Raw genomic sequence first — 242,321 nt, 5'->3', positions numbered from 1 at the left:
GTGCGAGAGCCTCGCCCTGTGTCCCGTGGGACACGTTTGGTGTCCCTGGGGGGAGGATCAGTGCTGTAGCTTGGTTGGAGCCTTGGTTGGAGCCAGGGGAGGTGTCCTGGCCCCTCTGAAGGGCTCTGGGCTCGGGGGGTGTTCAGGGCCACCCCAGCAGGGCTGTTCTGCTCTGCCCTCGGGGCTGCAGCTGGCTGGGGCTGTTCTGGTGGGTCTCCTGTCAGGGTCAAACACAGCCACAGCACCTGGAGCAATTCCCCTTCACCTCAGGGTCTGCTCTGCGTGCAGGAGCAGGCTCTGGGTTTGGGTGGCAGAGGTTCAGAGGAATGGTTGGAATTTGGTGTTGGTTCTTGGTTACTCTGAGGGGCTCTGGCTGGGAAGGGCCCCTGCCTTTGGAACCCTCCTGTTCATCTTTAACCAGATGAGTTCAGTCAGCCTCCTCATTTCTGACACCACCCACTGTGTCGGGAGCATCTGTCCCAAAACAGGAGCTGCAGCTCCCTGGCTTCGGACTGTCCAAGTCCCCTCAGGATCCCTTGGGACCTCCTTGGCCAGGGCTTCAGGTTCTGCCAGGGTGGGAGAATCCTGGCAGATCTTCATCCTCCTCCAGCCTCCTCATCCCAGGCCAGGGCAGCTTGAGCCAACCTGTGTGGAGCAAAGTCATTTTTAGAGGGAGCCTCTTGTAAAGGAGCCATAATGGTGTTCTTTGGCCTAAAACGAACAAAACCACCTTGTTTAAAAATTCACTCACTGTGCCGGCCCTGGGGAGCCAGGAGGGGCTGCTGGCTGGGCTTGTTCTGGGGCTGGCCTTGTTTTGGGGACATCCCTGTGCTGGGGACATCCCTGCTCTGGGATGTGGGGTGTGGGTTGCTGTGCTTAACTCCTGCCAGGTGCAGGTGTGCCACAACTGCAGCATTAAATTCCTCATTCTCTCGAACTGAAGGCTCTGGGTCTGCCTCCAGGTGTCCCCCTGTGAGTGGCTTTGAGCAAACACTTGGTCCTGGCCTCTGGGGCTGTGCTGGGTGTGGTGGTTCTGGGCTCTTGTTTCATGGGATTGCTTCTAGAAACTGGAACAGCTTGCTTCTGGGAATTGGAGCACAAGGAAAACCTGCACAGTGCAGGAATGAAGGAGTGATAAGCCTTTGACCCCTTTAAAGTTCCAAACTAGGAATTGTGCTCACTGGTAACGGTGCTGATGTTCAGCTGCCTGTTCCTGGGTGTTGAGTCCTGCCTGACCCTGGCTTGGTGAAATCAGGAGAGTTTCCTGGTGGAAGGGGAGCTTTACATCCAGGAGTTTCTCTGTCTCCCCTGACCTTTTTTTGGGGGCTCTGCTCCAGAAGTGAGATCCTCACCATTGTGGTGACTGCTCTGCCTCTTGTTAACAGGGAGTAAATCTTTTCTGGTTTTCCTCTTGGTTATTTCAGTGCTCTGCCACTGCAGGGCACGGTTTTCCTTGGAAGCTGGGGAAACCCCAGGTGCCAGGGCTGTCACCTGGGGTAAAGCTCTTCCAGGTTGCTTCCAGAGTGTGTTCCTGGGGTACTGAGGGATCAGAGGGGTTTTTAAGGTTCCCCCTCTTGAAAAAGAGCTTGAGTGTAGTTTGGAATCTTCTTTAGTGTGTATAGCTGACCCTGGAATCCAGTATTACACACACTGGTGTTGTGCAGGAGAAAACTGCCGCTGAGCATCCTTTTCACATCAATGGGCAGAGAGAACATCAGAAAAAGGGATTTTTCCTGAACGGGGCATTCTGCTTCTTGTGCAGTGTCCCCACATTCAGAGCTGTGTGCTGCTCAGCAGATGGGGTTAGAGCTGTCCTCCCTCTCTTAGCCTGTCCCAAGTGCCATGGCTTGTTTGGCACAGGTTAGAAGGAAGATTGCAACCAGCTGTGCTGTTCTGGTGCTGAGTGGGCCCTTGCTGCCCCTGCTCTCCACGCTGAATGCCTTTTCCCTGGACCAGGGTGCAGCCAGAGGCGTTTCCCTGACGTGGCAGCTGGTCCTGCTCTGGCTCAGCCTGTGTCTCAGAATGTCCCAGTGTCCCCTGGCCAGCGTGGGACCTCCTGGCAGCTGGGCTGCTCCTGGCATCCCAGAGTGGCCCCTGAGGGAAAGCCAGCGTGGAGAGCAGGGCTGCAGGAGAGAGGGGATTTTTGGGGAGTGGCTGGTCCGATGTGCTCATACCTGCGCTTTGTTTAGCAGTGTGCTGTACCCAGGTGGAGAGTTCCCAATAAATGCTGGTTCTGATGCCTCACGAACGGCTGCTGTGTCTTTACTTGTGAGCAGTGATGGAGGAGGGGATGTTTTGTGTCGCTGGTGCCCGAGGGCTGTCATGGGTGTGTAAACATGAACAGTTAACCCGGGCAGAGCTGTCCCTGGGTGAGGTTCTGGCACTGCAGGGTGTGTTGGTTGTGCCTTGCTGACCCTGGGTACCACCCAGCCTCCTCACCCTCCTCGTTCTTCCTGCAATTCCTGCTGTTTTAGTGTTCATGTGGTTTTCTCCTATCCTCTTGCTAACGAGTCCAATGACACTTCTAAGCTGCCAGTAGTTCTGTGAAGGTAAGAGATCTTCTGTTCTGTCTGTGTGAGTCCTAAGGCAAACCCGGCCTGCTGGTGGCTCCTGGAGCTGGAGAAGGGCAGGACAGCCTGTCCCTGCACTGCCTGGTTATGCCAGTGCAGAAACGAGCCAGGTCATGGGAGCTCTGATCCTCAATTTGGAGTGGTTAAAAACCATTTGTCTGGCAGTGGTTAAAAGGAAGAGCTGCTACTAAAATAGCTGCTACTTAGGATTCACTGAAAGCTGTAAGCTGACCTTCAGTCTTTGAAATGGGCCTGCTATTTCAGCAGGTTTTGGGGCATCCCCACAAGCAATTCCACGTATCTGTGAGCTGCCCCCCAGGAAGAGAGGCCAGGCCAAGCAGTAGATGTGCTTGGAGAGCAGCAGTGCAGGCTGGAAGGACAGAACTTGTCTGTCTGCTGGAGCTTCCCTCGAGCAGCAGTGTTGGGAAGGGAAACACTCTGTGCTGGTGGCTGTTGTCAGGGCTGGGTGGGAGAGGAACCTGGTGGGATGGTGCTGAGGGTGCTGTGTGTGCCCATGCGTGTGTCAGACATCTCCCATCCTCTCAGCAGTGGTACCCGTGTTGGCAACACTTCCCTGGCGTTGTTTTTTCATTGATTTGCCCTCCCTCTCCTGCCCATTTTCCATGCATGGTGGTGGTTTCCATCCGAGCAGCGTGACATTCCTGTGCAATGCACCTTGCTGTGGCTGGTTCAGTAACTCCCTTCTCTTGTGTTTGCAGCTCTGCAGAGGGACCCAGGCCGCTTCCCAGCCGTGGCTCTGGAGCTCTGCAAGGGAGATCCTGGCACTGATGGACTCACCTCGTACAAGGGCCAGCCCAAGGCGCTGGAGGTGAAAGCGCAGCACAACTCCGAGTCAGAGTACCTGGCCAGAGATGGTCCTTCAAGCAACAGCTCCTTCTACAGCAGCGAAGGGGAGGGGACCGACCACGAGGGGGACATCCTGGACTGCAGCGGCTCCAGGCCTTTACTGATGGATTCGGAGGAGGAGGAGGAGACGTGCAAGCCGTGCCCAGGGTTCCTGCAGCCTGTGCCCAGGCACGAGGCCTCCAAAGAGGATCCCCAGCCCCAGGCCAGGGCAGGGGAGCCGCTGTTCCCGGCCTTCCAGTCGCACAGCGGGGAGGTTTTCAACGAACCCGACGTGTTTGCCACGGCTCCTTTCCGGAGCTCCAGGAAGGTCCCCGATGAAGTGGATGTCTTTACCAAAGCTCCTTTTATCTGTAAGGGCAACGCAGCTCTGCGGCACCCCGAGGAAGCAGACGTGTTTCTCAGAGCCCCTTTCAGCAAGAAGAGAAGCGTGGAAGAGCCGACTCCCCACAAGGAGCCGTTCTCGGCGCCCGTTTTCCTGAGCCAGGGCGGCGACGGCCGAGCTCAGCCCGCGTTCGCAGGCCTGGACCCGGCAGCGCACGGCTCCGTGGCCTCGCTGAGAGCTGCACACCCTCCTGCTGGCTTCGCTCAGCCCGGCAGCGTCCAGCCCTGCCCTGGGAGAGCCGTGGAGGCCCAGGAGGGCAGCCCGGCCAAGGCAGCGCTGCCGGAGCAGGGTGACACGCTGGGCTCCGTGGCCAGCAAGCCCTTCCGTCCGCAGTCCCTGTGCAAGTATTCCCGGCACTACAGCCCCGAGGATGGGCCGGGGCTGGAGGCCCAGCCCATAGCTGCTTACAAAGTGGTGTCTCAGACCAACAGGCAGGCCATAGCGGGCTCTGTCCCTCTTGTCCCTCTGTCTGCCAGGACTACGGAGCTGCCCGGCGCGGATCCCTTCGCCTCGGCCCTTCCCTTCCAAAGCAGCCAAGCAGAAGCCTTAACGTGCTGGGGGCTGTGCTGCCTGCAGGAGCCCCTCGTGAGGACCTCACACCTCTGCGCTGAACCGAATGACATAGCAATATATACATATATATATATATAAAGTAATTATTATTTTTGGTCAGAACTCTATTTGCAGTGATATATAGTTGAAGCATTTAAGTTATGTTTGTCTCAATGCCTGGCTCTCAGGATCCTCGTATCCTTTCCAGTTGCTTCTCACCTTCCTCCTCTCACTGTCTTCCCTCCATTTATTTCTTTTTTTTTAGATGCTTTTCTCAAACCAGCAGTATTCCGTATTTTCTGGCCCTGGGTGGAGAAATGCACTACATTATACAAGATTAATTAAAAGGTTTATTAATTACAGAGCGAGTCAAGCGGGACTTGCTGATGCTCTGGAAAGGACACAATTTCACAGGTGAAAGGGTTATTGTGACTTTTGCTGTCAGAGATGTTCCTGCAATGGCAGCCGTAGCTCTGGGTGGGCACTGTGCCCACAGAGCCAGAGCCGTGCTGGGATGTCTGGTGCCAGCCTGGGCAGTGCTGGTGGAGCAGAGCCAGGGCAGCAGCACAGCTTTGCTGCCCCAGGGCTGCAGGCAGGGAAGGTGTTGTGGAGCCAGTGAAGCAATCAGGCTGTTCCTGTTGCTGGAAAATCAAAGGGTCGTGCAAACAATCAGGCAGAGCTTTCACTTTTACACTTGTATTTCCTGTCTGGTCTATGCCACGGTGTAGGACCTGGGAATCTGCTTATGGTGAAGGAGAAATGTGTATTTACAGTATTAAAAGTAGACCTTGCGGGGCCATCTGTGATGTAACAGCTCCATAGCTGTCCTGAGGTACCTCCTGTGCTGTGACTCAGCAGAGGCCATAGCCCCCTTAGACTGGTTTATACTGGCAGGGAGCTCTGCTCAAAGTCACCTCTGCCTGTTGCTTTCCTGTTGGTTAAGGATGAACCTAAACAAAATCCATTTGCTCTCCTTCTGAAACGTTGTTTTCTATCTGTTCCCAAGAGCAGGGCTGTGATGAGTGAGGCATGGACTCAGCCTGGCACAGAAACTGAGGCATTTCTTAGGAAAGGCAAACTCTTTTTATACCCTTCTACAAGACACAGTATTCCCTTCGGTGGTAACTCTCACTGTGACACACGTAGCCACTTCTGTAAGAGCAAATCAGCAAGTCAAAGGACTCGATGGCTGTAGTGGTTTTGGTGCATGGTGGTGCTCGTGGGGCTCTCTGCCCTCCATCACCACCTCCTGAAAACAGAAGTACTGTAGAGAACTTTCTGGGTTTCCCTTGAGATGTTTCTTCAGCAAAGCTGACGCTTTTACTCTGTTTTGTTGTTCAGTTTTCTGTTTAAATACACACCCAAAAGGTGGTTTTAGTCTTAGCTATGTGCTCCCCCAAGTCGGTTGTTGCTGGAATCAGTGAGAGACACAGAGAACGACTGTGACAGCAAACTGTGAATTCAAGGGCAGTGAGTGTGAGGGTCACTCTGAGCCAGGAGCTGCTGGAAGGGAGGCCAGGCCCTGGTGCTGTGGGATGAACCTGTGCAACAGGGAGATCTCTGCTCCTGTGTGAGCCACGGGGGCTCAAGGTGTTCCCCCTGCTCACTGGAGCTTCTCCTTCCTTCTCTTCACTTTTACTTGAAAATTTGCCTCTGAAGAACTCAGTGCAGCTCCTGTCGGCGCCACGTGCCGGTGCCACGGAGCTGGGCTGGGGCAGCCTCGGCCTGTCCCTTCATGCTGGGGAGGGGAAGGTGCACGGAGCTCTGCGGGCTCCTCTCCAGCCCAGGGCAGGCTCCGTTTCCAGCTGGCACTTGGGCAGCTCTCGGTCCTCCAGGCACTTCCCACGCAGAGCAGGCTGGCCGTGCCCCAGAGCTCGCCATCCTGCCACACACATCCCGGGCTCCAACGGCTTCAGATCTCTTCTGGGGCCGAGGCAGCTCCTTTTATCTCTGCATGTGACTCATTAGGTGATGGCCCTTCTGGTTATGGCCAGAAAACCCAATTTCAATGCCTGTTACTCTAATACCCTCCTCATTTCCAGCCTGTGCTCCTCCTAATCCTGCACTGCCACTGCTGCAGCCTCAGCGTGATGAGTTGTAAGTGGAAATTTAATTTCCATAGCATCTGAAACTTACTGTTTTAATGAATGTGGAAGAATCATGCTAATTATTTGCCACACAATCAGTGATCTTAATGAAGTGAGACTTATACAGACTCAATGGGGTGTTTTGAAATCAGTTTTATGAAAAGAACCACTGTTTCACATCTTTTTGGATGCTGTAGTAAAAGGTGTTCGCTGCCCTGGGTCCTCTGGCTGTCACACCGCTGTGACAATCCCGGGTTCCTGCTGGGAGAGGCTCCTGGTTCTCACCCCCGGAATGCACTGCAGCCCCTGTTCCAAGCGATCAGTCGGAGTTTCTGTGTGAGTAAAGCGAGCAGCTGGCTCTGTGCTCGCTGCCGTGACTGCTGCGGGATTTTGGGGGCTGTCCCCGTGTCCCCTCTCCTGCCGTGACCCCAGCCCGTGTGACACAGCAGCAGAACCGGGTGACATCTCCTCAGCTGCTGAGCTCAGTCACTCCAAAGTGCTGATTGGTCACTTTAACTCAGCTTCCACCAAAGACGCTCGTGTGGGGAGTTGAATTTTTGTGGGTTTTTGTTCCTTTCCTCAGTGTTAAACCAATGCCTTGGAGCACACTGACAGACCCCAAAGCACTTTGCCAGTAGCATCATGACACTGAAACCCCGCTCAGTTGTGAAGCACGTTCCTGACACGCGATCGGCTGCATTGGCGTTGCAGCAATAACCCGCAGTTCCTGCTGTGGTGGGTGAACCTCGCACAGCCCCAGAAATGCCCTGAGCAGGCAGAGGGACCGGGCTGAGCGGCGTTCCCGATCCCAGGGGCTCGCTCTGCTGCGGGATGCAGCAGTGGAGCATCCCAAACACCGAGTCTGCCTTGGAAAAACTCCTGCGTGTCCAGGAGGAGCTGGGGGTGTCCGTGGCCCCCACAGTGACCCACAACGAGGCACTCGTGTCCCCCCGTCCCCTCTGTCCCCCCGTGTCTGGCAGATCCCTGGGCTCCAATTTTGCACTCCGGTTGGGATCCTCTGTTCCTGGTAATCATGAAGAAATGTTCCACTTGGAAACTTACGTACATTTTATTAAAACTGTATCTGATGACAAGCACGGTCTCCATTGTGCCTTCCTTCTCCCCTCCCCGGGGAAAATATTTCTGCTGGACACAGGGAATCTGGGTTTTAATGAGTTCTTCCTGCCTAAGTGCTGAACTGGGTTTGGCTGTTTAATCTGGCAGCTGTGAAGTCAAGCTGATCTTGCTGCTTTAAGCACAGGATATTTCAGTTTGTATTCCAGAGAGAACCCTTCCCATGGAGGGCAGGACAGAGCCCTGAGCCCTCGCTGTGTGCTGGTTAAACATGGTTTTCGCTCTCATTCAGCTGCCCAGACTCTCTTAAGTGCAAAATATTAATCGGGCTTTGCTGCACTTGTCAATTTAATTTCTCTCTTGGTGTAAATGTCATGTCTCATGAGGCAGGATAGCCAGCCATGTTCTGGGACCACCGGCTTGCTGGCTGAATAGCACAGGCACGGCTAGAGGATTTAGACTTTCTTCTTTGCAAATCTGGCCTCTGACTTCACCCCAGCTGAAAATTATCAAAAAATTATCAAAATATTTTTGTGAATTTTCTAATTTTGGGATTAATGCTGGCGAATTTTCCGGGTTTAGCATCTCTTTTTGGGTCGAGAAATCTGTCCCAAGCACTGGGGGACTCTGGAGCTGTTTGGGAACAATTCTTTCTCGAAATTCTTTTGTCTTGGGATCAAAGGTTTGCCATTTGCAGGGGCAAAATAATTCTCTGTCTGTGCTGTGTTTATTAAAGCAGCTGTCATATTGCAGCCTCCCCCTCCTCGTCGCACGGTTTGAGCGCATGGACGTGGCGCTGCGGGCGGACCGTGACACAAAGTAGTGCCACTCGGTGCTGGGAGTGCGGAAGGCGGAACGCGGAGGGATATCAGGTGTCGGTGGTGCAGTTACGCACTGCGGAGGGATCTCTCGGTGATGCGGCCGTGCCCGTGCCCGGCAGGCGGAGGGACGCGGAAGGATACATGCAAGGCGCTGCGGTGTTCGCCTGCTGCGGTGCCGTGACAGGGCACGGGGATGCCGGCGCTGCCGCGCCTTTTACGGCAGTCGCGCTTCACGACAGTTTTACGACAGCCATGCTTTACTACGCCTTTTATGACAGCCGTGCTTTACTACGCCTTTTTACGACAGTCGCGCTTTACAGCACCTTTGCGCCAGTCGCGCTTTACGGCACTTCCTTTTATGGAACTTTTCCGGCACTTTACGGCACTTCACTTTACAGCACTTTACGGTTTTTATTTTGTTTTTCATTTATTTTTAATTGATTTTATTTTTTAAAATTTTAATTTATTTTTTCTTTAATTTTTATTTTTAATTTTTCTATTTTTAAAGCTTTTTATTTTATTTTATTTGGTGCTGCCCAGACCAGCTCAAGCCGGTGATTGTGGTGCTGTTTGAGGGTCCCCAGGACGAGGGAAGAGATGAGAATCTTGACTCCACCTTTCAGAAGGCTGATTTATTATTTTATGATCTCTATGATATTAAAAGGAAATGAGATATTAGAACTATACTAAAAGAGCAAGGAGACATCAGACAGCCAGGGGATGGCACAGGCAGCATGGGCTGGCCGAGGTCACTGTGTCATCCCTGCCAGCCCGGGTGTCACAGCAAGGAGGAGAGGGCTCACCCTGTGCTCACCCTGCAATACAGAGCAATACAACACAAAACACATATTGTTACAGAAAACCCAAAACAACAAAAGCACACAGAAAACAACACTCATGTACCATTAACACCCCCTTCAGATTACACACAAACTCACCATCACTCTCATCACAACTGCTAAATTACACCCCAGCAATCATTGGTCCTCGGGAACGTGGTTCCCGGGAGCCTCCTGCCTGATGAAAAGTACATACAGTATAAGCCAACATAGGTACGTACAATATAGGTACATACAGTATAAGCCAGTGTGTCTGCCCGGCACTCGGGCACAGGGTCCGTGGCGGCCCCGGCCGCGCCGGGAGCGGCGCTCGGTGGCCCCGCTCGGAGCCCGCTCCCTCACGCGCGCCATAGCCGCCATAGCCGCGGTCCCCCTCAGGCGCCGCCGCCAGGTGGCGCCGCGGGGCCCTGCGCGGCCCCCGGGGAGCGCCAAGATGGCGGCGGCGCGGCGGCTCTGCGCGGCGGCGGGGCTGGGCGGGCGGTAGGTGAGCGCGGGGCCCGCGGCTCCCGCTGCCCCGGTGCGGTTTTTTCCGGAGGGATCTCGGTTTATTGCCGGAGGGGTCCCCTCTCGCCCCTTCCCCACGCCACTGAAAGGGGGCCGCGTCTCAATTAGCGGCACTGCGACCTCCAGGGCCGCCCCGGGTGCTCCTTGCTCTTCCCCTTCCTTTTTCCACCGCGGACGGGGATGACGCTTCTTCCTGGCAGGCAGCGAGAGGCTGTTTCTCCTTCTCAGCCCTTTCCAGCCGCGAACTGGTAGTTCTGCAGCTCCTGGGTTCTCAGCCCTGTACACCCGGGGAGAGCCGTGAGGGGTAATTCCTCTCACACCCCGCTCAGGACCCTGCACTGAGGGGAAATTCCCCTCACACCCCGCTCAGGACCCTGCACTGAGGGGAAATTCCTCTCACACCCCGCTCAGGACCCTGCACTGAGGGGAAATTCCCCTCACACCCCGCTCAGGACCCTGCACTGAGGGGTAATTCCTCTCACACCCCACTCAGGATCCTGCACTGAGGGGTAATTCCTCTCACACCCCGCTCAGGATCCTGCACTGAGGGGTAATTCCTCTCATACCCCACTCAGGATCCTGCACTGAGGGGTAATTCCGCACGCATCCTGCACTGAGGGGAAATTCCCCTCACACCCCGTTCAGGACCCTGCACTGAGGGGTAATTCCCCTCACACCCTCCATGGAAGGGTAATTTCACACACACCCACTCAGGATCCTGCTTCAAGGGGTAATTCCCCTCACATCTGGCTCAAGATCCTGCACCGAGGGGTAATTCCACAGACACATCCTGCTCCAAGGGGTAATTCTCCTCACACTCAGCACACTGCAGCCGGCTGTAATTGCCCTCACATGTGCTCAGGATGCTGCAGTGAGGGATCATTCTGCACCCCCACGTGTGCACAGGATCGGGCAATGAGGAGCTGTTACACCTTTCCCACTCCTGTGTGTTCAGGGCCGTGAAATAAGAGGAAATTCCTCCCCCACAGTTGGCCCAAGATTAGGCAGTGAAGGAGGATTTAGAGGACCCTGTAGTGCTGGGCACTGTAAAATGGGATATAATCATCATTAGCTAAAGGGAGCTTCCAGGGCACCTTCCTTGCACATCCTGTTGTGGTTTCTAGCTGCTCCCAAGCCCACAAAAGTAAGCAAATAATGCAATTTAGACCTTTTCTGTGTTGGTGTGTCATGGGCTCATGGTAGGGATGTTCATTTCATGAGACAGAGCTTCTTTGGGACAGCGGAAATGTGGAATTTGGAAATTGTTAGTAAAGTTATTTTTCTCTAGGTTCTGTCACATGCTGTTAAAAGATCATAACCTGACAACTCGCCGGCCTTTCCACCAACTTCTGCAGAAGAAACCATCTCTTCCATCTGCAGCATGGCATCGTGCAGGTAAATACCAGTTAAAAATGAACAGATGAGCACATTGTGGGGTTTTATGTCCCGTGGTAATGCTGAAAGTTTGCTTTTTAGTAAATAAAAGTTAGCAAAAGAAGGTAAGCCAAGGTTCCTTTTATCCTGCTGTCTCCTGTGAGATGACATGCCCGTGTTCAGCAGTGTTCCCATGGGCTGGGATCACCCTGGGCTTGCTGAGTAATCAGGACATGACTTCTGTTTAAGCTCCTTAGGTTTGATTATGTTACTTTTCTTCTTTGTTTTTGTCTTTGCAGTGAGAGGCATGTTTATTCAAACCCAGGACACACCAAATCCAAACAGCTTGAAGTTTATTCCAGGAAGGGAAGTGCTGGGGTCCAGGACTATGGAGTTTTCCACACCAGCTGCAGCCTATTGCTCACCTTTAGCAAGGTGTTATTATTCCCTTTTAAATAGAGCTTGGAATAAAAATTTCCAAAGAATTAACGGAAGCTCTCTGGAGGAGAGGGAGGGAAGATAATTATTTGATTATTTCAGAGGGTTTGGTGCACTTGCATAATTCCATGGTTTAAGTATTTTCAAAATCCACTTGATTTAGTGATGCAAATGCTCAGTGCACGTACACCAGTTTCATGTGTAGAAATTATTTCAAGTGGGTATTGTGAAATCACTTTTATCATTTTCCATTACACATAGTTTTGTGGTAGGATTTCTGATTCTTTCATTCATTGCATTTTTTATTATTTCCATTCTTTAAAGAGAATATATTTTTTCCCTATAATTACAAAAACCACTTTTGCAGCCTTACACTGTATTTACCTCCAAGTTCACCAGAGTTTTTTTTTTTTTTTCTGTAGATGAAATTATTGGGTTAACCATATTGTTAATTGTTAAAATTAAAACTTAATTTGTCAGATTGAGTGCATTTTTGCCCATTCCCCCCCCCTCCTTGTGTCCTTAACAGACAGTTATTCCGGATTGAAGGAGTGAAAAGTGTTTTCTTTGGGCCAGACTTCATCACAATCACCAAGGTAAGCAGAGCAGGGATTCAGCTGTGCTCAGAGATGAGCTGTGTGGAATGGCCACAGAGCAGATCCAGATGGGCACAGTGGACGTCCTGAGAAGTGTCCATGAGGGCCTTTAATATAGAACAAAATAAGTTCAGGGAATGATAAATTGGTAAATTGACAATCTTGAGTCTCTGAAAGAGTTGATAAAAATGTCTGTCAAATAATAATGTATTTTGGAGACTTTCACACCTTTTAGCTAATGTTTTAAAGCCACTTGCTTGGCTTGCAAACAAGGAGAGCCTTCTTTGGCTGTCAGAGTCTGAGTCTGGCTAAATGTCTGTGGCAAGGCTGGACTTGAGAGAGCACAAAGTCCAGTCTGTGCATCAGCTGGGAGAGCCCATGGTGGCATTTTTAATGGGAGAATCTCTGGGCAATGTACCAGCAGCAGGCACGTACTCTTATTCATTCTTTTTCCTTCCCCTCTTCTGATTCTCACAGGAGAGTGAAGACCTGGATTGGAACTTACTGAAACCAGATATTTATGCAACCATAATGGACTTCTTTGCCTCTGGCTTACCTGTAGTTACTGATGAGGCACCCAGGACAGACACAGGTAAATCGAATCTTCAGGGGGAGGCCAAGTCTGCCTTTGGGTTTAGCTGTTGTGACACCCAGAAGAGCCTCCACTTCTCCCTCAGAAAAGCATGCAGGAGAATTTAAATTTAAGACCCATTAAGGTGACTGCAGGCAGGAATTTGCAGCCTGGAATTCTCTCAGTGTTCTGACTTGCATGTTTTTCTTTTCCCAAGCTGCTTCAGAAGAAGATGATGAAGTTGTACTGATGATAAAGGAGCTGCTGGATACAAGAATCAGGTAGTTTATATTCCAAAGGAAGATTTCCTGGAAAATCCTGGCCCTCAATGGATTTTGGCCTTGCACTCTGCTGTGATTTTATTGGTGCTTTAACACAGCTTGAATTTAGAAACTGGTGGTGACTAATGAAGTCTCAGGAGTGGCTGTGGATCCTCTTGTTTACCTGAAGAGTATTTTGGTGCTCATTAATTGCCTTCCAAAGCGAACTGAAAGCAAAAGCAACTTGACATTTGAGGTGCAGGGAAGATGTCTGATGTGTCTGTGATATCTGATGGTGACATCTTCCCCAGCTCACAAACTGCAGGAACCAGAAACTTTTTTTTTTTTAAAGCAGCTGCATTTAAACTGATATCACATTATTTACAAATTTATCTCAGAGCAGACACACAGTGCTGGTTAATTTTCCTGAAAAAGCAAGAGAAGTAGAAATAAGCTGGAACATCTTTCCCAAACATTTGCACTAAGTGTTGAAACCAGAAACCAAGTACTGTTGTATAAAGCTGTGACAGAAATGTCCATGCTCCTGCTGGCTACCTGGATGTTTAGTGTCAGTCCTTGATTTCCCAGGCCCCTTTGTAACAGGCATGGAATTTCTGCCCAAAATTCTGCTTTTCCCACCTTTCCATTTCTTTACTTTCCTCCCCCCTGTACCCATCAGCGCACCAAGAAGCTGTTGATGAGAATATCAGTAGTGGTGTATCTTCCTTCATTTTCTAGCAGGGTATTCTCAGAAATTATCCATCAACCAGGCTACACACAGAGCATTTATTGTCCAGCAGATCAAAATTAAATGCAGAGGAGCTGTCAGAAGGTGCAGGATGGGGGGAATGTACATCTGAAAGGTCCTGTAGTGTGTCAAAAAGTTAATTCAAGTAAGAAAAATGGAATTTTAACTCATGATCTTTGGCTTTCTGGAATGGAGATAATTTGCTGTGGTGAGTTTATAAATGTGTCAGGTTCACAGATTTTTCTGTGAGGACTGTAGCTCTCAGAGAGTTATTTTGGAAATCAGTATAAAGAGCTTCTGTTAGAGTAACTTGATGGTTTTAACTTGGTCTGGAAAAATGTTGCTATGGGGACAGAGCTGCAATGCTGGGCATTTGTGGCTGGCAGAGGGGGAGCAGGCTGCAGAAATGCTTGTGGCTCTGGGGTGAGCTTATCAGGAGCTGGTTCCTTCACCCCTGAGCAGGATTAACCTTTTATAGTTGGGGCTATTTTCTGTCCTGCATAAATTGTGGAGAAATGCATATTTATTTATGGAAGCAGGGCTTCTTATCACAGGTGACAGCTGTGCTGCACCCTGGGGGGACACACCCCTGAGGTGTTTATTGGCAGCACCTGGGGCAACCACTGCCTCCAGGCAAGGCTGAGCTCTGCCCCAGGGTGTTCCCTCTATTCCCTAAAATCTCCAGGCAGGGCAGGCTGAGCTCTGCCCCTCTACCCTAAAATCAAAATGCCTACAGAAAAGGCTTCTGTGTTAGATAGTCCAGCACAGCAGGAGTTGTTGGAAATGTGAACCAGGTGGTTGAAGGGAAATAGTGACTAAACCCCTCTGTCTCCACAGTTATTGTAAATATTAAATATTGCTTTCCTGAGGGGTTCTGGAAGGATCCCTGTTTCAGCTCTGAGCTTTAAGGTGAATGTTGTGTTCCCTCAGGCCCACGGTGCAGGAGGATGGTGGTGATGTCATTTACAAAGGCTTTGAGGATGGCATTGTGCAGCTGAAGCTGCAGGGCTCCTGCACCAGCTGCCCCAGCTCCCTCATCACCCTCAAGAGCGGGATACAGAACATGCTGCAGTTCTACATCCCCGAGGTGGAAGGCGTTGAGCAGGTGGGCTGGGGGACATCACGGAGGTTTCTTTTCAGTGGAAAAGGAGCTCTTTGTCCCTTTCCACGGGGTTAGGCTGGCATTTAGGAATACCAGGGATGTAGGGATGCATGTTTTCCAAGCCAGCTGGAGAGCCCAGAGCTGGACACACTTGCTGATACCTTTGTGCTTTGGTGACTTGATGTGATAAAAAGCAATGAGCTTTGTTCCCTGAAATTCACATTCTTTGGGTTTCTCATGAAATATCTGATCTCTGGAGCCATTGTTTCGTGGCCTTTGTGGTAGCTTGACCAGTTCCTATAATTAAAGTTCATTTCCTCCTGGCATTTTGGATTGCCAGTTTTTCTTACCTTCCTCCTGAGCCTGTTGTTGTTCAGTGGTGTGGAATAACTGCTGTTCTCCTTGGGCCCAGCAGGGATTTAATGTAATAAATCCTGCAGGACTGAGAGCTTAACCTGTTTATCTAAACTACTTCTGGATTTGATTTCAGGTTGTTGACGATGATGATGACGTGGAGAAAGAAGCAAATTCTACTTGAGCTTCGTCATCTGTGGCCAAATAAACATTTACCTCCTGCTGTATGTAAACCATCTTTGTGCTGAGGAACCACCAAATCTGCCTTGTCAGAAAAACAGTTGTAGCTACTGTGAGAATGCACCATCAGTTCAAGCAGTTCACCCACTAATTTATTAAATGCCCTGGATTACAAAAAGATTTTCCTGCTTTGTCTTTAGAAAGAAATGGTTGGCTCAGAAAACAGTGATGTGTTTCTCTTTTCTTTTTCATACAGAAACTTCAATACTGAAAAAAGAGAAGGCAGAAGTTCCTTGGCTTTTTTGTGCAATAGCAATATTGAATGTTTATTCCTCCAACTTGTGGGAGTGACAGAACTGTCTGCCCTTACTCTGTAAATGGGAGCTTCAGGAATGTTAATTTTATCAAGTCCTCTTAAAAAGCTGCTGATTCCTATCAAACTTTTGTGTGTGAAAGATAACCTATAATACCAACTGTTCATTTTGGGGGCTGTAACACTGCCATGGCTTTGTGGAAAGTTACCTCCTTGCTCATGACCCCCTGTGCAAACCATAGCAACAGAAACAAGAAACGTTCGTTGTAAAAATCATCTAAAGCAAATGTTAGAATGATCCTTATCAGCGTCAGCAAGGGGACTAATGAGCTCATTTAGCAGTAGGCTCGTTCAGCCACCATGCAGCAGCTGATTTGCCAGCACTGGGGGAAGGTGCAGTGCTGAGGGGGAAGGAGAGCCTGTGTTTGTGCTGCTCCTGCCACATCCTGTTTGCCTTGTACGTGGCAGAGCAGGGCTCCTGCAGTCCTGCACACATGGCAGGGAAGTGTTTGCTCTTCTGACATTAGAACGCATCAATGGGGCTTTGCAAGGAGCTCTGTTTACTTTTGTGTGGGGGAATGGTTTCTTCCTGGTGCCTGGCTTTGTGACCAGGAATTCTGTTCCTTCTTTGTGCTGCCACCACGGAGCTGAGGTTGTGCTCCTCGTTTGGCTTGTGATTGGCTTGACAGCCTCTGGTGTGTTCCCCTCTCCCATCCCTTACCAGTGTAATTATTCCACTGATAAAGTCCCTAAACAGGATCAGTTCAGCTGGTGGAGAATCTCCTCTAGAGCACCACATCAGCATGTGGTAACTGTGAACTACCTATTACTTGGGAGAAATTTGAAAATAAATATTTCCGCTAAATACTTCTTCAGCTTTCAGTAATAACCTGCAATTGTTTGACTGTGGAAATCGGTGTGAAATGACCATGTTCTCTTTGAGTCTCTGGTGAATTACTCAGGGGAATTGATGACAGAATTCCCTGCTGCAGGGCAGGGAAGGTGTCCTGGTTTGAAGCTGCTTCTGGTTTGAACAGGCTTCTCCTGTTCCTGAGACCTTCTCCTGTCTGCTCTGTGCCCAGCCAGGTTCTGGCAGCAAGCTCAGAATACAGTTCTTTTATGTGTCCTGACGTTGTGGGTTGTTTTCTGTGCTTTTTAAGGAAATAGTTCTTTATTGAAATTTTAGTGTAATATAAAGTAGAATGAATGGCATTTCTCTTAAGGCATTGCTCTTTTTTTGTAGCCTTAGGCTTTTAATAAGTTTCCAGGCAGGGTTTGATGGGGGTGGCTGCAGACAGACAGAGACAGACTGATCTCCAGCTGCACGGATGTCACGCCTTGGTCAGCTATGCCTGTCCCAGTTTGCTTTGCAGATTCATCTTAATGGTTTCTTTCTCTGGCCTCTGAATGGGAGCTGTTGTAGAGCAGGGCTGGGGAAGGAATGATGCAGCCCCGTGTCACAGCCTGCGGGGCCGCTTCTTCCTGCCCGAGCCCGGAGCAGCCTCGGTTGTCATCCCGTGATCTCCAGACGCTGAGTGCGGGAGAGCCCGGGGCTGATCCGTGGGTGCTGCTCCTGCCTGGCGCCAGTGGGAATTACCGGGGGAAAACTCCTCCCGTCCGCTGGCCGGGGCTGGGAATTACCGGGAAGGGACCGGGAAAGGGGGTACCCCTGTCTGGGGCTGGGAATTACCGGGAAGGGACCGGGAACGGGGGACACACTGGTCTGGGGGCTGGGAATTACCGGGAAGGGACTGGGAACGGGGACACACTGGTCTGGGGGCTGGGAATTACCAGGGCGCTCAGAGAACGGGCCCATCCCTCCAATATCTGGGAATTCAGGGGTCATCCCTGAACGAGCATCCCCCGGTCTGGGGTTGTGAATTAGGGGGAAGGATCCGGGAGCGGTCTGCCCCCGGCCCGGCCAGGGGGCTGGGAATGGCCGGCTCTCTCGGGGAGCGGGCCCATCCCCGTGCGCCGGGGCTGTTTGCGCCGCCCGTCCCCCCTCGGTCCGCCCGGCCCCCGCGGCGGGCGCGGCCCCGGCAGCGGCTGCCACGTCCCGGGGCGGGCGGGCGGCGCGGCCAATGGCGGGCGCGGCCGGGGCGGGGCGGGCCGGGGCCTGCGCCGGGCCTGGCGCGAGGGGCGCGGCCCCGGCGGCACAGACAGCGCGGCTGCGGAGCGGGACGCACCATGTGCGGTGAGCAGCGGCCCCGGGGCACCGCGGGGCCCGGCCCGGCCCCGGCGCGGCGGGAGGAGCCGCCCGGGCGGGCGCGGTGAGGCCGCGGCCGGGCGGGGACGCGGGCACGGCTGAGGGGAGAGCGGCCCGGCCCCGTTATCCCGAGCGCGGGGGGCGGCTCGCTCCGTGCCGGGGATTTAAAGGGCCGATTGCCGGCGGAGCGTGGGGACAAAGGGCCGGTGCCCCGGGCTGGGCGCTGTGCCCTGTGCCGGTGGGGCCGGCCCGGGGACACCGGGGGATCCCGGCGGGCAGGGCCGGGGAAAGGGCGCTCCGGGGCCGCTGCAGCCGCGGCTCTGCTGCTGTCGGGGGCGCCGCTCCCACCCGGTGCCGGGGGTGGTTTTTAGGCGTTGCTGCTCCGGTAATTTGTTCTCCGCAGGTCGGTCCGGGCTGGCCCGGTGTGGCACGGAGGGGTCCGGCCTGGCCCGGCTGTGCCCCGAGCCGGGGCCGGTTCTGGTTCTGGTTCTCCTCTCCTTCCACTCCGCTTCCCATGGCAATGCAGCCACCCTGCCCATCCTTCACGCACAGGAATGTCATTTATCCTTTTCCTATCTCTTCCTGTTTTTCCATGGAAATTTATGCAACGGCACTCTCTTGGATTTCCCTATTTTCTTTCCACACTACCTTCTTTTTCTTTCCCTGTATTTTTGTGTGTAAAATTATGCTCTCAGCGGGACTGTGTGTTTTGCACTTGATGTGCAAGTTGCCATTTCTCTCATTGTTTTTGTGGGATGGAACCGGCGTTGCCTTCAAGCTGTCAAGCTGTGGAGAATCAGTCAGAGACTCAAACCTCAGCTCACATTTAACACCGTGTTAATTCGTGTTTGAAAGTACAAAGCGGAGCAAAGCTAAGAATAGAAAGGATAATTATTATTATAAATAGCTTGCTGCAAGAATAGGGGTGGTTTTGGTGCCTCGTGCTTGCTGTATTTGGGGTTTGGCCTTTGAAATGTGCAATATTTACATTTTGCTCTTTGTCTTTTCTGCCTTGAAAACACCGGGCAGTTCCTCAGCTGTGCTCAGGATTTAAGGTGTTCCCCCACTTTTGGATACAAGTGAAGTTCTTAGATATTGAAACATTTTAGGGGAAGAGTGAGAAAAGCGCTGGGGGTTATGGTCTCTGTTGCTGAGGGTTGCTCTGGGATGTATCCTGGAGTGAGAAGTGTTTGACTGGAGCAGGATCCGTATTTCCCAGGCTGTGGCAGCTGCAGGGCCTCAAACACAACATTTCTGTCATGGAATTGTGGCTGGGGATGGACAAACCTGGCTTTATCCTGCCTTCAGAGTTTTATCCAGTTCACGCAGAAAGGTTAAGATGGGTTTTAAAAGAAACAAATGTGACAGTGGTGCTGTTGTTAGCTGAGTTCTCAGGCACCTCAGTCTGTGACGCTGAAGGGATTCCAGCCTCAGGACTGGAATTAGCAGTGCCGTGTTTTCAGCCTGGTGTTCAGGTTTGTGACCTTACAAAATCTGATGGGCTGGTGCTGCTGGGCAGGTGTAGGAAAGGAGCCTCCAAGTGCCTTGGGGCCTGCTGTGAGTGCTGTTTGGATGTGCTGGGGTTTGTTTCTAGCGGTGAAGAACTGGGTTTGTCCTTGGCTGTGTGTCACACACCTGCAGTTTGAGCACCTGGCCAGGTGTGAGTTGGGTGTGCTTTGGTCTGAGAGTTCAATGGCATCTGTGAGACACTTCAGGAAACTGGTTTTTCCAGGGCTGTTCTGTAAATCAGTAAACTTGTCATCTGCCAGGGCTGGATTTAGGGAGCAAAAGGGAGGGCAGAGTTCGGAGTTGGGATGGCAGAATTGGGGTCTGGGGTTGCAGAATTGGGGTCTGGGGTTGGGATGGCAGAATTAGGGTCTGGGGTTGCAGAATTGGGGTCTGGGATGGTAGAATTGTGTGGGATGGCAGAATTCGGGTCTGAGGTGGCAGAATTGAGGTCTGGGGTTGTGATGGCAGAATTCAAGTCTAGGACAGAAGAATTCAGGTCTGGGATGGCAGAATTCAGGTCTGGGATGGCAGAATTCAGGTGTGGGGTGGCAGAGTTCAGGTCTGGGGTGGCAGAATTCAGGTGTGGGGTGGCAGAGTTCAGGTCTGGGGTGGCAGAATTCAGGTGTGGGGTGGCAGAATTCAGGTCTGGGATGGCAGAATTCAGGTCTGGGATGGCAGAATTCAGGTGTGGGGTGGCAGAATTCAGGTCTGGGATGGCAGAATTCAGGTCTGGGATGGCAGAATTCAGGTCTGGGGTGGCAGAGTTCAGGTCTGGGGTGGCAGAGTTCAGGTCTGGGGTGGCAGAATTCAGGTCTTGCTTTACTAGTGATTCCTGAAGATAAGAATGGGCTCAGGAAAGACTTGAGTTTCTAGTTCTGGGGGTGCATGTACATCGGTGGGGACATTCCGCCCTTCCTCATCTGTTACCCCTGGCTGTGCCTGGTGCCTGCCCTGCAGAGCAGCAGGGAGCTGTGGCCCAGGGTGACTCCTGGAGTTGCTGCTCTGCTTGTTTACTCTGGGCAGGTGAAGCCCTGCCCTCTTTAGCTGGAGAGGGAGCGTGGGCAGCGAGAGAAGTGTGCCCTGGACAAATGTGGATCCCCACTGGGTGGATGTTTTTCTGGTTTTGCCTTTTTTCCCAGCCTGGAGGTGATGAATTGAGTGTCAGCTCTCAGACATAACAGTGGCAGCGAGCTTGGCCTGGCCTTGTGCTCCTCAGGCTGGGCAGAAGAAGGGATCTTTTGGGACTCCAGGAGCTCCTGCAGCAGGGCTGAGCAGCAGCTCTGGGATAAAGGATTCCCTGGAATTGCCAGGTGGATGCGCTGATAACAAGGTCTATGGAAATGAGTGAACAGTAATAGGAAAAGGAATTTGGAAGTAAACCCAGCCTGAGGGCTTTTCTGCTTTTGTAGGGAAAGGATTGCAAGAAGCAATTCCTTCATGTATCTCAGCCATTTACCTGGAAGGGGTAAAGGCATTTCATTTGCCTGGCAATGTGAAATTAAGGGACCTGAGCTCCAAAAAAGTTCACAGGGAAAATAAAGTTTTCAGAAAAAGTATTGTGACTGTCAGCTACAGAAATCAATAATGCCCATTTGTTGGAAATGCTATTCTGTTTAAATGACCAACTCTTTATAGGGAATTCTTTACATAGGATTTGTGCCTGAGTGTTAAAAATCAGCTCTGGGAGAGAGCTGAGTGTCAGAAGCAGCAGAATGCCTGTTCTGGTGGCTCCCCAGGTGAGGTGTTTAAGGCAAACCTGCAAGAAAGGAGGTTTGCTTTATATTCTAAATGATATTGTTCAAGGGATTTCACTGGAGAGAACTTATTTGTGTGGATCTCAGTGTGATTCAAGAGCTGCCTGATGAGCTGACAAGCTTTGAGTTGTTCTTTCCAGTCCACGCACGCAAAGTCCTGTGTGGGGTTAGCAGCTGAAATGTTTCATTGAGCTGTGAAGTGTCACTGCTGCTCTGATTGTGGGGCTGAGCCCTGAGTTTGTCAGTGTGTTCGCAGGGGATTCACGGGGAGCAATGTGTTTCTGCCTTGTGGGGAATTCCTGCACACCTTGCTGCTGTCTGTCCTGCACACTTGCCCTCTTGGGAATTCCTGCACACCTTGCTGCTCCCTCTCCTGCAGCTGGGAATTCCTGCACACCTTTGCTGCTCTCTCTTCTCTTGTGTGGGAATTCCTGCACACCTTTGCTGCTCCCTCTCCTGCAGCTGGAAATTCCTGCACACCTTGCTGCTCCCTCTCCTGTTGTATGGGAATTCCTGCACACCTTGCTGCTCCCTCTCCTGTAGCTGGAAATTCCTGCACACCTTGCTGCTCTCTGTCCTGTTGTGTGGGAATTCCTGCACACCTTGCTGCTCTCTCCTGTTGTATGGGAATTCCTGCACACCTGCTGCTCTCTCCTGCAGCTGGAAATCCTGCACACCTTGCTGCTCTCTGTCCTGTTGTATGGGAATTCCTGCACACCTTGCTGCTCTCTCTCCTGTTGCAGCTGGGAATTCCTGCACACCTTGCTGCTCCCTCTCCTGTTGTAGCTGGGGATTCCTGCACACCTTGCTGCTCTCTCCTCTTGTATGGGAATTCCTGCACACCTTGCTGCTCTCTGTCCTGTTGTATGGGAATTCTTCACACCTTGCTGCTCTCTCCTCTTGTGTGGGAATTCCTGCACACCTTGCTGCTCTCTCTTCTCTTGTGTGGGAATTCCTGCACACCTTGCTGCTCTCTCTTCCTTTCCTGACACCTTTGGGCTCCTGGTCCTATTGCAGCTGGGAATTCCTGCACACCTTGCTGCTCTCTCCTCTTGTATGGGAATTCCTGCACACCTTGCTGCTCCCTCTCCTGTTGCAGCTGGGAATTCACCATTGCAGGGCTGGAGGAGAAGGAAGTCCCCAGGGCTGAGGTTTTGTGTCACCTCCAGCAAAGCCAGCTCAGAGTGAATCGGTGTCCCTGGAGGTCCTGGTTCCTCTTGGGGCTGGTTCTGCAGTGTCACAGGGGGCAGGTGTGGAAAGCAGTGCCTGGAAAAGCATCTAAGTGTGCAAAACTGAAACCAGAACTCCTCTTTGGGGTCTGCTGGGGACCTGAAACTCAGCTCTGGGGAGTTTCTGCTCCAAGCTTGTGCATCTGCAGCACCTGGCGTCCAGGCTGGAGGTGCACAGCTCCTTGGAATTCCACCCCAATCACGTTTCCATTGAGGGATTTCAAAGAGCTGTCACTGTGAGGGTGAAATTGCCGCTCCTGGGAGGGCTCCTGGCAAAGCTCTGTGCACTTTCTGTGTTTTCATGCCTTGATTGATTTGAGTATCGCTCAGGGAAGGGAGAGCAAGGCTTGAGCAGGGCACTGTGGCTCTGGGGTGTGACAAAGGCCTTTCCTGGGCTGGGAGGGGCATTTGGGAACTGTGCTTAAAATTAGAAGTGGTTACAAGGTGTGATTGCTCAGATGGGAGTGATCCAGCAGTTGAGAGACAGAGAAAATGCTGTTTCCTACATGGGGATTCAAACTTTCCCCAGCTGTGAAGAATTACATCATTACAGGATGTTTGGAAAGGGGAAAATTAAACACATTTGTAAATATTTCCAATAAATGAAGTTTATTTGCACATAGTTCACGATGATAAGTATCACAAATGGGTGATAAGCCTTCAAATATTGGATATTAGCCTGCAGATTAGTAAGTCATGCATTTAGGAAGACTTGTGTTCTTTTACAGGAGCCTTGTGGTCTCACTTTTTACTTTAACGATGCATCATTTAGGCATATTCTATTTTTATTTCATTTTTTTCCTGTTTTCTCCAAGGTGAATTTTAAACATCCCTGTCTTACTTGCCTTCTCATTTGTAAAATGTGTTGCTCACAGATGAGTTCTTAGAATTGGATTTTCCCGGTGGCATCTCCATTATCATTCTGCTTATTTTCCTCTCAGGATCTAAAAGCTGAACTGAATCAAAACTGAACCTCCCAGGTCTGGTTTTTGGAAGAGCATGTCCATATTTCACAGCATTAGCACTGTGTTTGTGTTTCTTCTGGTTTCCTTCGTTTTCATAGTGTGTTTTCTGAGAAGCACTGAATTCCTTGGGTTGGTTTTTTGGGGAGGTTTGGGTTTTTTTTCGTGGCTTTCTTAGCCTTGGATCCAGGTGTTTTTTTCCCCAGGCCTCATGAATAATCTTAATATAACTGTGCTGTAATTAATAGCTGTTTTCAGTGCCAGGCTGGCTCCTTCCTGGATGGGTGTTCAGTGTTTGTTTGCAGTGCAGGCAGGGATAAACACTCTGCTTTTCTGCTTTTCTGCTTTTCTGCTTTTCTGCTTTTCCCTCTCCTCCCTGTGGGCAGGCCGCTGCCACTTTGTGCCCCTTTTGCTGTGCTCTGCCAGCATTTGGGATCTGGGACAAGGAGCAGGGGTTGGGCTCTTGGTTGGGGTTTTTTAGCGCAGGTGTGACTGAGCTTGCTGAAATCTGCAGAGAAAGCAACGTCTGAAGTCACTGTCTGGTTTGGGTTCGGATTTAACAAAGGTGTCCGAAGCCAGCCCTTCTGGAGGGAGGCAGATTTTGGTTGAGAACAAGCTGCAGTCCTTGTGCCAGAAACCATCCTGTGCTTGTGGAGCATTCCCTGGCACCCTTTGTCCCTGGAATCCCATGGGCATGGAGCATTCCCTGGCACCCTATAACCCTGCCGTGCTGTGATCTCAGAGCATTCCCTGGCACCCTGTATCCCTGCCATCCCTTGTTCCCAGTTTGCTGTTCTCTGCTTCCCCTCCACCTTCCCTGCAGCCCTGTTTTCCCCTCCTGGCACTTTCCAGAGGTGTCCCAGTGCTCCTTCCCCAGTTCCAGAGGTGTCCCAGTGCTCCCTGCCCACCTTTCCCAGTTCCAGAAGTGTCCCTGGGGTGGTTCTGGTGCCCACCTGGGCTGGCTCTGGTGTCCCTGGGGTGGGACTGGTGCCCACCTGGGCTGGCTCTGGTGCCCCTGGGGTGGTTCTGGTGCCCACCTGAGTTGGCTCTGGTGGCACTGACTCTCCTCTCCCCCCCAGGCATCTTTGCTTACCTGAACTACCATGTGCCCCGGACCAGGAGGGAGATCCTGGAGACGCTCATCAAGGGGCTGCAGCGCCTGGAGTACCGGGGCTACGACTCTGCAGGTACCTCTGGCTCTGCTGGGGCTCTGGGGGGCTCTGGGGGGCTTTTCCTGGGCTGCTGGGAGTGCTTTGTGCCACCTTCTGCTGTTTAAGAAAGCTGGAACACAAACTGGATGTGCCCGTGCTCAGAGGTTTGGATTAACCTCAATATACAGATTTCTATAAGCACTCTTTTTTTCCTTTTTTTTTTGGTTTTGGTTTTTTGTTTGTTTGTTTGTTTTCCAAGGGCTTTAAAAATACCGACAAGATGACAAAGGGAAAGCTTAGTTCTAATCTAATCTTAGTTCTAATCTGAGTTCTAATTCTTGCCTTTATGTGGCAGGCCAGCTCTTGGGGAAGGGGGTCAGGAAGAATCAAAAAGGGCAGGATTTGTTGACAGAAAATGCTGCAATAACTTCTGCACCTGACCCTCTTTCTCCATGTCCCACGGGGGGGTTCAGGTGTGGGGCTGGACGGAGGAAATGACAAAGACTGGGAGGCCAATGCTTGCAAAATCCACATTATCAAGCAGACGGGGAAGGTGAAGGCTCTGGATGAAGAGGTTCACAGTAAGTGTCTCCCTTTCCTCCTTTCCCTCGTGTTTGTTTGGAATATCCCCTGTTTTAGCCACAAACACGAATTTCCAGAGGTGTAAAGGCTGTTTTCTGTGTGTGTCCCTCAAACCCCTCGAGGTTTTGGTTGGTGTTTGATGATTTCAAAGGTCTTTTCCAGCCCTGATTTTTCTGTGTGTTCCCTCAAACCCCTCGAGGTTTTGGTTGGTGTTTGATGATCCCAAAGGTCTTTTCCAGCCCTGATCCGTGTCCTGTGGGGTTCGCTGGCCCTGCCAGCATTGCTGTCCTGCACCCCCGGGTCCTTCTGGGGCTCCCAGGGCACGGACAGCCCCTCAGGACCGAACCTTTGTTGTGCAGAGCAGCAGGACATGGACCTGGACATCGAGTTTGACGTGCACCTGGGCATCGCCCACACGCGCTGGGCCACGCACGGGGAGCCCAAACCGGTGAACAGCCACCCGCAGCGCTCCGACAGGAACAACGGTCTGGGCTGGCCTGGGGGGCTCCCGGGGGGCTGCTGGGCTTCCTGGGGCTGGGCTGGGGGCTGTGCCTGCTGCTGGGGCTGGGCTGGGAGTTCTGGGGGGTCTACAGCTCCTCCTGGGGTCAGTGCCTGCTCCTGGGGCTGTGCTTGGCATCTTGAGGGGCTGGGGTCCTGTGCTGACCCTCCCTGTGTCCTGGGGGAGCTGCTGCCAGGCTGGGGCTGAGCAGGGCCCTTCCTCTGTCCCCAGAGTTCATTGTCATCCACAATGGCATCATCACCAACTACAAGGACCTGAAGAAATTCCTGGTGAGTGACCCCTGGGCCTGAGACCCTCCCTCCTTTCCCACTGCCCAGCTCACTCCTGTTGTATTCTTGGTCTCACTTCCCCATTTCCATTCCCCACTCACCCCTTCCTTCACTCACATCTCCACTCACTCCTCACTCCTCTCTCACAGTGATTTCCCCCTCTCTCCTCCATTCCTGCACCCCCAGTCACATTTTTGCACTCACAGACTCTCCTGCTCTGGGAGTTCTCACATTTACACCCCCATTCCCTCCCTACCCCGCTCATATCCTGACATTGACACCCCACAACTCCCTCCTCATCCTCACTCCTTCTCCCACTGAGACCTTCCCACCCAAACCCCCTCCCTGTGCCCCTCACACTCCTTTATCTCACACTCCCTCTCACTGCCCTCTCCTCATATCCTTGCAATTTAAAAGGCAGGAAGGATGGAAGGAAAATGTGAGAAGGGAAAAAAGGCAGGAAAGTAAAAGGAAGAGGAAAAGCAGAGTGAAGGATGGGAAAAAAGAGGGAAAAAGAGTAAGAACAGCTGCAGTATGGAAGGGGAAAGGAAAGGAAAGGAAAGGAAAGGAAAGGAAAGGAAAGGAAAGGAAAGGAAAGGAAAGGAAAGGAAAGGAAAGGAAAGGAAAGGAAAGGAAAGGAAAGGAAAGGAAAGGAAAGGAAAGGAAAGGAAAGGAAAGGAAAGGAAAGGGAGAAGGAAAGGAAAGGGAGAAGGGAAGGAAAAGGAGAAGGGAAGGAAAAGGAAAGGTGAGGGAGGAAGGCAGGAGCAGAGAAATGGAAAAGCATGAGAAAAGGAGGGAAGAAGAAGTTAAAGGCAAGGTGAAGGCCAAGGAGTAGTAAAAGCAAGGAAAGGGAAGGAAGGGAAGGAGGGGAGGCAGGGGGCTGGAGAGCCACAGGAGCTGTCCCTGCAGGAGAGCAAGGGCTACGAGTTCGAGTCGGAGACGGACACGGAGAGCATCGTCAAGCTGGTCAAGTACATGTACGACAACCGCGACAGCGACGACATCAGCTTCTCCACGCTGGTGGAGAGGGTCATCCAGCAGCTGGTAACAATGGGGGCACGCAGGGGGCAGCTGGGCACGGGCACGGGGGGCACACAGCCCCAGAAACACCCCCTGCACCCTGGGGCTGCTGCAGGCTGGGCACCGCCAGGGCAGCGCTTTGTGCTCCTGCCCCTGCCTGCTCACTGCAGGGCTGGGCTTGGTGTTCTGGGCTCTTTGTCGGTGTTCAGCTGGGAAAGGGCTCAGCTCTGGGCCATGGCAGCTCTGGAGGCTGCCAGCCCCTGGCTGGGCTGTGGGAGTGGGGAGGGGAGAGTCTGTGCTGCCCCCAGTCCTTCCCAAAATCCCCACCTCCCAAAGCTCAGAAATCCTGGCAGAGTCTGTGCTGCTCCCAGTCCCCGCTCCCTCCCAAAGCTCAGAAATCCTGGCAGAGTCTGTGCTGCTCCCAGTCCTTCCCAGAGCTGCTCCCAGTCCTTCCCAGAGCTCAGAAATCCTGGCAGAGTCTGTGCTGCTCCCAGTCCTTCCCAAAACCCCAGCCTGGGGCAGTCTGTGCTGCTCCCAGTCCTTCCCAGAGCTGCTCCCAGTCCTTCCCAAGCTCCATCAGCCCAGGGGTTGCTGCTGCCCCCGGCTGGGAGCTGCTCTGCCCCCACTCCCTGCCTGTGTGCAGGAGCAGGACCCAGCACAGTTCCCCTGTCCCCCTCAGCACCCAGCTGGGTTTTCCCTGCCAGGTTACCTGCCAGGAACTCGTGTTGCTCCCTCGGTTTTGGTGCTGCTTTTGGCAGCTCTTTGCCTCTGCAGGTCCCCTGACTGCAGCCTGAGCTAAAGCAGGAGCCACTGGGGTAGCCAGGGGAGTCTGGGGTCTCTCTGGGGGTTCAGGAGGCTCCTTCAGTGGCTGAGGATGCACTGCCAGGCTCAGGGTGGGGAAATCCTTCCAGGATGGGGGGGCTGGAGCTGCAGGCAGTTCTGGAAACATCTGTGAAACCTCTGGGGTGTCTCTTCTGTGTCCACAGAAACACAGGAGCAGTTTCTGTGCTGGGAGCACTGAAAGAGTGCCTGGCCTCAGCTGAGGGAATAAAGTTTGTTTTTCTTATTGCAGGAAGGGGCTTTTGCCCTTGTGTTCAAGAGTGTTCATTACCCTGGGCAGGCAGTCGGTACCAGGTGAGTGTGCCATGGGAAGGAACATTCTTGCACCCTGCCTGGTGCTTGTTTTTGTACCCCCAAGTTAGAGGACAGAGTGGAGATCATGCTCATCACACTGTATGTGCTGGGAGAGGGTGGCTGTTGTTTTTCATTTCCTTTCTCTTGTTTTCCATCTGTCATAACAGAAAGTTCCCAGAAATATTGTGGAAATGTCTTACTGACCAGCTGTAGCACACCTGGTCTGGAACAGCTTTGTTTTGGTATCCTCTGGGTATGATCTGAAAGGAGATGGTTTTACCTTTTCCTTTGTGCTTCCCCTCGTGGCAGCACTTGGACAATTCCTCCACTTGGCCTGGGATTTGGGCCAGCCTCGTGTCCAGGTTTTCTGTCCCACTTTTCAACACCAGCATCAGCTGGGCTTGCTCTCCAGTGCCAAAACCTGTGTGTGGGTGTGTGCAGAGAGGGGCTGTCCCTGCCCAGGGCTGCAGTGACTCTGGGGGATGTTCAGGGGTGCAGAGAGGGGCTGTCCCTGCCCAGGGCTGCAGTGACTCTGGGGGAGTTTCTCCATCCCCGATGCAGGTTCCTCCCATCCTCATGTTCTTCATCCTGGGGTTGTTTCAGTGTCTTCAGCAGCTGCTCTGGGGGCTCTGGCTGTGTCCCCCTGCAGCTGAGGGGGGCAGAAGGCCTGGGGGGGCCAGGGGGGTGTCCCCAGGGCTGAGCTGTCCCTGTGTCCATGCAGGAGAGGCAGCCCCCTGCTCATCGGTGTGCGCAGCGAGCACAAACTGTCCACAGACCACATCCCCATCCTCTACAGGACAGGTGAGTGGGACAGACCCAAACCTGACCCCAAACCTAACCTTAAACCCTGATCCTAACCCACATCCCCATCCTGTACAGGACAGGTGAGTGGGACAGACCCAAACCTGACCCCAAACGTGACCCTAAACCCCAGCCCTAACCCCAACCCTAACCCACATCCCCATCCTCTACAGGACAGGTGAGTGGGGACAGCTGAACCCTAAACCTGACCCTAAACCCTGATCCTAACCCACATCCCCATCCTGTACAGGACAGGTGAATGGGGACAGCCCCAGCCCTGGGGACCGTAAATTGAAAATTTCTGAGAGTGACTCAGTAATTGCTGTGGTCAGAGGGGTCTGAGCCTGCTCAGTGCCTGGATTTGTGTTGTGAGCAGTGCAGGGATCCCAGGAGCTGCTCCTGTCCTGCTGCTCATCCCTGCTGCAAGAGCCGGTCCCAGCAGCTCTGCCTTTTGGCTGATAAGCAGTAGCATTCATGTATTTGTGTAACACTGTGGTTTTTTATTGAATAGCTCAAATTTGGTTTGTTTGTTTTGTTTTTTTTTTTCCCAATTGCACTTCCAGCCGTACAATCTATGGATCATTCTTTTGATGGAATATCCATAAAAATGGAGGAAGGTGCCCACCAGAGAAAAAAAGCTAACACTTGAAATTTCAGACAAATCCTCCAGCTCCTTAGGAAAGGAATCATAAATACGCATTGTCTTTTTATTATGTGGCTGTTGCTTTCCGTGTAGTGCAGTGAAACATGTGGGAAAATCAAAATTCCTTCTTGATCAGAAACACCACGAGCAGCACACAGGAAAATCCACCCATCCCACTTCAAATATTGGGACATATGTGCAAAAACTGATGACAGGGCAGCTTGTACTGAGTGTTCCTGCAGCTCTGGCTGCAGAAGGAAACAGTGAATTACCTTAAAAATAAACCCCACTGAAGCAGGAGGCTGCTGCCAATCCTGCTGCAAGCACTGCCCGAAATTCCTGCTGGAGTTTGGGTTGTCAGAGCCCTGTCCTCACCCTGAGCATGGTGAGAGCCTAGCTGCAGCCTCTGGAGGCTGCACTGAGCTTGGCCCGAGCTGGGCCTCCCTTCCCCTGTGCATTTATCAGGGGAGCCATGTGTTACTGTCCTGAAGGGCTCTAAAGGCCAGCCCAGCTCACATCTGAGGCGGGAGAGCCCTTTTCTGGGGGGAGGATGTGCCTGCACCTGCAGAAGCTCTCATGCAGGAAAGCAATGCCACATAATGAAGGCAATGCAGGGAAAAGCTCTATTTTGAGAACCCAAATTTGCATGTTCTGATCAGATCTGGGTGTTTCTGGTGGGGAGTGGCCACTGGCAGCTCTGCTCTGTCCCTTCTCAGCACCAAATCAGCCTGTCCTGCCTCAGCTGCACAGCAAAGGCATTGTTCTCCTCATTCACTGACCTGATAACTGCACTGGAAGGCTCTGAATCACTGCCTGAGTGGTTCTTCCTCACTGAGTAGCAGCATGAAAGCAGTATTTTTCCTTCACATTTTCACCTGCAGAAGTGGAGGCCAGAGCAGCACGAGCTGTGCTTGCATCACTGAATCAGATCAGTGTCTAGTAGGTGAAACAACTCCAGGATTGTGCAATAAATACAGAATGGAGGAACTCCAGTGTTGCTGTTCTTCAGCAATAGTCCCATTTTGGGAGATAAGCTGATTAATCCACCCCCTCCCTCCCCATACCCTGCACAATGACTGGCAAATAATCCTGCTGGAGGCTGGTGCTGAGCAGTAGGTGTTGGGTGCCTCCTCTGCATCCCTGATGAGCTTCACCACCGAGCAGCAGTTTGGAGGAGGAGGAGACAGTGTTGGGAATTTCCAGATACTCCAGAAAGGATCCCTGGTGAAAGGCTGAACTTTGAGGACAGACTTTCCCCGAGCTGGCTCTCAGGGCTGTGCACCCCTGATGAGCCCAGGTGTGATTTCCTGAGCAGGGTGAGGTGGTTGTGTTTGCTGGGGCAGGAGCAAGGCCGAGCTCAATCCTGGATTCCCTGGGCTGTGTCTGACAGTGAGCTCAGGCAGACAGAAATAGGTTTGGGTTCCACCTGTGGTGCTCAGGGTGGGCACACAGAGAATTCCCCAGTGCTGAGGGTAACAAAGAAAGAGCTGCTCCATTCCAGAGAGGAAACTTAGAATGATAACAGGGCAGGTTTAATGGGGAAATGTGGCTGCTCGTAAAGCACCTTGAATTCTCTGCCACAAAACATTAATTTGGATTTTCTCCTGATACTTTCCTCTAAATTTCAGACACACTAGTAACGCACTTGCAGACTTACTAAAAAGCAATCAGACTCTTGCAAGCCAGCTGAGGATGGGCACAAGTGCTGCTGCTCCTTTTGCTGTGCCCACCTGCAGGCGTGAAAATAGTGCTTCATGTTGGTACCGTGCTTTGGGGGCTCTGCTGGGTGTCACCTGTGCCAGGGCTGTCGCCTGGGCAGCCCCTGAGCCTCCTGTCTCCTAGGGAAGGACAAGAAGGGGAGCTGCAACCTGTCCCGAGTGGACAGCACCACCTGCCTCTTCCCCGTGGAGGAGAAAGCTGTGGAATATTACTTTGCTTCTGATGCCAGGTAGGGCTTCCCAGCGCCTCTGGTGTGGGTAGGAATGTCCTGTTTAAAGGAACAAGGGATGGGGAGGCTGGGGTTTTCTTTGTGAATTACTTTACAAATTACTTTACAAATGCTAATCAAAACAGAGTTGCTGTTAGAATAATGAGCGCTGGCCTTGGAATAGAGTGTTACCGTTCTTCAGGCTCATTTGTGATTAAGATTTCCCAGGGATAGGAAACCTGAGGGAGTCCTGACCTAAATTAGCAGGCCAGGTGCTAATTATGAGGAGAATTGTGTTGATTCTCCAGGGATCGCTGCACCACCATCAATATACTATATAATATAGTATAATATATTATATATCTGAATAGTATAGTATAATATAGTATAATATATTATATATCTGAATAGTATAGTATAATATAGTATATATTATATACTATATAATATATATATGGATAGTATAGTATAATATAGTATATATTATATACTATATAATATAATATATATCTGGATAGTATAGTATAATATAGGATATTATACATACTATGTAATATAGAATAATATATATCTTAATAGTATAATAGAGTATATATTATATACTATATAATATAGTAGAATATATTATATATCTGAATAGTATAGTATAATTATCTATAAAATTCTTTCTCCTGTCCAGCTGAGGTCTGTTCAGCAGGACAGACAGGCACTCTGCCTGCCCCTGGGGCAGTGTTATCTCTTTATACTAAAAACTACGTGTACAATATTTACAATTACTGCCCAATACCTATCACCTGTGTTAGACAGTGAGCTTCTACTCTAAACCAACCCAAAAGTGCCTCCATCTTGCCCCCTGAACCCCCATTCTAAAAAACCCAAAAATCTATTTTTCACCCCATGACAAACTAATTATTATTCTACTTAGACTTTCATGGCTTGCAGATCCTCATCTAAGGTTGGTAACTTTTTCCATGAGTTAAAATCAAAGTCACAGGGGCCTTGGGCTCAGTGCCAGGGTCTCTGAGCCCCCGGCAGGGGTTTGGGCAGTCCAGGACAGGCAGAGGGATGTCCTGAGCTCAGCTGTGATGTCCCCGTGTCCCCACAGCGCTGTCATCGAGCACACCAACCGCGTGATCTTCCTGGAGGACGACGACGTGGCGGCCGTGGTGGACGGCCGTCTGTCCATCCACCGCGTCAAGCGCACGGCCGGCGACCACCCGGGCCGGGCCGTGCAGACTCTGCAGATGGAGCTGCAGCAGATCATGAAGGGTGAGAGCTCCTGCCTGCCTGCTGGGGCTGCAGTCACCCTGCGCCACCCCTGCCCTGACTGGGGACAGGAGCCTGGAGCGTCTCCGGAGGTGCCACAGCCTGGTCTGGTGCTGGGGAAAAACGTCCTCATGTGTCATGGGACTTCCCCTCTAGTCTAGAGTTGTGGGGCTGAGGATTTGGCCTCCTGCTTGAAGGCAAAATTCTCAGGTTGGGGCTGCAGTCACCCTGTGCCACCCCTGCCCCAAGTGGGGACAGGAGCCTCGAGCATCTCCAGAGGTGCCACAGCCTGGTCTGGTGCTGGAGCATCCTCATGGGGAAAAACGTCCTCACATGTCATGGGACTTCCCCTCTAGTCTAGAGTTGTGGGGCTGAGGATTTGGCCTCCTGCTTGGAGCCATCTGGTTTTTAACCCAGACTGATCCCTCACAAAGTTGCCAGTCTGGATCTGCCCTTCACTGACACCTTCCAGAAGCTTGAATCAAGCTCTCATCACGAGCTGGTGTTTTGGCAGAAAATCAGTTTAATAATCTTTGGCTGGTCCAAGATTTTCTCTACATACACAGGGAAAAATGGCAATTACCAGGAGGTAATTTAAAATTTAAGTTACCTCCTGTAACTTAAGTGTTCTAATTTGTTTTCTGTATTTCTTCATAGGTAACTTCAGCTCGTTCATGCAGAAGGAAATATTTGAGCAGCCAGAGTCTGTTGTTAACACCATGAGAGGAAGGGTCAACTTTGATGACTACACAGGTAATTGAGCTGGAGCCTCCCTCACTGAGTGTCCACGGTGGCTGCAGGGGAGGGAGGGGTGGAAACCTTGCTGGGCTGAGGTGAAATGTGTGTCCAGTGCCTCCAGAATTCCATGTGGAATGAAATGTGTGTCACAGTGCCTCCAGAATTCCACGTGCTGCTGGCAGGGTCCCATTTCTGATGGGTTTTTGCACATTTGGTGGTGGACATGGTGGCACTCTGTTAGCACCAGTGATTTTGGGAGCCTCTCCTCCCTGCTCACCCTGACTGGGCTCTCTGCTCTTGCCCACAGTGAACCTGGGGGGGCTCAAGGATCACATCAAGGAGATCCAGAGGTGTCGGCGTCTGATCCTCATCGCCTGTGGCACCAGCTACCACGCAGGAGTGGCAGTGAGTGCTGGGCCCAGGGGCTGGGCTGGGCTGCAGGGACCTGAGAGCCACCCCAGGGACACCCCAGGGACACCTCCCACCGTCCCAGGCCGCTCCAATGTCCAGCCTGGCCTTGGCATCCAGGGGCAGCCACAGCTGCTCTGGGCATCCTTCTGCCCACCCTCCCAGGGAAGAGTTTTGCCCTAATAATCTCATCTCATCTGCCCTTTCTCAGTTTAAAGCCACTCCTCTCGGTCCTGTCCCTCCATGCCTTGTCCCAGTCCCTCTGCAGCTCTCTTGGAGCCCCTGCAGGAGGCTCTGAGCTCTCCCTGGAGCGTGCCAAGCAGATTAAGGATTGATTTCAGGGTAGGGATTGGTTCTTAATCCGGTTAGGAGTAAGCAAGTGCACCCAGGTGAGTGAGGGAGGGCCCTTGTGAAAGCTGCAAACACCAGGTCAGTTCACAGCAGCAGCAGCAGGAAATAAAAGCTGATGAAGCTGAACTTGGGGCAGTGGTTCCTGTGACTTGCATGGCTCTGGAAGGCTTTGGAAAACAAAAGCTGCTCTGTTAAAAAAGGCAGCTGGCAGGGGAGGGACGCTGCAGGAGCAGAATGCAGGGGCTGCCAGGGGCCAGGTGGGGTCCAGCAGGGCCTGGATGTAGGGGGGGTTTGGGTTCCTCAGGCTGGGACACACTCAGGACACCCAGCATTGCATAATTTGTGTGGAGGGTTATGTAAGCAGTGAGACTGACTTAGAGAAATCTCCATTTGAGGGAGGAGTTGGCCTCACAGGCCAATGTGTTTTCCCCCATACCTCCCTGCCCAGGTGAATTTTTATTAAAAATCACATTGGTGGTGGTGCCAAGGCAAGGTTGCTCCTCGCAGGGGTTGGTGGTGATTTGAGTGTGGGCAATATGAGTAATTAAAGTGTAAGCCAGCACTAATTGTCACATGGAGTTGAACAGTAATATTTTCCAGCGTGTGTGGCAGCTAGAAAGCTTTTTTTGTGCTTTTATAAACACGATGTAATCCCTGCCTTCCTGCCCCTCCCCGTGCCAGACCCGCCAGGTGCTGGAGGAGCTGACTGAGTTACCTGTCATGGTGGAGCTGGCCAGTGACTTCCTGGACAGGAACACCCCCGTGTTCAGGGATGATGTCTGCTTCTTCCTCAGCCAGTCAGGTACTCCTGGGCTCCCTCCCCTGCCAGAGCTCGGGGCGAGGCTGCAGGGCACAGTTTGGTGCCTCGCCAGGGGGACTGCGTGGGTGGGTGGTGGTGCCTTGGCAAGGGGACCCAGAGCAGAGTTCCAGAATAAAGTAGGGAGTTATTGAAAGGCCTCCATGGATCCACCTTGGGCACTACAGGAGCCTGGCCCAGATGGGTTTTTATTAACCAGGAAAACGAATAAAGTTGATTTTTGTTAAAGGGGGACGGTCCCAGAGCTGCCTTTTGTGAACCAACAGCTGCAGATGGGTTCTGTGTTCTCTGGGTGGCACTGCCCTGCGCTCAGGGCTCACGCTGGGTGTGCAGGGGCTGCTGCAGCTCCTCTGTGCAGGGAGCAGCAACCCCGGGGCTGCCTTTGGGGAGTTTGGGCATTTCCCAGGAGCAGAGGCAGCGGCACTGAGCACCAGTCCCTGTGTCCCTTTGTGCCCCATGGCCCAGGGGAGACTGCAGACACGCTGATGTGCCTGAGGTACTGCAAGGAGAGGGGAGCCCTGACCGTGGGCATCACCAACACCGTGGGCAGCTCCATCTCCCGCGAGACCGACTGCGGGGTGCACATCAACGCGGGCCCCGAGATCGGCGTGGCCAGCACCAAGGTGGGTGAGCCCCGCCAGCTGGGCTGCATTTGGGGGGGATTTATTTTATTTTATTTTATTTTATTTTATTTTATTTTATTTTATTTTATTTTATTTTATTTTATTTTATTTTATTTTATTTTATTTTATTTTATTTTATTTTATTTTATTTTATTTTATTTTTAATTTTTATTTAATCTTTATTTTACTTTTAATTTTTTTTATTTTTTAAATTTGATTTTTATTTGATTTTGTTTTAAATTTAAAATTAATTTTATTTTGTTCATTTTTATTTTTATTTGATTTTATTATTTTTAGTTATTTTATTTTTTATTTTAATTTGTTTTTATTTTTCTTTTTAATTTTTATTTGATTTTATTTTTATTTGTTTATTTGATTTTATTTTTATTTGTTTAATTTTAATTTTAATTTTAATTTTTATTTTATTTAAATATTTTATTTTTATTTTTTATAAAATATTTTTTGTTTTTTAATTGTTGTTTTATTTTTTATTTGATTTTGGTTTTATTTTTAATTTTTATATTTTATATTTTATTTATTTCAATTTATTTGATTTTATTTTTATTTATTTTATTTTTTATTTTAATTTTTTTAAATTTTTTTTTTAGATAAGATAAAGGAAACTTTGTCTGCATGTAACTCCCTCACTGGCTGTGCTTTACCAAAGAAAATGGGATATTAAAACTATCCCTTTAGCAAATGGGGGAAATGTTTTTTACACAATCCCACTGTTTGTGTCCAGATAACAGGATTGTTCTGGCTGGGGGAGATGCAGTATAGGAGAATTTGCTTTGCTGCCTTTGATTTGGGTGAAGTGCTTCTGCAGGCTGAAATCTGCTTTGGTTCAGTTAAATTTAGAGGCGAGATGATGTCAATCTGTTACATAAATTCAGCCAAAAACCACATTTGAGTTTTACAGTTCATGGGGGAATTTGATCATGGAAAATTCATGAGTCTCTTACAAGAAACTCTTGAAGGAGCTGTTTGTCCTGTTGTTTTCACATGGCCAGCACTTACAGCTTGGAGAGAAACGGCATTTTTCATTTTTTCTCTGATCATGTGGGGAGTCACCAAAACTGTGCATAGAGGAAATAACAACCTGAGAAGTTTCTGCCCTGGGGTTGCCCAGAACTTCCTTTGGAGAATATTCTGAGCAGCCCAGGCATGCTGGGTGCTGTGCCAGCAGAGAGCTCCCGCTCCCCGGCAGGCAGAACAAATGCAGCTTCCCTGGGTTCCTTCAGAGCCATCCTGGGTTCCTTCAGAGCCATCCCAGCCTCCAGAGCTTCTCTGGGTTCCTCCAGAGCTTCTCTGGGTTCCTTCAGAGCCATCCTGGGTTCCTTCAGAGCCATCCCAGGTTCCTTCAGAGCTTCTCTGGGTTCCTTCAGAGCCATTCCAGAGCAGCCACCTGGAATTTTCTCTGCTCTTTTCTTGGGAAGGGACAGAAACTCTGCACACCTTGCTCCAAGCTCTGCAGGGCCAGGCTGGCCCCGAGCCCTTTGGTCCTGGGAGGAGCTCAGAGGCCAAACTGCAGCTTCAGAGTCCCCCAGGTGTCCCCCAGGTGTCCCTGTGGCCATTCCTGCCCTGCTGTGAGCCCTCCTGTCACCTGCCTGGGCAGGGATTGCCCCCAAAGGCAGGGCAGGAGTTCAGGCTCAGGTTTAGGCTGCTCCTAAAGAAGGGAGCTGGGAAATCACAGCTGCCTTTGTGTTCCCCTGAGTGCAGCCCAGGGAAATCCCAGCTGGTTGGGGTTGGTGGTGGTGGATTGGGCTTCCCCCAAACACCTCCAGGCAGTGCCTGCTGCTCTCAGGAGTCACTGGCAGTGAGGCAGGACCTGGGCATGGTCACAAAGCAGGGCTTGGCAGTCAGCAGGGATGTAGAATAGAAAATCAGGGGCTATGGAATAGAAAATCAGGGGATATGGAATAGAAAATCAGGGGCTATGGAATAGAAAATCTTGGTGGCTGTGTCTGAATCCTCTGGGGTGTGAGGAGATCACTGGTGAGACCTGCCCAGGTGAGCCCAGGTCCATTGCTGCTGCTGGCTGGGAACCAAAGGTGCCACTTGGAGAGCAGAAGCTGGGCTGAGATTCCCTGTGTCTGGTGCAGCAGTGATGTTCTGTGTGCCCTGCAGGCCTACACCAGCCAGTTCGTGTCCCTGGTGATGTTTGCCCTGATGATGTGTGACGACAGGATCTCCATGCAGGAGCGGCGCAAGGAGATCATGAGGGGGCTGAAGGGGCTGCCAGGTAGGGCCTGGGGCAGGGGGAGCTCATCTGGGCTGGGTCTGGGGTAGGGGGAGCTCATCTGGGCTGGATTTGGGTAGGGGGAGCCCAGCTGGGCTGGGTCTGGGGTAGGGGGAGCCCAGCTGGGCTGGGTCTGGGGTAGGGGGAGCCCAGCTGGGCTGGGTCTGGGGCAGGGGGAGCCCAGCTGGGCTGGGTCTGCAGAGAGGGTGGCTGTGGCACGCAGGTGGGCGTGGGCACACTCAGGTTGGGCTTTCCCTCCCCTCCAGACCTGATCAAAGAGGTGCTGAGCATGGATGATGAGATCCAGAAGCTGGCCACGGAGCTGTACCACCAGAAGTCTGTGCTCATCATGGGACGGGGCTACCACTATGCCACGTGTCTGGAGGGAGCCTTGGTAAGGTTCTGGGATTGAAGAACTCACAGAGCTGGTTAAAAACCACGACAAGGGGGCTCAAAGTGTCATGAATTCCTTCCCCCCCTGCAGAAAATCAAAGAAATCACCTACATGCACTCGGAGGGGATCCTGGCTGGGGAGCTGAAGCACGGCCCGCTGGCCCTGGTGGACAAGCTGATGCCTGTGATCATGATCATCATGAGAGACCACACGTATGCCAAGTGCCAGAACGCCCTGCAGCAGGTCATTGCACGGCAGGTGAGGGCTGGGGGCTCTGCAGGGCTCCAGAGGGGCTGCTCCTGACAGGAGAGGCACTCACAGGCACCCCTTCTGCTCACCTGGGTGTCCCTGCCCACCTGTGAGCTCCCTGGCTGCTGTGGGCAGCTCACAGCAGTCCTTGCAGCAATTGCAGAGGCCTGGCATGGTCTGTTTAACCCTTGAATACCCCGCAGGGCACGTGAAGCTGTTTGGTTCTCAATTAAGTCCAGTTGGTTTTAAATTTGGTTCAATGTGAAGCCGTTTGGTTCTAAATTAAGCAGTAGGTTTTGCCACTGGCAGGGAAGAGCCCTCCAGATGTGCTTCCCCTCAGGGAAAGAGCCCTCCAGATGTGCTTCCCCTCAGGAAAGAGCCCTCCAGATGTGCTTCCCCTCAGGAAAGAGCCCTCCAGATGTGCTTCCCTTCAGCCCCTGCCCTATGTTGCAGGGCCGGCCCGTGGTGATCTGTGACAAGGAGGACATCGAGACCATCAAGAACAACAAGAGGACGATCAAAGTGCCCCACTCGGTGGATTGCCTGCAGGGCATCCTGAGCGTCATCCCCCTGCAGCTGCTGGCCTTCCACCTGGCCGTGCTCCGGGGCTACGATGTGAGTATTGCACCCCCTGGGGGCTGCAGGGCTGCTGCAAGGCGGCTGCAAGGCTGGGGCTGCTGCAGGGCTGGGTGTGACCGTGTTCACAGGGGCCCGAGGATGAGGGAAGAGATGAGAATGTTGACTCCCCGTTTCAGAAGTGATATATATTATCATGAAAATAGAAATAATATGTATCATAATATCATATATAGCATAATTATGATATAATATATATATCATAAAATATTATATATTTTATGATAAATATTATATTAAAACTATACTAAAAGAATAGAAGAAAGGATTTCATCAGAAGGCTAGCTAAGAATAGAAAAAGAAAGAATGATAACAAAAGCTTGTGTCTCAGACAGAGAGTCTGAGCCAGCTGGGCTGTGATTGGCCATTAATTAGAAACAACCACATGAGACCAATCACAGATGCACCTGTTGTTTTCCACAGCAGCAGATAACCATTGTGTGCATTGTGTTCCTGAGGCCTCTCAGCTTCTCAGGAGGAAAAATCCTAAGGAAAGGATTTTTCAGAAAACATGTCTGTGCCTGCTGGGGGCTGCTGCAGGGCTGGGGCTGCAGGGCTGGGGGCTTCTCTGTGCACTGCTTGAGCTGCTGCAGGGCCCAGGGCCAGCTGTGGCCAGCTGTGGCCATGCAGGACTGCAGGAGGCTGGGCTGGGCTGTGTGGTGGGAGCTGCCAGGCCCTGCAGGGCTGCCAGGGAAGGGAAGGGACAGAAACTCTGCACACCCTGCTCCAACCTCTGCAGGGCCAAGCCCTTGTGTCCTGGGAGGAGCTCAGAGGCCAAGCTGCAGCTTCAGGGTCCCTCAGCGTCCCCCAGAGGGTGTTGGGCAGTTTGGGGTTGCTGTTTGATCTGAATACAAACCCTGGCCCTGCCTGTTGTCAGTGACCTCTGAGCACTGGAGCAGCCTGGACTGAAGCTCTGCTCAGCCCTGGCCCAGGAGCTGCAGCAATCAGGGCTGTGGAGTTTTATTTCCTGCGCTGATTGGCCTAAATAAACGTGAGGATGTGTTGGATTGTTTCCAGTTGGAAGGCAGAGCATTCCACGGGTTACAGAGTTCTTCACAAACAAACAAAGCAAGTGTGTAAATACTCACCAGCCTGTTCTTTCTCCTCCCTCTCTGCAGGTTGATTTTCCAAGAAATCTGGCCAAGTCCGTAACTGTAGAGTGAAAGATCATCTGAATCATAGGGGCAAAGGGGAATTAAATGAAAGACTTTTTTTGGTACCAAAATAACTCGATTTTAAAGCCCCCTAGGTAAATCTTATTTTGGTAAATCGCTGTTTGTGTACAAGATCACCACAATTCCATTGCATTAGTGATTGTCCAGTTGATTCCACGTGCTACATCAATAGCTCTGGGTTTTATTTTTGATCAGTAGACTTCCATGAAAGGTGTTAAATGGTTTTTCCTTAAAGATTGCTGAGTCCTCTAGGTGAGGGGTTACTCTGAGCTGCTGTCACTGTCCCTTGGCAGCGTGGCTCAGCCCAGCCACTGCTGGGAGAGCTCTGAAGGAATTCTCAGTGCCCTCAGGACAGCAGGACACACAGCTGGAACAGGAGCCCGGGCAGGGATTTCACCAGTGAAGGGAACTGCAGGCAAACCTTTGGGGTGAGCTCTGCCCCAGGAGGGGATTCAGCTGAGCTGGCGCAGCCAGGGAGCTGCTGCTGCTCCACAGGGGTTTTATCCATGCCAAATCCAGGGCAGGTGACAATCCTGGGGCCAGGGGGACCCAGCAGGGCCAGGCTCAGGGCACAGGGGTGGCAGGGCTGGCTCTGAGCTGCTGCTGCTGCTGCTGCTGCTGCTTGGGGCTGTTAAAACAAGGGGAGCTTTTGCTGTGCTGAGGATTTCCCCTGGAACTGAGAGCACACCTGGGTGTGACAGATCTGAGTGTGACAGATCTGAGTGTGACACACCTGGGTGTGACACACCTGAGTGTGACAGATCTGAGTGTGACACACCTGAGGGACCCAGCTCTGTGACACACCTGGGTGTGACACACCTGGGTGTGACAGGTCTGAGTGTGACAGGTCTGAGTGTGACAGGTCTGAGTGTGACACACCTGAGGGACCCAGCTCTGTGACACACCTGGGTGTGACACACCTGAGTGTGACACACCTGAGTGTGACACACCTGAGGGACCCAGCTCTGTGACACACCTGGATGTGACACACCTGGATGTGACACACCTGAGTGTGACACACCTGAGGGACCCAGCTCTGTGACACACCTGAAGGGGATAAAAAGGCTCCATAAACACGGCAGAAATAACCTTTGAAAGTTACCTTGGTAATTAAGGAATTACCTAAAGAAATTACCTTGGTAATATTTCCGTGACGAGCTTGAAGAGGATCAAAAATGACACAGAAAATAATACTCAAAATGACACAGAAAATAGTCAAAATGACACAGAAAATAATACTCAGAATGACGCAGAAAATACACCTTCAGGACTGAAACCCTGACTTTTTCAGAGTCACCAAAGGGCAGTTCTTATGTGTTTCCTAGTGTGGGAAGGTGAATTTCCTCCCACCTTGCTGGGATTTGAATTGGCTTTCCACAGGCACTGTCAGAGCATCCCACAAGGTAGAAAGCAGTGCTGGGGAATATTCCAGGTGGTTTACTGCCCTGAGAAATGCCTTTGGCAAATGGGGAGTGCCCAGTTCCCCTGGCACAGGGGGTGTTCCCAAAGACTCGGTGGAATTCTGTGTTTTATAAACCCCCAGGGACCCTCAGGTCAGTGCCAGCGCAAGGCCCAGAGGAATTTAAATTAATGAAATGAAATGCTGAGTGCCTGGAAAAGCTCCTCAGAGCCAGTGCCTGTGTTTATTAACCTGTCCCATCTGTTGGTCTGGGGGCGCATCGTGCTGCCAGCGTCCGTTTGAGAGCAAAAAGTGGAAATTGCTGCGTTTTGGTTCAGCAGAAGCTCCGTGTGAGGCACCTCCTCCTCCTCTTCCTCCTCCTCCTCCTCCTCAGCTTGTTTGAAAGCCCTGCAGGGCCGGCTCCAGGCTGGGCTGCCCCGGATGGAGGGGAAAACAAATTGTGCAGTGCTTACAGGTGGGAGGGAGCTGCTCTTCCTCCTCCTCCTCCTCCTCCTCCTCAGCTTGTTTGAAAGCCCTGCAGGGCCGGCTCCAGCCTGGGCTGCCCCTGTTCCCCCTGGCCCAGGGATGTGCAGTGCCCCGTCCTTTGCTCTCAGAACAGCACCTGTTAATTAATATTAATTAAATGTTAATTAATAGATACTCGTTAGAATCCCCACGAGGGGATGATGTAAGGCCCCTTTTCGTCCCCCTGGCACAGAGCAGGGGGCGGCCAGCCCTGGGAGTTTTGGTGCAGCAGTTTCAGTGCCAGCTCGGGGAGAGCCAGAGAGGACCAAAGAGCTGAGCTGGGGGTGTGCAGCGGGGCCGTGGGTTTGTGCTGAGCCCCAGCAGCCCCAGCTCCCTGCCCCGAGGGCCCAGATCTGCCAAAGCAGGGATGCTCCGCAGCTCCCCTGAGCGGAATCGCCCTGCTGGGAGCTGTCAGCGCCTCGTTGTTGTTGGTGGTGAAGTGGGAATGTACAAAGGACTCTTTCTGCCTTTCCTTACCTCATTCTGTCCCCGTGTTGCATTTCTGAACAGATGATGTTCCTCTTCCCCTTAGAAAAACTTTTAGGATGTCTCGTGGTATTTATTAACAGCCAGTCAGTCTTCTGCTCTCCCAAATGAATGTTTTGCTTACTGAGCCAGTGAAATTCTCTCCTTCCTCACTGAGGTGTTGAAAAATTCAGTAGCCCTGTCTCTAAAATCGAGCCACAGGTAAACACAAACCTTCACTTTGCCACCTGGAGCTCCTGCCCGCCGTGCTCACGGATTATTCTGGTGTCAGCAGCTCTGCACGGGCTCGGAGGGAAGCCCTGAGCTCCTGGGGGGGTTTTAATGCCCAAAAAACTCAGCAAATTCCCAAAAAACTCAGCAACTTCCCAAAAAACTCAGCAAATGCCCAAAAAACTCAGCAACTTCCCAAAGCTCAGCAAATCCCCCCAAGCTCAGCACACCTTTCTGCCCCGCAGTTCTCACACCGATTCCACGCTCCAGTCAAGCTGCCCATGGAATTTGCTGCAGCCAGAAAGGTTTTTTGGTTTTTCCCCCCGGGCTGTGCTGCAGAAGGGCTGTGGGCAGTTTTTTGTCCCCGGATTTTGTGTGCAGAGCCCATCAGTGCCCGGGGCTGGGCAGGGCAGCTCCTGCTGCCCCCAGAGCTGCCTGGACAGCCCGTGCTGAGAGAGCCACAGCAGCAGAGGAGTGACATTGCCACAATTGCAGACTCTGGTGAGGAAGGCTTCTCCCCAGCCTCCCTTTTAAATGAAACCTACCCTCTGCAGCCATTCCTGCCTCTCTAGGAAGGAAGAAAAAAACAAATCCAGTTTTTCTGCACCTGAACAGCCAGTTTGATCCTGATTTTGAATTCCAAACGTTGCAACTTCAGTTTCCAAGCCACCGAGGTCTTATGCAAGTGAAGATTATCATTTTATTTAAGCAACAAGACAAAGGGCAGCGAGTTTTAGTGCAGTAAAATCATTAATGAGGAAATCATTTTGACAGCAGCTGGGCTGATTTGGGAACTCTGCTCTGCTCATTGCAGTGCAGCCACTGCCAGGGATCCACAGTTGGATGGGTGGAAGGAGGGGATGAAATTAATTAGCTCAAGCAGCAGGTCAGTGTTTAGCTGTGGCTGATTTTAGACCCTACCTGAATGTACCAAACTTGCCTCAAAGCATGGAGTCCCTCCTCTTCACCAGGACAGGAAGAAGAAGAACCAGAAGTATTTGGGTTGGCAAAAAAAAAAAAAAAAAAAAAAAAAAAAGGAAAGAAAACTTTATTTGCCTTCAATTCAGTTTCTGTAAATAGAGATTTGAGTGGCAAACCCACATTTCTCCCGTGTAGATTCTGTGCTGTACATATCCAGCTGGCTGGGGCTGTGGGACCAGACTGTGTTTGTCGTGTGCTGTAGGAGATGTCTTACTCTGTCTGTAGTGTTTATTATCATTTGGGTTTTGTCTCTTTGCTTACTTTTTTTGTATCTCACCCTTTGAATAAAATCAAGTGCCCTACATTAAGCAAATGGAATTTCTGGTCTTTAGTTAAATCCACTGAGGACAGAGGTGACCCCTGGGGAAGTTTAGGGCTGGGGGGACAAAGCAGAAAAGCTCAGGGCTCAACTCACCCCTCTCCTGCCCCGTGGGGCTGTTCTGGGTCAGAGTCAGCATTTCATTTCTCATCTTTCACCTGCCCTGTCCTAACTCCACAACAAAGCCTGTGAGATCCCCCTAAGGCAGATCCTGTACCTTAATTCTTACTGAATTATTATTTAATTATCACCGAGACAGCACAGCCCATCCCTGGCCGTGCTCAGTGAGTGTCACCCACATTCCACAGCTCCCGGGGGGGCCCTGGGTGGGTGAGGCCGGGCTGGACCCCGAGGGCCAGAGCAGAGCAGGGGGCTCACAGGGCTGAACCACACCTGGGTGCCTTTGTCAGGGAACGCCAGGGTGACAGCGCCCTGGAATTGCACCCCTGGAATTGCACCCCTGGAATTCCACCCCTGGAATTCCACCCCTGGAATTCCACCCCTGGAATTCCACCCCTGGATTTCCATCCCTGGAATTCCACCCCTGGAATTCCACCCCTGGAATTCCACCCCTGGAATTCCATCCCTGGAATTCCATCCCTGGAATTCCACCTGAAATTCCACCCCTTGTCTCATGGGTTCATTTCCTCAGGGGGACAGAACGCTGGAATTGCACCCTGGATTACGATTTCCATCCCTGGATTTCCCCTGGATTATCGCTGGAATTGCACCCCTGGAAGGTGGAGCTGGTGTTTTTAGGGCCGCCTGTCCCTTTTGCAGGTGCAGTTGGTGTTTCATGGTCCCTTTTGCAGGTGGATCGCATCGCTGCCTCCCGAGACTGAGCCCGGCCCTGCCCCGGAGCTGCTGAGGAGAGAGAGCAGAGCCAGGGGTGAGCGGGGCAGCCCCACGGGCCCTGATGTGACACCGGCTGGGGGTGACACCAGCCCTGGGGGTGACACCAGCCCTGGGGTGACACCAGCCCCGATGTGACACCTGCCCGGGTGGCACCAGCCTGGGGGTGACATTGGCACTGAGGTGATGCCACCCCAAAGGTGGCACCGTCCCAAGGGTGACACCAGCCCAGGCCCCCCCGAGCCCCCACTCTGCTCCCCAGCCCCCTAAATGTGAGTGCTGAGCACTGAACAAAGCCCAGAGCCACCCCGGGGAGGTGACACAGATGGGGAGGTGACACCCCCAGAGGTCACTGCTTGCTGCTGTGTTTGCACTGGAGTTCTCCTGTCTGTAGTTCCAAGCAATAAAAGTCTGCAGGGATTCCCTTGGTTTGCAGAGCCCAGAGGGGAGTGTTTTGCCCCAAAAGGGGAGTCTTTTGCCCCAAAAGGGGAGTGTTTTGCCCAAAGGGGAGTGTTTTCCTCCAGAAATTCCAGTTTGTCTGTGCTTGGGTGGTTCCTTCCCTGCCAGAAGACGGAGCTGAGCTCCCCTCCCTGCTCCCCCTTTTCCCTGCTCAGTTTTTGGGGTTTGGGCTCACAGTTCCCTCCCCGTGTCCCCTCCAGGCAGAGTCTGGAATATTGCATTCCAAACTGGGCTTTTCCCATGGGAATATTGCATTCCAAACTGGGATATTCCCTTTGGAATATTGCATTCCAAACTGGGGTATTCCCATTGGAATATTGCATTCTAAACTGCGATATCTCCATGGGAATATTCCCATGGGAATATTCAATTCCAAACTGGGCTTTTCCCATGGGAATATTGCATTCCAAACTGGGCTTTTCCCATGGAAATATTGCATTCCAAAATGGGATATTCCATGGAAATACTCCCATGGGAATATTAAATTCCAAACTGGGCTTTTCCCATGGAAATATTGTATTCCAAAATGGGATTTTCCTATGGGAATATTCAATTCCAAACGGGGATATTTCCATGGGACTGTTGCATTCCAAAATGGGATATTCCATGGGAATATTCAGTTCCAAACGGGGATATTTCCATGGGAACATTGCATTCCAAGCTGGGATATTCCATGGGAATGCTGCTGCTCACATTATTTCACATCCATCTCACATTTCACAGGCTGAAGGAATGCAGACATTCCCAGGGCTTCTCCTTTCCCAGACATTCCCAGGGCTTCTCCTTTCCCACAGACTTTCCACTGAGTCACAAAAACCTGGAGAAACCCCCCGGCAGCCCTGGAGAGCCCCCCCCGAGCACGGGGGCAGCACAAAGAATCTTCCGGAGGCTCCTCAAGCCCTGCGGCTGCCAGGGAGGGTTTGGGGTGGGATTCTGCAATCCCCACTTCCCTTGGGAGCAGCCCTTCCCTCGTGGCCCAGCTCAGGCTTCCACTCCAGTCCCGTGGGATTTTTGGTTTCTCCATCCCTGTTAATTCCTCCAGCTCTGGAAGAGGCTCCAGGATTTAATTCCTGTGCAGAAGTGCAGAATTTCTGTGCAGAAATGCAGAATTCCTGTGCAGAAATGCAGCTCTGGGCACATCCAGGACGTCCCTGGCTGGAGGGGACACTGATCCTGTGCCATGAGAAATCATTTTCCTCGTGCCCTGCACCTCTCCAAGACATTTTTCCTTCCCACATTACCAGGAAGGACCCCCCAAAACATTTAACTATTAAAAACCACTTAAATAATCGAAAGAGTTCTGGCAATGTGCTGCAGACTTTCAGCCACTGGCTGCATCCAGGGTGATTTATTTCACAGTTCATGATATTATTTTTTTTGTAAGTTATTTTATAGCTGTTTCTGAAAGGAAAAGATGCATTACCCAGAGAGAGGATGCTCTGTCTGGCATTTCCATCAATCCCACACAAACCCTTATCTCTGACTCAGATTTGGGGCTTTCTCTGCCAAATTTGGGGAGAAAAAAGCAATTTCTTTCCCTGCCAGTGGAAGCTTGGTTATTCCTGTGGTGGCTGTGCCCTGTTAAAGGTTCCTGAACCAATTTGTGTGAAATCCATTCTGGGAGGAATGGACACTTCAGGCTCTGTCCCATCCAAAAAAAATCGGGTTTTGTGTCAGGAGTGCTCTGGGTTTTGGGAGGAAAACCTCCAAGTGTGGGTTCCCAGCACAATGAAAAACCAGTCTGTGAAAATCAGTGAAAATTTTTTTTTTTTTTCCTGAAGATTTTCAGAAAATCGCAAGGAACAGCTCAGAGCCCACGGAGGTTTGTGTATTCTTTAATAATAATAATAATAACATCAAGGCCAGCAATCAAGAGTAATGACTGGATTTAACAAAGGACACGTTGAACATGCAACACACAAGGGGTGAAGCATCCCTGCACAGCCCCGAGTGACACCAACCAACACCAAACCATAAATGGAGACGCCAAACCAGCCCCTCTCTGCTCCCCTGCACCCCAAACCGTCCCCAAAATCACCCCAAACCGTCCCAAAAATCACCCAAAACCTTCCCAAAAATCACCCAAAAACCTTCCCAACAATCACCCAAAACCTTCCCAAAAATCACCCAAAACTGTCCCAACAATCACCCAAAACTGTCCCAAAAATCACCCAAAACCTTCCCAAAAATCACCCAAAACCGTCCCAAAAATCACCCAAAAACCTTCCCAAAAATCGCCCAAAAACCTTCCCAACAATCACCCAAAACTGTCCCAAAAATCACCCAAAAACCTTCCCAAAAATCACCCAAAAACCTTCCCAACAATCACCCAAAACTGTCCCAAAAATCACCCAAAAACCTTCCCAAAAATCACCCAAAAACCTTCCCAACAATCACCCAAAACTGTCCCAAAAATCACCCAAAAACCTTCCCAAAAATCACCCAAAAACCTTCCCAACAATCACCCCAAACCTGCCAGAGCAGGGGAGCAGAGAGAGCATCCACAGAGCTCATGTGGGCAAGGAAAATGAAATAAAATAAACCAGAATAAACCAGAATAAACCAGAATAAACCAAAACAAACCAGAATAAACCAAAACAAACCAGAATAAACCCGAATAAACCAAAATAAACCAAAACAAACCAGAATAAACCAGAACAAACCAGGAGCTGGGCCTCAGTCAGAGGCTCAGCCCTTGGCGGCTGCCAGGCCCCGCAGGCTGTGCAGGAAGGCTCCAAAGGCATTTCCCAGCCTTTTTGGGGCACATTTCAGCCAGGGCTGGGCAGGGAAAGGTCACCCAGGGTACAAAGGGCACCACGGGGGTGCTCCAGCTGCTCGACCTCATTTACATGGCATTAATTGGCATTAATTGGCATTAATTGGCATTAATTGGCATTAATTGGCGTTAATTGGCAGCTGGCTGGATCCTGCAGCAAGGTTTCACTCCCAGCCTTCTGTGGGGTCCCTAAATTCATCTTTGGGGTCCAGCAAAAGGGGAGTGGCGCTTTCAAGGGCACCTGAGGGATTTTTGGGGAGCCGTTCCTGCAGCCAGATTTGGGCTGGTCCTAAACCAGAGCCCCAGGATGGGCTGGGAGGTGCTCCACCTGGCCCTGGGGGCATTTCCAGGGATGTGGAATTCCATCTGGGAATTCCCTCCCAAATTCAAACCAGGTACAAAATCCACCCCCAGACAGGCTCTGATTTTTGTGGGTCACCAAAAGCCCATCCTCTGCAGAATTTTGGGTTTTTTCCACCCAGATCCAGGTGCGGACATGGGCTCTGATTTTTGTGGGAACATCACCAAAGCCCATCCTATGCAGAACTGGGTTTTTTCCAGCCAGATCCCACCCAGATATCCAGGTGCAGAAAATTTTTGTGGGTCACCAAAGCCCATCCTCTGCAGAATTTTGGGTTTTTTCCACCCAGATCCAGGTGCAGAAATGGGCTCTGATTTTTATGGGTCACCAAAAGCCCATCCTCTGCAGAATTTTGTTTTTTTCCACCCAGATCCAGGTGCAGAAATGGGCTGTGCAGCCTGGAGCTGCCCCAGTTAATGCCATGTAAAACAGGTGCTCGTCACTACAGGAAATATTTGTACATTTTTATATATATATATATAAAAAAAAAAAGCAATACAACCATAAAGAAAAAAAAATACAACAAGCACAGCTTGATACGATAACATGCCATGAAATGTCATTGGCTTTATAATAATTTACTACAACTTGAAAAATGTTCTTTTATCCACAAGGGATAGGAAATGCTTCCATCTAACATATGGTAAGCATGCAGCAACAATATGTACAACAAAAAATTTGGAGCTTGTTTTTTATTCTAAACTGGATGGTTACAAAGGGAGCATTTGAAAATTCTGGTTTTTCCTAGCCTGAGCTAGGCTTTATTTTGCTTCTTTAAATCTGCAGGGGTTGGGGATTTTTCCTTAGTTTGGGGAGAATGAGAATTTCTATGTACATCTGCAAAAATGCCATGGACAATACACAGCTTTTACATTTTCCCCCAGCAGGAGGTTTAGTGGTTAATTAACCAATTAATTAACCACCTTATTGGCTAACCAACACTATAAAAATAAAATTCTCAATGCTGTCTTGTGGAAAATCAATTTCCTCCCCAAACATTTTTGAAACGCTGAGGATCTGTGGGGGACAGGGATCCTGTGTTACACTGTCCCAGTTTTCACACCTTCCATGGTGGAACAAATCACAGCAAACCCGACCAAACCAGAGCAAACCCGACCAAACCCGACCAAACCCAACCAAACCCAACCAAACCAGAGCAAACCAAACCAAACCAAACCAAACCAAACCAGACCAAACCAAACCAAACCAGACCAAACCAAATCACACCAAAGCAAACCAGACCCAATCAAACCAGACCAAGTCACACCAAACCAAATGAAATCACACCAAAGCAAACCAAAAAACCAAAACGAACCCAACCAAACCAGACCTAACCAAACCAACCAAACCAAACCAATCCAACCCACACCAAACCAAGCAAACCGAATCAACCAAACCTCACCAAACCAAAGCAACCAAACCAAACCAATCCAACCAAACCAAACCCAACCAAACCCAACCAAATCTGACCACACCAAACCAAACCAATCCAATCCAAACCAAATCAACCAACCAAACCTCACCAAACCAACCAAACCAAATCACACCAAACAAACCCAACCAAACCAAACCAGACCAGACCAACCAAACCTCACCAAACCAAACCAACCAAACCAGACCAGACCGACCAAACCTCACCTCACCAAACCAAACCAAACCAAACCAAACCAAACCAAACCAAATCACACCAACCCAACCCAACCAAACCAACCAAACCAGACCAGACCAGACCAACCCAACCCAACCCAACCAAACCTCACCAAACCAAACCAAACCAGACCAGACCAAGCCAAGCCAAAGCCAGGAGCTCTTTGCCTGACCAGACCCCGTCCATCCAAGCGACCCCACCCCAGCTGGAGCTGGGGCTCTGAGCTCCCCCTGCCCCTGGCAGTGCCCTGGGGGGGGCAGGAACTGGGACAGTGGGGTGGGGGAGCAGCACAGAGGGTCAGGGGCTGCTCCGTGCTGCCTGCACACAGAACAGGGGATCAGGGGGAGCACACAGAACAGGGGATCGGGGGGCACACACAGAACAGGGGATCGGGGGGCACACACAGAACGGGGGATCAGGGGGAGCACACACAGAATGGGGGATCAGGGGAGCACACACAGAAGGGGGGATCAGGGGGAGCACACACAGACAGGGGATCAGGGGGCAACAGGGGGGACGGGACACACAGCGGGATCAGGGGAGCACACACAGGACAGGGGCAACACAGACGGGGATCAGGGGCACAACAGACAGGACAGGGGGCACACACAGAACGGAAGGCACACACACGGGGATCAGGGACACACAGCGAAGGAGCACAAGACGGACAAGAAAGACAGGGGATCAGGGGCACAGACAGAACGGGGGGATCAAAGGGAGGACAGACAGAACAGGGGATCAGGGGCACAGACAGAACGGGGGATCAGGGGCACAGACAGAACGGGGGATCAGGGGGAGCACACACAGAACAGGGGGATCAGGGGGAGCACACACAGAACAGGGGGATCAGGGGGAGCACACACAGAATGGGGGATCAGGGGAGCACACACAGAACAGGGGATCAGGGGGAGCACACACAGAACAGGGGGATCAGGGGCACACACAGAACGGGGGGATCAAAGGGAGCCCAGCCCCAGCTGCTGCAGCCCCAGCTCCTCAGGACTCGCAGGTTTGTCTCATCTGTCCTGGCAGAGGGAAGGACCCAGAGCCTCTGCCAGGGGCTCCCTGCTCTCCTCGCCCAAAGGGGCCAGAGCAGGTCTCCACTGAGTCTCTTTCCTCCGTTCTCTTTCCTCCTTGAGAGTTTTTTTTTTCTTTTTTCCCCCACCTTGTTTTGCTAGAAAAGCCAGAACTGGTATTTCCAAAAGCATTTCTGTATCTGTAAAAAGCGAGACGAGAACCCTTTGCTATGGACAGAACTGCGATTTCTCTCCTGGGGGATTTCCAGAGGAGCTTTGCGAGGGCCGGAGGGGCTCTGGGGGATGCCCTGGGCTGCAGGCAGGGCTCGGGGGCTGCAGGGTGCAGGGGATGCTCTGGGGGTGCCCTGAAGGCGAGCGGGGGGCAGCAGAAATGCAGCCAGTGCATTTCTGGGCTGTGCCAGGGGGTTTGCCTCAGCCAGGGCTGCTCTCAGGAGGCGCTGAGGATGATAAGGGCTGCGCGGGGTCACCCCAAACCCAACCCCAAACCCACCCAAAGGCTGGGTGGGCACACCTGAGCTGGGGGGGCAGTGAGGCTGCTGAGGTGAGCAGGGTGGGTGAGCACACTGCGGCTCCTCACCAGAGCTAGGGAGGCAGCTGCTACTTCTTCAGGCAAGGAAAACAAAACAAAAAAACCCAAAACCCCCAAAAACCCCAGGTGTCACAGGTGTGCCCAGCTGTGCAGGTACCCAGGGTGCCCAGATGTGCCCAGGTGTCCAGATGTCCAGGTGAGCCCAGATGTCCAGGTGTGCCAGGTGTGCCAGGTGTGCCCAGGTGTACCCAAGTGTACCCAGGTGTCCAGGTGTGCTCAGGTCTCCAGGTGCATCCAGGTGTCCAGATGAGCCAGGTGTGCCAGGTGTACCCAGGTGTGCCAGGTGTGCCCAGGTGTGCCTTCCTGCAGGGGGTCCCGTGGTGGCACAGGGGACCCAGAGGTGGCCCAGCCCTGCTCGGGGCTCTCGGCGGCTGCTGCGGCTCCCAGGGTTGGTGGCGCTGATGCTCGAGGGGGGTGCAGAGGGGAGAACGTTCCAGAAGGGGCAGGGGGGGGATTTGCTGTGCTGCCCCCAGGACAGGGCAGGGCTGGGTGGGGGGGTGCAGAGGGGAGAAGGTTCCAGAAGGGAGCGGCGGGGGGGTACAGTACTGCTGAGAGAGCCCGGGGGGGGCGGGGGACCCCTCAGGCCGTGGGGCGGGGCGGGGGCCGGGACGGGGGCGGGGCCCGCGCGGGGGGCGGGGCCTGGGGCGGGGGGGGCAGCGGGGGCAGCGTGGAGGAGGGGGAGGGGGCGCGGGGGGAGGCGGGGGGCGGGGGGGCGTAGCTGGGGGCGGGGCCAGGCGGGGTGTAGGCGGGCGCGGGGGGCGGGGCGCAGGGGTAGGAGTTGTTCAGGGGGTACTTGGGGGGCGCCTCCGCGTTCTTCACCCGCGTGAAGTTGATGCAGCGGCCCTGGAACGGAGAGCGGGAGGGGGGCGGTGAATGGGGGAGGAATTGTCACCGTCATGGCGTGGGGTGCAGCTCAGAGACCCCCCTGTCCCACCACCATGGCACGGGATGGAGCTCTCAAACCTTCCCATCCCACCTCTGGTACCACCATGGAGCTCACAGACCCCCCTGTCCCACCACCACGGCATGGGATGGAGCTACAGACCTTCCCATGCCACCCCTGACCACCACCATGGCACAGTTGGGACCTCATAGACCTTCCTGTCCCACCTCTGGCCACCACCATGGTGTGGGATGGACCCCACAGACCACCCTGTCCCACCCCTGGCACCATCATGGCATGGCAGGAACCTCACAGACCACTCTGTCCCACCACCATGGCATGGGATGGACCTTCAGACCACCCTGTCCCACCCTTGGCACAGCTGGGACCTCACAGACCTTCCCATCCTCACTGACCTTCCATCCTGACCACCACCATGGAGCTCTCAGACCACCCTGTCCCACCACCATAGCATGGGAGGGACCTTCAGACCACCCTGTCCCACCCTTGGCCACCCCCACAGCACAGCTGGGACCCCACAGACCACCCTGTCCCAGCCCTGGGTACCCCCATGGCATGGGATGGACGCACAGACCTTCCCATGCCACCCCTGGTCCCACCCTGCTATGGCAGGAACCTCCCATGCCACCCCTGAGCACCCCCATGGAGCTCACAGACGCCCCCTGTCCCAGCCCTGGTACCCCCCTGGCACAGCTGGGACCTCTCAGACCTTCCCACCCCACCCCTTTACCAGGCTGAAGGGAACTCTTGCTCAGCTGGGACATTTTGCTGCTCAGAACTGTTCCTGAAATGCATCCACTCCCCGTCAGGGTGTCTCCACACCCCAGGGCTCCTCAGGAGCCAACAAATTCCTTTTCCTGCTCTTTGGTGCTAAGCTACAGTTTGTTGTACAGTTTTAAACAAAACCTTTGCCCTCTGAGCTGTTATTTTCTCTTTTTTTTTTTTTTTTTTTTTCCCTCACAAGTTCCACCTGCAAAAGATCCCACTGTAAATACTCAGATGTCAGAATCAGCATTACTGTATCGTGGATTCATTCCTTTGGATATGAAATCATCCCCAAAGGCACCAGAGGATTTCTGGAGCCTTTCTTTACTTTTGGCCTGCTGAGCACGAGCTTATTTTCTGTTTTACTCTTTCCTCTCCCAAAGTAAATGTTTTTCCTGGTGAAAAAAAAAAAAAAAGCCAAATGGAGCAGATTTTTGGGGGGATTTTTGCAGGTTTTGAATGCCCTCCAGGGATGAAGGGTTCAGAGGGGACACAGAGAGCCCCAGACAGCTCTGCCAGCTGTGCATGGGGGGAAACATCTGCCTGGGAGGGAAAAGGGCTCCAAAACGCCCGAATCACTAGGCCCTGAACACCAACAAGCCTGAACATCCCAAAATCAATTTCTAGTGCCCAAAATCTGAGATTTCCCAGAGCCCTGAGCAGCCCAAAATCAGAATAATTCCCACAGTGTTTGGTCAGGGATAATTCGTACAAGGTTTGCTGAGGAATAATTCCCAGAGTTTTTGGTCAGGAATAATTCCCAGAGTTTTTGGTCAGGAATAATTCCTACAGTGTTTGGTCAGGAATCATTCCCACAGCTTTAGGGAGGAATAATTCTTACAAAGTTTGGTGAGGAATAATTCCCACAGCGTTTGGTGAGCAATAACGTATAACAACATAGGTTATTCAAAGGAACAAGGAAGGACTGAGGAGGAAATTTTACAGTGGTGGGATTCCACCAGTAAACTTCCAAAAAACCCCTCTTTTCCCTGGATCTCCATTAATTTGGGCAGGATACATCTTTACACATAATTTTTATACCTTTCCTCTCTTTACACCTTTCTCCATCAGCATTCACCTATTCAAGCACAAAATGAAAATGCAATTACAAATTAAAACCCAGTTTGGTCCCTGATTGAGGAGCTCCTGGCCAGCTCTGAGCTTGAAACACATTTTGACAACCTCATAAATTGCTGACAGAGCAGCGTTTATCAAGGAAGCGCAGCTGGCACTGCAGAGAAACAGGAATTGTTTGGGTCCTGTGGGCAATCCGCACAAACAAGGGTTCCCGTGTTCCATTCAAAGTGATAAAAGTTCTCTAAAAAACGCATCCATAATTACGTCACCTCTCTGTTTGCGATACAAAAATAACTCATTAACGCTGAGAGGAATGCAAACCCAGTCTGCTGAAAGTGCGAGAGGACCACAGGAATCCCGTGTGACCTCGCTGCCCTGCAGTATTGGAACCATCTGGAACCATCTGGAACCATCTGCTGGTGACCCCAGGGCTCTGCCAGGGGCTGCGGAGCACAGCGGCCAAACCCCGAGGGGACGGGGGGGACAGAGTGACAGGGGGGACAGGGGGGGAGGGGGGTGACAGAGGTGGCAGAGGTGACAGAGAAGGTGGCAGAGGAGATCAGAGGTGGCAGAGGTGACAGAGATGGCAAGGCAGGCAGGGCAGGCAGGGCTGGCAGAGGTGACAAAGGAGGTGACAGAGGAGGTGACAGGGGTGACAGAGGAGGTGACAGAGGAGGTGGCAGAGGAGGTGGCAGAGGAGGTGACAGGGCAGGCAGGGCGGTCAGGCCCTGCAGTGCCATACCTTGTCTCCGGGCTGCGGACGCATCACGGACACGCGGTCGTAGCCCTTCCTCAGCAGCACCCAGAGCGCGTCCAGCTTGCCCTGGGGGGACAGAAACGGGGGGTTTGTCCTGCCCTGGGCCCTGCAGGGACACAAACGGGGGGTTTGCCCTGCCCTGGGTCAGGAGCAGAGCCCAGAGCCCCGGCTGGGCCCCTGCAGGGGAGGCTGGAGGGGAACAAGGGTCTCTGGAACAAGGGTCTCTGCAGAACAAGGGTCTCTCATGGACACTCGCTGCAAAGGAAGAACAGCACTCAGGTGTGAGGTAACAGTAATCAGATGTGTGACAGATCTGTCAGGTGTATGACAGGTGACAGCACTCAGGTGTGACAGGTACCAGCACTCCCTCCTGGAAATGAGGATTACAGAACCGCAGCGAGGGCAGCAGTGTCTGTGTGAGTGTCCCGGGGCAGGACTCAGGGTGGCAGTGTGAGCTGGGCGTGTCAGAGGAGCTGGGAAGGGCTCAGTGTCCCCCTGATTCTCCTGCTCTGGGTGGGACCCCAGGTCTGGGAGGGGCAGAGTTCACATTCGGGGTGTCTGGGGCTCCTGTGTGACCCCCCAGGCCCCTGGGGTCTGACCAAGGCTCCCTCCAATGGGGCAGAGTCCTTCTGATCCCTTTCCAGGGACCCAAAATCCCCTCAGGGGTCCCCATCGTGCTGCTGAGCCCGGAGCTGAGCTGGGACTCGCAGGGCTGGAGGCAGACACCAGAAATGACTGCATGGAACTCCTTCCCAGGGGATGTGGGGGAAAACTTCCCAAGGTGAGAGCCAGGAAAGTCTGGGGTTCTCAAAGGGAGAGGCAAGAAACTTCTCTGTCAGATTCTTCTGCATTTGGGCCCAGAACTGCTCAGAGCTGAGGGAAACCTCCCCTTCTGCTCCAGCCCATCTTTGCTCTGCAGCAGAGCTGCTGGGAGCCCTTGATCTCCTGTCCACCCTGACAGCTCTAGAAATGAGCACCTTTTCCTTCCATTTCTCCTTCAGGAAACCAGAGGCAAAGCGACAACTTTCCATGGAACAAATTAAAAATAAAAAAAAAAATTCCTTTTTACTCTGCAGTCCCAATTTCCAAGAGCCTGCCATGGTTTCTTGGGGAAAGCCAAGAGCTCCATCTCTGGGAGCCCGTGAGACATCTGGGAGTGCATCATGGAAAGGATGATGGCTGGAGACAGGGAATGGCAAAGCTTTCTCCTGGAAGCAGAAAGCCTCCAGTGCTCTCCATGGATGGGCTGGGGCTCCGTGTCTGGAGCTCCTCCACAGCTCCAGCACGAGGTCACTCGGAAGAAAAAAAAAAAAGAATAAAATGCAAGGTCTGAAGGCAAACAAAGCCTCGAGTCCTGCTGGATCTGGAGCCCAGAGAGAAGAAACACTCGGGGCAGATGACAATGAAGGAGTGCACGGCTCCAGCCCTGGAATTTCCTCTGAATTCATGGTGAACTCAGCCCTGCACTGATCCCAAGTTACCTCAGTGCTCCTGGGAGCTGCTGGAGTCAGGCACAGGCACCTTGGAGCTGTCTGTGAGCCCAGGTGGCCACAGCAGCTTCGGGAACTGAGACAGGAGGGACAGGGGCTGGACAAGGGCCAGGGACACGCGGCCAGGCAGGGCTGGGGGGGCTGGGATCCACCTGGGATCCACCTGGGATTTACCTGGCAGTGATGGGGGGGGGGCTGGGATCCACCTGGGATCCACCTGGGATCCACCTAGCAGTGCTGGAGGGGCTGGGAAATGACATTTTAAATGTCATTTCAACGAAAGGATCTGCTGGTGCCACCCTGGAAGTGAGCACACACCAAAACACCTGGAAGTGAGCACACCCCACAAGAGAAGGATTTTCTGCTCCTGGTGCCCCCGGGCTCACCTTGATGGGCGAGTACCACCTGCGGGGGGCCGAGGCCCGGCGGGCGCTGCTGCCCAGGCTCCGGGGCTCGGGGAACTCGTACTCCTGCTCGGGCATCTTCACCCGCGCGTTCTTGGCCTTCTCCAGCTTGGCACCTTCCTCCGTGGAGCCCTTCTCACCCCAGCGCACCTGGAACCAGGGAGCAGCGCAGGGGCGGGATCGGGATTGGGGTCAGGGGCAGGATCAGGGTCAGGATCAGGATTAGGGGCAGATCAGGATCAGGGTCAGGGTCAGGATCAGGGTCAGGATCAGGGTCAGGATCAGGGTCAGGATCAGGGTCAGGATCAGGATTAGGGGCAGAATCAGGGATGGGATCAGGATTAGGGTCAGGATAAGGATCAGGGTCAGGGTCAGGATCTGGATCAGGATCAGGGGCAGGGGCAGGATCAGGGTCAGGGCCAGGCTGTGCCCCCTGCTGCAGGAACAGCCCTGCCTCTGTGTGTCCCCAGCTGAACAGCAATGCACAGCCTGGCAGGTTTGTTTCTGGACTGCAGCCCAAATTTTCAGCTTGTCCTTCGTGGTGGTTTATGAGAAATGTGGCCGTGGAGGAGCTTTTCAGGAGAACTAAAACCGTCTCCTGCTAACCTGTGTGGCAGTGCTGCCCCGTGCCCCAGGGCGTTGCTAAACTCCATAAATCTGTGTCTGCCTCCCCAGTATTCCCACACAAAAATGATCTGCACTCCTGAAAACCTCAGGAAGTTTGTGCCCGGCCCTGAGTGCCCTGCTGGGTGCCCTGCCTGGGGTCTCCTCACCTCCATCCGTTTGATGCCGCCCACTCCTCGCCCTCCGTAGTAAGAGGCATCGACTGTCGGCCACTTCTTCTTGGGCAGCCCATCATCATCCTCCTCCTGCAAAACACAGCAGGGCTGCAGCTGGCAGGGGAGTCAGCAGGGATGGGAGGGATGGGAGGGGATGGGAGAGATGGAAAGGGATGGGAAGGGATGGACAAAGATGGACAGGGATGGGGAGGAACAAGCAGGGATGGAAGGGAATGAGCAGGGATGGAAATGGATGAGCAGGGATAGAAAGGAATGGGAAGGGATGAGCAGGGATGGGAAGGATGGACAGGGATGGAAAGGTGAGCAGGGATGGAAATGGATAGAAAGGAATGAGCAGGGATGGGAAGGGAATGAACAGGCTTTGAAAGGAATGAGATTTTGGGATGGAAAGGGATGAGCAGGGATGGGAGGGATGGAAGGGATGGGAGGGGATGGAAAGGGGTGGGAAGAGATGGGAAGGGATGGAAGGGGATGAGCAGGGATTGAAAGGGATGAGATTTTTGGGACGGAAAAGAATGAGCAGGGATGGGAGGGATGAGCAAGGATGGAAAGGGATGAGCAGGGATGGACAGGGATTGTCAGGGATGGAAAGGGATGAGCAGGGGTAGGAAGGAATGACCAGGGATGGGAAGGGACGAGCAGTCCCAGGCTGCCTGGTCCTTGCAGGGCAGGCCAGGTTCTGGTCTGTCCCTCGTTCCTTTCCAGAGGATGCACACTCATGAAAGGACAATGTTTCACGGTACAAACACCTCCACTCGGAAGGGACAGCCCAGCTCCAGCAGGAACGAGGTTTTGGGGTTTTTCAGCCCTCCCTTCCCTGGGGCTGGGCAGAGGCAGCTGCTGCTGCAGGGCCCAGGTGAATCCCCAGAGGGAGTCCAGCCCTCCCAGGATGCAGGAAAGAGCAAGAAAAGGAACAAATTCCCTCCTGAGCCACAGCAAACTCGGGGTACCTCTGGAAACAACCCCGGTGGGAACGCCCAGGGTTATTGAGAGGAGCTGGCCGAGAGGAACAGGATGGAAAAGCCCCATAGAAAAGTGACAAAAATGCAATTAACTCCTGTAATGCACCTGGGGCAGCTGCCCATGGGAGCCCATGTGGCCCTGTGGCTTGTGTGTGTGAAAAATGAGATTTAAATTGTGTGTCCTGCCCTTGCTGGCTGCAGCATCTCGTGGTGACCCTCAGGTTTGGGTGATTTGACAGAACAAGAAATTTATCATTATTATGATAGAAATTATTATCGTTATTTGAAATGAGCCTGCCAAAGCTCCAGTGAAATTCAAGGTGTTTTGAATTCCCTGCCAGGTCAGAGTGTACACTTACAGTGCCTTTCCCTTTAATTTCTACACCTCAGGCTGTGAACTGGCAAAGCAGAAAAGCAGAGTTCATCAAAAACGTGAAGTATTTCCTGTGAAAAACGTGGAGAGAAAAGAAAAATGGTCCCTCTCTCTTTTTTCTTCTCCTTTCTTTAATTTTTCACAGGGATTTGGCTAAACTCCAAAACTTAGGAGCTTTCCAAAACTGGAAAAGCCAAAAATACTTTGAAATTGAAACTCCCCATCAGGAAAACTGAAAAACTGGGGGGGCGGGAAGAAAAAAAATCCAAGAAAAACTCCGGTTATCACGGCAACCAAAAGCATTTCAGTTTATCAAAACACAGAAACTGGGCTGCAAAACGTGGCCTGAGCCAAGGGAAGGGTGAACAACTGGTCACAAGCACCAGGCTCTTCTCCTCAGAGCTGCTGAGGCTCTTTGCTGCAGCCCAAAACTCAAGGTCTCTGCATGAAGTTTGCCATCAGGATTTTTCTTGTTTAAAAAATAAAAGGAAAGGGAAAAAAAAGGGGAAAAGGGGGAAAAAAGGGAAAAAAGGGGAAAAAGGGGGAAAAGGGGACAAAAGGGGAAAAAGGGGAAAAAGGGGAAAAAGGGGGAAAAAGGGAAAAAAAGGAAAAGGGGGGAAAGGGGAAAAAAAGGGGAAAAGGGGAAAAAGGGGAAAGGGAAAAAAAGGGGAAAAAAGGGGAAAAAAGGGAAAAAAGGGAAAAAAGGGAAAAAAATGGGGAAAAATGGGGAAAAATGGGAAAAAAGGGGAAAAGGGAAAAAATGGGGAAAAGGGAAAAAAGGGGGAAAAAGGGAAAAAAGGGAAAAAGGGAAAAAATGGGGAAAAATGGGAAAAAAGAACAAAGAAATAAAAAGAAAAAGAAAAAGAGAGACAAAAAGAAAAAAGAAAATAAAAGAAAAATTTTAAAAAAATTTTAAAAAAAGAGAAAAAAGTGGAAGCGAAGCCATGGAAATATTTTCCTTCAGCAACTCTCTTTCCTCTCCCCTCAGCTCAGCTCAGACTGGACTCCTCACAACAGGAAATACCGAGGTTTAGGAAATTTTCCCCGCAGGCCCTGCGAGCCCAGGGCAGCAGCGCACGCACGGGGAGGCAGCGGCGCAGCCCACGAACGCAGGAGTCGCAGGTTTGCTGCAGCAGGAGCTGTCTGCAGCTCTGCCCGGGCAGGGGAGGGTCTGCAGCACCAAAAGAGCCCCCACAGCCCCGTCCTGCAGCCCTGCTCTGGGCCCACCACGCTGGGAGAGGCAGGGGCAGGGGAATGGGAGGGGAAAGCGCCCAAATTTCACATCCAGCACCCCAGTTTGGGGTGGGTTCTCACCCCCTGCCCGCCCCAGCTGCGTTTTCCTGCACCTGGCGTTGGTACCAGCTTCAAAAGCAGCCCCAGGAAATCCAAGAGCGTTTGAGGATGCTGGAAATTGGCCGTGCAGAGCTTGGCACCTGCCCAGCCCCACAATCTGCTTTAGATGGAGCTAGAGTTTCTTTTAAGGAGCGAGAAGAAGCAGGACAGGGCTGCATTTCACATCCAGAAGTGCTGGGTTGCAGAAAACAAAGCTCTGTGTTTATCTCAGAGGCCAGGCCGGGCTCTGGGTGCTGTGACCTGACCTGAGGGAACCTCATCCGTGGGTAACACCAGGACAATTCAGGCCCCACGAGGGACATCTGAACCACTCAGGGTAAGAACTCAAACGAAATTTGGCCAGATATTAAAAAAAAAAATAAAAAATTGGACAACTTACCCCTCTCCCCACCCTTCTAATTATTTTCCCAGTTGTCTCTGCAGTGCCTGAATTTTGTCAGAATTCAGCATTTATGGAGAGCTCTGCCTGCACCATGGGCTGAGCCACGGCACGACAGTAATTCCTCTGGGTGAGAGATTTCTCGTTGAATTTTAGTGCTGAGAGAGCACAGAGGAAACCCAGCTGTCCTCAGGACTCCTTTCTGCCCCTTCTCCCGCCCTGGGAGCCGTCCCCAGACCCCTTGGTGACACTTTGGGGACACCCTGCTGCTCCCAGGGAGCTGGGGAAGGTTTTGGTGCCTCCAAAGGATCCCAGAATCTCCTCCTCTGCAGCCTGAGCAACTTCTGCTTCATCCAGGCTCACCCTCGAGACGCAAACATGAAACTGAAAATTGGCCATGAAACTAAAATTTGGCCATGAAACTGAAATTTGGCTACGAAGCTGAAATTTAGTGTGAAACTGAAATTTGGCAATGAAACTGAAATTTGGCTATGAAGCCGAAATTGGCAGTGAAGCTGAAATTTGGCCATGAAACTGAAATTTGGCCATGAAACTGAAATTTGGCCATGAAGCTGAAATTGGCCATGAAACTGAAATTTGGCTATGAAGATGAAATTTGGCTATGAAGCTGAAATTCGGCCATGGAGCTGAAATTTGGCAATGAAGCTGAAATTTGGCCATGAAACTGAAATCTCGCTATGAAACTGAAATTTGGCAATGAAGCTGAAATTTGGCCATGAAACTAAAAATTGGCAATGAAACTGAAATTTAGCAATGAAGCTGAAATCTGGCCATGAAGCTGAAATTAACTGGGGGTTTCTGGCCAGTGCAGATTTCCTTCCCCAGCAGCGAGGTGTCTCCCAGGGCCTCTGAAGCAGAGCTCAGTGAAACCTTTGACAGCAGAGCTGCTTCCCCTCCTTGTTAGAGCGCAATGCATTCTCCGTCCTCCTGTGGCCTTCAGCTCCCAAACCTGCTGATGCAAGAATTCCTTTTTTTTTGGTTTTTTGTTTGGTTTTTTTTTCCCTTTTATGGCCAAGGATTTCGTGAGAAGGAAAGAGATCCAACGGTAGCCGTGCTGCTGCAGGGAGCAGCAATCCCTCCTGCTGGAGGCCTGCAGGGGAGGGGATGTCTGCAACACCTCAAAAAACGGATTGCGGAAAAGCAACTCCGTCTTCCGCTTGTTTAGAGCAAAACAGAAAATCTTGAGTCAAGATTTCAACTAAGCCAGGGTTAAACACAGGCTCAAGGGCTGTCCCTGTGTGAATCACACCTGAGCGCTCTGGCCAGGTGAGGAGGGATGGTCTGAGCTCTCCTTTCCTACCAGGTTTAATCACCTTTTCTGAGGTGCTTTAATCACCTTTTCTGAGGTGTTTTAATCACCATTTCTGAGGTCATTTAATCACCTTTTCTGAGGTCATTTAATCACTGTTTCTGAGGTGTTTTAATCACCTTTTCTGAGGTGTTTTAATCACCTTTTCTGAGGTGTTTTAATCACCATTTCTGAGGTCATTTAATCACCTTTTCTGAGGTCATTTAATCACCTTTTCTGAGGTGTTTTAATCACCTTTTCTGAGGTGTTTTAATCACCTTTTCTGAGGTGTTTTAATCACCATTTCTGAGGTTATTTAATCACCTTTTCTGAGGTGTTTTAATCACCGTTTCTGAGGTCATTTAATAACTTTTTTCCGAGGAACTGACCAAAACCTTGTCCCAAGCCCAGAGCAGGGCTCAGGGTCGCTCACCTCGCTGTCTTCTGCAGGAGGTGGGGGAGGCTCCTTGATGATCTGGAAGAGAAAGAGAACCATGAATTCGTGTTTTGTTCCTCAAAGCCACCGGAGAAAACAGCAGGATGTGCTGTCAGGGGGTGGCTCTGGGTGCCTCAGTCACTCAGGGCGAGCAGGGGTGTCCCAAAGCCACAGGGATGTCCCCAATGACAGCCTGTAGCTGTGACATTTTCTGAAAAATCCTTTCTTTGTTTATATAAATAGAAAATCAAAATAAACCTAAAACTACAAATATAAATGTAGAAATACGAAACATTAAATATATAAACATTTATATAAATATAAAATAAAACAAACATATAGATATAATGTTAATATATAAATATAGATTTATATAAACATGTAAATAAATATATGTATGTAAATATATATTTAAAACTACTAAAACCAGTGGAAACTCTGAAAATTACCCAAACCAATGGAAACTCTGACAATGACCAGAAACGATGAAAACTGTGACAATGACCAAACCCAATGCTAACTGTGAAAATGACCAAAAAGGATGAAAGCTATGAAAATGACCGACAATTATAAAAACTGTGACAATGACCAAAATTATGAAAACTATTAAAACTACCAAAACCAATGAAAACTGTGAAAACGACCCAAAAGGATCAAAACTGTGTCAATGACCAAAAGTGACGAAGACCACGACAATGACCAAAAATGATGAAAGCTATGAAAATGACCAAAATGATGAAAACTGTGAAAATTACTCAAAATTATATGGAGTTAAAAATCAGAATAAACCATCCGATTTTGGTCCAGCTGAGCATCCAAGAACGATTTCTGAGCCAGCACCAGTGCAGATTACACACTTGGAAGCGAGGCCATGGCTCATTTCCATAAATTTGCATTCCTCCCCACGGGCACACACGTACACACAAACTGGCTGATTTCTCTAAACAGATCGAGTGTTTTCTATCACAGGCCAAAAGGGGGGGAAAAAGGGACATTCCTGCCGTTTTTGGGTGCTTTGCACTTCCAAGAGCTGCCCGTGAATTGGCAGCAGGGATTGGTGAGTTTGGACAGGGCTGGAGATCGGGGAGTTCAAGTCTCCTGTGCCTTTGAGCTGTGTGACCTTTCAAAGTTCAAATCTGACAAAAAAAAAAAAAAATAATTCTCATTTCTGACTCGCTGCCCGGCCCTTCAAACAGCACAAAGCTTTTCCTTCTCCCCTTTGGGTTCTGACAGCTCCAGCTCTGGGGGCATGAAATCCTCATTTTGGGGCTCTGAGACACTCGTTTTGGGGCTCAGAAATCCTCATTTTGGGGCACTGAAACCTTCATTTTGGGGCACTGAGACCTTCATTTTGGGGCTCACACTGAAACCTTCATTTTAGGACACTGACACCTTCATTTTGGGGCATTCAGACCCTCATTTTGGGACACTGAAATCTTCATTTTGGGACAGTGACACCCTCATTTTGGGGCTCAGAAACCCTCTTTTTGGGGCACTTGAGACCCTCAGTTTGGGACACTGAAACCTCCATTTTGGGGCACTGAAACCCTTGTTTTGGGGCACTGAGACCTTCATTGTAGGACATTGAGACCCTCTTTTTTGGGGTACTGAGATCCTAATTTTGGGACATTGAAACCCCTCATTCTGGGGCACTGAGACCCTCCTTTTGGGGCTCAGAAACTCTCTTTATGGGACACTTGAGCCCCACATTCTGGGCCATTCTGACCCTCATTTTGGGGCTCTGAGACCCTCCTTTTGGGGCTCACACTGAGATGGATGACCCCGTGGCAGAGCACAGCAACGCCACCAGCCACCTCCAGGGAGGTTAAAAACATTGGAAACGATGAATTTTCAGGCACGGCAAAGCAGAGGCCGAGCCCAGAGTTTGCAGATTCCAGGAATGTGTCCGGGATGTTTTCTGCGCTCTCCACCAGCTCTGAGTGTCCAGCAATCCCACAGTGACTGTCCCTGGGGTTTCAGATGATAAATTGGGGCAATGTGGTTCTTGTCAGAGGAGATAACTGCTCTAGGATGGGACAGATCATCATTTAAAACCAAGCAAACAGGACAAAATAAGAAATCAAGGACTTTGCCTCTAATTAGCTTGGAAGCATGCTGTTAACTGGGCAGATTATTTTTGTCCTTAATTCCCTTCACTCCTCTGGAAAACACCGAATATATATTCTTGCTGTCTCAATAAACAAGGATTTTTAATAGCATTAACCATGATCCATCTGACTAATTTCCTTATTTATTTCCCCCTTACATATTTATAGTTTTGACCTCTCAGTCCTGTGACTGCTTCATATTTGAGGTATGAGCTGGGTAAAGGAACATTTCCTTTTTATTTCTGTCCTATCTTCTGTGTCTTCTCCTTGGAGATCTGCTCCACACTTCAAAGCTAACACAAGCCTGTCCCAATTTCTTCAGCTGCAACAAAAACACAATCTTCTCCTCAGAGATAGAAATGAAATCTCAGAGAAATGAAATCTCAGAGAAATGAAATTTTAGAGAAATGAAATTTCAGAGAAATGAAATTTCAGAGAAATGAAATTTCAGTGAAATGAAATCCCTTTTCTGGGCAATGGAGAACCACGGTGGCCACCTGGAGCCCTTGGTCTCACTCAGTGACTCCAGATTTGAATTCCCTGGGGAATTTTCTGGTTGGGTGGTGCTGTTCTCATCTCTGGGGAATGTTCTGGTTGGGTGGTGCTGTTCTCATCTCTGGGGAATGTTCTGGTTGGGTGATGCTGTTCTCCCTCCTCCCCAGAGCAGCACAACTGCAAAGCTGCTCTTGGCAGAGTTGGAATCAGAACCCAGGGATCTCTGTAAGGAATCTTCACCCACCCTGCCAGCAGGGACCCTGCCATTTTACAGTTCTGTGCATTTCCTCCCCTTCTCCCCCACCACTTCAGCCATGTGGTTTTAATCTATATTTTCTGCATTTTCTCCATCCAGCTTTCTGCTTCCAAAACTTCTGGTCAGCTGCAGCGCAGAGAGCCAAACAGATTGCTGGGTTCTTCCAAGCTTCCTTCCAGAAAACAGCTTTAAAGTTAAAATCTGCTGTTGGATGCTCAGATACCGACACCTCATTTATCTGCCAGCCACACCCCTGCCTCTAAAATCGCCGGAGTATGAAAATGAGCGAGGTGGGGCAGATCCTGTGGGCAAAGAACCCAGCCCGGCCCCTCAGGCCGCCCTGGATGGCTGCAGAGGGGAGGGAAAAACTCAAACCTGGAGGAGGTGTGAGGGATGAGCATCATCCCAGTAACGGGAGAGACCACCCAGTAAAGGAGAGACCATCCCAGTAAAGGGAGAGAGCATCCCAGTAAAGGGAGAGCATCCCAGTAAAGGGAGAGCATCCCAGTAAGGGAGAGAGCATCCCAGTAAAGGGAGAGAGCATCCCAGTAAAGGGAGAGCATCCCAGTAAAGGGAGAGAGCATCCCAGTAAAGGGAGAGCATCCCAGTAAAGGGAGAGACCATCCCAGTAAAGGGAGAGAGCATCCCAGTAAAGGAGAGCATCCCAGTAAAGGGAGAGAGCATCCCAGTAAGGGAGAGAGCATCCCAGTAAAGGGAGAGCATCCCAAAAGGAGAGCATCCCAGTAAAAAACAGGGAGAGAGCATCCCAGTAAAGGGAGAGAGATCCCAGTAAAGGGAGAGAGCATCCCAGTAAAGGAGAGCATCCCAGTAAAGAGAGAGCATCCCAGTAAAGGGAGAGAGCATCCCAGTAAAGGGAGAGCATCCCAGTAAAGGGAGAGCATCCCAGTAAAGGGAGACATCCCAGTAAAGGAGACATCATAAAGGGAGATCCCAGTAAAGGAGAGAGCAAAGAGAGCATCCCAGTAAAGGGATCTGCTGGGACCGCTGGGACCTGCTGGGACCTGGACCTGCTTTCCTTCTCGCCATCAGTGCTGGGGAGCTGAGCACAGCAGAACTCTTCCTTTGTTTTCTGTTCTTCACCGAGCCTCCCACAGCCTTTGGAGAGGTTCCTCCTGCCTCCCCTGTTCCTGTAACATCCTGCACAGGTATCCAGGGGAATCCTCCCCTGTTCCTGTAACATCCTGCACAGGTATCCAGGGGAATCCTCCCCTGTTCCTGTAACATCCTGCACAGGTATCCAGGGGAATTGTGCCTGTGCTGCTGCTCCAGGCGCAGCAAGGAGTTGTTGTTGTTCTGATCTGCTAAGCAACAATTGCCTCTACTGTAAACCGGAGTGCTGAATTCCAGACTTCATCCCAGAGCCCTCCTGAGACCCATAAAGTTGGATGCATTTGGAAAGAGCATTCCTTCATGGCCGAGTGCCAGGGGGATGCTGGGCTCCAGAGAAACCTCCAGGGCGAGTCTGTTGACTGCAGCCCATTCACTCCAGGGATGGAGCTGGCTCAGGGTCTTTCCTGGAGAACTGCTGGACAGCGATGACTCCTCTTCAATTAGAGAGCGTGCCAAGAGGAATTTCAGGCTTTAGAAATGTGCTTGTTGCCCAGAAACAGATTTATACTCGGTGAGGGAAGAGGCTGTTGTGTTTTTTTCCCTTTTTTCCCCTGACACATCCCCAATTATCCCAGAGACGTCCCCGGGCTGCGATCCACGGCGATGTCTCCGGCTCTGCGGTTTGGTTACTCGAGGTTGCAGCTCTGGGCTGTTGTGCAAGGCAGCTCCTGTGCCCTCAGCTCACTCCTGGCAGCCCTGATTCCTCCTGTGCCACAGACAGAGCTCTGCTGGGCTCCCTTGGCCCATCCCTGCCAGGCTGGGCACCCCTCCAGCGTTTATCTTTGATTTCACAGAATTTTGGGGTGAGCAGAGCACAGGGAACCATCCTGGCTGCTGACCCCAGAGATTGGAAGAGATTTCCTGCAGCCTCTTGGAATGAAATCTTCCCAACAGCTCCCTTTGCCCACCCCTGGCAGGCTGGGCACCCCTCCAGGGTTGCCTAGCTCCTTTTACAGGTTTTAATCTTTCTTAATGGACGCTCCTCTGTCGGCTTCACAAGATATTTAATACTCTGCTTGTTTGATTTGTCGTATATTGGTGATTTGTTAATAACGTACGTGGTAGAGGGAGGGCCCTGGTTACTCATTCTAGCTTTAATTCTCCTATTTAGATATAGGTTAGCCTGTTAATGGGGAGGGAGTCATAAAGTTCTCATATTTCTGTAGTGTGGAGCTTTACTGCACTCTTTGTTGATGGCTGCTCCAGCCCTGCTGGCATTTGTGTGCCCCTAATTCTTGTTCTGTATTTGCAGCACAAACAAGACCCAGAACAAGAGCTGCAGAGAAAGGAGCACTGATCCCTGGCTCAGCAGGGATGCTCAGGGTGGGACAGACAGACAGACAGACAGACAGACAGACAGCAGTCATGGGAGATGAGAGCTCATCCCCAGCCCTGCCATTTCCTTCTTGCCTCCCCTGTTTTCCCCCCTGATTTCTCTCTGCCCTTTTAAAGCTTCAGCTCTGCGATTGTGCTGCTGAACTTTTGGGAAAGGACAATGCTCAGGGAAGCCCGGTCACACTTCCACTGCCACGGGGACATCCAAAGGGCTTTTCAGACAGGGCGATGCAGAAAACACAGCTCGTCTTGTAACATCTGGACACCCAGCAATGTGCTTTCCTTGCAGCCGAGGCAGAACCAGGACTGCAGTGTGGGCTGCCCTTCTACATGGGTTAGAAAATCCACCCCAGGCATGGCTGGAATACATCTCTGCAAGCCATTTCCATTTTGTGGCCAAAACACAAGGCTGAAAGGCTCCTGACAAGGTTTGGGCGTTGGCAGCATGGGTCTGATCCATGGCTGGGCAGATGGAGCCCAAAGCAGAGCCAGAAATCCTGGGATCGGTCCTGTGGAAAGCTCTGCCTGCTCCCCCCCACTGCATTGAGTGAAAGGGCGCTGGTGATTTGTACCACTTACCACGGTGCAGCACAGGGGCCAGAACCACCAGAGCAGAGCCAAGGCCAGCAGCAGGAAGAGGATCAGCAAGGCAATGGCCAGGATGGTCCCATCAGACTGGGGGAGAACACAGAGAGCACAGAGTGACACCCGTGACACTCCTGACACTTGTGACATCTGTGACACCCCTGATATCTGTGAACCCCATGACACCTGTGACACCCCTGACACCCCTAATATCTGCTGGTGCAGAAGGAATTTCTGCAGAACTTGGACCAAGACAACCTGACCTTTGCCCAAGAGCACAAACAACGTGGAATGAAGAGGAAAAAACGAGAATGGGACTTCATAACCTAAAGCTGGAATTGGACAATTAACTCCAAGATGCAAATGGAGCAGAACTTATAAAAGTGACAGACCCTGTGACCTGTTGTCCATTTTGTGACCACTTTGGTTCATCTTGGGTTCTTTGTGCGTTTTGTCTTGGCTTTTGTGCCTTTGTCTTGGTTTTTTTGCCATTTTAGTTCATCCTGGGTTCATTTTGGGACCATTTTGGTTCATCTTGGGTTCATTTTGGGACCATTTTGGTTCACCTTGGGTTCCTTTTGGGACCCTTTTGGTTCATCTTAGGTGCAGCCCTGGCTGGGCTCCTGTGCTGCCCAAGGTGGATCCATTGATAATTTTATAAATCCCTGCTTTATTCTGTTGCTCTGCTCTAGCCCAGCCTCCCCAGGCCTGTCCCAGCCCAGACCTGGAGCCTGAGGTGTTCCCTGAAGGCTTGGCCACCTTGTGGCACACAAGACACCCAAAATGTCACATTGCCACATGTTCAAAGTCCCCTTTGAGTTAAAGCCCAGCACCCCAGAAGCATTTCAGGGATCACAACTCACACAGTGCGTGCTGGAGATGATGACAGAGCTGGAGATGAAGCTCAGCCCATCGTTCATGCTCACTTGGAGAGCTGCTTCCCTGGAAAAAACCAGAAACAGGTCAGGGCAGCTCCTGCCCAGCCCTCTGTCTCACGCCCTGGGTGCTCAGAAATCCTCTTGCACTGACAATTCCCACTGCTGCTCGTGCTGCAGAGCACAGCTGGCACTGAGCACGGGAGGAGGGCAGCTTGGGGTCCAAATGGGATCCAAAGAGAAAAACGGAGCACAGGGAGGAAACCCAGTCCCATTTCCCCATGGGCAGAATGTTCAGCTCGTGCACAACAGGACAGGATGGCAGCTTGGGACCCAAATGAGAGAAAAACAGAATTCAGGGAGGAGACCCAGCCCCATTTCTCCATGGGCAGGCTGTTTAGTTGGTACTGAACATGAGAGGATGGCAATTTGGGATCCAAATGGGATCCAAAGAGAAAAATGGAGTACAAGGAGGAAACCCAGTCCCATTTCTCCATGGGCAGGGTGTTCAGCTGGCACAGAACAGGACAGGATGGCAGCTTGGGGTCCAAATGGGATCCAAATAAGAGAAAAACAGAACTCAGGGGAGGAGGGTGAATATTGGGGCAGCAAAAACCTACATGCCAACTTCCCTGAGCACGGGCGCTGGGCACAGCAGGTAGGTGTCCTCCACCACGAAAGGCTTCTCATCTGCAGAGGGGAAAGAGGGGGGTTAGTGCCAAATCACCCACACAGGCCTCAAAGAGAAGTTTAAATGAGGCTTTTCCTTGCCATGGATGCATAAAGGAGATGGGGGATGAGGACATTAGGATATCTGTGCATTACAGAAGTTAGGATATAGGTAAATCAGGATATAGGTAAATTAGGATATCTGTACATTAGGATATCTGTACATTACAGAAGTTAGGATATATGTACATTAGGATACCTCTGCATTAGGATATAGGTAAATTAGGATGCAGGTAAATTAGGATTTATATACAGATATCCTATAGGTAAATTAGGATGTCTGTACATTACAGAAATCAGGATATCTGTACCTTAGGATATCTGTATATTAGGATATCTGTACATTACAGAAGCTAGGATATAGGGGTATTAGGATATTAGGGATATTAGGATATCTGTACATTAGAATATCTGTACATTACAGAAATTAGGATATCTGTACATTAGGATATCTGTACATTAGGATATCTGTACATTATGGAAAATGCTGCATTCTAAGGCAGAAGCATCTGAACCTCAGCTAAACCTTCCAGCCTGAATCACACCGTTTTAAAAGCGGTGAGAGAAACTCCCCAGAGCCTGAGGAGCCCTGGGTGATGCTCCTGCTCTGCAGCCTGGAGCCAGAGCTCGGGGACCCTGGGGACACTGGGGACACGGGGGACCCCAGGAGCTGCCCGGCCATTTCCCAGCCCTCTGCGTGTGCTGTGCTGGCACATCTGCTCCCACTGGGCTGTCCTCACCCTGATTTATGAGCATATCATGGATTTATCACGTTGTCTCAGCGCACACATGCCAAGAAAATGAAGATCAGCGTCTTGTTTTCCCTTTGCTGAGGAGAGGGGGCCAAACGTGCTCCGTGCCAGCACCCACAGAACAAAAGCTGCTTCGTCCTGCCAGGCCTTTCACTCAGGTTTTTGTTTCTCCTTCTGCCCCTGCCCACTGCCATCAGCCTCTCTGGAGGGTTCACCAGCCCTGGCTGAGCTCCAGGCTGGCTGCAGGCACAGATCAGCTTCTCTGGAGAATGCTTTGTGCTCCACCGCAAAAATGAGCTGTGCTCCAAACAAAGGAGCATCCATTTGGTTTGCATAACTCTGGCCCTGAAAACTCACCCAGGGAAAGCAAACAAAACAGAATTCTCATCCCCTGCCCTGCTGCAGGACAGATTTCTGCATCCCAGAGAGGGGTTGGCTGTAAAACTCCCCAAAATGACCCAAACTGGCCACTCCTGGGGCTTGAGCAGAGTGCAGGAGGGTCAAACCTCCCAAAAAACCACATCTGGGCTCTGTGGGTGCCCCTCCCAGCAGGAACCTGGCACTGCTCAGACTCCTGCCATCCTATCCCAGCGTTCCTGCACCTGAGCAGCTCAGGGCAGCCTGGAAAATCCATAACCCCCAGCAAGAGGGAATCGTTCCTTATGCCATTAGCAGCGGTGGAACCTTCTGGCAAGGCAGGACTTGGAATATTTCCTGACCAGCATCGTAATAATAATTTAAAAAAAAGCTTCAATGTATGCAGGATGGTTTGAGAGCAAGCCTCAAAAAAAAAAAAAAAACAAAACCAAAAAACAACAACAAAAACAAACAAAGGGGGAAAAGGGGGAGGAAAGGGGAAAAAGGAAAGAGGAAAGGGGAAAGGAGGGAAAAGGAGGGGGGGGAAGGAAAAGGGGGAAAAGGAAAAGGGGGGAAAAGGAAAAGGGGGGAAAAGGAAAAGGGAAAAGGGAAAAGGAAAAGGGAAAAGGAAAAAGGAAAAGGGAAAAAGGGAAAAAGGGAAAAAGGGAAAAAGGGAAAAAGGAAAAAAAGGAAAAAGGGAAAAAGGGAAAAAGGAAAAAGGGGAAAAAAAGGGAAAAAGGGAAAAAGGGAAAAGGGACACCCTGCTGCTCAACATGGCTCTGATCACTGCTCTGCTCAGCCAAATATCCCTCATGCTTTCTGCAGATGTTCCTTTTATTTTGTATCCCACAGCTCTGAACATTACGAGTCTCTGCTCTCTCACCTGCCCCTTTTCCCTGCCAATAATCCCAACAAAACCCCATCAGCTCACGCCTTTAACCTCAGCACGTCCCAGCCCTGCTCGCTGCCCCTCATCTGGGATAATTTAAGGTTTCAGGAACTGTTGGCTTAGTGTTATCTTTAAAAATACCTCCCTCCCTGATGCAATCAGAGGCACAGGGGTCTGAGGCGAACAAAGACAGCGGAGCTTTCCAGCCTCCAGGAGGTTTCCATAAAATCCTGGTTCAGCTCTCTCAGGGACAGGCTTTGAGCTGTGTCACCTCAGATGAGCCAAAACACCTCCCTCATTCTCTGCCCCACCCACCAAAGAACTGCTAAAAGGAAAATTATCTATCATAACTGTCCTTGGAATGCACTGCTGTACGAGCAAGGAGGAATTCTTCACCGTATCCACTTCTACATTTATTTCTATTTTATTTCCATTTTATTTCCAGCCTTGCCTCAGCAAACTCCCCCTGCTCCAAAGAACAATTTACCCAGGCGCTCAAAACACACCCAGCCTTGAGATCTCCACTTTCCAGAGCTCATGGACGCATTTCTTTCGCACTGAGCAGGGGCAGGACTGCCTCCAAAGCCATCGGGAATGTGCTGAACAAATCCCAGGATGGGAACCCCCTGCTCAGCAGAGCTGCAGGAGCAGGGCACCCCAAAACACAGGTGGGGAGAGAACCACACCTGATCCCCCTGCTCACAGCTCTGGGGGATGCTCTGAGCACCCCAAAACACAGGTGAGGGGAAAACCACACCTGATCCCCCTCTGAGAACCCCAAAATACAGGTGGGGAGACAACCACACCTGATCCCCACACTCACAACTCTGGGGAATGCTCTGAGCACCCCAAATTTCAGATGAGGAGCGAACCACACCTGGGCCCCATACTCACAGTACTGAGGGATGCTCTGAGCACCCCAAAACACAGGTGAGAGGAGAACCACACCTGATCCCTCTCTGAGAACCCCAAAATACAGGTGAGGGGAGAGAATCACACCTGATTCCCCTCTGAGCACCCCAAATTTCAGGTGAGGGGAGAATCACACCTGATTCCCCTCTGAGAACCCCAAATTTCAGGTGGGGACAGAACTGCACCTGATCCCTTCCTGAGCACCCCAAAACACAGGTGAGAGGAGAACAACACCTGGTCCCTCTCTGAGCACCCCAAATTTCAGGTGAGGGGAGAAGCACACCTGTGAGCACCCCAGCCAGGCACTGGGGGAGGCTCTGAGCACCCCAAAACACAGGTGAGGACAGAACCACACCTGCTCCCTCTCTGAGCACCCCAAATTTCAGGTGAGGACAGAACCACCCCTGGTCCCCTGCTCCCAGCCCAGCCAGGGATGCTCTTTGGTTGGATCACCCTCCCTTTTAAAAAACAACCCCTCCCGCCCCCTGCCCACGGAAATCTCCTCCTCGCGCAGCCCCGGCTCTCCCGGCCGGGCGTCTGGGGGCGCAGGGCAGGGCGGGCAGCGCAGGGAAGCCCGGGGCAGTGGCGCGCTCCTTACTCAGGGTGAGGGTGTCGTTGATCCTGAAGCTGCAGAGCACCCTGTCCACGTTGCGGGCGTGCCGGAACCCGTTCCCCCTGACCACCACCTGGAAGGACTCTGCCACAACAGCCGCAGGTTAGTGCCACAAAACCGACCCGCAAACACCAGAGCTTTACGTGCACAAAGGAGCCAGAGGAGCCCTTTGACTTTGTTCCAATAAAGGGAGAGGCCATGGGGCATCCCCTGGGGTATCTACAATATTTGGAGGATGCAGCCTCCCTTTTTATCCCAATTTCCCTTCTCTCCTTCCCCATTTCTGAGGTACTTGAGAGGTTCAGACCTCCCAATACGCCGGATACCAAAGATTCCCCTCTAATGTGTAACCCTCCCTTTGAATTTTTAATTCTTGTTAGGAAAATTAATCCACAAACACCAGAGGTTTGTGTCCAAAAAGGAGGCAGAGGAGTCCTTTGACTTTATTCCAATCAAGGCAGAGGCCATGGGGCATTCCCCTGGGGTCTCTCCAGTTTTTGGAGGACGCAGCCTCCCTTTCTATCCCAATTTCCAGCCACATTTCCCTTCTCTCTTTCCCCATTTTTGAAGAACCTGAGAGATTCAGACTTCCCCGAACACCTGATCCCAAAGATTCCCTTCTAAAGTATAACCCTCCCTTTTCATTTTTAATGCTTACTGAATTTAGGGATTTTCCCCCATTTTTGAGGTACTTGAGAGGTTCAGACTTCCCAGAACACCTGGCACTGAATATTCCCCTCTAATGTATAATTCTCCCTTTTAATTTATAATTCTTACAGAATTTAGGGTGTTTTCTTCCCCATTGTTTCTTTCATCTTTGAATGTCTAATTTCATTTATCAGCAAACCCAAAGTTTATTTGTAAAAGCAAATATCCTTTTCCACTCACCAATCAGTGGAATCCTTCCCATTATTCCTTTCATCTCTCAGTGCTGGTTTTATCTACCACAGTTTGTTTGCAAAGACAAACCCCTCATTCCTCTCAGGCAGGGAGAGAGCAAAGTTACATTTCCAACAGGTTTCAAATGGCGAAACGGCCAATTTTGGCAGCTGAAAACCCCCACAATGACCATTCATGACTGCTGTGTGTTACAAATGAATTAGCCAATTTGATTAATAAGGAGAATTTACGGTGGCCAGTGGCACTTCCATCAGTCCCAAAGGGATTTATTTAACTCCTGCAGGCCAAGGGCAAGGACTGCGTGCCCAAACTTGGGGGTCCTGAATTGAGGATCCAAATAACTGCTGGATTTCCCAAGGATTGCTGCTCTTGTGAAGCCCTGGCCAAATCCTGATGCTTTTTACAGATTTAAACAGCTTTTATAAACCCTGTGCGTTTCCTCTCTGGGCACAGCTGCTCCTGCCCCTGCCCTCCCACCACGGCAGTGATGGGATCAAAGCCCTCAGAAAGCGTTAAAGATGGTTACAAATGATGATTTTAAGCCATCTGTGTTCTGGAAGCATCCTGATTTATCACTTGAGTGCGTAAATATCTTTTTAAGTGCATATTCTCCAAGCACCCACATCCAGACAGGGCAACAGAAGAACATCGGTGCAAAACTTTGCAATTCAGGCCTTTTCTGTAAGAAAATCCCATTTGACACCACTTGGCAGGAGTGGGGCAGCGAGGTGAAAAAGAAATTCCCCCCAAAATAAAGGTGAGATATTTGACCCCTGGTAATGAGTGAATCTGGCACTCTGCAGCAATTAGAGATGGACTGAAAATTGTATTTGGGGCAACAAGGAGCCCATGGGCTCGTTCACACTCACCGCCTGCGCAGATGCTGGAGGGCTCTGCTGCCAGGATCTCTATGCAGGATTTCTTCAAAATCTGAGAGACAAAAAGTGAATTCCTCAGCCTGGTTTCCACGGAGACAGAGATGGAAATAAAGATGTGCAAGCAACCCTTGAGCCCAGCAGAGCAATCTGCGTTGGGCACAACTCCAGCTCTGGCCTCCCCACCCTAAATCACCCGAACAGGTCCCAGTGCCAGGGCGAGGGTGCCAGGCTCTCCCCATCCCTTTGTGCCCCATTTTCTGCAATAATTCTGAAATTATTGCTGATCAGCTGCAGCCCCCCAGGGCTGTGGAGGCATTACCTCTCAGGGCAGAGGCATTATTTATTATTTATTATTTATTATTTATTATTTATTATTTATTATTTATTATTTATTATTTATTATTCATTATTCATTATTATTTATTATTTATTATTCCTTATTTCTTATTCCTTATTTCTTATTCCTTATTTACTGTTTATTTTATTATTTTTCTATTTTTATTATCTATTATTATTAACTAATATTTATTATTATCTATCTCATTATTTATTTATATTTACTATTTATTAATTATATATTATTTAGTTTTATTTATTATTCATTTATTATATATTTATTATCTACGTTAATACTTATTTTTATTTTATTATTTTACTATTTATTTTTATTATTTAGTTTTTATTTATTATTTAGTTTTTATTATTTTAATTTAGTCTTTATTTTCTTAATTATTATTTTGTTATTTATTATACATTATTTATTCTATTATTTATTTATTATTCATTATTTATTTTATTAATGATTCGTTTTTATTCTTTATTATTTGTTATTTATTTTTGTTATTAATTTTTTCATTTTTATTTTTAATTTTGATTTAATTTTTAATTTTTAATTTATTATTTATTATTTATTATTTATTATTTATTATTTATTATTTATTATTTATTATTTATTTATTGATTTATTGATTGATTTATTCCCTCGTGGGGCTGCAGCTCCCCAGGCTGTTCCCTGCCCTGCAGAGCAGCCCCAGCTCCTCCTGCCCAGCCTGAGCCCAGCCTGGGCAGAGCTGGGGGGCTCAGCAAAGCTCAGCTCAGCTCCAAGCGCCAGCAAATGTCAGCCAAGCATCCTCGGGTGACTCAAACCCAGCATGAAAATCGTTTTCCCGACTTTAAATTGAAACATCTGTAAGGGAAGAACAGCAACCAATGCAATAAACCCTGCAAGGAAAAGAGAATTTTTGGTTTTTGTTTATACCTAATTGCAAAAGCTGCTCCTAGAGCCAGGCTTTGCTTTGTGGGACACTTCGACAGGAGTTTGAAGGTTTAAAACATGGAGACAGAAGTTTTACTCAGAAATCAGGGCTGACAGTGCCGAGGGGCTGAAGGAGGCAGGATGCTCTGAGCTGGTGCAGCCTGACAGGTGAGGAGAGAGGAGATTGCAGGAACAAGGTTTTACAGGAACTGTCAAGTGGGAAAAGAGAGAAAGTCAGCAGCTGAGAGCAGAACTGAGGAGAATTTAAAATAGAAGAATTTAAAACAGGAGAATTTAAAATAGAAGAATTTAAAATAGAAGAATTTAAAACAGGAGAATTTAAAATAGAAGAATTTAAAATAGAAGAATTTAAAATAGAAGAATTTAAAAGAGACAGAATAAGGAAAACCACAGAGAATGTAAAATACAATCAGCACTTTTTAAATGAAGTAAAGCCCCCCATGATTAAGTTTGAGATGAACGACTTCTGCTCAGCCATTTACAAACACTCCTGCTGGCTCAGAGGGGGGAATTGCAGGTGTCTCACGTGGATGGTGCAGATCTCCCAGCCCAGTCTAATCCCGTTACATGACCATAAAACCTGCCCCCAAACACTTTCACGGTGCCAACTGCAATATTTGTTTTCATTTAGATGAAGTTTCCAAGCCCACACCCTGACTTAGAGCGCACATCAGGCAGAATTAGTGCAAAAGGACAAAAATTACCATTGCAGCCCAGGGGTGCTTTTGGCAAGGGGGACAAAAGCAGGGAAGAGGGATGTGATTTTCCAGCTAGGACAGGAATCCACAGATTGTTTGTAATGCTCTGGGGTGATCAGTGCCCTCCTTGTCATTCCTTCCACCCACAAAACCTCTTCCCTTCTCCCAGGCTGCTGCAGGGATCCATCCCTGCGCTTTTCTGTGCCCTTCCCTCCTTCCCAAACTGGGAATTTTCTCTCCCCTCTCAGCTGGAGCAGCTCCTGGCTGGCCTGGAGGCTGAAAAATCACAACTGGAAGGGGAGGCAGAGCTGGGATTCATTAAAAACAGCTGCAGAGGGAAGGCAGGGCTGGGGGGCCGAGCATCGCTTTGCTGTTGTTGTTGTTGTGCTGCTCTCTGAAATAAATGAAATGCAGCACCTGATTGTCCCAGGGAGCTCAGGCAGTGCCAGGAAAACCAGCAAAGCAGGGCTGGGGTCCACGGGCATGTGAGAGCAATGGGGAAACTGGGGAAAAACTGGGAGGGAAAAATGGGGGGGAAAACATGGGGGGGAAAATGGGGGGAAAAATGGGGGGGAAAAATGGGGGGGAACTCTCTTCACAGGGTGGGGAAACAAAACAATTCCTTCTGCAGCTGGGGACCAAGGACAGCCACCCAAATCTCAGGCCCAAGAGCAGAAACAATGTGGAATGAAGAGGGAAAAACAAGGATGGGACTTCATAAGCTAAATCTGTAATTAGGAAATTAACTCCAATATGCAAATGGAGCAGAACTTGTAAAAGTGACAGACCTTGTGACCTGTTGCCCTTTTAGGTTCACCTTGGGTTCATTTTGGGACCATTTTGGTTCATCTTGGGTTCATTTTGTGCCCATTTTGGTTCACCTTGGGTTCATTTTGGGACCATTTTGGTTCATCTTGGGTTCATTTTGTGCCCATTTTGGTTCACCTTGGGTTCATTTTGGGACCATTTTGGTTCACCTTGGGTTCATTTTGGGACCATTTTGGTTCATCTTGGGTTCATTTTGTGCCCATTTTGGTTCACCTTGGGTTCATTTTGGGACCATTTTGGTTCACCTTGGGTTCATTTTGGGACCATTTTGGTTCACCTTGGGTTCATTTTGGGACCATTTTGGTTCATCTTGGGTTCATTTTGTGCCCATTTTGGTTCATGTTGGGTTCATTTTGGGACCATTTTGGTTCATGTTGGGTTCATTTTGTGCCCATTTTGGTTCATCTTGGGTTCATTTTGTGCCCATTTTGGTTCACCTTGGGTTCATTTTGTGCCCATTTTGGTTCACCTTGGGTTCATTTTGTGCTCATTTTGGTTCATCTTGGGTTCATTTTGTGCCCATTTTGGTTCATCTTGGGTTCATTTTGTGCTCATTTTGGTTCATCTTGGGTTCATTTTGGGACCATTTTGGTTCACCTTGGGTGCAGCCCTGGCTGGGCTCCTGTGCTGCCCAAGGTGGATCCATGGAGGAGACCCTTTTAATAAATCCCTGCTTGATTCTGTCGCTCTGCTCTAGCTCAGCCTCCCCAGGGCACCACAGGGAATGGGGAAACCTGGGCACCTATGGACAAACTCCACCCCAAAGCAGCATTTCAGCACAGAGCAAGGCTGCTTCCCTCGGGCTGAGTGATTCAGCGAGTCATTTTCCAGCAGGCTCTGGTGAACGCAGGAAAACCCAAGCTCAGGGTGAGCCCAGGAGTGCAAGCAGCGGGTGACAATACTCACCGAGTCAATGATGCCCTGCAGGGCCTCAAAGCCGTCGTTGACAGGGAAGACGTGATCTCTGCTGTCAGCAATCCGGGCCAGCTGCCACAGGGGGACAAACGGAACAGAAATGCAGAGGGTGACATCAATTAGCCAGCAGGCAGATAATTAAGACTTCTCCAGATTAGCTGGCTTGCAAATAAAGCCGTCCAACGCTCAGCTGCTCTCTCTGGGTTGCCCCTGTGCTGTGGTTTGTTGAGCAGGAAGATGTTTGTCCTGTGAGCCTGATTGGCTTTATAAATCAGGGATTTTTCAGATCAGGGATCAGAAAGGATTCGGAGACAAGACAGAGCGTGGCTTTCGCTGGTACCTGGGGGTTAATGATCTTTAGGGCAAAGGTGGAACCCAAAACAGGTTGGACTCCATAATCATGGAGGCATTTTCCAGCCTTAGCTCTTCCAAAATTCTTTGAAATGGGCCTGATCCAGCTCTCCTGTCAGGACAGGGATGTTTTACTGGGCCGTGTTCAGAGGGGACTCAGGCAGACACCAGGGGCTGTTTTCTGAGTGGAGGCTGACAGGGCTCAGAGGAGCATTCAGAACCCTCTGTGATGATGAGGAGGGGCCCTTTCCAGGCTCCCAGGGCTGGGGTTCTCACCTGGGTCTCGTTGAAGTCCTTGACCCCCACGCAGTACACGGTGGCCCCCAGGTCCCTGGAGCGGTTGGCCTGCAGGGGACAGAGGCACAGCAGGGTCACCCACGCGCTGGGAATCCTTAAAATCACAAAAAAGCTGCAAAGCCAGGCCTCAGAGACAGCAGAGCTGCGATTAGAGCTAGGCAGGAGCCATGAGATTGCTCAGCAGAACAGCTCCATGAGATGTAGAAAGGACAAGTGTTGGTTTTACTCTACAAACCCAATTCTCCTTGTTGTTATTGGATTTAACGCTGCACTTTGGACAGACTGAGAGGGAAAATTCTGTCCATAGCAAACCCCATGCAGAAATTCCCTCTGCCAAGTTTAGACCAGCCTGGTTTGACTGGCAAGTGCCAATTGCTCAGCTCTGCAGGGAGGGCGTCCAAAGGAACATTCTGCAGCAAAGCCCTCAGCGCTCACCCCGCTCTTTGACATTTGGCACAGTCCACTAATTTAATGGGGATGCTGAGAACGTGTGCTTGAACCTCAGAGACATTTGTGGCAATGCCAGGCTGGCTGATCTGAAGGATTTATGTGGCAGAAGCCACCGCCCTCCTCCTGCAGTCCTGACTTTGTGTGAGGAGGGGAAAAAAGTGAAAGTGAGAATATTCAGCATTTCCCAGAGCAATCCAGTAAACACTGAAGCTGTTCAGCTGTGAACAATTCCTCCTTCTGTGTTTATTTTTAACTGGAGGTTTTAACCCCTCTCCTTCCCCCCGCACAGTCTCAGCTGGGGTGACTCAGAGGCTGCTGCTGTCAGTGGCTGTCCTTGGGATTCCGCTCTGCAGAGCACCAAAGGGGGAGATTTCTCACTGGGGAAAAAGCTTTTCCTCACCCTCTGCAGCAAGCCCGGGCATTCCCCTGCCCCCCTGGCTACGAAGGCACTTACCTCCCTCTCAGAGTAGAAAAACAGATCCTCGTGGAGCTCCCCATCCGTCAGTGCAATGATGACACTGGCAGTCCTGTAACCTGAACACACAAACCTCTTAGTCCTGGCCTTGTTAAACCACCTCAGAAAGCATCTTTTGGTTTGTTAAACCACCTCAGAAAACATCCTTTGGTTTGCTAAACCGCCTCAGAAAGCATCCTGGTGGCATTCCAGGCCAGCGAATGAGGCTGCAGCCACCAAAATCCCAATTTGCTCCCAGTTAGCTCCTGGTTTTATTCCTGCTGTCAGTTCCAGGAATCCAGAGGGGCTTTTCCAGCTGGTGACAAAAAGCTCAGTTGGGATTTAAACAAATATGGTGGGAAAGGGCCTAAAAATCTTCAAGATTCCTGAGTAACATGTCAGGAACATCATTAAACCTTTGCAGCCTTCCCTCCCAAACCAGAAAGTTTTTACATCAGTTACAGGGAAGGAAAGGACACTTTTCCAGTTGTCTGCACTTAGTGCTGCTTTCAATAATTGCTGGTTGAAAAAATCTTTTCCCTAACAGCTTCTCCATGTATTTGTGTTCCAGAAGGATGAAGAAATGGTTGCCTGAGCCCTCCAGAGAAGGTAAGGTGCCAGTTTTGGTGAGGTTGGGCACCTGCAGCCAGCCTGGCTTTTCTCTTTTGGCCTGAAACACTTTAATTCCTTAAACACTTTCATTCCAGCTCCTCAAAGCTCCATTTGCTCTTTTTCCCTTTCAGGAATCCTTCCCTGACCAGCACCAATCCCTGCGAGAACAGAAGCCACCCCCACCCTTCCCACAGCAAAGCTGCATTTATTTTAATTTTTTTTTAGATCTGTTAAAGTTTTTTATCAAAAAGAAAGAGAAAAAAACCCATTCAGTGGATCAAGAAGGGCCTCTCACCGTGAACATTCTCATGGTAAATCTGCTCACTGGCCTGAAATCAGATCAGAAGATTATCAGTAATAAATTAATAATTGGTTTGTTTGGTCCCATCAGGCAAACCAGCCCCAGAGCTGTGTCCCACTGCTCTCCTCTCTGAAAACCCAATCCCCTTTCACCCCTGAGAAACACCCCAGGTTATATCCCTAAATATTCCTAAACATCAGTGCTAAATATTCCTGAGCAGCTCCAGATCAACTATTCCTAAATATTCCTAAACATCAGTGCTAAAGATTCCTCAGCAGCTCCAGATCAACTCTTCCAGCTGCACATAAACCAACAGCTCAGCCTGTGCGTTCACATTTCAGGGATGGGGCAGCACTTTAACCGTGCAAACCCCTCCCAAATCCCCACGTGGGAGGCAGTGCAGGGGCTCGGCTTTAGAGAAACTCCTGAGCCTGTAAAAATATGTCAATATGTAAAAAACATGCCCAGAAGGAGAAGGCAATAAGTCTGCAGTTATCCGGCCACCCCAGGTGTGAGCTGCGGCCTCACCCCGCCCAGCCCAGGTGGGACTGACACCTTCCCACCCCTCCAGGACACAGAGGCTCAATGCCACTGCCTTGGCCCAAGCAGAAAAAGCAGAAATAAAGAGATGAGCAGAGTTTGCAGCCCTGAGCCCTTGCCAAGGGTCCCTCAGCCCCAGCAGGGAATTCCCAAGGGTTGTGCAGCCCCTGGGGAGCAGAGGCAGCCCCTGCCCCAGTTACCCTCTCAAATCCTTCGTGCATGTACGTGTCCCCTCCTGGCAGCACCTTCTGCAGCTCCTCCAGGCCCTGCCGGATCTGCTCCCTGCAAGGAAGGCAGGGCTGTGACACCCGGGAGCAAAGGACCAGGCTGTCCTGGTGGCACTGCGACACCCGGGAGCAAAGGACCAGGCTGTCCTGGCTGCAAAGCCACCAGGCTGTCCTGGCACCCAGCAGGGGTGGATGATGGCGCCAGGCTGTCCTGGTGGCACTGTGATCCCCAGGTACAAAGCCACCAGGCTGTCCTGGCACCCAGCAGGGGTGGGTGATGCCCCCAGGCTGTCCTGGCATGCAGGGCACAGAGATTGGGGACAGGAATCACCCAGTGCCTCCCCAGGCTGGTTCATCCTCTCCAGCCCTGTCCCTGGCAGGAGATGCTCAGCCTGGCTGGGCTCAGGGACGTTTCCAAGGCTGGTGCCCTGCTCTGGAGGGAGGCAGCCAGCTCCCTCCCCTCTGGAATGTGATTCCAGGCATCCAAGATGTAAAACACATGCTGGCTTACACCCTCCACACATGTGGAACATATATTTCTGCTCCACGTGGCAATGAAGTTAACAGAGGAAGCAAGAGAGATTTAGGGAGCTCATCCAGCTCTCCTTGCAAGGCAGAATAATTAAAATAAAATAAAATAAATATAAAATAAATAAATATAAAAATAATTATGAAATAAATAAAAATAAATATAAAATAATAAAATAAAATAAATATAAAATAATATAAAATAAAATAAAATAAATATAAAATAAAAAAATAAAATAAAATAAAATAAAATAAAAATAAAATAAAATAAAATAAAATAAAATAAAATAAAATAATATAAAATAAAATAAAATAATCCTTCCTGTGGATTTTCCTGGGATTAACTTGGGGCTCTGTAAGGGGGTGGCAGGGACACACTTCACAAACCAGGCAATCTGGTGTTGCCAAAAAATTCAGCCCAGACTCTCTTTGGCTGTGCCACACCTTCAGGCCCTGAGGAAATCCCATTCCCTCTGCCTTCCAAGCTGCTTCACGGGAAGGGAGTTTCACCTCTCTGCCGGAGAAACCCCCAGAGGATGTTCCAGCCTCTGCTCCTCTGACAAAATCCTGAATGTTGTGCAGGCTCCCTCAGGGAACCCGGTGTGAGCCGGAGCCCTGAACTGAAGGACATTTGGGAGCCGAAATTTAGCAGGGAACCTCTGCCCTGAGAGGCTTTGGGGCATTCCAGCAGGTCAGGGTGGGCTCTAGCAGGGAAATTGGGGAGCACAGAGGAGCCACAGCCCGTTCCCAGTGGGATGGAGACCACTGAGGAGGATGAGGGAGCCGCAAGGACACAGAAGATGCTGTGGATGCTTTAAACCTCTCCTTACCTGTCTTCTGTTAACCTCATCAGAATTGTCCCTCTGGTTGAAAAGACAATGAAGGACATCCTCAGCTGAGGGCTGGAGGAGAGAAAAAAGGGAATTAATGTGACACAACCACACCCAGCTCAACAGGATGGAAATGTGTTTAGCCCTGGGCTTTGTTAGTCCAGGGAAACCTCGGGGAATCCTTGTAAGGGATGTAGAGAACGCTTGTGTCACAAACCTGGGGTTGTTAAAGCCAGAAAAGCTTAAATGCATCCTGAGATAGGGGTCACGTTTGTCACAACACATCCCAGCCCCTGGCGCCAGGGCCTGAGAGCCACAGGCTGTGCCTGCAGCCCAAACTTCTGCACCCCAGGGACAGGAGGATCTGAGCCAGGGAGGGCAGGCAGGAATACATGGAATTATTTTATCTCCCTGCAGCCCCAAACTTCAGCAGCTCAGGGACAGGAGGATTCCTGCCCCACAGATCTGAGCCAGGGAGGGCAGGCAGGAATAAATGGAATTATTTTATCTCCCACAGGTCTGATCCAGGGAGGGCAGGCAGGAATAAATGGAATTATTTTATCTCCCGCAGGTCTGATCCAGGGAGGGCAGGCAGGAATAAATGGAATTATTTTATCTCCTGCAGGTCTGATCCAGGGAGGGCAGGCAGGAATACATGGAATTATTTTATCTCCCCCTGGCCCCCAGAGCAGGAACACGGGGAGCAGCAGTGAATGGAGGGTGGGAGGAAAGCATCAAGAGCCCTTTCTCCAGCACATTTCCCCACGGAGCAGCACATGAGGGGCTGTGCTGGCAGCCCCAGAGCTGCAGAACTTTCCTCACCTGATGAACTTTCGGGCCAGGTGCTCCACAAAGTGATAGATCTCGTTCCAGTGGTGCAGGACACTGCCTGACCTGGGGACACAAGGGTGACAGACAGACAGACAGACACATCAGGGTCACTCCTCTGCCCCGCACTGCCCAGGGAGGAATTTCCATTTCCTCTGTTCAACACTCACTGCCCTTCCTCCAGAGGCATCAAACTGGGATTGACATTTCCCACTTAACTTAAAATCAAAATAATTCCCACTCCTGTGATGGTGTTCACGGGGGTCTGAGGATGAGGGAAGAGACGAGGATCTCACTCCATGTTTCAGAAGGCTTGATTTATTATCTTAACATATAAGTATTATCAATATTGTATAATAATTTTATAATATAATATTTTATAAATAGTATAAATAATTATAAATCATTAAATTAGAAATAATTTTATAATACTATGACATTATAATATTAATATTTTATAAAATATTGTTACTATTTTATGATTATATAGATTTTATTTTAATATATAATTAATATAGAATATAGAATATATAATTTATTATTATAATATATAATTTATATATAATATATAATATATAATATATAATATATTATATATTATATATTATATATTATATATTATATATTATATATTATATATTATATATTATATTATATATATATAAAATATATATTTAATATATTATATATATATATATATATATATATATATATTAAAACTATACTACGAGAATAGAAGAAAGGATTTCATCAGCAGGCTAGCTAAGAATAGAAAAAGAATGGTAACAAAAGCTTGTGACTGACTGAGACAGTCTGAGACAGCTGGACTGTGATTGGCCATTAATCAGAAACAACCACATGAGACCAATCACAGATGCACCTGTTGCATCCCACAGCAGCAGATAACCATTGGTTACATTTTGTTCCTGAGGCCTCTCAGCTTCTCGGGAGGAAAAATCCCAAGGAAAGGATTTTTCAGAAAATATCACGGCCACACACTCCATCAAGGGTTTGAGGCTGCCCTTGGCAGTCAGGCTGGGCTTTAACACAGCCTGAACCAAATAAGCCCTGTGAGAGTGAGGAGCTGTCTCTGCACAATGTTTTAGATTAATTCCACCCACTCGCTTCCAAACCATTACACAGGGCTTGCAGCTCAAGTGTGTTCTGAGAATTACATGCACTTGGAAGAACGGATTATTGAACTCCTCCAGTGTTTCCATTGCGCCAGAGACCATGAGGAGTAAAACACCTCAGTCCACATCTCAGCTGCTCTGGTTAATCCTTTCACACCTCAGTTCAAGACAAAACAAACTCATTCTGCTCCTCAGGAGAATAAACCACAGGATGTAATGGGGTTGGATTATTCTTCTTTATGCTGTAAGAATGAGGAAAAAATTAGGTTCATCAGAATCTTTCAGCACAGAGTGCCCCTTCCGGCATAAACACTTCTGTGAACACTGGAATATTAACACTGGAAAAAAAAATTCTTTCCTGGAGTTGGAAAATAAATGTGTCATCACTTATTCAATTCATTGAGTACAATTAGAAATATTTACAGGGGAAACAACCATTCCAGCTCCAACAGAAATTCATTGATCTGCAGCCTGAGGAAGAAGAGGTGAAGGTTTGAGATGGTTTTTCACTTCCCAGGAAGAAAAGGCAAAGGAGCTGTCCTGGCTCAGCCCTGGGAGTGCCAGGGGAGAGGCAGAGCAGGTCCCCAGCTTGGCTGCTCAGGGGATAAACCACAGGATGTAAAGCTGTGGTTTATTGCTATTAATTATTATTTATTTAATGCCAGGGGACAGGTAAAGCAGGTGGATAAACCCCAGGATGTAAAGCTGTGGTTTATTGCTATTTGTTTTTATTTATTTAATGCCAGCGGAGAGGCAGAGCAGGTCCCCAGCCTGGCTGCTCAGGAATAAGCCCCAGGATGTAAAGCTGTGGTTTACTGCTATTTTTTAAAATTTATTTCATGCCAGGGGAGAGGTAGAGCAGGCAGGACCATCAGCAAACACTCTTAGTGCTGAATTCTTCGTTTCTTTCCTTCCTCAGACCAGGACGTGGCACAAGGGCTCCTTCCCCACACAAATGTTTATTAAAAAGGACAAAGGAACACCAATAGCAAAGCTCTTGATAACTCAATTAAACCACAGGCAGGGGGGAAAATTGGAATCATAAGAGGTGAGGGGTGACAACATCAGGACTTGTTCTCAGACAGGAAACTCAACCCCCAAATTGATAGAGCAGAGACACTCAGAGCTCAGCCCAGGTGCAAATTCCCCCTGGATGGATGGGATAACTCAGAGAGCTTGAATTCCACAGGCACTCCAAATCATTTCCTACAACTGGCCTGGAAAAGAAGTTTTTATTGTCTCTAGGTGGTGAGGCATAAAAACCACCTGAATTTATAGCAAGGGTCACATCAGTCTCCAGAAGGCTTGGAGAGGCAAGGTTGGTTAATCAGAAACCAATTAGTGCTTGCTTCAGTCACTTCAGACCAAAAACTCCCCTCCCAAAAGCACCTCAGGGGAGATTCCCACATTTCCTGACCCGTCTGGTGGCAGGCACGAGGAGCTGGGAGCAGCAGCCCGTGCCCAAATGCATTTTCTGAATCACACTTCAGAATTCTCACGTTCTTCACTCGGCCTAAAATGGACAAACCCAATAAAAACAACAAAAATCAGCAAACCCAACACAACCAACAAAAACGGGCAAACCCAATAAAAACAATAAAAATGGGCAAACCCAATAAAAACAGCAAAATGGGCAAACCCAACACAACCAACAAAAATGGACAAACCCAATAAAAACAACAAAAGTCAGCAAACCCAAGACAACCAACAAAAATGGGCAAACACAACACAAGCAACAAAAACGGGCAAACCCAATAAAAACAATAAAAATGGACAAACCCAACAGAACGAAGAAAAATGAACCAACCCAACACAACCAACAAAAATGGACGAACCCAACACAACCAGGATTTCTGCAGCCAGAGCCAAGCTCACAAAAGCAGCATCAGCTCCCAGTGCCCACCTCCCTGAGCTGTGTCATTCAGCAGCCACACTGTAAATGACACTTCCTCTGCACAGGGAGGCAGGCCAAGAACTCTGAGCAGGATGAGCATTTCCAAAGTCCAACTGTAAGATAAGAAAAGCCAATTTTCAAATAGTTCTCTCCTCATATTCCCCAAAGAACCGAGACGAGCAGCGAGCCAAGGCTCTGCAGCTGAATGGCTGATGCTGTAAACTTGCAATTGAAGAAAAGACTCGTCCTGAGGATGCCAAAATCTCTTCTGGAGGAGGGCCCAATAGATGGAAATTAAACCCTGTGACTGTGTTCACAGGGGTCCGAGGATGAGGGAAGAGACGAGGATCTGACTCCGTGTTTCAGAAGGCTTGATTGATTATTTTATGATATATATTATATTAAAACTATACTAAAAGAATAGAATAAAGGATTTAATCAGAAGGCTGGCTAAGAATAGAAAAAGAAAGAATGATAACAAAGGTTTGTGACTGACCAGAGAGTCCGAGCCAGCTGGGCTGTGATTGGCCATTAATTAGAAACAACCACATGAGACCAATCACAGATGCACCTGTTGCATTCCACAGCAGCAGATAACCATTGGTTACATTTTGTTCCTGAGGCCTCTCAGCTTCTCAGGAGAAAAAGTCCCAAGGAAAGGATTTTTCAGAAAATATCATGGCTACAAAACCCAAGTAAACCATTCTCTTTAACAAGGGAGTGAGACCTTCTGTGGCCACCTGGCATTTTGTACCTGTCAGGTGTGGAGAGAGACCCTGCAGTGGCTCCTTCAGCAGTGCCCTCCTCTTCCTCACTGGGACCAGGTGCTCCAGAACCCAAAGCTGCACTAGAAGCAGCTCAAGCCTCCCTAGACTTGGTCCTCCTTGCACTTTTTCCATTTCTGCACCTGTGGCTTTATCCAGGTCACAATCTGGGGGATCACAGAATCCAGCCCAGACTCTGACACCAAGGCCTCACGAGAGTGAAGGGCTCTGCAGCTGGCAGGAGGACATGGAGACACTTGGTTCAGGGGCTGGTGTTGATCCAAAAGTCTCCTTAATCTTGCCTGGGTTTGGGCCAGAAGTCTCAGAGATGCCATTTACCTAAGAAGTTGTGCAGCATCTCTACTGAGCTCCTCAAAAACAACACCAACGAGCCCCAAAGCCTCCTCTGCTCTCCCAAACCCCGCAGGAGCAATTCTGAGAGCCCTGCAGAGCACGGAGGCTCTGAGGGGTGATGCAATCCCTGCAGGAAATGCTGATCTCTCGTGCCACAGCAGACAGCTCGCTGCCAAACCCTGCAGGTCACAGATCCACGGGGCTCGGGTCAGAGCAGGACAAACCCCTCGCTCCAAGGACATTCCTCTCCTCCTGGCTGGCAGGGGCGTGCAGAAAAACAACCAACAAACCAGCAGCCGTGAGTTAATTTCCATTAATCAGCAGATAAAGCGCAGAGTGCTGCAGGCGCACACCGGGTCCTGGCTGCAGGGGAGCTCCTGCCCATTCCTTCCACCAGGAATGCTCATCCCAGAGGCATCCCTGGGTAGAAAACCACATCCGCAGGTCCTGACTGGCAGGGATTTCACACATGAGCTCACCTCTCTGCAGCTGCCTGCTCTTGGCAGAACTGGGAGTTAATTAAGTTCCTTCAGGCAAAAAGGCACAAAAATGCGCAAATTTCTCCACCCTGCCTTGCTGGCATCCCTCAGCCCTCTTGCCAACAGGGAAAAATCATCCCTCCACGTCCTTGCGAGCTCCTGCCATCCCAATTAATAACTGAAAAGGAGTAAGCCAGGTAGATCTTTCCACTGAATAAAATAAATAAATCTTGCCCCTGGAGCATCAGGACCACTGGCACTCTGAAGCGGGCAGTGTCTCAGTGTTGGGTTTTACCCAGGATTTTGTAATAAAGGGTTATGTAATTCCAAGTCATTTCTACTGATGGAATGTGGGAGGTACTGCAAAACACTCCAGAGGATCAGGCAGAAACTTCGTCTGTGAGCGCTTCTGGCAGCTTGCAAATACTTTCCTGTCTCTGAAATTTATGGTTATTAATGTCAGTGCCATGGCTCTGGCAGCACCTCCACTATTTCCAAGCCTTTGGTTCAAAAGAACTGCTCTTGATCAAGAAAATCAGGACAACCATTTCAGCTAGTATTTTTAAAGGTTTTTTTTCTTTCTTTTTTTAATTGCTGTATTGCTTTAGTAAGAAGCTTTCCAAAGCTCAGCACAAAATGATTCCACATTGCTCCATCCACATCTGCAAAAAGCAGCGCTGCTGCAGTGCCAAGGAGGTGACACTGCCACAATTAGGGATGAAAAAGCGAGGCAGGAAGTTATCTGCAGCACAAACAGCTAAACAGCCAGAATATGCATTTGATTAACAGAAGAAACAAAGAAAGTGTGACTCAGCTCGGGCAAATAAGGCTCTTTAAATGAGGCACTCGAGCTGTTCTCCATCCCAGCAGCTGAATTCAGCGCCCTCCGGGCTGGTTTGTGCCTGGAGCTGCTGCTGTGGGCGCAGCTGAGGGGGCACGGGGCAGGACCCAGCTCGGGGGCACGAGCAGAGCTCGCTGCTCATCCCAGCAGGGACAATTCTGCACCCCCTGCTCATCCCAGCCCTGCAATTGGTGTCTCCAGGGACAATTCTGCATTCCTTACACATCCCAGCAGGGACAGTTCTGCATTCCCTGCATGTTCCCACCCTGGAATTGGTGCTGCAGGAACAATTCCGCACTCCCTGCACATCCCAGCCTGGAATTGGTCTCTCCAGGGCCAGTTCTGCCCCCCCTGCTCTCGGGGAGCCCCAGCCCCCCCGGCTCCCAGGAAAGCAGAGGGGACCCGGGTGCTGCCCTGCTCCCAGGCGCTGCTTTAACAAACGCACTCGAGCTCAGCACACACAAAGCTCCCGCCCTGTAAAATCCATAACGGTGCGAGCACAAAGGGATTTAGGCGCCGGAGCTGGCAAAGAGTTACCGCAACAATAACAGAGCAAGCAGCGGGAGCTGCGAGGTGCCCTGGGGACGCAGTGACTCCTACAAACCCCAAACCCAAAGGAAACGTGCTCGGTGCCAGCCCAGAGCTCGGCGGGAAAGAACAAAGCAGGAGGGACTCACTTGTCCAGGATGAAATACAAATCAAACCCTCCGTAGCAGGCAGGACCTCCGTTCTCCCTCTTCCCGCCGTGCCCATCACAGGTGAGGGTGCACACCGCGAGGAAGGCACACTGGAAGCCAAATCTCCAGATGCTTTGCTTTGCAATGGCCATTATATCCAGAGAGGAGGAGAAAAAGAAATCTCTTCTTCCGAGGCTCCTTTATTTCCCAGGTTTCTCCACAAAAGCCATCCAACGACCCCCCCGAAGGTTTAGATGTGTATTGTATTCCTTAAAACTCCACTCGCAACAGTTGTCCACAGGAATTGCAAGACTTTCCCCCTTGTTTCCCTCGCGCTGCTGTTTCTTGGTTTCAGATTTCAAGATGCACAATTCTGTATTTCGCTTTTTTTTTTTTTTTTTAAAGGGACTTGACCCTCAGTCTCCCTGGCAGCTCTGGGAGAGCAGCACCATTGTTTGCCAGGAGCAGGAGCAGCCTCCTCCTCACAAATCCACAAATCCCGCTTTGTCACGGACCTCAGCAAATACAGGGAGGGTTTGTGGCTCCCCCCCCCCGCCTTTAATTATTATTGTTATTATTAAAAATGGCAAGCTCTGCTTTCCCTTAGCGGCAGGAGCTCGGAGAATGCCATCTCGTGGCCACAACTGCAGCGCGTTCACAGCTGCTGAGCGCTCGCAGCGCGGGATCCCAGCCTGGGCTGAGTGCTGAGTTAGGACGGACCGAAAGCCCAGCCCATCCCAGCCCTGCCCTGGCAGGGACGCCTCTCACTGCCCCAGGGCGCTCCAAACCCCGTCCAGCCTGGCCTTGGGCACTGCCAGGGCAGCCACAGCTGCTCTGGGAATTCCATCCCAGCCCCTCTCCCAATATTCCTTCCCCAAATCCCATCTAAACCCGCCCAGGGAATCCTGCAATGGTTTGGGTTGGAGGAGACCCCAAAGCCCATCCAGCCCCACCATGGGTCCCACACCTTCCCGTGTCCCAGGTGGCTCCAGCCTGGCCTTGGGCACTGCCAGGGATCCACAGCTGCTCTGGGAATCCCATCCCACCCTCACAGGGAGGAATTCCTTCCCAAAACCCCACCTAACCCTGCCCTCAAAGCCATTCCCCCCATCCTGTCACTTCGTCTTTATTTCCACACAGACAGAGGAGATGTGCAGGGACATCTTTGTTCTACTCAGAGAGAGAAGAGATGTGCAGGGACATCTTTGTTCCCCACACAGGCAGAAGAGGTGTGCAGAGACATCTTCACTCCCCACACAGGCAGAGGAGATGTGCAGAGACTTCTTTGCTCCCCACACAGGCAAATTTTGAATTTAAAGACCTTTCAAACCTTGGGGCAGCTTGTCAGGAGTGAAGAGCCAGGCCAGGCTCCCTGCCTTGCCTTTTCTCACTCCTCAGCAGTGCTCAGCAGTGCCTGGGCTCACCAAAGCCTGCCCCAAATCCCCACCCTCGCCAAAATCTAAAGCCTGAACTGCCCCTGTTCCAAGGAAACCCAGTGGAGAATATAAATCAATTCACACTCACCTCTCGTTCCACAAACAGCACCCCAGGCTCCAGGGCAGGCAGGAGAGCTCACAGGGAGCACCAATCCCACTGAGGGAGCCCCTGGCACCTCCAGCTCAGCTCTTACTGCTACAGGGGTTCCGAATTTCCCTCCCAGACCCTCAGGGAACCCCAATGCCCTGAGTGCCAACACCTGGTGAGTTCAGTGGGGCTTTCAGGGGGTGCAATGCACTGTGCCAGGCTTTCCAGCTGCCCTGCACTGCTTAAAGTGTTAAATCTGTCTTTAAAACATCCCTAAGCAAGGCTGGAGGAGGAGATGAGATTCTCTGGGTAGCTGTGGGGTCAGAGTGACACAAGGAGAGCTTGGGGAAATGCCAAGGAATGAAGCATCAGCTGGAGCTGGGAGTGCTCTGAGGTGGAGGGAGCTGCTGGCCAAGGGGAACTTTATCTGAGCTTTATCCTGAGATTCTGAATTCCTTCAGGACTATTCCTCTTCATATGCCTGCCTTAAGAGTGTGTATTTATGGTTATGATCTGGTAAGAGCAGCACCAACACTCCAGCTCACGTGGGACACAGGAGGGGTGCTGGAATTTGTCTGCCTTTCCCCCCCTCACAGAAAATGCCAGAAACAAAAACATTATGGAGATTGCAGGGTGTGTGTGAGAGACCTTGGGAGGGCTGAGCGTGTTCCAGGCTCTGTGTGAGAGGATAAGGAGGCGTGAGGTGTTTTAATTGCACACAGCTGTGCAAAGTGAAGCTCCAGCCGGTGCCTTTGGGTTTGGGAGCACCTTCGGGTGGTTCCCTTTGGCTCCCCGGGCTCTGACCTGGCTGATGGGTAATGGCTTTTGCCAACACCTACAATTCCCATTCCCCGTTTTCCAGGGGACCTCAGGAAGCTGTTACAGCACCGTGTGGGAGCTCCCCACGCTCCCAGTGCTGTTCTCACAGTGAAATGATCTCTGCACAGGAATTCCTGCGTGCTGCAGACCCCTCAGAGCCCCCGGCTGTGTCTGCAGAGCTGAACTCAGCCCAGCTGAGCTGGAACTGGCACCACTGCACTCTGCTGGTGCTCTGGGGTGGCAGACTCCTCTGCATGGGACCCGGTGCCTTTTCCATCTCTGCTGTGCAACTCGAGGCTGACACTCAGTGGCCAAGAGGATTTTCTTCTTCCCTGGACTGCTGTAATTATTCAAAGATTTGAGCAACAAGAATCCCAGCCTTGCTTTATGTCAGGGACAGAGCAACACTGTAAATCCCACAAAGGAGACTCCCCTTCCCCTAAAAAAGATAAATTCATTGTTTTTCACTTCTTTCTATCTGCCTTTTTCGCCCCCTAGATTTTTAATGTGAATCATCTTTCCCCAGGCAGGGAAGGAAGGTCCAAAGTGTGAATTCCTTGTTTGTACCACACACACCCTGGGGCCTGCCCAGCCCTCTGACTCTGCTGGGATGAAAAGAGCAGTGAAAGGGCTCAAATGGGGCAAAATATTTTCATGGAGGCGTTCTTAGATGAAAAAGGGTAGAGCAACGACAAACAGGCTGCAGTTATTCCATGATGAAGGAATTTAATTGATTGCTCATCAACTGATCAGTTCCAGCTCAGTCCTCAGGAAGGAGACTCTTGGAGGAAGAGATGCCAGGGAATAATTCCAGCAGGGCTGGATTTGGGCAGCAGCTCAGGAAAGGCAGGATTTACACAAAGTTATCGTTGTGGCAGTAGGTGAGGGCCAAATATTGAAGGACATCGAGCTTGAGGCACGATCCAAGATTGAATTGGGGTCCTTCAAAAACAAGGAAAGCAAAACAATTACCATGAGACAAAGATGCTGTTAAGTGCTCTGGGTCAAGTCAGCTCTGAGCTGAAGGACAGAGGCGCTTAGAACCACCCTTTTATTGACTGGGCATTTCAGGGGAGCTCAGTGTGGGCCAAAACACTCTGAGCCCAAAATTAAGCCCCATTAAGCTGTAAGGGTTTGGTTTGGGTCGTTTATGGGGGCTGTGACCCCACCCTGTTCCAGTCCTGATTGCAGAGATCTCAAACCCTTTGTACAACTGCTGAAGCCCCTGGTTTCTGTGGGATTTGAGGTGGAAGGGCAGCATTTGTGCGTTGGTCATTCCCCAAGGGAACAAATGCCAGGGCACAGAGAGACAGAATTCCTCTGCTTGCACTCACCATGAACTTCATAGGCCACATAAGTTGAGAGCCCTCTGCACATGGAGAAGATGTCTGGTCCATAAGATTCCAGGTCACGAATGGTTCTCCTCATGAGGGTGAATGAGATCTCCTTGGTAGGGGTTCTTGGGTGATTCTGGTTCTAAACATCAACAGCAGCATTCAGCAAGATCAGTGCCCTGCTCTGTTTCACTCCGGGCATACTCCTAGTTTTAGTCATTATAAACATTTCAAGAATAACCTAATTTAGCTGCAACATTGGCCAAACACATAAACCCTCCACTGGAAGCGTCTGAACAAGGGTATTCCAATTTTCAAAAGCTGAAAGTTACATTGTTGTAAAATGTCAGTGAAATTGATAAAAAAATCTAATTAATGGTGTGACGAAGCTGGTCTTTAAAGTACCTGTTGCTTTTGGAAATAGCAAGGTTTCACTTTGCATTAAGTACAACTTTCCAAGCAACTGTTCCTTTTCAATCTTACCCTGATGTCTGCGGCCAGCTGGGGAAGTCCATCAAAGCTGGGCATCTCTGTTCTGTTCATTATGGAAATGTAGCAAGCTCTCTCTGGCAGCACTTTGGTTGCCATAAAGCCCTGTAAAATAAAGTTATTGACCACTTGGAATTTAATCATTAATACTGGAATTTCATACCTATTAAAAAAAGTTTAAAAAACAGTTTTTACTGAGTGTTTGAGCTACTCTGAACAAGCCCCTCCCTACACTCACTGTGTCATAGTTCCAGATGGTTTTCCAGTACCCATGGTTGGTATTTTGCTCAATACTTGCCACCAGCCATTTCCTATTGATGGTCATAATTTGGTAGCCTCCACTAATGGAGATTTTCTTGCTTATTTCAGTCTGTTGATGCTAGAAAAACAAATGAAAGAACACTTAGGCTTTCAAGTGATTATCTCTCCCCAAGGCTTTAGAAAAATGAAAGGTTCAAGGAGATCACTGAAGCAGGGAACACAGAAAGAGCAGCATTGTGGAATTGCTCACTTGTACTCACATAATCAGCAAGTGCTGGAGTCAGGACGAGTCCAAGAAGGACTGCAGTCAAAATCTGAAATCAAAAACAAATACGAAATGTACCTGCAGCTCTGGCTGACAAATCTGGTCATGACAATCCTCCTTTTCTTTTCCTAATCTGATGTTCAAGGGTCCTTCTTGGATCCTTTTTGCTTTCAACCTGGGATTGCATCAGTGCCCCCAAAGGGAGGAACCCTTGCTTTACCCCAGGGGCTGAGCTGCTCCTTCTGGAGGAGCACAACGTCCCCAGAGAAAGCCTTAGTGCTCCAGAGAGGCAGGAGCCCTTCTGAGAGATAAAGGAATGGGTTTGAATCAAAGTTTCAGTTCATAAGGAAGCAAAGCATGCATACTTACAGAGAGATGCATCCTGACTGCAGAGCTGATGCTGCTGAAGGCAGAATAAGAGATGTGAGCCTCCCACCTTTTATTTGTTTTCAGAATTAGGTGTGGAAGGGCTGAATGCTGCAATAAAATTATTTTGTCATTTGTTTCCCTGCTGCATGTCCCTGATAATTATTTCCTGGTGTAACTACTTGATCATTTTGGGGATTGTACTTTTGGAAATTTGGATCTGCTGGAGTCTGATGAAGTAGGAATCTGTTGGTAGGAAAAAAAAATAAATAGGTTTTATTGCCTCCTCCAGCAATGCCACGTGTATGATGTTTCTCCTGCTCAGGCATAACCCCAGTGCCAGAGTGGTGTGAGCTTCCATTGTGGTGCTCCTTGGAGCTTTTCTTGATGTTCCAATTTTTGGGATAGTTTAAAGGAGGTAAGGATTTAGCTTTGTGGATTCCCAGCAGTGTTTCTCCCAATGAAGCATTGGTTGCAGTAGCCAGGTTTTGGGGGATTATTGCCCTTGGAGATCAGATTAAAGGGGAGATGGTTTGTGGCCTCAGAGGGGAGGCTGGGAAGCCCAGCTGGGAACCCCACAAGAGCCATCAGTGCTTTTGCGTCAGGCTTTACATCCAGGCTTTACCCCAGCCTGGTTTTCATGACTGTTTGGGAGCTCTGAGAGGCAAACGTGGGAGGGACACTGCTTCTGTCAGGAATATTGGCTCCCTGACCCAGGCAGGGAACAAGGGACAATCACTCAGCCCTGACAGCCTTGGAACATGATCTACCTGGATCACAGCCTGAGTGGAACGGGGCCATTGTTACCAGCTGGGACAGGCCAGCTGGAAATCTGGGAATTAGGGACAACCATCTCCTGACCCCACAAACAGCAGAGCTAAGGGGGCCTTTGAGCTGCCCTGCACTGCAGTGGGCTCCTCGAGCCTCTCCTGTGGAGTGGGATGTGTCCTGCAGCTTGCAGAGCCTCAGGTTTGCAGTACTCAAAATTTGATTTCCTGAAGACTGGGCTGGAATCCTCCACTCCTGGAGACTCAACCCTAACCCACTGAGAAATGCAAAGGCATCTGACCCCTTTCAGTGAACTCGAGGAGAATTTTTAACAGGTCCTTTTGCACACACAGATAGAGATGTAAACAGCTCCGGGCCTGTGTGGGTGCAAGAGCAGTGATTAGGGTATGAATGTTGCTATCTAGAATCCGTATTTCAGTCTTTGTTGTAACTGTAGTAAACACTGCTGAATCACCTTGTAAATGAGTCAGTGTTTGAATGCTCTTAAACCCTTTGCACCCTCACCCTTTGCACCCCTGGGCTCTGTGTATGCCATTCTGAAGGGATTTGAATTTGATTTTCCTTTGCAGGTTTCATCTATGCAGTAAGCAATAGACCAACCCTTGCCATTGAATTCTGTTAACTTGCACTTCCACAAACTGATGTTGAAACCTGCTGCTAATTGATGTGTACTCTTACTTTTTATACATAATATCCCAAAGTTAAATCTGAAAATGGGTTTGCCTTATTGGCAGGTGCCCTGTGTTCACAGAAGCATGACGAGTTTCCTGGGGAAGTGCTCTGATAAGAGGAGGCTTTGATACCTGCCTGATTGAATGCATGGCATACAGGGAGGTGAGAGAAAAGTGGTCGTGGTAAGCTCAGTGTATTGAACAGTCACTTTTAAAGGAAAAACAATGATCATCAGAAGTAGAGCAGAGATTCCCAGTAAACTTGTAGTGATGCTTTGTGCCAGTGTGCACCTGATTATGGACTAAGGGCTGGTTTGAGTCTGCCAGAACCTGAGGGATGTGGCATGGCTGGTGTTGGTACTCAAGGCAGACTTGTATTCACCTGGATAACCTGGGGCATCCTGCCATTTTTGTTAGAGAAAAGGAAATAATCTTGATTGTAAAGATTTGAGCAACAGGAATCCCTACCTTGTCTCATTTTAGGAACAGAACAACTCTGTAAATCCCACAAAGGAGACTCCCCTTCCCCTATAAAAGGCAAATTCAATGCTTTGCCCTTCTTTCTTTCTGCCTTTTGTGCCACCTGAATCAAGATTCGTAATGTGAGGCATCTTTCCCTGAACAGGGAAGGAAGGTCCTGCCTGTGAATGCCTTGTTTGTACCATCCACACCCTGGGGCTTGCCCAGCTCTTCATCTGTGTCCTGTGTTGGGAGCTGGCAATGAAATGAGCATTTGAAGGGCTCAAATGGGGCAGAAGGGAGACAAAAAATATTTTTGTGGAGGGGTTCTTGGATGAAAAAGGGTAGAGTAATGAGGAACAAGCTGGAGTTAATACATAATGAAGGACTTTATTTGAAAGATGTGGTCACCAGTTAATGTGTGTCAGTATCTAAATCCCCAAGACCATCTCTAAAAGGAGATGTGAGGGAGAATTGCATCAGGGTTTGCCTTGGGCAGCAGCTCGGATCCTCTGTTCTTGATTGAAGAAAAATAAGGTTTTCAGGCCTTGATATTGCCACCACAATAATCCAGATCCACAAGTTTGAGGACATCAAGAGAGATACATGATCCCTGATTCAGTTGGGGTCCTATACAAACAACATCAAAAAAATTTTAAAAAAAGAAAAAAAAAAAGAGGCACTGGCTTAGGTGATTTTAAGTACTCTGTGCATTCACTGACAGCCCTTAAACCTGGCACATTGCACTTGCTTTTTCAACCCCATTGAACCTTTTCAGCTGCCAAAGCAACCTTAAAGCAAAGCAAGCAGTGAGTACGTGGAACTACTGCTAAGCCAGAAATGCAGCAGCTGGAGCCTGAGCTGTGGAGTGTTTTCCAAAGGAGGGTTGGAGACCATCAGCTTGGAGAGAGGCTCAGAATACTTGGATGGTGCCTGAGGATTAACTGCTCTGAGTAAAAGAATTACTTGAATATATTTCAAAAGAATATGGTTTTTGACCTCAATACAAGAACCTCTGTGATTAAGAAACTGACACAGATTGAGTAAATTTACACACATCTCTGTAACAGCAGCTGCTCTTCTACAAGGATGCATGTTTGTTGCTTACTTTGTGTCAATCTCAAGGTGGAAGAGCAGCAATTGTGCATTGCTCATTCCCCAAGGGAAACAAATGCAAGGTCATTCAGAGACAGAATTCCTTTGCTTGCACTCACCGTGAACTTCATAAGCCATGTAGGTGGTGAGTCCACTGCACATAGAGAAGACATCTGATCCGTAAGACCCGAGGTTGCTGACCAATCCATTGGTGACAAAGGTGATCTTCTTGGTAGGCCTTCCAAGGCCAACCTGGTTCTAAATAAAAAACAGCATTCAGCAGGATCAGTGCCAGGAGCTGGTTCCTGCTAGGGCTGTTCCTCACTCTGGAGGTTTGATTCAGGGCTGGGTGTTCCAGTCCCAACTGCCTTTAGGGACACATTTCAACCCCTGTGAGACTGTGGCACCACTGGCAAGCCTTGAAGGCAGCTCCAAAGGCAGATGGCTCCAAGGGAGCCAAGGTGCAGGGAGCCTGAGGGGAAGTGGCAGCACAAGGAGAACACTGATGATGAGGAGTGTGGCCGCTCTGTGGAGCCAGAGCTCCTCCCAAGGCATTTGCTCCGTCCCTGCCCTCGCCCCTCAGGGGCACCCGCGCTGTTGGCTGGCAGGAGAAGTCTCCTCCTGATTCCCTTCTGCCCTACAGGCCTTCCTGCTATTTGAGATGTGTTTTTTTACAGACTCAGTTCTCAGATTTCAAGGGAAGCCAGTGTTTAGCAAAGGTGAATATGCTGAGAGCTGAGATAATTTGTATAATGTCTGCGCTAATGTGAATGGCTGAACTTAAACATGGTATATAGGCCTCTTGAAAAAGTTTAAAAGCTTACCAAAATATTTTTTCTATAAAATTGAAATATATTTCTTCCTCAATTAGATCTTCTAAAGAAAAAATATTTTTCTAGTCTTTGAGAATGTGACTTTATGAAATATACTTAGCAAAGAATTGAAAGTCTTGGTTACTAAGGTAGTATAAAAAGTCAACTGAAATAATTATTTAAATAAGTGTAAAAATAATCTAACTAATCTGGGACTTGGACTCAAAATTAACCTGCACTAAAGGCATCCAAACGAGAATATTGTAATTTCTGAAAGCTTTCAAATAATGTATCTGAAAAATATCACTGAAAATAAGCAGTAAAATGGCTTTTAATTTACCAATTGGTTAAGAGGGTTTTGAAAACAGCAGTGTTTCAGGTAAAAAAAGGAATTTCAAATTCAGTACAATATTCCAAGCAACTGCTGACTTTGAATCTTACCTTGTTCTCTGCAGCATATCTGACAAGAGCATCAAAGGTGGGCATCTCACTCCTGTTCATGGTGGAAATGTAGCACGTTCTCTCTTGCACCAGTTTGGTTGCAATGATGCCCTGTAAAAATAAAACTTGTTGAGCACTTGCAGTTTGGTTTTCCACACAAAAAGATAGGATAAACTCTGAATAACAAGAGTCACAAATGCTGAGAGGAGAGGTTCTACCCCTAATCTTGGACTCAGGATGGTGACAATACAGAAACATGCCCTGTCCCTGGGCCAGCTGTGCCAAGAGCCAGGCTCCCAGTAAAGGTTTTGAAGGAGCCCCCTCCCTGCCACTCACCGTGTTGTAGTTCCAGATGGTTTTCCAGGAGAACTGCTCGCTCCTTTGCTCGAAAATCACCTCATGTGTTTGACTGCTGAGGGTCATGTTTTGGAAAACACAGGCACCAGAGAAATGGCAGTTGTGACCTGGAATCTGCTGAGACTGAAAAGCCAAGAGAAAGCAGATATGTAACTTTTGAAGGCAGACAGTGATGTCCCCAAAGCTTCTGAAAAATCCCTGCTGCAACGGACGAAGTGCTGCCCCCTGGGAAGTGCTGGCACTGCCCTCAGTCTTTTCCAAAGGACCCAGAATCAAGGGAGCATTCCTTTTTAAGGATTCAGTGAATCATTGCTGCATCTGACAGCTGCCATCTGCTGCCTTTAGAGGTTGATGCATGCTAGAGCCCTGGCCAGAGGAAATCCACGCTCAAGGTCCTGAACAGAAACCTCTGCTGACCCATTGCTCTCTTTCAGCATCTGCACCCTCAGGCAGGAACCTCTCAAAAGAGGAGATGCCAGGCAAGAAGGGCATCAGGGTTGGCTTTGAGCCCCCCAAATTGGTTCAAGAAAGGGAAGGGCTAAGGTTTTCTCACCTGCCCATTGCCATGGAAATTACCAGTGCAGTACTTCAGGTCCACAACTTGCAGGACATCAAGGGAAATGCATGATCCCAGATTCACCTGGGGTCCTTGCAAACCTGGAAAAGAAAAGAAAAAACATCATGAGGTGATGCCAAAGACTTTGGCTGCCTTTCTACAGAATGGTGGTGGTGTTGCTCAGAGCCAGCCATGTTCTGAAGAACTGCTGCTCTGGGAATGTCTGAGTTGTATGAGGGACAGATTCTCTTGGAGTCCCCAAATAGCACCGGCTCTGCGGCTCAGCCAGGAATACTCACAAAGACCTGATCTTGAGCACCCTTAGGGATTTCCTGTGCAGAAATTGGAGCTCTATTGCAATTTGTCCTGAGATTCCCAATGGCTGGGCATTGCATGGTGAGGCTGCTGCCAGTTCATGGGCCCAGACTCATTAAAATTACTGGAAAGGAGCTGTAGGGTTTGGTTTGGGTAATTTATGGGGGCTGTGACATCACCCTGTTCCTGTCCTGATCTGCAAAGATGTTGAAGCCTTTGTGCAACTGCTGAAGCCCTTGGTTTCTGTCTGACTTGAGGTGGAAATGTAGCAATTTTGCATTGGTCATTCCTCAGGAGAGAAAAATTCCAGGTCACTGAGAGACAGAATTCCTTTGCTTGCACTCACCATGAACTTCATAAGCCATGTAGGTGGTGAGTCCACTGCACATAGAGAAGACATCTGATCCATAAGACCTCAGGTTGTTCACCAATGCACTGGCAACAAAGGTGATCTTCTTGGTAGGTCTTCCAAAACCAATCTGATTCTAAACATGAAATTACAGCAATCAGCCAGATAAGTGTCAGGAGCTGTTTTCTGCTAGGCATATTCCCCAGGGGAAAGGCTGTGGACTAGGGAGATGCTCTCTCACACCCAAAAGGAAAAGGGAGTCTGGCCAAGAGCAGCTGCAACATCAAGCTCTGTGCCGACCAATGCAGCTTGGTACTGAAATGTCTGCGACGAACTTTGAGATCTTGGCATGCCAAGAGAATGAAGGCCCTTGAAGGGCTCCTCAATGAAAGGCTTTGCCCACCAAGCAGCACAGATCAACATCCTCAGAGAAAGTGGAGATGAGAAAGAGAATGGTGCAGGCCCCTTTCTTCTTTCAGCAAAGCATTCCTCTGAAAAAATCCCAAGCCTCACTAGTGTTGAGAAAGAGAGAATCCTGCCACTTGTGAGAACCTCATCCTGTCCAGAAGGAAAAAGCAAATGAAAAAATGGGCCAAGGAACTTCGGGGTCAGGATTCTGCTACACCTTTGGAACCTTACCCTGCTCTCTTCTGCCAGGTGGGCCAGGTTATCAAAGTGGGGCATCTCATTTCTGTTCATGGTGGAAATGTAGCAGGCGTTCTGTTGAGTGACTTTGGTTGCAATGACACCCTGTGAAATAAAGTTATTGAGAACTCGTACTTCACTCTTTCAAGCCTTGGGATTGTAAAAACCCTTTCTTAAAACCGGAACAAGTGCAGGAAGATTCTACTTGAAATTGTGCACTCAAAATGGTCAGAATAAGGAAATAATCACCATCCCTGGGCCAGCTGTACATGCTGCCAGTCTCCTCATACACCTTGTGAAGAAGCCCCCTCCCTGCCACTCACCGTGTTGTAGTTCCAGATGGTTTTCCAGGACCCACTGATGCTCGTTTGTTCAATGATTGCCACACGCCATTGCCTGTTGATGGTCACAATTTGGGAGTGACCACCGATGATGACTTGAGTGTTGTTGAAGATGCTGCCTTGAGTGTTGTTGAAGATGCCACCTGGAATTTGCTGAGACTGAAAAGCCAAGTGAAAGCAGGTATTTAGCCTTTGAAGAAAGGCAGTGATGTCCGCAAAGCATCTCAAGTCCCACCCCAATTTGGTTCAAGAAAGGTAAGGGTCAGGTTTTCTCACCTGTCCATTGCCATTGCCAGTGCAGTACTTCAGATCCACAACTCTCAGGACATCCAGGGTAATGCATGATCCCAGATTGACTTGGACTCCTTGGGAAGCAAGAAAGGAAGAAACAAAACCCCATGAGCTAATGTCTAAGACCTGGGATGCCATTTAAATTGTCACTCAGCTCTGACCTGAAGGACAGCTGGAGACACTTTTTATTAACTGGGCATTACAGTGGAGCCCAGTGTCAGCTGGAAGACTCTGGGCCCAAAATTTGAGCCTCCTTAAGCTTCCCGGAAAGGAGCTGTAAGAGTTTGCTTTGGGTCATTTATTGGGGCTGTGACCCCACCCCATTCCAATCCTGATCTGCAAAGATGCTGAAACGTTTGTGCAACTGAAGAAGCCCCTGGTTTCTGCCTGACTCAAGGTGGGAGAACACCAATTGTCCATTGGTCATTCCCCAGGGGAAACAAATGCCAGGTCTGTTAGAATTCCTTTGCTTGCACTCACCGTGAACTTCATAAGTCATGTAGGTGGTGAGTCCACTGCACATAGAGAAGACATCTGATCCGTAAGACCTGAGGTTGCTGACCAATCCATTGGTGACAAAGGTGATCTTCTTGGTAGGTCTTCCATGACCAAACTGGTTCTAAACATCAAATACCAGCATTCAGCAAGCTCAGTGTTGGGATCTGGTCCCTGCTAGACATATTCCCTAGGGAAAAGGCTGAGGAATAGGCAGACACTCTTTTGCACCACAAAGGGAAAGGGAGTCTGGCCAAGAGAAGGAGCCATGCAAAGTTCTGAGCTGCCAACGCAGTCTGGTACTGAATAATGTCTGTAGGATTTTGAGACTTTGCATGTCAGGAGAATCAAGGCCCGTAAAGGGCTCCTCAGAGAAAGGCTGTGGCAAGCAAACTGCAGAGCTCAACATCCCCCGAGAAAGTGGACATGAGGAAGGGAATGGTGCAGACCCTTTTAAGTTTAAGCAAACCATTCAGCTGAAAAATTCCCAATCCCCACTACTGCTGAGAGAAAGAAAATCCAGCCACTTGTGACAACATTCTTCTGTCCAGAAGAAAAAAGCACATGAAGAATCGGGCCAATGAACTCCATGCTCAGGAAGCTGCTGCTCCTTGGGAAGATTACCTTGCTCTCTTGTGCCAGGTGGGCCAGGTTATCAAAGCGGGGCATCTCATTTCTGTTCATGGTGGAAATGTAGCAGGCATTCTGCTGAGTGACTTTGGTTACAATGATGCCCTGGGAAATTAAAATATTAAGAAATTGCACTTCAGTCTTTCACTCATTGGAATTGGAGAAAAACCTTTGTTCAAACAGAAACAAATTCAGAGTGTTTGTACTCCAAACTGTGCTCTCAACTCAGCCAGAATAAGGAAACAAGCAAGATCTCTGGGACGGCTCTATCAGGAGCCAGTCTCCTCATATACTCTGTGAGCAAGTCCCCTCCATGCCACTCACCGTGTTGTAGTTCCAGATGGTTTTCCAGGACCCAGTGCCAGCCTTTTTCTCAATGATGGCCACACGCCATTGCCTGTTGATGGTCACAATCTGGGACTGGCCACCAATGATGACGACTTGTGAGCTGCCCTCACCACCGGGAATCTGCTGAGACTAAAAAGCCAAGGGGAAGAAGATGTTTCACCTTTGAAGGGAGTCAGTTATGCCCCGAAAGCTTCTGAAAAATCCCTGCTACAATGGAAGAAGTGCTGCCCCCTGGGAAGTGCCATCCCTGTGCTCAGTCTTTCCTAAAGGACCCAGAATCAGGGCTGTGGTGCAGGGCAGAGGGTCTAAGGAGGACTGGCCACAGTTAATCCATGCTCAAACTCCTGGATAGAATCCTGTCCTGACCCATTTTTCTGTTTCAGCATCTGCACCCTCAAGAAGGAACCTCTCAAAAGAGAAGATGGCAGGCAAGAAGGGCATCAGGGTTGGCTTGGGCAGCAGCTCAGGTTGCCCCCAATTTGGTTCAAGAAAGGTAAGGGTCAGGTTTTCTCACCTGTCCATTGCCATTGCCAGTGCAGTACTTCAGATCCACAACTCTCAGGACATCCAGGGTAATGCATGATCCCAGATTGACTTGGACTCCTTGGGAAGCAAGAAAGGAAGAAACAAAACCCCATGAGCTAATGCCTGAGACCTGGGCTGCCATTTAAATCATCAGTCAGCTCTGACCCGAGGTACAGCAGTTCTTAGGGAGACACTTTTTGTTAACTGGGCATTACAGGGGAGCTGAGTGTCAGCTGACACACTCTGGGCCCAAAATTTAAGCCTCCTTAAGCTTCCTGGAAAGGAGCTGTGAGGGTTTGCTTTGGGTTATTTATGGGGGCTGTGACCCCACCCTGTTCCAGTCCTGATCTGCAAAGATGCTGAAACCTTTGTGCAACTGAAGAAGCCCCTGGTTTCTGCCTGACTCAAGGTGGGAGAACACCAATTGTCCATTGTCCATTCCCTAGGGCAAACAAATGTTAGGTCTGTTAGAATTCCTTTGCTTGCACTCACCGTGAACTTCATAAGTCATGTAGGTGGTGAGTCCACTGCACATAGAGAAGACATCTGATCCGTAAGACCTGAGGTTGCTGACCAATCCATTGGTGACAAAGGTGATCTTCTTGGTAGGTCTTCCATGACCAAACTGGTTCTAAACATCAAATACCAGCATTCAGCAAGGTCATTGTTGGGATCTGGTCCCTGCTAGGCATATTCCCTAGCGGAAAGGCTGTGGAATAAGATGATCTCTTGCACCCCAGTGGGAAAGACAGTCTGGCCAAGAGAAGCTGCAACACCAAGTTCTGAGCTGAACAATGCAATGTGATACTGAAATGTCTGTGATGAACTCTGAGATCTTGGCATGCCAAGAGAATGAAGGCCCTTGAAGGCCTCCTCAGAGAAAGGCTTTGACCAGCAAACTGCAGAGCTCAAGATTCTCAGACAATGTGGAACCTGGGGACGGAATATTGCAGCCTCTTTCTTCTTTCAGCAAAGCATTCCTATGAAAAATTCCCAAGTCCCACTAGTGTTGAGAAAAAGAAAATCCTGCCACTTGTGAAAATCTTGTCCTCTCCTTCAGATACAATCACATGAAGATATGTCCCAGTTAAATCCCGGGTCAGGACTCTGTTACCCCTTGGGAACCTTACCTTGCTCTCTTGTGCCAGGTGGGCCAGGTTATCAAAGCGGGGCATCTCACTTCTGTTCATGGTGGAAATGTAGCAGGCATTCTGCTGAGTGACTTTGGTTACAATGATGCCCTGGGAAATTAAAATATTAAGAAATTGCACTTCAGTCTTTCACTCATTGGAATTGGAGAAAAACCTTTGTTCAAACAGAAACAAATTCAGAGTGTTTGTACTCCAAACTATGCTCTCAACTCAGCCAGAATAAGGAAACAATCCCCATCTCTCTGCCAGCTGTATCAGGAGCCAGTCTCCTCATTTGCACTGTGAGCAAGTCCCCTCCATGCCACTCACCGTGTTGTAGTTCCAGATGGTTTTCCAGGACCCAGTGCCAGCCTTTTTCTCAATGATGGCCACACGCCATTGCCTGTTGATGGTCACAATCTGGGACTGGCCACCAATGATGACGACTTGTGAGTTGCCCTCACCACCGGGAATCTGCTGAGACTAAAAAGCCAAGGGGAAGAAGATGTTTCACCTTTGAACAGACACAGTGATATCCCCAAAACTTCTGAAAAATCCCTTCTACAAGTAAAGCAGCGCTGCCCCCTGGGAAGTGCCATCCCTGTGCTCAGTCTTTCCTAAAGGACCCAGAATCAGGGCTGTGGTGCTGGGCAGAGGGCCAAGGAGGACTGGCCACAGTTAATCCATGCTCAAACTCCTGGATAGAATCCTGTCCTGACCCATTTTTCTGTTTCAGCATCTGCACCCTCAAGAAGGAACCTCTCAAAAGAGGAGATGCCAGGCAAGAAGGGCATCAGGGTTGGCTTTGGGCAGCAGCTCAGGTTGCCCCCAATTTGGTTCAAGAAAGGTAAGGGTCAGGTTTTCTCACCTGTCCATTGCCATTGCCAGTGCAGTACTTCAGATCCACAACTCTCAGGACATCCAGAGTAATGCATGATCCCAGATTCACGTGGTGTCCTTGAAAAGCAAGAAAGGAAGAAAGAAAACCCCATAGCCTAATCCCTAAGACATTGGCTGCCATTTAAATCATCAGTCAGCTCTGACCTGAGGGATAGAGGTTGTTAGGGCAATGCTTTTCCTTGACTGGGAATTACAGGGGAGATAAGTGGCAGCTGAAACACTCGTTCGACAAAATTAAGTCTCCTAGCCTGTTCCAGTCCTGATCTGCAAAGATGCTGAAACCTTTGTGCAACTGAAGAAGCCCCTGGTTTCTGCCTGACTCAAGGTGGGAGAACACCAATTGTCCATTGGTCATTCCCCAGGGGAAACAAATGCCAGGTCTGTTAGAATTCCTTTGCTTGCACTCACCGTGAACTTCATAAGTCATGTAGGTGGTGAGTCCACTGCACATAGAGAAGACATCTGATCCGTAAGACCTGAGGTTGCTGACCAATCCATTGGTGACAAAGGTGATCTTCTTGGTAGGTCTTCCAAGACCAAACTGGTTCTAAACATCAAATACCAGCATTCAGCAAGCTCAGTGTTGGTTGTGTCTGTGGCTAGACATATTCCTTAGGGGAAAGGCTGAGGAATAGGCAGACACTCTTTTGCACCACAAAGGGAAAGGGAGTCTGGCCAAGAGAAGGAGCCATGCAATGTTCTGAGCTGACCAGTGCAGTTTGGTATTGAAAGGCCACAAAAGACTTTAAGGTCCTGGCATGACAAAAAAATCAAGGCCCTCAAAGAGCTGCTCAGAGAAAGTGTTTTCAGCAAGCTGCAGAGCTCAAGATATTCAGAGCAATCAGAACTCAGAAAGGGAATGTGCAGCCCTTTTCCTCTTTCAGCAAAGCATTCCTATGGAAAATTCCCAAGCCCCACTAGTGCTGAGAAAAAGAAAATCCAGCCACTTGTGAGAACCTCATCCTGTCCAGAAGGTAAAAGCACATGAAGAAACGGTCAATGAACTCCAGGGTCAGGATTCTGCTACTCCTTGGGAACCTTACCCTGCTCTCTTCTGCCAGGCGGGCCAGATTATTGAAGCTGGGCATCTCATTCCTGTTCATGACGGAAATGTAGCAGGTGTTCTGCTGAGTGACTTTGGTTGCAATGACACCCTGTGAAAGGAAATTATTGAGTACTTGGATTTCATTTTTTCATGTCCTGATAGTGGAGAAAACCCTTTGTTAAAACAGAAGAGCAGGCCAAGAGTTCCTACCTCAAATTGCGCACTCAAGATGGTCAGAATAAGGAACAAACCCCATGTCTGGGACAGCTGTACATGCTGACAGTCACCTCATTTGTTTTATGAACAAGTCACCCATGCCACTCACCGTGTTGTAGTTCCAGATGGTTTTCCAGGACCCACTGATGCTCGTTTGCTCAATGATTGCCACACGCCATTGCCTGTTGATGGTCACAATTTGGGACTGGCCACCAATGATGACGACGTGTGTGTTGCTGCCCTGTGTGTTGTTGAAGATGTCACCTGGAATCTGCTGAGACTAAAAAGCCAAGGGAAAGAAGACATTTAATCTCTGAACAGAGACACTGATGTCCCTAAAGCTTCTGAAAAATCCCTGCTGCAATGGAAGAAGTGCTGCCCCCGTGAAGTGCCGACTCTGACCTCAGTTTTTTCCAGAGGACACAGAATCAAGGCTGTGACAGTGGGCAAAGACTGTAAGAATTCTTTTCAGCATTCAGTGAATCATTGCTGCATCTGACAGCTGTCATCTGGTGCCTTTGGAGGTTGATGAGTGACTTAGGACTGGCCACTGTTAATCCGTGCTCAAAGGCCTGGATGAAAACATCTCCCGACCCATTGCTCTCTTTCAGCATCTGCACCCTTTAGCTGGAACCTCTCAAAAGAGAAGATGCCAGGCAAGAAGGGCATCAGGGTTGGCTTTGGGCAGCAGCTCTGAAGCTCCCCCCATTTGCTTCAAGAAAGGTAAGGGTCAGGTTTTCTCACCTGTCCATTGCCATTGCCAGTGCAGTACTTCAGATCCACAACTCTCAGGACATCCAGGGTAATGCATGATCCCAGATTGACTTGGACTCCTTGGGAAGCAAGAAAGGAAGAAACAAAACCCCATGAGCTAATGCCTGAGACCTGGGCTGCCATTTAAATCATCAGTCAGCTCTGACCCGAGGTACAGCAGTTCTTAGGGAGACACTTTTTATTAACTGGGCATTACAGGGGAGCCCAGTGTCAGCTGAAACACTCTGGGCCCAAAATTTAAGCCTCCTTAAGCTTCCTGGAAAGGAGCTGTGAGGGTTTGCTTTGGGTTATTTATGGGGGCTGTGACCCCACCCTGTTCCAGTCCTGATCTGCAAAGATGCTGAAACCTTTGTGCAACTGAAGAAGCCCCTGGTTTCTGTCTGACTCAAGGTGGGAGAACACCAATTGTCCATTGGTTATTCCCCAGGGGAAACAAATGCCAGGTCTGTTAGAATTCCTTTGCTTGCACTCACCGTGAACTTCATAAGTCATGTAGGTGGTGAGTCCACTGCACATAGAGAAGACATCTGATCCGTAAGACCTGAGGTTGCTGACCAATCCATTGGTGACAAAGGTGATCTTCTTGGTAGGTCTTCCAAGACCAAACTGGTTCTAAACATCAAATACCAGCATTCAGCAAGCTCAGTGTTGGTTGTGTCTGTGGCTAGACATATTCCTTAGGGGAAAGGCTGAGGAATAGGCAGACACTCTTTTGCACCACAAAGGGAAAGGGAGTCTGGCCAAGAGAAGGAGCCATGCAATGTTCTGAGCTGACCAGTGCAGTTTGGTATTGAAAGGCCACAGAAGACTTTAAGGTCCTGGCATGACAAAAAAAATCAAGGCCCTCAAAGAGCTGCTCAGAGAAAGTGTTTTCAGCAAGCTGCAGAGCTCAAGATATTCAGAGCAATCAGAACTCAGAAAGGGAATGTGCAGCCCTTTTCCTCTTTCAGCAAAGCATTCCTATGGAAAATTCCCAAGCCCCACTAGTGCTGAGAAAAAAAATCCAGCCACTTTTGAGAACCTCATCCTGTCCAGAAGGTAAAAGCACATGAAGAAACGGTCAATGAACTCCAGGGTCAAGATTCTGCTACTCCTTGGGAGCCTTACCCTGCTCTCTTCTGCCAGGCGGGCCAGATTATTGAAGCTGGGCATCTCATTCCTGTTCATGACGGAAATGTAGCAGGTGTTCTGCTGAGTGACTTTGGTTGCAATGACACCCTGTGAAAGGAAATTATTGAGTACTTGGATTTCATTTTTTCATGTCCTGATAGTGGAGAAAACCCTTTGTTAAAACAGAAGAGCAGGCCAAGAGTTCCTACCTCAAATTGCGCACTCAAGATGGTCAGAATAAGGAAACAAACCCCATGTCTGGGACAGCTGTACATGCTGCCAGTCTCCTCATACATTTTGTGAAGAAGCCCCCTCCCTGCCACTCACCGTGTTGTAGTTCCAGATGGTTTTCCAGGACCCACTGATGCTCGTTTGCTCAATGACAGCCACATGCCATTGCCTGTTGATGGTCACAATTTGGGACTGGCCACCAATGATGACTTGAGTGTTGTTGATGATGCTGCCTTGAGTGTTGTTGAAGATGTCACCTGGAATCTGCTGAGACTAAAAAGCCAAGGGAAAGAAGACATTTCATCTTTGAACAGAGGCAGTGATGTCCCCAAAGCATCTGAAAATCCCTGCTACAATGAAAGAAGTGTCGGGAAGCCTCAGTTTTTTTCCAAAGGAGCTAGAATCAAGGCTTTGGCAGTGGGCAGAGGCCCTAACAATTCTTTTCATAGCTTCCGTGATTCATTGCTGCACCTGACAGCTGCCCTCTGGTGGCTTTAAATGTTGATGTGTGAAAGAGCTCTGGCCAGAGTAAATCCCTTCTCAAAGGTCTTGGATGGAAATCTCTGCTGGCCCATTGCTCTCTTCTACCATCTGCACCATCAAGAAGGAACCTCTCAAAAGAGGAGATGCCAGGCAGGAAGGACAACAGGGCTGGCTTTGGGCAGCAGCTCTGGAAACCCCAACATTTGATACATGAAAAGGGAAGGGCTAAGTTTTCTCACCGGGATATTGCCATTCCAATTGCCATTGCCACCACAGTAATTCAGCTCTACAATTCTCAGAACATCGAGGGTAATGCATGATCCCAGATTCACCTGGGGTCCTTGCAAATCTGGAAAAGAAAAGACAAAACCCCATGAGATGATGTCTAAGACCTCGGCTGGCGTTCTGCAGGAGGATTTCTTTGGGTTTTGAGGTGGAAGAGCAGCAACTGTGCCTGAGTCACGCCCCAAGGGAAAATAAGGCCAGGTCAGTAACACTCAGAATTGCCATGCTTGCACTCACTGGTAACTTCGGTAGCCATGTAGGTGGTGACTCCGCTGCACATAGCCGCAATCTCTGTTCCATAGGAGTAGAGGTTGTTGACCAGTCCATTGGTGACAAAGGTGATCTTCTTGGTAGGTCTTCCAAGACCCATCTGGTTCTAAACAACAAATACCAACATTCAGCAAGATAATACAGAATAATGTAACTGCAAAATATTACCAAAAGTATCAGCAATAAAATGTCTTACTATTTACCCACTGGTTAAGAAGGTTTGTAAAATAGCATTGTCTCAGCCAAAAAATTAATATCAACTACAGTAAGATATTTTGAATCTTACCCCATTCTGTGAAGCCAGGTGGGCCAGATTCTCAAAGCTGGGCATCTCATTTCTGTTCATGACAGAAATGTAGCAGGTGTTCTGTTGCACCAATTTGGTTGCAATGATACCCTGTAAGAAAAAGTTATTAATCACTTGCAATTCAGTTTTTTAAGCCTTGGGACTGGAGAAAACCCTTTGTTAAAACAGGAACAAATGCCAAGGGTTGCTGCCCCAAATCATGGACTCCAGATGTACAGAAAAAGGAAACAATCCCCATTCCTGGGCGAGCTCTACCAGGAGCCAGTCTCTTCACCTGCTTTGTGAACAAGCTTGCTCCCTGCCACTCACCGTGTTGTAGTTCCAGACGGTTTTCCATGAGAACTGGTTGCTCCTTTGTTCAATAACCACCACACGTGTCAGACTACTTAGAGTCAGATTTTGGAAAACACCACCAACAGAGACCTGGCAGTTGTTACCCAACTGCTGAGACTGAAAAGGCAAGGAAAAGAAGATGTTTAGTCTGAAGGGAGGCAGTGATGTCCCCACAGTTTTAGAAAAATCCCTGCTACATTGGAAGGGCTGCTCTCTGCTAAGTGCCATCACAATCTGTGATCGGCCACTAGTGATGGGGACCTCAGTCTCTACCCCAAGGATGACTTGCTGGTTTTCAATTTTTTGCTGAGACTCAATTAAAAAATGAGACATTCTTAGATTTTCAAGCTAGTCAGTGATCTCCTAAAATTTTAACAAAAATCTTTGCTAGACTAGAATAAGTTCTACCACATAGAGAGTGCCAGTTTCATCTGTCAGAGAAAATTTCAATTTGTTTCCTCCAAAGGGGTGGAAAGAAAAAGGAGAACTCATGAAGCAGGGGACATAGAAAGAGCAGCATTGTGGAATTGCTCATTTGTACTCACATAATCAGCAAGTGCTGGAGTCAGGACGAGTCCAAGAAGGACTGCAGTCAAAATCTGAAATCAAAAACAAATACAAAATATAACTGCAGCTCTGGCTGACAAATCTGGTCATGACAATCCTCCTTTTCTTTTCCTAATCTGATGTTCAAGGGTCCTTCTTGGATCCTTTTTGCTTTCAACCTGGGATTGCATCAGTGCCCCCAAAGGGAGGCATCCTTGCTTTACCCCAGGGTGCTCAAAGTAGACACATTTCACACTTGCTCTTCCAAGAGCTGAACCTCAAGATGTTTCTCAGACCTCTGCAGGCACACAGAGGTATTTTACAAGAGTGAGGAGAAAGCTTTTCCATTTCTTCTGCTCTGGCATTACAGGGAAGGGCTTGATGCACGAGTGCAGTGCTCCAGTGGTGCAAAAGCATTGACAACAAGCCCTTCTGAGAGATAAAGGAATGGGTTTGAATCAAAGTTTCAGTTCATAAGGAAGCAAAGCATGCATACTTACAGAGACATGCATCCTGACTGCAGAGCTGATGCTGCTGCAAGTAGGAAGAACAATGTGAACCCTCCACCTTTTATATGTTTTCTGAATTAGGTGTGGAAGGACTGAATGTTGCAATAAAATTATTTTGTGATTTGTATCCCTGCTGCATTTCACTGAAAATTATTTCCTGCCGTAACTACTTGATAAACACGGGGATTATACTTCTGCAAATTCTGACCCGATAATTATCAGATAAAACTCCATTTCTAGTAAAAAATTAAATATGCTTTGCAGTAACTTTCTGACATGTACTAATTACTTCTGAAACTTTACATCAAACTTACGATCAGAGATAGCCTTGGCTTTAAGCAAACAAAAAAACCCGCTTTCAATTAGTCTGAATAAATAAAAGCATTTGCACTTTCCAAAATGCCCTTTATGTTCTTTGTAACCATAGAACCTACAAAAATACGTGCCCCAAGTATAACATGGCCACTGAAAACTGTTTTACCAGAATCACAGAGGACCCACAAGAATCATCAGGTCCAGCTCCTGGGCCTGCACAAGAACAGTCCCCAGGAGTCCCACCTGGGAATATTGTCCAAACACTCCTTTGTAGTGCGATAGAATGTGAGAAAATATAGTGCAGAAGGTAATCTCACCCGAGGAGTTGCAGCTGTACTAATAACCAGAGATTAGGAGCAGGCCTCAATCTCCCCTCAGCCTCCCCGGCTGAACACACCAGATACCCTCAGTTGTTCCTGCCATGGCTTTTCCTTGAAGCCGTCTTCATAGCCCAACGCCAAGTTTTCAATTTCATTCTGTGAGCAACCCAGCTCTATGGCACCAAAACTATTCAGCTGCAATCCAGCAGCTTGTTTTAAAAGGCAGTATGGCTAGGTGTGGGGATTTATGCATAAAAATAAGGTCTAAACGCTGTTGCACGTGCAGTATGAAATTGAATGCTTGTCTCAGTTTCACTTGTGAAATCTTCAAGCCCGAAGCGGTATTTTTGATGCGTACAGATACACCAAACGGGCAATGCAGTCAACAGGCTACTTTACGAGCAGCAGCGCCGGTGTGGATTTGTGAGGGGTGGACCGTGCTTTCCCTCTCTCGCTGCTGCCCGACGAGAAACACCGAGAAAACCCCTACGTTGCCCGCGAGGAATTCGCCCTTTGCTCAAGGAATTAACCCTCGTGCTTTTGTTGCGCCGCGGGACGGCTTGAGAGAGCCAGAGGGAGCGGGGCTGAGGCGGTGTCGGGCCGTGAGGGGAGCGGAAAGGGCGGGAAAGCCCCTCAGAGGCGGCGGGGGAGGAGAGGAGCACGGGAGGGAGGAAAAAGGGCGGGAAAGCCCCTGAGAGGCGGCGGCGCCTCAGCGGGCCCGGCAGAGCGGCACTGGCACATTTATGTCGTTGCAGCTTGGTTAATTTACAATTCTTGAGGTAATTTTTACTCACAAGACGGGTGTTAGGCTTGCTGGTGGTGTGTCCAATCAGAATATCTGTTTTGTGGGGAAAAAAAAATCCCTCAGAAAAGAAATCAGGCTCTTTCAAAATCTCCAATTTGTCTTAAAATACATGAAGGAATTAAAACACATTTATTAGATTGTGTGATGACATTTTAATTAGACTCAAGTCACTCTTGAACATTTTTTGTTCAGTTTTTCAGGTGTTAACTTTATATTCTGTCTGCTGTAGGATGAGCAAAAAAACAGACTTAAGATTGGATAAAATCGTGACATTGTTACACTGAGTGTAATGCTTATGGGTTGTGCTCACAATTTAAATTCAAATGAAGCTCAGGCCTCACGCCTTGTTGAGAGAGATCTTTTCTGGCTCGGGTAAGCGACTCCAATCTTCTGCACTGTTAATATTTTTAGACCTGTGTAGTTAAATAGACATTTTGGGAATTGCAGTGTTGATGTCTCCTGAGCCTCACTGGAGTCTTTGCTGTCATGTCCCTATTTAGAAATCTCTTTTTCAGTCTTGTTCTTTTCTTGATCAGTCAAAACCTGAATCCATTTAAATTCTCTACTTAATGGCATGACAATGCTTATTTCTAAAATAAAGTATTGCAATATGTTGGTAAGATGTTAAAATAAAAATACCTTAGTTACGCTGATCTCTATAAAACTAGACTTTAGTTCACCTGATTTTAAATGGTTAATGTAGAAGATATAGCAAAGTAATAGGCAGTTAATTTATCTTAACTTTCAAGTGTGAATTATCTTGCTCTAAGAAGTTTGAGCCTGATAAGAACTTTGATCCTAAAAGAAAAAGAAAAGCTGATTAGACTGAGAAAATAAGAGAACATTGTAGTGGAAATTTTTCCAACTTAGTGTTGGAAATGTACCAGGAAAAGTCACTTAAAAACTGAACTGCATCATTCTAAACGTATACAGGGAGCACTTGTTTATTTTGGAGCCTCCTCCATTAATGCCACGTGTATGCTGTGTTCTCCTGCTGAGGGCAGGTGAAGGAATTTGCTGCTGAAAAGCTAATGCAGCACACAGTGTACCAGAAACAATCCCAAGGCTGAAGGAGCATGTTTTTAAGCATCTCCTCTGAAATCTGGTGAAGTTTTACAGAATCAAAGAATCAACCAGGTTGGAAAAGACCTTTGAGGTCATTGAGTCCAACCGATGACCTGACACCTCCTTGCAACCAGACCGTGGCACTGAGTGCCACATCTGGTCTTTTCGTAAACCTCTCCAGGGACAGTGACTCCACCACCTACCTGGGCAGCCCATTCCTATGCCCATCACACTTTCTGTGAGGAAATTCTTCCTACTGTCCAGCCTACCCTTCCCCTGGTACTGAGTCCTCTTGTCCTATTGCAAGTTACCTGGGAGTAGAGATCAACCCCACCTGGCTGTGTTCTCCTTTCAGGGAGTTGTAGGGAGTGGTACGATCTCCCCTGAGCCTCCTCTCCAGGCTAAACACCCCCAGCTCCCTCCACATAGGGCTTGTGTTCCAGACCCTCAGCCAGCCTTGTTGCCCTTCTCTGGACACACTCCAGCGTCTCAACTTCCTTCCCTTTCATGGGAAATGATAGGTATACTTACAGGGAACTTCATTTGGATGGCAGGCCAGGCCAGCTCTGCTGCTAATTGATGTGTACTCTTGCTTTTTATACATAATATCCCAAAGTTAAATCTGAAAATGGGTTTGCCTTATTGGCAGGTGCCCTGTGTTCACAGAAGTATGACGAGTTTCCTGGGGAAGTGCTCTGATAAGAGGAGGCTTTGATACCTGCCTGATTGAATGCATGGCATACAGGGAGGTGAGAGAAAAGTGGTCATGGTAAGCTCAGTGTATTGAACAGTCACTTTTAAAGGAAAAACAATGATCATCAGAAGTGGAGCAGAGATTCCCAGTAAACTTGCAGTGATGCTTTGTGCCAGTGTGGCAAAGGACTCAGCCTGAAGTTGTGCCTCTGACCAAAAGCACCGTTCAAACCAAGGGGTGGTGATCTTGCTATGTTCAAAATGTTACGTGATTCCCTAGAGATCACAAGGTTGGTTCTAAATCGTAGGAATTGCTGAGTTCTTTTGCTGCCCTTCCTTTCTGAGCTCATTCAGGATCTCCTTTTTTCATGTCAGACATGGCCCTTAATCTTCACAGAGCCTCTTCAGGAGAGTAGCACTTGATTATGGACTAAGAGCTGATTTGAGAAAGGAACCAGAAACTAGAGATAGCAAAACGTGTGTGAGGGAGGAGCAGTGACATGGGGCATTTTATATCCCTGTTATTTAGGAATTAGATTTTAATCTTTCTCTGAATTTGATATAGAGAGCTGTGGCCCTGGGCCTGTGGTAATTTGGATTTGCTTTTTTGCCGTGCCTTTTCCAGGTTCTGGAAGCAGCACTCCCAGCAGAGCTCACTTCCCAACTCCCCAAGTGCTTTGTATTTGACAGCAGTTCTGCCAGTCTGCATGTGCCGATTGTGCCCTTGGCTGCAGCTCAGGGTGGGTTTGCACACTAAAGCTTCCTCTGCAGTGCCAGACTGGCCTGATGGGGACTCCATGTCTCTCTGATCTGAGTCTCTGAACTCTTCTCCTCTGCCATCCATTGCCCAGGATCATTATTGCAGCTGTTCCTGGAAAAGCCAGGGGATCTTACTTTGTTTGGGAATGGGAGCCCCAGTTGTCACTTGTGCTGCTCTGGGCCACACTCCGTCCTTGTGCTCCTGCCTGGTGCCTTGCTGGGGCTCTGTGAGTGCCGAGGAGGTGCAGCAGTCTGCCAGTACTGTGAGCAGAGCACTCAGCTTTCCATGTTTCACATCCACTTCATACTTTACTCCAGGTGTCAAATAAGGTGAATGAAAGTGATAAACTACCAAGGAGGAAGATTTATAGATCTTCTAATCAGACTGATTTGTGGATGCCAAATGGAGGCAGGTTATGTCCTTAGCTTCCAAGATATCAAATACACATCAAAGTCTTATTTCCTGTGTTACGTATGTTTTGTAAGGAAGTGCTCTTTTAGCCTCTGGAAATTCCATAAATTGAGCTCTCCTCAAGAAAGGCAAGACAAACCAAGCTGTACAATCCCTGTACAACCCTCCTCCCTCCAGTGTCATTAGCCATGAGCTGGAAAGCAGTTTTGTCCCTGGCTTCCACTAATCCAAGCCAACTTGGCCATTACAGAAATGCATCACCCTTGGAACCCTCCACATCTTCCCTCAGCTTCTGAGTGCTTGAGCAGTTTGTGTAGCAAATGCACAGCTCAGGCACTTGCCATTAAGCACAGCTTATGTAACTAGTGACAGCAGTAGAGTAGCCAGGGAAAAGGACAGGTACTGTGTGGGGCTTTGCATAAAAGCCCCTGTTTTCTTTCAGTACAGGTTTGTCTCTGTGTCCTTTTCAATGCTCTGCTCAAGGCATTCTGTTTCTATAGTAAATTCTTGTCCCACTGTGCAGAAACCTCCCAAGGGTAAGAAAATTCCAGATTTCACCCTTTCCTCAAATTCTAGTTCCATTCTGTGCCCACACATTTACATGTGTTTTTTCTGCTCTTTGCTGTCTAGCAAGAGTAAAACTGATGAAGTTATTTCTGGTTTCATCCTTGAAGCTGGAGCTTGAGGGTTTTCTTTTAACTATGGAAAGTAATTAATTCTGTCCTTGAGCCACAGTTTTCTAGGCTATGTCATGCTGCCTTTATCTAGAGCATGGCATGCCCACCTGAGTGCAAATGGGAGCAGAATGCAGAATTATGTGGGTTTTTAGAGGTGTTGCTTCACTCTTTACCTTTTCTCCCACTGCCTGCTGACTCCCTGATAAAGTAAATATTTATGAAAAATACCCAGAGAAAACCCCCACGTGTCATCCATGAGAGTTTATTGTGATCATATAATCTCAGCAAAACTTGATTGAGTTGTCCTTTTACATGTTTAAATTTCTGTTTGTTAATCAGACTTGAACTGAAATACTGCAATTTTACTTTTCACTTGATGCTCAGGGTTCTCCTGTTTACCTGGTTATTAGTGGATAACTAGTGGTTTTTACTGTCAAATAATGGGTCAAATTTTTCTGGCATTTTTTATAAGTTAAGAGTAATTCTATAGTTTATAATGTAGAGTAGATGGGGATTGACATTTTGTCAAGTGCTTTTGTTAGCTCAGCAGAAACATGACTCTATTCCTCGCTTGATTTGTGTCCACTTCATACTACTGAACCCTGGGAGGATCTCAGAGAGAGAATCTGGAATTTGCTATCAGGAAAGAGACATGTTCCTGGCAGCAAAAATGGAAGAAGTCTTTCTTTTTGTAGGTACCATTACTGCATTAAGGAAGAAGGCTTTTTGTTTCTTTTTTTTTTTTTTTTTTTTTTTTTTGCATGTCCGTGTCTGAACTAAAGATGTTTGGGAGGAGATGAGTGGGAATCTTAACACTGTCCCAAGGGATCAACAGTTGTGTTTATACTGTGTATGAATCTTTGGAGCGCATTTTCATCCACGTCAGTGTTCAACACAATGACCTGGAACCAGTCTTTGCTATGCACTGGAAAATGGAGGGCTCTATAAGAACAACATGGTAAGTTCCACAGAGATTCCCCTTCCCTTAAAAAAGGTAAATTCAATGCTTTGCCCTTCTTTCTTTCTGCCTTTTGTGCCACCTGAATCAAGATTCTTAATGTGAGGCATCTTTCCCTGAACAGTGAAGGAAGGTCCTGCCTGTGAATGCCTTGTTTGTACCATCCACACCCTGGGGCTTGCCCAGCTCTTTGTCTGTGTCCTGTGTTGGGAGCTGGCAATGAAAAGAGCATTTGAAGGACTCAAATGGGGCAGAAGGGAGACAATAAAAATATTTCCATGGAAGTTTCAAAGATGATTGAAGGGTAGAGTAATGAGAAACAAGCCACAGGTAATCTATGCAAAAGATTTTTAATTGAAAGCTCTAGTCAACAAATTATCTGTTTCAGCTTCTGAACCATGAAGAACAAAACTCTTGAAAGGAGAGATGTCAGGGAAGAACAGTATCAGGGTTGGCTTTGGGCAGCAGCTCCGAAGGCTGGATCTTGGTTCAAGAAAGGTAAGATTTTCCGAACTGTCCGTTGCCACTGCAGTACTTCAGCTCCACGAGTCTCAAGACGTTAAGTGCAGTGCATGATGGTTGATTGTATTGGGGTACTATAAAAAACAAACAAACAAAAAAAATTACAATTAGTTCAGGGGAAGATATTCTTAGGTAATCGATAAGAGCTCATTTTTGTTGCTTGGAGGGAACTAGGTTGTCCATAGCTGCTGTATAAGAAATCATTGAATAGACAAAGAATCTCTTTGAAGTCATGAAACAACACTGGGTCTATAATACAGAAATGAGACAACAATGGTGCTTAGAGCTACCCTTTCTCTTTGTGTAGGCATTGCAGTGGATATCAGTGTGTAAAATCCTACACAATAACTGAAACCACCTTAAACTTCATAAAAAGGGGTAGTAGTGGTATAGATCAGGTCATTTAAGGAGGCTAAGACTCTGCCCTTGTTTCAGTCCTGAGCTTTGGAGATGTCAAACCCTTTGTGCAACTGCTGAAGCCCTTGGTTTCTGTGCAGCTCAAAGTGGAAGAGCAGCAATTGTGCGTTGTTTGTTCCCCAAGGGAAACAAATGCCAGGTAACTCAGAGACAGAATTCCTTTGTTTGTACTCACCGTGAACTTCATAAGTCATGTAGGTGGTCAGTCCACTGCACATAGCAAAGACATCTGCTCCATAAGAACTGAGGTTGCTGACCAATCCACTGGTGGCAAAGGTGATCTCCTTGCTAGGTCTTCCAAAACCGCCAATCAGGTTCTAAACATCAAATACCAGCATTCAGCAAGCTCCCAGGAGCTGAGTTCCTTCTAGACCTCTTCCTAGCACTGCAATGATGACTCAGGGCTGGGTGTTTGAGTCCAAACTGCCTGTAGGAACACCTTTTAATCCCCTGGGGGCCTGTGGGACCACTGACGAGCCTTGAAGGCAGCTGCAAAAGCAGAGCTTGTTCTAAGGGAGTCAAGCCTTGAGGCAAGCCATGATCTATAGCTAAAGCTGAATCTTTTTGCTGTGCCTTTACTGATAACACTCTGCTGGTTTTCTTCTGCCCCCTAGTTGTTCTTGTTCTTTAAAGCCTTGATTTTTTTTAAGGACTCGGTTCTGAATCTTCAGTGGAAGCCAGTGCCTGCTAAAGGCGAGTATGCTAAATGCTGATACCATTTTTGAAATGTCTGTGTTAATTTAGTGGGTGGAGCTCATGCTAACATGGTAGTTATTTGCAAACATTTTGAGAGATTATTTAAAATTTTCCAGCTTATTGGGATATTTGTTCTTAATCAACTACACCTAAACCAAAGAAATTAATTTTTTTACAATGCAAGGAGTGGAAGATTATAAAGGGTACCTTACCACATATCTACATTCTTGGGTCATAAGAGAGTATAAAAAAGAGGTCAGTATAAAAACTCATTGCAAACTATGTGAAAATTACCCAGGATATCTACAACATTAATTAAAAATGAGAAATCTTCATCTTAAAGAGCTTATTCTTATTTTTGAACCTTTTAAAATAAAATGTAATTCAAAATAAATTGAACTACATAATTAACACTGTGATAGAAATCACTTCTAAACACCTAATGGTTTAAAAGGCTTTGAAAATAGCACACTTCCACATCTGTTTACTTTCAAATACTGAGCAACATTCCAAGTGACCCCTCCATTAAATTCTTACCCTCCTCTCTGCAGCCACTCTGACAAGTGCAGCAAAGGTAGGCATCTCACTCCTGTTCATGGTGGAAATGTAGCATGTTCTCTCTGGCATAACTTTTGTTGCAATGATACCCTGTAAAATAAAATTGTTCAGCACTCACAATTCAGTTTTTTCCAACTCTTTAACATTTGAATTAAGTTTGTATTGAAACAGTAGGAAATGCCAAGAGTTTCTACCCAATATCATGGACTCAGAAATGTAGCATAAAGGCAGCAATCCCAGTCACTGGGCCAGCTGTATGAGCAGCCAATCTCATACAATTGTACACTTTTTGAACAAGCCCCCTCTGTGCCACTCACCGTGTTGTAGTTCCAGATGGTTTTCCAGGACAAATGGTTGCTCTTTTGCTCCATAATTGCCTTCTGTGTTTGGCTATTGATGCTTATGCTTTGTGAGACACCAGAGATGGAGATATGAGAGTCCCCACCAGAGATGGAGATGTGGGAACCTCCATCAGTGATGATTTGTTGGTTGTTATCTGACTGCTGAGATAAGAAAAATACATGAAATATATTAAGACTGTGCAAGTAGCTAGGTCTCACAACATATATTTACAAAAAATCCCTGCAAGAAAAGAATAAGTGCTCTGATATAGGGAGGGATGGCAGTAGAGATGCATTTTCAAATGAGAAAGGGATATTTAAAATATTAAAAAAAGGCTGTGGCATTCAACAGGGCCAAAAGAATTCTTTTCATGGATTCAGTGAATCATTGCTGCATCTGACAGCTGTCATCTGCTGCCTTTAGAGTTTGATGCATGCTAGAGCACTGTCCAGAGGAAATTTACACTCAAGGGCTTGGATGGAAAGCTCTGCTCTCTCACTGCTCTCTTTCAGCATCTGAACCCTCTCAAAAGAGGAGATGCCTGGCAAGAAAGGCATCAGGGTTCGCTTTGGACTGCAGCTCAGGATCCCCCTATTTGGTTCAAGAAATCTAAGGGCTAAGGTTTTCTCACCGGGAAATTCCCATTCCAGTTGCCGTTCCAGTTGCCGTTCCAGTTGCCATTCCAGTTGCCATTGCCGTTGCCATTCCAAATGCCATTCCAGCTGCCATTGCCATTCCAACTGTTGTTCCAGTTCTGGTTCCAGTTGTTGTTGCCGATGCCATTCCAATTGTCGTTCCAGATGCCATTGCCATTCCAATTGTTGTTCCAGTTCTTGTTGCCAATGCCATTCCAATTGTCATTCCAGATGCCATTGCCATTCCAATTGTTGTTCCAATTGTTGTTCCAGTTGCCATTCCAATTGTTGTTCCATTGGTTGTTCCCGTTGCCATTCCACTGGTTGTTCCACTGGTTGTTCCAGTTGCCATTCCACTGGTTGTTCCACTGGTTGTTCCAGTTGCCGTTCCACTGGTTGTTCCAGTTGCCATTCCAATTGCCATTGCTATTGCAGTACTTCAGCTCTACAACTCTCAGGACATCCAGGGTAATGCATGATCCCAGAGTCACCTGGGGTCCTTGGAAAGCTGGAACAGAAAAGACAAAACCCCATGAGCTGATGTCTAAGACCTCGGCTGACGTTCTGCAGGAGGGTTTCTTTGGGTTTTGAGGTGGAAGAGCAGCATCTGTGCCTGAGGCACGACCCAAAGGAAAAAAAGGCCAGGTCAGTAACACTCAGGATTGCCATGCTTGCACTCACTGGTAACTTCGGTAGCCATGTAGGTGGTGACTCCGCTGCACATAGCCGCAATCTCTGTTCCATAGGAGTAGAGGTTGTTGACCAGTCCATTGGTGACAAAGGTGATCCTCTTGGTGTGTCTTCCAAAAACACCAATCAGGTTCTATACATCGAAAAACAGCAGTCAGCAAGCTCATTGCTGGCACCTGGTTCCTGCTAGGCCTATTCCTAGCTCGGGGAGGAGGACTCTGGACTTGTGTTTGATTCCCAACTGCCTTTAGGGACATCTTTTAATCCCCTGGGGGGTCTGTGGGACCACCAGCAATCCTTGAAGGTAGCTTCAAAGACAGAGCTTGTTCTACAGAAGTCAAGGTCTAGGGAACTTGAGGGAAAGTGGCAGTGCAAAGAAAGCACCGAAGGCCTCCACAAGGAACAGGTTTGCCCAGCAAGCAGCAGAGGCCAAAGTCCTCAGAGAAACTGGTGAGGGGAATGATGCAGCCCTTTTCTTCTTTTGACAAAGCATTCCTACAATGCATTTCTCATCTACATTATTGTTGAGAGAAAGGAAACTCTGCCACTAGTGTCTACTTGATCTTCTCCAGAATGAAAAAGCATGTGAAGAAATGGCCCACTGTTCTGCAGAGACTGAAAAGTTCTGCTCCTCCTGAATCTTACCCTGCTCTCTTGTGCCAGGCGGGCCAGGTTATCAAAGCGGGGCATCTCACTTCTGTTCATGATGGAAATGTAGCAGGCATTCTGTTGCGTGATTTTGGTTGCAATGACACCCTGTAAAAGAAAAGTATTCAGCACTTACAATTCTGTTTTTCTGACTGTTAATGTTGGGATAAATTTTGCATGGAAATCATTACAAATGAGTGCTAGTGCCCCAAACTGTGGTCTCCAAATGTTCAGGATAAAGGAGCGATCACCATCCCTAAGCCTACTGTACCAGCAGCCAATCTGCGTGGATGCTTTTGAAGGAGCCTCCTCCCTGCCACTCACCGTGTTGTAGTTCCAGATGGTTTTCCAGGACCCGCTGATGTTCCTTTGCTCAATGACGGCCACACGCCATTGCCTGTTGATGGTCACAATTTGGGAGTGGCCACCGATGATGACTTGAGTGTTGTTGAAGATGCCGCTGGGAATCTGCTGAGTCTGAAAAGCCAAGGGAAAGAAAAGGTTTCACCTTTGAAGGAAGACAGTGATGTCCCTGCATTTTCTGACAAATCCCTCCTGCAATACAAGAAGAGGTGCCTCCCTTGGGAGTGCCAGCCCGGCCCTCAGTTTTTTCCAAGGGACCCAGAATCAAGGCTGTGGCATGAGCAGAGGCCGTAAGAATTCTTTTCATGGATTCTGTGAATGATTGCTGCATCTGACAGCTGCCATTTGGTGCCTTTAGAGGTTGATGCATGCTAGAGCACTGGCCAGAGGAAATCCACACTCAAGGCCTTGCTTGGAAACCACTGCTCACCCATTGCTCTTTCTGCATCTGCACCGTCAAGCAGGAACCTCTCAAGAGAGGAGATGCCCGGCAAGAAGGGCATCAGGGTTGGCTTTGGGCAGCTGCTCAGGTTCCCCCCATTTGGTTCAAAAAAGCTAAGGGCTAAGGTTTTCTCACCGGGAAATTGACGCTGCCATTGCTATTGCAGTACTTCAGCTCTACAGCTCTCAGGACATCCAGGGTAATGCATGATCCCAGAGTCACCTGGGGTCCTTGGAAAGCTGAAAAAGGAAAGACAAAACCCCATGAGCTGATATCTAAGACCTTGCCTGACATTCTGCAGGGGGGTTTCTTTGGGTTTTGAGGTGGAAGAGCAGCAACTGTGCCTGAGTCATTGCCCCAAGGGAAAATGAGGCCAGGTCAGTAACACTCAGAATTGCCATGCTTGCACTCACTGGTAACTTCGTAGGCCATGTAGGTGGTGACTCCGCTGCACATAGCCGTGATGTCTATTCCATAGGAGTTGAGGTTGCTGACCAATCCATTGGTGACAAAGGTGATCCTCTTGGTGTGTCTTCCAAAACCACCAATCAGGTTCTAAACATCAAAAACCAGCATTCAGCAAGCTCCAGGCAGAGAAGTGGCTCCTGCTAGGCCTGTTCGTCTGCAGTGATGGCTCAGGGCTGGGTCTTTGATTCCCAACTGCTTTTTGGGAGGCCTTTTAATACCCTGGGGGGCCTGTGGGACCACCAGCAAGCCTTGAAGGCAGCTCCAAAGGCAGAGCTCATTCTAAGGGAGTCAAGGTGAATGAAACTTGACGGGAAATGGCAGCACAAAGAAAGCACTGAAGGGCTGCAGAAAGAACGGGTTTGCCCTGCAAGCTGCACAGCTCAATATCCTCTGGGTAAGTGGAGGAAGGAATAATGCAGCTCCTTTAATTTGGAAAAGCATTCCTACAACAAAGTCCTTATCAACATTACTGTTGAGAGAAAGGAAACTCTGCCACAAGACACAACCTGATCCTGCCCCAAAGGAAGCAGCGCATGACGAAATGGCCCAGTCATCTCTGGGGCCAGGAACCTGCTGCTCCTATCGAACCTTACCCTGCTCTCTTGTGCCAGGTGGGCCAGGTTATCAAAGCGGGGCATCTCATTTCTGTTCATGATGGAAATGTAGCAGGCGTTCTGTTGCATGACTTTGGTTGCAATGACACCCTGTAAAAGAAAAGCATTTAGCACTCACAATTCAGTTTCTTCCAAGTGTTAATGTTGGTATAATGTTGGGATGGAAACCATAATTAATGCTGAGTTCCACTTCCCCACAGTGTGCACTACAAATTTTCTGGATAAAGGATCAATCTCCAACCCTGGGCCTGCTGTACCAGCAGCCAAACTCCTTGGATGCTTTTTGAAGGAGCCCCCTCCCTGCCACTCACCGTGTTGTAGTTCCAGATGGTTTTCCAGGACCCGCTGAAGCTCCTTTGCTCAATGACAGCCACACGCCATTGCCTGTTGATGGTCACAATTTGGGAGTGGCCACCGATGATGACTTGAGTGTTGTTGAAGATGCCGCTGGGAATCTGCTGAGACTAAAAAGCCAAGGAAAAAAAGGCATTTTGTCTTTGAAAGAAAACAGTAATGTCACCAAAGCTTCCAAAATATCCGTGCTACAATGGAAGGATTGCTGGCCCTGAGGAAGTGCCCAGCACTTCCCTCAGTCTTTTCTAAAGGACCCAGAATCAAAATGGTGGCAGGGGGAAGAAGCCATAAGAATTCTTTTCATGGATCCCGTGAATCATTGCTCCATCTGCAGCTGTCATCTGCTGCCTTTAGAGTTTGATTTGTACTAGACCACTGGCCAGAGAAAATCCATGTTCAAGGGCTTGCTTGGAATGGTCTGCTCTCTCATTGCTCTGTTTCAGCATCTGCACCCTCTCAAAAGCGGAGATGCCAGGCAAAAAGAGCACCAGGGTTGGCTTTGGGCAGCAGCTCAGGATCCCCCCATTTGGTTCAAGAAATCTAAGGGCTAAGGTTTTCTCACCGGGAAATTGCCATTCCAGTTGCCGTTCCAGTTGCCATTGCCATTCCAATTGTTGTTCCAGTTGTTGTTGCCGATGCCATTCCAATTGTCGTTCCACGGGCCATTGCCATTCCAATTGTTGTTCCAGTTTCCATTGCCATTCCAATTGTGGTTCCAGTTGTTGTTGCCATTGCCATTCCAATTGTTGTTCCACTGGCCATTGCCATTCCAATTGTTGTTCCACTGGCCATTGCCAATGCCATTCCAATTGTTGTTCCACTGGCCATTGCCAATGCCATTCCAATTGTTGTTCCAATTGTTGTTCCCATTGCCATTCCAATTGCCATTCCACTGGTTGTTCCAGTTGCCGTTCCACTGATTGTTCCAGTTGTGGTTCCACTGGTTGTTCCAGTTGTGGTTCCACTGGTTGTCCCAGTTGCCGTTCCACTGGTTGTTCCAGTTGCCGTTCCACTGGTTGTTCCAGTTGCCATTCCAATTGCCATTGCTATTGCAGTACTTCAGCTCTACAACTCTCAGGACATCCAGGGTAATGCATGATCCCAGAGTCACCTGGGGTCCTTGGAAAGCTGGAACAGAAAAGACAAAACCCCATGAGCTGATGTCTAAGACCTCGGCTGGCGTTCTGCAGGAGGATTTCTTTGGGTTTTGAGGTGGAAGAGCAGCATCTGTGCCTGAGGCACGACCCAAGGGAAAATAAGGCCAGGTCAGTAACACTCAGGATTGCCATGCTTGCACTCACTGGTAACTTCGTAGGCCATGTAGGTGGTGACTCCGCTGCACATAGCCGCAATCTCTGTTCCATAGGAGTAGAGGTTGTTGACCAGTCCATTGGTGACAAAGGTGATCCTCTTGGTGTGTCTTCCAAAAACACCAATCAGGTTCTATACATCGAAAAACAGCAGTCAGCAAGCTCATTGCTGGGACCTGGTTCCTGCTAGGCCTATTCCTAGCTCAGGAAGGAGTACTCTGGACTTGTGTTTGATTCCCAACTGCCTTTAGGGACATCTTTTAATCCCCTGGGGGGTCTGTGGGACCACCAGCAATCCTTGAAGGTAACTTCAAAGACAGAGCTTGTTCTACAGAAGTCAAGGTCTAGGGAACCTGAGGGAAAGGGGCAGCCCAACAAAAGCACTGAAGGGCTCTACAGAGAACAGGTGTGCCCAGTAAATTGCACAGCTCATCATCCTCCAGCTAAGTGGGGGAGGGAATAATGCTGCCCCTTTCTTTTGCCAAACCATTCCTACAATAAATTGCTAATGAGCATTACTGTTCACTGAAAGGAAAGTCTGCCACTAGTGACTAATTGATCTTCTCCAGAAAGAAGAAGGACATGAAGGAATGGGCTGATGATCTCTGGGGCCAGGAACCTGCTACTCCTTTGGAACCTTACCCTGCTCTCTTGTGCCAGGCGGGCCAGGTTATCAAAGCGGGGCATCTCATTTCTGTTCATGATGGAAATGTAGCAGGCGTTCTGCTGAGTGACTTTGGTTGCAATGACACCCTGTAAAAGAAAAGCATTTAGCACTCGCAATTCTGTTTTTTCTGACTGTTAATGTTGGGATAAATTCAGCATGGAAATCATAATGAATTCTGAGTGTTAGTGCCCCGCACTGTGGACTCCAAACACTCAGAATAAAGGAACAATCGCCATCCCTGGGCCTGCTGTACCAGCAGCCAGGATCCTTGGATGCTTTTGAAGGAGCCCCATCCCTGCCACTCACCGTGTTGTAGTTCCAGATGGTTTTCCAGGACCCGCTGATGTTCCTTTGCTCAATGACGGCCACGCGCCATTGCCTGTTGATGGTCACAATTTGGGAGTGGCCACCGATGATGACTTGAGTGTGATTGAAGATGCCGCTGGGAATCTGCTGAGTCTGAAAAGCCAAGGGAAAGAAAAGGTTTTGCCTTTGAAGGAAGACAGTGATGTCCCTGCATTTTCTGACAAATCCCTCCTGCAATACAAGAAGAGGTGCCTCCCTGGGGAGTGCCAGCCCGGCACTCAGTTTTTTCCAAGGGACCCAGAATCAAGGCTGTGGCATGAGCAGAGGCCGTAAGAATTCTTTTCATGGATTCTGTGAATGATTGCTGCATCTGACAGCTGCCATTTGGTGCCTTTAGAGGTTGATGCATGCTAGAGCACTGGCCAGAGGAAAGCCACACTCAAGGCGTTGCTTGGAAACCACTGCTCACCCATTGCTCTTTCTGCATCTGCACCGTCAAGCAGGAACCTCTCAAGAGAGGAGATGCCCGGCAAGAAGGGCATCAGGGTTGGCTTTGGGCAGCTGCTCAGGTTCCCCCCATTTGGTTCAAGAAAGTTAAGGGCTAAGGTGTTCTCACCGGGAAATTGACGCTGCCATTGCTATTGCAGTACTTCAGCTCTACAGCTCTCAGGACATCCAGGGTAATGCATGATCCCAGAGTCACCTGGGGTCCTTGGAATGCTGGAACAGAAAAGATGCATCCTCATGAGCTGATGCTGAAAACCTTGACTGACATTCTGCAGGGGGGTTTCATTGGGTTTTGAGGTGGAAGAGCAGCAACTGTGCCTGAGTCATGCCCAGGGGAAAATGAGGCCAGGTCAGTAACACTCAGAATTGCCATGCTTGCACTCACTGGTAACTTCGTAGGCCATGTAGGTGGTGACTCCGCTGCACATAGCCGTGATGTCTATTCCATAGGAGTTGAGGTTGCTGACCAATCCATTGGTGACAAAGGTGATCCTCTTGGTAGGTCTTCCAAAACCACCAATCAGGTTCTAAACATCAAAAACCAGCATTCAGCAAGCTCCGGGCAGAGTGGTGGCTCCTGCTAGGCCTGTTCCTCTGCAGTGATGGCTCAGGGCTGGGTCTTTGATTCCCAACTGCTTTTTGGGAGGCCTTTTAATACCCTGGGGGGCCTGTGGGACCACCAGCAAGCCTTGAAGGCAGCTCCAAAGGCAGAGCTCATTCTAAGGGAGTCAAGGTGAGTGAAACTTGAGGGGAAATGGCAGCACAAAGAAAGCACTGAAGGGCTGCAGAAAGAACGTGTTTGCCCTGCAAGCTGCACAGCTCAATATCCTCTGGGTAAGTGGAGGAAGGAATAATGCAGCTCCTTTAATTTGGAAAAGCATTCCTACAACAAAGTCCTTATCAACATTACTGTTGAGAGAAAGGAAACTCTGCCACAAGACACAACCTGATCCTGCCCCAAAGGAAGCAGCACATGACGAAATGGCCCAGTCATCTCTGGGGCCAGGAACCTGCTGCTCCTATCGAACCTTACCCTGCTCTCTTGTGCCAGGTGGGCCAGGTTATCAAAGCGGGGCATCTCATTTCTGTTCATGATGGAAATGTAGCAGGCGTTCTGTTGCATGACTTTGGTTGCAATGACACCCTGTAAAAGAAAAGCATTTAGCACTCACAATTCAGTTTCTTCCAAGTGTTAATGTTGGCATAACGTTGGGATGGAAACCATAATTAATGCTGATTTCCGCTGCCCCAAACTGTGGTCTCCAAATGTTCAGGATAAAGGAGCAATCACCATCCCTGGGCCTGCTGTACCAGCAGCCAAACTCCTTGGATGCTTTTTGAAGGAGCCCCCTCCCTGCCACTCACCGTGTTGTAGTTCCAGATGGTTTTCCAGGACCCGCTGAAGCTCCTTTGCTCAATGACAGCCACACGCCATTGCCTGTTGATGGTCACAATTTGGGAGTGGCCACCGATGATGACTTGAGTGTTGTTGAAGATGCCGCTGGGAATCTGCTGAGACTAAAAAGCAAAGGGAAAGAAGGCATTTCGTCTTTGAAGGAAGACTGTGATGTCACCAAAGCTTCCAAAATTCTCTGCTACAATGGAAGGATTGCTGGCCATCAGGTAATTCCCCGCACTGCATGCAATATTCTCTAAAGGACCCAGAACCAAAAAGTGGTAGTGAGCAGAGGCCATAAGAATTCTTTTCATGGATTCTGTGAATCATTCCTCTATCTGACAGCTGTCATCTGCTGTGTTTATCATATGATGCATGCTAGAGCACTGGCCAGAGGAAATCCATGCTCAAGGGCTTGCTTCGAATGCTCTGCTCTCTCATTGCTGCTCTCTTTTAGCATCTGAACCCTCTCAGAAGAGGTGCTCAGCAAGAAGAGCACCAGGGTTGGCTTTGGGCTGCAGCTCAGGATCCCCCCATTTGGTTCAAGAAATCTGTGGGCTAATGATTTCTCACCGGGAAATTGCCATTCCAGTTGCCGTTCCAATTGCCATTCCAGTTGTTGTTCCAATTGTTGTTGCCGATGCCATTCCAATTGTCGTTCCAGATGCCATTGCCATTCCAGTTGTTGTTCCAGTTGCCATTCCACTGGTTGTTCCACTCGTTGTTCCAGTTGCCATTCCACTGGTTGTTCCCGTTGTTGTTCCAGTTGCCATTCCAGTTGTTGTTCCACTGGTTGTTCCAGTTGTGGTTCCACTGGTTGTTCCAGTTGCCATTCCACTGGTTGTTCCACTGGTTGTTCCAGTTGCCGTTCCACTGGTTGTTCCAGTTGCCATTCCAATTGCCATTGCTATTGCAGTACTTCAGCTCTACAACTCTCAGGACATCCAGGGTAATGCATGATCCCAGAGTCACCTGGGGTCCTTGGAAAGCTGGAACAGAAAAGACAAAACCCCATGAGCTGATGTCTAAGACCTCGGCTGACGTTCTGCAGGAGGATTTCTTTGGGTTTTGAGGTGGAAGAGCAGCATCTGTGCCTGAGGCACGACCCAAAGGAAAATAAGGCCAGGTCAGTAACACTCAGGATTGCCATGCTTGCACTCACTGGTAACTTCGGTAGCCATGTAGGTGGTGACTCCGCTGCACATAGCCGCAATCTCTGTTCCATAGGAGTAGAGGTTGTTGACCAGTCCATTGGTGACAAAGGTGATCCTCTTGGTGTGTCTTCCAAAAACACCAATCAGGTTCTATACATCGAAAAACAGCAGTCAGCAAGCTCACTGCTGGCACCTGGTTCCTGCTAGGCCTATTCCTAGCTCAGGAAGGAGGACTCTGGACTTGTGTTTGATTCCCAACTGCCTTTAGGGACATCTTTTAATCCCCTGGGGGGTCTGTGGGACCACCAGCAATCCTTGAAGGTAACTTCAAAGACAGAGCTTGTTCTACAGAAGTCAAGGTCTAGGGAACTTGAGGGAAAGGGGCAGCCCAACAAAAGCACTGAAGGGCTCTACAGAAAACAGGTGTGCCCAGTAAATTGCACAGCTCATCATCCTCCAGCTAAGTGGGGGAGGGAATAATGCTGCCCCTTTCTTTTGCCAAACCATTCCTACAATAAATTGCTAATGAGCATTACTGTTCACTGAAAGGAAAGTCTGCCACTAGTGACTAATTGATCTTCTCCAGAAAGAAGAAGGACATGAAGGAATGGGCTGATGATCTCTGGGGCCAGGAACCTGCTACTCCTTTGGAACCTTACCCTGCTCTCTTGTGCCAGGCGGGCCAGGTTATCAAAGCGGGGCATCTCATTTCTGTTCATGATGGAAATGTAGCAGGCGTTCTGCTGAGTGACTTTGGTTGCAATGACACCCTGTAAAAGAAAAGCATTTAGCACTCGCAATTCTGTTTTTTCTGACTGTTAATGTTGGGATAAATTCAGCATGGAAATCATAATGAATTCTGAGTGTTAGTGCCCCGCACTGTGGACTCCAAACACTCAGAATAAAGGAACAATCGCCATCCCTAGGCCAGCTGTACCAGCAGCCAGGATCCTTGGATGCTTTTGAAGGAGCCCCATCCCTGCCACTCACCGTGTTGTAGTTCCAGATGGTTTTCCAGGACCCGCTGATGTTCCTTTGCTCAATGACAGCCACACGCCATTGCCTGTTGATGGTCACAATTTGGGAGTGGCCACCGATGATGACTTGAGTGTGATTGAAGATGCCGCTGGGAATCTGCTGAGTCTGAAAAGCCAAGGGAAAGAAAAGGTTTCACCTTTGAAGGAAGACAGTGATGTCCCCGCATTTTCTGACAAATCCCTCCTGCAATACAAGAAGAGGTGCCTCCCTTGGGAGTGCCAGCCCGGCCCTCAGTTTTTTCCAAGGGACCCAGAATCAAGGCTGTGGCAGTGAGCAGAGGCCGTAGAATAATTTTCATGGATTCTGTGAATGATTGCTGCATCTGACAGCTGCCATTTGGTGCCTTTAGAGGTTGATGCATGCTAGAGCACTGGCCAGAGGAAATCCACACTCAAGGCCTTGCTTGGAAACCACTGCTCACCCATTGCTCTTTCTGCATCTGCACCGTCAAGCAGGAACCTCTCAAGAGAGGAGATGCCCGGCAAGAAGGGCATCAGGGTTGGCTTTGGGCAGCTGCTCAGGTTCCCCCCATTTGGTTCAAAAAAGCTAAGGGCTAAGGTGTTCTCACCGGGAAATTGACACTGCCATTGCTATTGCAGTACTTCAGCTCTACAGCTCTCAGGACATCCAGGGTAATGCATGATCCCAGAGTCACCTGGGGTCCTTGGAATGCTGGAACAGAAAAGACAAAACCCCATGAGCTGATGCCTAAGAACATGACTTACGTTCTGCAGGAGGATTTCTTTGGGTTTTGAGGTAGAAGAGCAGCAACAGTGCCTGAGTCATGCCCCAAGGGAAAATGAGGCCAGGTCAGTAACACTCAGAATTGCCATGCTTGCACTCACTGGTAACTTCGTAGGCCATGTAGGTGGTGACTCCGCTGCACATAGCCGTGATGTCTATTCCATAGGAGTTGAGGTTGCTGACCAATCCATTGGTGACAAAGGTGATCCTCTTGGTATGTCTTCCAAAACCACCAATCAGGTTCTAAACATCAAAAACCAGCATTCAGCAAGCTCCGGGCAGAGTGGTGGCTCCTGCTAGGCCTGTTCCTCTGCAGTGATGGCTCAGGGCTGGGTCTTTGATTCCCAACTGCTTTTTGGGAGGCCTTTTAATACCCTGGGGGGCCTGTGGGACCACCAGCAAGCCTTGAAGGCAGCTCCAAAGGCAGAGCTCATTCTAAGGGAGTCAAGGTGAGTGAAACTTGAGGGGAAATGGCAGCACGAGAAAGCACTGAAGGGCTGCAGAAAGAACGGGTTTGCCCTGCAAGCTGCACAGCTCAACATCCTCTGGGTAAGTGGAGGAAGGAATAATGCAGCTCCTTTCATTTGGAAATGCATTCCTACAACAAAGTCCTTATCAACATTACTGTTGAGAGAAAGGAAACTCTGCCACAAGACACAACCTGATCCTGCCCCAAAGGAAGCAGCACATGACGAAATGGCCCAGTCATCTCTGGGGCCAGGAACCTGCTGCTCCTATCGAACCTTACCCTGCTCTCTTGTGCCAGGTGGGCCAGGTTATCAAATTGGGGCATCTCATTTCTGTTCATGATGGAAATGTAGCAGGCGTTCTGTTGCATGACTTTGGTTGCAATGACACCCTGTAAAAGAAAAGCATTTAGCACTCACAATTCAGTTTCTTCCAAGTGTTAATGTTGGCATAATGTTGGGATGGAAACCATAATTAATGCTGATTTCCGCTGCCCCAAACTGTGGTCTCCAAATGTTCAGGATAAAGGAGCAATCACCATCCCTGGGCCTGCTGTACCAGCAGCCAAACTCCTTGGATGCTTTTTGAAGGAGCCCCCTCCCTGCCACTCACCGTGTTGTAGTTCCAGATGGTTTTCCAGGACCCGCTGAAGCTCCTTTGCTCAATGACAGCCACACGCCATTGCCTGTTGATGGTCACAATTTGGGAGTGACCACCGATGATGACTTGAGTGTTGTTGAAGATGCCGCTGGGAATCTGCTGAGACTAAAAAGCAAAGGGAAAAAAGGCATTTTGTCTTTGAAGGAAGACTGTAATTTCACCAAGGCTTCCAAAAAAATCCTTGCTACAATGGAAGAAGTGCTGGCCCTCAGCTAATGCCCATTGCTTCCCTCAGTCTTTTCTAAAGACCCAGAATCAAAGTGGTAGCAGTGGGCAGAGGCCATAAGAATTCTTTTCATGGATTCAGTGAATCATTGCTGCATCTGCAGCTTTCATCAGCTGTCTTTAGAGTTTGATTCCTACCAGAGCACTGGCTGGAGGAATACCATGCCAAAGGGCTTGCATGGAGTTCTCTGCTCTCTCATTACTCTCTTTCAGCATCTGAACCCTCTCAAAAGAAGGGGTTCTCAGCAAGAAGAGCACCAGGGTTGGCTTTGAGCAGCAGCTCAGGATCCCCCCATTTGGTTCAAGAAATCTAAGAGCTAAGGTTTTCTCACCGGGAAATTGCCGTTCCAGTTGCCGTTCCAATTGCCATTCCAGTTGCCATTGCCATTCCAATTGTTGTTCCAATTGTTGTTGCCAATGCCATTCCAATTGTCGTTCCACTGGCCATTGCCATTCCAATTGTTGTTCCAGTTGTTGTTGCCATTGCCATTCCAATTGTTGTTCCAGTTGCCATTCCACTGGTTGTTCCACTGGTTGTTCCAGTTGTGGTTCCACTGGTTGTTCCAGTTACCATTCCACTGGTTGTTCCAGTTGTGGTTCCACTGGTTGTTCCAGTTGCCATTCCACTGGTTGTTCCACTGGTTGTTCCAGTTGCCGTTCCACTGGTTGTTCCAGTTGCCATTCCAATTGCCATTGCTATTGCAGTACTTCAGCTCTACAACTCTCAGGACATCCAGGGTAATGCATGATCCCAGAGTCACCTGGGGTCCTTGGAAAGCTGGAACAGAAAAGACAAAACCCCATGAGCTGATGTCTAAGACCTCGGCTGACGTTCTGCAGGAGGATTTCTTTGGGTTTTGAGGTGGAAGAGCAGCATCTGTGCCTGAGGCACGACCCAAAGGAAAATAAGGCCAGGTCAGTAACACTCAGGATTGCCATGCTTGCACTCACTGGTAACTTCGGTAGCCATGTAGGTGGTGACTCCGCTGCACATAGCCGCAATCTCTGTTCCATAGGAGTAGAGGTTGTTGACCAGTCCATTGGTGACAAAGGTGATCCTCTTGGTGTGTCTTCCAAAAACACCAATCAGGTTCTATACATCGAAAAACAGCAGTCAGCAAGCTCATTGCTGGGACCTGGTTCCTGCTAGGCCTATTCCTAGCTCAGGGAGGAGTACTCTGGACTTGTGTTTGATTCCCAACTGCCTTTAGGGACATCTTTTAATCCCCTGGGGGGTCTGTGGGACCACCAGCAATCCTTGAAGGTAGCTTCAAAGACAGAGCTTGTTCTACAGGAGTCAAGGTCTAGGGAACTTGAGGGAAAGTGGCAGTGCAAAGAAAGCACTGAAGGCCTCCACAAGGAACAGGTTTGCCCAGCAAGCAGCAGAGGCCAAAGTCCTCAGAGAAACTGGTGAGGGGAATGATGCAGCCCTTTTCTTCTTTTGACAAAGCATTCCTACAATGCATTTCTCATCTACATTATTGTTGAGAGAATGGAAACTCTGCCACTAGTGTCTACTTGATCTTCTCCAGAATGAAAAAGCATGTGAAGAAATGGCCCACTGTTCTGCAGAGACTGAAAAGTTCTGCTCCTCCTGAATCTTACCCTGCTCTCTTGTGCCAGGTGGGCCAGGTTATCAAAGCGGGGCATCTCACTTCTGTTCATGATGGAAATGTAGCAGGCGTTCTGCTGAGTGACTTTGGTTGCAATGACACCCTGTAAAAGAAAAGCATTTAGCACTCACAATTCTGTTTTTTCTGACTGTAAATGTTGGGATAAATTCCGCATGGAAATCATTACAAATACTGTGTGTTAGTGCCCCGCACTGTGGACTCCAAATGTTCAGGATAAAGGAGCAATCAGCATCCCTGCGCGAGTTGTACCAGCAGTCAGGATCATTGGATTCTTTTGAAGGAGCCCCCTCCCTGCCACTCACCGTGTTGTAGTTCCAGATGGTTTTCCAGGACCCGCTGATGTTCCTTTGCTCAATGACGGCCACGCGCCATTGCCTGTTGATGGTCACAATTTGGGAGTGGCCACCGATGATGACTTGAGTGTGATTGAAGATGCCGCTGGGAATCTGCTGAGTCTGAAAAGCCAAGGGAAAGAAAAGGTTTTGCCTTTGAAGGAAGACAGTGATGTCCCTGCATTTTCTGACAAATCCCTCCTGCAATACAAGAAGAGGTGCCTCCCTTGGGAGTGCCAGCCCGGCACTCAGTTTTTTCCAAGGGACCCAGAATCAAGGCTGTGGCAGTGAGCAGAGGCCGTAAGAATTCTTTTCATGGATTCTGTGAATGATTGCTGCATCTGACAGCTGCCATTTGGTGCCTTTAGAGGTTGATGCATGCTAGAGCACTGGCCAGAGGAAAGCCACACTCAAGGCCTTGCTTGGAAACCACTGCTCACCCATTGCTCTTTCTGCATCTGCACCGTCAAGCAGGAACCTCTCAAGAGAGGAGATGCTCAGCAAGAAGGGCATCAGGGTTGGCTTTGGGCAGCTGCTCAGGTTCCCCCCATTTGGTTCAAGAAAGTTAAGGGCTAAGGTGTTCTCACCGGGAAATTGACGCTGCCATTGCTATTGCAGTACTTCAGCTCTACAGCTCTCAGGACATCCAGGGTAATGCATGATCCCAGAGTCACCTGGGGTCCTTGGAATGCTGGAACAGAAAAGACAAAACCCCATGAGCTGATGCCTATGAACATGACTGACGTTCTGCAGGAGGATTTCTTTGGGTTTTGAGGTGGAAGAGCAGCAACAGTGCCTGAGTCATGCCCCAAGGGAAAATGAGGCTAGGTCAGTAACACTCAGAATTGCCATGCTTGCACTCACTGGTAACTTCGTAGGCCATGTAGGTGGTGACTCCGCTGCACATAGCCGTGATGTCTATTCCATAGGAGTTGAGGTTGCTGACCAATCCATTGGTGACAAAGGTGATCCTCTTGGTAGGTCTTCCAAAACCACCAATCAGGTTCTAAACATCAAAAACCAGCATTCAGCAAGCTCCGGGCAGAGTGGTGGCTCCTGCTAGGCCTGTTCCTCTGCAGTGATGGCTCAGGGCTGGGTCTTTGATTCCCAACTGCTTTTTGGGAGGCCTTTTAATACCCTGGGGGGCCTGTGGGACCATCAGCAAGCCTTGAAGGCAGCTCCAAAGGCAGAGCTCATTCTAAGGGAGTCAAGGTGAGTGAAACTTGACGGGAAATGGCAGCACGAGAAAGCACTGAAGGGCTGCAGAAAGAACGGGTTTGCCCTGCAAGCTGCACAGCTCAACATCCTCTGGGTAAGTGGAGGAAGGAATAATGCAGCTCCTTTCATTTGGAAATGCATTCCTACAACAAAGTCCTTATCAACATTACTGTTGAGAGAAAGGAAACTCTGCCACAAGACACAACCTGATCCTGCCCCAAAGGAAGCAGCACATGACGAAATGGCCCAGTCATCTCTGGGGCCAGGAACCTGCTGCTCCTATCGAACCTTACCCTGCTCTCTTGTGCCAGGTGGGCCAGGTTATCAAAGCGGGGCATCTCATTTCTGTTCATGATGGAAATGTAGCAGGCGTTCTGTTGCATGACTTTGGTTGCAATGACACCCTGTAAAAGAAAAGCATTTAGCACTCACAATTCAGTTTCTTCCAAGTGTTAATGTTGGCGTAATGTTGGGATGGAAACCATAATTAATGCTGAGTTCCACTGCCCCACAAATTGTGGGCACCATACATCTAGAATAAAGGATCTATCGCCATCCCTGGGCCAGCTGTACCAGCAGCCAAACTCCATGGATGCTTTTTGAAGGAGCCCCCTCCCTGCCACTCACCGTGTTGTAGTTCCAGATGGTTTTCCAGGACCCGCTGAAGCTCCTTTGCTCAATGACAGCCACACGCCATTGCCTGTTGATGGTCACAATTTGGGAGTGGCCACCGATGATGACTTGAGTGTGATTGAAGATGCCGCTGGGAATCTGCTGAGACTAAAAAGCAAAGGGAAAGAAGACATTTTGTCTTTGAAAGAAGACTGTAATGTCACCAAAGCTTCCAAAATTCTCTGCTACAATGGAAGGATTGCTGGCCATCAGCTAATGACCATCGCTTCCCTCAGTCTTTTCTAAAGGACCCAGAATCAAAGCGGTCGCAGTGGGCAGAGGCCATAAGAATTCTTTTCATGGATTCAGTGAATCATTCCTGCAACTGCTGTCTTTAGAGTTTGATTCCTACCAGGGCACTGGCCGGAGGAATACCATGCCAAAGGGCTTGCATGGAGTTCTCTGCTCTCTCATTACTCTCTTTCAGCATCTGAACCCCCTCAAAAGAAGGGGTGCTCGGCAAGAAGGGCACCAGGGTTGACTTTGGGCAGCAGCTCAGGATCCCCCCATTTGGTTCGAGAAATCTAAGAGCTAAGGTTTTCTCACCGGGAAATTGCCGTTCCAATTGCCATTCCAATTGTTGTTCCAATTGTTGTTCCAATTGTTGTTCCAGTTGCCATTCCAACTGTTGTTCCAATTGTTGTTCCAGTTGCCATTCCAACTGTTGTTCCCGTTGCCATTCCAATTGCCATTCCACTGGTTGTTCCAGTTGCCATTCCACTGGTTGTTCCAGTTGCCATTCCAACTGTTGTTCCAGTTGCCATTCCACTGGTTGTTCCAGTTGCCATTCCAACTGTTGTTCCACTTGCCGTTCCACTGGTTGTTCCAGTTGCCATTCCAATTGCCATTGCTATTGCAGTACTTCAGCTCTACAGCTCTCAGGACATCCAGGGTAATGCATGATCCCAGAGTCACCTGGGGTCCTTGGAAAGCTGAAAAAGGAAAGACAAAACCCCATGAGCTGATGCCTAAGACCTCGGCTGATGTTCTGCAGGAGGATTTCTTTGGGTTTTACGGTGGAAGAGCAGCATCTGTGCCTGAGTCACGACCCCAAGGGAAAATAAGGCCAGGTCAGTAACACTCAGGATTGCCATGCTTGCACTCACTGGTAACTTCGTAGGCCATGTAGGTGGTGACTCCGCTGCACATAGCCGTGATGTCTGCTCCATAGGAGTTGAGGTTGCTGACCAGTCCATTGGTGACAAAGGTGATCCTCTTGGTGTGTCTTCCAAAACCACCGATCAGGTTCTAAAAAGCAAAAAGTATCATTCAGCCATCTCAATGGCTGGGGCTGGTTCCTGCTTGGTCTGTTCCTAGCTGTGGAATGATGCCTCATGGCTGGGTGTTTGGGTCTAAATTTTTTTAGAGACATCTTTTAATTCCCTGGGGGGCCTGTGGGACCACCAGCAAGCCTTGAAGGCAGCTCCAAAGGCAGATGGTTCTAAGGCAGACAAAGTGCATGTAGCCTGAGGGGAGCGGCAGTACAAGGAAATCGCTGATGGGGAGAAGAGGTGTGTGGCCGCTCTGTGGAGCCAGAGCTCCTTCCAAGGCATGTGTTCTGTCATTTCCCTTGCCCCTCTGGGGCACCCAGGCTGTGAAATGGCAGGCTGGCACAAGACATCTCATCCTGCAGACTATTTTCAGATGGTGCTTAGGGCCCCTCACTAAGAACCCTGGGTGCTCAAGTGGGACACTTCTTTCTGAAAGCCCTCTGTGAGCTTCACTTCACATCCTTTCTCATTTCCTCCTAGAGTGCTTTTTTGTGTGGCCCAAGGCATTGCCTGCTTTCTGGCGCTTTCCTCTGAGACCCTTGGTTCCCTCTGCTCTCAGCTGGGGTCAAAGGCCTCCTGTTGTGGCTCATCCCATGAATGTGAGAGAAAACCTGAGGAACAGGGAGATGTTCTCTCCCACCGCAGTTCAAAAGGGAGTCTGGCCATGAGCAGCTACAAGGCTAAGTTCTGAGATGACCAGTGGATATTGGTAGTGAAAAGTCTGTGAAGGACTTTGATATCCTGGCTTGCCAATAGGATTAACACCCTTGAAGGGCTCCTCAGAGCAAGTGTTTTCCCAGCAAGCTGCACAGCTCAGTATCCTCAGAGAGTGGAGCTGGGTGAGAGGATAATACAGTCCCTTTCTTTTGGAAAAGCATTCCTACAACCAATTCCTACTCAGCATTACTGTTAAGAGACTGGAAACTCTACCACTGGAGACAACCTGTTCATGTCCAGAAAGAAAGAGCTCATGAAGAAATGGACTGATGCTCTCTGGGGCCAGAAATCTCCTACTCCTTTGGAACCTTACCTTGCTCTCCCGTGCCAGACGGGCCAGGTTATCAAAGCAGGGCATCTCATTTCTGTTCATGGTGGAAATGTAGCAGGCGTTCTGTTGCGTGACTTTGGTTGCAATGACACCCTGAGAAATGAAAATAATTTAGTGCTCAAAATTCAGTATCTTCCTGCAGTTTACACTTGATAAAGTCGAGATGGAAAGCATAACAAATTCTGAGAGTTTCTACCCTGCATTGTGGACTCCAAACATCCAGAATAAAGAAACAATTGCCATCCCTGGGCCGGTTGTACAAGCAGGCAATCTCCTTGGATGTATTTAAACAAGCCCCATCCCTGCCACTCACCGTGTTGTAGTTCCAGATGGTTTTCCAGGACCCACTGATGCTCGTTTGCTCAATGATTGCCACACGCCATTGCCTGTTGATGGTCACAATTTGGGAGTGGCCACCAATGATGACTTGAGTGTTGTTGAAGATGCTGCCTTGAGTGTTGTTGAAGATGATGCCTGGAATCTGCTGAGACTAAAAAGCCAAGGCAAGGAAAGAAGACATTTCATCTTTGAAGGAAGACAGTGATGTCCCCAAAGCTTCCAAAAAATCCCTTCTACGATGGAAGAAGTGCTGCCTCTAGAAGTGCGGGTACTGCCCTCAGTCTTTTCTAAAGGACTCAGAATCAAGGCTATGGCAGTGGGCAGAGACAATAAGAATTCTTTTCATAGATTCAGTGAATCATTACTGCATCAGACAGCTGGAATCTGGTGCCTTTAGAGGTTGATGCATGCTGGAGCACTGGCCAGAGGAAATCCACACTCAAGGCCTTGCTTGGAAACCACTGCTCACCCATTGCTCTCTTTCAGCATCTGCACCCTCAAGCAGGAACCTCTCAAAAGAGGAGATGCCCGGCAAGAAGGGCATCAGGGTTGGCTTTGGGCAGCAGCTCAGGATCCCCCCCATTTTCTTAATGACAAGTAAAGGGCTATGGTTTTCTCACCTGTCCATTGCCATTCCAATTGCCATTCCAATTGCCAGTGATATTCCAATTGCCATTCCAGTTGCCATTGCCATTCAAATTGCCATTCCAATTGCCATTCCAATTGCCATTGCCAATGCCATTCCAATTGCCATTGCTGTTGCAGTACCTCAGATCCACAGCTCTCAAGACATTGAGGGTAATGCAGGATCCCAGATTCACTTGGAGTCCTTGTTATACAAGAAAGCATGAAACAAAACCCCATGAGCTAATTCTAATGACCTTGGCTGCCCTTCTACAGGAGGGTAGTGGTGTTGCTCAGGGCATACACAGGTATGAAGAATTGCTGCTCTGGGAATGTTTGAGCTGTATGAGGGACAGATTCTCTTGGAGTCCTCAGAGAGCACCGGCTCTGTGGCTCAGCCAGGAATGCTCACAAAGACCTGATCTTGAAGATGTTTTGGGATGTCCTGTGCAGAAATCTGGGCTCTGTTGCACTTTGTCCTGAGAGTCCCAATGGCTGGGCATTTCATGGCGAGGCTGCTGCCAATTCATGGGCCCAGTCACATGGGCTGTGATGTTCTGGAAGAATCCTGCCTAGCGTTCATTAACCCTGGGGAATGGGATCGTTGCTCCAGGGGAAAAGTTACAGGGGAGGAAACCATTTGATTTCGTGTTGTGAAGCACAAGGCTTGGACGGCTGCCTGGGTCAACTGATTAGCAAGCTCTGACCTGAAGAACAATGGTTCCTAGAACAACCCTTCTTCTTGACTGGGTATTACAGGGCAGCTCAGGTGTGGGCCAAAACACTCATTAAGCTTCCCAGAAAGGCACTGTAAGGTTTTCGTTTGTGTCATTTATGGGGGCTGTGACCCCACCCTGTTCCAGTCTCGATTTGCCAAGGTGCTGAACCCTTTCTGCATCTGCTGAACTGGTTTCTCTCTGGCCCAAAGTGGAAGAGCAGTATCTGTGCCTGAGTCATGCCCCAGGAGACAAAAAGGCCAGGTCAGTAACACTCAGTATTCCGATGAATTCACTCACCATGAACTTCATAAGCCATGTAGGTGGTGAGTCCACTGCACATGGCTGAGATTTCTAATCCATAGGAGTTGAGGTTGTTGACCAGTCCATTGGTGACAAAGGTGATCTCCTTGGTAGGTCTTCCAAGAACACCAATCAGGTTCTAAACATCAAAAAACAGCATTTAGCAAGCTCAGTGTCAGGAGCTGGTTCCTGCTTGAGATATTCCTAGTTCTGGGAGGATGACTTGGGGCTGGTTGAGTCCCAGCTGCTATTAGGGACAATTTTTAATCCCTTGTGGCTTGTGGGACTACTAGCAAGCCTTGAAGGCAGGAGCAAAAGCACATGGTTTGCCCAGCAAGCTTCAGAGCTCAACATCCTCAGAGTAAGTGGGGCTGGGTGAGGGAATAATGCAGCCCCTTTCTTCTTTTGGCAAAACATTCTTATAACAAATTTCCAATCTACATTACTGTTGAGTGAAGGGAAATCCTGCCACTAGACGTAACCTGATCCTCTCCAGAAAGAAGAAGCAGAAGGGGAAATGAGTTAATAAACTCCAGGGCCAGGAACGTGCTACTCCTTTGGATTCTTACCTTGCTCTCTGCCGCCAGTCGGGCCAGACTATTAAAACTGGGTATGTCAGTTCTGTTCATGATGGAAATGTAGCAGGTGTTCTGCTCCGTGACTTTGGTTGCAATGACACCCTGTAAAATAAAAGTATTTAGCATTCAGAACTCAGTTTCTCCAACTGTTGAGGTTGCAATGTCGGGATGGAAGCAGTAACAAATACCAAGAGTTTCTACCCCATGTCGTTTACTTCAGATGATCAGAATACAGAAACAAGCCCCATCCCTGGGTCACCTTTTTAACAATCCCACTCCCATCCACTCACCCTGTTGTAGTTCCAGATGGTTTTCCATGATAAAGTTTGGCTCTTTTGCTCGATGATTGCCACCCTTGTTTGACTATTGAGCTTCACGCCTTGTGAGATACCAGTGATAGTGATTTGAGAGTCTCCACCAAAGATGATTTGCTGGTTTCCTTTTGTCTGCTGAGACTGGAAAACCAAATGGAGCACTTTTAGATGGTAACATTAGTCAGTGTTGTCTCCCTTGCTTTTAAAAAAAACCCTTGCTACAATAGAAAAAGTTCTGTCTCCCCCTCTAAGAGCCAGAAGTGGTCTCAGTATTTTCAAATAGACCCAGAATCAAGGCATTGGCATTGGGCAGTAGCTGTAAGAATTCTTTTCAAGGATTCCATGAATCATTGCTGCATCTGACACCTGTGATTTGGTTCCTTTAGAGTTTCATCTGTTTGAGAAGACTTCAAAGTGCTGGAGAAAGAATCAAGGAGATTTCATGAAGCAGGGAATAGAGGCAGAGTAGCCATGCATGTGGAAATTGTTCATTTATACTCACGTAATCAGCAAGGGCTGGAGTCAGGACGAGTCCAAGAAGGACTGCCGTCCAAATCTGAAATAGAAACCAAATACAAAATGTAACTGCAGCTCTGGCTGACAAATCTGGTCATGGGAGTCCTCCTTCCCTTTTCCTAATCTGATGTTCAAGGGTCCTTCTTGGATCCTTTTTGCTTTCAACCTGGGATTGCATCAGTGCCCCCAAAGGGAGGAACCCTTGCTTTACCTCAGGGGCTGAGCTGCTCCTTCTGGAGGAGCACAACGTCCCCAGAGAAAGCCTCAGTGCTCCAGAGAGGCAGGAGCCGTTCTGAGAGATAAAGGAATGGGTTTGAATCAAAGTTTCAGTTCATAAGGAAGCAAAGCATGCATACTTACAGAGAGATGCATCCTGACTGCAGAGCTGATGCTCCTGCAGGTAGAAAGAGCAGTGTGAACCCTCCACCTTTTATATGTTTTCAGAAATCACAGTAGAAATGCTGAGTGTGCAATAAAATTATTTTGTCATTTGTTTCCCTGTCATTTGTCCCTGAAAATTATTTCCTGGTGTACTTGATAAACATGGGGATTGTACTTCTGAACCACTTGACCTCCTGGAGCCTGATAGTTATCAAATAGGAATCCATTTGCAGTGAAAAATTAAATATGTTTCTAGTATTTTTCTAACATGTACTATTTACTTTTGAAAATTCACATCAAACTTAAGACCGGAGATATCCTAGGGCTTAAACAAGAACATAAAAAGCTTTGCATTAGACAAAATATGTGAAAGCCTTTTTACCTTCCAAAATATACTGTACGTTATCGGGTCACCATAGCACCCACTAAAATGTGGCAGTGTGGGCTGAGGCATCTGTGCCTCTGTGGACTTGTCAAAGCAGCCCTGAGACATTTACAGCTTTCCGGCTTTATTAATTTACAGTTGTTGGCAGATTTTTCCTCCTAAGTGCATGAAGTTAAAGCAGTTTTGCAAGCAGCTGGACCTTGCTGACAGTGTTTTACTCTCCTGGGGACGGTATTGCAGGCATTGTAGTAGGTATAGCACCGTTTTCTTCTAGTATTGATGAATAATTACTCAAGGCATCATGTGAACTCTCCCTGAGAAGTTGTACTGGAAGAGGTTTAAATGCCAAAATTGGGATTTTGCAAGAACATTAGTTTTGCAATTTGTCTTTGGAATTGCTTCTGCTTTTGCAAAGGGTTTGTAAAAACACAGCACAGACCAGTGTAGGTTGATGATAAATTTTACTGAGACTCAACAGCTTCCATACAGAGCAGAAGAAAGATAAATGATTGAAAATATGATCAAGAGAAGGTTATCAAGGAAAAAAATCTTACTAATGGGTACACAGTTCTATGAATTTTCTTCTGCAAACTTTGTCAGGAGCAACGACAGTAATAAACAGGCAGTTCATTAATATTAAATTTCAATCATGAAATATTTCACTCCAAGAGACTTCATCCTGATGAGAAGTTTGATCCCCTTAAAAAGTTTGATCCTGAAAGAAGAAGGAAAAAACAATTAGATTTGGACTGAGAAAATATGAAGGTAAAAATGTAGCTGAAATGCTTCCAACTAGTTGCCTAAAAATTCCAGATTGATGTCAAGAGCTAGAGCCCAGCACCTTCCTGAGAATGGCTGGGCTCCAGGTCACTCAGGAGAGTGACAGACCTGCCTTTCCTGAGGTGTGTGTGCATGGATGTATAAAAAGCCATAGAAAATACAGGATCTCAGTAAGTGACATGCTCATGTTTTCTTGAATCTTGTTTTGTTAATCCTGTTAACCTGTGCACATTTTGGAACTCCAGGGCTGTCAGTAGCAGACTCACCAGGAGCTGGGTAAGCAAGGTAGGAGGGAATTCCACTGCACAGGGCTTGGATGCGTTTTCCATACGGGCTCAAGCTTTGGAGTTTGTTCCTGGAGATAATGAAGCGATTCTCTCTGGGTGGCAGTTGGTAAGGCCCAAGTACCTGAGCATCAGAGAAATAAAGCCAGAAAACAGCATTTAGGAAAACCAAAACTGGAGTTCAGAACTGGCGATGAATGTCAAGAGCAGCCCTGCCGAGAAGGGCCTGGTGGGTGACAGGCTGGACATGACCCACCAACGTGCACTGACAGCCCAGGAACCCCCCACGTGCTGGGCTGACCCCAGCGTGGGCAGCAGCTCCAGGGGGATTCTGCCCCTCTGCTCAGGTGAGACCCATCTGCGAGCTGCCCCCAGCCCTGGGGCCCAGGAAGGACCTGGAGCAGCTGGAGAGAGCCCAGAGGAGGCACCAGCAAGGTCAGAGGGATGGAGCAGCTCTGCTGTGAGCAAAGCGTGAGATGATTTGGATTGTTCATCCTGGAGAAGTTTCAGGTGACCTTATCATGGCCTTCCAGTGCCTGAAGGAGCCGACAGGAAGGACTGGGCAAGGTTATTTACAAGGGTCTGGAGTGAAAGGACAAGGAGAAATGATTTCCCACTGCCAGAGGGCAGGCTTAGATGGGATACTGGGAAGAAATTCTTCCCTGTGAGGGTGGGAAGGCCCTGGCACACGTTGCCCAGAGAAGCTGTGGCTGCCTCATCCCTGGAAGTGTTCAAGGCCAGGCTGAACAGTAATTGGAGTTGTTCCTGGGCAATGCAACTTTTGAAGGAGCTTTTAGAGCGACTCAGCCCTGCTGAAAAAGTTCTCTTCAGTTCTTGGAGTCTTTTCTCCTGTGTGTGTAGGAACAAGTGCTTTTCACTGAAAATCTTTTGCCCCACTTTCAACCACCATCCTACCTTGTCTCCTGGAGGTGGTGTAGGAAAGGGTTTGCCAAGCCAAAACCTCTTGCTGGTTGTAGCAATGATGCAGGTGTTCTTTGAAAACACCTTGGTTGCAACGTAGCCCTGTTAAACAAAAACCCCTTTTTGCTGCAAACAATATACAGGGAAAGAGAAGTGCGTTGCTAGAGAGAGGCACTGGTTGAAAGAAAGGCTTCCTACAGCGCAAATGGTCATGGGGAAAGAAAAATATTGATCCTTTCAATTATACTGTTTAGGTAAATGTGTCATGGAGGCTGACAAGAGACTTTGGTAAAAGGTAAATTGCCTCCTCCAGTAATGCCACGTGTATGCTGTGTTCTCCTGCTGAGGGCAGGTGAAGGAATTTGCTGCTGAAAAGAAAATGCAGCACACAGTGGCCAGCAGAAACAATCCCAAGGCTGAAGGAGCACATTTTCAAGCATGCCCTCTAAAATACAATGAAATTTTGTTGAAACTTTGGTGGTTTTTAGAAAACGTTTGTCTCTTTTGCCATTTTTCTTGTGCCACGGTGGCAGCTACTTACAGCCTCGAAGTCCCAGATGGTTTTCCAGGCCTCAGACCCATCCCTTGGGTTGGTGCTGACCCTGATCCCAGAGTAGATTGAGTTTTCACTGGGCTGCCCATTAAAGTTGTTCTCCATGTTCTGATTTTTGGAAAAGATTAAAAGAGGTAAGGATTTAGCTTCCCGGATTCCCAGCAGTGTTTCTCTCCATAAAGCATTAGCTGCAGTAGCCGTGTTTTGGGAAATCACTGCTCTTGGAGATGAGATTAAAGGGGAGATGATTTCTTGGCTCAGAGTGAAGATGGGAAGCCTTTACTTTCTAAGTAATCAAAATAATTCCTTACTGTTCTTTCCCCCGCAGGATCTTGCTGGCACCAGATTGCTTACCGTATTCTACTGTATTTTGTGGTCAGATCAATCATGTTGATATTTGTTTCTCTCCACACCATTATTTTCTGTGTTTATGCTCAGCTCAAGACAGACTTCCCTGATTCCATGTATGGTAACTGTCTTTTCCCCCTTGATACATCAAGCATGGAAATAATTTCTTAGTTATCATTGAAAAATTAAAGTGCATTTTTCTTCTAAATATCAGACTTTAAAAAGCAGCTTCACTTCCAGAAACACATTTCTCAGAGGTAAGAGCTAAAGCCAGTGGTTCCTGTGGCAGTGGTGAGTAGCTGCGTGTAGCTCTATACTTACATGGTTGGCAAGAGCAGGAGCCAGGAAAACTCCAAAGACAGAAGCAATCACAATCTGAAATGAACATTTGGAATTCAAAACATGTGAAGGTCATCAAGACATCAAATTATTTGCTGGCTTAAAATAATTTTGACTTCCTGTTTACTGTGTGTACAGACTCAGCACTTTCTGCAGTGGGGTGCAGCTGAAGAGGATTGAAATATGCAGGAGAATTATTTGTTGATGATTTCACAGAACACATGCATAGAAATGGCTCTTAGCCCCAGCACTGCACCTTGCCCAGGCAAGAAGGTCATTCAAACACAGTGGGTTCTAAAACTTGCCCAGCCCCAGTTCAGTAACTTATTGGAAAAAATGTGCTCTGAAATATTTTCTTTGCAAGAGCGAGCTTTTCACCTCGAGCTTTTGATGTCAGACACGGAGCAGATGTCAGAAATGTCCATGTGCACCTGTTGTGAAGAGCTGGAATATGGGTGCACATTCCAGCTCTGTGCCTGGAACACAGCAGCAAAGGCACCTGAGCATCTTCACAGTGATCTCATCCTCCAAATACAGGACTAATAGTCTAAAGGGAGGCACAGGCACTTCAGAAAACTGGGACACCAAACATTTGTTACCCCTTTATAAAGTCATAGAGTTTCAACAACTCACAAGTTTACTGTGCTCGGGTTTGTCCAAACCACTGCTGATACCTTTTGGAGAGATTTCCTATTGTTATGATGAAAAATTCTTTTGGGATAACTGTTGTGAACAATTATTGTCTTGAAGACAATCCTCTGAATATTGAATTGGTCCCAGATTTTATCTCATTCAAAGGAGGATTTTGATGAAAAAGGTCCAAGTTGGACTCAGTGTATTTAAAAGTAATGCTTGGGAATTTTTCCTGCACCAGTTTCAGGCTGCTGTAAATACCTCAGTGTCACCATCCTGCACTTGAAGTCTCTCCTGTCACACTCTCAGCAAACAGCTGAGCCCTAACTTTATGTGACTTGCTGAGACTGTTGATTTGCCTCTGAGTGGTGAAGGAGAGAATCTTGCCCTGTGGACAAGATTGTGTGTCACCCCTGGAACAGAGCACTTCTCTCTTTCATGTTTGAGCATGTGGAGTTCCATCCCTGCCAAATGGGAGATTTCTCCCCTGCAGTCCCCACCCCTTTGGCATTTTCACTTTGTCAGAAATCACTAAGAGTTCTCTCAGTGCCAAGAAAAGCTCAAAACCATTTAAAAGCTGCCCAGCCTTAAGAGTTTTATGAGAAAGTGATAGGTATACTTACAGGGAACTCCATTTGGATGGTAGTCCAGGCCAGCTCTGCTGCTAATTGATGTGTACTCTTACTTTTTATACATAATATCCCAAAGTTAAATCTGAAAATGGGTTTGCCTTATTGGCAGGTGCCCTGTGTTCACAGAAGTATGACGAGTTTCCTGGGGAAGTGCTCTGATAAGAGGAGGCTTTGATACCTGCCTGATTGAATGCATGGCATACAGGGAGGTGAGAGAAAAGTGGTCATGGTAAGCTCAGTGTATTGAACAGTCACTTTTAAAGGAAAAACAATGATCATCAGAAGTGGAGCAGAGATTCCCAGTGATGCTTTGCAGTGATGCTTTGTGCCAGTATGGCAAAGGACTCAGCCTGAAGCTGTGCCTCTGACCAAAAGCACCCTTCAGACCAAGGGGGTGGTGATCTTGCTGTGTTCAAAATGTTAACTTTCTGCTTGTCAGGCACAGCCCTTAATCTTCACAGAGCCTCTTCAGGAGAGTAGCACCTGATCATGGACTAAGGGCTGATTTAAGAAAGGAACCATAAATTTGAGATGGCAAGGTTCACCGAGGTATCCCGAGTCGCAGCTTTGTAAGCTAAGCCTCACTCTGCCTGAGGACTGGCCAAGGTGAAATCTGACGGGTTCAAACCCTTCTTAGGCAGCTCCTTCCTTCAGCTTCCTTTGGAGGGTGCCTCTGTGACTGTGGTGCTTGGGTTTAAACACATACCTGTTGATTTCAGGGGTGTTCCTGGGAGATGTGTGATGAACTGTGGACAAAAAGTCTCCAAAAAGCAAGGCTTGCCTATTGGAATTATATCAAAGGCTTTGACTGAGACAACCAGCTTGGGCTGTGTCACAATCACATTAATTAGGCAAATGCTTTTTAGAAATTAACCTTTAGTTTTTGTGCTTGTCTGATGGGATCAGCAGAGTTCAGTCAGTGCAATGCAAGGTGCAGATCATGGCTATTGTTGTAGTTTTCCTTCAGTAAACAACTGCTGATCTCCCCTGCTGCTCTGCCCTTACAGTGCCTCAGCGCTTGGATGCTGAGGGAAACAGGAGCTGCTGCTTCTCAAGTGTTCTTCAAACAAAATTACTACATGAAGGCATAATCACTGAGGAAAAGTTAAATTAAGCTTTTTTTTTAACTTGTGGTGCCTGAGCCCTGTTAGAGTCCTGCTGTGAAATACTTGACTGTTGAAATCTTCTCTGAGTATTTCTGACATACCTGTAATCTTAAAGAATCTTTTGAGAAGGGACAGAACCAGCTTTCAAGAGGAGTGCAACATCAGCCTGATTAGTCTAACTGGGTTTAGCAGAATTTTATATCTGTTTATGTGTTTTCTGATATATTGCTTAGCAGCACAGATTTTTTACACTTGAGATAACGTTTTCTCATGTGGACTTAGGTGGCATAAAGCAAATGTGTGCAATTTTTTTTCTTTCTTTTTCCATTGAGGCCTGTTTGCTGAGAGATATTTCTCTACAATCTCCTTCTCCTTTTTTTCTGATAAGAGAAATTACAGAAATGTGTTTGCTGTTAGTGTGAGTTCTTGTTTTATTGGGAGGGAACCAGCCTTGATTATGACCTTCCAGCAGAAAGCAGAGTGTGATTCATCCAGGTGCCAGCACTGGCTGGTGCAGGATAGCGGATGAGGAGGAGTCCAGGCAAGGTCAGAGTCTCCTGGGAACACCAGAGAACATTCTCAGGGCGACATCATGGCCATTGGCATTCTCACAAAATGCAGAAATCAGTGGGAATTCAGGGGGGGAATCCCCGTCCTGCTCCTTTTGTTTGTGACCTTGTGCACAGCACGGGACCTCTGGGTTTTGGTGTCACTCCCTGGTGAGCTGAGCAGGCCAGAGGTGCCCCAGGCTGTCCTGTGAAGCACTGTGAAGCTGCTGTTCCCAACTCTGCCACTCCTTTCAGTAAATGTGCTCTGCCCATGGCGGGGACCGGTCAGAAATGAGCAGCACCTCTTGCCAGGAGTCCCTGCACACAGAATGGAATGGGATCATGGAGTCCCACAAAGGTTTGGGTTGGAAGGGGCCTTAGAGATCCTCCAGTTCCAGCCCCTGCCATGGACAGGGATGCCACCCACTGTCAGGTGGCTCAGGGCTCCATCCAATATTTTCAATGAAAGAAATGGCTGAAGAATTGGTCTGTTTGTTGGCTGCCATGGAGGCCACCATGGCACAGGTGTTTCTTCCCAGCATTTCTCTGCAGACTATCAATCAGGCTGTTAGGGATTGTGTTTCAGAAGACAAAATGCAGTTTGTGTGAATAAATAGCAGTGTTATTCCCAATGACATTTAATTCTAGACAATATCCTGTTAAATATTTAAAAAAATAAACCAGCAATACTAAAGTTTAAACCAGTGAATAATGGCCATTTGCAGAGTGATTGATTTACTGAGACTTACTGAGTGCTTTAAATATATCTGGGTCAGGTTATCTGTGCCAACCCAAAATTCAGATAGGAGGCTTACGACATGTAGATATGGGCTTGTTCGAGTCATGAAGGAAAGTTCTGTCAAGTGTTTCCCACACCTCCTGCAAGATATAAAAGTTGAAGGTCTCTGGGATTTCCTTGCGTTCTTACCTCCTGCCACCTCTTGCTCTCATCTGAAAGAAAAATGAAGACATTTGTGAGTATCTCCATTTCTGTTGGACTTTTAATACTTAATAATGTAAGTTCCTCACTTTTAAAAACAAAAGGATAGAGAAGAAGATGCTCAAGTAAGTGGTACAATAGAGTGGTACAATAATACTATCTTTGGGTTGTTTCTTTGGGTGGGAAGAGGAGAACTTGCATTTCTTGGGTCAGCAAAGTCAGGGGAAGCCTCATTTGAGCAAAGCATGCAGAATTTGGTACAGTTCAGAAGTGAGGTTTGGTTATGATTTAATGATTGTAGTTATAGAGGCAAATCAAGAGGTAACATGGCATCAAGGAGGGACTTCTGAAAACTGCAGAAATGCCACAGTTAAGTTATTCTGCTTTTTCAGTTACAGGCAAAGGAGAGCCTGACAGCAAAAACTTGACAATGAGGAACTGTAGTTGTTTTCAGCTAATATGCTAATATTCAAACTGATGCTCCAGCTCCTTCCCTCAGTTGATGGACTGGGTGTTTTTATGGCACTGCCAGGTGTTTCTGACGAGTGAGAATTCTGCTTCCTTTTACAGGCTGCAGTCCTCATTTGCCTGGGAGTCTTTTGGGCTCAGACTTCTGCATTGAATGTGAGTAGAGGGATGAGCCTTGTCCTGCACATGGGTATTTAAAGTGTGTTGGATCCTGGACAGGGGGAATAGAACAGGAAGAAAACCACAGAAGAAACTAAAACCAACAAGTTGCTTATTGTCAAGTGTAGAGAAAAAGAGCTTTTGCCAGAGGTTCTGTACAGGTGCAAAGTGACGAGCCAGGGGGACAGAGTCCCCTTAGCTCAATCAAACATTTGGAGACTGGAGCAGTCTCCTGCCAGTCCCTGCTGCCCAGAATGACTGGGATGTCCCATGCAGGTTTTCCCCAGCCTGCAGGAGGGCCTGTTTTATAACTGACCTCCATCTCAAGAGCCTCCTCAGACTGCTCCAGCATGCAGTAAATACCAAATCCCGAGAACCCAGGGTTCTTAAGGGATTTGGTATTTACATGAGCATAAAGCATTGGGGGTTGTTGCCCCTGCTAAAGATGGAAGCCAGGTGATGAACACTGATTTTGTGCTTTTTACCAAAGACCTTTGTGCTGCATGATCCCATCAGCAACTATGTCACTGGCACCATGACCATCCACAACGAGGAGCAAATCGTCGATGTCCACGTCCGCTCCGGCATCTACTCCTCTGACACCATTTTTGACTACACACATGTGAGTAAATCCAGGGATCCGCCTCAAATTAACCCCTGAGGAAGTTTTTTTAAATCAGAAATTATTTTAGTCTATTCTCACCGCATCTTGTTCCTGAACACTGTGTCTTTGAGGACTCCCAGCACCTTTACTCCTCCTTTCTTCACCCTTACAATGGGGCAGTTTAAAAGACTTGTAATGAAACTTGTGGTGGCAGTTCCTGGAAGTGAAGAAGGTCCCTGACCTCAGTGGTGCTGGAGGTGGGGATGGGCTGCCAGCACTCATGGGCAGCAGAAATCTGTCAGAAATGATGCTTCCAGTCTCAGGGACAGGCACCAGGACAGGCTGGCTCCATTCCCCAAAGGAGAGAAAGGAACTGCATTCATTCCACAGCAGCAGCCTCTGCAGCCACTTGCTGTTCCTTCCGGATTGCCCCAAAGAGTAGAGAGCACCAGCTAATGTCAGCATTATTTAAATAATTTCTGATGATTTAACCTCCATTCTTTCCATCCCAGGGGTATATTGCCACCAGGTTGTTCTCACGAAATGCCTGCTTTATCATGAAAATAAAGAAGGAAATCATCCCAGACCTGCAAGAGATTGGACGGCTGGCTTTTGAGAGAGAGGTGACTGTGGGGAACCCTGTGCTGGGAAGGAAGGGGTGGGAGCAGTGTGCTGTGAGGGGGAACCTCCACTCTGCCCCCGAGGCAGCTCAGGAATGACTTGTGCTCTCCTAGCCATGATGGAGCTGTTCTGACAAGCCACAGCGTGAAGGGAATATCATGCAGAACATTCTTTTAAGATAAGGAACCATCATGGCCCCCCTGCAGTTCTACAGGGGGTTCTTGAGGTGTCTCAAGCTATACAATCCCCTGTCCTCGGCACTGATGTCATTTGGCCATTTCCAGGTGATCACAATATAAGTTCAGGTGAACTTTCCCTTTATTCATTGTCCTGCTGATAATTTGACCTTGACATTGGTTGAAATTTATTTTTTTTTCAGAACAGAAAGTAGAGATCAATTTACTTTGACCAGATTTTGACTTCCTTATTCAGGCTGAGGTTTCAGAAGGACACTGCAAGTATTGCCTGGAGGTGAACTGCAGTTCTGGCCCAGTAGCACATTTACAGCAAAACCTGGTGCCAATAATATAACTTATTATTATGGCAGCAATACAGCTCAGACTTGCTGTGTTGGCACAATTAATATCTAGTGAATTTTGTTACTGAATAGATTGAAATTAATTTTTTATTTAAAAGCATGAAGCTTCTTTATCTAATGTTCTTTTGTGAGGCAAAGGAAGGTGATTTGGGGTTTGGGAGCCTTCTCAAAGGGCATCCCAGTAGAGTGAAGCTAAAGTTACATTTCTGATGGTGGTTAACCTTTTCTTCTCAGACCATGAGGGATGTATACTCTCCCAATAATGTGTGGGCCCAGTTCCAAGCTGGCAGCTCCAGGCTGGGGCATCTTAAGGACTGGATTCTCTATGGGAAGCACATTGAAAATCTCTGCACGGGGCTGCCTCTCTACGAGCTGGTGGCCACTGAACGTAAGTCACAGGCCAGGGCATTGTGGTCCTGCCCCAGGGCACCTCCTCCCCTTTGAACCCAAATCCCCCTGCTACCCTGCAGCTGTGCAGACATTTCTTCTCCTCGAGCTGCACCACAAATGTTCTGCACAGTTCTGAGACAAACAGAAGTCTTGAACAGGGGCAAACTGGGGGTTGAGATTTGTGTATTTGAGACTTTTCCTAGCTGGAAACAGGGATCTCATCTGGTAAGGAGATTCTGATACTGAGATATATACTGATATAAATACTGATACCATCTTCCTTTTCTTGGGATTTTTTAGCACCAGCAAACGATGACGGCTGTGCCAGTGCTGGCATTCCAAGCATTTTGGGCCTTAAAATCTGTGAAGAACTCATTGCAAATGAATATTGACATTTCTGTTGCAAGGAAATGCCTTTTTGCATGTTTTAGTGATGGTAACCATGTTCTCCAGCTGGAACAGAACTTGGGTATGAGGCTCAACCTGCCTATGCAAAGCTTTGATGCATAACAAGCCTATGACATACAAATAAATATGAAGCTTTAATAAATAAATAGAATGCTTTGTCTGTTTCTTCTGCCCAAAATCAGAACACAATGGCAGTGGGCCTTGTGAGTTGCCCTGCAGAAAAGACAAATTTCCCCCTTGGTCCATTCCTGTGCTGGGGCTGCAGCATGGCCCAGGCATTGGTTTGTGCTTCATAAAGAGAAGAAACAGAATCAGAATAGATTTTTCCAGTGGAGAGCTTCACTTTGGCATCAGCATCCAGGTGTCAGCTCACCTTGTGTAGCAGGCTGGGGGAGGGAGCAAGCAGGTGAATGAAGATAAAGGGAGGGAGCAGCTCCACACGTTTGCAAAGCAGCTTGAATTCCACAGGGCCCGTGGAAATTTGCAGCACTTTGAGTGAGTGCAGAGATTTTCCAGCCTGGGCAGAGGACACTGTCCCAGCCCTAAGAGATTTGTGCCTTGGAATAAATTTTTCCTTTCGCACAATGGCACAAAGAGCTGAGTGTCCCAGGTGTGCTTTGTGTCAGGAGCTGATGGAAATCCAGGACGGGACCCCCTGCCTGCTCTGGGGCAGATCCCAGGGAATGGTTGAGCTCTCACAGCCTTCCCTCCAGGGCCTGGAAGGGCTGTGTGTTTTGGGGATGAAAATTGAGTGTTTACTGTTTATTGGAGCCTTGAGTGGCTGCCAGAGGGCCAGAACTTCCTCTGGAGGAAAATGGCCCCAGGTCTGCAGTCTGTAATTTTCAAATCAGGCTCCTGGTCAAACCATCTGCTGTTTAATAAAAGAGCATTTCATCACATGGTGAAGCTGTTCTTTTAGATTAATTGCATTCATGACAGGCTGCAGGTTCTTGGTGGTCCAAAAAATGTTTCTGGAGGGTCAAACTTTGTTAATTAAATCCAGGAATGGTTGTTGTGTGTTCTGTGGACCCTGAAACCAGCCTCAATACCTCACTATCTGCTCCTCTTGGGGTGCAGCCCCCAACAAGAGAGGAGGAAGCACAGGAAGAACCATAAACCACACAACCCATGTGGCCATGCTCTGATTCCCACAGTTTTCCAGAGAAAATCTCTGTAAAGTTTTCCCTCTGTACCCAAATTGCAGCTCTGAATTCACAGCCCTTGAGCCTCCCTGTTGGCATCACCCACAGCCACAAAGATCATTCTAGAAAGGGCTGCAGAGCAAAAGAAATTTATTCTTGATTTAAAATAACTAATCACAGGGCAAACAGGAATGTACAGCCAGAATGAACAAACCAGAGGAAAGGACTTAGGCAGGAGAAAGAAGTTTGATATTTTATTTATTGATGTTGTATTTGCCCTTGCTATTTCCTGCCATTTCATTCTTTGTTGACTAGGCCACAGTTTACAATATACTTTATGGACCTGTCTGGGACTATAACAAATCTGTTTTTCTTATCTTGCAGGTGCTTGATATTAAAATTGGACTACAGGGAAAGCCCAAAGAGGTAAAAATCCGCAACAGGTAAAATATCCCTGAAGATCAGATCCAGTTGTTGCCTGAAGTAACTGCAGTCTGACAGTGTCAACCTTTAAATCCACCCTCTGTCAGCTCTGAATGCTCAGGATGTGAAGGAAATCTCAGAGTCATGGAGTTGTTAAAGGTTGGAAAAGTTTAAGTTCATCAAGTTAGGTTTAAGTTCTTCAAGTTCAACCATCAACCCACCACCACCACCATGGTGACCATCAGCCCACCACCCCAGGTGCCACATCTGGGTGTTTTTTGAGCACTTCCAGGGATGGGGACTCCAGCACTGCCCTGGGCAGCTGTGCCAGAGCTTTACAACCCTCACAAGAGCAACTTTCTTCAAAATCCACCCCGAGCCTGCCCTGGCCCAGCCTGAGGCCGTTCCCTCTCCTCCTGTCCCTGTTCCCTGGAGCACAGCCCGACCCCGCCAGCTGTCCCCTCCTGTCAGGAGCTGTGCAGAGCCACAGGGGCCCCCCTGATGCCCCTTTTCTCCCTCTGAGCCCCTTCCCAGCCCCCTCAGCCCCTCCTGGGGCTCCAGCCTCTTCCCAGCTCCATTCCAGTCTCCAGACATGCTCCATGCTCCCAGTGCCCTTCTTGCCATGAGGGGCCAAAAGCTTATTAATATAATTAATATATTTACATATTAAACCTTTAATTCTATCAATCAGCTAACCTAGAGATGCTCTGTCTGATGTGAAACACCTGCTGGCCTGGAGCTCATCAGGTATCAGTATCTCTGGGGGTCCCTTGCTGGTAGAGGATCTTTGTGCATTCTGATCCATTGGGATTCTTCTTGCACTGTGAGGTTTTCCAGGGGAATGGATGGAAAATTCCCAGTGGTTTCCATGGGAGGCACCCAGAGCCCAGCAGCCAATCCCAGGAACAATGGTGGAGTTGTGTTCTCAGCGCACAAAGCCCACGGCTCGTCCCGATAACCGCCCAAGGTCAAGGTGCAGCTGGACAAGGTGGAGCTCCTTGGCACTGAGCACAAACTGAGAGCAGCACAGCCCTGGGAATCTGCACAGGAGAGGGGCAGGGCTGCCCTGCTGCCTCTGGGACCCAGAGCTGTCACCAAAATGAAAAGAGAGCCAGTGCACGAGCTTAGAGCCTAAAAACACATTGGCTGGAAGAGCCTGGAGAGGGAGGAAGGGTCAGGATGAGATTCAGTGTCTTGAAAATTACCTGATGTTCCTAAGAGCCCCTCTCCACCAAATAGCACATCCTGGTTATTATCTAACTTTATCTATCACACTATCACATTATCTAACTTCCTAGCCAGGCTTGTTCCGTACAAAGCAGGGAATTGATTTGATGTGGAAGATCAGAGAATATTCTGAGCTGGAAGGGACACTCTGGGGAGCTCAGTGGGAGTGTCTGGCTGTGCCTCAGGGAGTATCTGTGGATGTCCTGGCCCATGAGCCAGGCCAGATTTCCAAGGAATACACCCCAGTCCTGGTGCAATTATTCCTTGCCACTGCAGAGAGATTTCCATTGTCCACTAGATGGCAAATGGTGACAGCAACCTCGGCCCTCGGGACCCGTGAGATGGGCTAAAAACACCGACTGCAGCCAACCACGGCTCAAAAACAAAACAGATTCAATCCTCTCACCCTGTTCCCCGGGAAGCAAAATCTGAGTTGGGATACAAAGCATTAGAATTCATTCCTTCAGGTTTGAGGTCCAGTGGGATGTTTCTTTTCACTGGTAATTACACCCCATTTGGTGATTAACTGAACTATTTTTTGATTTCTTAATGATTTTCATATTTCTCTCTTACATATTTAGATATATTTATAAAAACATAAAACATAAAAATATACTATAATATAAAATATAAATATTATATTTATAATTAATATAACATTAATGATTACATTAATATTAGTAATTAATGATATTTTTATATTTATAAATATATTTCTATTTATATACTTTTATACATTCTATTATATAATGAGACACTGCATGGCCACATCCTCTGCTGGGTTATTGCCTCTCTCACTCCTGCCATTCCTTTTCTCTGCCCTTTTTTGCAGCTGACCACGAGGCAGTTCCCACTTTATTTAATTTTCTGAGGGCGTGTGCCAGGAGAGGATGGTGATTCAGACCTACTCAAGGTTGCTCCAGCTGTTTTTTGCTGGGTAGAAAACCAAATGTTGCACAAAGTCAATCCTTTTGCAGCAGCGCTGAAAGAGGAGAAAACATCTTTTAAAAATCAGTTTGTAATTGCTGGGATGAGAACTGATGATCAAATCAGGCTGCTGTGACAGCTCCTCACAAACCAAGCCATGGATCCATGAAATTCCCAATTTTGTAAGGACATCTGAGGAGCTGCTGCCACTGGACCCTCTTTGCTTTGCCTCTTGTGAGTTGTATTTTAACAGGTTCTGAAAAAAAAAGAATTTGGATATGCTGGTGAAATTCAGAGAGGAATCAGTGCTTCAGTTGTTGAGTTACAAAAACTAGAATATAATACACTTTCATCTTTGAATTTTTAAGGCTACACTTTTAAAAAGTATTTTTTAATGAATCAATCTTCTCTACTGCTATGCACAATTTGCTTTCCCTTTCTGATTCCAGCCCTAACATTAAATAAACAGAGCAAATATTAGACATGCTTGTCTAATTTTTCCTTGTGTTTTGCTGATGTGATTACAAGCTGTTGACTTAGTCATTAATATCTCATGCTGAGATATCAGCTAACACTGCCAGAAAATATTCCATCTCTGCTTAGCACTCAAGTTGTCAGTTTAATAATTCCATGTTATTAATCAAAATTGTCAGCAAAACAATTTCTGCTGACCCGAGCCTGGTTTTTTCCCCCATGGTTGAAGATTTGGATCCTCAGTTCTCAAACCCAAGGACAAAATTTAGAGATTATTCCCAAGAATTTTGTTCATTTAGAGCTTTAAATGGAGCTCTGATTAAGGAAAAGAATGGTATCCCTCAAAAAACCTGCTTGGACATGGAGCTGACAAGGAGAGGGGACAAGTCTGGGAGGCTCCTGAAAGGTTTTGTTCTGCAATCTTGTTTGTGTCAGTGTCACTGAGCTGCTCAGAGAGTTCCCTGGAGTTTGACACCCACATGAATACCAAAGCACCACAAAACAACTGCGTGATGAGAGGAAGAATTTCAAAAATGTAAAATTAAAACTTTCTCTTGACCTTTTTCTGTCAAACTGTTCTGTGAAGGGAGTGTGATAAGAAGCCTGCAGAGTCCAAACCCCTGGGATTAAACAGCAGCTCCTCTCTGTTCATTAGCACTCTGTGTGAAGATATCAAATAGGAATTGATTTATTTTTGACCATGTCTCACCAGGTTTGAATTAATTGGGGACTGAATTAACAAATTGTGTGACCATAACAGGTATTAAATGTCTAATATTATGAGAGACTGCATCCATATTTACCAAGGCATGTACCAAGCTCACAGGAGGGGAGACAAATCAAGAGATTTTGAGACATTTCTCATCCTGTAAATGACATAATGATAAATTATATAATTAAATGGGCTTGGCAGTGAACTTGGTGGGTGCTACAAATTTCCCAATGCAAAGCCCAGTCATGAAGTGGCAGCTCCTCCAAATATCTGCTGGAGGACAAGGACACCAGGAGCTGGGAGCTCTAGGGCCTCTGCTGCACGTGACTGACAGGACACTGGCAGCAAGGCCATGTCCAGCCACTTCTTCCAGCTCTTTTCTTTCTGTTTCAGTTCCTCAGGCTCTGCACTGGCGTGGAGCTCACAGCCTCTCCTCATGATGTCCCTGTGCTGCTGACCCACAGCCAGCCCAGGCTGCTCTGGAGCAAATGCAGGAGGATGGAGCCCCTCCCTGGAGCTTCTGCACCTCAGCAGGATGGAAGGAGAGGGAAAAGGGAATTTCCAGAGGCACTGCAGGTAGTTTGTGTGCCCTGCAGGTTTGTGGGGTCCCCATACGAAGCCAGTGGTGCTCCAGGTCAGGAGGAGCTGGTGGCACACAGGGAAAGGAATTCCCTGGGTCAGGAGGAGCTGCTCTCTCACAGGTTCATGAATTCCCTGGGTCAGGAGGAGCTGCTGTCCCTCAGTTTAAGGAATTCCTGTCCTTGTGGCTGCCCAGCCTTCTCCCTTTCCTTCTCCCTGATTTTTTCCTTGATCACACAGGCTGTAATGCACTGCCATGTTTCTCCCCCCACACCCTTTCAATAAATACCATCCTTTCATTTCCCAGTGCCATCTGAAATGGGATAGAGCCCCTGGGAGGAGCCCATTTATGGACAGGGAATCCAGAGCAGCCATGAACCAAGGCGTACAGGAATAAGGACTTGGGCAGATGCAGGAATGGAAACTAATTTTAGTTATTCCATTGCAAGCTCATCACACTGTCAGTGTCACACTCCTCTTTATCTCCCATCTCACACCCAGCAGTTACCTCATGCCACAGCTATCTCCTGACAGGAACCGTTGTGGGGCATTTTTGCAATAATTCCATCCCTGTATTTTGGAAAACCTCAAGTCACATGCTGTGGTTGCTACAGCACGTTTGCATCCCTCTCCTCCTTCCCTGCAATGGTGTGACTGAGGTCCCTGATTAGGGAGCAGCCTTGAGCCAAATTTCCTGAAAAAACAATATTTAAAAAAAGGAGCAGAGAAACATTTTTATTTTTCACATTTTAAAAGAAGCCTACTATGCAGTAACAATCTAATGAAATTTTGACGGTATAGACTGCTGAACCAAAACCCACATGTGGGGAAATTAGATGTGACACTGTGAAACTGGCAGACTTTTTATGCCCTGGGGAACTATTCATGCCCAGAAAGCCCAGGGGGGCACTGAAGCAAACACTGATCACCTTCTCCTGGGAAAGGTTCCCCCTCTGAGGCTGCTCCGAGCCCCTGGCTGAGGGCAGGTGCTCCTCCCTCCCAAAAACCAGGCTAAGGAAGGGTGAGGATGCTTCAAAACCACTTCATATTCATCTGAGGAGCATCACACCCTCTGGATCTCGTGTGTCCCTTGGCCTTTCTGTGACCTCTCTGCAACCCAGGCTGCCCAATGAGCACCTACTGCTGATCAAATGGGGTCATTAGATTAATTTTTAATTAATTAATGGTTCGGCTTATTAATGTTCCCTCAGCTACCTCAGGTGATCTAGTTAACATTGATTTCTTGGAAAGCAACTTCTTTCTAGGATACTGCAAATTGTAATGCATGTGGAGGGGGGAAAAGGAGAAACCATTTCAGTGACATGAAATAAATCTCTTCTGTTACACAATTCAGCTCAGAAAAAATAATTATCAGTGTGTTAAAATCATCAGCCTGCAGCTTAAGGAAACAGGAAGCTGCTTTCATATCAGAGCTGCTTTTCTCTCAGATGTGCTCTCTGGGTATCCCTCATCTGGCAGATCCCCAGCAGGGTCTACATGGAATAAGTCAGGAAACCCAGCACAAGCTGCTTTGTGTTCAACCCCTGCACTCTGCCATTGTTCAAGGACTTTTTATCAAAACCAGAGCGGAAATGTGAAAACACTTGGAATGTCTGAGCAGGAATTGTGCTCCTAATGAGCCACTGAGGCAAGAAGACTCTGGTGGATGAGCAGCTCTTACAATGATCTCTTTAATTGAATAATATCTGCATATATACATATATATATATATATGAAATCGGTGCATTTTTGAAATTAATATTGAAGTATTAAAAAAGGAAATGCTCTGGAGGCATTTTCACCCTCATGATGAATGTCCTGTGTCACTGGCTGTGACAAGCAGCCCCAAAAATTTTCCTTTACAGGACTCACTGCTGGGCTGTGAGTTGAAGAGTTAAGGCCAAGCCAGCTCTCAGGGGTTTTAATGTTAACCTCACTTCCTGTGGAAGTAAAGATCTTAATTTGGTGATGAATCATCACCAAAAAGAAGACTTCACTTTTCTCTTAATTAACAGAAGCCAAAGACCAAACTGCTCCAAAATTTCCCCAAGATTTCTGTGCTCAGCTCTGGAAAGCCAAAATATGCAAAGATCAGATTTGATGAAGCTATGGAGGATTTCTAGATAGCCATGAACTCCACAGTGAGGTCTAAATTAATCTTGCTAAGCTCAAATATCTACTGTGGTGTAGCAGTAACCTCAGTAACACCCTTTTCCTCTAGCATCAGGTTTCCCATGTTCAGAAGAAGAAAAATTGAATAAAATTAAGTTAAAATACAATGTTGATGTCTGCCTCCATGACAGCCACCCTGCACATGATTTTCACAAAAATATTGATATTTAAATAAAAACCTAGAGGATGAATTTAAAACAGGCATGCCTTGAGCATGGTTCTCATTGTTGTGGCTGTTTGTGATAGATTTGGGCAAATGACAAAGGAAGAAAATTGCAGAGATGGGGCAGCAAATCAATGGATGTGCTCAGACAAAAAGCAGAGTCCAGAAAACCCAGCAGGGCAGTGGTTCAGTCCTTGGGTAAAGCTCTCAGTGCTTGCAAGGCAAAGCTCTGCAGCACGAGCAGAAATGCCTCTTTATCTTGAGTGCCGAACCCCTCGGGGACAGGCAGCGAGCTCTGGCCACGCTGCCAAAACAAGAGCACTTTGGAAAGTCTGTGGAGAACAGGGAGATTTAAGTGGACATTGTTATCTATGAACCAGACCAATTTCTGCCCGCACACTGCTCACTTTTTGTTGAAATTTGCACACCAACGCAAAAAGGACCATTAATTGTGGCACATGTTTTTGCAAAGTCATTTCTGTGTTCTCCACACTGTGTCCCTGAGCTGTTTGGATTGATGAGAACTGAAATCAGAGTCACCTGTTGGCCTTTGTGTGTTTTCAATATTTTTTTATTTAGCAGTGCTGTGACTATATCAAATACAACCATGATTTGCCAAGTCACGTGTGAAAGATGAATGAAATTAAGATTTTCTGAATCCTTTGCAAATATTTCAGTCATGGAATCATGGAACACCTCAAGTTGGAAGCGACCCAGGAGGATCACCAAGCTCAACTCCCTGCTCCTTGAGGGATGTGATTCTCCTTGCTCACCCTGAGCTCTTCTCCTCCACATCCAGGGCCTGGTGGTACCACCAAAGCTCTTCTCCCAGGCTTTGCAGAAGAACAGAAATTTTCCCAAAGAAATTCCTTTTTAACGTAAAGACCTGACTCTAAAACAGTTTTGAGAAGGGCAGAGGGAGCTGTTGTTTGCCCTTGGTGTGAAATGGGTGCATTTGGAGAGAGGCTCTGTGGGATTCTCGCTGAAATCCGTGCGGATGGAAATGGTTCACGTACAGCAGCAAAGTCAGCTACCGGAGGGAGAGAGGAAGGGCAGCTCCTCTCTGAGGAGAAACTTGTCCTATCTCTGCGAGTCCCGCTCAGAATGTTTACAAAACGCTCATTAAGGGAGAGGGGATGGCGAGATAGCAACAAATCTGGTGAGCAGCTTCCACTGGCCGAGATAAGAGAGGCAAGGCGGCCATAGAGGAGAGCGAGATCCAATTACCGAGACCTGGTTTTGGGGAGGGGGAAGGGGCAGACAGACAGGACGGATCACAAGTTTCAAGACAAGAGCTTCCAAACTTGTCATCCCTCTGTGACACAGCCCAGCGGATAAAACCGCCACCGAGCCCGCACCAGAGGCAGAGCTCGTTGAGCGCGGTTGGAGGCTCGGGCGAAGCCATGGATCCTGTCGTCCTCCAGCTCTGGGCTGTCCTCTCCCTCCTGGTTCACCTTGCAGCCTGCAGTCCCATCCTGAGCTTGGAGCACTCTTCCCTGGAGGAAGACGTGCCTCTTTTTGATGAGATCCTCTCCGAGCAAGATGGGGTTGATTTCAACACGCTGCTCCAGAACATGAAAAATGAGTTTTTGAAGACGTTGAACCTCTCCGACATCCCCCTGCACGAGTCGGCCAAGGTGGACCCGCCAGAGTACATGCTAGAGCTGTACAACAGGTTTGCCACAGACAGGACATCGATGCCTTCTGCAAACATCATCAGGAGCTTCAAAAATGAAGGTAAGAGCTGCTCATGTCTGGGAGAATGGATAGCAAGGGGCATCCTTAGTGCCAGTGGGAGCTGTTCTGACCAGGTACGGAGCATGAAGCGTGCTGGGGAAAAGGCCTTTGGTGAGGATGGCCTTGGAAATCAGCAGCTGTGGCAGGGCTGCCCAGACCCCAGCTCTGGTGAGAAACTCCTTGTGCTTGGCTCTGGACACTGGAAGGTTTTGGGGGAAGGTGAATCTTTAACATTGGGGCGGCATCAAGTGTATTCAGTCCATCAATTTCTTTATCACCGTAGTGAAAAACATCATTTGTAGAGCTGACTGATTTTTTAAATGGATACCTTAAGTAATATTTGAAATTAAGGCAAGATTCATTTTTACACACTGTTCAAAGTGTATCTTCAAGTGAAATATTTTAAAATTATGAGCTTAACCAGGTACAGCTTTCTGTTAATGCCTTGTCACTGTTGATCCTTGTGGCATTTGTAAAGTTTTCTTCCTTTGGATCAGCACACAGTCCAGAAAATACACAAAAGTAAGTGAAAATGAATTTTGGGTAACCAATAGGTTTTACTTTGGAGTACCAGACTATATCCTAATAAAACCAAACAAACAAAACCTGAAGAAACCCAGTTATCACAGAATATTGTGAGTAGAAAGGGAGACATAAGGACCATCACATCCAACTCTCAAGTGAATGGCCCACACAGGGATCAAAGATATAACCTTGGCATTATTAACACCCTGTGCCATTTCCCTCTCTTTTTTCCTCTGCTTTTCCTTCCACGTTCTCCTCAGTTCAACAAGGACGAGCTAAGGCTTCAGCACTAATATACAATAATATGGCAATACCTTTTTACACCAACACATTAAACTAAATAAACATTTGTATACTAAAAATATTTTTCAACTAAACAATTCCAAGTATCCATTGATCCACAAGGCAAATGCAAGTGCTTTGATTCATGTTCAGTTACCATGGGGCACACGTGGCTGTTCAAGCTGCCACAGGGCCTCTCTCACCCTCTGTTCATTTAATTAATGAAGTTAAAGACATTATTGCTTTTTCCTCAGCATTTGCAGTTCAAAAATGATGAGCTGTGAGGAGAGGCAGAGTGGAAGTTGAGTTTTGCAGGGCAGTGAGACGCCAGGGGAGAATCCCAAAGCTCTGTTCTGCTCCTGTCTCCTGCCGGGCCCAGGCACCCTTTACAGCAGTGAATTTCTGGTGTGAAGAGACTCTGCACTGTGATTTAAAGTTCCTTTCCATCTCCTTTTTTCCAGTGTGGAGAAATTTATTGGAGGGTTGGTGGCAAACCAGCGCAGGCAGTGGTGGCCAGTTGCTCGCCTTGCCTTGCTGTGTCTGCTCAGCAGCAGCAGCGAAGGCACACAAGTGGGAGGTGTTGTTCTCATTTGGTGCTATTTGAAAAGGAAACCATTAACAAACAAGCACAAAGATTGCCAAGTACAGCGTGGTAAAGAATAAAACACCCTGTGGTTCAGTGATGCGAGTCTGAAATCATTCCACCTGCAAAAATTCAGGTTTGCAGCACTGAAATGGCACGGACTGACCTTTGCCAGGTGGTGTCGGCAGCTCCCTGCTGTCCTGCTGTGCCTCTTGCACAAGTTCTGCAGCAAATGGGGAAAATTCGCCTTAAATTTCTGCCCTTTCAGATTTTCTCTCACCTCCTCCAATCCAAACCAGCAAGATGCAAAGTGAGACCTCGGATGGGAACACAGCATCACAAAAACATGCAGTTTAAAGACTGTGCAATTCACGTTTTTCATGTGTCCTCAAAGTCTGGATAATTAAGAACCATTCCTTTCATGCTAAAGAGCTCTTTTGATAGGGAAATTAATTGCTTGCAATGAGAAGGACAAGGAGAAACAGAGCTTGGAATTGTTTTGTTCACCTGCCTGCTGAAAACTGGCAGTAATCCCAGTTTCATAACTATCCATTAAACCCTTTATTATAGAAATACAACAGTGGCATGGCTGGAATTAGCTCTTTGTTTTAACCCCTGGACCATAACAATTTAGTTGTAAATGGGCTGTAATCAATGCTTAATACTTGAAATAAGGTTTTAAGGGAAATTCTTCTTTTCCTGCGGACTCCAAATCTCCCTTCCCAGCCCTCCCAGGGTTGTACTGGAAAGAGCAGGAGGTCTGGACCCTGTGGACTTCCCAGAGAGAGCAGAGTCACATCCTGGCTGTGTGAGAGGCGCTCAGGGTCTGCTCCTACCCTGGCTCTGGAAGCAGAATCTCCCCTCTTTTTATTTTATTTGTGAAGAGATGAAAATGCAAAGTGAAAAAAAAAATTAAATTAAAAGGCAGGTGCCTCAAAGCCTCCAAACTGGAGTCAAACAGCACAAGTCACGTGCAGAAGTTCGTGGCTTGCCTAAGTGCACTGGTGGAGCATGGCCAGGCCTTGTGGCTTTATCAGAGTCATTTTTCTACAAACACAGAAAAACTGGGGAGGGCAGAGATGAAGGGAGTAACAGGTCACAAACAGTTTGCCTTTGCATTAATTATAGTTCCAGCCTCTGTGTCCCAATCTGCCTCCTGGGTTGTGAGGAGGCAGCAAATGCACCCTGGTGAGCAGATCCTGCGCTGGGGGAAGGAATGAATGCTGCTGTGCAGCCAGGACAGGCAGCCCAGGTGACACCAGACATTGTCCCTCTCACCTGTTCTGTAGCTAAAGTGCCCAGGGGCCTGGCTGAGTGCCTGGCTGCTCACCAAGGCCCACGGGGCCCGTGGCTGCCAGGTCACCCTGGTGCCACCACCTGCTCTGCCTGATGTAAAACATCTTCCAAAGCACCAAGTGCTTGGCCCTCTCCATGTCTGAGGGGTGTTTGAGCAGCAGGGAATTCCTGCTAGCACAGGAACACTGCAGCACACACGTTTCTTGTGTTTGCAGACTCTATGTTCTCCAGTTCATGTTGGCTCCAGTGCCTGCCCCAATGAATGTTTTCCCTTGTTTATGAAGTGGTTGCTGTGCAGCACCCTAGAAGTGATTTCCATGTCATTATCAGGCAATACATTTTTAATATGTAAACCTTCCAGTTGGCAGGGAAGTCCCTGGAAAGCCTGGGGCCAGAAGGATGATCACTAAATCCAGGTCTGTACCGTGTCTGGGACCTTGCAGTCCTTACACATCCAAAATAACCTCGGCCCTTTTTCCAAGCACAGCTGTGGGAAGTGCTGAAAGAACATTTTCCTGGAGCTGTCCAGGTGAAACCCAGCATGCTGGCTGACCCTCAGTGCGTGTGCTTGTGGATACATTGACTCTCCTAAAACATTCGATTTTTGTCCCTTCCAGACTTGGATTCCCACCCTATAGGCGTGACAGGAACCCGGAGATACCCGCTGCTCTTCAACGTCTCCATCCCTCACCACGAGGAGATCACCATGGCAGAGCTGAGGCTCTACACCCTGGTGGAGCGGGACCAGAGGCTCTACGAAGGGCTCGACAGGAAGGTCACCATCTTCGAGGTGCTGGACAACATCCCCCTGGGGGCTGCGGAGGACAGGAAGATGGTGGCCCTGGCCTCCAGGCACATCTACGGCACGAGCAGCGAGTGGGAGAGCTTCGAGGTGACCGAGGCCATCCGGCGCTGGCGCAGGGCAGGGCTGACCACGCACCGGCTGGAAGTTCACATCGAGAGCAGGGAAGGGGAGGAGCAGAACGGGGAAGGGAAACTCGACATCGACATCAACTCTGAGGCCAAGCACCTGCCCCTGCTGGTTGTGTACTCCGACGACCAAAGCAACGACCGAAAGGAGGAGAAGGAAGAGCTGAACGAGATGATTGACCACGAGCAGTTCCTGGGCCTGGAGAACCTGGAGGTTGGCAACTTCCACGACCAGCCCGGAGAGGAGGCGCTGCTCCAGATGCGCTCCAACATCATCTACGACTCCACCGCGCATCCGCAGGAACGCCAAGGGCAACTACTGCAAAAAGACTCCTCTCTACATTGACTTCAAGGAGATTGGCTGGGACTCCTGGATCATCGCCCCGGCGGGCTACGAAGCGTACGAGTGCCACGGCGTGTGCGCCTACCCCTTGACGGAGCACGTCACGCCCACCAAGCACGCCATAGTCAAGACTTTGGTTCACCTGAAGAACCCCCAGAAAGCCTCCAAGGCCTGCTGCGTGCCCACCAAACTCGACCCCATCTCCATCCTCTACTTGGATGCAGGGGTGGTCACCTACAAGTTCAAGTACGAGGGCATGGTGGTGTCAGAGTGCGGCTGCAGATAGTAGGAGGGAACGCGCGCGCGGGGAGGGCACGGGGGGAGTATTTAATGATTCAGTCTGTAAATTTGTACATTTGGGATTTGCTATTTAATGAGGTTATTTAATGAGGCCTGTACAGATTATTGTATGTTTCCTGCCACGGGGAATGGGCACGTCGTGTAGGGATTGTATATTTTGTTCCTTGGCTTCCTTCTCGCTGCTCTTCGCTGTCCAGATCGCGACCGAGCCTCTCCTCCTGCCAGGGCATGGAGCTGATCACTGGATTGTTTGGGAGGGCTCTTGGTGCCAAAAGGGCACATCCAAATTCACGGAAATAAAGGCATATTTTTGTACTTTATCAATGTTGATTGGCATCTCCAGGGCTTCCCAGAGCTGTTGAGAGTGATGGGCAATCACACCTAGATTGTTCAGTGTTCTGTAATATCTTCATAAAGGTCTTTACATGCTCATTTTTTTCTTAATTTATCTCTGTAGATCTTACATCCTGATCATTCTCAAGCTCCTGAATCACTAAGGCACAAACAAAGTGGTTTGTTTTCCTTTTTTCTTAATACTTTCTTCACTTTTTCCCTGTTTCAGTCAAAGGCAACTGGCAGGGATGATCTGGCATCTGGAGCAGAAGGGCACCATTCCCTTTCCCAGCTTTCTTAGGAAGGCAGATGGCCCAGGAGCAGTGCCAGGCAAGGGCCAAGGCGAGAAATTCCCCCTGTGCAGGTTTATTACAAAATCACTCTGAGGCAGCTCTGGCTTTGCTGCTGCAGCAGCCGTGGGTCGGCTCTCAGGGGCCAGAGCTTTTGGTGGCAGAAGGAAGTGCAATAAATTTCCTGAACCCTTGGAACTGCACCAGCTAAAATTGTGCTTGAAATTCCTACCAGCTAAGAAGCAGTGCCCGTTCCCAGCCAGCAAATCCCTTGAGATGCAGCTGCACAATCCAACTGGAATGGCCCAGCAGTGCCAGGCAGAGCAGCAGAGCCCTTGGTGCCAGTGGGACACGAGCATCCTCCCTTTCTGTAAGTGCAGAATTGTCCATTCCCAGGGATATTCCTCCCCCCAGACTCTGCAGATGGAGTCACATGCCATGTTTCCACCACTCTTCTGCAACAAATCGTGGCGATAAGGAGGTGTCGGAGCTGAGAAACAATAGACCCGTCACTTTATTTATACTAAGCTGCAAATTTGTCAGATTCTTGGGAAAGTGTAAGTGATGTTGACTCTTTTAGCCCGTACCAGAGCCTACTGTACTGTCCCTGCATCTGTTTTACACTTTTAAGGGAAAGTTATCTTCCCTGGGAGTGATAAGGGTCTTTGAAAGAATCACTCCAACACTTCATGGGAATGAACACCCAAGGCTTTATCACCCACCAACTAAACCAAATTTCACCCATTTTCACACATACTCTTCTGTGCTTCCCATAATTTATTGACCTATTTATTGACTGCCTGCCTTTGTAACATAATGTAGAATACAGAATGTTTTATTTTTGTGCTTGTGTGTAATCCCACTCGGATAAAACTGATCCTACTTTACACGGAATCTCTCAGTTGAGTTGTGTGGCACAGAGAACGAGGCTGCTGACTTCTTGGATACTTGTAAGCTCCACATGGCTCAGTTACCCCCTCGCCTGCAGAGCTGTGATTTATTTCAGTGGAGTTCTGGAGTGTGGTCTCATCAATTTACAGCTCCTCTTGTGGGGGTATCACGGCTCTAAGTGCTCAGCTGTGTAGTTTATTGTAGAGTTATGCGGTCTGCAGATAGTGGCCTGCACCCTGGGCTGTGATATTGCTTTATTGCTCACGCTGTGAGTGAGTGGCAGCCCCGACAGCCCTTTCCCCCGAGGCACTCTGCAATCAGAGGCTCATGGCAGCTGCAGGAATTCGGGGAGGTGTGACATTTGCTCTGCTGACATCAGCTGCAGCAGCCAACGGTTGAAGTGTGACCACACAGACCCTTTCAAAACCATCCACGATTCTTCTGAAGCCATTTGCCAAGACAAGCCATTCACCTTGTTAGGAGTGATAATCCAGCATTAGGGAGATAATCCGACATTTGCTTTTATCATCTCATTTCTGCGGGCGCTGCCGTGGCAGAGATCTGCCCTCCCTGCCTTCCCCTGTCCTTCCCTGACTGCACCAGTGGCTCTGCAGGGAAAGCCGGGCCTCAAAACCAATAAATAACCCCTTGCAATGCCCATAAATCTGTGAAATCTGACTGTAAATCCTCAAGGGACCACATGGCCAAGCAGAGCAGTGCCTGCCCCCTGTGTCTGTCACAGATTCACTCTCTGTCCTTGCCTGGCACAGATTTGCTGGAGCACAGCAGAGTCTGTGGAGTGTTCAGGCACAAAGCAATCACAGCCATGTGTGATTTCATCAGCTGCATGTGTGAACTCCTACAAGATCAGTAAAATTGTCAATAAACACCAGTGGTGGTCCTTCAGAGCTAGGGGCAGCCGGCCTGCTGATGGAACTTCTCTCCATAAAGAAATGAGGGCTGTCCTGCTGATGGAGGAGGATTTCAGCCAGAGTTTGTGGTGAAGGGAGTAAAGCTGTGTCTCATTGTGCTGCTCTGGGAGAAAACTGAGCACCTCTTGAATCCTTCAGCTGCACCTGAGATCAGCACTCCTGCGAGTGGGGTTTCATTCATCAGGGGTGTCTGTCAGGGCCCACGGCAGCTTCATGAGCAAAATCCTCCCTTTGCCCTTCTCAACATAACCATGCAAAGGCATTTCTTGGATGTTCATGCAGTTCAGTGACAGAGATCAGAGCAAAAACAACAGGGGGGCAGGTATTTCCTAAAGCGCTTTCCCCAGGCAGCAAATCAAGGCTGTTTCTGCAAGTTCAGAGGTGCTTGGCTTTAAAGCCCCTGTCCAAGTAGACACAACACTCACAAATAACAGGGTGAGGGTGTGACAAGAGCCAGGGCTGCCAAGCTGGGAGTCCCAGGAGTCCCTGAGAAAATGTTCCACTGCATGTTTTCATTTTCTTTGTTTCTATGCTCCTTCCTTCCATCCATCCACATTTTCTGTTTCTAAAAGACTTTATTTGTCACATTAAATTCTGGTGTGCGTTGATTCTCCTTTCATTTCTGATCTATTTTATCTCAGCACATTAGCAGATGTTTGACTTAAATCTTCAATTCAATCTTAATTTTAGAAAGGTTTGAGAAAACATGGCTTCACTGTGGAAGCTTCTGTCTTTCCATCCATCCATCCATCCATCCATCCATCCATCCATCCATCCATCCATCCATCCATCCATCCATCCATCTCTGAATTATTGTAAGCCACTAAAGCAACCCTGTCTCACCAAATCATCATCATCAGTGGGATTTTTGCTTTCATCTGTTTCTGGGGGAACATGTGTAAGAAATTGTGAGCAGCTGTGCAGCCCCTTTTTTGCTGGATGCTGTATAAAACTGCAGGCAGTGCTTTCAGGCTAAGCAGGCAGGAGCAGGCAAAGGGGTGGGAGAGAAGCAAATAATCCCAGAGAGGCAGAGGCTGGAGAGCAGCTCAGGAGGGAGCTGAGGGAAGAGCTTTGGCCTGGGGTTGCTGCTGTTAAATGCACACACGGGAGAGCCTGAGCCCCAAGACGTGCTCCTCTCTGCTGGCCCGTGCAGGAGCAGGGGCAGCTCTGTCTCCTGAGCCACGCTCAGCACCCAGGGCAGGTTTCACCAAGCACTTGGAAGGCTGAGGTTCCCTTAGGGGATCCCCATCTCTGAGCTCTCTGCACGTGGCTCCAGTTCCTCAAAGGGATTTGTGCCCAGAGCCCCCTGGCTGTCCCTGCCTGGGCTGTGACCCCAGGCTCTCTGCATGCCCTGATGGAGGATGAACGTTCCACCTTTGGAGGCCAAAGCTGCCAGCTCAGCCTGCCTCTGCTGCCCTGCCCCTGCTCTGGGCTCTTTGGGGCTCTGGGCACAGGGAGGGCTCAGCCAGGAGAGCAGGGCACCCCTCTGCTGCCTCTGCCCAGCCCATTTGGGGGTGCCCAAACGCCAAGCTTTGGGGGAAAATTGCATTTCTCGATATTGTGGACACATCTCTGTGCCCTGCCAGGTGAGCAGCACCCTCTAAAGACTTGAGGTGAACCTCCCAAAACTGAGCTCTCTCAGGAAAAACCATCCAAAGCAGCAGCCAGAACCTATTCCACATTTCTGCTCCCCAAAAATGCTGCTCTGCCCTTCTGAGACTGCTCAGAGAGCAAGGCAAACCAGAGCCTACAGCAGTGCAGAATTTCCAAAGGAAAATGTGAATTTTGACAGCCCCAGGCAGGTTGAGTTATCCACAGCACAATGGCAGAGCTGGAATTTGGGATTTTCTGTGAAACACAATGAGCCAAAGCCCTGCAAAATCTACTGGGATTTTAGAGAAGGGGGGGAAAAGGAAAAAAAAAAAGATTTCGTGGCACTTGAACATCTGCTTCAAACATTTGAAAAACTACAGCCCAATGTTAATTTAAACTTCCTTATAACCCAGTTCAACATTTGGAGTGCAAACACTGTTAATAGGATGGGAACTGGGGTGGTGGTGATTTGCTTACTATATTGGGAAACAAAACCAGAACAAAACCAGCTTGAGATAGAGCTTTTGTTTATGTTGCTGACCCATCTGTCTTCATTAATGCATTATTTACAGGAAAAGTTAAAAAATTAGCTTCTGCTCCCTCTTCAAGTGCAGCAGCAACAAATAAAGGCTGAATGGTTCATTTGCCCTCGACTAAAAATGGAAATTCTTATCAGCACCCCTTGGAGGAAGAGGTTTATGATGTGCAGAGTATTATTGTTGGGTACTGGTGCCTTTGGGCACAGCTGGGTGCTCCCAGCCCAGGCGATGGCAGGGCAGCCAGGGAGGTGCTGTGTCACAGCAAAGAGCCCCAAAACATCACCCTCATCTTATCCAAACTCCTGCTTTGACATTAAAAGGAGAAATGCTGAGGGTTTCCCCCCGTAATGGTGGGATTTTCTGGGTGTGATTTCCTGGGTCCTGGTGGGATTTTCTGGGTGTGATTTCCTGGGTCCTGGTGGGATTTTCCTGGGTCCTGGTGGGATTTTCTGGGTGTGATTTCCTGGGTCATGGTGGGATTTTCTGGATGTGATTTCCTGGGTCCTGGTGGGATTTTCTGGATGTGATTTCCTGGGTCCTGGTGGGATTTTCTGGGTGTGGAAAGGTTTGGGGCTGAGCCCTGCCGTGGCCCAGGAGTCACCCCGGTGTCTCTGGCCCTGAGGAGATGTTCAGTGGGATTCTGTTCCCAGCACAAACTGATCCCCCTCCTGCTCAGCATTTCAAGGGCTCAGCAAGAATTTTGGTTGTACTTTTTAAGTAAAGGCAGGAAATAGGAGGGATAAAAGCAATCAACAAGGCTGCAATAAAGGAAACTATACCAGAGGAATGGATTTCCGTGGCACAGAGCAAAGCTTCCTGAACAGGAAGGTCTTGGCTTGTTCCCTATCTCACAATATTTTGCTTTCTGTGATGACCAACAGAGACAACACTCTGTGCTTTAGTTTAGCTGGGCAGCTAAACTATTCAATATTAACATTGAGGAATATTCAATATTAACATTGAGGAATGTTCAATATTAACACTGAGGAATATTCAATGTTAACACTGAGGAATATTCAATATTAACATTCTAAGGAGGCTGAAGGGCTGAGGGATGCTCCTGCAGCTCCCCAGCTCCCCAGACAATGCCCTTCAGCCCTGTGTGACTGAGCCTGTCCAGGCTGGGAGCTTCACGTGGTGTTGAAAATGAATGTGTCGAGTTAAGTGAGAAGGTTTAGACACAGGGTGGTCTCTGCAATCAGGTACAGTAGCTGGCTAGCAACAGCAGCTAAACAACAGCCCAGCCTGCCAGGGAGCTCAGGTTTATGTTGGCTTTGCTGTAGCAACTCCTTATCTGCCAGAGATTAGAGCAGTTCCCATCAGTTGTTGTGGGATTTGGTGGAATCCGTTTCCTGAGCTGTCACCAGGGCTGGTGGGGATGCAAAGCTCGGGGAGGGCAGAGCTGCAGCTCTGATCCAGCTCTGGCTGCCTTTAGCATGGCCAGGTTGGATCAAAATTTATGTTAGAATTAGTTTGGATTAAATAACTAATTGTGTTATTAAAATTTATAGAATTAGTTAGATGAAATAGCTAATTGTGTCATTAAAATGTATACATCCTGGGCCAGTGGAAGGTGTCCCTGCCATGGCAGGGGTGGCACTGGATGGGCTTTGGGTCCCTCCTGTTGATCCACAGGAACGTGAGGCTACACTCCTGGAGCCCCAGGGGCTGATGCAGAGGTTGGAAAGGGTTTTTAATTATTCCATTTTGACTTTCAGCAGTCGGCTGCTGCTGGAACAGACACAAAACAGCAACATCATGCAAATGCAGCCTGCAATCCCAGATATTCCCTGGAGCTTTGCACCAAGTCTGATGTTATCCTGGCAGGGAAAGCAGCTGCTTCCATCCACAGCGCCTGAGCTCCCTCCTTTCCCCTCGGCATTCTTGTTCTCTGCCCATTGACAATTTCCACCAGCTGCAAATTTGGCCCAATAATATTGATTGTGTGTCTTGTGCTTCCTCTGCGGGCCCTAATTAGTGCCTTGGAGATAATGAGCAGGGAGTTAATGGCAGGGAATGGGGCTGCCCCTCTCCAGCGCTGACGCTGCTCAGGGCACAGCACTAATGAGCTCCCAGAGCTGCATTAACCCTGCTCGGGCTCAGCCTGGCCTTGCCCACAGCGGCCCCTGAGGGACTGGGAGCCGCTGGGACACAGCAAAACCCCGGGAATGAGGAATTGCAGCTCTCTGCCCTCTGCTGCAATACCCACCCTGCTCCTGCCGCATTCCTCCCAGGGCGAAAGCACTGCCCTCACCCACGGGCACCCACGGTGCCAACACTTCTGTTACAAAAATTACAGTTACAAGCCTGGTCACCAAGTTTTTATCACAAATATTTTCACTCTAAGTTGGGATTCAGGACCCCCAGATCTTGGTCTGGCTCTGCTTTGTTTGTGCCCTGCAGGCACCTCCAGAGGCTCCATCACCTCTGTGCCTTTGGGAAAAGCAAAATCTGCCACGTCCATGGCCTGAGCTTCACTGGGACAGACAGAGGGACCCGTTTGAGCTGAGCTGAGCTCTCAGGTGCAGACTGGGACAGACAGACAGAATCAGTGTGGTTTGAAATAAGCACTCAGGTGCAGCCTGAGGAATCGGTTTGGTTTAAACTCAACGCTCAGATACTGACTGAGACAGACAAATGGATCAGTTTGGTTTGAAACAAGCATTCAGGTGCAGACAGGAATCAGTTTGGTTTGAGCTGAGCTCTCAGGTGCAGGACTCAGGCCCCGCAGGATCCTGGTGCAGGACCATGTCCCAAGGGCTCCCTGCTCTGGTCCCAAAGCCCAGCAAGGATGGGGAGGTCAAGCAGGAGCAGCCTGAGCCCTGCTGGGCACCACCTGACAAACAGAGCAAAGGCTCAGCTGCAATTTTTGTATTAAAAGCTATTTATTTTAAAGGCCATCCTGGTCAGGGTGGCTGACGGCAATTTAATCTGCATCTCCATAGCTCCCTGTGCCATCCCTGACCCCACACCAATGCCTGTCCCCTGCCAGCCCAGGGACAGACCCAGCCCTGAGGAGATAATGGGTCTCTAAACACGTGTCCCACGTCTCCTGCAAAGTGTAAATGTGATTTATCCCCGTTCCACACTTTACAGAGCTTTCTTTCCCCTGGGTAGGAGGGATATAGCAAGGGAGCAGCACGTTCCCAGTCCCCCAGTGGAAACATCCCTTCCCAGGGTGTGACAACACTCCAGTTTCCAGTGGATGTTTTGACCTTTCACTCCTCAGCGCTGTCTGTAGCTGCTGTGCTGGGAACAACTGTCCTTGGGGTGCTTGGCTGACCTCCTGACTCCTTTTGGAAAGGCATTTCCATGGAGCTCTCAGCACTTCAAACCAGCACCAGACTTTTAGTGGCATCAGAAATGTGGATGGATGTGAAGGGAACACTTGACAGCGCTCAGAAATCCATCCCTGGAGCTCCAGGAAGGGACAGGCAGGGTGAAGGTGTCGCTGAAAAGACTCCAAAGCCCCCGGTGGCCTTGGGGGATGAGTGTGGATCTCACCCAGAGCACGTGGAGCTCAAGGGGAGCCTCTCGGGCTGGACGGCAGCCTGGGCCAGCCTTTATCAGGGAGATGAGGAAGGAAACGCTGCCAGGGCAAGCAGAGATTTACCCCTCACATGCTCGGGATGCAGCTGCCAGGCCAGGACTGATCCAGAGGTCAGAGCTGGCCCCTGCCCCCCTGGCTGGGGGAAATCTCTCCTGGTGCAGATTACAGGAACCTGCCCTGTTCCCAGCCTGTTATCGGGACATTGTGTGAAGAGGGCTGAAATATCACATCGTGGTTTTACGCGTGATAAAGCAAATTTTCACAACCGCACCAGCGGCTGCTGATGGACCCTCGGCCAGCCCGGGGTGCAGGGGACCTTGGGGACAGGGCTCTGTGTGAAAAGGGCTTTTTGTGAGCACGGGGCATTTCCATCTCTGCTCACCTGGCTGGATCTCTGCTCTTTCCTAAAGGCTGAGCACACCTGCAGTCCTGCAGCGACAGCACCAGCTCTGCTCTGCCCCACCAACCCCACCCAAACCTCTGTTTGAAGTTATGAACCTCATTTATTGAGAAACCCAGCCCTGCTCATGGGAATCACCTGCTGGGGAAGCCCTTGAGGAGGAAAGGGGGAGCTCCTGCTGCCCTTGGTGGGCAGATGTTGGCAGCGTGGACCCTCCAAAGTCAATGCAAGGAGTAAAATCCTCCAAGGACTGGAGCACAGCAGCACCCAGGGCCTGCTTGAACCTCCCAGCTCCTAAACTTGCAGGGTTTGGGTTTGGGATGAGGATTTTCTCCAAGGAAGAGCTCACTTGGACAACTCCTAGCCCCTGCTACCCAAGGTGCTCCTTGGCATCATCAGGACCCTCCTTTTTTCCAGGTTATTTCTCCACAGGCCACTGTGGCTTCGTAGATCCTGGTGCTGCAGCAAGGTGGCAGGAAAACACAGGGCAAGAGGGACAGTGGGACAGCTGCCAGCCTTTGGGACACTCTTCCCTCCCCACCTGGGGAACAGCTGTTGGCACATCCAGCCTGGCGCGTTTCCTCCCCAAAATCAGCCTGGTCTGGGGGTCTCCTTCAGCTCCCACGTAAAGGCAGGGAGGATGGGCTGCATCCCTCTGGAATTCTGGGGAGAACAACATGTTCCATGTTCTCCCTGCTCCTGGGGCCTGACAAGGCCTCCTCAGGCACGGCTGGACACTTCCTGCACGTCCACCTCGCCTCCCCCAGCAACGTGCTCCTCTGGGCAGTGGCCAGGCTAAAAAAGGAAACTCCCTATCGCGCCAGAAACAAAACTTTGATAAATGTGAGGGGATAAGTCACAATAAGCGTGACTGGCTCGAGATCCAAACACAAAAATGTGGGAAGGAAAGTTTTGTTTTCTCGCCTCTCGCGCCTACCAAGCCCTTGGACACAACAGAGTGAATTCCTAAATGAATTTATTTAGTGAATACCTGAGAAGTGCAGAACAGACTTTCTGCTCTAGCACAAAGAATGCAGCGAGGGGACTGAAGGGATGGCCTGAAAGGTGCCTTGCTTTCATCCCACACTGCACAATTTAACAGCTTTGGATGCAATGGGATCTGTGGTTAATTTGGAAAGCCATGAGGAAAATCCTCAGCTTGATCTCAGGGTTATCACCTGGGTAAAGCTCTTGTGTCCTCAGGGTGCAGTGGGAGGGTTGAGGGGTGAAAAATGTCTTTTTGGAGGTTTCCAAGCCTACAGGACAGGGCTGGAAAGGATCTTTTTTCTCTGTGGTAGACAGTCTGTTGTGCTTTTATATGGCAGGAGCAGCATCACCCTCTGCAGGGGATCCAGAGTCAATGCCCAAAACCTGCTGAGCTGAAAGGCCCCAAAAGCCCCAACACCATGAGTTTGTAATGTCCCCTGCCCCAGGAACAGGAGAGATTCTCTGCTGCTCCCACCCCAAAAACCTTCCTGGCCTGGCTGCAGAAATAGAGGGAGGGAGACAATGCAGGTGGGGGCACCAGGCAGTTTTTGGGGATCTCATGTTGTGGGGTCTCCAGCAGAAGATGTGAAAATACAGAAAATCCAGAGCAGGCTCTGGGCTGAGCAGAGAACACACCCAGCCCCTCAAGGATGAAGAGGGAGCAGTTCCACAGGTCTGGCACGGGCAGTTCATGGTTCCCTGTCTCTGGAAAAAGCTCATTTTAAAGAAAAGAACTCCTCATTATCGTACAGCAGCAGCTCAAGGTGCCCGTGGCTCTCTCCCTCCAGGCTCTCAGGAACTTCCAGCCCACCTGACCTCTGCTGAGAAGTCTCTCTGTCCCAGATGACCTCTGCAAACCCTGCAAATGTTCATGGGTGGAATATCTTCAAAGAGTGCCTGTGATCCTGCAGCCAGGGGTTGTTCTGCCTATCGGAGCGGAAGCGCAGGAATGCGCAGTTTATTTTAAATAACGCACTTGTCCTAATCGTGGGGATTTCTGAGCCTCAGCCAAGCCTTTGCACGTCATTCCAGTCTGCTGTGAAGGAATTATTGGCCTCTTCACACTTTTGATCTTCGCAGAAAGGAGCGCGTGGCATTTCCAGCCCAGATGTTCACGATGCTGGACGGAGACGTTTCTCCCTAATGGCTCACGCTCACATTGCTGAGGAGCTTCTTGCAGAGGTAAAAAATTAAATAAACGCTGAAGCAGCTCTGTCAAGGTCATCTAAATCACAGGAAAGACTCGGGAATGGCAGCTGTGAAGTGGTGGCAGACGCTGTGGATCCATGGAGGCTTTGCCTTGGGTATCTCAGACAGGCAGCTGGAGGAGGGACACTTCTGTTCCTTCCTGTGAAGGCACAATGGGTCCAGAGCCCAAACTTCTGAGGGCAATCCTGGCTGAGCAGCAGGAAGTGTTGGCCTGTTCTCCAGGTAACCTGAGCAGCTGACAGAAAAGTTGAAATAAACACACCCAAAAGAAGCTAAAGGATATTTCTGACATTTCTTGGTTCAGAGCATGAACCAGCCTCTGAGCTCTGCTCTCCTTCCTCCCCCCTGGCCTGTGGGCAGGAGCAGGACCCTGCACAATACAAGTCCCTGGCTCTGAACCTGCAATTCCTGAGCATTCCTGCAGCTGCATTTGGTGTCTGTGAAAAGCTGGGTGTCTTCTCCTAGTTGGTTTTGGCACCAGTTTGACTCGTGGCTTTAGTTAAGTTTTTTGTCTCCTCCTCGAGCATCCTGGTTTTCTTCTCCAGCTCCTCCCGCGAGCGCTCTGCGTTCTTCAGCCTCAGCTCCAGCTCCCCACTCCTCTTCTTCTCCTGCTCCAGCTCCTGGTTCAGCCTCACCACCCTGGCCCACACCTCGTAGTTTTCCTTCTGGAGGCTGCAAAGGGAAACAGAGCATGAAAGGATTGGATTGGGTTGGGTTGGGTTGGAAAAGGGCTGGGAAATCATTTGGCTCTCAGGGAATCTGACCTCAGACTCCCTCAGCACCAAAACAAGCCAGAGGTGCTGCCCTGAGCCCTTCAGTGGCCACACAATTCAATCCAATAAATCAATAAATGTGATCTGTGTGTATTGATAATGGGATAATAATGGTAATATAATAACAATATGCGGGGCTGATGGTTAGAGCCCATGGTTAATAATGCTGCAGCTGAACTCTGGAGAGTCTGATGGTCCAGTCTCAGGGCAATAACAGAATTATGACAGGAACTGTGCACAGGACTGCAGGAACACTGCAGTGCCACTGAATGGTGTGTGAGAGCTATGGAGCACTGATGTTGGAATCATCCACCACCCACAGCTCGGGCAGTGCAGCACACTGATTTGCCTGCTAACAGCTGTGTTTTATCATGGATCACTGCTATGACATCCTGCATGACCTGCTGGTGAATGATCTGCCGTGTTTGCTGTCTCAGCACGAGCTGCTCCTGCCGTTACCTTTCCACCTGCCCCTCGTAGTCACTCCTCTGCTCCTCCAAATCCTTCTCCAGCTTGTGGATGAGGCCCTGCAGGAACTCCCTGCTGTCCTGCTCAGCTCTGGGCTCCTCAGCAGGGCTGCTGCTGGGGCTGCCAGGCTCCTTTGGCTCGTGGCAGGGGCTGAAGCAGGGCAGGAATTCCTTCTCAGAGGCGCTGCTGGCAGGGCTGGGGCTGGAGCCGCTGCCCTCCCCGCTCTCTGCCACGTTGCTGTCACAGCTTGCAGCCCTGTGCAGGTCCAGCAGCTTAAAGAGATCGTGGGACAATGTTCTCTTGTGTCCCTCGCTGGCCAGGGGCGTGGGCTGCTCTTCCAGAAGTCACTGGTGAGGACATCACTCCTGCCCTTGTCCCCCGGGGCTGCCAGGAAGGATTTCCTGCTGGGTAAAGTCTGGGTTCTTTTCCTTGGCTGAGTTTTCCATGTTCCCAGCGTGGCTGTGGGCTCTGGGTCCTCCCCAGGGACGCTCGAGGTGGCAGCTGGGCCAGGGCTGCTGCTGAAATTGGGGTGATCCCTCTGCAAAACAGAGCCCTGGGGCAGCCAGGGCACAGAGCTTTACAAAGGGCACACTGGAACATGCTGGCCACACTTTTCCATTAGAACCCACTTTGAATTGCACCAAATTTATGATTTTTGCACGGATCCCTTTGAAGAAAAGCCTTTAACCCTCAGTGTTTTCCCCTCACCAGCCTGAGCTGGAAAGGTTTCATGTGCTAGGGCCAAAAAGCTTTGGGAGTTTTCATATTCCCCAGAGCAGCAGATTTTCCACAGGAAAGGGGGAAGTTTATCTACATCATTTTCCTGATGTAAATATTCCAGGGGTGACAGACACAGCTTTTGAACCCAAAAATAGCAAATGCTTTTAGGGCTCTCTGACCTGTCAGCGCCTGCCACAATTAACCACACGTTTAACGAACGTAGGTTAATTCATTTATTTATTGAATAAACCCAGCCTTACCATCTGCCTCGGGGTGGAGCCCCGGGGGTCCTCTGCAGCCCCCCAGCCCACGGAGCTGCGAGGGACAGGAGCTTTCTTCTCGTTTTTGGGGGCAGGCGGGGAGGGAGGCACGTCCTTGGAGGGGGGGAAGAGCTTCTGGTGGTCACTGATCATCACTGTCATCACCTTCTGCACCTGGGGCGTGCCTGGGGGAGCAGAGAGCATCAGGGCAGAGCCAGGGACCCTCCTGCCACCCCCAGGGCTTGTGCTGGCTGAAAGGGAGGTGGAGCAGAAAATGAGCGGGATCATAAAGCCAAATGAAGTTAATGGAGTGAGTAAAAGTGTGGGAAATGGGTTTGTGGAAAACCTGACAGAAGACTCACAGAGTGTACATCTACATACAAACCTTAAGTGACTTAAAAATGCCATAAAATAAGAGAAATCTTGAAAAAAATTCAACTGGAAATAAGTTTCAAAAAATAGCCTTACAAATAAGACTAAATACTTTTTAAAAAATAGAGCTAAAAATATAAATATTTTAAAATAGAGCTAAAATTATAAATATAAATAATTAGAAATATCCATTTATATAGATATAAATATATATATTTATATTTAGATATAAATATAAATATAAATATAGAACTAAAAAATTAAAAAATACTTTATAACAAGATCCACAAAAAGTAATTTTAAATTATTGACTTTAAAACATTTACAACATAGTGTAACTAAAACTAATAAAGCAAAAAACACTTATAATATATTGTCATTAAAAAATAATTAACTTCTAATTGTAACAACATAAATTATAACATCTATGTTATCTCCCTTCACATAAGACTAAAATTAGAATAAAAATTTTAAAACAACTCTCAGTTATCCCATCTCTAAGTAAAAAAAATATATATATATAATCCAACATAAAAGCAAAGGAGCACCCACATTTCTCAGAAGGATTTTACACCTTCCTGCTCTGAGCAGCTCAGAGATGACCTCAGCAATTCCCTGAGCCTGCTGAACTCCATGAGGGGAGGTTTTGTCACTTTGTCAGTTCCTGAGGGGGTTTTTGTCACCACAAACACATTTACAGCCCAACAAACACACAGCTTCACTCTGCCCTGTGCCCGGGCACATTTCTGCCTTTCTTTCAGCTCCACCACTGAAAATCTTCAATTGTGAGGCTGTGAATGCCTCAAAACTCAAATATCCTCTGGGATACTGAAATTACTCCATATGCCTGAAAATATTCCATATCCTCCAGGATATTGAAATTACTCCATATGCCTGAAAATATTCCATATCCTCCAGGATATGAAATCGCTCCAGGGGTCCCTTTTACCTCTCATGATGACTGCAGGGTCCTCCACCCTGGGCCTGATCAGGTTCACCCCCATCACTGTGGCCAGGTTGTCCACACTCATCTTGTTGACGCTGGAGCTCAGTTGGATTTCATAGAGAAACCTGCCAGGATTCCACAGCAAACATTTCACATTTCAGAGGTGGGATTTGGCAAAAAATCGTGGTGAAGAAATCCTGATCCATGCTCCCAGCTCCTCCTCTCAGTGACAAGGACAGGAACCCTCAGGACTGAACTGGTGCCAGAATAAAAGAGGAGCTGCTCCCCTTGGAAACAGCTCAGGAAGGAAGGGAATGGCCTCCTCACATCCCACCCTGGTGAAACCTGGAGGTTTTGGTGCACAGGGCTTTTGTCCAGGAAAGCTACACCTGGTTTGGATTCCCAGGGATTTATGGGTGACTTTGAGGGTGGGGATTCATGCTCAGACATTCCCAGGGGGTTTATCCCAGGGGCTGGAATTCTCCTCCACCAAAACCAGGACCTGGTGGCTCAAAGGGAAGCAGAGCACAGCTTAGGGAGGCTCTGCCTGGAGGGCTCATCCCTGGGGTGCCATTTCTGCTCCCCAGCACCAAAGCTGAGCTGCCCCTGGCCCGTGCAGGGCACTGACCTGCAGATGTAGCTCAGGAGGTTGTAGTTGTCTCTGGGGAGGAGGGACAGCTGCTTCAGGAGCTCCTGGTGGCCCTGCATGGTGAAAAACAGCTCCAGCAGGGTTCACAGGACCCAAGAACTGCTCCTGCTCACTCCAGCCATGCCTGTGTGGGGTCTCCCCGTGTCCCCAGCCCTGGGACAGCTCCCAACACGTGTGGTGGCACTCAGGGTGACCCTGGGGGTGCTGGTTGATGATCTTGGGGATCTTTTCCAAACTCAGGTATTCCACGACTCTGGTTCTCTGGTTTGCTCCCCTTGGAGCTCCATCTCTCCATGGGATGTCCTGCAGGGCTCAGCAAGGAGGGGCAGCCCCAGCAGGAGCGGGGTCCCCCCCAACCCGGCCCGAGCTCTGGGAAGAGCTGATCCTGCCTCATCTCCCCGAGCTTCTTGTGGACATTCAGAACATTTTTAACCCCAAAGAGAAGCAGAAATTGAAGCTTTAAAATTCACAAACCCCTGTGGCCAAGCTGGGAAAACCCCACTGGCTTTGGGGCAGTTTTTCTTTTTAATTTTTTCCCTTTTTCTCTCCGAAGATTCCAAAGCCTTGCTGTGTGCCCTTGGCCCCTGCAGCTCAGAGCGTGTCCTGGCACTGAAACTGATTTTAAGGCCGGGAAGAGGAAAACAAAAGCAGCTCTACCTTTGTCTCGTCAGCCTCCAGAGCCTGCCCACAGAGCAGGAAATCCTCGTACTGCAGCCAGGGCACCACGGGCTCCGGCAGCTCCCGCAGGTACAGCTTGAGCAGGGAGGCCACGGTGTGGACATCGGTGTCCCTGCAGGGACAAAGGGACACTCAGAGCCAGCAGGGCCCGGCTCAGGGATTGCCTCAACCTCCCTGCCCTGCTTTGGGAACCTAAAATCTCTTTTCTTCGCCCACATTTAGCCTCAACCTCCCTGCCCTGCTTTGGGAACCCAAAATCTCTTTTCTTCACCCACGTTTAACCAGTGGGAGCTGCAGTTCTGCAGCACCACCCTGGCTCTTGTCCCTGCGTTCACAGGGATGGAGAACCAAGGAAAAGGGAGCAAAACCTTTCTCCCATCTCCCATCCCAAGAAAACCTTTCTCCCAGCTCCCCATTCCAGGTAAAACCCTTCTGGAAGGTTCCTCTTGCCTCCCCAAGCCCTTCTGGAAGGTTCCTGCTGGATCCCCTCCCTTCCTCAAGCCTTTCTGAATTCTTTCTCCTCCTCGATCCCTTCTGGAAGGTTCCTGCTGGATCCCCTCTCCCCCTGACACCCCTCTGGAGGGTTCCTGGTTCCTGCAGGGCTCAGGGGGTGGCCCTGGCTGTGTTTCCCTGCAGCTGGGGCTGGGATGGGGGCAGCAGTGTCACCTGCTGAAGGAGGGTCTCTCCCCGGCGTCGAAGGCATCGCGGAGCTGCCGGACCAGGCTGTCCTGGCCGGGCAGGCGGAAGATTCCCTCCTCGGCCACGCCGTGCTCCAGGATGAACTCGGCGCTCTTCTGCACCACCAAGGGCACCAGGTGCTGCCCAAACCTCTGCTCCTGGGCCATGGTCTGTGCCAGGCACTGCCCGAACACCCCTGGGGACACCGGGGCTCAGCTCAGGGTGTGGCTTTGGGGTTTCCACACTCTGGGCTGGTACAAAACTCTGAACTTCACATAAAGCGTCTGCAGTTCTCCTCACTGCATTCACAGGGGTGGAGAACCAAGGAAAAGGGAGTAAAACCCCTCTCCCATCTCCCATTCCAGGCAAAACCTTTCTCTCATCTCCCATTCCAGGCAAAAACCTTTCTCTCATCTCCCATTTCAGGCAAAACCTTTCCCCCATCTCCTATTCCAGGCAAAAACCTTTCTCTCATCTCCCATTCCAGGCAAAACCTTTCTCTCATCTCCCATTCCAGGCAAAAACCTTTCTCCCATCTCCCAGCTCAGACAAACCCATCCCTTTCCAGCCCAGAAAAATGGGGGCAGAAAGGATGGAATTCACAGAACTCACAGAATTCACAGGAAGGATGGGCTGGGCAAGAAAAGGCAGGGGAAAAGCAAAGTGAGGAGCTTGGCAGGTGAAAACCAACATTTTTTCAAGGCTTTATCCCTGAATGGGAGCTTTTCTCAAGAACATTTTCAGGGTGAGAAAGGAGGTTGAAGAGGAAGATGAAGCCAGCCCAGAAATGTTCATCCCTGGCTCCCCTCAGCACTGCAGCCCCATTTTTAGGGATTTCTGAGCCAAACCCCCCTCTAGCTGCATTCCCAGGACAGAAATTCCTGGTTTTACCTCCCGAGGCCGAGCCCAGCGCCCTCCGCAGGGATTTCACCCACTCCTCCAGCTCCGCCTGCGAGCTGGCCATGAGCACGCAGGGCTCCTGCCCCGCCCGCGGCTGCTCGCCGGCCACTCCTGCGGGACACAAAAACACATTTACTGGGCAGAAAACACTCATGTAGAGAGCAGAAAATACCCATTTACTGGGCAGGAAAAAACCCACATTTACAGGGCAGAAAATAGTCATTTAAAGAGCAGAAAAACCACACTTCCAGAGCAGAGTGGGGTGCCCTCACCTGGGATGATCTCAAAGATGAATTTCCCTCCTTCCTCGGGGTTGGTGGCCAGCACGTTGATGGAGCTCCCCTGGAGAGCCAGGCAGCCCTAGGACAGAGTAGAGGCCGGAGTTTATACAGATATATATATATACACATATATTCTTATATATATATATATATACACACACATATATTCTTATATATATATATGTATACACACATATATTCTTGTGTATATATATATATATATATACACACAGATATACTCGTGGATATATATATATGTATGTATGTATTCCTGTGTGTATATAGATATACAGATATACTCCTGTGTATATATACATATGCAAATATATTTGTATGTATATATATAGATAAATTCATGTATATATATATACATATATATTCATGTATATATATACACAGATATACTTGTGTGTGTGTATATATCTATACATCTATACTCCTGTATAAATATAGATATATTAGTGTACAAATACACATATACAGATATATTTGTATAAATATATATCTGTACATCTATACTCGTGTATAAATATATACAGATATATTAGTGTATATATGTGCACAGATATATTCACATATATATATATACTCGTGTATATATATATATATTTTATATATATACAGATATATTTGTGTATATATACACAGATGTATTTGTGGAGATGCACTACAGGGATTTTAAAGCAGTAAGGGCACTTGGTAAATGCCACTTTTTCCACTGAAGTGATTCTCATCAGGAGAAAACCGCTTCTTTTTGCTCTTCCCTATTTTGGTCTCACTTCTCATCTCCTATTAATTTTCTTTTTAAATTTTGTAGAGGGAACAGCTTTTCCAGCAGAGGGGACTTTTCCCTGGAATTTTTCCAAAGGAGAAAAAGGCGGTGAGTACTCTAAAAGTGAGTTGTGGCGTGGAGAAAATGGTGGGAAAATAAAATAAAATACAAAACAAAATAAAATAAAGTAAAATGAAAAAAATAGTTAAATAAAATTTAAAATACAAAATAAAATAAAATTAAATGTAAAATAAAATAAAAACTAAAATACAAATTAAAATAAAATTAAATATAAAATAAAGTAAAATAAAATCTGAAACACAAAATAAAATATAACATAAATTCAAATAAAATAAAATAAAATATACCAAATAAAGTAAAATAAAATCTAAAATGCGAAATAAAATAAAATATATTTTTTAAAAATAAAATAAAATAAAATAAAGTAAAACAAAATAAAATAAAATAAAATAAAATAAAATAAAATAAAATAAAATAAAATAAAAATAAAATAAAATAAAATAAAATCCATTTAATTGAATCATGGGATCCCAGAACGGATTGGGTGGGAAAAGCCCCTCCAGGGACACCTCCCCAGCCCCAAACCCTTTGGGGGTCCCGGCCCCACCTGCGGCTTGGCCTCGTCCTCGTCCTTGTAGTAGAGCAGCTGCTGCCCGCGCAGCACGAAGAAGCGCAGCTGCCAGTTCCTAACGATGGAGCGCTGCTTGCGCAGCCAGCCCAGCTTGTCCGGCCGCGGCAGCGCTGCGGGATCCGCGGTCATCACACTGCGGGAGCGCGCTGGGGACAGACGGACACGAGTGTGGGGACGGGGGGACACGGCAATGGGGACAGAGGGACACAGGTGTGGGGACACTGGGTATGGGGACAGAGGGACACAGGTGTGGGGACACTGGGTATGGGGACAGAAGGACACAGAGTGGGGACAGAAGGACACGGGTGTGGGGACACTGGGTATGGGGACAGAAGGACACAGAGTGGGGACACAGGGACACGGCCAGGCTCGGGGCCCCGCGCTCTGCCGAGCCCCGGCCCTGTTTGCAGAGGAAGTGGCTGCAGTGGCTGCCAGGCTGAGCTTCCTTTTGCCTGCGTGGGAGCAACTGACTCCCAGTGAGAGCAAAAGCAAGGCTGGGGGTGTTTTTTGGGGTTATTTTCATGGAGTGTGGGGTTTCTGCACCCTGCCCGGGCAGCAGCGGCAGCAGAGTGACCCAAAGGCTTTGGAGGTCCCAGTTCTGCTCCGGGGTGGTCCCAGTGGGGCAGAACTCACACTTGTGGGGCTGGAAAATCTCCAGGGATGGAAAAACAGCAGCATGGGTTGGGCACTGGGCAGAGCAGTGTCCCTGTCCCCTGTTTGCGTGGCCCCACCGGTGGCACGGCCCTGGGGCATCCCCAAATGCCTGGCAGGGATCACTTCCAGGGGCATTTTTGCCTCTGCAGCCCCCCAGAGCCAGCCCAGCTGGGCAGAGTTTGCATTTTTGGCTGCAAGGCAAGAATAAAGGCACAACTGCAGGGAACGGGGGCTGCACACCGTGATTTCCTGAGCTGGAGAACCCTCAGGGCTCCAATCTTCACCTTGGGGGTGTCCCCACGTCCCCTCCCAAAATCCCCCAGGATCCTCCTCCTCTCGGGGAGCCCCCCGAGTGTTTCCTGCCCCAACAGAATCTGGGGTTGGGCATTTCCTCCAAAACCTCCTCCCCCAGCAGGGAGAGCTGCCCCAGAACCAGGAGGGCAGGAGAGGCCACGGGGCCACCACTGGCCTGGGCAGGAGCCCCCCCTGGCACCCCCATTGCTGGGGAACTGCAATAAAAAACAAATCAACGGGGTTTCACCGGGGAATTTCTGTTTCACTGAAATCAATTTCTTTGCAGTTCTCCAAACGCTGCCCCAGGCAGGGCTGGGGGAGCAGGGGAAGTGTCCCCAGGCCACGAGGAGCCAGGGAGGGCGGTGGCAATCTGCAAACATTGCAAACATTTGCAAATGTGACTTTCACATTTCTGCAAATGAAGCCACAGCAGCCCCGGAGACAGTGCAAACACACAAAGCCACACAGAGTCACACAAAAACTCACACAAAAACTCACACAAAAACTCACACAAAAACTCACACAAACTCACACAAACTCACACAAAAACTCACACAAAGTCACACAAACTCACACAAAGTCACGCTCATCCAGCAGCTGGAAGCTGCAAAAAGCACCAGAGGTTTCACCACAAGCAGATTTTCTTGAAAAAAAGGCAATTTCTGGTACCAACAAGCCTCAAGCCTCCGGCCCATCCCCACCCTCTGCTCCCCAGCACCCTTGGCATGCCCTGGCCTTGTTTTCTGACTTGACTTCACCCGCTGCTCCACAGGCTCTGGGCAAAACCAATATTAATTATCCCAGGAATGAGGAGTGCAGGATGCCTCTGTGGTAATCCACGGGGATTTCTCCCCCAGAGTGTGGGGATGGCACTGAGCTCCAGTTTCTGGGCCGTCCCAGGTCTCATGTGGGGCTTCCATCTCTGTGTGCAGAGAATGGCTCGGCCACTCTGGGAAAAGTGGCTTCAGACAGAAATCCAAGTTTCTGTGTGGGAAAATCCAGCCAGGCAAAGACCAGCTCTGCTCCAGGGCCAAACCCAGCCCCTGGGGGGATTTTTGGATGGCCTGGGCTCAGGCTGGGCTCTGCAGCCCCTCCCTGACCACATCCTCAGCCCTAAATCTCCTCCCTGACCATCATCACCCCTAAATCCCCTCCCTGACCTCACCCTGATCACCCCTAAATCCTCCCACAGCCCTGGCACCGCGGGCTCCCCAGCACTGATGTCAGCGGGGCTGGGACACCTGAGCCAGGGCCAGGCTGTCCCCTCCAGCCTGGGCCTGAGCCCTTGTGCCACCAGAAGGGACCTGAGTGGTTTAAATCCCCCCAAACTCGGGTTTTGGGGGGCAGCAGCCCCGTCCCCCTGCTCCCACAGCATCCCTCGCTGACAAATTTGCAAATCACTTCTTGGAAACCATTTGCAGATCATCTGCTCTGTCTCTCAAGTGGCACCCGGGGGACACTGAGCCAAAATTTCAGCTGGGCTCAGGCTCAGGGTCTCCCCAGGCCTGCCCGGGCCCTGCTGGCATGGAGGGGCACCAAGGAACCCTCATGGAGGAGCCCTCATGGAGGAACCCTCACCAAGGAACCCTCATGGAGGAGCCCTCACAGAGGAGCCCTCATGGAGGAGCCCTCACAGAGGAGCCCTCATGGAGGAGCCCTCACAGAGGAGCCTTCACAGAGGGGCCCTCACGGAGAGGCCCTCACCAAGGAACCCTCATGAAGGAACCCTCATGGAGGAACCTTCGCCAAGGAACCCTCACCAAGGAGCCCTCACACAGGACCCCTCACAAAGGAGCCCTCACGGAGGAGCCCTCACGGAGGAGCCCTCACGGTACCTATTTTTGCAGCGTCCATCTTCAGGTTGAAATCCCAGTTCCGTGGCAGCTTGAGGGACATGCTGGATCAGCAAAGTTCTTTTTTTTCTCTTTCCTCAAGGTGAGCTCGTTTAGGAGAGGGGCTGGAACCAAGCCCTGACGGTCCCGTGGGGGTCCCCCCACCAAGAGCAGCGGCTCGGCGAGGCTTGGTTTGCCAGCGAGCTTCCTGCCTCTGAGAGCAGCAAAAACCCCATAAAAGTCCTTTCCTGCCCTGCTTTCCTGCCCAGCCCTGGCTTGCCCAGCCGTGCTCTCCGCTGGTGCCCGCTCTGGTGCCCCCCTGTCCCCTGCCCAGCCCGGGGGCCGCCAGCCCAGCCCGGGGCCGCTCCCCGGGCGCTACTCGGGGCATTTGAGGAAGTGCTGTCAGGAGCTCGGCGTGGGCTCCTGGAGCTCGGAGAGCTGCCCCGAGCAGGAACAGCCCAGCCCGGGGCCCTGGGGGCGTCCTGGGGAGGGGCAGAGCTCGGGGTGACGCCTGTGCCCGTCCTGGGCACCCCCGGGTGGCACCGGGGCTTTGGGTTTGGCTTTTCCTTTGCAGCCAGATGGGGATGGAACGGGGAGGAAAGGACGTGGAAGCCAGAGGGGTGAGCACCAAGGGGTGGTGGAGATGTGGAGTGGGTGGGAGGGAGCTCAAAGCCCACCCAGGGCCACCCCTGCCATGGGGGGACACCTGCCACTGTCCCAGGGGGCTCCAGCCTGGCCTGGGGCACTGCCAGGGCTCCAGGGCAGCCCCAGCTGCTCTGGGCACCTGTGCCAGGGCTGCCCACCCTCCCAGGAACAATTCCTTTATCATTTTAATATTTCTTTAAATGGCTTAATTTTAATGTTTTTAATTTTAATATTTTAATTTTCATTCTCAATTTCATTTTTTCATTTTAATATTTTTTAAAATGGTTTCATTTTAATGTTTTGATTTTATTTTAAATTTAAATTTAATTTTAATTTTTAGTTTTTTCACTTTCATTTTAAATTTAAATCTTTATTTTCATTTTTAATTTTAAATTTAATTTTAATTTTAATTTTTTTCATTTTCATTTTAAATTTAAATTTTTATTTTTATTTTCATTTTAAATTTAGATTTTTATTTTTACTTTTTTATTTTTCGTTTTCATTTTAAATTTAAATTTTTATTTTCGTTTTAAATTTATTTTTTATTTTTTAATTTTTAAATTTTAATTAGAACTCTGCAGACAGCTGAAGGAGCTGCACATTTTGCTCCCTTTTTCCTCAGCCAGGCTCTGGAGCAGCCCCTTCTCAGCTGTGTCATGGGCAGGATGTCACGAGGCCTGAACGGAAACTCTGCCTGAGCCCAGAGCTGGGCTCAGCTGAGCTCAGCCCAGGCACCCCAAACCTGCCCTGGGACACCCCAGGACCCCCAGCTTGGGCAAGGAGAACAGCAGGATTCCCTCTGGAAATCTGCATTTTTCCAGGTTTAAAAATGCTGATTAAGTTGGCACAGGATGGGGGTGGAAGCAGAGGGAATCTGCATTTTTCCAGAATAGTAAATATTGCTGTGAATATTAAATGTTGCTGACTATTGAACATTGCTGAATATTGAATATTGCTGATTATTTTTCTCCAGGAAATCCCTTGGGAAGGAGAGCACAGGGCAGGGAATAGGGAATGTGAGTTTGGAAATCGTGGAGCACCCACGGCGCTGAATGAAACTCCCCCGCAGGTAATGGAATTTATATTTATTTAACAGTAACATACAGTATATAAATAGGGTAAATACTTTAAAATATACAATATTTCACATTCGAACATTCGGTCAAAGGAAGGCAACTCTACGTGTGCAGCTAGAACTGGAACCAAAAACAAAGCACAGAGAAAGAACAGCCAGGGCTGAGAGCAGGGGCTGCACGGGAGCACGGAGCTGCCACCGGGGCTGCCACAGGCTTTGGGGACAGAGCTGTCCCCAGGAGGGGCACCCAGCACCCAGCCAGGCCTGGGGGCTCCCTGCACACAGGGGACATTCCCTGGAGGTGACATTCCCTGGAGGGTGACACTGGCACGGCACAGCCAGCTCTGGGAGATGCTGCAGGATCCCAGCTCCACTTGAGAGCTGCCCCCAGCTCAGGGGCACTGCTGGGCCCAGGGAATTCTATTTAATCCTGGGAATCCTGTTTAACTCCAGGAATTCTGTTTAACCCAGGGAATCCTGTTTTCACCCTGGTAACTCTGTTTAACCCTGGTAATTCAATTTCACCCTGGGAATCCTGTTTAACTCCAGGAATTCAGTTTCACCCTGGTAATTCAATTTCACCCTGGTAATTCAGTTTCACCCTGGGAATCCTGTTTAACTCCAGGAATTCTGTTTAACCCAGGTAATTCTGTTAACCCAGGTAACTCTGTTTCACCCAGGCTGATCCCAGCTCTGGTGCCTTCCTGAGCAGGGCCAGCCCCACCTGGGCTACAACCAGGCAGGGAAAAGCAAAATTCCCACCCAGATGTCCACAGGCCTGGCCCAGCCTTGGGTCAAACCCATAAAACACCTGGGGGTGCCCAGTGTGCCATCCCCATGGGCACTGCCACCTCCCTGGCTGGTGGCTCCACGCCCTGGGACCTGGACAGGGGCTCCTGTCCCCTCCTCCCAGCTGGCAGCAGCTCCCCTCTCCTGCTCTGAACCTTTGCACCTTCCCTGCTCTGAGCCTTTTCCTGTGCCAGGCTGAGCTCCAGCCCTGCAGACCCCATCCCTGGGGTCACTTTGTCCCCAAACTCCCCAAGTTCAGCATCCCCAGGGCCCTGCAGGGCCACGTGGGCTCCTGCATGTCCCTGGGCAGCAGAAACAGCCAGAGCCAGGCCAGCAGCTTCCATCCTTCCCAAACTCCCATCCCAGGCTCAGATCACACCTGCAGGATGGTCCCTGCCCATGGCAAAGGAGGTGGGACAAGATTTCATCCCCCTCCAGCCCAAACCCAGGGTCCAACCCAGCTGCCCAGCCCTGTGAGCTCAGCTGCACAACCTGCAGACAATCCCAAACCCCAGCTCCCTCCCTGCCTCCACTGTTCCCACTCTTCAATGGCTTTTAGGGATTTTTTCCATGCAGGAAACCCTTCCCAGGCAGCTCTGCCCATGAGGACAGCCCAGGTCTGGAGGGAGGGGGCAGGAATAAAACTGGTCAGGGAATTTCTGATCAAGGAATGTCTGATCAGGGCATTTTCTAGTCAGAATTTTCTAATCAGAGAATTTTCTAATCAGGGCATTTCTGATCAGGACAGTTCTGATCAGGGAATTAATTTCTGATCAGGACACTTCTCATCACAAAATTAATTTCTGATCAGGAAATTTTCTCATCAGGGCATGGTCTGATCAGGACATTTTTCATCACAGAATTAATTTCTGATCAGGACATTTTCTGATCAGGGAATTCATTTCTAACCAGGACATTTCTGGCAAGGAATTCATTTCTGCCCAGGCCATTTCTGATCAGGGAATTCATTTCTGGCAGGGCAGGCCCCCCAGGCAGAGCTGCTGCTGCTCCCTGGAGCTGCTTTGCCCTCCAGTGCCCACAGCCAGCACTGACAGCCCTGCCCCAGCAAAGCCCTGCCCTGCTGCTCACAGCAGGAGAGGAACTAAAGGGTTAAAGCAGACGAGCAGGAGACTAAAAACCCACCAAGGGATTTCTCACTAAGGACAGAGCACAGCTTTGGGATATTTATCAACACTGTCATTTCTGCCTGGGGCGTTGGGTAAAGGGCGGGAGCACCCAGGCAGCCCCAGCTGCTGCAGCCCCCTGGCACTGCCCAAATATTGCCCTGGGCAAGGGGGGAGCACCTCCGTTCTCCTCTGCAGCTTCTTGCACCAACATCTGCTCCATGGGCAGAAAATAAATAAACCTAATTCCAGCTGGAGGGGAGCAAGCACAGGAGAAATCCACAACCAGGAGAAATCCACATGAACGCCAAAGGCAGTCCTGGACTGCCCAGGGCAGAACTGTGCCAGCAGGAATTGGGAATGCTTTGTAAGAGCAGAGCCTCCTGTGCTTTCCATCCAACACCTGCCCAGGGAGCAGAGCCAGCACAGCCCCACAGCAGTGCAGGACAGGGGCTGGCCCCTCTGCTGTGTAGTTACACGCACTCAGGGTGTGAAAAGCTCTGAATTTGGGGCGTTTTCAGGTGGTTTATTCTCTGCTGATGCCAAGCAGGTGCAGGGCTCACGCGTGGCTGAAGGTTTGTGGCAGCAACTGCTTGAAAACTCCAATGTATTTCTGCATGAGCTCTCCCTGTCACTCGTTCCCTGGGCTAAAACAAGGTAAAGTTTCTCTCTCCCATGCACAAACTATGGAAAGAAGGAAAATCAGAATCCCCTCGTGTTTACACAAGGTGTAAATGGGGATATTTTCACTATCTGGTTACAAAAAAAAAAAAAAAAAAAAAAAAAGAAAAAGTAAAGTTTTACAATCTTTAGGGCTCTTGTTTTTAAATAATAAAAAAGTATGACAAAATAAAGGAAAGTACTTCATAAAACCTGCAGCTATCAAGTACAAACTACTTCTGACAAGATTCAGTGAGCAAAGCAGGACAGAAGCCTGCAGAGAAATGAACTCAGACTGAAATGCAACACAGACCTTGGTAAACTCAGCAGCACGACTTCTACAGCTCAAGTAACAAACAGACATGATCCCTGAAAGAAAACAAAACCCCCAGCTGCAGCAAGGAAACTGCCTGGAAACTGCTCCCCAGGCTCCTTCAAATATCCCAGTGTGGGGTTTCCAAGCTTGGAGAAAGGAAGAAGTGTGGTTTCTAAAGGTTATTTAATGGGGGAAACAAACCAAGGTGTTTGCAAGCTGTTCTCACCTGGCAGGAATTGCTCAATGAAACTTCAGCGCTCTCTGAACCTCATTTACTTCCATGGCTTCTGGGGGAATCTGAAGCTGCCACTCCCTGTGCCCAGCCTGCTCCTGCTCTGAGCGGCCACAAAAATCTGATTTGCCAGGACAGAAGGGAGGGAATGTGAGAGGCACTGCAGGAGCAGCAGTGAGAGCAGCGGCAGCGGGAAGGGGCTCACACAGGATCCTCCCCCTGTGCAAGGAGATTCCCAGAGGCAGGAATCTGCCCTGGGACATTCCCCTGCACCCCCAGCACAGGAGGAGGGTCCCAGAGCTGCCCCCTGAGCAGGAGGCCCAGAGCAGTTTTGATACTCCTGCTCCACCCACCCCTCACCTCCTCCTCAGCTACAAACCCGACATTTGCTCGTTTGAACCAAAGCTCTATAAATATATTATTTAGAAAAAAAAATAAAATAAAATAAACCACAAATGCAAACATTTACCAAGAAAGGAAGAAAAAGTTACAGTGAAATGAGGCCTTGTTATTGTCTTAAATCAGGGAACTCCCTGGAGGAGGCCTGTGTGCTCTCAGTCCTGCTCCAAGCTCCTGCCTATGCGTCCTCCAGGCTGGCCAGCACTCCCCTGTCCACCAGGTGAGCTTTGAGGGTGTTGAAGATGTGCAGCTGCTGCTCTGGCCTCAGGGTCAGGAACTGCTGGATCAGTTTGCTGGGGTTGGGGCCCCTGGAACACAAAATCAGGGTCAGCAAAGGCTGCAATTCCACCAGAATGTTCATTGCGGTGCTGTCCATCCCCCTGGGAGCCTTTTTTTGCTGACAGGGTTTGAATCTCTCTCAGGTATTTCTCTGAGAGAGATTCAAACCCTGTCAGCAAAAAAAAAAAAGGTGAAATATCTGAAAGAAATTCAGGGCAGCAAGAAAAATTTAATATCTGTCAGAGATTCAAACCTGGGCTGCAAAAAAAGGTGAAATATCTGACAGAGATTCAGGGCAGCAAGAAAAGGTGAAATATCTGAGAGATTCAAATCCTGTCAGGAAGAAAAGGTGAAATATCTGACAGGGATTCAGGGCAGCAAGAAAAGGTGAAATATCTGACAGAGATTTGGGACAGCAAGAAAAGTTTAATATCTGAGAGATTCAAACCTGGGCAGCAAAAAAAGGGGAAATACCTGACAGAGATTCAAGCCCGAGTGCATTCTTAAACAGAACACCCTAAGAAGGGAAAGCTGCAGTGGAGGAAGCTCCACCATGGACACTCACCAGCAACCCAAAGAGAACAGCAGAAAAACCCCTCCAGTAAAACCCTGCCAGGTTTTAGTGCTTTAAGCACAGGACCAAGTAGGTGTGCCTGGATCATAACTGTCTACAAAAACAATGGGTCTCCTAATAAAAATAAAATAACAGAGAGCTGGATCAGCCTTCCTGAGCCATGAATGGCAGTGTTACCTGATGAAGCTGGCAATGTAGACGTTGACAAAGGTGGCCATCAGGTACTGGCAGTCGAAGCGATCCATGATGCCCCCGTGGCCCGGGATGGTGTTGGCAAAGTCCTGCCGGGGCAGAGGGGTGGCACTGAGCCCTTCCCAGCACCTGTGCTGCCCTGGTGGCCCCACACGCCTCACTCAGCCCTGCCCCGGGGCCAAAGCCACACCAAGGAAATCTGGTTTAATGTCTCCCTGCTTCTGGAAGTTTCTCCTTGACGGAGCTGCTGGAGCCTGAGGGGCAGCGAGGCTCAGCTCAGCTCAAGGGTCAGGGAAGGCAAATGTTTAAAATGTTTATCTGCTGCACCCTGCCTTGCCTTTCAAGGCATCCTAACTGAGCACAGGCTGTTTGTATGTGAAACCAGCCTGCAAGACACCAAGGGAAACCTCAGATTGCAAAATTTCCTGCCTGGGTCTTCCTTCCCCACCTGCACCACAGCAGGGTTTGGAATATCACACTTACAACCTTAAGGTCTCTTTCCTTTTGGTCAAAAAACCAAATCCTGCTCCAGCATTTTATCTGTGTCTGAGTAAACCTCCTCTCCCCTTCCCCTGGAGCTCTGGGACTGCCTGGAGGGACAGCACCCACTTTGTGCCTCCTCCCCAAAACCTCCAGGACCTCCCCAAAACCTCCAGGACCTCCCCAACACCTCCAGGACCTCCCCAAAACCTCCAGGACATCCCCAACACCTCCAGGACCTCCCCAACACCTCCATGCTCTTCCCAAAATCTGCATGACCTCCCCAGAATCTCCAAGACCTCGCCAAAACTTCCATGCTCTTCCCAAAACTTCCAGGACCTGCCCAAAACCTGCATGCCCTCCTCAAAACCTCCGTAACCTCCCCAAACCTCCATCCTCTTCCCCAAACCTCCATCCTCTTCCCCAAACCCCCAAGCTCACCTTGATTTTGAAGGCCCTCTTGAAGCCGCTGGCGAAGAAGCCTCCGAAGGGCCCGATGAGGGAGGCAAAGGTGGACAGGGCGATGCTGTGGATCTGGAAGGGGTACATCCTCACGGTCCTCTGCAGCAAAACACACAGCAGCACCTTCAGAGCCTGCCCTGCTCCCTGCCCTGCTCCCTGCCCCCAGGCTGCAGCTCAGGGGGCTTTCAGGTGGGCTCATGTCCCACCAGATCTGGGATCATTCCTTTGGGATCTCTGGCACTGGGTTTACGTCCCACCAGATCTGCGATCATTCCTTTGGGATCTCTGGCACTGGGTTCATGTCCCAGCAGATCTGGGATCTCTGGCATTGGGCTCATGTCCCAGCAGATCTGGGATCATCCCTCTGGGATCTCTGGCACTGAGTTCATGTCCCAGCAGATCTGGGATCTCTGGCATTGGGCTCATTCCCAGCAGACCTGGGATCATTCCTCTGGGATCTCTGGAACCAGGCTCATGTCCCAGCAGACCTGGGATCATCCCTCTGGCATCTCCAAACACGGCCGCCCTCCCCCTTGGCTGTGGCCCCGCAGAGCACAGCCCTGCCCTTCCCTGGGTGCTCCCACCCCCCGGAGCAGAGGCAGGGGGCAGAGGGGCCCTACCCAGCCCAGCACGGAGTGCAGCAGCACGGGGATGTTGTACTCCTGCAGCTGGAAGAGCTCGGAGGGCTCGCAGTCCACGGTGAAGCTGTTGGTGTCGTTGTTGAACTCCACGGGGCAGGTGAAGCAGCGGTACCCCGACATCACGTAGGACAGCTCCAGGGAAAGAGGGAAAAGCAGAATTTGGGGTTTGCTCAGGGGTCTGTCAGGGGGAAAGGCTGTGCAAGGAGGGGAGGGAGAGGGAAGAGCTCTCCTAGGTTCATTAAGAAGATTAATGGTGGTAATCACATATCCTCTGGACAGAGACAGAGCTGTCCCAGGAAGCTCTGAGAAGCTGTGAGAAAGCTCAGAGATTTAAACCCTGTCAGCAAGAAAAATTTAATATCTGACAGAGATTCAAACCCTGTCAGCAAGAAAAGGTGGAATATCTGAGAAATTCAAACCCGGGTAGCAAGAAAAGGTGAAATATCTGACAGAGATTCAAACCTGAGTGCATTGTTTAACAGAACACCCTAAGAAGTGAAAATAGGACCCTAAAAACGAAAAGCTGCAGTGGAGAAAGCTCCACCATGGACACTCACCAGCAACCCAAAGAGAACAGTGGAAAAAAATCCTCCAATAAAACCCTCCCAGGTCTTCTTTGGGGAGAGCTGCCAGAGAGAGAGCAGAGAAATAAAAATTCTTGTAAGAAAAACGCTTTACACCTATAAAAATAAGAAGTCTATTCCATGAAAATCCATAAAGAAAAATGTAAACTGTCTAGAAAAAAAAAGTTTAATAAACATATATAGTAACCATTATCATTATATATTATTATATACACATTACATAGTCACTAACCATTATTATTTACCAATCAAGACACTAAGTTTCAATCATTTACTAAGCTGATAAATTCAAACACAGTGCCTTCTAACACCATATAATAAGAAGCTGTGTACAATAAAAATTCAACTATTCTAGAAAAACAAGGGTTGTGTCCATCTCTACAACAACAGCTGGACTCGATCATCTTCCCACCCCAGTGGTTTGATGATTTCATTTCATAAAATAAAACAAAATTAAATTAATTGAATTTTATTGAATTGGATTGAAGTTAAATTCAATACAATTCAATTCAACTAAAGTAAATAAAATTCAATAAAACAAAATAAATTTAATTGAATTTTATTGAACTTTATTGAATTGAATTACATCAAATCAAATTAAATTAATTTCGTTGAATTTTATTGAATTGACTTTAAATTAAATTAAATTAAATTCAGTAAAATTCAATAGAATTAAATTAAATTAAATTAAATTAAATTTCAGCCTCAAAGAGTGGGATGCAGGTTTATTTAGGAGACTTGCTTCAGCCCCACAGCAGGCCCCAAAGCAGAGCTGGGGGAGCCCCAAGGAGCCCAAATCCCCATTTTTGCCCCCAAATCCCCATTTTTGCCCCCAAATCCCCATTTCTGCCCCAACCCAGACCTTGATGAGCGGCGTGCGGCCGAAGAAGAAGCCGAACATGTAGGCCATGATGTCATTGCAGATCACACACGAGATGGGCACGATGAACCTGAGGGACAGCAGCGTTTGCACAGAACCCCTCGTTATTCTTCATATTTTTAATAATTCATAAAAATCAATGAGATTTAAAATAAACATGAAATGAAAATATTTATTGTATATTTTTAAATATAGTTAAATAAAGTTCTGGTATGCAGATGACACTGCTGAGAGAGAGATGGAGCCAGGAATGTTTTGGCAAGTTTTAAAATCTAATTTTGCAAAAAGATTGAGTGTTGTGGAGAATTAGAATTGTGCAAGATGCATTGCAATAAGAATATGCAGAGTAAAACTATAAGTGATTAGTGTTAGAATAGTAGTATTGTGTAATAAAAGTTAATTGATTAAAGAATTGTGTTGATTAAAAAATAGATTAAATTTATTAGCGCTAGAGTAAAAATATTTAACTCAATAATTAATTTGTCAATAAATAAATAACAAGTAATTAATTTCATTCTTTTTATTCTTATTTATTCTTTTAATGAAGAATAATTATTTCTTGATAAAAATTTATTAATAAATTAACACATTCCTTACATAATTAGTTAATTTTATTAATATTGATATTGCCAAATTAATTTAATTAATTTCTTATTTCTTCATTTATTAATAAATAGCTAATAATTGCTGTTTATTTAACATCTACACAAGGATTCTATGAAAAGCCAGATTTTTTCAGGCTGCACAACCCAAACCAGGGCAAACTCACCAGATCATTCCTTCGAACAGGTTGTGGATGATGAGGTGGGACTGGGTGACCACGATCAGCAACGTCACGTGGGTCCAGCCAAACTGCAACAGAGGACAGCACCCTCACATGAATTCATTAATTATCTGTTTGCTAATTAGCCAGAGAAGCAGGACGAGCTCTCTGGTGCTGAGTTGTTCTGCACCAGCCCTGAGACCCCCAGGTACATCCCAGTGCTGGAGGAAGGCCTGAGCAGGAAGGTTGGGTTTGACTGACCCCCTGAGCCCCAAACTCAGCCTCACCAAACCCCAAATGTAACCTCACCAAAAAACCCCACCAGACCCTGAATTGAACCTCACCAGGAGCTGAACTAAACCTCATCAGGACCTTGACTTAGACCTCACCAGGACCTAGATTTTAACCCCACCAGACCCTGAATTGAACCTCACCAAAATATTAATTTTAACCGCACCAAGACCTCGATTTTAACCTCACCAAAACACGAATTTTAACCCCACCAGACCCTGAATTTGAACCTCACCAAAACCTGGATTTGCAGCTCACCATGTAGAACTGCAGGCGGTAGTGCTTCTTCACCAGGCTCAGCACAAACATGCAGAACCCTGAGGAGAGACAGGAGCACAGTCAGAGCTGCACGGTGCCTGCAGCGGCCAGAGCCCAGCTGCACCTCTGCCCTGCAGCACACAGCGTTCGGGGAATAAAATAACACTTTATTATATTTCATTACTATGTTTTCATTATGTTATTTTTAATATAAAATATATATTTAATAAAAAATATATATATAATATAAAATATATATTTTAATACAAAACATATATTTATTTCAATATAAATATATATATTTAATTATATGTATTAATTATATATATTTAATAATTGAAAATATTATTTTCAATTTAAATAAATTAATAAGTATATATTATAAATATTTTATATATTATATATTATATTTTAAAATTAAATATATGTTTAAATAAAATATTATTTTATATTTAAATGAATATATAAATATATATTATATATACTTTTATATATAATTATTTTTAAATAGAAAATATATATTTAAATAAAATATTTTATATTTAAATAAAAATAAAAATAGAAATATAATATATATTTTATTATATTTTTAAAATAGAAAACATATATGTAAGTAAAATATTATTTTATAGTTAAATAAAAATAAAAACCTAAAAGTATATATTATATAGAGATATATATCTTACATTTAAATATAAACATATAAATATAAAGATACATATTTATATATATATAAATATATATCTTTTATTTAAATATAAAATACTATTTTATATTTAAATAAAAATAAAAACCTAAATAAATATATTATATATAGATATATATCTTACATTAAAAAATATAATAATATATCTTTAAATAAAATATTATTGCTATTTAAATAAAAATAACAACTATACATATATTAAATATATAAAGAAGATCTGAAGATTTTGAGGTTTTCTCCTCGTTGTAAAGATTTCCCACTACTACAGAAAGATTTGTAACTTCCAGCATCCCTGGGGAGCAGAGGAGATTTCCTGGGGCAGATTTGCCCAGCCCAGGTGTGCCCAGGTGTGCCCAGGTGTGCCCAGGTGTGCCCAGGTACCAGCCCAGGTGTGCCCACCTGTGAGGTAGAGGGCGAAGGAGATGAAGCGATGGTATTTGCTGAGGATCCTCAGCGGCTCCTCCCTCTGCACCAGCGTGAAGAAATAATCAGTCACCGTCTCCCCGTAGAAGAAATAATTCACACACAGCAGGAAATACCTGTGCAGGGGAAATAATTTAATTTATTCACAGGAAAAAGTACCTGGGCAGGGGGAGAAATAATTTAATTTATACACAGCTGGGGGAAATAATTCACACAGAGCTGGAAGTGCCTGGCCAGCTGAGAACCCAGGTGAGTGCCCAGGTAACTGCCCAGGTGGATGCCCAGGTGAGAGCCCAGGTGGATGCCCAGGTAACTGCCCAGGTGGGTGCCCTCACTCACCAGCTGAGCGTCCTGAACCAGGGCAGGTCGTAGGAGTGGTACACGTTGTAGCCGATGGTGATGATCTCGTGGAAGCATTTGATCTGCACACACATCACCTGCACAGCAAGGACAGCAGGCATGGAACCCCTGGGGCAACACCTCTGCCCTCCAGGAGACAGGAACAGCACCTGCACGGCCCCTGGCACCTGCACGGCCCCAGCTCCTCCAGCAGCTCCACCAGCCCTGCAGGAGCCTCCCAATCCCACCTGGCAAACTCTGGGTGGAGTTTTTCCTTCCCAATCCCACCTGGCAAACTCTGGGTGGAGTTTTTCCTTCCCAATCCCATTTTTCCCTTCCAATCCCACCTGGGAAGATCAAGGTGTCCTTTTTCCTTCCCAGTCCCATGTGGGAAACTCAGGATGGCATTTTTCCCTCCCAAGAGAAGCTCAGGATGGAGTTTTTCCCTCCCAATCCCACCTGGGAATCTCAAGGTGTTATTTTTCCCTCCCAATCCCATTTTTCCCTCCCAGTCCCACCTGGGATGTTGTTTCTCCCTCCCCTCCCCTCTGCACACCCCGCCCTGTGTGAGTTCCACGCCCTGAGCAGCAGATTCCCCCAGGTTTCCCCCACGGCAGAGGAACCCAGGATCTCTGGACACGAGGCTGGAGCTCCCCCCGCTGCAGGGAAGGCCAGGACACCTCCCTGGAGCACTCACTATTGTCATCAGGACCATGGGGCCCAGGTAGATGATGATGAAGAAGAAGGTGATCATGGCCAGCGTGAGGATCCCTCTCACCCACCAGTTCTTCCATCTGGGCCAGAGAGAAGGAAAACATCAGAGAAAGGCAAGGCCGAGCAAAGCAGCCCGACAAACTCTGCTCTCTGTGTGCACAGGAAGGAAAGCCAGCCCTGCAAACCCCAAATTTCCTCTCAGGGGTGCACAGAGAGCTCGATGTGCTGATAAAGGCCTGGCTGCAGCAGCTGCAGCTCAGCCTCACTGCGTGCAGAGCTGAGCACCCCCGGGGCACTGAGGTGGGCCAGGGCAGCCCCTGCTCCTGCCCTGCAGCTTCCCCAGCCCCTGGACCAGCTGCAGGATGAATTCCCATGAAACGGGAACACTACACTGCTCTGCACGAGGAGATGGGCCCTGGCCGTGGAACCCTCACTGCTTCCTGCTGGGAAACCTCAGGGAGGATGGACAGGGCCCTGGCCAGGCAGGGATGGACAGGAGGGACGGACAGGATGGACAGGATGGATGGACAGGGATGGACAGGAGGGATGGACAGGATGGACAGGATGGATGGACAGGGATGGACAGGAGGGACGGACAGGATGGACAGGAGGGATGGACAGGGATGGACAGGAGGGACGGACAGGATGGACAGGAGGGATGGACAGGGATGGACAGGATGGATGGACAGGGATGGACAGGATGGACGGACAGGATGGACAGGGATGGACAGGATGGACACGATGGATGGACAGGGATGGACAGGAGGGATGGACAGGATGGACAGGATGGACAGGATGGACAGGATGGACAGGATGGATGGACAGGGATGGACAGGATGGACACGATGGATGGACAGGGATGGACAGGAGGGATGGACAGGATGGACAGGATGGATGGACAGGGATGGACAGGAGGGATGGACAGAGATGGACAGGATGGACAGGATGGACAGAGCCCAGTCAGGGAGTGTTAGGACAGGATGGACAGGGATGGATGAACAGGGAGGGATGGGACAGGGATGGACAGGAGGGATGGAGAGAGATGGACAGGATGGATGGACAGGGATGGACAGAGCCCTGCTCAGGGAGTGATGGACAGGACGGATGGACAGTGATGGACAGTGACGGACAGTGACGGACAGGAGGGATGGACAGAGCCCAGTCAGGGAGTGTTAGGACAGTGATGGACAGGATGGATGGACAGTGATGGACAGGACGGACAGAGGCCACCCAGGGAGTGTTTTTACCTCGAGGACAGGTTGGACAGGGCCCTGTTCAGCACCTCTGGGGTGTCATCTGAGGTGGGCACAGGGGAGGAGCCCCCGAACTCGGACTTGCTCTCGCTGTCTGACGCCGTCTCTCCATCCAGCCTGTTCTCAGACTCGGACTCCTGCAGCACAGAGAGAGCCAAGCACCCTCAGCAGCCGCTCTGGGCTGGCCCCAACACTCAGCAGCACTCTGCTGCTGCGCCAGAGCGGGAGGAGAAGGAAATATCCTGGGTGCTACCCGGGGTAACACATGAGAAACATCCTGAGGTGTGCCAGTGGCATCCAGGAGGGCTCGATGGTCCCTCAGCCTCAGAGCAGGCGCAGAACAGGCCCTGCAGAGCCACAGATGCCTCCAGGCTCATTAATGACCACCTCCAAGTGCTCCAGGCCTTGTTAGCAGGAATTCCGACAAGGTCCCAGGGAATGCAGCGCTGCCCAAATTAGCAGAAGAAAGGTCTCCAAGTGGGCAGGCTCCAGGCTCGCAGACAGACTTGGGAAGTGCTGGCTGCTTGAGGACACTAAAAATAACCCTGAGCTGATCCCCAGGCAGCTGAGGAGGAAGAGGATGGCTTATCACCCTGGCCCAGGCATCCCCTGAGGGCAGCAGGAGCCCCAGGTGCTGCAGAGGGACACCCTGCCCTGCTGCACACACACCGTCCTGTGCTTGGGGCTCAACAGACCCAGCAGGGGCAGCTCTGCCAGGCTGGGGAGGGGATTCAGGGCAGGCCTGGCTCCTCCCAGGGGCATTTTCCCCTCTGACGCAGCCCCTGAGCAGAGCCGAGCCCAGAGCTCCGCGGTTTGCCCCTGATTTCAGCTCCATCCTGCTCCTGGAAGGAAGGGAAGGGAGGAAAAGCCGCTCCCTGGGGAGCAAGGCAGAGCCCGTGGCCTCTGAGAACTCCCTGAAAAGTGACTCTGGCAGCAGGAAAAGCACAGGCAGAGCTGAGCTGACAAACGCCGGCAGCGCTGCAAACAATGAGGCACCAGGGGATGAAGGCTCATTGTCTGCAGAGCTCCAAAACAACCAAATGCGCTGGGGCAGCTGGGGGGGCTGCAGCTCAGCAAGGCTGGAGCTGCTCCCTTCCTGAAAGCAGGAAAAGGTAATTATTCCCCCTGGGATAATTAATAAATTCATTTAACAAAGCTGGGACGTGTCACTGGCTCTGAAACCTCACAAGGACAGGGAGGCTCTGTCAGGTGGAGGCAGCTAAAATACCTGGGGGATGCCAGGGGTGATTGCCAGGGATGAGCAGAGCTCCAGAATATTGGCAAAAGGAATAGAACAAGGTGGGGATTTATCCCAGCTCCCTGATTTCTGCACAAGGCACGATGAGGAGAAAGAGCAAAACCCCAAATCTCGGCCAGGGCTGCCTCTCCTGCGAAGCAGAGCTGGGAAAATCCAGATCCCTGCTCACTTTTCCTTTTTCCTATCCATGAAACCCAGAGCTCTGAGCAACGTTTGTCAGCAGATATTTCACCATCCTGAAGGAAAGACACACAGAAAACTGACTTTGTCTGAGCTCTCTTTACACAACTCCACTCCCTCCAGAGCGTGGGGAGACGTCTCTGCTCACCCTGAGATGGTTTTTGTCACACAAACATCCAGCCATGATCTCAGTTGCCATGGAAACGAGCCTGCTCTCTCCTTGCCAAAAATCCTCGGCCCAGCACCCAGGGCTGGCAGATGAAATCAGCCCCAAAAATGCCAATTTTTAGGTATTCTCCTTGGAGCCAGGCCCTGTTGGATTCAGACTCCCTGCCCGGTTCTAACCAAGAGCTGTGACAGAAAATGTTACAGAATAAATGCTGGAAAGGGAAATGGAGCTGCTTTTTCAGGCAGCAGAGCTGACAGCTGGAACAGGAGGGACCAAGTGCACCTCTGCAGGATCAAAGCAAATGCAATTAACTTGATTAACACAAACCCCACGCCCTCTGCCATGAAAACCTCCGTGTTTTCCAGAAAGGGCTTTAATTCTTAATTTACATGGGGGAAACTGCCCCATTCCTCTTTCCTCTTTAACTTCAGTCACGAAAACCCCAATATTTTCCAGAAGGGGTTTTAATTCTTAATTTACATGGAAGAAACTGCCCCATTCCTCTCCCCTCTTTAACTTCAGTCAGGAAAACCCCAGTATTTTCCACTAAGGGCTTTAATTCTTAATTTATATTGGGAAAACTGCCCCATTCCTCTCCCCTCTTCAACCTCAGTAATGAAAATCCCAATATTTTCCACCAAGGGTTTTAATTCTTAATTTACATGGAAGAAACTGCTCCATTCCTCTTTCCTCTTTAACCTCTGTCATGAAAACCCCAATATTTTCCAGAAGGGGCTTTAATTCTTAATTTACATGGGGGAAACTGCCCCATTCCTCTCCCCTCTTTAACTTCAGTCAGGAAAACCCCAGTATTTTCCACTAAGGGCTTTAATTCTTAATTTATATTGGGAAAACTGCCCCATTCCTCTCCCCTCTTCAACCTCAGTAATGAAAATCCCAATATTTTCCACAAAGGGTTTTAATTCTTAATTTACATGGAAGAAACTGCTCCATTCCTCTTTCCTCTTTAACCTCAGTAATGAAAACCCCAATATTTTCCAGAAGGGGCTTTAATTCTTAATTTACATGGGGGAAACTGCCCCATTCCTGTCCCCTCTTTAACCTGTGATGAAAACCTCAATGTTTCCTAGAAGGGGCTTTAATTCTTAATTTACATGGGGAAACTGCCCCATTCCTCTTTCCTCTTTAACCTCTGTCATGAAAACCCCAATATTTTCCACAAAGGGTTTTAATTCTTAATTTACATGGGGGAAACTGCCCCATTCCTCTTTCCTCTTTAACCTCTGTCATGAAAACATCAATGTTTTCCAGAAGGGGCTTTAATTCTTAATTTATATGGAAGAAACTGCTCCGTTCCTCTCCCCTCTTCAACCTCCAGGGCGCCTCCCAGAGCTGGAGAAGTTCTGGATGTTCTGGGGAGGGTTCTGCAGGTTCTGGGGGCATTTCTGGGCAGAACCACAGGAACAGGAGGGCCCAGGGAGGTGGAGCTGGAGCCCGCACAGACATTTCCATCTGCTGCTCCTGGGGAGAACAAACAGCTCAGGCCAGAGCTTCCTGCAGGAAAAGGTTATTTCTGTCCTCAGAAGGACCAAAAATGAGAGGCCGCAGCACGCCAAGGCCGCTGCCTTCTGACCCTCAGCTCCCCAGGAGCTCACACAGATTTTTCCAAAACATAACGAGGAAAAAAAACCTCATTTTTTCTCATAATGAGGAAAAAAACCTCATTTTTCCTCATAATGAAGGAAAACCCTCATCTTTCCTCATAATGAAGGAAAAACCCCTCATTTTTCCTCATAATGAAGGAAAAACCCCTCATTTTTCCTCATAATGAAGGAAAAACACTCATTTTCCCTCATAATGAGAGGAAAAAAACTCCTTTTTCCTCAAAACGAGGAAAAACCAAAAAAACCTCATTTTTCCTCATAACAAAGGAAAAAACCCCTCATTTTTCTCACAATGAGGAGAAAAAAACCCCTCATTTTACCTCATCCCAAGGGCTGAGGGACAGGAAACCTCCCTGCAGCTGCACTTGGAAATTTTGGGAAATTCTCCGTTGCATCTGGCACTTTTGGGAAATTCTGGCACTTTTGGGAAATTCTGGCACTTTTGGGAAATTCTGTCTCTGCTGCATTTGACAGTTTTGGGGAACCCTCTGCTGTTTCCATGACACAGGATTGTCCTGTGAGCTCCTTTAGGACACAGGATTGTCCTCTGACCTTTAGGGACACAGGATTGTCCTGTGAGCTCCTTTAGGGACACAGGATTGTCCTGGGACCTTTAGGGACACAGGATTGTCCTGTGAGCTCTTTGGGGACACAGGATTGTCCTCTGAGCTCTTTAGGGACACAGGATTGTCCTCTGACCTTTAGGGACACAGGATTGTCCTGTGAGCTCTTTAGGGACACAGGATTGTCCTCTGACCTTTAGGGACACAGGATTGTCCTGTGAGCTCTTTAGGGACACAGGATTGTCCTGGGACCTTTAGGGACACAGGATTGTCCTGTGAGCTCCTTTAGGGACACAGGATTGTCCTGTGAGCTCCTTTAGGGACACAGGATTGTCCTGTGAGCTCCTTTAGGGACACAGGATTGTCCTCTGAGCTCCTTTAGGGACACAGGATTGTCCTGTGAGCTCCTTTAGGGACACAGGATTGTCCTCTGAGCTCCTTTAGGGACACAGGATTGTCCTTTAGACACAGATCTGAGCTCCTTTAGGGACACAGGATTGTCCTGTGAGCTCCTTTAGGGACACAGGATTGTCCTCCGTGAGCTCCTTAGGGACACAGGATTGTCCTTAAGGGACCTTTAGGGACTTTGGGGACACAGGATTGTCCTAGGGACACAGGATTGTCCTCTTTGGGGACACAGGATTGTCCTGTGAGCTCCTTTAGGGACACAGGATTGTCCTGTGATTTTAGGGACACAGGATTGTCCTGTGAGCTCTTTAGGGACACAGATTGACGGGACACAGGATTGTCCTGTGAGCTCCTTAGGGACACAGGATTGTCCTCTGAGCTCTCTAGGGACACAGGATTGTCCTCTGAGCTCCTTTAGGGACACAGGATTGTCCTCTGAGCTCCTTTAGGGACACAGGATTGTCCTGTGAGCTCCTTTAGGGACACAGGATTGTCCTCTGAGCTCTCTAGGGACACAGGATTGTCCTCTGAGCTCTTTAGGGACAACTGAAGCCGATCCCAGCTTGGCCCAGCCCGTTTGTTGTGCACCAGCCCTGCCAATCCTCCACATCTCACCACACAAAAATGGAATATAAACTCCCTGAAGGTTTCCTGCTGCAGAGCAAACTCCAGCTGGGATGAACACAGCTCAAGGTCCCACCTGTGCACAGCTGGAGCCATCTCAGAGCTCAGTGAGGGAGGCAGAGCCCCAGAGCCACCCCAGGGTGACAATTCCCAGCACTTCTGTCCCAGACCACAGCAGCACCACGAAATTCCCTCAAACCTGCAGTACAGCCTCCAGCAGGCGTTTAACTGGCATTAAAATCGCATTAAGACTGCATTTAAATCGCATTTAAATTGCAGAAGTGCCCTGCCCGATGATTTCGTGCTGCTCAGAGCTGCACCCTCCGTGCACTAGTGGAGAAAACATCACTTTGCTGCTGCTGGGGCTGATGGAGCAGTCCCAAAGCGAGGGCATTAACCGCCGGCCCCGCAGAGCCGCCCCTCCCGGCAGCTGCCGCTCCCTGCCCTCCGCCAGCGCTCTTTACAAAGCTCCCCGGCCCGTTCGCTGCTCCCGTCCCCTCCTCTTCGGGGAGGCGCAGCAGCCGAGGTGACAAAGGTGACAAGTGAGTCCCAGAGCAACCCCGAGCGGGCAGGGCTGGACGCAGGGATGGCACAGGGACACAGAGCCAGGGCTGCTCCCCGAGCCTCTCCTGCCTGAAAATGAAACTTTTCCCTTCGCTGAAAGGCAATGCCGGCCCTCGTTAAAGCAGGAAATTCCTGGAGGTGCCAAACCCTTCCCTGAGGGAACCTGAGGGGTTTGGGACCCCCAGCTCCTTCCCTAGAGATGATTTAGGAGATCCCAAACCCTTCCCTAAGGGAAGCTTTGGAACCCTCCAATCATTCCTTAGGAATGATTTAGGAGGTTTCAAACCCTTCCCTCAGGTTTCTCAAGGTTCGGAACCCTCCTGTCATTCCCTGGGGATGCTTTAGGACATCCCAAACTCTTCCTCAAGGCAGGTTTTGGAACACCCCTGTCATTTCTTAGGGATGATTTAGAAGGCACCAAACCCTTCCTTAAGGGAAGGTTTAGAACCTCCTTGTCATTCCCTGGGGATGATTTAGGACATCCCAAACCCTTCCTAAAGGCAGGTTTTTAACCCCCCTAAGGGCAGATTTTTAACCCCCCATCACGCCCTGGGGATAATTTAGGACATCCCAAAAACTCTTCCCTAAAGACAGGTTTAGAACCTCCCTGTCATTCCCTAGGGATGATTTAGGGAGTCCCAGGCAGGTTTTTAACCCCCTGTTATTCCCTGGGGATGATTCAGGGCAGGTTTTTACCCCCCCTGTTATTCCCTGGGGATGATTCAGGGCAGGTTTTTACCCCCCCTGTTATTCCCTGGGGATGATTCAGGGCAGGTTTTTAACCCCTGTTATTCCCTAGGGATGATTCAGGGCAGGTTTTTACCCCCCCTGTTATTCCCTAGGGATGATTCAGGGCAGGTTTTTAACTCCCCTGTTATTCCCTAGGGATGATTCAGGGCAGGTTTTTAACTCCCCGATCATCCCCGGGCCCGGCCTGGCGGCTCCGCGCTGTCCCCACCTGCGCCCTGCCCAAAGCCGCTCCACGCCCAGCCCTCCTCACCCCGGGCCGCTCCTCCGAACAGCCGCGGGGGCGGGATCAGCTCCCCCGGACCGATACCCCGAGCCCGGGGCGAGCTCCCCGAGCGCGGGGCGGCGCGGGGCCCTCACAGCGGCCTCACCGCGGGCCGCCGGGACCCCGCGGCGCGCAGGGCGTGCAGGCCCCGCTCCCCGCGGTGCCCCCGGTTCTCCCGGTGCCCGCCGTGCCCTGAGGGCCCCGGGGCCGCTCCCTACCTTGTCCTGGGGGTCTCGGGCCCCGCCGGGCCGCGCCCGGGCCGCAGCCGCGCCTCGCTCATGCCGGACCCGCCGCGCCGCGCCGCCGCCGCCGGGGGCGACACCGCCCACCAATGGGCCGGAGGGGCGGGGCCGGGGCGCGCGGGGGGTGGCCACGCCCAGGCGTGCCCGCGGCGCCGGCGGCCAATGGGAGGCGTGGGATAGGCGAGGGCGGGGCTTTGTGGTGATGCATGGCGGCGCCCAAGTGTACCCGGATGGAGGGGTGCGCCATGATGTGTGGCGCGGGAAGGTCCCCGGGCGCTGCGAGAAGCGTGAGGGGTTTGTGTTTAGGGACAAGCGGGTTTGTGTTATGGCGGGCTCTCGGTCAGCACACGGTGCCCGAGGAGAGGCGCCCCACCGAGCCGTCCGCACGGCCAGGCCCCGTGGGCGGCACTGGCGGCCCTGCAGGGACCGGGCCCTGCCGCCATCGCTGCGCAGCAAGGCAGGACGCGGGCCTCTGTAACTCGCGCGGTGATTGGCTCTCGCTGCACGAAGGGGCGGGGCTAAAGGCAAGAGTAGCGCTGTGATTGGCCGGAGCGTGGCGGGGCCCCGTATGTGAGCTCGGAAGGGATTGGGCTAAAGGAGGAGAGCGGCGCTGGTGATTGGCTGCCGCGCGGCGGTGGGCGGGGCGGCAGAGTGCATAAAAGGGCCTTGGCGGGCCGCCTCGCTGTATTTTAGTTGTTCCGTTTTCCCCTCCGTCCTTGCCGCTCCCGCTGGTGCTGCCAAGATGTTCGAGGCGCGGCTGGTACAGGGCTCGGTGCTCAAGCGAGTGCTGGAGGCCCTCAAGGACCTCATCACCGAGGCCTGCTGGGACCTGGGCTCGGGCGGCATCAGCCTGCAGAGCATGGACTCCTCGCATGTCTCGCTGGTGCAGCTCACGCTGCGATCGGAGGGATTCGACACCTACCGCTGCGACCGCAACATCGCCATGGGCGTCAACCTGTCCAGGTCAGTCGGCGGCGCGCTCTCCTGGGGCGCTGCCATGGGCCGGCCGAGCAGGCCCGGGGGGCTGTGGCGCTCAGGGCAGCGGGGGCTGATGGGGAAGGGGGTGTGGGGGGAGATGTGGGGGCGAGGGGTGCTCCGGAGGTGTGCGGGGTCCCGGGGACCCTCGGAGACCCCTCAGCCCTTTTCTCTCGCTCTCTCCCCCCCATTCCCCTCACGGCTCTCGCGCCGTTTTTCGCGGCGCGCGCGGGGCGCGTCGCGCCGTGACGTCACTGCCGGCGCCAAGTGGCGGGAAAAGGCAGCGCTGGCCGCCATGGCCCCGGGTGGGGAAGCAGTGACAGCTTCAAACCCTGCCGCGGTCGGGAAAGGACCCAGGGAACCCTGGGCAGCGGCAGATGGGCACTGCCAGCGGGTCCGCGAGGTGGTCCTTCCTGCCCCGCTGTTCTGCCCTGTGAGGCGCTTCTGGAGCGCTGTGCCCAGCTCTGGGTTGTGCAGCAGAGCAGAGACACGGAGCTCCCGTAGCGGGTCAAAGTTAAGGGGTCTGCAGCATGTCCGTTATGAGAAAAAGTTGAGGAGACTGCTGAGAGAGGGAAATCATTCCTGTGTATAAATATCCACGGGAGGGGTCAGGATGGACCCAGGACCTGCCCAGCTGTGGGACAGAGGAGCAGGCAGGAGCTGATCACGGGAGGTTCCACATTGTGTATGTGAAAGAACTTTGTGGGTGACCAAGCACTGGAAGAGATCAGCCAGAGAGGCTGGGGGTCTCCCCACACCCCCAGTTTTCCTGGTCACTGTAATATCCCGTGCCCTCCTCCCAGCCCCGTGAGTGACCTGCCTTTGTCCCCTGCAGCATGTCCAAGATCCTGAAGTGTGCAGGGAACGAGGACATCATCACCCTGCGGGCCGAGGACAACGCCGACACCCTGGCCCTGGTGTTCGAGGCACCCAGTGAGTGGGATTTGGGAAATCCTCTGGTACTGGGGTGTGTCCAGGCAGCTTCAGGAGCCACAGGGATGCAGGAGGGAGGGAAATGGCAGTGGGTCCTGCAGGGGTGGGAGGGGCACACCTGATTCTTGGAACAGTCTGGAAATTGAAACTTGATCATGTTATAAAATATTAAATATTATAAATATTTTTTTTTGTGGGAGAAAGGCTCTTTCAGGCTGCACACAGATGGGTTTGGCTGTACCCTTAGAGCCTGTAAAAAGCTTTTAGGGTGTCCCCAGAGTTGCAGCCCCAAGGGAACAAAGGGAAATCTTACTGCCATTATTGAGGTGGTTGTACCTGGAGGGAGTGGGGAGTGGCAGCAGTCCTGTTGGTGTTTGTCCCTCTGCCATTTGGTGTCACTGAGCTTTGCTTCCCCAGACCAGGAGAAGGTTTCTGATTACGAGATGAAGCTGATGGATCTCGACGTGGAGCAGCTGGGAATCCCAGTAAGTAACAGCTTGGGTGACTGGTGGCACTGGTGTGGAACTGGGTTCACACCAGATCCTGGAACACAACGGCCTTGGGAGCTGGACAGGCCTGGGGCTGCCAGGGTGGCACTGTGGGTGTCACTGGGAGTGCCTGAAGGATGGCAGGGTGGCACTGGGAGTGCCCAAGGGGTGGCACACTGTCACTCTAGGTGTCACTGAGTGCCCCAGGGCTGGCAGCCTGTCCCTGTGGCTGTCCCTGGGCATGCCCAGCCCTGCCAGCTGTCCCTGTGGCTGTCCCCAGCCCTGCCAGCTGTCCCTGTCCCCAGGAGCAGGAGTACAGCTGCGTGGTGAAGATGCCCTCGGCCGAGTTCGCGCGCATCTGCCGGGACCTGAGCCACATCGGCGACGCCGTGGTCATCTCGTGTGCCAAGGACGGCGTCAAGTTCTCTGCCAACGGCGAGCTGGGCAACGGCAACATCAAACTGTCCCAGACCAGCAACGTGGACAAGGAGGAGGAGGCTGTGAGTGGGGCATGCAGGGCTCACCTGCAGAGCCGGTTCTGTGCCCGGGGGATGCTGGAATTGGGGTTGGAAGGGCCTTTCTGGAGGTCACCGAGTGCCACCCTGCAGCGAGCAGGGACAGCTCCCTGTGGGTCATGGGGTCCCTGAGTCCCTGCAGTGTTCCCTGGGAGCTGCAGCAGAGCTGGGCAGGTGGGAGCAGCCCTGGTGGAATCCTCTGCAATCCTCTCCTGCCTGCCCAGGTTACAATAGAGATGAACGAGCCCGTGCAGCTGACCTTCGCCCTGAGGTACCTGAACTTCTTCACCAAAGCCACCCCCCTGTCCCCCACGGTGACACTCAGCATGTCTGCAGATGTTCCTCTGGGTGAGTGCCTGGGCAGAACTGCAGCCTGAGGCTGGATTTTCTGTAGAACCCTCTGAACATCCTTTTTTCTTTCTCTCCCCCAGTTGTGGAGTACAAGATCGCTGACATGGGACACCTCAAGTACTACCTGGCCCCCAAGATCGAGGACCAGCAGGATGGCTCTTAACTGGAGCAGGACTGGGGGACATCTGCTCCTGCCTGGAGGAGCAATTCCAGAGCCTTGGAGCATCCTGGGAGCACTGCAGCCGTGTCTTGTAGATACATTTGTAAATATTTTTCAACTCTCTGTTTTGCTATCCTGGTATCATTGGAAATAGGAAAGCTGAGTTTTTCTAGTCTGTTCCTGCACTCCCAACAATCTCTTGGATGCTGTTGAAGGTGAAATTTTTTACTCCTTTCAGCTGCTGTTGGAGAAGAGGGGCAATATTTAATGGGTCAAGATGTATCCTGGAGTTTCCCCTGTGGAGCTGTAGCTTAGGGTTGCTGTTTTGTTATCCCACGAGTTTACGTGACCTTACTTCATTTATTTTTGAAGCCGATATTTTGATTGAAATTTGGAAAATGGAAATAAAAAAATATAATTTCCTGGAGTTTGTCGTGTTTAAATGTGGGTGATGTGCCCTGATTCCCTTCTCGAGCCCCAGAGTTCAGCTCTGGTCACTCAGAGGTGTGGGAGAGGTGCCACTGTTCCCTGCGTGTGGCACCTGGGGACAGGAGTTCGTGCTGCTGGAATTCACGATCCTACAAATGCTTTTCCCAACCTGACCGCCCGATTTTCAGGACATTGTTTTGGAAAATCCTGAGGATGAACGGCCTGAAAAGCTGTCCCTGGCGGGTGACAGAGAATGACACCAGGTGGCAGTGCCGGCCACGAGCGAGCGCCGCTGCTGCCTGGGAGGGACAGCCCCTGCTCGGGGCTGGGGACAGTCTCTGCCCGATCCGCACTCCTGGCCACCCCTGGCAATGTCCCCAGCACGGCACACCCTGCGACAGTGGGAGGTGTCCCCGCCACGGCAGGGGTGGCGCTGGGTGGCACTTCAAGGCCCCTCCCAACCCGAACCACTCCAGCAGTTCGGGTTCACACGCCGATTTCCAGCTGCCTCCCTTGCTGAGCTGTCTCCAGATCCTTCCCCGTTTATCCCCCGGCACTTCAGGACGCACATCCTTCATCCCGGAGCTTTCAGCAATTCCCGACCTGTTCCCCCCGGGCAGGGGAGGCTGGTCCGGCCCCGCCGTGACCTGGAAGGGAAGCGGCGTCACCGGGATCAACTTCCCGGGGCCGCGGGGGGACAGGCGGGGCCGGCATGGAGCGGGCGGGCGGCAGGTACCGGGCTGGGCCGGGGGTACCGGGCTGGGCTGGGCTGGGCCGGGGTACCGGGGCAGGTACCGGGCTGGGCCGGGGGTACCGGGCTGGGCCGGGATGCCGGGGTACCGGGGCCGGTACCGGGCTGAGCCGGGGGGTACCGGGGCAGGTACCGGGCTGGGCCGGGGGTACCGGGCTGGGCTGGTACCGGGCTGGGGTCGGGGGGTAGCGGGCTGGGCCGGGGGTACCGGGGCAGGTACCGGGCTGGGCCGGGGGTACCGGGGCTGGTACCGGGCTGGGCCGGGGGTACCGGGGCAGGTACCGGGCTGGGCCGGGGGTAGAGGCCTGGGCTGGGGGTACCGGGGCCGGTACCGAGGCTGGGAGGGCCGGGGGTCGAGGTGGGCTTGGGGTGGGCTGAGGTTGGGTTCGGGCTGGGTTCGGGTGGGTTCAGGGTGAGTTGTGGATTTGCGGTGGGTTCGGGTTATAGTTTGGGTAGGCTCGGTGGGTTTGGGATGGATTTTGGGTGGTTTAGGTGGATTTGGGGTGGTTTGGGGTGGTTTGGGTGGGTTCACATGGATTTGGGGTGATTTGGGTGCGTTGGAGTGGGTTCAGGTTGGGTTCGGATGGATTCGGGTGGATTGGTGTGTTCTGGGTGGATTCGGGGCGTCTTGGGTGGAATTCAGGTGGTTTGGGTGGGTTCAGGTGTATTCGGAGTGGATTTGGAGTATTCTGGGTGGATTTGGGGTGTTTGGGGTGGATTTGGGGTGGGTCCCCTTGTCCTGCTCCCTCTGAGTCACTCCTGCTGTCCCCATGACAGCTCCATCTCATTCCAGTTTCCAGTGGTTTGCGTTGGTTTTTGTGTTTATTTGGTTGGGTTTGGTTTTTTTTTTCCCAAAATTGCTCTCTTGCAACATCTCCTGGTGGTTGAAAAGCTGCTTTGTTTAGCTCTGGTTCGGGTTTGTTTGCTGCTGTCCTGTTCAGAAGCAGCCAGAGCTTGGGCATCTGTGTTCTGGCAGTGGGAGCTCCTGGTGGAGGGAGAGCTGGGTCACACCTGGAATTCCCATCTGGTTTGAAGCACAGGCTCTACCTTACATTGTTCCAGCTGCCTCCATGCTGTATTTCAGGCTTCAAATGAAATGCTTAGATCCTCTGTGGCAAAGGTTCTAATTTACGAAGGGGAACAGAGCTGTGTTGGGGTGGCACAGCCTTGGCAGGGGAGTTTCTCCTCAGAAACTTTAATTCTGCCTCTCAGACTGCCATCTCTGAGTTCCTCTCCTGTTTTTGCTCCTGCCCTGGCCCCCAGGCTGTAGCTGATGCCCAGGCCCCCCTGGCATGATGCCGTCCAGGACCAATCTCTCTGCTGGGATCCCCAGTAGCAAAGTCAAATATTCCAAACTCTCCAGCACCGATGATGGATACATTGACCTGCAGGTAAAACTGGGGAAGGAAGCTGTGAAAGCACGAGGATGGGCGGCCTCAGCTTGGCCCTGCACAGGCAGCTGCTGCTCGTGTGTCTCTCTGTGCAGCTCAGAGAGGGACAAAGCCGGGAGGAGCCAAACCCTAACCCTAATCCTGGCCCCTTCCTCTCTGGGAAGCCCAAAGAGCCCTCCTGGGAACAAGGCTGGGAGTAGGGGCTGGCCCAGCAGGCTCTCCATGGGCAGAATTCCTCCTGGAGGGCAGCTCAGGAGCAGAATTTTGTCCTGTGCCAGCTGTGGGGTCCCATCTGTGCTGCCATGCGAGGGGAGCTGTGCTGAGCTGTTCAACAGTTGGGTTTTTTCCATCCAGTTCAAGAAGAGCCCACCCAAAATCCCCTACAAGGCCATCGCACTGGCTGTGGTGCTCTTCATGATCGGGACCTTCCTCATCATCATCGGAGCCCTGCTGCTGGCAGGGTACATCAGCAAAGGGGTGAGTGCTTCACACACTCCTGGCACTGCCCTCAGAGCTGCCCCGAGCCCTCAGGGGACAGCAAACAGCCTCAGGTCACACCGGGGCAGGCTGAAATTCAAAATTAGGAGAGGTCTGTGGTGGGAAAGGCCTGGCAGAGCTGCAGTGGTGCAGTCCCCATCCCTGGCAGGGTTCAGAACACGAGCATGTGGCACACACAGGGTTAGGGGTGACCCTGGGGGTGCAAGGACTTGATGACCTTGAAGGTCTCCTCCAGCCTCAAGGATCCTGTGATCATGGTCGGTGTAGAAGTTCAGAGCCACAGGGAGTGAGCAGGGAATGGATTCCCACCACGGCCTGGCAGGGCTGGGTGTCCCTGGGGATGTCACATCCCTGTCCTGCAGAGATCTCAGCCTGTGCAGGGACAGGGAGGAGCTGCCAGGCCCCGTGTGGGGCTCGGTAACCCTTCCCCACCTGGCTGGGGGTGACCCATGGGCAGGAGTTGTGGGTGCTTCTCCCCTGCTCCCTGTGCTGTGGGCTCAGGGGCTGGCAGCTCAGCTCTGCCTTATCTGTGGCAGCAGAGCAGCCCCTGGGGCTATCAGCAGCACTCCAGGCACAGATCCCTGGCTTGGGCTCGCAGCTCCCAGCCCCGGCTGCACATCCAGGGCTCCCTGCGGAAGGAGGGGGTCCCTCGAGGGTCCCTGCAGCAAGGATTAAGGGGGCTCAGCCTGATGACAGCTGAGATGTTTCTGGTGAAGATGGGTTTTTATGTCATCACCGTGGGGATGGATCACAAAACCACAGGATGGTTTGGGTGCAAAGAACCTTCCAGATCTCCTCATTCTGAGAATTCGTTCCCATCTCACCTGCCTTGGGCAGGGCAACCTTGCCCCAGACCAGGCAGGGTGTGGGAGGGAGGAGAGCCCCTCACAGAGGTGTCACTGTGGTGCCTTGGGGAGGCTGAGCTAGAGCAGAGCGACAGAATCAAGCAGGGATTTATTAAAAGGGTCTCCTCCATGGATCCACCTTGGGCAGCACAGGAGCCCAGCCAGGGCTGCACCCAGGGCGAACCAAAATGGTCCCAAAATGAACCCAAGGTGAACCAAAATGGTCCCAAAATGAACCCAAGGTGAACCAAAATGGGCACAAAATGAACCCAAGATGAACCAAAATGGGCACAAAATGAACCCAAGGTGAACCAGAGTGGTCACAAAAGGGACAACTGCTCATGAGGTCTGTCACTTTGATAAGTTCTGCTTCATTTGCACATTGGAGTAAATTATCCAGTTACAGCTTTAGGCTATGAAATCCCATCCTGCTTGTTTTTCCCTCTTCAATTCACATTATTTGTGCTCTTGGGCCTGAAATTTGGGTGGTTTTCCTTAATCCCCAGCTAGAGAAAGAATTGTTTTATCTCCCTACCCTGTGAGGAGAGCTTACAACACTTCACCTGAAGCTCAGAACTGCACACTAAAGCAGCACAGGAGCTGACAAATACCAAAGTTAAAGCTAAAAATGCCCAAGTTAAGGCTGAAAAATACCAAAGTTAAACCTGCAGATGCCAAAGTTAAAGCTGAAAATGCCAAAGTTAGAGCTGAAAATACCAAAGTTAAAGCTGAAAAATACCAAAGTTAAATCTGCAAATGCCAAAGTTAGAGCTGAAAATACCAAAGTTAGAGCTGAAAATACCAAAGTTAAAGCTGAAAATGCCCAAGTTAGAGCTGAAGGCATCCCCAGCCCTGTGCCCCGTGTCCCTGCAGGAGACCGACCGGGCCATCCCCGTGCTGATCATCGGCATCCTGGTGTTCCTGCCCGGCTTCTACCACCTGCGCATCGCCTACTACGCCTCCAAGGGCTACCGGGGCTACTCCTACGACGACATCCCCGACTTCGACGACTGAGCTGTTAATTAACCCCGCCCTAATTAGGCTGCTCGGAGCTGGTAGCTCCCCGGGATGCCGGCAGGGCTCGGCTGCTGCGTGTCCTGACCTCGAGGCGTTGCAGGTTTTCCAGTTTGGGGGGTGGGGGCTCCAGCCCGGAATTGACCAAAAGGAATTGCAAAGAACTTGGGATTTGTGGGGTTTTTTTTCCTCCTCTCGGGGTTGCATAATTCCGCTCGCTGGGAGGCTCTTCCTGGGCGAGGCAATCCTTGCAATTTTCCAAAAATAGAGCAGCTGGTTTCAGCAGCAGATACTTGTTTTTTTCTCTAAGTGTTTTCTAGAGTTTATTTTAGCTTTCCATGAGATTGTGGTTATTGTTGGGTTACCTTTGCAGACAGACCATCATTAAATTTTCCTTTTGCTCTCTGTCCATCAGAAATGCTGCCCAACTACTGCTCCTGGAGTAAATAAAGTCTGATGAGGGGGGAGAGCAGCACTTGCAGGAGGTGATTTCCACACAGTGCACTGGCTCCAGAGCCCCTGTCAGCCTGGCCACGCTCATTTCCCCACAAACGCCTCCCCAAGCCAGCTTTCCCTGTGCTACTGTTGGCAAAATCTGCTCATCCTTCACAGGGACTGGTGCTGGAGTTTGCTTGTCACTTAAACCACCAGATGGATACTGGGAGAAGGACTGGAACCCAGACTCAAGTGTTTAAAATACCAAAAATCTTGGGTTTGACTGATGTGGGTATTGGGGACACCTGAACTCCAGCTGTGTGTCTTTTGGAGTCCGTTGGTCCTTGTGTAGATAATGTGCTGTGCAGACCTGCCCAGGCCAGTGAAGTTCTGTGTGTAGTTTGTGCTGACCAAGCCGCCTCTGGATTGCTTTGCCAGCTGTGCTGCTGTGTCATTCAGGGAAAACAGAGCGATGGCTCCACTGCTGTGAGGTCAGGGCAGGCTGTCTCCTGCTTCTCAGTGTCCTGCACAACGAGCAGCCATGCAGGTGGATGCATTTAACATGAATAAACTTCTGTATTCTCTGCGACCCCAAGTTTGTCCTTCCCACCTTCACAGGTGTCCGAGTGCACTAAAAACTCTGCTGGAGTGAGGGAGGCAGAGCTGGAGCAGCCCCAGCAGTGTCAGTGCGCACAAAGCACTCCACAGCTGCCACCTGAGCCCCAGGTGGGTGGAACATTCCAGAAGGAGGGGGCAGGAGTGACTGGCAGTGCAGAGCAGGCCCACAGAGGTGTCCACACGTCAGGGCTGGACAAACACCTTGCTCTGAACTCCTGCAATTGCCTTTTTTCCTCCTCCAGTGCTCCAGATTAAACCCAAACCCTGAGCCAAGATGGTTTTTTTAACCCTTCACTAGCCTGCACTGCCCTGAGTGAATCCCAGCGCTGCACTCTGAGGCAGAACTGGTGAAATTGTTAAATTCAGGATCTCCCTTTCCATCTCTGGAGGTTCCCTCCCTGCTGCCAGCCCAGCTGGGGAGGGACGGGGACGAGGGACACAGGAGCTGCTGGGAGCAGCTGGGATGTGTCAATTGCAGCAGGCTCTGGCAGGAGCGCTCCTGCTGACGTCAAACCATGAATCAGCCTCTCCTGGGGCACAAGAACCTGCCTTCATTTGGGTTTGGGGAGCGGGGAGAGGAAGTGGAAGTTCAGATGGAAAAAGCAAAGAGGGAGGGAGGAGATGAAGCAATTTGGGAAGGGGGGGGATAAACTCCAGTTCCTTCTGTCCCCTTCATTTATCACCTAAATGGGATAAATGAAGGGGACAGGAGAAGGAACTGGACCTGGATGATCCTTGTGGGTTCCTTCCAACTTCCAACAGCCCTTGGATGTCCCTTCAGCAGCCAGGGGACATCACCCAGCCCCTGGATGTCCCCTCAGCAGCCAGGGGACATCACCCAGCCCTTGGATGTCCCCTCAGCAGCCAGGGGACATCACCCAGCCCTTGGATGTCCCCTCAGCAGCCAGGGGACATCACCCAGCCCTTGGATCTCCCCGGCCTCCCGACCATGCAGACACCTTTGGTTTCCCCCTCCCAGCTCAGAGCGGTCCTGCCTTCTCAACCTGATGAAAATAAAGAATTTTTGCCCTTTTCCCAGGGCTCTGTGCTGACCCAGCTGTGCTCCCCTGCTCCCACTCCTGTGTCCTGTGTGGAATGTGGATGTGCACGCGCACAGCAGTTCCTCTCCCCTTCCTGAGCACAAAAGCAGCCTGAGGATTTTTAGGAATGCTGGATTTGACTAAAAATAGTCCAGACAGTCCAGCAAGGCCATGACAGAGCCTCCCAAGACACTTGGCTTTGTTCTGTGGTGGAGCCAAGGGTCATGGGCGGGGGAAAACTCAATTGTTGATTAGGAATGATTGTTTGCAATTATTGACCTGCCTGCTTTGCTGCTCTGGGCTCAGGCAGACGTGGTTTGTGCTGGTTCAGGACTTGTTACCCTGAGGCCTTCCCTTCCCTGCTTTCCTGTGTCTAGGGAGGTGTGAGGAACTGCTTTTAATTGGAAGTAAGGCAATTACTGGGAGCTGTTCTGTGTCCTGCATGGACAGAGCTTTCTCCTGATAAGAATCAGGAAGTGACATTTCCTTCCTCCACGCTGCACTCGGGCAGGATTCTGAGCCGTGCTGCTGTCCTCATCCCTGGGCAGCACAAAGGGACCTCCCTCCCACAGCAACACAGAGCCACGAGCTCCCTGCAGAGCCTTTCCAGGCAGGAACAAAACTGGGATCATTCTTCTTTGAGAGGACTTCCAGCTCCTGTGAAACAGCAGGTTTGGCGCTGAAGCAAAAATTCTGTGGAGGAATCACTGTTTCATCCTGGGATGTTAAATCAAAGGGCAGCAAATCCACTAGTCACCACTAATTAATTTTGTTTTGAAATATTTACTTGGGCTGAAGTAGTAGCTGCTCTTAAGTCTTTAAAGGATTAGCTGCCTGCTACTCTTTCCTGCCTGCAACCATTTATTTAAGCTGCTGCTGCAAATCATGCTGTTAACCTGTCACGAGAGGTTTTAACCTTCCTTCTCTTGTCAGTGGGAAATGCCTGGTGCAGATGGCCCTGCTGATGTGACAGAAATTAAACATCCAGTCAGCTCCTCTGGGCTCTTTCCCCAGCTTCTTCGAGGAAAGGCAAGACAGCAAATGCATGTAGTGATAATTGTCTGCATCGCAGGGTGCTGCAAAGGCTGAGGAGGGGCTGTGAGGGGTTTAGGGAACATCAGCTGGGTGATGCAGGAGCATCAGTTTCTGAGCTAAAGGAAATGCTCTGGATCTAGAACAAACCCTCAAAGAGAACTGAGAACTCACCTCAGCAAGGATCATTTCTTACTCTCAGGCAAGTGTTTAGTGTAAAAGGGAAAGATCTCAGGTCCTTTAACATACAAGTACTAATTAGCATCACCATACCATTTTCACCATACAATTTTCACCATACAATTTTCTAGCAGTTTTCATTAATGTGTCATTAAAGAAGTCTGCCAGCTCCTATAATCCTCATTTTTCTCGTCTTTCAACACTAACAGCCCATAGCACAGTATGACCTCTTCCCTGCTATTTTGGGTGGTTCTTTTCCACACAAATGCCTTATTTTCTCTGTATTTGATACTGAAGGTCAAGAGAATCCTCTCTGCCTTTTATTGCACAAGAACAGAGGAAGGATTGTAACAGGGCCAGTGCAAATGTGAGCCTAAAAATAAACCAGTGGATGGTCTCCAGCTTCAAACACAAAAAGAGTATTTGTGGAGGTCTCTCTTTGTTGGGTGATCGAGTTTCAGATCACTGAGGAGACTCTTCAAAGTTCAGCTCACAAGCAGCTCGTGATGGTTTAATCCTCCCCATGAAACAAAGGCAACTCTTTGACTGGATCCGGCTCAGCTCCACCCTGAGCCCCTGGAGCTGGCAGGGGCTCACTCTGGATGGATCATCCCCGGGGCAGGGGCAGTTCTGGGGTGCTCTCCTTCTCCTGGGTTCCTGCCTCCCACCCTGGCCATGGGCCTGGGGCTGCAGAGGGACAGGCAGGCCCACAGCCCTTCTGCCACCTCTGCTGGAAACAATTCGAGGGGCCAGAGCTTGCAGAACACTTCAGTGACACTGCTTGGCACCAATTAGGAATAGCAGTGGTGGCACTTCAGGCAGGGAAGGGGTTAACCAACTCCGGGGCAGTTTGGGGGAGAAGTTTGAGTTCATTGTTCCAGGCTCTCTGTGGATTTTTGTCCTTTCATCTCTGATTCTTGGTTCCCATCAAAGGGCTTTAGTCCTTCCTCTGTGCTGTTCCTGTGAGCCTCTCAGGGCATGGCCTGTGCCCTCACCTGTGAGCAGGAGCACACAGCAGAGCTGTGCTGGCAGGCAGCTATAAATAGAGAGCCTGGCCAGCCCTGTGGCAGCCCTGCTGCTATAATTGCCACTCTGCGCTCCCGTGACAAGCCCTGCTCCAGCTGCCAGGGCAAGCAGGAACTGCAGGCAGCCTCCACACTCAGTCCCAGAGCTGGCCCTGCCCTGAGCTCTGCTGTGGGCTCAGTTCTCCCTCTGCCTCCGGGAGTTCTGCTTTTCCTGAGTGTGTGACCACTCCTGGTGTCTGCCCAGTGGGATTTGGGCAGCTCAGTTTCAGCAGCTGCTTTGTAGAGGGCTCCTGGTCCCATTCATGCCTCAGCACCACTTGTTTATTTTGCCTTGTGGAGGGGGCTGGTGTGTCTGTGTCACTCCTGATGTCACTGTGTCCTGTTGCTATGTGCTCACACGAGGGATTAAATGAGTCACGGGGTAAAAGTGACCCAAGCCCTCCATCCTTCCTCTCTGAGGAATGATTTGCAGGGGGTGAAAGCAGGGACTGTGTCTGCTCTCACTTCTCTGCTGAGGGATGAGTAAGCAGCCACCAGGCGCTGCTGCCTGTGCTGTGCAAAGGACCTCTTTAATTCTGAGCTATAAAATTCCTCTAATGGACTTCAAAATGATTTAGTGCACCATGTCCACCTCATTCTGGAAGTAGTTTAAGTGGGAATGAGCTGCTCTGGTCCTGCTTATCCAGATCTGCCCACAGCAGCTGCTCTTTATTCCCAGAGCTTTGAAGAGCCCCACGTGAATGTGACACAAGGTGACAAATCCCAGCTTGTCTCCCCCTTGGAAACCATGCCTGCAGATGCCTCAGGGCTGATCCGATGGGGAGAAGATCTAATGGAACAGAACTCCAGCGTGAGTGTGCCCAGGAGAGCAAAGCCATGGGGAGCCATCAGCCCCGGGCTCCTGCTGTGCCCCTGCGGCTGCCACAACACCTCTGAGCCAGATGTGGCTCCAGAGACTCAGCATCTGGGCAAGGAGAGCCCCGCAGGAGAACCGAGCAGGCAGGACAAACACAGGCTGCTCTCCTGGCCCCCTCCTGCTCCCACTCCTCCCAGGATTTACGGGCTCGTCTCAGGAGCTGTGCTTTTGGGAAGCAGCCTGGGGATGAACTCGGAGAGGTGACTCAGCCCTTCTCCTCCTCCTGTCAAACACGGGCACTGCCCTGACTCAGCAACTGAAATCTCATTTCTTTGGTACAGCCCTGAGCTACCAGACACAACAGCAGCAAGAAAATTGCCTTCTCCTGCAGAGCACAGGCTGTCCAGCTGAGTTAGCGTCACTGGGAGCACTCGGGAGCACTCTCCCTGCCTTGGACTCCTGACAGCTTGGGATGAATGTCCCGTGGGAGAAGCAGAGGGACCTGGCATGGGCTGTTTGTACTCTCCTGGTTGTTTGTATCTCCTGGTTGTTTTGTATCTCCTGGTTGTTTGTATCTCCTGGTTGTTTGCATTCTCCTGGTTGTTTGTATCTCCTGGTTGTTTGTATTCTCCTGGTTGTTTGTATCTCCTGGTTGTTTGCACTCTCCTGGTTGTTTGTATCTCCTGGTTGTTTGTATCTCCTGGTTGTTTGTATCTCCTAGTTGTTTGCATTCTCCTGGCTGTTTGCATCTCCTGGCTCCCACAACCTCATCTCCTTTTCCAAAACACTTTGCTAACCCAAAGCTGAGGGAAGGTCTCCTCTCTCCAAAAGCTGCCAGAGGGGAAACCACCGTGAGCGGAGCAGCAGGGTCCCAGCAGTGCTGCAGCCCCGCAGATCTCCTGTCCTGCTCACCTACTGATGTATTCACGGCACGAATTCAGGCGCTGCTGATCCTCCCTGCAGGCACGGCAGGGGCTCAGCCGCGTGGGTCGCTGGCTGGAGCCGCCGTAATTTGAGAACTTGGCCCGAGATGCTCGGACCAAAAGCTCTCTTTGCTACCGAGAGCACTTTGCACTAATTAAACTTCGTAAAAATTCTCCTCCGTTTTGCCGGTGACAAAGCACGGGGTTGGGCGCGGCTGGCGGAGCCCATCTGGGTTCTGGGAAATAAACTTTTTTTCTGAGAAAGAAACTCGTTTTTTTCTGCCTTAATTTCCCGTGATATTGGGGGGAACAGCAACTCACGGGTGCCCCCGAGATAATGAAACATTCCTGTGGGTCGGGAGTTCCCCACCAGCTGGTGGAGGTGGCGTTTTAACCAAGGGCTGCTCACATTCGCTTTCCTCACCTCACAAAGTGAAACCCAGGGTCTGCCCAGCTGCTCCCCTCAGTGACCATTCCATATTCCAGACGGAGTAGCAAAAAACCCACTGTTGGTGAGTTGTTCATTTTTTGGGGCTTATTTGGGGGAGTGTCCACTCACCTCCTAGGCCGCTGATGAAACAGCAGGGGTTTCATTTTTATTTTATCTAATCCAGTAGAAGATATTCCTGTTGTCCATATACAGGAGAGCTGGGTTCTTCTTAATTGCTGGACTCCATCTGTGGGATTCACACAAATGTTATTAATTTAATGCAAGAGGAAATTTAAGGCTTTACGGGGTTTGAGCCCATGGTTCTGGGGGGTCTAGCTGTGTCAAATTCAATTCTTGGAGCACTAAATCCAGCTTCATCATCCTTCCCTGGCTTGTCCTTGGGATTATCAGGACCCTGAGGTCTTTATCTGTTGCATTTCCATCTGACTGATGTGTTTTCTCTGGCTGTGTTTCCCTCTGCCATCTTTCACCCGGGGAGGGCAGGTTGGAAAATTGTAACACTCCAAAATTAAACAAACAAATCTGTGGCTCTGTCCCTGATCCTGAGCACAGGGGGGACACTGGGCACGCACAAACTCCTGTGAGCAGCACAACTGCTGCAGCCTCCATCAATCTGACATCACTAAAATGTCCCTCCTGTCACCTCCCCACCCTGACAAACAAAGGCTTTTAAGGTTTAAAAGCTGCACTGAAGTCTGTGCCTACATTTGGGATAAGGCCAGGTATTGAATAATGCCCAGGATCAATATCCATAATCAAGCACTGTGTCTCAGCCCTGCCCTCTATGGTTCTCCATATGTCTCACTGGAAAAACCTTTTAGAAGCTTAACCAGGAGAGTGTTGCAGTGAACGTGGAAAAGAAAAATAATGGGAGGATAAGCACAAATACTCCAGAGGCCTCGTAGGGTCTCTGGTCTTAAAGTAAGCTCTTGGGTTTTAATGGGATCAGATGAAACCCTCTTGGTGGGGGGGTTGGACAGCTGGTGAACAAACACCCCCCAGCATTCCTGCTGCCAAACGCTGCGCAAACAGCAAGGACCCGAAAGATCAACAGAGAACTGCAGGTCTGGGTGAAACAGGGCCCCGTTGGGGAGCACTTTGCCATCGACTCGGGGCTGCACCTTGATTAAACAACAGCAGGGCTGGGGGAGAGAGCCCAGCAATATCAATATCTCCTCAAGGACAGCCAGTGCAAGGAGCAAGGGCAGGAATCAGCTGAGGGGCTCGGCCCTGGCTGCCCACAACAGCCCTGAGCAAGGGAAGGAGCCACGAGCTGATGTGTCTGAGAACTGCACGTTCTGGGGAGGGCAGGACACAAATTAGAGCGAGTTAACGTTGTCAGAAGCCATTAGGGATGTCAGATGTTGCCGAGAGGGACGTGAGAGAGGCAGAGTCCAGAGCTGGGTACCAGAGCTGCAGACGTCAGCAGTGCCTGAAAACACCCAGCTCTGTGGGCTGGGAGGGGGATGTGTCACATTGGTGCCATATTTGTGCCATATTTGTGCCACACTGGTCCTGGCCCCCACCAGAAAACTGGAAATCTCAGAAAAATTATGTTTGCAGGTGGAGTAGAGGTGTCATCTTTTAGGGGACTCAGCTTGGCCTCCTCTATACAACTGGGGAGGTTTAGGTTGGCCATCAGGAGGAATTTCTTCACAGAAAGGGTGGTTAGACATTGGAATGAGCTGACCCTGGAGGTGTTTAAGGAATGACTGGATGTGGCACTCAGTGCTCCAGTTTGGTTGGGATGGTTATGATAGGGCACAGGTTGAGCTTGACCTCAGTGGTCTTTTCCCACCTAAATGATTCTGCGACTCTTTTGTTCCTCCCTAAACTCATTCTCCTATTGTAAAAGTTGGACTTTCCCTAAAAGATAATTTTTAAAAAAACCCACAAAGCAAAGCCCCAAGAGGGCCAGGGCTGGAGGCACCAGGCAAGCACTAGGGGCTGCAGAGGGACCCCCAGATGAGGGGCCCAAGGGGCTTTGTTTGGGGACCTGATCAATATCCATCAATATTCATCAATGTCTATCGATATCCATCAATATACATCAATATCCATCAATGTCCATCAATATCCATCGATATAGGTGCAGGGAGGTGTTGGAGATGGAGCAGGCTCTGCTCCCTGGGGCCCAGCAGTGGGACAAGAGGCAATGGGCAGAAACTGAGGCACGGAATGTTTTACCTGGACATGAGGAAGAACTTTGCTGTGCCGGTGCCCAAGCACTGACTCCTAGAACCGGAATAACAGAGCTACACAATCCCTGAGTTGGAAGGGACCCACTGATCCCACTCTCAGCCTTGCACAGCACATCCCAGCAATCCCACCATGTTCCTGAGAGCCTTGTCCCATCCCTCCTGGAGCTCTGCCATCCCTGAGGCCATGGCCATTCCCTGGGGAGCCTGTTCAGTGCCCCACTGCCCAGACAGGCTGTGGAATGTCCCTCACCAGTGATATTCCAAACCCGGCTGGACACAATCCTGTGCCATGTGCTCTGGGATGCCCCTTCCTGAGCAAGGAGCCTGGACCAGACACCCCACTGCAGTCCCTTCAAACCCGCCCCATCCCGTGACTCTGCAATTTGTGTCCTTCACGCATAAACCGTTCACACATCCCTGCAGCTGGAGCCTTCTCACCATCGGGGAACACGCGGCTGTCTCCCCCCGCCTAGCACCGGGGCCACCATGGCGGCCGAGCCCTGAGGGAGCAGGGCCGGGACCGCGCCATCTTGTCGGGGGCGGAGGAAGCGCCCGTCCCGCCCCGTGCTCTGCCTGCCGGGGCCGCCCGGCCCCGCCGCACTCGCCGCGGAGACCGAGCGGAGCGGAGCCGCAGCCCCCAGCGCCATTGCCGCCCTCAGCCCGCCATGGCAGGTGAGCCCGTCCTCGCCCTCCTTCTGCCGCCCTGAGGGAGCAGCCCTGAGGGAGCGCTTCCCCTCAGCGCTCTCCTCGCCGCGCTCTCCCCTCAGCGCTCTCCCCGCCGCGTTCTCTCCTCATCGCTCTCCCCTCAGCGCTCTCCCCGCCGCGTTCTCCCCTCAGCCTTTTCCGCCCCTCACCTCCCGCCCGCTGTCAGCTCCGTGCCATCCCCGATGCTCGCCGCTCGCTGCCGCGGGCCGGAGGGTCGCGGCTCCCCGCAGCCTCCACCATGTTCGCCGGCCGCGCTTCACCTTGGCCGCCGCGCCGTCCGCACCTCTGCGCTCCTCCTCTCCTTTTCATTTCACGTTTGCGGGTTAAATAAATAAATAAATAAAGCCTTCCCCGTGCTCCGCGCCGGCGTTTGCTGGCTCGGCAGCGTCTCCAGGGGATGGGGAAGGGGCGCGGGGGATGCTCGGGGTGGCACCTGCGGCGGGGTCACCTGCCCGGCCGGCAGCACCGCTCGGGCATCCATCCCGGGGTGGGGTTTTCTCTCTGTGCTGCTGAGGTCATTATTTTTTTTTTTTTTTTTTTCCCTTTAATCGGAGACAAAATGGGTGGCAGAGCCGTAAGCTTGCGGATGGGATGGAGAAATGCAGGTTAATTCTCCCCTGGTCCTGAAGGGGTGGCCTCGCTCTTCCTTGATCCTGTTCTCGTGATGTGCTTTAAAGGTTTTTTTACCCTCTTTTAAAAAAATTATTTATTTGCCTTTTTATTTTTATTTTTCAGTGCACATCGAGGCAGGAAATATTTAAATTTTCTGGTTTTAACTTGCAAGCCCCGTTCGATATCATGTGTGGTTTTCTTTTGTTTTAAGGTACATTTTGGGTAGGAAGAAGTGATGTACGTAGTGCAGGAAAATGCCTGAACAAAGCTTGTTGCAAGCCTTTTAGGGTTCCTAGAATAAGGACTAACCATTATCATACATTCCTGTTATTGGTGCCTTTTTCCTTTTTTCCATAAAAGCTGGGAATGAAGCAGAGGATTTACAATTTTATTCCCATCCCTTCATTTTGGAGCCATCGTTGTCATTTTGTGCGCAGGGAAGAGCGGCCCTTGAGGCGCTTTGGGGCTCTCCTGGCCAGGTGAGTGCGGGCTGGGCTGACCCCAAAGGCAGCAGCAGAGCCGGTGGAAGATTCTGGCAGGGGAGGAAATCCCCCGAGGTGTTTAAGACGAGGTAAAGACCTGGCCTGTTCATTTTTTCCACCTTGTCATTTCCCACACGCAGCTACTCTTGGTGTGAGTTCAGTGCCAGGTAAATGCCAGGCCCCCTGTTGCTGATGAGCTTTAATTTTCAATAAAAACACCAAATGCTCTGTATTCATAGGGAGCATAATATGTCTGTGTGTTCTCACTGCAGTGTAGCACTGCCAGGCTTGAGCAGGCTCTAAATTACCCAGTTTAAGCTTGAAAAAAGAGCTGGTTTGGGTATTGTTTTTCCTGGCAGGTGGAGTTTGATGCAGGCTGTAAAACGAAGTGGAGAAGCAGAACAAATGCTGGAGTGCGGAGCAGCTGATGGGCTGCACGGTGCCAGAGCCAGGCTTAGCTGCACACCTCGTTTGCCAGGTGATTTCAGTGTAGATAAAGGATTATTGCAGCAAGGAGCTCAGGTTAGCAAACTGGAAAATAATCTTGAGATGTGTGGAACAATTGGATTAATTGATGAGCTCTTGCACCCCTACACTCCTAGCTCCCAGTCATGATCCAGATACCTTGAAATTAGAGCAGTGTTAACATGGAGATGCACTGAAACAAATTCAACCTTGGGCTAGCAAGGAGGTTAAACAAGCCCTGAGATTTTTATCATGGATTTAAACAAGCCTTTGGTTTAGTCGAGATGCAAAGAGGACCTGAAAATGTCGTGTCAGAGCCCTGGGGACAAGAGGAGATCATGCTGGGCTTCTCAGGGGTGGTTGTGCTCCTGCTGAGGCTTAACAGGCCGAAATCGAATAGTTTAAAATCCATCCCAGTGTGGTACTGGGCTGTAAGCCCTGCCCTGAGCCAGGCTTAGCTTTGCTGAACTCTCTGGAAGCACCCAGCTCTCAACAGATGGAAGGAGCAGGATGGGAATCAGGTTCTCAGAGCACGGGCCTGTTGCTTCTTCAGCATTTTCAGCATGGGAATAAATGAAAGGATTTGGAGCAGAAGCAGCTCCTCAGTCAGTGGCAGGAGTTGATGGGTGTTTTTTTGGGTGACAGCTGCCATCCCTCACCCCCTGGCAGTGTCGCAGTCAGGGGTTAGCCCACAGAAGCCTTGTGTTCCTATGGCAGCCAGGTCTGTTCAGGGAATTTTCATGCTCTTTGCCCTCCCTGAGCCCAGGCAGACCTGGGTGTACCTCCCTAAGTCCATACTGGGTGCTGTGTGGGTGGATTTAAACCTTGCTAGTATGAGAATTTCTGTCTCGAGGTCGTCTAAGAGGGAGTTGAATTCCAGTGGAGAAGTAGAAATCATTTCTTTGTTGGTATTACTTTGTTGGAGACTTCTTCAGAGGAAGCCTGAGATAATGGCAGTGTTGGAGGATTGTTTTTTTTCCTGACAGAAAACTTTGATTGGGAATCTCCCCCACACTGTAAAAAATGCTGCATTTGTATGCAGCTCCTATTTCAAATGCTTTTTAAAAATTAAACCGAATTTTCGATCTTTAATTCTGTCCCTGTGTTTGGGGGTTTATTTCTTCCTGGTGTAGCCAGATGTGCCAACTTGCTCAGGGGGGTCCTGAGGGGCTGTGCCGTGGCTTTGTTGTGTTGTGGAAGTTGATTGCAGACCATTGAAAGGGAAATGGGTGAAACTGCAGGTATTGTCAGTATGGATTCCTGCAGAAGCTGCTCTCAGGACTGGTCTGAACAGCTGCGGTTACACCTGAGGGTAGGGAAAGGCAGCTGGCACCTCCTGGGAGCTGCTCCCACCACAACTGGTGGCATTTGGGAGGTGACAGAATCCTGGAATGGTTTGGGTGGGAGGGGACCTCAAAGCCCCCCCAGTGCCATGGGCAGGGACAGCAATTCCACTGTCCCAGGCTGCTCCTGTCCCCCTGTCCAGGCTGGCCTGGGACTCTGAGGGATCCAGATGCGCCCTGTGCCAGGGCCTCATCCCCCTCCCAGGGAAGGATTTCTTCTGGGAAGTTCTTGCTCTGCTGTAGCTGCTCCTGTCAATGTCTTTGCGTGAGCCACGTAAGAAATCTCATGGCCCAGAAGTTTCTGTTTGGGCCGTTTCTTCAATAGATTTATTTTGCTTTCAAACACTTCTTTATGTGTTTATCCTTACAGGAGAAAATGCAGATGGCTGCACACAACCCTTCTACTTCCATTGGAGCTGATGGTTTATGTGTTGCTGGAAAATCTGTTTATATCAAGTGTTATTTATGAAACCTCAGTGGTCATGACATGGCCTGACAACAGTTACCATGGGGGTTATTTTACTTAAAAGCTGCAGGAAGACAATATTGACAGACAGGATGAGTAAGAGACGAGCATCCTGATGCAGTGAAGGCAGGAGTAAAATAAATCATTACAAATGAAAGTTCCTGCTGTGTTCTGCAGCCTTCCCGGGGGTGAAGCGTGTTCAGCTTCGTGGGGTGCACGAAATATTTCTGTCACTGCCTGGGAGCACATTTGCTTTATGGGCAAATGTTTTAGTTGTTATGAGCTGTCTCAGGACAGGGTTTCTTTGATGGCAGGAAAGAAATCTGATGATATTTGGCTGTTTTCGGGTTGTGGGAAGGAAGTGTTTGCTGTCTGAATGTTTTTCTGCTGGAGATGAATCTACACGGGGATTTCTTGCCATGGTAATTTGGCCCGGAAAGGAGCAGAGCTACTTCCTCGGGAAGGCACTTGGGCTGTTGAGACATCGCTGGCACTCGGTGGGGAAGGGGAGGAGGAGGGAGAGCTGGACTTGGAGCTCCTGTTGTAATTTCATCCCTTCCACTCGAGTTCATCTCAGGGATTGTGTTTTGGGAATTCCCGACACGGCTCCCGGGTTTCTCCAGAGGGACCCGGGGCCGAGTTTGGGTTTTGTGTCCCCACTCTTGTCACCAGTGAGAGTCACCCTGGGGGCTGTGGCTTCTCCCTTGGCTCTGCCGTGGCCCTGGGGCAGGGCTGGGCTTTCAGAGCTCCAGGGGTGGCTTTGGGAAGGCTGGATTGACCCCAGGCTGCCTTTAGGGAGGATGGATTTGACCCCAGACTCTTTGGGAAGGCTTAGTTGACCTCAGGCTCTTTGGGAAGGATGGATTGCCCCCAGGCTCTTCGGGAAGGATGGATTGGCCCCGGGATCTTCGGGAAGGATGGACTGGCCACCAGGCTGTGCCCAGGGGCTCCCAAAGCTCCAGGGTTGGGTGTCTCCCTCCTGGGGTGAAATGCTCTATGTTCCCATCCCGCAGCTGTTTGATTGCTGGGGAATTGAGGTAACTGTAAAACTAGTATTTTAATGAGTTTATAATTAGAAATTCAATGATCTGAATCTCCCCGTGTCTCAGTTCTCAGGCCAGCAGATGCAAGTGCTGGTTAAGGAGGGGACAGGGAATGCACTTAACATCCAAGTGTGTGCCCTTACTTATTTCATTTTAATATTATTTTTAAATAGCAGCTTCAAGCGAGAATAAACTTTATCCTGTTTCACTGAAAGGGAATTTCCAGAGTTCCTTCTCAACACATTCAGGCAATCAGAATATTTAATTATTCCCCCAAAAAATACATTATTAAGAAGTAACAAATCAATGTGTGTTTCTAAGAGTGTCCCAGGCACCTTGGGGGAATGGATTTTGGAGCCTGATACATCTCTGTCCTCAGAACCAGGAATGTTTTGAACTTGGATTTGTGTCAGCAAACAAGCTTTGTCTGATAGTTGTATTTTTAGGAGCAGAGGAGTCCAGTTGTTGTGGTGAAGGAGCTGAGTTGTCCCACAGTACCTGGGAATATCTGAACTTCCAAGCTCTGGAAACAACATCTGACCTGGTTTCTGTGTGTTTGGGTTAAAGCAGCGTGTGCCCTTCCTGATCAAAGGGACTGTTTGGATTTGTCACCCACTTCGTGCTCAGTGTAGAGTGAAACTGCTGGAAGAATGGGCCTCAGATGAGCACTGATGGTGAGGCGGGATTGACGCACTGTTTGTTGGTTTTGACTGTTGGGAAATGTGAGTCACCAAACTGATTCGGAATTTGGTTTTGAATGGCTCCATGTCCCCCAGTTCGTTGTCTGAATTTATATTTAAATCAAACTGTTGCAGGGCTCGTTGGCTGAAGCATTTTGGGAATGCAGGGTAGTGGGAAAGAAAGTGAAAAGCGATTTCAGGGGGGGCTCTGAAATGCTCTGACATTCCTGGGCATTAACCTCGGGTGAGAACCGAGCAGTTTGGGCTCTCAGTGGAGCCACACATTTTAATTGGCTTTACTCCTGTTTTGCATGGCCGTGAAATGGCAGCCCAGGGCAATAATGTCCATTTTAGTGGTTTGCTGGCTGTTACCCACTTGTGAGATTGTAAAAGTTAACAGAACAAAGTGCAGCTTTAATAGGAAGGTGCCTTAAACACTAATGCACTTGGCAGTGTTTATGTGCTGGGGTGGTTAATGGGAATTTATCCCAGGCTCCCAGCCCTATGGAAGTCCATGGATCTGCTGCTACCAATGCAGGAAATGCTGGAAGCCTTTGCCCACCAAGCCTAATTTTGCTGATTACCCTGTTTTCTAGCCCAGAATCCACCATCTGAAGGGCTTCCTTTTTTTCTGACCTTACTCCTGTTTCCACTTACCTGGAGTGGTTTGGATTCCAGCCTGAAGCTGAGCTCAGGTGCTGCTGTGTTGTGCTTTTGCAGGGAGTCGTGTGTAACTGTGCTTTTGCAGGGAATTGTGAGTAATTGTGCTTTTGCAGGGAATTGTGAGTAAATGTTCTCAGCAGCACTCAAGGTCACCGAGGGGATCTCATGAAACGGGCACGTGATTCCCATGTCGTGACTTTCGCTTTTTATTTAGGGGCTTGGGAGGGAAATAAAACACTGCACTGCGAAGTCAGCAGCCTTTTCTTTTGTGTGCTGGGTGAAACCAAGCTGTCTCAGAGCTGATAGCACTTAGTGGACTCTGCTGTGGGAAGGTTTGAATTTTTGTGGAGTCTTTTGAGTCCCCGTGACAGGAAAAAACGGATTTTGCTCTGTTTATTACTTGTCCTTTGTGTGGAGAATCCTGTATCCAGACCCTCACCATACCCAGGCAAAGGAAACACATCCTTGTTTTTGCAGGCTTTAGAACACCAGCTCTTCACAGGTTACAGCAGCTTTTTTTCCCCTTTTTCGTTTTTTGTGCAGAATTAATCGTTCCTGGAAGGTAACTAAGTCTTCCGATGCAAGCAGCATTTGTTTGGTCATATTTTAACAGGTTGGGCTTTTTAATGAAAGCTGACAGATCATGGTTCCCTGATGAGCATTTTGTTGTGTTAAGACCAAACCTAAGGAGTAATTTGGATTGAGACTGACAAGAAAGAAATTGGAGCTGCAGGTCCCTGTTCATAGGCTCAGAGTGCAGGAAATAATTGCTGTATTCTGATACTGTTCTGTGTCCTTTCATCTCTGGGAGCTATAACAATTACCAGTCATTTGCTGATATTGGATGTATTTGCATGGGTGCCATTTAATTTTGTGTGTGTGGAATTTTGGGAGGTTGTGCCGAGCAGAGTCATTATTACCACTGTAATTTCACAGGGCTCTGGTCCGGTTTATTCAGCCTGTTGGACACTTGTTGTTTGTATTTCAGCTCGCTGATAGATGTTTTAAAGCTTAAAAAAAAAAAAAGGGGGGAGAATGAGGGAGAGAATTTGGGTTTTTTTAATACCCAAGTGTTGGGGGTTTGTTGTAGTCCTGTCAGATGTTTTCCTTGTCCATCTGTCCTGTTGGCAAATAGCAGGAAAGGCAAAGGATGGAGGGCTGAGCTCCTTTGGAGTCGTGATCCTCCTGGTGAAAACACGATCTGAAAACCCTTCCTGCAGCAGGGGAAGAGCTGCTGCTCCTGTAAACATCCCCTGCTAATGAGCTGCTCTGCTTTGGAGGGGATCAAACACCGCTAATGCTTTTCATGGAGATGCCTAATCAGGCACAATAGAACCCAGCAAAGCTGTCAATTAAAGCTTCTCTTAAATTGCGGGGTATAAATGAGCCTGAAGGCACAGAGCTGTCTGAGCTCCCCTCCTTGGCTGTTGGGCTTTGGTAAAGATTTTGTGATCAGTGTTAGCCCGGGTTTGGAGCTCGCTTAGGTACACTCCATCTGCATTGGTCTTTTTTCCTAATTATTCGAAGGGCAAAATGTGTGCTCAAGTGCTGTTCCTTCGGATAGCAGCAGCTAAGAAGTCTTGCATTTATCTGACGCCAATTAAGTAAGAATAATTGAGATTATTTTGTTAAAAGCAGTGCTGAAGCACATCTGCCAAAGAGCCCTGAAGATGAGGCAGCCATTAAGGCACGATATTAAATCCAGAGTATATTGGTTAAAAAAGGATTGGTTTACTGGCAGAGATCACAAAGGTAAACTACAGGCTTATTTTACTAAATTTTGCCAAAAAACTTTTTTTAAAAAGTCTTCCCAAAACCATGAAGTTTTCCTTCAATAACCTATATCTGGTATAAATATTATTTTAAGTAGTGTGAGCTTACAATTCTTTGTGCATTTCCTGAGCAGCCAGTTGGGTGTTAAACTGCCTGTTCCATTTCTGTCCCCTCACTTGGAGAAGCCACTTAACCTCCTTTACCAGTTCTGTTGCTCACAGGGATATTTAATGTATTAATATCTATTTAATGCATTAATATCTATTTAATGCATTAATACCTATTTAATGCTATCTTAATTACTCGCTCACACAGGCAGGGAAATCTTCAAAGCCACTGCGCTGAGTGACATGCCCAGGTCTGCCTGGTGACCAGGGTGAGGTGGCAGCTGGGTCCTGTCCCCTCCTGCTGCCCCATGGATTCAGAGGGTGCAATAAATGCACATTTCTGAGGAGGTTGGTGCAGGAGCTGCTCTCACCTGAGCCTGCCTCCAGCAGGAGCAGGGGAGTGACCCAGCAAGCCTGGCTGAGCACAGAGCCACTGCCAGGCTTGTTGTGAAATTAATAAATTAGTAATTGCTTGGCTTAACGTGTGGGAATCAAACCCAGGGCTGCTTACGGTTGTTTGGTGTGTGGGCAGGGAAGTAAGGAGTGCTGGTTTGGCTTAAATATCATTAATGGCAGTAATGATTTAATTTTTCCCCAGTGGCTGTGGGAAACCGAGCTGTGCTTGGTGACCAAAGCTCCTGGGGCAAACAGCTGGGCACCAGTTACTGGTGGGAATATCAGCATCTCTTATTGCTAATACAGTGAATAATGGCATCTGTTCTTGCCCAGTGGCCCTGAGAGATGCTCTGCCCGTGCCCTGCCTTGTGCCAGCTCCAGCTGAAGCTTCTCCTGCTGCTGCTTTGGGTTTGGCTCCAGGTGAGAGCTCCAAACCCAGAGCAGCCATGCAGGGATTGCAATCCTGGCAGTCCTGGAGCACAGGATCCAGAAATCAGCAGAAAAAGATGAAACGTGACATAGTGATGTTTGCCATATGGAAATTTAATTTTGTGACTTTGGCACTGCTCATAAAATTTTGTTAATTTTTTTCTACACGTGTTGGGCTGCTCTCTGAATAAGCATTAGTATTTTTTTTTAAATGGTATATAGAAACCCTTCAATTTTAGGTTTTTGAAAGGCTGGATTGCAGGAAAAGCAGAGACTCCTGAGAGTCACTCTGGGCCTGCCCTCAGCCCCAGGAGCCTTGGAACGTTTCCTGTGAATTCCCTGATTATTCCCAGGAAAGATTTTGAAGTAAATCCCGAAGGAGCGAAAGGTCACTGAGGAAGAAGGGCATAACTCTCCCAACTGGATAATTAAAAAGAAAATTAAAAAGTGTGCTAAGTTGAGATTGACTTGTGGCCATGCTTTGAAGATTAAAAGGGCTTTTTTTCATTTCGGATGCAGGAGGTTGGGGTTGGTGGGAGGAGGAGTTAGGCTGTGAATTACTGAGCTGTGAATCCCAGGTTCACTGCCCAAAAACGATGGATATCTGCTCTTTCCCCCCCCTCTTTCTAAAGCATTTAGTCTTGCAGCTGGAGTTTTCAGCCTGGCTGCTCGCTGTGTGATGCAGGGTGATTTTTAGGCATCCAAGCAAATGACGTCTTGAATGAAAAAGTAAACAAATGATTGTGCGTAGAAGTGTTTTGCTTTGGAAAATTAAAACAGCAGCAGCTTCTGCTGAAGGATGGCACTTGCCATGGTCTTTGCACAGCCTGCTGGATTTTTCTGTACAGTTTAGCCCACCCTTTTGAAACTATCAGCACAAAAATCGGGAGAGAAAGGTAAAATGTGAGTGTGCAAAGTAACTGTGTGTGGGATTTGGAACGGGAGGGACCTCAGAGCCCACCCAGAGCCACCCCAGGCCGTGGGCAGGGACATCTCCCGCTGTCCCAGGGTGCTCCAAGCTGCCCTTGGGCACTGCCAGGGGTGGGGATTCCGGGAATACAGAAGGTAATGATGTGTTCAGGCTAATCTGGGAACACACAGGGTAATGAGTTCAGGTTCACTACCTCTCGCCCTGCCTGCTGCTCAGGCTTTGCTTCTGTCTTTTCTTGGAAGACAAAGGATTTGAGCTTTTGCCTGTAATTACAGGAATACCTGGAGCTCCAGGAAAGGCGTCTGACTTAGTTTATGAACAGGGTGGATACAGTAACAGGTCCCAAAAAGTACATTTTTCTCCAGTAATTTTGGAAATACTTTGATCTGTGCCTGTGGAGCGCAGGGGTTTGGCTTCACTATTCTTCTGTTGTTCTTTCTTGACAATGATTCTTCATTTCTTGCCCAGAAATCAGCCACAGGTATTCTTAAAGGCACTTCCCTCTTGTAATTACCTTTTTACACAGAACTCTGTGTCTGCTTTGATGTACATCTCAGATCCTGGGTTCTTCTTACAAGTATTTAAAAATGTACTGTGGCAGGAAAAGTCCTAATAAACACCTTAACAATACAGGCTGTAGATGAATTGGGGATTTAAGAGCAGAAGTTGCATTGTCCAGCTGGAAATGTGGAATTCCTTGGCCATGGATTGCCCCAAGGTGTTCTTTCTCTGGGACAGGGGGATTTGTGGGTTCAGGGGGGACACCCTGAGTGGGAGCCAGGGCTGGGCATCACTCCCTGCATTACCTGGGGAGTTTTCAGAGCAGTTCCAGTAATTCTGGTGTAGATTTGATTCAGCACTAGGAAGAGCAATAGATGTTTTCATATTACAGCAGATCTGGTAAGTGCTTTTTCGATTCATAATTCAATAATTTATAAACATCACTGGAAATTCAAACTTAATAGCTGAGTCTTTCTGCTGTTCCCAGTTGTGGGTGGAAGTGGATCTATTTATTGTGCTCGTGTGTGATGCTATTTTCTGGGTTTGCTGTATTAAGTGTGTTCTGGAGGATGTTCAGGGGAGGCTGCTGATTAAATAAGCTGATGTAAAAGATCACGTATTTGCCGTGGCTTTGGGAGGAAGGATCCTTAAATTAGGAGACGGCTGCAGCAATGTAGTGAGGGGGCTCATTGAGCTGTCGGAAAGGAGACCTCCTCCAGCTCAGGATGTAACAGGATGTTCTTGCAGGGAAGCTGTGCCTCTCCCCGAGCACTGCTGACTGCATCGCTCTTCCTTTTGGGTGTTTTTCTTGTTCTTACGGAAGGCTCAGAGGAGGGATCTGGTTAGCAGGTGTCTGCAGTGCCTGGGCTGCATTATTGTCATTTTGGTGGTGGGACATAACCATTGTGTGTCACCCCTGTGCAGGGGGAATAGGGGACTTTAGAGAAGGATTTTATCCTGCCCAAATGCTGCAAAATTGCAGAGAATAAATCCTCAGAATAACTATTCCAGCTCTGAACACTGTCAGTAGTTTACCAGTGTGTGTCCAAGAGCAAACAGAATTTGGCTGGAGCATTCAGAAGTGTTGGTTCATCCTCAGAATGAACACTTGAGTGATCTGAGAAGAAGGCAGAAAATTGGATTTTCTCATCATAATCAAAGTGAACTCCTCCTAGGAGTGACATTTCCAAACAGTAGAAAAGCTTCCACCAGTTTGCATTTCAGATATTAAGCAGGAGATAAAAATGATGAGTGGCTGTGTCGGACCATGAGGACCAAGCTCCCCAGGCTGGAGCAGAGTGAGATAAATCCTCTGCTGTGGTTCCCCTCTCGCAGTAACGTGCAGCCCCACACAGCTCTGAGCCGTTCATTCCCACCCGGTTCCACAGCAGTTTGGAAGCTGCACTGTGAAATATTCCAGTGCACTTTGAATTAGCGTTCTCCTGCAGTGTGCCAGTGATTCCAGTCCCTGCTCACTGCAGGAATTGTAACCCCACAACCCACGCTTGGATCTGTCCCGACATCAACCCTGGCAGCTGGGACTGAAGTGGAGGTACCCAGATTAGCAGATGCTTTCTTTGGATTGAGTGTAAATGCAGAGTAATCAGAAATTAATTGTTTGAATGTCGAAATTCTCCGCTCACTGATGATGAATTTTGGAGCGATTAGTTTTAATTGCAAGGTAAATAGACAAGTCTTTGATTGCATACTGAAGAATTTTAATTGCACTGAACTCAGTTATACTTTGAACTGTGATGTTCAGGGCAAGAAGTATTTGAGTCCCTGGCATTGTTTAATCCAGCTATTGAAAAGACTAGTTGGATTAAACAACAGTTGGACGTTGGAGTAAAAAAGCAAATGGATTACTTCTTTCAAAACCTAGTTTTCCTCTTGCTCTTGATCACTCAGTTCTTTAGCTCTCTGTGAGCACATCAAATACCTTCAATCTAAAACAATTTCCAGCACTTTTTCTCCTAAAGTGTTATAGATGAGTGATCTTCAGCCAGTCTGGGTACAGCGGTTGGTATTTCATGGTCTTAAGGTTTGGTGATGTTTGTGTTAAGGTCTCTAAGGTTTCTTTATGTTGAAATTAAGATATTTGTGTTTGTGAAAACATTTGGAAGTCAGAAGGAGGAAAGGAAAGGATCTAATAATTGAAAAAGTAGCAGACAGAGGGGGAATCTTTTCAGCAACTCTTTGCAGTGGGGATTAGAGGCTGGCGCATCCTGTGTGAGCACACACTGCACAGGGGAATCAGTGGAGATCCTTGGATCGCTGCCAGGGATCTCAGGGAGGGATGAATGAGGAGCATGGCACGGGCCAGGCTCAGCTCTCAATTAACTGTGCCCTGCTGTGGGACCGAGCACATCTGAGCCCGGAGAGAGCCCCGAGCAGGGAGCAGCAAATGCGGCTTGTGGGGGGCTGGATGATGGAGCCAGGGAAATGCGATGGAGCCAGGGGCGCTGGACAGCCCTGGCAGCCTGTCCCTGCCTCCACACCCTGGGGTGCAAAAAGGGCATTTCAGGTACGGTGAGCTCACCTTCGGGCCCTGGAGCTCCATGTTCTTGGCCCGTTTTGGGCTGGGAGCAAGGGGTGGAGCTGCTGCCAGTAAATCCAGGCAGGAGCTGCTCACTGGGTGCTGCTTTGTGGTAAATCCAGGCAGGAGCTGCTCGCTGGGTGATGCTTTGTGGTGGCCTGTTCTGGTTATGGCTTCAGGATCAGTTGTAGGGTGATGGTGTCTGGTTAATCCTTTGGAAAGGGAAATGGGGATGAGTGAAACGACAAAGTGATGTTCAGGAAGTGTAAGGACAGCCTGAGGTAGGCTGTGCTCCCACAGAAGGGGAGTGGGGCAAGGAGATCCATGGGAAGCAATTTTAGAATCCTTGAATTGTTTAGGTTGGAAAAGACCTTTAGATCAAGTCCAGCCATTAAGCCAGCACTGCCGCGTCCACCACTGAACCCTGCCCTGAGTGCCACATTTCCATGGCTTTTATTCACCTCCAGGCACAGGGACTCACCCACTTCCCTGGGCAGCCTGTTGCAGTGCTTGGCAACCCTGGTTTTATTTCTTGTTGGTTTTGTTGTTGTTCCAAGGCTTTCACTTCTCCTGTTCCATCTCACTTTGCCCTGTGCCCATCACTGTTACTCAGCGTTTTCCACTGGGGAAGTGGAGGAGCCCAGCACGGTCCTGGTGTGTTTCAGTTCCTGGGAGCTTGTGGATCACTGACCCTTGGCTCAGGGGAGAGCTCTGAGGTCAGGGACCTCCTGAAAACTTGTCCAGTTTGCTGCTAAAATCAT

At 49.3% G+C, this 242,321-nt stretch overlaps 17 protein-coding genes across 20 annotated transcripts; 7 read left to right on the top strand and 10 right to left on the bottom strand.

Moving 5' to 3' along the window:
- The first annotated feature begins 1,842 nt into the window (after positions 1–1,842).
- LOC115912515 (uncharacterized protein FLJ45252) lies at positions 1,843–8,355 on the top strand. Its single transcript, XM_030964098.1, has 3 exons — positions 1,843–1,957; positions 3,290–4,370; positions 8,286–8,355. The coding sequence occupies exons 1-3, from the start codon at positions 1,843–1,845 to the stop codon at positions 8,353–8,355; spliced, it is 1,266 nt and encodes a 421-aa protein (XP_030819958.1).
- Positions 8,356–9,609: 1,254 nt separating this feature from the next.
- NFU1 (NFU1 iron-sulfur cluster scaffold) lies at positions 9,610–15,783 on the top strand. Of its 3 annotated transcripts, none has more exons than XM_030964334.1 (8): positions 9,610–9,672; positions 10,985–11,091; positions 11,370–11,505; positions 12,038–12,104; positions 12,582–12,696; positions 12,893–12,956; positions 14,614–14,788; positions 15,276–15,783. In XM_030964334.1, exons 1-8 carry the CDS (start codon positions 9,626–9,628, stop codon positions 15,321–15,323), a joined length of 759 nt encoding a protein of 252 aa, XP_030820194.1. In that variant the 5' UTR covers positions 9,610–9,625; the 3' UTR covers positions 15,324–15,783. The 3 variants fall into 3 exon arrangements, with proteins under 3 accessions (XP_030820194.1, XP_030820195.1, XP_030820196.1); XM_030964335.1 differs by having other exon boundaries at positions 9,653–9,676; positions 15,276–15,474; XM_030964336.1 differs by lacking the exon at positions 9,610–9,672 and adding an exon at positions 10,136–10,205 and having other exon boundaries at positions 15,276–15,474.
- A 1,958-nt stretch (positions 15,784–17,741) lies between these two features.
- On the top strand, positions 17,742–44,149 carry GFPT1 (glutamine--fructose-6-phosphate transaminase 1). The gene is made up of 19 exons (XM_030964142.1): positions 17,742–17,826; positions 24,372–24,479; positions 24,917–25,024; positions 25,385–25,510; positions 25,756–25,814; positions 26,724–26,858; positions 27,907–27,968; positions 28,690–28,769; positions 31,255–31,360; positions 32,445–32,608; positions 33,263–33,358; positions 33,651–33,748; positions 34,784–34,904; positions 35,385–35,542; positions 37,670–37,784; positions 38,048–38,175; positions 38,266–38,433; positions 38,878–39,039; positions 40,179–44,149. The coding sequence occupies exons 1-19, from the start codon at positions 17,820–17,822 to the stop codon at positions 40,221–40,223; spliced, it is 2,046 nt and encodes a 681-aa protein (XP_030820002.1). The 5' UTR covers positions 17,742–17,819; the 3' UTR covers positions 40,224–44,149.
- A 7,910-nt stretch (positions 44,150–52,059) lies between these two features.
- On the bottom strand, positions 52,060–91,492 carry ANTXR1 (ANTXR cell adhesion molecule 1). The gene is made up of 18 exons (XM_030964143.1): positions 90,979–91,492; positions 84,831–84,902; positions 84,009–84,080; positions 82,624–82,705; positions 81,878–81,911; positions 80,971–81,050; positions 80,046–80,114; positions 79,410–79,490; positions 75,693–75,753; positions 73,909–74,007; positions 70,292–70,361; positions 69,660–69,738; positions 68,791–68,886; positions 62,884–62,925; positions 58,048–58,143; positions 57,257–57,424; positions 55,366–55,446; positions 52,060–52,720 (listed from the first exon to the last, which is right to left on the bottom strand). The coding sequence occupies exons 1-18, from the start codon at positions 91,128–91,130 to the stop codon at positions 52,457–52,459; spliced, it is 1,698 nt and encodes a 565-aa protein (XP_030820003.1). The 5' UTR covers positions 91,131–91,492; the 3' UTR covers positions 52,060–52,456.
- Positions 91,493–94,174: 2,682 nt separating this feature from the next.
- On the bottom strand, positions 94,175–96,678 carry LOC115912513 (gastrokine-1-like). Its single transcript, XM_030964097.1, is given in 7 exon segments — positions 94,175–94,263; positions 94,656–94,797; positions 95,139–95,249; positions 95,383–95,523; positions 95,666–95,739; positions 95,742–95,845; positions 96,662–96,678. Coding segments are annotated over 7 exon segments (678 nt in total).
- Positions 96,679–98,496: 1,818 nt separating this feature from the next.
- Positions 98,497–100,752, bottom strand: LOC115912512 (gastrokine-1-like). Its single transcript, XM_030964096.1, has 4 exons — positions 100,640–100,752; positions 100,304–100,414; positions 99,170–99,308; positions 98,497–98,585 (listed from the first exon to the last, which is right to left on the bottom strand). The coding sequence occupies exons 1-4, from the start codon at positions 100,724–100,726 to the stop codon at positions 98,497–98,499; spliced, it is 426 nt and encodes a 141-aa protein (XP_030819956.1). The 5' UTR covers positions 100,727–100,752.
- Positions 100,753–101,198: 446 nt separating this feature from the next.
- Positions 101,199–113,297, bottom strand: LOC115912511. The gene is made up of 25 exons (XM_030964095.1): positions 113,286–113,297; positions 112,216–112,356; positions 111,886–111,996; positions 111,567–111,705; positions 111,284–111,393; positions 110,658–110,834; positions 110,328–110,438; positions 109,694–109,832; positions 109,191–109,279; positions 108,556–108,726; positions 108,229–108,339; positions 107,594–107,732; positions 107,154–107,242; positions 106,616–106,768; positions 106,286–106,396; positions 105,648–105,786; positions 105,145–105,233; positions 104,607–104,759; positions 104,277–104,387; positions 103,638–103,776; positions 103,143–103,231; positions 102,849–103,025; positions 102,520–102,630; positions 101,878–102,016; positions 101,199–101,317 (listed from the first exon to the last, which is right to left on the bottom strand). Exons 1-25 carry the CDS (start codon positions 113,295–113,297, stop codon positions 101,199–101,201), a joined length of 3,069 nt encoding a protein of 1,022 aa, XP_030819955.1.
- A 6,490-nt stretch (positions 113,298–119,787) lies between these two features.
- On the bottom strand, positions 119,788–133,211 carry LOC115912510. The gene is made up of 26 exons (XM_030964094.1): positions 133,151–133,211; positions 132,994–133,097; positions 132,378–132,530; positions 132,047–132,157; positions 131,396–131,537; positions 130,807–131,222; positions 130,203–130,355; positions 129,871–129,981; positions 129,223–129,364; positions 128,947–129,050; positions 128,331–128,483; positions 128,000–128,110; positions 127,349–127,490; positions 126,610–127,175; positions 126,005–126,157; positions 125,673–125,783; positions 125,025–125,166; positions 124,747–124,850; positions 124,131–124,283; positions 123,804–123,914; positions 123,150–123,291; positions 122,465–122,976; positions 121,809–121,991; positions 121,471–121,581; positions 120,413–120,554; positions 119,788–119,894 (listed from the first exon to the last, which is right to left on the bottom strand). Exons 1-26 carry the CDS (start codon positions 133,209–133,211, stop codon positions 119,788–119,790), a joined length of 4,440 nt encoding a protein of 1,479 aa, XP_030819954.1.
- Positions 133,212–137,317: 4,106 nt separating this feature from the next.
- LOC115912509 (gastrokine-1-like) lies at positions 137,318–138,808 on the bottom strand. The gene is made up of 4 exons (XM_030964093.1): positions 138,731–138,808; positions 138,334–138,486; positions 138,000–138,110; positions 137,318–137,494 (listed from the first exon to the last, which is right to left on the bottom strand). Exons 1-4 carry the CDS (start codon positions 138,806–138,808, stop codon positions 137,318–137,320), a joined length of 519 nt encoding a protein of 172 aa, XP_030819953.1.
- A 2,833-nt stretch (positions 138,809–141,641) lies between these two features.
- Positions 141,642–144,459, bottom strand: LOC115912508. The gene is made up of 5 exons (XM_030964092.1): positions 144,448–144,459; positions 143,548–143,712; positions 143,249–143,359; positions 142,677–142,818; positions 141,642–141,865 (listed from the first exon to the last, which is right to left on the bottom strand). The coding sequence occupies exons 1-5, from the start codon at positions 144,457–144,459 to the stop codon at positions 141,642–141,644; spliced, it is 654 nt and encodes a 217-aa protein (XP_030819952.1).
- Positions 144,460–145,527: 1,068 nt separating this feature from the next.
- Positions 145,528–147,780, bottom strand: LOC115912507 (gastrokine-1-like). Its single transcript, XM_030964091.1, has 5 exons — positions 147,746–147,780; positions 147,380–147,611; positions 146,833–146,940; positions 145,900–146,041; positions 145,528–145,568 (listed from the first exon to the last, which is right to left on the bottom strand). The coding sequence occupies exons 1-5, from the start codon at positions 147,778–147,780 to the stop codon at positions 145,528–145,530; spliced, it is 558 nt and encodes a 185-aa protein (XP_030819951.1).
- A 2,094-nt stretch (positions 147,781–149,874) lies between these two features.
- LOC115912506 (gastrokine-2-like) lies at positions 149,875–155,109 on the top strand. The gene is made up of 6 exons (XM_030964089.1): positions 149,875–149,892; positions 152,508–152,561; positions 153,055–153,186; positions 153,681–153,791; positions 154,562–154,715; positions 155,018–155,109. The coding sequence occupies exons 1-6, from the start codon at positions 149,875–149,877 to the stop codon at positions 155,107–155,109; spliced, it is 561 nt and encodes a 186-aa protein (XP_030819949.1).
- Positions 155,110–164,347: 9,238 nt separating this feature from the next.
- Positions 164,348–168,926, top strand: BMP10 (bone morphogenetic protein 10). Its single transcript, XM_030964302.1, is given in 3 exon segments — positions 164,348–164,681; positions 167,985–168,585; positions 168,587–168,926. Coding segments are annotated over 3 exon segments (1,275 nt in total).
- A 10,971-nt stretch (positions 168,927–179,897) lies between these two features.
- Positions 179,898–190,998, bottom strand: ARHGAP25 (Rho GTPase activating protein 25). The gene is given in 12 exon segments (XM_030964276.1): positions 179,898–180,336; positions 180,897–181,233; positions 181,236–181,443; positions 181,886–182,070; positions 183,207–183,328; positions 183,832–183,905; positions 184,510–184,642; positions 185,197–185,404; positions 186,100–186,219; positions 186,381–186,468; positions 187,790–187,959; positions 190,597–190,998. Coding segments are annotated over 12 exon segments (1,917 nt in total). The 5' UTR covers positions 190,658–190,998; the 3' UTR covers positions 179,898–180,125.
- Positions 190,999–194,074: 3,076 nt separating this feature from the next.
- On the bottom strand, positions 194,075–211,372 carry CDS2 (CDP-diacylglycerol synthase 2). The gene is made up of 13 exons (XM_030964315.1): positions 211,294–211,372; positions 204,667–204,809; positions 203,403–203,499; positions 202,706–202,803; positions 202,343–202,482; positions 201,238–201,296; positions 200,695–200,777; positions 199,908–199,995; positions 199,019–199,087; positions 198,441–198,593; positions 197,800–197,919; positions 196,864–196,967; positions 194,075–196,141 (listed from the first exon to the last, which is right to left on the bottom strand). The coding sequence occupies exons 3-13, from the start codon at positions 203,457–203,459 to the stop codon at positions 196,012–196,014; spliced, it is 1,101 nt and encodes a 366-aa protein (XP_030820175.1). The 5' UTR covers positions 203,460–203,499; positions 204,667–204,809; positions 211,294–211,372; the 3' UTR covers positions 194,075–196,011.
- A 614-nt stretch (positions 211,373–211,986) lies between these two features.
- Positions 211,987–215,166, top strand: PCNA (proliferating cell nuclear antigen). The gene is made up of 6 exons (XM_030964206.1): positions 211,987–212,280; positions 213,128–213,225; positions 213,643–213,710; positions 214,019–214,213; positions 214,453–214,576; positions 214,660–215,166. The coding sequence occupies exons 1-6, from the start codon at positions 212,060–212,062 to the stop codon at positions 214,740–214,742; spliced, it is 789 nt and encodes a 262-aa protein (XP_030820066.1). The 5' UTR covers positions 211,987–212,059; the 3' UTR covers positions 214,743–215,166.
- Positions 215,167–215,652: 486 nt separating this feature from the next.
- TMEM230 (transmembrane protein 230) lies at positions 215,653–219,955 on the top strand. Of its 2 annotated transcripts, none has more exons than XM_030964064.1 (4): positions 215,653–215,900; positions 217,183–217,310; positions 217,665–217,787; positions 219,527–219,955. In XM_030964064.1, exons 2-4 carry the CDS (start codon positions 217,212–217,214, stop codon positions 219,665–219,667), a joined length of 363 nt encoding a protein of 120 aa, XP_030819924.1. In that variant the 5' UTR covers positions 215,653–215,900; positions 217,183–217,211; the 3' UTR covers positions 219,668–219,955. The 2 variants fall into 2 exon arrangements, with proteins under 2 accessions (XP_030819924.1, XP_030819925.1); XM_030964065.1 differs by lacking the exon at positions 215,653–215,900 and adding an exon at positions 216,697–217,039.
- The last annotated feature ends 22,366 nt before the right edge of the window (positions 219,956–242,321 follow it).

Source organism: Camarhynchus parvulus, chromosome 22 (assembly GCF_901933205.1).
Source record: "Camarhynchus parvulus chromosome 22, STF_HiC, whole genome shotgun sequence".
NCBI classification, from domain to species: domain Eukaryota; kingdom Metazoa; phylum Chordata; class Aves; order Passeriformes; family Thraupidae; genus Camarhynchus; species Camarhynchus parvulus.
This window is presented reverse-complemented; position numbering and strand designations above follow the sequence as displayed.

Coding starts and splice junctions, on each gene's coding strand:
- LOC115912515 (XM_030964098.1), top strand. CDS start 1,843: ATGGCTTGTTTGGCACAGGTTAGAAGGAAGATTGCAACCAGCTGTGCT. Junction 1,958..3,289: donor TGCCTTTTCCCTGGACCAGG/GTGCAGCCAGAG, acceptor TTGTGTTTGCAG/CTCTGCAGAGGGACCCAGGC. Junction 4,371..8,285: donor AGCCAAGCAGAAGCCTTAAC/GTGCTGGGGGCT, acceptor GTCATATTGCAG/CCTCCCCCTCCTCGTCGCAC.
- NFU1 (XM_030964334.1), top strand. CDS start 9,626: ATGGCGGCGGCGCGGCGGCTCTGCGCGGCGGCGGGGCTGGGCGGGCG. Junction 11,092..11,369: donor TGCAGCATGGCATCGTGCAG/GTAAATACCAGT, acceptor TTGTCTTTGCAG/TGAGAGGCATGTTTATTCAA. Junction 14,789..15,275: donor AGGTGGAAGGCGTTGAGCAG/GTGGGCTGGGGG, acceptor ATTTGATTTCAG/GTTGTTGACGATGATGATGA.
- GFPT1 (XM_030964142.1), top strand. Junction 32,609..33,262: donor GCTGCAGCAGATCATGAAGG/GTGAGAGCTCCT, acceptor ATTTCTTCATAG/GTAACTTCAGCTCGTTCATG. Junction 35,543..37,669: donor TCGGCGTGGCCAGCACCAAG/GTGGGTGAGCCC, acceptor TGTGCCCTGCAG/GCCTACACCAGCCAGTTCGT.
- ANTXR1 (XM_030964143.1), bottom strand. CDS start 91,130: ATGGCCATTGCAAAGCAAAGCATCTGGAGATTTGGCTTCCAGTGTGCC. Junction 55,447..57,256: donor GGTGGTACTCGCCCATCAAG/GTGAGCCCGGGG, acceptor CTGTCCCCCCAG/GGCAAGCTGGACGCGCTCTG. Junction 52,721..55,365: donor GTCCGCAGCCCGGAGACAAG/GTATGGCACTGC, acceptor TCTCCGTTCCAG/GGCCGCTGCATCAACTTCAC.
- LOC115912512 (XM_030964096.1), bottom strand. CDS start 100,726: ATGACCCTCAGCAGTCAAACACATGAGGTGATTTTCGAGCAAAGGAGC. Junction 100,415..100,639: donor CCATCTGGAACTACAACACG/GTGAGTGGCAGG, acceptor TTATTTTTACAG/GGCATCATTGCAACCAAACT. Junction 99,309..100,303: donor GATATGCTGCAGAGAACAAG/GTAAGATTCAAA, acceptor TTTTTTATTTAG/AACCAGGTTGGCCTTGGAAG.
- LOC115912511 (XM_030964095.1), bottom strand. Junction 111,997..112,215: donor CCGTCTGGAACTACAACACG/GTGAGTGGCAGG, acceptor TTTTTCTTACAG/GGTATCATTGCAACCAAATT. Junction 105,234..105,647: donor CATGACTTATGAAGTTCACG/GTGAGTGCAAGC, acceptor TTGCTTCCCAAG/GAGTCCAAGTCAATCTGGGA.
- LOC115912510 (XM_030964094.1), bottom strand. CDS start 133,211: ATGACTCAGGCACTGTTGCTGCTCTTCTACCTCAAAACCCAAAGAAAT. Junction 133,098..133,150: donor AAGAAATCCTCCTGCAGAAC/GTAAGTCATGTT, acceptor TTTCTGTTCCAG/CATTCCAAGGACCCCAGGTG. Junction 129,051..129,222: donor CATGGCCTACGAAGTTACCA/GTGAGTGCAAGC, acceptor TTTCTGTTCCAG/CATTCCAAGGACCCCAGGTG.
- LOC115912509 (XM_030964093.1), bottom strand. CDS start 138,808: ATGCTGAAAGAGAGTAATGAGAGAGCAGAGAACTCCATGCAAGCCCTT. Junction 138,487..138,730: donor TTCCTCCGGCCAGTGCCCTG/GTAGGAATCAAA, acceptor TTTGCTTTTTAG/TCTCAGCAGATTCCCAGCGG. Junction 137,495..137,999: donor ACCTGGCACAAGAGAGCAGG/GTAAGGTTCGAT, acceptor TTTGATGTTTAG/AACCTGATTGGTGGTTTTGG.
- LOC115912508 (XM_030964092.1), bottom strand. Junction 142,819..143,248: donor GACTGGCGGCAGAGAGCAAG/GTAAGAATCCAA, acceptor TTTGATGTTTAG/AACCTGATTGGTGTTCTTGG. Junction 141,866..142,676: donor CATGGCTTATGAAGTTCATG/GTGAGTGAATTC, acceptor TTGTATAACAAG/GACTCCAAGTGAATCTGGGA.
- LOC115912507 (XM_030964091.1), bottom strand. CDS start 147,780: ATGATTGATCTGACCACAAAATACAGTAGAATACG. Junction 147,612..147,745: donor ACAAAATACAGTAGAATACG/GTAAGCAATCTG, acceptor CTCATCTCCAAG/AGCAGTGATTTCCCAAAACA. Junction 146,042..146,832: donor CACCACCTCCAGGAGACAAG/GTAGGATGGTGG, acceptor TCTGATGCTCAG/GTACTTGGGCCTTACCAACT.
- LOC115912506 (XM_030964089.1), top strand. Junction 152,562..153,054: donor CTCAGACTTCTGCATTGAAT/GTGAGTAGAGGG, acceptor TTTTTACCAAAG/ACCTTTGTGCTGCATGATCC. Junction 153,792..154,561: donor GGCTGGCTTTTGAGAGAGAG/GTGACTGTGGGG, acceptor TTTTCTTCTCAG/ACCATGAGGGATGTATACTC.
- CDS2 (XM_030964315.1), bottom strand. CDS start 203,459: ATGATCACCTTCTTCTTCATCATCATCTACCTGGGCCCCATGGTCCTG. Junction 199,996..200,694: donor CTGTTCGAAGGAATGATCTG/GTGAGTTTGCCC, acceptor GCTGTCCCTCAG/GTTCATCGTGCCCATCTCGT. Junction 196,142..196,863: donor TACATTGCCAGCTTCATCAG/GTAACACTGCCA, acceptor TTTGTGTTCCAG/GGGCCCCAACCCCAGCAAAC.
- PCNA (XM_030964206.1), top strand. CDS start 212,060: ATGTTCGAGGCGCGGCTGGTACAGGGCTCGGTGCTCAAGCGAGTGCTG. Junction 212,281..213,127: donor ATGGGCGTCAACCTGTCCAG/GTCAGTCGGCGG, acceptor TGTCCCCTGCAG/CATGTCCAAGATCCTGAAGT. Junction 214,214..214,452: donor TGGACAAGGAGGAGGAGGCT/GTGAGTGGGGCA, acceptor CTGCCTGCCCAG/GTTACAATAGAGATGAACGA.
- TMEM230 (XM_030964064.1), top strand. CDS start 217,212: ATGATGCCGTCCAGGACCAATCTCTCTGCTGGGATCCCCAGTAGCAAA. Junction 217,311..217,664: donor ATGGATACATTGACCTGCAG/GTAAAACTGGGG, acceptor TTTTCCATCCAG/TTCAAGAAGAGCCCACCCAA. Junction 217,788..219,526: donor CAGGGTACATCAGCAAAGGG/GTGAGTGCTTCA, acceptor GTGTCCCTGCAG/GAGACCGACCGGGCCATCCC.